This window comes from Thamnophis elegans, chromosome 6, assembly GCF_009769535.1.
Source record: "Thamnophis elegans isolate rThaEle1 chromosome 6, rThaEle1.pri, whole genome shotgun sequence".
In the NCBI taxonomy this organism is placed as follows: Eukaryota; Metazoa; Chordata; class Lepidosauria; order Squamata; family Colubridae; genus Thamnophis; species Thamnophis elegans.
Window position 1 is genome coordinate 72770193 of NC_045546.1, and position 288358 is coordinate 73058550.

Consider the following 288358-nt stretch of genomic DNA (forward strand, 5'->3'; position numbering starts at 1 on the left):
TGGGAAGGGGCCGGACAAATTGCAGAGATCGTCCTTGGAGGACAGGGCACCCAGTTCTGAAATACGTCTGGCTGACGTGATTGCGACTAGGAAGGCCACCTTGAGGAAAGTAATCAAAGGTGGACCATTTGAAGGAGTTCAAATGGGGCTCCTGTCAGAGCCTGGAGGACAAGGGGCAGGTCCCAGGTTGGAAATCTATGTATAGGGGGAGACATGATGTTCGCCGCCCCCTTCAAGAACTGTTTAATCAGAGGGAGGTGAGATAGGGTGGAGGGCCCCTCCCCCCAAGAACGGGGGACAAAGCCACCACCTGGTGGCGTAGGGTGTTGTGGGAGAGGCCACTGTCCAGACCTTCTGTAGGAATTCTAAATGTGGGCCACCGAGGCATCAGTGGGGTTGATACTTAGCGGGTTACACCATCTGACGAACGCCGACCAAGTGGAGTTGTAAATTCGAGTGGTCGACGGACGCCTGGAGGCCTCAATGGTTGCTATGACCTTGGAGGACAGGTTAGCGTTCCTTAGGAGTCGCCACTCAAGTGCCAAGCGGTCAAGTGGAGCCACTGGGGCTCCGGGTGGATCAGGACCTCTTGGCACAGGATGATCTCCTCCCAAGGAATCCTCCATGGGGAGGGATACTGATAGCTGGACGAGGTCTGTAAATCACATGATGACATGCGCCCTCTCTGTCACTACCTTCCTGAAGGTCCCCGGGATAAGGGGGATAGGGGGAAAGGCATAAAGGAGGCCTGGTGGCCATCTGATCCTGAGGGCGTCCGTGCCCTCCATGGTTCGGGTCTGGAATCGGGAGAAGAACCTCGGCAGTTGTGAGTTCACTGGGGTAGCAAATAGTCCACCCGCGGGGTACCGAACCTCTGGCAGATCTTCTGGAATACTCAGGTTATTCCACTCACCGTTGTCGAGGGTTGCTCGGCTCAGCCAGTCTGCCTGATGGTTGGACGTGCCCGATATGGTGTTCTGACGCCAGTGATGACAAGTGTCCTCTCTGCCCATGAACTGATCTTCAGAGCTTCCACCGAGAGAGCCCGGGAATTAATACCCCCCTCACGATTTATGTGGGCTTTTGTGGCTACATTGTCTGTCAGGAGAAGTACATGATGTCCTACAATCAAGTCCCTGAAGTGTCGGAGGGCCAGGTGAGCTGCCTTCAGCTCCAGCCGATTGATGTTGTGGTGGAGATCTGAAGCTGTCCAACGATCCTGTGCAAGCCTGGAGTCCATCAAGGCCCCCCAACCGAACAAACTTGCGTCTGTTGTCACTAGTACTCTGTCCAGCTCCCAGAAGCTGCAATCCCGCCGAAGGGCCGGGGATAGCCACCACTGGAGGGACAGCCGGACGTCTGCTGGGCGACGGATAATTCGAATTGCTCATCTCCTTTCTGGAATGGGATTAGAGTCCACTAGAGGGCACATAAGTGCAGGCGGGTCCAGGGAACTATCCCTATGCAAGAGACCATCTTGCCAAGTAACTGAGACAATGTCAGGATAGAAACTGACCGACTTCTGTGACCTTTTTTTTTTTTACTCACAAATTTTTTATTTTCATTTCATTTTCACTCACTCACACTCACATGTATACTGTACATAGCCAACACCATACGCATTAAACAATAATTGCATCAATTCCTCTTGTCAACAAGGCCCCAGAAAATAGAAACCCAATATAACTCTTCCACTCTCCATGCACCTCTTTCTTCCACCATCCACCAACTTTCTATCTTCCTCCATCATCCCTCTCTACCCTACTTCCCTTCCCCTCTACCACTCCTCTCTCCACATCCACTCCCCCCTTCCTTCTCACCTTTCCCTCCCACCCTCTCTCCCATCCCTCTCTGCCCATCTTTCTTTCTTTCCCACTCCTCCGCTCCTTGGTGTATTTCCGCTGACCGACCTGCGAACCTTGATTGCCAGCTGGCGGAGACTGACCAGATGGTCCGGAGACAGCTGGACTATCCCTGTCACTGAATCTATCACTGTCCCTAGGTGTATATTCGTGTGGATGGAGAGAGGTGGCTTTTGGGGAAGTTTACAGAGAACCCCAGGGACTGGAGACATGGATGGTAAGGTGAAGGTCGCTGAGTGCCTGAGAGTGTGACCCTGCCTGAACTAACATGTCATCCAATAACATTGGAATCTCACCGGGGTGGAGCGGAGGTGAGCTGCCAATGTTGCGAGGACCTTCGTGAAGGTATGAGGAGCTGAGGCCAGGCTGAAGGGAAGGGCGCGGTATTGATAGTGGAGGTCCCCGTGTGAGAACCTCAGATACCTGCGGTGGGCTGGCAAAATTGGAATGTGAAGGTAGGCCTCTGTTAGGTCTACCGAGGCCAAGTAATCCCCCTGACAGATCCCCTGGAGGATGGATCTGAGGGACGACATTTGAAGCACCTGTAAACTAGATATTGGTTCAGGCGCTTGAGGTCCAGAATTGCCTTCCAGCCCCCCGAGCTCTTTAGAACTACGAACAGGTTGGAGTAATTTCTATTAAAATAGGATCTAGAATTTCCCCAAAAAGATTAGCGCCTATGTAAGGAGTCGCCGCTGTGCAAGGAGTGGCCTTGTTGTCCATCTTCCAAATGCGCAACCACAACAAGCGTCAGGCGGTTACTGACGTGGCTAGAGTGCTGGAGGCAAATTTAATGGCGTCCAGGGTTGCGTTGCCTGAGAATAGAGAGGCGGCTATAATTTTAGTTATGTCTTGATGCAACCGCTCATCCTGGATAGGAATACGGTCCTGTAGTTGACGGAGCCACATAACAGTCGTGCGGTTAAAGTAAGAAGCCGCCGCTGCTGATTTGATTGCCCAGGCAGAAGCGTTAAAATTCTTATGCAAGATAAGTTCTGTACGCTTGTCCTCTGGCTTCATCTTATCAGCCACAATCCCAGAGACTACCAGGGAGGAGGCAACCAGAGCTGCTACTGGTGTATCGATTGCTGGCAATTGCAGGGGCCTGTGCAAAAGCCTGCTCCACATTGTAGAAGCGGCGATCGTTGTTGCCCGGATTGGAAAAGGAGGATGGACGGGCTCACTGGTTCTTACTACCTCGAGGAACAGCGGTGTTAGGAAACATAGCCAGATTGGGGTCCCTAGACTGAGGGACCGTCAGATCCCCAGTTCCAATTTTAGTGGTTTTCCTGGTTTTGTGTAACAGAGTTTTAAACATGGCTGGTGGAAAGAGACCCGGAAAGGCGGGGGGATCTGGAAGAACTGAATCCTCATCCTCGGAGAAGCTCATGTTGTAGTGATTGTCCTCCCCCAAAATGGAACCTTCGCTGACCATGGAGGGGGATGCGGGCCTGAGATGCTGCTACCTATGAACCCCCGGGGCTCTGTCAGGGTGAAGGGCCCTGTCTCTCTGGGACATGCTGGCGATGCCTCGTGAGATGGCCGTAGAAATGAGTCGTTTAATACTTACAAGAGGAGATCTAGGTCTTCAAGATCCTCCTGCGACAGGCCTGGTAATTGTGGATCCTGGGGGGGCTAACCCTGCAGAGGTGTGGTATGACCTAGAAGGGCCCTCCAAGGAGTCTGCATCCCCACCCCCAATGGCTCTGGGAGATAGAAGGGGAAGGGAGACTTCTTGCCTGGAATACCTATGGATCTAGATGGGGAAACTGAAGGGAAGGACTAAACCCTCTTGGAGGAGAGCCCGAATGGGTGGATGAAGGCCTGATGGGGGACCTGGATCTGCTGGTCGAACAGGGCCTGGTGATCTGGGCCTGCTTTTCTGCTGTGGTTATGGGCTTCTCCAGAGCTCTCTGTCTCCTAAGTTCATCCCGCGTTGCTGCTCTGGAAGGGCGCTGAGCTGCCATAGTTTTGGAGGCCGCAGCCCTGGTTCTGGGCCTATCTGTTTGGCCTTCCCTGCCTTTGTTGGAGGCCTCTAATGGGGCTTGCGGAGGCTCAGATCTTTCTGCCATCGCAACACTCACGTGTCCAGATTCAAAGGCCACTGTAGGTGTTTGGGCCTGCGGGAGCTGCAAATCTGTATTCAGGTCAATGTCCTGCCGGCCTCGATTAGTAACTGTGATGCAGGAACTTGAGGGCGGCCACACGGTTGCTTGGCTGGCCTTTCACATGTGGCGCAGTGTAAATGGCCGCTGGGGCCTCTGAAAGTGCTGCTGAGAAATCTAGAACGATCGTGGCTGCCTTTTAAGAGCCGCAGCTTGTCCTTTAATCACCTCGGCCCCCTGCTGATCTGGGACAGCACGTCAGAAGGCAGCAATTGAGTTAAGGAGGAATGGTGCGCTAGGGAATCTCTGTGCGCTCTCATGAGGCTCTCAGCACTGGGGGAAAAAGCCGCGGAGTCTCTTTTTAAATCTTGCGACTTTCAGCAAGCTCCTGGGAGCTGCGCTTCAAAGCCCGTCAGCCCTGCTGGTCCGGGGATCAGAGCAGGGCTCCTGGCTCGCGGAGTGGGAGGGAGCCCCAAAGGGCTCTCCCAAGTCGCACGAAGCAGAAAGGACTGCTCCTGGGGCCGCAGTTGATATAATTTGGAATTTAGAGAAACCAATTAATCGAATCAAATAATCAATTTTAATGAATTTATAAATTTTTCCTACCTAAGAGTCAAAACAACAGTGCTTGGACCAAAAGACTGAGAGGAAACTGGGAGCCAATGGAAAAGGAGGAATATTAAAGAAATTTCCCTCAGTCTATGGACCAATCAGGCTGTGACAATACCCACGCGTAACCCCTCCCTCGATTCTACTGGAAAACAAAGTAATATAGTTAAAGTGGTGCTCATCCCCAATCCTGCATAACATTTGGGATTCCTTCTTTTCCCTCCACTGACATACTGATTCACTTCTAAACTATTCCAGTGCTTGTAATGCTGGGGGTACATGCTGCTTTCCTACAGGCATCAGAAAGAACCCATACATAAAACATGAAGATCCCCAATTCACCTATAAAAATGGGGTCTGATCACTTGGTAGCTTTCTCCCTTTTTTTAAATCTTCTGTAATACCTGGCCAAAATCAGTCTCAGATTTATTATCTTTTGTTGCATATATTGACAGGAAATTTTGATCAAAGCATTTCTGCCATCCAGAAAATCCTAGTCACTCAGTGCATCATCTTGGGTGAGCATCCATATAATGTTCTTTCCCTTCCAGCAACCTCACTCCATAAATATTTCAGAATTTTCAAACCAAAAGGCATGCTTTTATTTCCCACAATCCCATCTGCTTATTAAGTCACAAGTGGTATTATAGTATCAGACCTTCAATCAATCATGTCTATTAAATGTGAAAAAAAATGCAGTTTGCCATAAACTATAACTATTGTAACAATCAGGCTTGAGAATGTTATATAAAATATTCTTATAAAGACAGCTTCTTCTCTTTGCAAGAAAAATATTTTTTTACCATTGATTATTTTCAGCTTTGTTGATTCTAATTTTTTTTGCCAGCAGGGGAGAATCCCCATACCTGCTCCCAATATTGTAGAATTATATGTTTTAATTATAACTCTATTAATAATATTTTAGTATTTCTATGGTGTAGTTGTATATTCACTTGCATTGTTCTAGTAATCTTTAAAGAAACATCAGTAACTATTATCTTATATCATGAATGGATATGTAAAGTGAATGGTGCAGGTGGAAAGTTTTCGGATGAGTTAGTTACTATTTTCATTATAATTTTTTTTAACTACCAGAACTTCCAGAATATTCATTAGAATTGATATCATATATCATGTGTGATATCATGTGTGATCAAGGAGAGCAGAAGGTTATAGAACAGGCTGTGTTAAAAACAACTATTGCTAATAGCAGCAACATTATTAAAAACCTGTTTCGCCAATAATACAAACATGTGTCTTTCATTTTGATTATTGCACTCTAAGTTAAATGGTATTTATCCAAAATGGTAGAGTAGTTCATTGTTGGATATAACTCCCCCAGGCACAAAACTCGCTCAATTTCTTTTGCCAAACATTTAGTAAATCTTCATAGCCATTTTCTCACTTGTTCTATCCAATCTAATTTTTCAAAATTGTATAATTAATTGACTGTTGATATGTACTTGTAAATGCTAAATATTTTAATCATCTTCATTTTTGCTCTTTCTTACTCTCTTAGAAACAGTATTAACTTCAAAGTTATGAATGCTTATAAATTTAAAAATGAACTATCTTAATTTATAATGGACCTAACTGATCTTTACTATTGGAAACTATTATTTCCTTAGTTTTCAATAATTTTGACAATGAAAGTCAACAAATTCACCATAGTTTATGTCATTTTAATTCAAACATGTGTCTAAGGGGGTTTATAAAATATTTCAATAATTGAAGTAAAACAGTTGTTAAAAACAAATTTCAGCCTAAGAACACACTCACACAGCTTGCAAGCATAGAGTATGAAGGTCCTCTTCACCACACCTCTATTTCCAAGACCAAGGCCAGTTGAAATTTCCAGAGTTTAATGGCTTTCTAACAACCCAATAAGGTGAAAGTCACTCTGACTTTGAGAGGAATATTTTTCCAAAGAAGGGTGCATGTAGATGACATTCCTTTAAAAAAGGACCTAGAAACAGTGCACCTGTCTCAATGAAACCATAGGCAGAAGCCACTAGAAGAAGGCAGTCCTTTAGCTTTCCAGACCCTAAGCTATGTAGCGTTTTAAATGTGATAACTTGTATCTTAAATTACACCAGAAAGGAAATTGGTAATAACTGCAACTTTTATAGTAAAATTGGTACATGAAAAAAAGAAGTTTTTATCATTACAGTAGAGCTTTTGGGTAGTTTTTAAGGCCAGCTCCAGGGGTGGGTTTCAACCGGTTTGCGGCGGTCCCCGCGAACCGGTTGGTCGGCGAACCCGGAAGAAAGTAACTTCCGGGAACGCCGAAGGGCCCACCCGCCCGCGCTCCTTACCGGTCTTTGAAGGCTTCTGCGCTTCCACGCAGGCACATGGCACATGCAGCGCCTGTGCGATTCTCCGTGAGCAGCTGGAGCATCGCGCAGGCGCTAAGATGCATGCGTGAACTGCGCGCGTGTACGAGGACGCCCCCCCCGTTCCAACCGAATTGGTTGGAACGGGATAAACAACCCACCACTGGCCAGCTCCATGCAAAATTCATTGCAATATCCAGATAAGAGGAAACTAGCTCAACACGAGTGACAATGAATCTTCCCAATTCAAGAAAGTCATAATTAGCACTTTAGATGCAAAAATACCCTATCCATGGCTGCCATTTCTCTTTAAGCAGCAGCTATAAGTTCAAGATGCATAGGTTACAAGCCAGTTGTCCATGCAATGGAACCCCATCCAAAGTCAAAGAGGGTATAACTACTTCATCACTAACAGATAGGTCAACAATTTGAAAATAGATTTAGTAGTTTAAAATTTTTCAGGAGGGCCTGTTTTGCAAGAGGTGAGAACTAACGTTGTAGTAATATATTAATCAGTATTCAATTATAGGATATGTGTAAATGTGTTGGTTTTTTTATGCATTTTAAAAATGTTTTGATGGGTTTGTGCTTTTTTTGTCTTGTGTTTTTTTTTAGTTTTGTATTTTAACCTTGTCTTGAACAAAATAAAAATATTTAAAAAAACTGTTCAGAGTTTTGTTGGATTGGCATATAGACTCAGTGAACAAATAGACAAACAATATGGCTTTTAGTCTTAAAAGATCTACTCATCTTGTCTGAAAGAAGCTCAACCTATCTCCTGCTGTGTTTCCTTCTGCCTGTCATTACTCAATCTGAATTCTTCAAAAGCTTGATTCAAAATTAAAACTTTTTTAAAGTTATAAAGTTAAAACAGGCTAAATTTAAGAGTTTTTCAAATTCAGATTTTATTGACTAAATTAAGTACGTACTGAATTTTGACATAAGCATTGCAATAGATTTAGTAACATTCTAAAAAGGTAGAGTGTACCTATATTTTACCCAAAATAAGAGTTTATGAAAATTTAAATCTGTGCCATTCTGTTACAAAAAATGTTATAAGTGCATTACTTAAGACACTGTGATATTTTGAAGTGTTTATCTTAGATGAGCTGTTCACTGGTATAAAGTTTCTAAATAAAGTTTAAACATGTATTACTTAGAAATTCAACTCAGTGGTAGCACTTGGCTGTTCTTTGCTAAGACTGAAAAGCTAAGTATGTTCATTCCTGATTAAAAATTGGATGGGAGGTCACCAGGAAAATTTAAACCTGCAATTAGATTATGGTAGATGGTTGAAGCAATATCCTAAGAAATAGGAATGGCAAGCCAGTTTTGAATTTATTCTTAAGAAAATTACATAGACATGTGAATGTAATCATCAAGAGTTGAGCTCAATTTTAAGTTTTTTTTGGTAGAGAATCCTCTGGAAAATGTGATACACTTTTCACAGTGAATTCAGTAGCCAACTATTCATCACTTGGAAAATTCTTTCAGCCGCTGAGCACTATCTAGGATTATATCCTTGTCTCTCCATCATCAATCCAATCTACAGATTCCAGAAGGAAGAATATTCATATAGGAAAGCCATCATCAGCACTGGCCAATAGGAAAGTACTTATTCCTATCTAAGATTGTTATCTTTATCCTCTCAAAGCCTGTATGTCTTTCAAAAATGTAGGGCAGTTAGATATGGAATGGATATAGGTATTTCAGAATGGAGACATAATGACAGGAAAAGCTGTGCTTGTCAGTCATGTAGTTTTACGAGCATAGTTGTCAACAGTATTCTTGTGTAATGTTGGTTACTATACAGCTGATAAAGCTAGTACAAGCTCTGATTACTTCCATTATGTCTCTATGACCCCACAAGGCTTTTATTATGGAACTATTCTGGTCATTCAACCACATAATAACAACAGGGTAATAGAATTTTTGCATAGGTGTTGTAATCCATTAATTACAAGGTATCTAAATATCCTGTAAGAACTAAGTCCCATGGTTAATGCTCACTTAAAGGAAATTTCAAAGGGTAAATATCATGCACTAGACTTGTTTTAGAGTGGGAGGCAGTCAGTGATACTCGCTAGAATCATGAGGCAACAGCAGCAGAAAATGAAATTATTATGAAAAAATAATCATCCTGTTTGATGGAGGAAACTCCTGAGCTTAAATAAGGAAGTTATTCAAATAAGATAATTTGTGCCAATCACTTTAGACAAGAAACAAATAGGATATTTGTATGCAGAGTTCTTTTCCACCGAACTGTAGTTCCATTTAGTATGGAGCAATAGGAATAGTTCTTGGATTTATATCCATCCCAACAATTGCTCCCAACAATCTGGATCCTCATTTTATTGATCTTGAAAGGGTGGAAGGTCAACTTTGAGCCCCATCAGGACCGAACTCCAAGTTGTGGCAAAATTTGCCTGCAATACTGCATTCTAACCACTGTGTCACCAGGACTACCTATATCTTTAGTCTATATATGTTAGGTTCCACACAGAACACAAAAAGCTTCACATCTAGGCTTTAATAAGGAGTGTGTATGTTTTACTAGATTCATAGTGACTGGCTGTTATGAATATTAACTATGCTGGTTCCACAGTGATAATGTTGTTCTTTAAAGCTCTTCTTTAGTGAAGGATGCTATCCCAGCAGATATGTTGTACAACATCGCTCAGTGTGCTACATATAATTTGAAAGCAAATGAGGTCCAGTTGACTGATGTGCCTTAGACATTGCTAAAGACATGTGGCATTAAAATAAGTGTTTCATATAATGCTGATTAATTCCAGAGATCTCTGAACCGCTGGCAGACACATCTGTGACTTTTCCTATGTGAATCAGATTCTTCACATTGGGTGCTAAATTTTATGCTAATTTCTTTAATATTTCAGTAAAAAGCTGAAATGGACATTTTATACCAAGATGAGGTCAATCTTGCCCATTACCTTAAATATTGTATCTTTGTGAGGATTGTCTGAAAGCTGAATTAGGTCTTCTGGGTTGATGAACAGATGGCATTTTCTTCATCTAGCCTTCAGATCTTCCAGCATGTATTTAGAGATAACAACATACTAGGATAATTATGAGATTTGTGAATGATATTAAGCTGAAAACAGCACATAGAATAGGGCCAGGTAATACAGCTCCAAAGGTTACATGCAATATTAGGTACAATATGTATATGTTGACATGTATACACATACCTGTATGTACATAAAAAATACAAGAGCCTATAACAAAAATCTTCTACCTCCCAAGTATGGTGATGCTGCTAGGGATGAAAGGTCAAAGATACTACACTGATTTTCTGAAAAGCCTATTTATCTGCCAACGTCAGCCGCATTAGGAAGACCAAATCAAGAACTGAAGTTTTGGACTTCAGGCATATTTTTATATTTGTCAGTTTGGTAATAGATCTGGCCTATCTCTATAAACCTCATATTTCTTACTCTATACAAGATAGTACAAAAGCCAGAGCATTAGACTATAATAGTCACCTGTTCTGTCCCCCCCCTTCTCCGTCCAGGAACGAAAGCCAAAACAGATGTACAAAAGAATGTTTTAATCAGTCCAAGCTCTTGTTGGCTGCAAGCCCAAAATAAACAAAGAGATAAAGTCTCTGGCAGCAATTAAACAAACTTCTCACAGCAAACCTACTTATCCAAGTTGGTTTCTCTGAATCATGAATGTGAACGAGAACGTTGACTCCTGCAACCAGGGCGTGGCACAAACAGTCTCCTTTATACTCAGGAGAGGATCTTAATCAGCATCAGATAAGCACAATCATCTCCTACAATTACGCAAGTGTCCCTTCCATTGAGTAGCCCTTCGCCTGCATGCATCCTGAAACAACTCCCAATTTTTTTCCGAAACATTCCCTTGATCTAATGCTCTGCCGCCACCTGGTGGCCAACCAGTCTCTCCTTGCCCTGCTCGGATTGGACACCCTGTCCAGGTCCTCCACTCCTCCAAGGACCCCCTCCCCCCTCCCCTCCCCCCCCCCCCCCCCCCCCCCCTCTCATAAGACCCCTCATGTCAGAGTCGGGCAGCAGCTCCAACAGCACCTGCCGGGCCATAACAGTCACCTATGGCTTCGAAGAGGGGTGGTTCAATCAGGCAGGAATCAGCATTTTAAGAATTATGTAAGTGGCTACTGCAATGCATAAATATTATTTGAATTAAAAGGTAGGCTTTTAGTTAATTTTTGCTGCTATCCCCCTTGATAGAAATGTAAGCCAACCTTATTCCTCCAATGTAGACTGGTGCTTGAAGGAAGTCAAAAGTTGCAGAGACTCAGGTAGAAATCAGATGAATCTTACTGAACTGGCCAATGAACTGAGGCATGTTAATGGCATATTGCCAGGTCTTATAAGATTTGGTTCTACCATAAATCCTCTCAACTTCAGAGTAACTATTTGGTATAGTGATTCCAGTATGGGCAGAGAAACTGCCCAGACAATTCTCGAGAGAACTTCAAGGCCTCATGTTGGAAAGGAATAAATAGAGATTTGGGCACTTACCGTATCTAAAAATCATGTTTACAATATTAGACAAAGACAAGGGCATTGCTGATCTGTAACAGTGCCAGCAGAAACAATATAAATCAGAGGTGTGCTGTTTTAGTGGGGACTGTGTCTTGGCCTTGAAGAAATTACAAATCCATAAAATTATGCATATCTCAATTGCTCTAAATCACTGCATTCTGAAATAAGGATATAGCATGAACTGCAAACCTGCTTTGCTATAGATTCATCATCATTCCAGCTATTGTTCGAGTCATTCACACTTCATTCTTTGTCTATTTGCTATCTTGACTATCTCTTCGTAAATCTTGGCAACAGCTTTAAGTAAAGTTAAAAATCCCAAGTGGTCTCTAAAAATACAGGTAGCAGAGCTATTTATTTTCTGGATTCCAGAAAAAAAAAATAGAAGAGCCAATATAGAAGTGGCACTTTAACTGAGATAGGGAAGGGGAATTCATCAGTTTTTCCACTTACTTTCACCCAGTCTGGCTATTTCCAATTGGCTATATTTAACTGCAATCAGAATGGCTATTGTACCTATTGGCTACTTAGATGGTGCTAAGGGGAAGATAATCTGATATCTATGAATTCTTTCTTCATTTTCCCTGCAGAATTCTTCCCCCCCCCAGAGAATCCCATAATCCCCATTACTTTTCTGAGATCACCAGCATTTCCCCATGTAGACAATATTTCCGTAATATTTTCACATGAAAGGGATTTCTCAAACAGCCCCCCACCCCATTCCTAGTTTTTTTTCCACCTATGTGCGGATTCAAAATTTACTGCTATCCAAGCTATTCTCAATAAAGATTTATATATTCCTATATGTTTATATCAATTTCTATAGCCATCCATCTGGCAATGTTGTGTTCTCATGTTTATATATGCTTGCAGTTTACCTTCCTTCACTGTCCTCTTCCTCGTGAGTTTTTGTATATCAACATCTAGCAATTGGAAGAGATTTGGTATATAGGATTCTTACCATTCAACTATCAGTTCAGCTCTTCAGGTTTTAAAATGCATGTTTACTGCAATATTATCATAGTCATGGAACTGTACACCCAAATGTGTTTTCACAAGCAATCTTCTCTCATCACACTTCATAAAACAGCCTCACAAAAGGGTGGGTTTTTTTGGAAGCCAAATTAATTACTTAAGATTCCCTGTATCTGTTATTTAAATTTAATTTTGGGGCTTGATTTGGGGGTTGAATCCTAACATCTTTCCATTAATGGGGCATTCACTTGTACACATACACTCCCAGACATGCAGTGGGTTGTCCCCTCTGGCTCCTCCAAATGGACACAATTCAAGGTGTTGGTTATTATCTTTAAAGCCCTACGTGGCTTAGGACCAGCCTATCTGCGAGACCGCCTACTGCCATACACCTCCCAACGGCCGATAAGTTCCCACAGGGTGGGCCTCCTTCGGATACCGTCAGCCGGTCAGTGTCGGCTGGTGGGCCCCCGGAGGAGAGCCTTCTCTGCGGCTGCTCCGACCCTGTGGAATCAGCTACCCCCAGAGGTCCGGACCTTACCCACTCTCATGGCCTTCAGGAAAGCTGTTAAAACCTGGCTGTTCCCGCAGGCCTGGGGCTGTTGACCTTAGTGTTAAGGTCCAGCCCCGATTAGAACGTATGTGTGTTGTGTATTTTAAACTATTTTTTACTTATTTTGTTTTTCTTTCTTTTTTTCCTTCTTTCATTGTAAGCCAACCGGAGTCCTCCGGGATTGGGCGGCCTATAAATTTAATAAATGAAATGAAATGAAGTTCCCCACTTAGTATCATTTGTAAACTTTTCTATATAATCCCTACTGTTGTATCTCACCCAGTTGTGGGGGGGAAGTCTGTTTGTTCATTGCCACCATCCATTCTTTATAGCAGGGGTGTCAAACTCATGTCATCATGGTGGCAGCATGTGACACATCTGGCCTGTGGGCCGCGAGTAATAAAGATGATTGTTTATCCACTTTCTCTGCTTAAACATAATCCACATATTTTCTCAAAGACAGAAAGCTGGAAAGATGAAGGAAAGGTGTTTTACTCTTCTCATTGTTTGTTTGCCTGGAGAGGGTAAGTAAACAGGCAAGGGCAGCAATATTGAGCTCCAAGCCATCAGGCTCCAAAAAATGCCAAGGTTGTGAATTTTGGGAGGCACCCAGAAATAACAACTGTGTCCTTGTCTCTATGTCCCCTGACTATTGTTTCATATTTGTGCTTTATATGCAGCCAACATTATTGTCTTAACTATTTTGTCTAAACTGTTAACAAAAAATTAAGATAATAGTGCTTGCATCTCAATATACAGCATTTACAATTACTCCTTGTTTCTTTGTTCTGATTGTGTCGTTCTTCAGATAATTTAGTGAACCATCGAGACATTTGGTATTAAGAAAATCAAGCATTGTTTCAAGGGTTATTTTCCTCAAACTTCTTAGCTTTAATTATATTATCACCACAGATGCATGAAACCTCATGTCATTGCTTTATAGCAGTTAACAGCTGCTTTCAATCATTCTATAAATACTGAGAAATCTCCAAGGTATCCAATGTCATAGTGATATCGTGTTAAAACAATTATTTGTCAGGCTAAAATATAATTACTTAAAAAAAAAAACCTTAAGTCACAAATTTCCAATTCAAGTGTTGCTGAACTCTGAAATACAATCTGTGCATATCAAGTATAAAATAACTGCCATTATGCTCAAAAAGAATTATTCCAGAAAGATGAGGCAAGACTACTGAGTTACAGTGAAAAACTGTGACTGTGTGCATGTGGGTGCTCACAAACCAGTGGTGGGTTTCAAAAATTTTTGGAACCTCTTCTGTAGGTGTGGCCTGCTTTCCAGGTCCACTGGTGGAACCTCTTCTAACCGGTTCGGTAGATTTGACGAACCGGTTCTACCGCACTGGTGCGAACCGGTAGGAACCCACCTCTGTCACAAACACACACATTCCTTTAGTGAACTAAAATACAGCACTGGGGCACATCATTAATGCCTGGAGGCTGTTAGGGTCTGGATGGGAACGAACAAGCTTGCACTCAATCCCGACAAGACTGAATGGCTATTGATGTTTCCTCCCAAAGATTGGTTAACTACTTCATCTCTCAGTTGGGGGGATGAAATTATACGCCCCTCAGAGAGTGTTCGCAATTTGGGAGCCTTCCTGGACCCACAGCTGACATTAGATCACCATTTGTCGACTGTGACCAGGGGGTGGTCTTTGCCCAGGTTTGCTTGGTGCACCAATTGCGACCCTACCTGGACCGGGAGGCACTTCAGATAGTCACTCACGCCCTTGTCACCTCAAGACTGGATTACTATAACATGCTCTACATGGGGCTGCCCTTGAAAAGTGTTCGAAGACTTCAGCTAGTCCAGAATGCAGCCGTGCGAGCGACTGTGGGTGCACCTAGGTACACCCACGTTACACCTATCCTCCGCGAGCTGCACTGGCTGCCCATCGGTCTCCGGACACGTTTCAAGGTGCTAGTCGTTACTTATAAAGCCCTACATGGCATCGGACCTGGGTACCTGAGAGACCGCCTCCTGCCAATTACCTCCCAAAGACCGATTCGATCGCATAGTCTTGGCCTTCTTTGGGTTCCATCTGCCAGCCAATGTTGGCTGGCGATCCCCCGGGGAGAGCCTTCTCTGTTGCTGCTCCGGCCCTCTGGAACGAGCTCCCTGTGGAGATCCGGACCCTTACTACCCTCCTGGCCTTCCTTAAAGCTACTAAGTCCTGGCTGTTCTGACAGGCCGGGGGCTGTTGAAGTATCCAGCCCCGCTTCAATTGTGAATGTTGTGTATTTTTTAAATTGTTGTATTGTCCTATTTATCCCCTTTCCCGGTTTTATTGTGAGCCGCCCGGAGTCCTTCGGGAGTGGGCGGCATACATAACTAATAAAACAAACAAAAAAACATCACTCGAGGTTGCAATACATAAGCTGGGAAAGTGGCTCCAACAGAACTTAGGAACAAAAGCAGGGCTTCCTCTCCAGAAGAGTGCAGTGTTAAGAGAAGCCAACGGCAAAGCCTCAGGTAGAGGAGACAGAGAGTGCAATATTACCAAAGTGGTGAGAAAAGAATATTTATTTACAAATAAATTAGTGGATTCAGTGGGACTTTTGTCCAAGTAAATGTGTATAGAATTAAAACTTTTAATAGGAATAAACTTTATTAGACACAGCAGGGTTTACATCCTCTCAATATCCACAACTGCACAAAATCTACCCTAGTTTTGTTTCAATCTTTCTCAAGCAGTATTTATTATACGTAATTATTATTTTTTTATCAACTGTACAAACTAATTCCACTTATCACCTTGTCCAATGATGTCTGGTAAATTTGCTCACAGAATCAAGATGAGCTGATTCTGGAATAATAATTATGGTTATTATACAAATCACTTGTTGCACATATTGTCTTTTCTGTTTGTATTATGTGAGAAAGAGATTTCTGCCACAAGCAATTATTCCTCCCGTATGTTGATTGATTGATATGTGGCTGCTCAACTCATAAACAGTGGTTTCAGATGGCTTATAACATTAAAATACCACCATGCAAAAATCCATGTACTTTATCCAAATTCCCTTTTACCTGCTTTTCCTAGACAAGTAAAATGTTTCATGTGATATTTTATTATTATTTATTAAATTCACTGCCCATCTTGCTGTCACAAGATTCTGGGCTGCTTGTAATCTGATAAAACTATATTATAAAAGATTAAAACAATTAAATAAATACATTAAAATTAATAAAGAAATAGCTAAGATCGTGGATACATGCTACTGTCTGAGCCATAGGCCAATCAACAGAGCTAGGTTTGAAAACCTTTACAGAAGGTCAAAAAGGGTGGGGGTAGATCTGTCAGGCATGAAAACAAGATCCACACTTGAAGGTACAATTTAACTGATTTATTGCTAAAAGCCTATGCGCAGGTAGTTTCTCAACTAAAGCTCAGCACCTAGTTACTGTTAGATAATGTTCACTTCCAATTAAGATGGGTTGGATTTACTTCATTTGTGACTTTGTAATGATTCTAGACTGATGCCTTTTTTTTTACTCCTCCTGCTAGCTCTGCCAGCCTGTCTCTACAAGATCTTACCTCAAGTGGTTTGTTGTTCAAGAGGGTGGGCAGAGTGGCAGAAAAAGCTTTTCTCCTGGACCCCATCAGTTGAACTGTCCTAGGGCCATATGATCATGTTGTGGCCCGGCAGGAGCCGTTGGAGCTGCCACCAGACTCCGACAGCGAGGGCCCTATGAGTCGGCCCTGGAGGATGTGGAGGACCCTGGACTCTGAGCAGGGTGCAGAGAGGCTGGTTGGCCACCACGTGGCGCCTGAGCCTTGGATCAGTGGGGAGGAGACAAGAGAGATTGATCCAGAATCCAACTGTGAGTTGTTCCGGGATGCACGCCATCGAAGGGCTACTCGGCGTCAAGAACAATGATGTAATTACAGGAGGTAATTACGCTCAGCTGATGGTCATTAAGATCGTCTCCCAGACTATAAAAGAGACTGCTTGTGCCACGCCCTTCTTGCAGAAGTCAACATTTGGGACTAAAGAGAAACAAACTTGGCAGGCTGGATTGCTGCCAGGGTTTGTTTGCATTGCTGCCAAGGTTTGTCGGACTTGCTGCCAAAATCCTTATCTATTTGTTTATTTGGCTTTCAGCCACCGAGATTCTGGTCTTGTTAATTAAAGGACATTCCATTTTACGCTCGTCTCGGCTTTCGTTACTGGACGGAGGAGGGGATCAGAACAGATCACCATTTGCAATCTTCCCAGCTGGCTTCTGACAAGCAGAGTCAATGGAGGAAGCCAGATTCGCTTAATGACTGCATGATTCACTGAACAACTGCAGTGATTCTTTTAACAACTGTGGGAAAAATATTGTAAAATGAGCAAAATTCATTTAACAACTGCCTCACTTAGAAAATTTTGAGTTCAATTATGGTTGTAAGTCGAGAACTAACTGTATTTGCATCACTACAATTATATTCCTGGAATAGTTAGGAAGGAACTTTATTTAGCCATCTTCCTCCTAATTAAACTTTCTACGCTTTGCTGCCTCTTTGCCCCCTGGAATACAGCTTCTCCCACATGGGAATCCAGACTATTTTCCATATCACTTCCCTCCCCAAAAAACTCTTCCAACCCCTCCCTCGCTAGTACTTATGGAACTGGTGGTTCCTTAGACATGAAGCAAAATAGAGATGAAGTCTCAGAGGCTCCACTTTCCTTCATGTCTAAGGAACCTCCTGCAAAATATCTACAGCAGTCAAAGTCAAGGTCCATGGGCCAGATCCAGCCCATGGGGTGCTTAGATCTGGCATATGGGGCTGCCCTGGAAACAGCAAAGGACCAGCCCGCGGTGCCTCTGCCAACAAAAATGGAGCTCGGGAGGCCTGTGTGCGCCCTTCCCAAGCTCTGTTTTTGTTGGCAGAGGGCTGCAGGAGGCCATCACAGCTGCTCTCCCTGATCTCGCCTTCCTCCGCTGGAGACAATGGATCCACCCAGCTCCGCCCAGACCACCACAGGTGACCCTAACAAGAGTGACGTCGAGCTTACGATGCCCACTCCACCCACATCCACCCCATCCATGCCTACCAGCCCTTCAAGGTCAAACACAACCCCGATGCAGCCCTCAATGAAATCAAGTTTGACAACCCTGATAATACAGTTAGAAAATTCCTCCCTCCTTTCTCTTGGGAAATGAAGGCCAAACTTCTTTTTCTCAGTGTCAGTTCATTGAATGCTATCTTAATTAGCATATTTGATTTAACATATACATTTCAATACAAGGAAACACATCCTTTCAGTTTTGTATTTTGATATTAATAATTGCTTTCTTCTGATGTACAAACATCAAATATATGGTTATGGGAAAAATGGGCCTTTTGCACAACTTAGAAATTTGCTTTTGATAAAAACAGGAATTGAAATTAGTTGAGCAAGGCCTGTTAGCCTTAATTTTAATTTTCAGATGTTTTATAAGGATCTAGTGATATGAACCCCCAAAACTGCAATATTAAAAAAGTAATAATGTTTGCATACAGCTAATCTTTGACCTATCACCACAATTGAGCCCAAAATTTCCACTGCTGAGCAAGACAACTACTAAGTTAATTTTGCCCCATTTTATGACCTTTCCTACCACATTTGTGAAGTGAAACGCTGCAGTTGTTAACTTAGTAACAAACACAGTTGTTAATTGAATCTGGATTCCCCATTGACTTTGCTTATCAGAAGGTTGCAAAACATTATCATATGATCCCAGGACACTGCAATTATCGTAAATACATGCCAGATGTCAAGCGAGCAATACTGGGTGTACCAAGATACACCCATGTTACACCTATCCTCCACGACCTGCACTGGCTCCCTATCGGTCTCCGAACGTGCTTCAAGGTGCTGGTTATCACCTTTAAAGCCCTACATGGCTTAGGACCTGGATATCTGCGAGACCGTCTCCTGCCACATACCTCCCATCGTCCGATAAGATCTCACAGAATGGGCCTTCTCTGGGTGCCGTCGACTAGACAATGTCGTCTGGCGGCTCCTCGGGGGAGGGCCTTCTCTGTAGCTGCCCGGCCCTATGGAACGATCTACCCCCAGAGATCCGGACCCTCCCCACTCTCTCGGCCTTCCGAAAGTCTACTAAGACCTGGCTATTCCGGCAGGCCTGGGGCTGTTGACCCTTGATTGAGTTCCAGCCCCACTAAGGTTGAGTGCATGTTGTGTCCTTTTAACTTGCTTTGTCTCTTTAGTTTAAATTTTTTAGTATTCTTTTAAAACTGTTTTTATGTAAGCCGCCCGGAGTCCTTCGGGATTGGGCGGCATACAAATTCATTAAATCTTGAAATCTTAAATCTTGAAGTGTCCAAATTTGATCACATGACTGTGGAGATACTGCAATGGTTATAAGTGTGAAAAATGGTGATGAATCACTTTTTTCAGTACCATTGTAACTTTGAACGGTCACTTTGGTAATCTGAATCTCACTATGAGAAACTTATTAAATATATATGCAGGGGTGGGTTCCTGCCAGTTCTAACCTCGTCTATTGAAGAGGTTCCACAAATCTACCGTGCCATTTAAAACCGGTTCCAGCTCCCGCCTCCCGCCCGTCCGCACATCATCAAGATGAAGAGCGGGAGGAGGAATTCTGGGAGTTGAAGTCCACAAGTCAAAGCTGTCAAGTTTGAACACGCCTGGGTTTTTTTTTTCTAAAGGGTTAGGGGTGCAAGGGTCTTGTAACTTGACAGCTTTAAGACTTGCGTGCTTCAAATGCCAGAGTTTCTGAGCCAACATTTTGGTTGTTAAGCGAGAGCGTTGTTAAGTGAGTTTCACCACATTTTACAAGTTGGCCACGGCCACCCAGGTCACATGAGTGGCAAGCCACTCCCACACGGTCCACATGGCTGACAAGCCACTCCCACAAAGCAGGCCACAGCTACAGAAGAGGTTGTAAAAAAGTTTTTGAAAACCCACCACTATATATATGCCACCTGACTCCCAGCAACCCTGTGCAGCTCAGTTGTTAAAAACATTTAAAAATAAAAATGCAACCCCACTCCCAAACAACACAAAATAAAAGGAAAAAAGATGGCAGAGAAAATACAGCCAGATAGAAAGATGAAAATGAAGAAAAGGGGCATCAATCCATCCTTGCCAAAGGCCTGGGATAAAATCCATGACTTTAGGGCCTTTTGTAGTACCAACTGCTCAGTGAAAATGGCAGCATACTAAGAAGAGTCTTGGTCTTTCCTACAATATCTGTTTCATTAGGCAGCTTTGATGTAACTGTAGTTAACTGAGACATAGTCAGGATGTATTTACTTTAAATGAATTCAAATTTCAAGAATCAAATGAACTATGAATGTATCTAGAATACCGTGACCCGACAAAAGGGCGAACGACAAAACCATGCCGACTAAAAACCGCATCGCTAAAACCGCGACGTCATCAACGTGGCGACAACAACGCGGCGACAACAGCGCGGAGACAGAAGGGCGATTTCAGTCGACAGAGGGGCGTTTTAAGTTAAGGTAAGGTTAGGTTTAAGGTTAGGTTTAGCGTTACGTTAGAGTAGGTTTAGCGTTACATTTAGGGTTAGGTTTAGGGTTAGGTTTAATTTTACAGCGCGCTTCTGTCGCCGCGATTCAGCGCTCATTTCGTACGGAGTGCTTTAGAACACACGGTTTTGTCACCGTGGTTTAGTCGGGGCGCGGTTTTGTTGTTCGCCTTTGTCGGTGAACCCTAGAATACAGAAGGAATTTAGTGATGGTTTGATTATACCACATTGAGTATCACTGAGAAATCCTGAAAAAAGCCAATTCGTGAGACAATCCGAGCAGAGCAAATACTGTTTCTACCTTCTAAAAATGAACAATAAACAGAAAAAGAAAGATTTAAAACTATATAGATCAAAGCTATTATAAAATTTACTACCATACATGATAAAAAAGAAAAGAAATAACAAAACACTAGAATGTTAAAAAAGGAACAAATTCTAAAAACCAGGAAAAAAATAGACATAAGTGGAATAGAAAACATCATTAACAAAACTGTCAGGTTCTTAATTTATACCAACACAAATTGTTACCATTCAATTTTAAAACAGTGAACTGAACCCAGACTATAAGGAATATTATCTACTTTTGCCTCTTATTCAGTATAAAGCTAGTTCAGGAAGCTGTGAAATGATGATTTTTAATAAGCCAATTGTTTAATGTCTGTTACATAAATAGCCAGGAATATATATACTTGCTTTTTCAGAAAAATCCAAGACAATATAGCCAAAGTTCTATATAAACTGAAACATTCTAAATGTTGAGGACTATAGTTTAAAAAGCACTTTGACCCTTAACTTGCATCCAAGAACATGACTTAAACCATTTAATAACGTCTAACCAATTAGGAATCAGTACTAGACATGTCACAGCTTCTGCAATAAAGTATTTTTGAACTGTAGACATACCAGCTTAGAAAGAATAATAATCAATCTTTTAAAACATTCTTTGAAAATCCAATATACCTACAGTATATATTATATAAGTAAAATGTACTTCATATGATTTTCAAATATAGCTTTATATCTAACATTCCTTACAACCCGAAAACATTGACTGAGCAAGGTTGGTATTCCAATGGTTTAATACAAATGCATTATATATTATTTAAATTTAGTTCTTAGTTAAAATATGATACGTAAAGCTTGCCAATGTAGTCTCATTGATAGCCTTCTCCATTTAATACCTTAGAGTTGGACAGATTCCAAGCACATATGGACAAAACAATGAGATAACATGTTTATTGTCATTCAATATTTAGATATGTTTATATACACTTCTAACACTTCTAAAAGCACTGCAACAGGAAAATAATTTTTGCTGAACTCTCACTCACTGTATCACGGCATTGAATAGATCACAGATTCCATGGCCATTGGCGCTCCTTCCAACAATTATAAACTTTTGGTGATATAAGCTATAGTATTACGGTAAGCAAGATTATGAAGAATGGTTATAATTAGAAGCAAAACCTCCTCCAATTAGACTCTATTTTCCTTGTGGCTCCATTTATTATTTTGGAAATACAATCCCAACATACTTCTGTATGTGAAATATAGCCTCCCATCCCCTTAAAGTTATAAATCATAATGGTTGACAAAATACATTAGACCAAAACAAAAGAAAAAACACACAATGTCTTAGTATGATCTGTAAACCCACATTATATACTATATGAAAGTTATCTTTCCCAACTGTTGAAGGATAGATATATAACACTTTTTCCTCACCGGACATACTGTACTCCATGAATGTTGTGGAAGAATTATGATTTACAACTACTATGCTATAGTAAAATGTTTAAATCTTTAAGGTCTAGGCTGGTTGGAGATTATTATGAACCATTCAGAGCTATAGTAATCATTGGAAAGATAATTGTTTCTAGTGAACTAATCTCTGCCTATTTTGCCATAGTGTATTACCTTCTTTTCTCAGTTTCAGTATGAAGCCATTGTAACGGGACAGATCAGGAGGGCTTAGGAAATGGAAATTGTGAATATTGGGCTACTAATGAATTACTCAGGTTGTACCTAGGTTTCTTTTTTGTTTTCTTTTTGGTTTATGGTTGATTTACCCCCATTTATATGCATAGTCTAGTAGTACAATGACTGCTGGAATGGAGATATGTGTATAGAGATTACACACACACATACACAGTATGTTTGACATTTGACTAACATGTTGAGGAATTTTATTATTGAGGAGTCCTTGGTGCACTCTTGATTGTTACTTGGAATTTTATTATTTCTTGTTACTAAATCTTACAAATGTTGTAACTACCAATATTATACCAGACTAAATAAGGTTGCTATCATTTTTATTCTCTGTTAATTGTGAAATATTAAGGTATTTCAGTCTAATAGACTTGTGAAATTAGTGTATTTATTTTTGTGGTAACAATATTAAATGCTTTTATCTTCTCTTTTAGAGGAAAAACAGAATAAAATGATAAATCAATGGATGAAGTAATTAAGTAGAATTTCCATCGTGTGTTTTTTAAAAATGTTCGAGATGCAGACCGTTTTTAGTTTGATCAGAAGTGCTTTTCCTTGAGGAAATAGAAAACGGGATGGACCATAGGAATTGTTAAAATTCAGGAGATAGTCATTGGTTTTCATCTTTGACAGGACTAGATTGTTTTTTTTTTTTAATTCTGGATTCTCATGAATAAACATAGTAATAAACTAACTTAGTTCCTTGACTCCAACATATTTTGAATGTAATTTATGTTCGGAGCAGGGGTTTCAAACTTGTGACAACACATTGTATTCACGTGACGTATCACAACTTTTTCCCCCTTCACTAAACCAGGGTGGGTCGGCCAGTGCGTGATGCTCTGGCCCATCGGGCCGCGAGGTTTGACACCCCTGTTTTTGGAGGAATCAAGAAAAAAAAGATAATAAACCAAATACAATAAGAGCTTTGTCAATGCTGTTATCTTTCATATTTTTAAACAATTGACATTTCTGCAACTTATTATTTTTACTTCAGTTCATCTTACTTTCTCACACTTTTCAAATTTCTTTCAACTTTTGTCAACAGGAAAAGTAATAAAAATTCATGTTTATTTTTTATACCTCAATTATACTTGAGTTTGGGAGCATTATCCTACAAAGTTCAGGAATGGTGTCTATCTCCTTATATTTCATTACTTGTTAAAATCATTGCAAATAAATGTAAAGGAGGTCCAATTTACGCACTGTAGTCAACATAACACATCTTGCCTGCTGTGGTTTAGCATGCTATGTGAATCCAGCTACTGTGGTTTTAAACCATGGTGAAAACCCATCCACAGTGGTACACACAATAACCACTTTAAAACCAACCATGGTTTACTGCAATTATGGACTCAGCCACTGTTGTTTTATAATAATGTGTAGCTTGCAATCTGCACAAGGGACTGAATGTTCTGCAATTATTCGCTGTTCTGAGTCAAGCAGTTTGATCCATTAGCAATTAGAACATGAATTCACAGAAGAATGCAATTCAAAGGTAGGATTATGAGACAGGTGGTGAAAGGACATGTTCAGTCACAGGAGAACTAAATGATTTGGAATCTGAATTCTTTTATTATAGCATTCCATCTAAATCCATAAAAATTAACAATAATCTGAATCCTATATACTGTCAAAGGGAATATGATATGATGTGCAGTTTTCTAAGATAAAAACAAGTCGAAGTTCAGCTATTTCAAGCTGTCTACAGACCTAGCTGACAGGTTCAGATTTAGCTAAAAGTTTTAACGCATTTTTGGACATTTTTTTACTAATACGTGACTTAGTCAAGACCTAGATGATTCTGCCTAATAATAATGCATACAAATTAAGTAACAACCCTTGAAGCTAATTTGAAGCTAAATCCTTGAATTTAGCTTCAAATTCAAAGCACCACACCAAACCATGTGCATTAAACAAACATGCTAATCCAATTAAATGTAGTTGCTTTAAATGTAATTTCTTTATCCAATAACACATTACTAGACTAAATTTGCTACTGCTGACTTCCGAGTAACTGCCTATGGAGTAAGATGCTACTGAAATCAGACTTACCTTTATTTAACACCTTTGAAATGAGCCCCGGTTTCTTTCATTCATTACATGGGAATCACAAGCCGATTGCACTTTCTTTTACGGTTAACAGTATCTTGATTGCTTGAGAGTACGGGGAGGGGGCGTGGCTTTCACCTCGTCGATGATTGGCTTGCGAATTAGAGTCGTGAACTGGCCGTGCTGCATGCCGGGAACGAGTTTTGTAGCTTAGAGACCACGGAAAATAAACAAGAGCGCTTAGGCCTGTTTGCGGCGTTTATTATGATGACTGGAAACGTGCGCGGTGCCCGAGATCCTACTGTTGCCGGCTGCGATGAAGGCGATTATGATGAACGAATCCGACGTATTCAGGCACATCTCCGGCACAGGTGAGGTCACTGCGCGTTTTTTTTTAAATCTATCCTGGAGGAAAACACCGTTAACTTCCGACCTAACCGTTTCTTTCTCTTTCCCGGGACTTAACTTGGTATAGTCGAGGATTGCTCGCTAGCTCTGAAGGCATTTTCCATACCGCTGACCACGGAGCAGGGTAGAAGGCATCTCTGCTGAGTGGAACTGGCTGCCGGGGAAATTCCAGTTATATATATAGATAGATAGATATATCTATATCTATATCTATCTATATCTATCTATCTATATCTATCTATCTATCTCTATCTATCTATCTATCTATCTATCTATCTATCTATCTATCTATCTATCTATCTATCTATCTATCTATCTATCTAATCTATATTAAACAAAAAGCTTTCTAGGGAAGGATAAATACCGCATTTGGCCAGTGGTTATTTTTAATGAAACGGGCCGGGTTTCCAGCAAGAAGCTTCTATTTTGAAAGTTGTTCAAATTTAAACGGGGCCGGGGTAAAGCGTTAAACCGCCAAAACGAAATACCTTCCCCCGATATTTGAAATACTTCCACGCACCAATTCTGTCCAATATGTATAATTATTATAAGGGTGCGGTTAAGTTCATGTAGATTGGGCCCATCTGTCCATAATTGAGAGAAATCTTGCTTGCTGGTTTTATATTTTTGTTGGATTAAACCACATTTCTGAGCTTTTGATTCAGATATTAGAGTATGAATATAAGAGAAAGACCTTCACACCCTACCACTGTTCAAGGAAGTCTGTGTAGCTGTCAGTTGAATGAAGTGATTTATACTTTTAAACTTAAACTATTGGCTTCTTGAAAGATTATTAAAATAATCTTACATCTAGGTTAAAATATGCTGCGTTATTCTTATGGCACTACTGAAATTTATTACCGTATATACTCGAGTATAGGCCGACCCGAATATAAGCCGAGGCACCTAATTTTACCACAAAAAACTGGAAAAGTTATTGACTCGAGTATAAGCCTAGGGTGGGAAATGCAGCAGCTACCGGTAAATTTCAAAAATAAAAATAGATACCAATAATGTTTTTGAATATTTATTTCAAAGAAAAACAGTAAACTAGCGGTGTATTCAATGAAATACTTCACTCACCTCATGATGCTGATGTCCCGCTGTGATGATGATGTCCCGTGCAGCCGCGGGAGCGATGTCCCGCCTCCTATGACACACGGCACAGTGATTCCTATCATTGGATCACTGTACCAGAGGAGGTGGGACATCGCTATGTGGCTGCTTGCCATAACAAGGAGGAGGTGGGACATTGTTGCAGAGCGGCAGGAGGGGGAGGAAGGGGAATCGTAAGACAGCCCTGCATTACATTAGAACGTGAGGAGGGGGGGATGGTGCGGTGCGCGCTGCGTGGCAAACTGACACAGAGGGAGGGGAAACTCACAGGGGCACTGGGCCATTCACGAGTGTCACCCAGCGGCATGGCCCCGCCCCTTTTTCTCCTCCATTTCGGGCAAATTTTTCACTGACTCGAGTATAAGCCGAGGCGGCTTTTTTCAGCCCAAAAAGTGGGCTGAAAAACTAGGCTTATACTCGAGTATATACAGTAAACTCTTTTGATCCTCAATGGATATTTTAATACTATATTAACATATTAGAAAATACTGCTTAACAAGTTCTGGGGTGATTGTAGCATGTTTTTGTCCCCTTTCTAAAATAATTATACAGGTGAGTTTCAACATGTTCTAAAAGCTGAAGTTGTCTTAATTTTTTAAAATTTACCAGAACAATATTATTTTTGTTGTTCATACGATAACATAGTTAATCTAATTGATCTGAAATGTTATCAAATACAGGTATTGATTTTCCATTGTATGTGAATGCATTGTTCTATACAATAACTGGTAGCCTTTTAAACTTTGAATTATATTTCAAATATTTTAAAACAGAAATATGCCAATACTGCCTCTCCATACTTTATTATATTTACTCTCATTTGAATTCATTATGTACAATATACAGAGTATGAACTGGGTTTGCAAATCCTTGGTATAAAAATGCCCTATTGTACAGTATATGTAACTTTTCAAATTCAAGGTATTTTGAGCCACATTTGGTGTTGCAGATTTGGTGGAACCAATACATGTACTTTATACATCATGCTTAATGGTATTTAAAGAATGGGATTATGAATAATTAGACCACACATAAAACTATATTATAATGAATAAATTCACACTTTACATTAAGAAAAAGATGCTTTTCTGAGAGCCACCTTTGATCGTTGAGTGGAATACAGAATAAGAATTGGAAAGGTCTTTGTATGTCTTCTAGCCCAACCCTCTGCTCAAGCAGGACAACATTCTTCTTAAAACTTCCAGTGATGGAGCAGCCACAACTTTTGAAGGCAAACCACTGATAAATTGTTCTCATGAAAGGAAATTTCTTCTTATTCTAGATTGGATCTCTCTTTGTTAAGCTTCCATTCCATTTCTTCTTGTCATGCCCTCAGGTGCCCACCCACCATTTGTGACAGCCCCTTAAATATTGGAAGACTGTTATGTCATACCTAGTAGTTCTCTTCTAATGCAAATGTTCATTGTATGGTTTAGACTGTATTCCCTAATCATTTTTGTTGCTCATCTTTGTACTCTTCTCTGTACTCTTTCTAGAGTCTCAGCCACTTTTTGTATCATGGGACCAAAACTGGACACAGTATTTCAAGTGCGATCTTATATGTGCAGTATAAAGTGATACTAACACTTCATGTGATCTTGATACAGCCTAGGACTGCATTGGCTTTTTTGACAGCTGCAGCACACTGTTGCCTCCCATTAAAGTGGTTCTACCCTGGGACTCCTAAATCCCTCCTACAGTTATTGCTATAGAGCCAGGTACTTGCTATTCTATACCTGTGCATTTGTTTTTTCTTGCCTAAGTGTAAAGCCTTATTTTTCTCACCACTGAATTTCATTTTGTTGGATAGGGCCCAGTGTTCAATTTCCTTCTGAATCTTGAACCTATCTTCTAAAAGCTTGGTTATTCCTCCCAGTTTAGTGTTGTCTGCAAATTTGATGAGTTCCCCTTCTATCCCCTCATCTAAATCATTTACGAAGATGTTGAAGAGAACTGGGCCTAAAATAGAACTTTGTGGTACTCCACTGCATGCTTCGCTCCATGTACATCTAGTTCCACTGAGGACTACATGTTGAGGGTAGTTAATCAACCTGTTACGAATCCTTTTGGTGGTGATGCTGTCTATTCATATTTTTCTATCTTACCAAAAAGTAGGCTTTGGTCTTCTTTGTCAATATCTGGGACTGTACTCCAAATATTAATAAGTGAGTCCAAGACAAAAAATAAATGTGACTCTTTCACAGTTACATTTAATTAACCTTAAACATAAATAAATCTGGCTATTCAAAATGCATGCATTTGATTGTTTTCCAGTCTAATACTAAACATTACATTTGGGTGTTATGTTTTCAAAGTTCCTAGAAGTTGCATATAATATGACTGATCAAGATTGGTCTAAACTATTTTGGTTGCTGAAGATTTGTTTTCCGAGAGAGCTTGGGCAAAAATTTTGAACTGGTTTAGGATTGGTCTGAATAAAGAAGTGAACCATTGTGGGACAAATCTTCCTGATACAGAAGACTTTTGTGAACGCTGACAAGACAAGGGAGCTTCTGCCAGTCAAACAAAGAGACAGATATCCAAGAGGAAGAATTCAAACCAGAACATAGGTGTAACAGTACTTTTATTTGCTCTTTACTGTTGCTTGCACCTGAAAGAAGGTAGACTTTATTGGGAGCAATTTTAGAGAGCACACTGACTTGCTTGATGACCTCAACTCTTTCTTAAATTAGTCCTAGAAGTTATCTAGATAGCATCTCAGGTATTGACTGGGAAATTTGAATCGCCTTGAAAACTGTATTTAGAATCTCCTGTTTGATGAAGGTTTGCTTTGTCTCCAAGTGGTTGACAGCTGTCTAATCATTTTTTAAAGTTCTAGGGCAGTGATGGCAAACCTCTTTGTCCTTGCATGCTGAAGTTGTGCATGTGCGCATGATAGTACATGTGCATACACACAATGCAATGCACCTCGCCCATCTGCACATGCGTGTGCAACCCCCCCCACCCCATGCAGAGGGGGAGTTTTCACCCGCCCCAGAACCTCCTCAAGCCTCCAGGAGAACGAAAATGGCCTCCCACGGACTCCGGAGGCCCTCTGGAGGTCGGAAACACCCGTTTCCGAACTTCTGGAAGTCCTGTTTTTTGCCTTCCCCAGGCTCCGGAGGGTGAAAATGGCCTTCCCCGGGCTCCGAAAGCCCTCTGGATGCTGGAAACATGCCCATTTCTGAACTTCTGGAACTTCAAGAAGTCCCATTTTTTGCCCTCCGCAGGCTCCGGAGGCTTTCCTTGAGCTTTTGGGAGGGCGAAAATGGCCTCCCCTGGGCTCCGGAGGCCCTCCCTGAAGTCTCCTGGTGCCAAAAACAGAGTGTGGTGGCCCCCCAAAATCAGCTGGCTGGTGGGAAGTGTGCATGCATGCGTGGGGTGTGTGCGCGCAGCAAAACCAGAATTAAATACCAGTTTCTGCCCCCCCCCCCAAATGGAAATCATGGTAATGTGATTATAAAATGGTGAAAACACCCCTAAATGTGGGCCAAATGCCCAAAACGTAATCACGTGGCTGTTAGGGAGGCGGTTGTCAGAACTTTAAAGCCAGTAGTTTTGAGGAGGACAATTATAATTTCAAAGGTTTGTAAGGAGCTCGGAGGAGATCATAAGTCAAGAACTAGCTGTAGTTACAGCCATTAAAATAAAAAAGGCAATCTAGGCTGAACCCAATACATTATGAGGACCTAGGAAATAGACACATTCGCAGTTTGGAGGCAGAACATTCTCCATTTGCAATTTGAATTTCATTTAGTATATACATTAGCCAGCTGTATGGTATGGTGGTTATAATTGATGTAGGTAACATATTTTGCTCACACATAACATGAAAATTTAGCTACAGGTGTCAGGTTAACTAACGCATGTTTCACAATTCATGGCAGTGTAATACTTGGTAAGGTAAGGCAGTAAAACATAGGTCAAGGTTAGGCATATTTGATGTCTAAATTTATTGTAATATCACCAGCCTTTGTGTTACCTTGCTTTATAGTCCCAATTTCCAAACATTGGCATTAGGCTCTGTTTGTTAATGCTCTGTTTTGTCAATTAGGCTTGGTTCTAGTCGCTGCCTGCTTCTAAGAAGTCTATTTTTGTTGAGGCTGGGACTCAGATTCATCAGAACTAGGTTCAGTAATATTGTTCCTCTCCACAGCTATTGAGCCCAGCTTCTTTCTATACTCTGCACAAGATCACTTTCTCTTTAGTCTTCTAGTGTAGCTTTGAAACATCATTGTCACAAGCAAAATTCTTTGGAGCGTTTGTTCAGTTATGGGGAGAAGATTGGTGTAATGGATGATTCATGCCATCTCTTGTGAGAGGGAGCTAACAATTTACCTGAAATGATGTACTTCTTAGTGATCAGATAGTTTCATATTTGAACAGATGGCATCTGGATGAGCTTGGCATTTTGATCTGAATCTTGGAGATTGTATCTTTGTTGCTTAGATGAGATAGTATCTATTTTTTCCCAGGAGTTCTATGTCAACTTGTATTAGGCTGCAGGAATGGATTGAAAGATGTGGTCCGCTGATTCTAATTGATGGACATTATGGTGCCCAAGATAGAGGTTTTCTTTGTTTTGTGGATAGCCCTGATCACAGAGATACATTTTACTACATTGTGAATATTGTTGTGTGGTTGGGAATGGAAACTGTTTTCTAGAACCTTTGTTTATAGGTATGCATATTATGGCTCATCTTTGGATACCACTTTAGTCAACATGTCATTCATTTCTAGCAGTTCTAGAGCACTTTATCAAGTTTGTTGTCTATCCCAGTCTGAATCCAGGGCTCTCTCTGGATCATTTCAAAAAGTTGCCTTGATCATTTCTGATTTGTGTCCCAGCCATTTTATAAAAAGGTTAAGTTGTATGCCAGGAAGTGGGATTAATGGAAGCTGCACCTCCAGGTTCTGTGGAGGATCACTGAATTTCATAAGTCCCAAAGTCATAAGTTCTCACCTAGCTAAAACGTATCTAGATAAGCTAACGTTTTCCTCATGTATACTGGAATATACTGGAATCTTCCCAAAGACAGTCTCAAAAATGATATTATTAAACTAAGATGCTATAAACAACCTCCATATCAGGATGAACTAAAAAGGGCTGACTAAAGATAGGACAAATATGTGGAATGGCAGAAGACTACCTTTTTTAAAAAAAACACTAAACTGTAGGAAAAGTAGCCCAAAGAAAATATCAGTGAAGCAAATTGACAAGCTATTATCTAATTTGAAACAAAATACCTAGAAAACATGAAAATCCATTATAAGAAGTGTCCTATGTCCAGTGACACTCCTAGCAACTTAGGTCTCCAAGGCCAGCCTGGTCCAAACACTTGCTAAAAGAATGAAGAAGTTAACTGGCAAGGTCAGGTGTGCTTGTAAATTCTCTGTTTGATCTGAGACCTTCGTCAAGATCTGTGAGTTGTGGTATGTAGGAGTTATAGCTTGCAGTTATAAACCTTTGTATAATGTTTGAGAGTTACTGGGTGGGCTTTCCATCAAGGACAACAATGGTTATAGAATTGAATCAGTGTAATAACACATCCCTATGAGGCAAGTTTGCTTTAGCCAGCTCCTCCGGGAGAAGAAGGTTATATAGTGTATCTGAGTGCTTCAGTTCCTACTGTGACTTGAACAGCAGCCCCTTCTCTTCTTTTAGTATAACTAGTTTGTTGATATTTTAGCCGCTTTTAATTTCACACGAGCTTTTTATTTTCTTCAGCTGCCTTTAATTTGGTCTGTGTTACATCTTATTCTGGCATGTTGGTTCCAACTCTACCACTCTTTTAGCAAACAAGTTTTTGAGCAGCAACTGCTTCTGCTCTAATTAGGTCATTAACAACAAGTGTAGTGTTACTCAAGCTTGATGACTTTAGCCAGTTTCATTTGCTTGAACCTGTAGCCTTTTCTAGTTCAAGTGTTTCCCTGGGATTAGAAGTCAGTATACTCTGTCTTTGGGTTAGTCGCTGGAATGCTTTTGAGAGACTTGGTTTTCTGAACTCATTCATTACCTGGGGGAGCCATTGTCTGGGGTTTCTGTTCCGTCTGTCCATTAAGGGGCATCTAGATTGCCATTCAATCTGACTGTGATGCTTTTTAATAGCAGGAAGAGTTTTGAAAAGGTTATGATAGTTTGGCTGCAGTATCACGTTCTAGTCCTCTATATGCTTTAATGACTTATCAAAGGATTTTTTTAACTGTGCTGATACTAGCTTCAAGCGATATACTGCAATTTTATAGAGTAGAAATACTATTGATTTCTGCCTGAAAGTGTTAAGGATTTTTTAGAAGGAATTAGTTTGGCAACTTTACATTAAATTTACCTTGCCTCTTTTTCATTAAGAGTGCGCAGGCCCTGCTCCTAATACTGGGTTCCAGTTCCATCAACTATAGCCAATATGGACAATGACCAAAGAAGATGGGAATCATGGCACAACAACATCTGCAAAGGCCTAATTCTTTTTAACATTACATGTAGTTCTTGAGTTATGACCATTTGATTAACAATTCGGAACTATGATGGCCTGGGAAAGGATGCCTTAAAACCAATAAGGCACCCTTATTGTAAAACATTGCGCTACCAGTCTTGCAGTCATGTGACTGCAATCTGGGTGGTCGACAATCTGTTCATAGTTATTACCAGTTGCCTCACAATCATGTGATTGCCATATGCAATCTTCTCTGACATCTTACTGGGGAAGGTTGCAAGCTGTTCCTGGGTCCTGAGAGGACTCTTGCTCTGGAGGCTGGCTGAAAAGTTCAGATTCAGATTCAGATTTAATTTATTTGTATGCCGCCCTTCTCCGGGAGGGACTCAGGGCGGCGAACAACTCAAAAGGGGAAAGGGGATACAAACACAATACATATAATTAAAATACACAAGAGTCATACGGCCATACAAGTCGAGAGGGGAGGGGAACTCATCAACCCCAGGCCTGCCGGCACAGCCAGGTTTTGAAGTCTGCCTCCTTAGGGGAGTTGAATGCTTTCGGCAGGGTGGAAAAACAACAACTGAAATCCTGAAGATTTTGGCTTGCTTCCTGCACCCTGCTGAAGGAGTTCTGTGGATGGAGGAAGCTGAACTCCTTCAACAGGCAGCTCTTTCAACCAGCCCCCCAAGACAAGAGGGAGCTGAAATATAATTGGAGAGCAGAGTCAGTATAGTAAAATGAGAGGTGTGGGGTGGGTTTCAATCTGGTAGAGTACGACCTAGGAGACTTGGTACAGGCCATGCATTAATGTCTCTTCACTCAGGGGCTGAAAATCCTGCTTGGATTTTGGTATGGAGGATTTTCAGCTCAGGAATACAGCCTCCTAGGATTCCTAATTTGATTGCCTGACGATAACAACCAGGTGTGCCAGTATTACAGTCATTTTAGTGAAGCCTCACGGCAGTCATGTGACATCTGCTTAACAACCACTTAGCTCAATGACAGATTCAGTTCCCAGTTGTAGTTGTAAGTCAGTAATTACCTGTTCTTTTACAAACATGCTGTATAAAGATGATTTACAAAAATAGTAAAACACTATAGTTATCAATAATTTGATAACACAGATAACAAGGTTTGTGCTCTTTGACTACCTTAATTTGAAATTATTATGTGTGCTTGAGGCCCAGTAATGCCATCACAGTGGCCATGTAGGCTTGAGATCCATTACTATGGTATTACTACTTAATTCACTGCAATTGTTCTCTCTCACTCATAGGTTATTTCTGACATGAAGAACAACAATATTTACTTGCTATGTTTATATTTTCTTTAGGGCTGTATAAAACACTGAGGGCACAAAATGAAAAACGAATTTCAGGTTATAGGTGGATTGTTTAGAAATCGGAGCACACCATTTAGTTATTAAGTAATCATTAAGTGAAAGTGCGATAATTTTTATTTTTGTAAGTTCTCTGGGGAACATTTTTTGATTAGGAGTTAAGTAAATCCATTCTTTAAATAATAACTGCATGAACAATGTTTTGAAATTATTATCCCCATGAGAAAGTTGGCTGGATGATTTTGGACCAATCACTTTCTTTCAACTCAACTCACATCACCTCCTTTGATTGTTGTGAAAAAAGTAGGAACTCGGAGAGTTACCTATGTTTTCTGCTTTGACTTATGCATATATAATAAAAAGGTGAGATAAAAATTAATAATTTGAATAATTAATTAGTAAGGCATGTAGAAAATAGCAGAAGAGTTGACATTTAAATTGCTTTATTGCATTTATTTATGCAGGAAATGTATATCAAACCTGAATTTCACAAAGTCATAATTGGGAAGATAAAGAAGGTAGATCACTCAAATATTTTAATTTTCCTTACATTGAGAGAGTATTGTACTATGATGTTTGAGGCTAAAAAAATGGTAATATCTATAACTTTACATTGTTACGCTGAGCATCGTTGATCCACCAACTGCAAATCTGCTAGTGGCAGTGTCTATCATGAATTGTTTTATTTTACCAAGAAGTCAGCTATGGTCTACTTTATCAAATGCCTTATTGAAATCTAAATGTGTTATATCCACAGAATTTCCTTGATCACTAATTTATTTGCTTTATTAACGTGTGCTGGCTTCAATTAATCACTTCCAAATAATTATTCCCTTGTGGAATAGATATTATTTTGTAATTCCGAATTTTATAAGTCTGTATATCCCAGAAGTCAACTTGACAGCAAGTTGTTTTATTTCGACTGGCCTGAAGGTTTGGGTGACAAAACTTTATTTGGTCAGAAGTGTATATCAGAACTGTATATCTGAAGTGACATACAGTAATTTTTCTTAGTTTAGTTTTGGGAAAAATATTGTTTAAAATTTTATTGTCATCGTCCAAAAATGATAAATGCAGAATTCTTATACAGGGGTTATCACCTTTTATTAGTTATTCTCTTGAGAGTAGTATCTTGTGAAAGTGGACAGAGGTATTCAATTGATTATGCATCAAAACTTTAATAATATTGTATGAGAAATTAATGTAAGATATCAGTTGTCTTCATCTAGAGCCGTGATGGCAAACCTATGGCACGTGTGTCAGAGGTGGCCTGCAGAGCCGTGGCCAGCTGCTCTTCTGGGTTCCGTCATGCACATGTAAGCTAGCCAGCTAGTCCGGTGCATATGCGCACTGGTCAGCTGCATTCTTCTGGGTTCCAGCTGGTCTTTGCGCAAAGACCAGCTGGCTTGCGCGCAGGCATGGCGCAACAGAACTCAGAAGAGCAGCTGGCCCAGAACTCTCTTTGGGTCCGGTGCTCCAGCGCGTGCTCCAATTTTGGTTCTCAGTGCTGAAAAGGTTAACCATCACTGATCTAGAGTATATCAGGCATGCTAGAGTATACTAACAAAATTCCAGGCTTATTTACAGCATGAAAGTTTATTTTGTTGCACTGTCTTTCTTTCCTTTTATATGCTTTATATACTGTATTTTTCTGTGTATTCTTTTTCTTTAAAATACTTACCTAAAAATGGAGAGGCATCTTATACATGGAGGACTGAGAGGAGAACCACGGTTGTGAAACTGCCAATATCATATTTCTGCAAACTAGCCTCATGAGCGAAACTTCCGATTGCAGAGACAAGCTAACAGGTTTCCTCCAATCACGAACCTTATGTAACTGACGTCAACTGATGCTGTGGAGAGCAGTTCCACCATAAAACCGCGGTAGACTAAAGCGCGCTCGACGAAAGCGCGTACGTGAAGTCATCACAGTGTGACGAAAACAGCACGCTGTGAGCGGTAAACTTAAAATTAACGCGTAAATCTAAACCTACCCCCCCAAACCTAACCCTAAACCTAACCCTAAGCCTAACCCTTAACCTAACCCTAAACCTAACCCTTAACCTAACGCTAAACCTAACGCTAACCCTTAATCTAACCCTAAACCTAACCCTAACCCTTAACCTAACCCTAAACCTAACCCTTACCTTTATGTGAATCGGCTTGCTTTAATTTTATTTTAATTTTAATTTAATTTATTTTTAATTTTATTTGTCGCGCTGCTGATGACGTCAGGTACGCGCTTTGATCGGGCGCGCTTTAGTGGACCGCAGTTTTGACGGGTCACGGTGGAGAGCATGTAGCCAGTGCCCAGATGCGATGGGAAGCGGTAATGTCGGAGGTTCTGAGCCCATAAAAATGTCAGAAAACAAAAGAATAAATATCGGTACCGTAAACAAATGTCTTACTCTGCAAAATAAATTTAATGTTTAAAATATTGATTTCTGAATGTTGGGTAAGAAAGGGGGAGGGCATCCTATACACGCGGACATCTTATAGATGGAAAAATATGGTAGATTGTTTATTTTGCTTTTCTAAAAGATGGATGAACATGGAGGAATTTTGGGGACTTGTGAGAAATCTAATAAAGAGGTTTAGCCTTAGCCAAAAAGATTTTGTTACAGACAGTGCTTGGTTAATGACCACTTCTTTAGCAACAGTTCAAACTTGTAATGGCATGCAAATCTATGATCATTTAATCTACTTATGGTACTTATGATTCATCCTTGATGTTCTGGTCACCATGGCAACTTTGTGCTCAGTTGATCACGATCTAGGTGCTGGGCAACTAACCTAGATTTCCAAGCTGGATTTCTAACTATTGCAGTATTCTATGGTCCCATGATCACAATTTGCCACCTTCCTTGACACCTCCCTACAAGAAAGTTCCAGTCACATGAGGTTCTCAATGACCTGTACAGACATCACTTAATGATTGGAGAGTGCTGGAGCTACCATCACTAAGCAGCACAGCCATGTAATGTTGCAACTGCATCACTTAGCAAAGGAAATTCCAATCCCGGTTAGTGTGGTTAAGCAAGGACAGAACAGAATAACAGCATTAGAAGGGATCTTGGAGGTCTGCTGGTCCAACCCCCTGCTCAGGCAGGAAACCCTATACCATTTCAGACAAATGGTTGTCCAATCTCTTCTTAAAAACTTCCAGTGTTGGAGCATTCACAACTTCTGGAGGGAAGTTGTTCCACTGGTTAATTGTTCTAACTGTCAGGAAATTTCTCCTTACCAGTAGTTCTAAGTTGCTTCTCTCCATATCTTCTTTGCCTGCCTTCAGGTGCTTTGTAAAACAGGTTGACCACCCTCTTCCTTGGGGCAGGCCCTTAGGTATTGGAACACTGCTATTATATCACCTCTAGTTCTTCTTTTCATTAAACTAGACCGGTGATGGCTAACCTTTTTGGCACTAACTGCCGAAACTGGAGCACGTGCCAGAACCCAGAAGAGGGCAGCTAGCTGTCGCGCATTCCCATGGGCATGCACACCAATTGGCATGCGCCGGAAGAGAGCAGCTGGCCAGTGCACATGCATGCCAGACCAGCTGGCCAGCATATATTTGTGCAACGGAACCTGGAAAAGCAGCTAAAGATGGTATGCATGCCCACAGAGGGGGCTCTGCATGCCATCTCTGGTACGTGTGTCATAGGTTCCCCATCACGGTACTAGACATACCAATTCCAGCAAACGTTCTTCATATGTTTTAGTCTCCAGTCCTCTAATCATCTTTGTTTCTCTTCTTTGCACTCTTTCTAGAATCCGAACACTTTTTTTACATTGTGGTGATCAAAACTGGATGCAGTATTACATGTGTGGTCTCAGCAAGCCATTAAAAAGTGGTATTAACACTTTATGTGATCTTCATTTCACTTTATTAGACAGTGCCCAATGTTCAAGTTTGTCACGATCCTTCTGCATCTTAAGCCTATCTTCTGGAGTGTTGGCTACTCCTGCCAACTTGGTGTCATCTGCAAATTTGATGAGTTCCCATTCCCCTCATCTAAATCATTGATGAAGATATTGAAGAGTACTAGCCCCTCACACTCCCCCCTACATGCCACACTGCTTGCCTCCAAGCTGAGCTTGGTATTTCATCTGGGGGGCTGGGGGAGGCCATTTTTACCCTCCTCAGGCTCCAGGAAAGCCTCCAGAGCCTGGGAAAGATGAAAATGGCCTCCCCCAGCCCTCCAGAAGACTGAAAATTAACTGGCTGGCGTGCACATAGGTGCTGGAGCTGATGGCTCAGGTGCTAGCAGATATGGCTCCGCATTCCATAGGTTCTCCATCACAGCACTAGAGCTTGACTCAACTGATGCAGAGAAATCGATTGTATTCCCTAACCTGGTTTCCTTAAAGAGGAACACAACAGATACTTTTGGGGCAGTGGTGGGATACGAGTACCGGTGCCTGCTGGGAGCACCAGGTACCGTTCCGGTACAGTGCTCCAGAGGAGTCACCCTCCTCCCTACTTGTATTTTAGCCGATTGGGGCTTTCACGCACGTGCACGGAGCATACAGCACCTGCACGACACTCAGCCGAGCAGTTTTAGCATCGTGGGCAGTAAGTACACATGCGTGCGCGTGTGCTGCGTGTGTGCACATGGTGGATGCCGGGCCCCATTGCAACGTATCGGTTGCAGTGGGATCCGGAACCCAACACTGTTTTGGGAGAAGGAATGACCTTTATATGCACTGACAATACTATTATATGAGAAATGCATCTGTAGCAGAATAACGTGCTTCAAGGAGGCATCTGCTTCAGAGAAGACTCTTTCACACTTCTGTAAAGTAATCCTACATCAACAATTATCTATTTTTAATCTAAAAGAATGACATTTATTTAAAAGACAAAAAAGTTGAGGTATATTTTATAAGAAGCGGATGTATCAGTTCTATATACATTATTCCTATTCTTTGTAATAGTTACTGTATTATACTTATCTTCTGTATTATATTTGAAATTATAGCTCCACTGAGACTTCCAATTATAACTAAATAAAGCTAATGTTGCCTGTATCATCAGCACAAATAGAAATAAAAATCTGTTTATTTTCTCTGATACAAAATACCTGCTCATTGTATTTATAGCATTTTTATATATACACTGGATCATAATCCAAACAAAATTTTATATGATAATAAATTTAATTAGACTTTAAGTAGTGGTACTATGTATGTGATGAAAAAACTGAGATGAACATTTTTATATATAAAGTTTTTTATTTTTTCATTTTCATAACATATAACCCACATGTATACTATTACATAGCCAACATCGTATTATATTATTAAATGTTTACCTCAATTTGTCTTACCATCAACTCCCAAAAACAATTAAACAATTATTAGCTCTTCTGCTCTCCATACACCATATTTGTACCTTATTCATCACTTTCTTCTCCCTCTCCTCCTCCTCCTCCCTACCTCCTTTCTTCCCTCTGTTGTCCTTCTCTACTTCCCCTTCCTCTCTCCTATCCACACTTCTCTACTTCATATTCTTCATCTCATTTATTTTTTATATTTCAGCTTCTGAGCAAGCTCCATTTTATGTTGCTGGTATTTATAATTTCAATATACATATTTAATTTTAACATATATCTTCCTCTTTTTTAAAAAGAGAGGGGAGGAATTATACATATATAGTAATTGTGTTTTAAAACCACCACCACCACCCTACCTATTTTGGCTGAGATGTAGACCTGGTTACAATTTCCAGCTATTCTCATCATTATATTTATATAATTATGCATCCTTACATGCCCCAAATTTGTGATTCTGTCTTTAAATCTCAATAATTTTCCATTGTAGGTATATTTCATGTTCCCTCTCCATTTTTCCATATTTTGGCTTAGGTTAGCCTTAATTGTCTTTAAATAACAATCATTACTGTTCAATGATCATTACAATTCCCTTAATCTACTATTTAGAATAACAAAAAAACCAGATGAGCATTGATTATTAGCTCATAGAATATGAGCAAATATTAATAATTTTCTATATTACTTTTTTGCCATCTATTGTTCATCACAATTTTGCCCAAGTGTGGTAGCTTAATTTAGAGTGCTATAAGATTTCTTTAGGCTTCAGTATAACTTGCAGCTTATAAAAAATTAAGTGATGAATCAAATAAACTAAATAAAATTATGTCCATAAGAAGAGAGCAATATATAAAACTATCAAAATTCAAAATAAATTGTTGACAGCAAATTAGAACAAAATGTTCTGATTTTGAAGTTTGTGCCAAGATTATATATAAAACTATAATTAAATGGTGTTTTTTTTTAAAAAAAAAAGCATAAAGAATTGGCTTTCAGGGATGTTTTCTGCCTTCATGTTATCACTATTTACCTCTTTGTTTATTGGAGCCATAGTTCAGGAAAGAAAAAGAGGAAAATAATGAGGTTCTGCAGTGTTTGCAGTGATACACATAATTTTTATTTTGTTATATTTGGGAAACAACATCGTAACTTTACTTTTATTATTGCAGATAGTTGTCCTTCTAGATATACTCTTAATAACATGTTAAAATATTTTCTGGTTACTAGGGCAAATGTATAGCACTATATGTGAGAAGACAGTTGTGTATAACATATGGCCCAGAGGACTTCTTAATGTGTGCATTTAATTCGACATCTTTCAGTAGTGCATGATCCCAGTGCTATGAAATTACTCTGTTTCTCTGAAAATAAGACCTCCCGGATAATAAACCCAATCGGGCTTTTGAGCACATGTACTATAAGCACTCCCCTGAAAATAAGCCCTCCCCAAAAATAATGCAACATAACAGCAGCCATGAGAGACCATCCTGCACCTCAAAAATAATAAAACCTCCCCAAAAACATTCCGGGGGTCAAAAGAAAATAAGGCCCTGTCTTATTGTTGGGGAAACATGGTAGATATTATAAATATTATTTACATTTTGTGATTTCTGAAAGATTATTCTAAAGCTGTGATGGTGAACCTATGGAACACATGCCCAAAGTTTCATGCAAAGCCATGTCACCCGGCACGCACAGCCTTGTCTGTTTGTCTTCTTGGTTTCTGGTGGCATGCATGCGCGACAATCATCTGTTCTTTGTGCACGGGGCAGTGCTGAAAACTGGTGTGCACATGTGCACCGGCCAGCTGATTGTCAGGCACGCATGCATGATAGAACCCGAAAGTTCGGTTTTTCCGGAACATGATCCCTTTGTGCCTGCAGCAGAACCGACCTGCGCATGTGTTCCGGCCAGCTGATCATTCAGCATGCGTGTGCACTAGAATCCAGAAGTCCAGCTTTTGCAGAGCATGGCCCCAATGAGCGCACACATAACATTTCAGCGAGTGCCAAAAAGGTTTGCCATCACTGTTCTAGAGTAAATGTTCATCTGTAATCACTCATTATCTGTCATGATATTGTGACCTCTCATAACTGTATAATCTTGTCTAAATAAGAATTGTAATATATCAATATTTGAGACGTGTGGAGGAAGGAGTCTAGGGTCATTGTGAGCATTTATTTATGCTCACAAAATTTATATATATAAATTTATATATCACACAACTCTCAAAACTCTGAAAGCCTTACAATGCTATATAGTTTCTCTTTGTGTACTGTAACATTATTTATGGTATATAGAAGATTCAGTAACTTCATTCTATGTTTGTTTTAGTGAGTCAAAGAGGATGGAATTGGAAAGAAAAATGCTTGAATACAGCACACCTGATACTTCCATGTAAGCTTTTTAAATCAACATGTAGTTATATTCATTTTACTGTGTATTATTATGTAATGTATAGTATGGAAATATTGATGTTTAAAATTTATTTAACAATACGATTAATTACAGTGCAAATTGGCATATATAGTTAGATTTTTATGGATGCATATATATTGAAAATTGGAATGGGGAACATGAGTGGAGAGAAGGCACACAGGGAAAGCAAAAACTAAACCTAGGTCACCACAGATAAAAATAGACCAGATGATGTAGAAAAATAGTAATAGAAATACTACTATCAGCCACTATGTTTGAAATTAATTGTACTGAAAAATGAAGAATATGCAGTTCAACTATTCAGAAGAAAGCATGTCTCATGTTATCATATAGGACATCTAAATCTGGGTGCAATTCAAGGTGCTGGTTGTCACCTTTAAAGCCCTAGATGGCTTACCTAAAGGACTGTCTTTTTCCGAGAGTTTCTGATCCAGATTGGGCATGCTGCAGATCCTGTCAGCCAAAGTGTTGACTGGTAGGAACTGGAAGACAACTGTAGCCCCTGACTTATGGAATATTCTCCCTTCAAAGACTAGAATGGTGCCCCCAGTTGGCATTGCACAAATATTTAAAAACTTGGCTATGTACCTGGGCTATGTACCCAGGTGTTAAGGGTCCTGTTTTTTTGGCTTTACTATTAGTTGATTAATCATCATAACTGCTGTTTATTTATTTTATTGATGTTTTTATTGTTTTAATTATTTTAAATTGTTTTAATTACTTTAGAATTTTAGAATTGTAAGCCTCCCAGAGTCATTTGGTTGAGTTGGACAGCTACAGAAATTGATTGATTGAATGAATGAATACAATAAATAAAATTGACCAGCAGAAATAGCATAGCAAATATATTGGGCTGACCACTTGCCTAGAATACTAGCAGCCTATTTTCCTGGTATTTCTAGAGTCTTATTTTAAAATAAAGACTACAGTATTGTTGAAACTTTTTAGAAGGTAGGCAGTATCTTAATTTGAGAATCAGATACTTATAGGATTCCAATGGCTGTAATCCTGGATAAAAAATTAATTTTCCTTGCTGAAACGTAACTTAACACACTGACATTGAATGTTTCCCTTGTCTCCCCATTCTTTCTTAAAGTTATGCCTCTCTTGTGGCATGCATATATTTTAATGACTATTTAATAAGTAAGTATTTTCTTTGCTGTGATGAATTGCAACTTGCCCTAAGGAAGCATAGCATATGATATGCCCATCTCCAGATATAGAACCAAATAGCTGCAGAATACTGAATGGTTCAGAGTGAGCCTATGCAAATTTTTTAAAGAGGCTCCTTGAAATATGTGTGGAACAGATACAAAACATGTCTTTTTGAATTGTTAAAGCTACCATGTCTTTTTCACAGGCTCACATGTCACTATGTAGAATCACAGAAGCAGTTTCTAAAGCAGTTTTGTGAGCCTAGAAAAAAAATGCAGGTGTTTAATAGTTTGAAAATGTTTTGCATTGCTCTTAAGTAATCCAAACACCTTATGTGAAGGATTTAATAACTACTCTTTTTGACGATAGCGGAGGGATGCTAACCAGTATGTTCTGTAGAAATTTTGGGTTGAAAGGATCAAAGAAGATGGTGTATTTAATTCTTATCACCTCCAAATACTATTTTAGGAGTCTGACGACTGCATATATAATTCGACTACTACAGAGATTATTCATTTAGATCTACCTCTGTTTGCAATTGTGTTTTTGTTCCTTGAACATATGCAAGCAAACAAAAGGGAGGGACAAGTGAGATGATCTTGGGCTGCGTGTACACTCAGATTATAACTGGATTATACTTCATTGGATAAATTTTAAATTATTGTTTTGAATGTGCTATTGAAGAAGTAAATTTGGACATTTAAAGTAAAAAGGAATAACCCCCCCAACGTTTATTACGATTTGTTTTTATAGTACTGTCTTCCTTTAACTTTAAATATTATTTTGAGAATCCTTTGTGCATTTAAAAAATATTTCTCTTTACAAAAATAAACTGGTACAGTTTATGGTTGATTTTTTGTTTCTCTGTAGAACTAAATTGAAATACACAAATCTAAAAAAATATTTAAATGAAATATGTGAACGGCAGAAGAAATCTCTGCTCCGAAACCAAGATTTATTAAAAGAATTTGATTGCATTGAAGCTCACATTAGGAAGTTTGCTTCAAGATCAGAGTCCCTTCAAATGCTAAAGGTATGTTGTGTTCTATCTGTAATAAATAACAATAACTTTGAAGCCTAACTTGCCTATTCAGGAAATCTTACATGACATAAGTTGATAAGTAAGGATAGCAGTAGGCTGCTATTTTCATCTTTTTAAAGCTTTGGAAATGAGGTAGATTGGAGATCTTAAGGGTCCTGAATATCTATTGCAACATTATTTATATGCCTGAAATTTAATTGTTAAATATGCAATTTGAAGTCATTGAAACAGGGCCTAAAAGAATATACTGAAAATGCTTCTTAGCATTTCATTTTATTTCAAATTCCTGTGATTCTCTGGTGTTCCATGTGCAGCATGTGATTTTTAATAGCTATTAATTCATTCTTAAATGCTCATTATGTTTTAGAAGAGGGTCTTATATTGAATTTACTGCATCATCACCTTTGATGCCTTTTGCCAAATATACAGATTTTAATTCATAATTCTTATGCATTTGAGTTTGTTATGTACATAATACCTAAAATGAAGAATTTTGTTTCAAACTGAAGAAGCAATTAACAAAGTTCTAAAACTTTTTGTGTAGTTTTAGATAATTCCATTTTATATACTGTATTTATCTGAATGTAAGCTTAGTTATTTTCCAAATAAGTTAATGTTAAAATTGGAGATTATCTTAAATTTCTGAGAATGTAGTAATGGAGGCATGTGAATTTTGTCCTGTAAAATCTTCTTTTTTTTCTGGTTAATCATCTCATATTAATAACATCTTCTTACATTGTAGGGTAAATGCAGCATTCAATATGATTAAAATTAATGTATGTAGAATATTTAAATGAGAATGCATTCAGAATGATTTCAAACATGTTAATTTTTATACTGTATACTACATATTACTACATAAAACAATCCAATCATATAAAATACTTAATTTAAAGGAAGAAGAAAAACATATGCTTAATTGGTTTCCTCTGAAATCAGTGACACATCTGTTTAACTTTGGCTACATCACAACCTGAATGCTTAATGTTTATTTATAATCTCTCCATATACTAGGCAGCGCATGAAAAAGAAATTAAAAATAGGCTGTTAGTTGAGAGAAAAGATACGTTAAAACAAGAAATGAGAGATGCTACTGAACATCAGGTATGTAAAAATTCTAAAGGCATTTAAGATTATTTTCCTTATTTTATTTTTTCTTTCTTTTTAGTTTGTATTCCTTATTTTTCCTTGTTCTTTATTTTTCAATTATTTTAATGGGAAAATTCAGGCATGTTTATATTTCTTTTTGAATCAGTGGAATAGAAGGTACTGATTGGATTGTAGAACTATCTTAATTGAGAAGGTTTTTGCATTTTTTTAAAAAATTGGTTGTAAAGCTTGTGTTGCTGTTCTCACATGCCATTTAAACAATATGATTTTAGGTAAGAAGCAAAATCATTGTGAAATTAATAAACATGAATTGAAACCCCTCACTTCCTAGTACTATTCAACTAACATTCTTAAGTTCTAGACTCAAAATAGGGTGGCAAAGTCTTGTAAATTTTAATTGAAATATTTTGAATTTATAATTTCATACATTTTGACCTTTATTTTCCCTCTAAAAAGCAAAGATTGCATACCTAAACCACAGACAAAGCCGACAAGTAATACTCAAATATATTCTGCTATATATCTGTGGTAATGCAGCCTTCTAATCCCCCCTCCTATCTCCATATAAATGATACAGTTCAAGACCAGAACTGTTTTTCTTCCCTAAAAGCAGGAAAGCTCTTTTAGATGAAATGACTAAAAACATCTTGTAATAACTTGGAGCATGCTGGCAAGAGTAGTCACTTGTGACTATATGTGAAACCCCCTCAGCTAGTCGATATTGTAATAAGCCAAAATTGGTAGCATCACTCCATTATTCAGAAAAGCCAACAGCATGCTTGTCCCTTAGGCTACAACATTCATTAAGGAAAGCTTACTGGGCTGAAAGCTGGAAACAGATGATAACAGGATATGATTTTCATATTTAATGCATTCCTTGGAAGAGTATGTGTGCTGCAGATTGATAGAAGAATCAACTGCTACTTTACTGAAAGACTTTCTAGTTTGCCCTATAGCTACCGATGGAATCATTCAGCCAAGAAATTAACTTTTCCTCCTTTTACCTGCTTTATGTATCAGCTAAGCAGGCTGTCTTGCTGCCAGTAAATGTTATTATGCATTTAACTGTTTGGTATTTAAGACTCTTATCAGGAAAGAAACAGAGGCAACACTATTTCATGTGTGTGTGTGTGTGTGTGTGAGTGAGGGGGAGATGTGTTTAATAGTGGCAGGAAGGTTTTCTTCATTGCATTAGCAGTTGTTAATCTGAGGTTATAGATTTCTTTTTTCCTGGTCCTAGATTAAAAAGGTGTTGAAACCTTGAATTTAGACCATTCTTCCTTATATACAGAGCAAAGAGCTTCACCAACCTTGACCTAGCTAAGTAGACTTGTACAATATAAACATTCATTTTGTTCACATATTTATGAAACAATATGGATAGAATTCTAAAATACTAATTTTTCCTGTGTCCATTTTTATATAATGACACCTAAAATATTTATCTGAATGGTTTTTATTTTAAATATTTTATATTAGATATAGAAAAGCCATAGAGTACTTTACGATTATTACAATATTATACTGCAAATTGTTTGTGATCTTTCACTGTTCATCTTAAATTTATTAATCCTCTGTAGGAGGATGATAGCTTTTACAAATGCTGGCTAGGATCCAAATGACAGTATACAGAAACAAAAACACTTCTGTAAGCATAGGTGGATAGAATTTGATCATTCTTCCTCTGCAGCTTGTATTCTAGACACTAGGCAGAGCTGTTTACCTATTAGGATTCTGCAAGATCATTCAATAAATTCAGCATAGCCCTATCATGTGTGTTGAAATGACTTTTTATTTTTAAATGCAATCAGAACTCAAAAGTTAATAGAATGCAAGATCATGCACAAAACTACACATGTATGTCAAAACTAAACATATCAGTCAAACTAGTACTGATGTGCTTTCATTTTAAATCCACCTGAAGCTCAACATAAGCAAGACACTAACGTTGAAATTAACAAGACTATCCAAGGATCAGAAAGATCTATTGGCTGTATACAGGTAGCTCTCAACTTAAACTGGTCACTTAGTGACCATTGAAGTTACAATAGACACCCCCACCCTGCTCCCAAGGTACTTACAATATAGTTCCAAAGTTCTGCTGGCTACCCCTCTTCCCCCATTGATACTTGATCACAGGCACTTATCAACCACAGTCATTTCAGGCACTTGGCAACCAGCCTGTTTTTACAGCCATTTTCAGAATGTTGTGATCATGTGACTGCAATTTATGACATTTTTTATAACAACAGTGATTAGTTCCACTTTTCGGCAAAAAAATGCCCCACAGTGAACAATGGGTTTGCTAAACAATTGTGATATTTGCTTAACAACTGTGGCAAAAAGAAATTGTTTGGTCATCCCTGATTGTCATGACTTATGACTGCAACAGGCAGGCTCCATTAAGGTGGTATGTAAAAAATTACCTGTAGTACCTGTATGGATTTCCAGAACACTTGTATAATGCAGCTGGTTTGTTGGATGTGATCAAGCAGTGCCAACGTTATATAGAGTTCCAATGTACGATGGCCTCCTGGGGGATGAGGTGCTGGAGTAGCATTATGAATATAGCCATATGAAAGTTGACAACGGTCATGGTGCCAAAGGGGTAATTTTTATGTTGGTTTCTGTTCTAACCCCCCTCCTCCGTCCAGTAACGAATGCCGAGACAAGCTTAAATGGAATGTCCTTTAATAACAAGACACCAAAACCTCGGTGGCTGAAAGCCAAGCAAAACAAACAGATAAGGACCTTGGCAGCAACTCAGACAAACTCAGGCAGCAATAAATACAGATAAGGCTTGGCAGCAACCAGCCTGCCAAGCTCCCAGTACTGTCCTCCGACATTCAATCCTGTGTTGACTTCTGCAAAGAGAGCCGTGTGCACAAGTAGCTTTTTATAGTCTGGAGAGGAGCCTAATGACCACCAGCTGAGTACAATCACCTCCTGTAATTGCGTAATTGTTCCTGACGCCTAGTAGCTCTTCGATGGCGTGCATCCAGGAACAACTCATTGCTGGCCTCCGGCTCACTCTCCCTTGTCTCCTCCCCACTGGTCTAAGGCTCAGGTGCCTCCTGGTGACCAACCAGCCTCTTTGCGCCCTGCTCGGAGTCGGAACCCTGTCCAGGGTCCTCCACATCCTCCAGAGTTGACTCAGAGGGCCCCTCGCTGTCGGAGTCTGGTGGCAGCTCCAACGGCACCTGCTGGGCCACAACAGGTTTCCATCCTGACAAGATCATCCCACTCATTTGCTGTTTGGAGGCAATGCAGCTAATGCTGATAAACAATGGATGATAACTGTTATATAGACATTGTTTCCATTGTTTGTGATCTTCTCAGTGCAATGCATCATGGTTATATTCTTCTCATGTAAGTAACTTAAGTTCTTCATTCTGAACCAGTCCCTTCTTGCGTGTAGCTACTGCACCAGTTCAAGGTGAAAAGAGGTAAAAGGCACGAACCCATCTTTAAGTAATCCATGTATCTGGAATGCAGTGCATGCTTATTGGGGTCCTGTTGCTAACAGTAATTCCAGCGTTTTCCATGCAAACTTGCTTGCTGAAGATATAGCAATTTTGCAGTGGAAGATAGTATCCATAAGAGGTTCCAGAATTGAGCAATGCTACTTTTCCTGATTATGTAAAGTATTACCTGTGTAATCGCATGCCTTTGAAGTATTGTGTTTTCATACCAGTGTTGTTTCACCCACTAAGGCAATATATTGTTCTGCTTAAGGTACCCTACTACTTGTCAGCTGGAGAGTTTGCACACTGCAGCAATGTTAAGTTCCACCTCTTTTAATCAATAAGCCCTTGCCTTCTCACTCTGTCCCTTTCATTTGTCTCTCTGCTTTTCTAGATCGTGAGGCTGGGAAGACAGGATTAAGCCATAAAAATGAAGCTTGATTTAAAATGAAAACAGTCTAATAATGTATGTGCATGTATACATGTGCAGCCCAGCAAATACTGTTGTGCTATCAACCTGGTGCACACATCTCATTGGAAGAATTAATTTTCTTAATTAAAGCAAATCTTTTTTTTCATATTGAAGGAAAGGGAAAAAGTTTTAACTTTAAAGGATGAGTTCTGGATTCCTATCCCAGACTAGATTTCAGGCTAAGGATCTCTAACACTTAATTCTATCATTTGTTGAACTGAAAACCCAATGAAGGAAAGGGCAATCTTTTTTGTTTCTCTAACTAGTGAAGCCTTGTGCTGCCTTAAAGCTAAGCAAAGTTAACATTGCAAAAATATTGCTAGGGGATTGTGGGGAGTGCTTGAAGCCTTCAGTGAATCTCAGTAATAGAGCAGATTAGTCAGTGTGAATTGGTATTCTGGTCCTCCCTTTGTAGTATTAAAGTCAAATCCCAAATTGGCCTTCTAACATGTGTACATTACTTTTCCCCCACAGCATGTTGGCATTCCTTATCACTTTTAATTTAACTAACTACTGCTGCTGTTCAGGCTTGAGAAAGAAAGTTAACTAAACCCCCAAATAACATAACAATCACAGAACTTTCAAATTGAAATAATGATTTTCAAAATAACCAGGTTTTATTGTAAGTATGAATCAAAACTACTGAACGTGATTTTTTTTTTGCTTGGAGTAATTTGCACATCTGTAGTGTAAATTTCTTCCAGGTAGTGCTTTGACAATGTGTGCTGACTTATTGCTAGCTATGTTGCTAACCCCTTCAGAGCACATATGAAACTTAACTTGACAATACATGTTACATTGCTATATACTGCTTGTGTTCAGTGGAGTGGAGAGCCCCTACTTCATTGCCTTTGCCATTGTTTTTCTTCATTTTTTATTGTAATTTTTTGTGAGCCACCCAGAGTCATTGAGAATCTGATGGCATGGAATTTTAAGGCATTATCATTAATTTTTAAAGGTGTATTTTTCAAATAATTCCTATCTACTATAATAATAACAATGAAAAAATAGAAAATACTTTCTTGATTTCCAACACTTTTTCAGATGGTTCCAGAAGCAAGGCAGTCAGGAATTAATGCCAGGACAGCCATGTCAAGAGGACTATATCATACAGCAACTATCTTTATGGGCCGCCAAATGTCAGCTGTCTCAAGTGTTGAAGATTTCAGCACACTGCAGAAATCTGAATTCAAAAAGAGCTTTTCAATTTCTGACCCACATTCCTATAGACAACCATCACAGAGCTGCTATATGACAGACAGCTGTGTAGTTCAAACTAATAGTGATCTACAGTACTCAAATAAGTCTGACAAAATAGATGGGAAGACATCTCTGCTGAAAGGTGAAGAAATGCCAGTCACATCCAGCGTATCGTATGAGAACGAAATAACTTCTTTAAAAGGGGAAAGTATAGCAAATAATGACACCGATAATTTTGTGGAAAACAAGGTCTACCCGGAACATAAGCCTCCCCTACACAGAAAATTAAGTTCTGAGAACAGATCCACCAGTTCGAAAAGTTACAATTCCTGCAAATCATTGACCCGTGAACATTCTTTACAATATGAACAAGAAACTAAAGAGCCAATCTCGTTGATCGGTGATCCTGGTGTACTTATTTCTGCCAATGAGTGCTCAGAAGAAAAATCTCCAGGTATAAAGATGATATACCATCAGGGCTTCTAAAGAAAAGGAAGAAAGCTATCCTTCAGGTTTATTTTTGATAATTTTGTCCCATAACTATAGGATCTACTTTTTGAATGGCAAACAATAATAGGAATGCAGGAATAGGAACTATTAAACTGTTTACATTATGTTTTGTTTATTTGTAACTTTGCTTTATTTGGAATTGTTTTCTGAGAACTCAGCCACAGAGGGATTTCTCTTGTTTTCTTTATTATTTAAAGCAGTATATAAAGGTGTAACAGAACATAATCAAAGACCTTTTAAAATATAGTATTGTTCATGTGAAATATATAGTTACTTGGCATTTCTAAATAGCTAATGATTTCATATCTCTGATATTAGATGTGTATTTTGTTTGGCATATAAATCAGTCTTGTTTATGACAAGATTTGAGTTAGATTTTTGTTAAATTTTTAAAAAGTAAGCATTTCTTGTCTCATGAAATCTTAAGTGAAGCCGCTATAGTTCTGCTGACAGAAGAATTGCAATTTCATCTTTAGATTCTTTTTAGGAGAATTCAGAATGGATATAATTTAAAATGGATGGTAGAATTTAATCTCATTAAGCTGCAAGAAAATATTCTCTTTCTGTTACAATGTTATTCTCTTGCAGAGGTGGGTTTCTACTGGTTCGGCCCAGTTCGGCCGAACCAGTAGTGTTATGCTGGCCTGGGTCGCAGAATTGGCAGCGACCTAGGCTGGCCACGCCCCTGAACCAGTTCCCCAGTCACTTCTGTCACCGCCACCATCTTTTTTTGGAGTTCTGTGCATGTGCAGAACAATTTCCATTGAACTGCGCGCACGCAAAGCGTGCACGCGAGCCAACCAGCAATAACACTGGCTAGAACCCACCCCTGTTCTCTTGAAATTCTTTCCAAGTATTGTGGGAATTTCTAAATAGAATTTTAAAAGGTGCTTTGCTTTCTAAAATATTCCTCCATAGGCATATTGTGAGATAGTTTGTCCTAAATTGATTGTGGTGGGTGGTTTTATAAACTAACTGGTGTGCTTTTCTTTGGCCAGATTAGTCTTGTTTCATTTTTATATTTTTGGGGAATACAACATTAAAAACAGTTTTTCTGCTTTATAATAATAATCTAGACAGGTTCAGGACATTATTATAATTGTTTATAAATAAATATTCAGATTTAATCATTAAAAAAACATTTTTGTTACAGTTTTGGAGAGCACCATGCACTTGGAAAAAAATATACTGCAGGAGGAAGATAAAAGTTCAAGTAGCAGCACTGATCTTACTGTTTCATTGAGTGAAGAGGAAGAAGAATCAAATTATTTGAAACTACAACAAAATCTAAACAGTACAGATTGCAAACTTGACAACATAATATGTAATAATGAAGAATATTTTCAAATATTTTTTTCAACTGAACACTCATCTTCTGGCCCCGAGCTAAGGTAAAACTAAATGCTGTTTACAAATTTTCTACAACCAAAACATTGTTATTTCATAACATCAGCTTACATTAAATCTGAGCAGTTAAATATATTTAGAACTGATACAAAACCTAGTCTGGAGCTATAGTATATTTTTATACTTTCTCCTAGGCGCTGCTTGGAGAGTCCAAGCATGGGTTAATTTCAGCTTGCTGCCCAGGGACTGAGCACACCTCCTGCTCCTTATAGAGGCCAGTTTAAAAAACACAGTTGCCCTAAAAGGATGCAGTTTGGGGAGCTCCACTACTTGGGCAGTAGAGTTGGACTCTCCAAACAGTATAGTGTAGCCTTTTATTATTTTTGTCTTAGTTCTGTAGTTTAGGTTAGCAGTTTAATTTTTTTTGCCTCAGCTCTTCTCCGATGCACGGAGCAGGCTGCCTTCCGTAATAATCGTGGTAGAGGCACCATCACGAGGAGTGAGCCCTCAAAACTGTCGGAGGACTTTCTTCTTGCACCGGAAGCTCCTAGGAGCTCTCCGGGCTGCCGATAGTCCCCGTTTTTCACTCTGAGTCGTGCGGTGGCCATTTGAGCCATTTAGTTTTGATGCCTTTTTTCTTCTGTCCGTTTGCATGGCCAATCCCAGTGGAGTGGACAAAAAGCTCTACTCTATGGAGAGCAATATAGAGGATCTTTTAAAGCTTCCTCTCGTAGATGATCCCATGGTCGCCCTAACTTCCAATTTGGTGCTTCCAGCGGATTTGCTAGAGGGCCTCAAAGCAGAGGACAAAAAGGCAGAGAAGGCCTGTCACAAGACCCACTAGGCCACTGCATGGGCCATGATGGCATCATCTTCCTCTTCCTTTTTTAATAGGACATCCATGTTTTGGCTGTGGAAATTGCACTCTAAACTGCCAGCTGGCAACACTAGGTTGTGCCAGGACATCAATAAAATTATTGTGGCAGTTGAATATTTGGCAGACGCTTCTCTAAATGCCACCAAATTTTCCTCAGTGGCTCTAGCTTCCAACATGACCTTACGCTGCCTGCTTTGGCTCCACCACTGGCAGGCGGACATGAAGTCGAAGTGGAAGCTTGCTTCCACCCCATTCAAGGGGGAAAACTTTTTGGAGAGGCCTTGGATTTGGTCTTAATAGAATCCAAGGACAAGTGCAAGGTCTTGCCCTCCATCACCACGAAGACCGATTGCAAGAGCTCCTCTTATTTTCGTAGGCAGCCCTTTCGGGCTGCAGATCCTCCAGCCACCTCTGCAGGATTTATCCTCAGATGCAGGATCACTCCCATGATAGGACAATATTTAGGGACAAGGACAGACACCAGCAGGCTAACTGCAGGTCCTTTCGGGCGGTGGGTGGATTTCCAACTGCCTTTTTTTCATAGAAATAAGTGGCCACCAGCAGTGCCCTCCCATAGGCAGTCACCTTCAACTATATGCCACCCAGTTGGAGATGATGACAACGGACATGTAAGTATTAAACACCGTCCGTCATGGCCTCACCCTAGATTTCCTCTCCCTTCCTCCGCAGACATTTGTCTGCTGCCCACTCCCAAATCCGCTCCCAAATGACAACTAATGCAGGCAGAGATCCAGCATTTACTGGACATAGCGGCCATCGAACAGGTGCCATTGGGCCAGGAGCGGAAGGATTTATTCCTGGTTCCAAAGTCCTCTGGGGTGGGGTGGATGGAGAGCTATAATGGAGCTCAAGAAGCTCAATATCCATCTGGCGTACAAGCGCTTCAAAATGCAATCACTTCAAACTATTCTGGGTTGCATCAGGCAAGGAGACTTCCTGATGTCAGTCGAGTTGAAGGAAGCCTATCTCCACGTCCCCATCCATTCAGCGCATCGCAAATTCCTAAGGTTCCAGTTTGCAGACAAACATTATCAGTACAAAGATCTACCCTTCGGCCTGTCATTGGCCCCCCAAAACTTTTACCAAGCTCCTTGCCGCAACCACAGCACATCTCAGATGTCGGCCGGTAAGACTCCAGTGCTATCTGGACAACATCCTGATACGGCTTTGTCGGTGGCGCAGGCACGTCAAGACCTCAACACCACCATTTTTGTGCTTCAACGGCACAGATTCTCCATCAATCTGGAGAAAAGCCACTTGTCACCAACCTTCAGGATCCAGCACCTGGGCACATTGATCAACTCGGCAGCCTGCAGGGTGTTCCTCTCGCAGGAGCGTGTAGACAGCATCACATCCCTTGTGCGTCGGGTCCGTGCAAACAGGTCAGCATCCATTGTGATGCTATCCCAATTGTTGGGGAAACTGATCTCGTGCATTGGAGTAGTTCCCTGGGCACAACTGCGTACAATCCAGTGGTTCCTCCTCCCACTTCAATGACGCAATGCCAGCAACTCCCAGAGTGTGGTACGCGTTCCTTCAAAGGTGCTCCTCTCTCTCAGGTGGTGGCAGTCCGCCGCACTGACAAAGGGGTCCTTCTTCAAGGATCCGGAGTGACTCGTCCTAACAATAGATGCCAGTCTGTACAGCTGGGGCGCCCATCTACAAACACATGTAACGCAGGGCAGGTGGTCGCAGGTGGAACTCTCCCACAACATAAACTGGTTGGAGCTCAGGGCAGCCAGACTAGTGTTCCATCATTTCTGTAAACACATTGAGGGGCACCACGTCGTAATACTAACAGACAACATAGCCACCAAAGCCCACATAAACCACCAGGGTGGGACTCGATCGAGAACCCTCATGTTGGAGGCAGAAGCCCTGGGGTGATGGGCAGAGTGACACCTCGAATCGTTGAGAGCAGATCACATCTTGGGGGAGGACAACGTGATGGCAGATTGGTTGAGCAGGACCACCATCAGCAATTTGGAATGGCGCCTTCATCTATCTCTGTTTCACCAACTATCCCAGAGATTCGACCCTCCGGTAATCAACTTCTTCACCAGTCCAAAACACACACCTCCCTCGGTTCTTCTCCTGGTTCCAGTGCTCCAGTGCAGAAGGAATGGATGCCCTCTACTGCAGCTGGCCTCCTGGCCTCCTTTACACTTTTCCGCCACTTCCTCTGATACCTCAGGTCATCAGAAAGATCCTGACAGAGGGAGCAGAAGTTCTCCTTGTTGCCCCTCACTGGGTCAGAAGGTCCTGGTATGCCGACCTTGTCAGTCTCTTGGTGACCAAGCACTGGCGCATACCTCAGGAGCAGATCTCCCTCAGCCAGGGGGCCATTCCACACCCAGAACCTTAGTGGCTCCAACTGGCCGTTGGAACCGCACTATCCGGGCGTCCAGGCAGCCTTCAATGCTGAGAATCTATGACGCAACATGGACTGTCTTTACATCTTGGTGTCATTCTCATCACATCGACGCTACCACAGCAACAATTCCACAAATCCTGGAATTTCTCCAGGAGGAGTTGGACAGTCCTCGCCCCCCCCCCCCAATACTTTGCGGTGATAGATGGCTGCTTTAGCCACCATCTTGTCTAGAGACGCTTCTCAATCTCTCAGCAGGCACCCTAGGGTACGCAGCTTCCTGAAGGGGGCTGCCAACCTCCACTAGTCCACCAATACCCAACCTGGGATCTATCTGTCATCCTGCAGGCCCTAACCTTGGTTCAATTCAGTCTTTGACATTTATCCTTTAAGACAGCCTTCCTTATCACCATTATTTCGGCTCACAGAATTTTGGAGCTGGCAGCATTCTCAGTCAGTGAGGACCTCTGCATTGTACATCCTGACAGACTCATTAACACCTTATTTCATAGGAAGCAGGAGGTGATTCTTCCTAATTTCTGCTCGCATCCCAGACATCCCAGAGAGCGTGTTTGGCATACCCTGGATGTATGCCGTGTAGTGCGTGTATATAGGAAAATGACGACTTCCTTCTGCAAATCGGACTCATTCTTCGTGTCCTTCCAACTTGGCTCAGAAAAGACAGAAAGGTATCATCTTTGACCCTAGGACGTTGGCTGCCCTTGTATTAAACTGGCTTACGAACATTAGGCTAGCCTGGTTCCATCTCAAATAACAGCTCATTCTACAAGGAGTGCCGCAACTACAGCCGCTTGGGCCACGCAAGTGTCCATCGAGGAGATCTGTAGGGTGCTACCTGGTCCTCACTTTCTCCGTTCATCTGGAATTACAAACTGGATTCCTTTGCGGCTGCTGAAGCATTGTTTGGGAGGAGAGTCTTGCAACGGATCCTCGTGGATCCACCTAACCAGGACACTTCTTCTTCCCTCCCTGGGACTTCATAGCTTGGGTATGTCCCATGCTAGGACTCTCCAAGCAGTGCCTAGGAGAATGACTGTTGGCTTACCTGAATGGTCATTCTCTGGGTGCTGTGGGAGAGTACAACCCCACCCTGTTGTCCGTTGGTTCTGGAGTCACCACCACTAAAGAAATAACACTTCAAGTTACTGCATCCTTCTGGGTCTCATCCCTTTGTTTTTTAAACTGGCATCTATAAGGAGCAGAAGGCATGGCTACACAAACTTTGAACTCAGTCCTTGGGCAGCAAGCTGAAGTTAACCCATGCTTGGACTCTCACGCAGCGCCTAGAGAACGAACATTTAGGTAAGTCAACGGACATTATAATTACTTTCTAGTTGTATATTTTTTCTTCTTTTCTGACCCTTTTAAATTGTGTTTGCAAGATAATGTGTTAAGAAGTAACTTATGATTTGTTATGAGGGAGTTGAAAATATTAATAATATACACTACAGGAAGTCATCTTCCTTAAATCTTAGTTAAATCTCTTTTATTATAATTGAATCACTGTGACAGACATGCCAAGAGTCACTTTGGATTTCAGCAAGATGTAAATGGAATAAATGAATGTATTTATGAAGTAAAGTTGAATGTAATTAAAGAATTTATTAATTTTTGTGATGTTAAAAATATATAATTAGTATTTTACATTTTTCTAGGTATCATTTAGAAATAAAAATAACACCTTTATATATGTAGCTTTTATTATATACAGCTAGTCCTCAATTTACAACCATTTGTTTGGCAACTGTTCGAAGTTACAATGGCATTGAAAAATGGGACTTAATGAATGGTCCTCTCATTTACTACTATCAAAATCCAGGGATTTACAACACGTGTAACAACTGCTTACAATGGTTGCAGTATCTTGGGATCATGTGATCACCATTTGTGTCCTTCCCAGACAGCCTTTGACAAGGAAAGTCAATGAAGAAGTCAGATTTTCTTAAAAACAAGTAATTTATTTGACAACTGCAGTGATTTGCTTAACAACTATGGCTAAAAAGTTCTAAAATTGAGTACAATTCACTAAACAACAATCTTGCTTAGTGCTGAAAATTCTGGTCCCAATTGTGGTCATAAGTCAAGGACTACCTGTATAGCCTTTATTATATTATCTCTGTGTTAATTGAAATGGTATGCTAATGCAAGTGACAGTAACACTTTATGTAAGTTGTTTTAATTTTACATATAGTATATGCATCCCCACCCCCCAAAAAAGACGGTACTATTTAAGATTGCAATTAGGTATTGAACTTGATCATTTAAGTCCCTAAAGCAGCATTAACAATATACTGAATTTTAATTAAATCTCTCTAAACTGAATCTCTCTGAATCTTCTATCGCTGCTTGTCCACCGGGATTCTGCCATATGTGTTTTTAAAATTCGACGGCTGGTTTTCATAGGTGTCTCTATTGATTTATCTGAATTCTATCCTACCACCACATTTTTATTTTAAAATTTAAGTGTGGAACCAGCAATAAGCATCATAATGATATGAGAATTTATTGGTATCATGCTACCATGTAGCCATTGGCCTATTAATATTGATACTTCTACCCTAGGAAATAAATCAATGAATACTAGTGTATGATCTTTCAAAATTTTTGATGTGTCAGTGTTGTCAAACTGAGGGAGAATCTTGTTTTGCACTTTGTCTGTTCCCATCACTAACCTGAGCTTCATTTAGAGCCTTAGCAAGTCCAGACTCTTCGACTTAGCACTTAGGAAAATAATGAGTATTTCAAGCTTAGGTTTAAGAAGGAACAAGGCAGAGACCTTTTGCTTGTGTTGCTTCAGCTGCATTCAAGAGGACTTAGCACAGATGGATTGTGCATTACAAAATGTAACACATAATTCAAGCTGTCAGCTTAATCAGACTGTTTCCAGGAAGCAACCTGTAAAGAGAAAGACCCCTTGTTTGCTGACCCCTGATCCATAGCCTGCTGCATCATGTCATCCATTTTGCTTTTCTTTATTTATGTGTCCTTTCCTTTCCCTTCTTTTTATTAATGTATTCCCTTCAAGTGGCACCCTGGAAAGACCACCCAGAGGGAGGAGCACAATAGGGAATGACCTAGCTGAAATAGAGATTTTGTAAGACTTCAGTGCAATGAAAAGCCCTGTTGAACTGCCTGTGTGTTCTTACTGGTTCAGTGTGTATTAGTTTAAAACTCAAAACTTCACTCCCACACCACCTTCATTTTTCAGCGTTCACCATTATTATTATGGGAATGCACTGCAATCATTTTCAGTAACTTAAATATTTTACAGTGCTGTGTGAATCGTGCACACTATGCCTTAAAGTTGCAACTATTTTAGAAGCTTGGCAGAATCTCTGAATATTGTTTTTGTACTATATTTATAGGCCAGCTATGTGTTTGCTTTATAGAGTTTTGCTGGAACAAAGCTGGCAGACTGAAGTAAAAATCTGAATAGCTATTTACACGTCTATAAAAGGATTAGCAGTACTCCATTGTTAAAATGCTTAAATCTTAATTTGCATCATTATAGAGGTATCCCATTATTATAATTCCCCATAAATTGCAGTTATGTTTTCCACCTGTAAAATTTGACCCTAAAATTTATTAAGTTTCTTTGCTAATCATGTTACACATAGAAATAAACATATGATAAATCACTTGCACTACAATAGTCTAGCAGAACAGACTCATTTTTTATACATTAAACCAGGACAGTGTTTTACTAGTTGCATGAATTCTGCAAAATTATAATATACAATGCTGATGTGAAAACTTGAGCTATGGTTTATACAGGTTTGTATGTCTCATTCCTTTTTTTTTCCTTTGACATTTAGGAATTCCCAATATATATGATGCCAGCTTCACATTGCAAATTTCTTATCTCTGCTTTGTTGATTTCTGCTTGTAAAGATAAACCCTACATAATATGATAATGCTGCCTCATACAACATTTATCACACTGTTGTATCCCTATCTAAATGTCACCAAAAAAGGAACAAGAAAAAGTATTTTCAGGTGATATAGTTTAGCGCTTCTTGGTATAATCCAGAGAAGATATATATATATATACAATGAAACAGCAAAGTGCTCCTACTTCCCCATTTATATTAATATGCCCTATTTTAATATCAATATTTTAGTAGATTGTTAAATAATGTGTTCTTGCTACTGCATGAAATGTATTTTTTTCTTATTTCTGCAGGGAATGTCTGTCATTTGAAGGATTTTGTCATGTCTTAACTTTCATAGAAGAACTGGTAGCCAAAGTACCTTCTGTAGGCTCGGCATTATACGAGGGAGGAACTGCTAATACAGCAGAACGAGAGAAGCTTATAAGGTCAATGGCTAGTTTCATTTAATGTGAAATGTGACAAAGCTATCTATTTAACTACTCAGATTTTGGCTTTAATAATTTCATTGGAATTTATTTCAGATTAATGCTCCACCACAAAAATCCTGGATTGTTCTCATTTTCAATTGGTCTGTTCGGAAGAATAATATAAAGGAGATGTTTTAACAATGAGGGATGCATAGTGTACATCAGGGCTCATATTTAGTAGAGTTCAAGTGATCAGAACTCTCAAAGGAGACTTTTCAGCAGATATAATATTGATTTTGGAGAAAGAGCAATATTATTTTGTTTTGTTAAACTGGAGGAAGATAGGAAACCACAGACTTAGTGTGGCACATTTTACTTCCCTCCCAAATTTGGGAGCTATAACACTTAGTAACTTTGCCTTCTATTTAAGATAAATCTTCTTTTTGGAATGACCACAGATTATTTTAGTATTACTTTAGTATTGCAGATTACTTTAATAATCTGTAATTAAGATATCTTTATAACAGCATTGTAGAAACAATTTGTTTTAAAGAAATTGATTTCTCATTAATATATATTTTTTAAATTATAGAATGGAAGGGACTTGGCAATGCAATTACGTTTTCATTATTTTGATTTATTTTGGTAGATTGCAAGTCAGACCCAGAGTGTTCTTATTGGCCACACCCTACTCCAGGACTCTTTTTTTTCTCATTCCCCCTAGGAATTGTTGAAAGAATTATGTATATATTCTAAACACTTGACAATGTTGGCATTGCAGGCTCATACTCTAGCTTTGCATGTTTTACCTTGAGGTAGTGAGTTCAAATCTTGAAGCAGAAATTCTCATTATGGAAACAGACTTCCTAAATGGCCTATCACATTCTTCCCCAAAGACTTTCATTTTAGCCAACTGGGTGTCACAGTTATTTCTGTGATTTCAGCAGGGTAAAATATCAATTATCAGACGTGGAATCAAAGAAGTTTTTTTTTTTTTTTGGTTCTCAGGATGCTACAGAGTGAAGAGGTTGGTGCATGCCTACACTTTGACCAATTCATATTTGATCAATATATTAATAGTGTTTTAAATGTCATTGATAAAAATAAATTATGATTATCCGTTTTTAAGTACCTGTTTTCATTTATAGCCTCTGTAATAAAGGTGGCAACTTGGCACAAGAAAACGTTGAGGCGTGTGAAGCGCTTGTCCTTTATCAACTTCAGAAATTATTGCAAAATACAATGAATGGACACCTTTTACGAACTAAAATGCTTAATTACCAAAGGGAAAGACTGAATGAAGAACAAAGCAGGTATGATCACTTAATGTTCATCATTCTTATGTCACATGTTGTATATGATATGAAATCAAAGCACTTTAAGAGAGTTGCATGCGTCAGGTTATAGTTTTAACTGTTCAAAATATAGAAATTAAAGATGTTAAAATATGCACATATTTACTTTGGTTTAAGTCAATGAATTCAGTGGGACTTATAGCCAGGAAAGAATATATAGAATAGGAGCTTTAAAAGGAAAGAGATGAATAGGAAAAAGAAAACTCTAGATAATAAGCAGAGCAGTAGCTAACATCAGGCTACACAGCTTTTGGGTGTCTGAGAATACATATAGTGTTAACTTAGGCAGTGCCTCTGCCAGCATGTACATAGGTAAACACATATACATATATACACAATCTATTACTAGCCTACTACTTTTAACACATCAAACTCCCTCAAATACATTAATGCACAAATAGTTCCCCTCAAATAGACTCATGACAGATTGTGAGAAACAGATGGGAGGAGTTCAATGTGCATGACAAGAGATAGCACCGCCCATAAATGGGAGCTGTGGGAAGAAAATTTGGATTGTGGTATGCTGCTAAGAGTTGTTTCTGTGAGATGGACAATCACATACCTTTGATTAATAATAAATATTTCAGAGATTCTGTCCTAATTGGTTTATTATGTCTTCAGATTTCAAAATTATAGTCATTTTCTTGATTATTAGCTGATAATTTACTTGAAAGTACAGGTATGACCATAAGTGGGGCCAGGAACTCCATTACAGTCATAAAGTCAAAAATTATGGGACCATGCCAATTTATGACAGCAGTTCAGGTTGTGGTGCTTAGGCAAATTGTGTTTGTTTGTTAAGCGTGATGTCACATGACTGGGACTTACAATTTCTTGCCAACTTCCTCACTGACTTTGCTTGTTGGAAACTGGCAACTAAGGTCGCAAGTGGCAATCATGTGACTATGGGATGCTTTGACCACTATAATTGTGTGAATCATGGTCATGTGACTGGGATGTTGCTGTGGCCAAAACTTTGAGACCAACCCTAACTACTAAGCAAAGACTAACTCTAATTTTGTAATAAAGAATGGGGGGGGGGGGGGCAGCAGCAGGAGGTGAGTTTGAGCCTGTACATTGATTATGTTTATTTTTGATTGATGAATCTTTTTTATCTGGGTTATTGTTTCTGTGCTGGTTGTTTTTCTGTTTTTCCTGTTTTCTTTTAATATTGGTCTATGCCTAGAGTTGGGTGGCCATTTACATTGAAATAAATAGTAACAAAATACAGGAGAGATAACTGATTACAAAATTCTAATACATTTGACTTGATCCAACATTATTATTGTCTCATACTGCTAATATATAAGCTAAAGTTAAATAAAATCAAGATGCTATTTCTTCTTGAACACATTTGAGATTTAGCTGTTGAGCTTAAGACTTTTGGATGAGTTTGGCATTTTAGTCCTATATCTATCCATGTTCCTGAATTAGTTTGAGTGCATTTTCCTATATATTGTACATGCTTCTGTCTGAATGTTCTATATAAGAACCAGTTTCAATTCCAAGCTATTTCGCCTCTTTAAACATTTTTCAACTTTTTTAGGATAAAATATGATTTTAGTCATTTGAATTATATATTGAATCTAAAATAATGTGTCACAATATCTGAATGAATAAAGTTCTCGGGTGTGATTGTATGTGGGAATGATCTTGGAAGACAGGAGGAAGATTGCAGCTTAGACAACATCTGATAAGAGGCAGCTGCAGATGGGGGGAAAGATGGAGAGTGCTTCAAAAGAGACCCCCTTTAGTTTACTGTTGACTAAAAAGAGAAGATGGGAGAAATATTTTCAGTCTTATAAGATTCTATTTAATATAATCATACAGTAAAGATCTGATGCTCCTGGTTATGCTTCTGGCCTGGACTGCCTTGTAAAGCTAATAATAGGACTCTTGAGAAAATATCAAAAGTTACAATAAATCAATTACAGATTGCACAACTGGATTATGTTAGCTATTAAGTGAATGGTAAAACTCTGGATTCAGTTTTTGCTAAACATGGCCTTGTTGTGTGCATTGTATTTATTATATTCTGCCAAAGTCAGAAGGTGAACTTTGGCAATTTACACTATAACACACAAAAAGATGGGGGGGGGGCAAGGAGGGGGACTACCGTAAAAGCACAAAACATCTCAATGACCAAATCAATCTAATTTTATTTTTCTATAATATATATTGGGAAAAGTTACTTTAATGAAAACAATATAGTTTAATAAAAGAAACAAAGACAAAGTCCAATAAGAAAAAAAAAATATTAAAATCAAAAAAGTCTGTGATCTCAAATAATTGATTCCATCCCCCTGGGTTGATAAAAGCAGAAAGAAAAAAAGTTATTCCATATTTCAGCTCTATATACACAATATCTCATGCCAATCTAGCTGGTTTTTTGAGCATTTTAAATGAAAACTTATTTTCTGTTTTGTCTAGATCTGAATTGACACCTTATTTTGCTAAGCTATGGGAACGTTTAACCAAACATATCTTATTGTTGCAAAACTACCACATTTTAATCAGACAAGATGTAAAAGACATGTTTGGTGCCCTGTTGATTTTGGAGAATCATGAACAAGAAAAGCCGGTCAGTATGTTACCTAACTTCCTGCGTGTTTGGGTAATGCCAGGGAATGACACTTGGTGAATGATTTTCAGATGAAGGAATTGCCGGTATATCTCTGTGTGTACTGTAGAGCAGTAATTTTACATATAGGCCATGTAATGTGCTTACTGAAAAGGCTTTTTTTGGTATCTAACTGCTGATTTTTTTTCTGAAAAATGAATGTCCTGATTGCTAATCAATAACCAGTCAGAATACTTACATGCATTAATTTGAAGCAAGGTATAAAACAATTTCTAAAACAAGGAGATGAATATATTGTTGCATATTTTTGTCATTGAATGTTACCAGCATTTCTGATTGCGCTTTATTTCATTTAATTCATAAAGTTATATGACATATGAGGTGCTGAAGGGAAAACATAATTTCCCAGAAAACCTTTAACAAAATACTTTGATGTGAGCTGCATTCAACTTTGTTACATTCAACTTTGCGTGAAAAAGCCAAATAATTGTAATGCTTCTAATATTGATGTCCTAGATTGTAATTAAGAATTAACGAATATTTTTCTCATCTATTTGCAATATTATGTTATCTAATAAAAGTCAATAATCTTTCATATTATACAGTAATATAACGTTTTATTAAAATAATACAGCGTATCAAGAATTATAGCAATATAATAAAGAGGAAAAAATAAAAATAAAACATAATTTCTCTCTTAAATTTAGTAAGTGGTTGCATCATCATCGGCTGTAATAAATGCAGCACTGTAAAATTTCCTGTATTTATTGATAGATCTCTTACATCACTATGTAAGAAATGTTGTCCCAATCTGTGGCAAACCTCTTCAACTCAGGAAGTTTAAAAATTTTCTAGCAAACCTATTTCAGGTCCTGACAACGTTTTTCTGGAATTTAAGTCTGAACATTGATTTGGCCATTTCAAAACTCCAAACTTCCTCAGCTGTTCCTTTGTGTGTTCGTGATCACTGAATTGGGACATGAGTCACTTGTGTTTCAGTTTTAGTGAACAAACAGATATTGTCTTATAAAATAATCTAATAAAAAGTTGACTTCATGTTTTTGCCAATGTCAAATTGTCTGAGAAAGGAAAATATCCTTTTGACACTTCCATTTTTGACCATTATTATGAATTTATTGGATATTTTATAGTGAAATGCATGCTTGGTTTCTATCAGACATAATGATTCCACAGAGCCTGAAATGTTTTATTTTTGACTTATTTTTCCATAAACATTTCCCACAGAAACTTGGAGGCACATTTTTAGAAAATTTGAGACAATGTTCTTCATGAACAAGTGTCTTCCTTTTCCTATTCTATCATGAATCCTTTTATATGCAGTGTTTTTCAGATAGTGAAATCACAAATATTAACTTTAGCCAGGATAAAAGGATCCCGTTGAACTGAACTTCCTTATGGACTTCTTTGTCTATTCTTTTGGAACGATTTTGACAGGACATCTTTTCTTGAGAAGATTCATAATTTTAAATCTACATTGTTCTGGACCAATTAAGTTGTAGAATTTTAGAAATATGTTTATATCTATTTCAAGACAATTAGGCATCACATACATTTTTAATGTGAATCTAGAAATCTAGAATTGAATAGAGCTGGAAGCAACCTTGGAGGTTTTCTAGTCCAGCTCCCTGCTCAAGCACGAGAGCCCATACCATTTCAGACAAATGACTATCTCTCTTCTTTAAAACCTCTAGTGGTGGAGCAACCGTGATTTCTGAAGGCAAGCTGTTCCACTGGTTAATTGTCCTCACTGTTAGAAAGTTTCTCCTTAATTCCAGATTGCTTCTCTCTTTGATTAGTTTCCAACTATTGTTTCTTGTCCTGCCCTCTGGTGCTTTGGTTAATAATTTGACAAAAAAACCATCTTCTTTGTGGCAACCCCTCAGATACTGGAATACTGCTCTCTTGTCATCCCTAATTCTTCTTTTCTTTAAATTAACCAAGGCCAAAATCTGCAGCCTTACTTTTTATGGTTTGATCTCCAGGCCTTATTACTCTTCTTTGAACTTTTTCCAAAGTCTCAACATCTTTTTGTAGTATGGTGATCAAAATTGGTTGCCTTATTCCAGGAGTGATCTCACTGGGGTTTTATAATGTGGCACTGATATTTCACATGATCTTGATTCTATGCCTCTGTTTATACAACCCAGGATTGTATTTGCTTTTTTGGCTTTTGCTCCATACTGCTGGCTCATATTCAAGTGATCATCCACTAGGACTCTAAGGTCCCTCTCACAGTTACTGTTTTTGAGCCAGGTCTCACTTAATCTGTACTTATACCTTTGATTTTTCCTGCCTAAATATAAAACTTAGCTTTTCTCCACATTAAAATGCATTCTCTTGGATAGGGCCCATTGTTCAAGTTTGTAAAGAACTTTTTGGATCCTGAGCTTGTCTCCTGGGGTGTTGGCTATTCCTGCCAGTTTAGTATTTTCTGTGAATTTGATGCGTTCCCCTACTATTCCTTCATCTATGTCATTAATGAAGCTATCTTTAGAAATTCATTTTGAGTGGGATATGATATGTTATATGGTAAGTACATTACTGGGGCAAAAGGAGCCAGATTTTGAGAGATTTATATCAGGCAAGGTTGTCCTTGTCCTTATTGTTTAAACAAATACCATACAACTGCCCAAGTTATCATGTTATTGGCATTGATTAAACAGTTGCTTTTTTCATACAGGTACATTGGTCAGTAGATGACTTTGTATGAAATAAATAAAACAATGTGCTCAAGTCACTCCTTTTATTTATCAATAAGATCAGTGGAGTTATTGATGCTCTCTTAGGTCGTTTATTTGAAGATATGTAATGGAATGTGTGAATGGCCTTGGGAGAAGGGAGAGACAGATAGACAGACAAACAGAAAGAGACAGAGAGGGGGGGGGGAGGGAGGGAGAGAGAGAGAAGATATGCTGCCTGGAAAACAATCAGACAAAAGAGGCAGGAACTCCTAATGGATTAATGGTCATAGGAAGAAACTTAGAAAAGCTCTGCCATTGTTCAGGGGGATAAAAGTGGCAATGGGAAGTTTATACCTTCATACTTGCAAGATTTTATCATTGTAGCTTTATAATAAATTAAAATTAGCTCATCTAGTTGTTTTTCTTGTCTGGTTCATCCAGGAGAGCTGACAAGATGTTTTAGTGCCCAACTAGTACATCATTAGTGCTTTTATTATTTTGGTGGCATTCTGTAATAATATGCAACAATTCAGAAAACACAAGGGAGGTAATACTTTACTCCAGAACTGTGTACATTTTGAAGTACATGGCTACATTTGCTTACATCACTTTTATCAGAAATAGTTAGATTTTGCCTTTTTCTAGGACTACTGCTAATTTTTCTGGAAATCAGAACAAACCAAGCATCTAATAAATGTTCAGACTCAGACATTGATATCAGTTAATAACAATTGATAACATTTTACAGATGTGGAATAGTTCTATGCACATTATTCAAGTGTTCCATGAACCCGCAGAGTAGATGAAATTGTTTGAAAATTTGGTATGTTTGTTTCATCAGAATATTCTGCACATGGCTGTGTATGCACGGGTGACTTTTATCTGTCCAGTTGCTAAAGCAATTCTTCAGAAGGATCTCTGAGCTGCTTCCCAATATTGAGGAACGGATTCTAAGGCATGCTTTGACAAACAATTTGCATAGGCCAAAAACTAATGAATTTTGTTCATATAAGGTCTTTGATGAGCAATTGATCTGAGGGACTTGTATACTTTCCAAAAGAGCAGTAATAATGCGATCTCAATTTTCAGAATTCTCCTACACATACGAAAAAAATGCAATCCCCTAGTCCCCTAGGCCCCTAACATATGGGGTGCCTCAGGGCTCGGTCTTATCCCCCCTACTATTCAACATCTACATGAAACCGCTGGGAGAGATCATCCGCAGGCACGGGATCAGATACCACCAATATGCGGACGATACCCAGTTGTATCTGTCCGCCCCGTGCCAACTCAATGAAGCGGCAGACGTGATGAACCGAGGCCTTGAGGCCGTTATGGACTGGATGAGGGTTAACAAGCTTGTGCTCAACCCAGAAAAGACCGAGTGGCTGTTGTGCTTCCCTCCCAAAGATTCGATCAATATTCCATCACTCAGGCTAGGGGGTCAAATTCTATACCCCTCAGAGAGGGTTCGCAACTTGGGAGTCCTCCTGGATCCACAGCTATCGTTTGACCACCACTTGACGGCTGTGACCAGGGGGGCATTCGCCCAGGTTCGCCTGGTGCGCCAGTTGCGACCCTACCTGAATCGGGAGGCACTCACAACAGTCACTCGGGCCCTTGTGACCTCTAGGCTGGAATACTGCAATGTGCTCTACATGGGGCTGCCCTTGAAGAGCATCCGGCGACTTCAGTTGGTACAGAACGCGGCCGCGCGAGTGATTGTGGGTGCACCGCGGTTCACCCACATAACACCTATCCTCCGCGAGCTGCGCTGGCTACCTGTCGATCTCCGGATGCGCTTCAAGGTGCTATTAGTCACCCATAAAGCCCTGCATGGTAGTGGATCTGGATACTTGAGAGACCGCCTCCTGCCAATTACCTCCCTGCGACCAATTAGATCACATAGATTGGGCCTCCTCCGTATTCCATCGGCCAGCCAGTGCCGGCTGGCAACCACAAGGAGGAGGGCCTTCTCAGTAGTAGCCCCGACCCTTTGGAACGAACTCCCAGTGGAGATTCGTACCCTCACCACTGCCCAGGCCTTCCGCACAGCCTTGAAGAACTGGCTAGCCCGTCAGGCCTGGGGACAAGGATAGCCGCCCCTCCCGAATGATGAATGCATGTTGCTTATTACTTTTATTATATGTGTCTATGTTACTGTTTGTATTCCCTTCCCTGATTTTATGTGAGCCGCCCTGAGTCCCCTCAGGGAAAAGGGCGGCCTACAAATATTAATAAAATCTAAATCTAAAAAAAATCAATGTGTACTAGTTAATTAGTTTCAAAATATGTTAAGGCAGGAGCTGAGAGACACTCATTTCAAAATTTGCATTTACTATTATAATTCTGCAAAAATATCAGAATATTTTTTTAAATACTGTTTTATTTCTTTTGCTTTAGACTTCACCAGTGTTGAAAGTCTTTGTAGAAGATTGTGAAGACAGATCATTTTCCTGTAGCAATAAAACCTCCTATAATTCACAAGCGACAAATAGCCCAGAAAAGCAAGGTAAATATTCAGAATATAGAAAGAACAGAAAATAATATTTTGTAAAATGTGTTACATATATTTTTGCATAGAAACATTGAAGAACAAAGACTTAGAAATATATTTATAATTTGCCAACAAAGAAGAAATCGAATAATCCCCGTTTTAGAAGGAAAGATTCTTACTTAGAAAAATGTTTGTTGGATTTTATGATAAATTTATCTGCTGAAGAAAAAAAAATTATAAATAATTTTTATTAAGCTTTTTACAAAACAAAACATAAAACCACATTCTACATCCATTCTTCGCATTCCTAAAATATCGGTATATCCTATTTTATTTATTGTCATGTATACTTTTCATTCATTTTACATTTGCTATTTCCTTTTTACATTTATAATTCCTATAAACTAATGTGTATATATGTGTGTGTGTGTGTGTTCTACTTTCATTCATTGTTCCTGTTCTCTAACCAATAATACCATTTATCCCATACTGCATGATATTCTTTATCTTCTTTATCTTGCAGTTTAAAAGTTAATTTGACCATTTCCGCGCAGTCCGTTACTTTCATTTTTTCATTTTTTTTTCATTTTATTAGCATTTATAGGCCGCCCTTTTCCCTGAGGGGACTCAGGGCGGCTTACAATGATAGGGGAGGGGAGTGCAGGACAAAACACAAAAAGAAAATGTGAATAAAAATAATTAACAATAAAAACCCAACATTCATTCAACATTCGGGAGGGGCGCGAGTAAAATCTTATCCCCAGGCCTGACGGGATAGCCAGATCTTGAGGGCTGTGCGGAAGGCCTGGACGGTGGTGAGGGTGCGGATCTCCACGGGGAGATTGTTCCATAGCGTCGGGGCTGCAACTGAGAAGGCTCTCCTCCGCGTAGTCGCCAGTCGGCACTGACTGGCGGATGGAATTCGGAGGAGGCCTACTCTATGCGATCTGATGGGACGAAGGGAGGTAATCGGCAGAAGGCGGTCTCTCAAATAGCCAGATCCACTACCATGGAGCGCTTTATAGGTGGTAAGAGGGACCTTGAAGTGCACCCGGAGACCAACAGGTAGCCAGCGCAGCTCACGGAGGATCGGTGTTATGTGGGCGAACCGTGGTGCGCCCACAATCACTCGCGCGGCTGCGTTTTGGACTAGCTGAAGTCGCCGGATGCTCTTCAAGGGCAGCCCCATGTAGAGCACATTGCAGTATTCCAGCCTAGAGATCACAAGGGCTCGAGTGACTGTTGTGAGGGCCTCCCGGTTCAGGTAGGGCCGCAACTGGCGCACCAGGCGAACCTGGGCAAATGCCCCCCTGTTACTTTTTTAATTATTATGTTTTTGGAAGGTATGCTGTCTAATTTCCAATTTTGAGCGTATGTTATTCTTGCTGCTGTCAGTATAATGTATTATAATATAATTAATTTCCTTTGCAAACGTTCCGAAATAATTTTAGAAGTGGAAGGTTGTGAAATGCTCAGCAGAGGCCATAAGAAACAAGCCATTAGAAGTATCAGTAGTCCTTGACTTACAACCAAAAAGGGGACAGGAACTTCCATTGCTAAGCAGTGCTGTTGTTAAGTGAGTCTTGCTCCATTTTATGATTTTTTTTGCTGCGGTTGTTAAGCAAATAACACAATCATTAAGCAAATCCAGCTTCCATCATTGACTTTTCTTGTTGGAAACCTCTGGAAGAATCTCAAGTGGCGATTACATGACTCTGGGACCTGCAACTGTTGTAAACATATACAGGTTGCTAAGCACCCAAATTTTGATCATGTGACTAAGGGATACTTCGATATTGTAAATGCGAGAACCAGTTGTAAATCACTTTTTTCAACACTCTTGTAGCTTCAAATAACAAATGTAGTTTGTTAAACAAATGATCATAAATCAGGGACTATCTGTAGATTCTTTTACATAGCACTTATAAGCAATCATACTTGGTTAATTTTAGTAGAATTTTATCATTTTAAGAGCACTGGTGGTGCAGTGTTTAGAATGCAGTATTGCAGCCCAACTCTGTGCACAGTCTGGAATTTGATCCTGACAAGCTCAAGGTTGACTCATCCTTCCATCCTTCCAAGGTCAGTAAAATGAAAACTATGGAATAGTATATAAGTCTAAATGCTATTGCTTTCGCTATTGCTATCATTAAAAGAGAGGCAGTGATGTAAATAATTATATAGATTTAGTTTGTGCGTATATCTGTGCCTGTGCCTTTGTGCATTCTCTTGGGATTAATAGCCAAGTTGGTTAAGTTTGCTGGCAAGTTTTTACTGACTTTAAATACAGAGGCCCAAGATACAATTTCTGTTTTCTTTGGCAAATAAATAGAGAGAGTAACAGCGTATTTTACTAAAGTTCACAGTAGGATCCTTTGTAAAAAATTGTAATAGACAGTTTAGATCAATAAACAAGAGATAACAAAAATGAAAAAGTAAAGGAAATGTGACTTGAAAAGAAAACAAAGTAGTCTGATCACTGTGAGTTTGAAATGTGTTTCATTATTGTTTGTGTTCACATACAAAAATCACAAGCTGTTTTGAAGATGAGAGTAACAAAAAAAACTTCCTAGAAAAGATTGATATTACAGGTAAAAGTAATGGGTGTATAATAGGCTCAAATATGGTGTTTACCTTTATTATACAATAAAACATTGCATTCCAATGGCTTGTGATTTACCCTCATTCTGTATAAATCCAGCTACTACTTTCTAGGTTCAGACATAAATTGCAAGACCATAATGTCCAAGCTTATGTCATGCCTGCTTTAAGTCTTTGTAATGATGTTATATGTTTTAAACCTTGCGAATATCTATCATTTTAGCCTTTAAGGTCTTGATATTGGTCTTACAAAGGTCAGTCGCCATGGGGAAGAATCAGTAATTATATGGCAAACTACACATGTTTCTGATTTGATTCTTTTATTTTCAGTGGTAATTGAACATGTATCATTAGAGTAAGAGCACAGGAAAATGCCAGACAAAAGCAGGATTTCTGCCTCAGAAAGCATTTTGATAATTTAAAATATTTTGCAATAAGATCTTATCAGAACCTGTTACAGTCTCTTTCTGGTAATTGCATTATGTTTTTTAAACATAATGTGAAATTTAGCATGGCAGGTTTTTCTTTCCTTTATGTGTGCAAATAAGTTTGTAGTGTATATTAGCACCTGTAACAAATGCAGACCTGTAGTCAACATTTTACAATCCTTTTTTTTTAAAGAAACAAACTGCACACACAAATATAGAAATATATAACTGCGTGTCAAAAAGTAGCATAAAATTGAAGGATAAATGTGAAAAGCTATTGGGTTTTTTCAATATGAAAAGTGCTTTAATATTTTTATGTATATTTCTGTTTTAGCTTTTTTTTAAAAATCTAGTTAGACAAGTTCTATTGCATGGTATATCTTTGGAACAGGAATAAAAGCTTATCTTATTTTGAATAGAAGGTAGCTTTCTGGAGGGCTAAGGTGTCCATTTGCTCCTACATCTATTAAGTATTTTATATCCACAAGTACACACAAACTATAGGCTTTTTTCTTAATTTGCCCTCATTAAACACAAATCGGCATTAAAATTAATACTGGATTCCCACATTACATTAAGCCATAAGTTGTTTAATCATTTATTAAATACACATTTGGCTGGGATTGAAAAACATGCAATCTTCAATGTAAGATGATGACGACGATGATGATGAATAAAAAATAGTTTATTAGCTATGGCATAGAACAACATGCAATTAATGAACTTCCTTCAAGGTTGTGAGGGTTGGAATAGAAACCTTCTATTATGAGACACTCAAGGATGGTCATCTAAATCATTTTAAAATGACAACTTCAAGTAGCAGTGGAAAGAAGTGTGCTCAGACGTGAAAACAGAAAACAGACAGGAAGAGAAACCAGTAGAAAAAGGTTAGTTTGTTTTTCTGAAATCATAATGAGGAAAAAATAAAGCCCAAGAATAGAAAGCAGTAATCATTGTGATCAGGAATAAAATGAAACCCAACATTCACTCAATGGCACTTTGACCACTCAAGATTTTGCTGCAGACCAAAGGGACCTTTTGAATCTCAAACAAATACTGTATTTTTGGAGTATAAGACGCACCGAAGTATAAGGCCCACCAAGGTTTTTTTTAAAAGTAGGTAGGTAGATAGAGGGATAGAGAGGAGAGAAAGAAAGAGAAATACAGTAGGTAGGTAGGTAGAGAGAATAGTTATGTAGGTAGGTAGGTAGATAAAGGGATAGAGAGAGAGAGAAATAGAGATAGATAGAGAAATACAGTAGGTAGGTAGGGAGAGAGAGTGTGTAGGTAGGTAGGTAGAGGGATAGAGAGAGAGAAATATAGCAGATAGGTAGGGAGAGAGGGTAGGTAGGTAGGTAGGTAGGTAGGTAGGTAGGTAGGTAGGTAGGTAGGTAGGTAGAGGGATAGAGAGAGATAGAAAGAGAGAAATACAGTAGAGAGAAAGGGTAGGTACGTAGGTAGGTAGGTAGAGGGATAGAGAGAGAGAAATACAGTAGGTAGGTAGGGAGAGAGAGAGTAGGTAGGTAGAGGGATAGAGAGAGAGAAATACTGTAGGTAGGTAGAGATAGAGAGAGTGTGTGTGGGTAGGTAGGTAGGTAGGTGGGATAGAGAGAGAAATAGAAAGAGATAAATACAGTAGATAGGTAGAGAGGGAGAGAGAGTAGGTAGGTAGGGAGAGAGATAGAGGGGTAGAGAGAGAGAGAGAGAGAGAGAGAGAGAGAGAAATACAGTAGGTAGGTAGGCAGAGAGCGAGTAGATAGGTAGATAGATGTTTCCAGGTGTATTTATCCATGTCCTGGAGAAGGAAACTTTGTTTCTGCTGGCACAGCATTTGATCAATGTAATTCTCATCAGTTAAAGAGTTTTCCAAAAGGAAAAATAAAAGGTTTTGCACTCTGCAAACCTCCGAAAAATGGCCCGGTTTTTTTTTTCAAATAAAAAGCATGAATAGCCTTGGGGGGGGCTTGCAGAGTGCTCCTGGGGTGGGGGGCAAAAAAGAGCAAAAACTGGCCTGTTTTTCGCGAAAACGGGCCTGTATTTTGTCAAAAAAAATTCCATGCACCCTTATGGAGCCTTTTAGAGTGCTGCTGGGGGCAGGGGGGGGCAAAAAAATGGCCCATGTTTTGCTCATTTCTGCCCTCCTCAGCTCCCAGGAGCTCTCTGAAAGCCTCCATAAGGGTATGCACGGCCATTTTGGTGAAGAGGCAGGGCTTTGGGAGGCAAAAAAATGCTGTATTCAGTGTATAAGACGCACCCAGATTTTCAGCCTCTTTTCTGAGGAAAAAAGGTGTTTCTACTCTGAAAAATATGGTACTTATACCATCTGTTGCTGACCGAAACAAAGTACATGCCTCTTCAGTAAGAGGCCAAGAGGGCAGCAGTGCTGCTAATGTTACCTTGGGCTCTCTTTTGTTTTCTACAGACAGAGCTCATTTTAATAAATCTATGCTGTTGGGGGTTTTGTAAGTAGACCAGCAACCTGGTCCATTTCCAAGGGAAAGTGATAAGAGAATCTGATTATTTAATCATAAACCAAGTGTGGGGTGCAAATCCAACAAGAGTAGCTCTTCTCTTTGACTTAAGATTAAATACATCGCCCAGCACATTGGCTTTTTCAACCAGGGAACAGAATGAGTGGTTAGATGATTAATACTTGTGGCTAACCTCACTTAAAAAGAAAAAAATGGTTTCTTGACGCATCAGATCCCTGTCACTGCTGATTTGCAAGCAATGCTGCTCTAGAACCTAGAATAGATTGCTCAAAGCTTTTAGAGGCAGATGCTTGATAGAACAATCAGTCTCACCATGATCTCAGCTCATTTTAACTTGCTCTTTAAAGGATATCACTTCAATGGGGAGGAATTAGTGCTCTGTGATGTCATGCTGACCTCATGACTGCAGAAAGGTTTTCTAACAGCACTGTCTCAACAGTTCTTTAAACAAAGATGAGCACTGCCCCCTATAGTTTGTTATCTCCACAGGGACATGTTTCTTTTCTTTTTCTTAGAGGTTATAGACAGAATAATACATTTCACATGGATTCTGAGAAAATGTACTCTCTGTAATCACCCTTTTTTGTAAAATATGATTTGTTGGATCTTCTAGACAAGTGGTTAATAGCAATAGCAACAACAGACTTATATACTGCTTTACAGTGCTCTACAGCCCTCTCTAAGCAGTTTGCAGAGTCAGCATATTGCCCCCAACAATCTGGGTCCTTATTTTATCGACCTTGGAAGGATGAAAGGCTGAGTCAACCTTGAGCTGATGAGAATTGAATGGCTGAGCTGCTGGCAGCCGGCAATCAGCAGAAGTAGCCTGCAGTACTGCACTCTAACCACTGCGCCACCAGGGCTCTTAAAAATGAAATATGGAACAATCAAGTATCCGACATAGCGTGAACTTAGCTTTCTTTCTAATTCTGTCAAGATGCAATTAAAAACATGTCTATAAAATGTCATGAAAGTTCTAGTTTTTCCTCTGATTATGGAAGATATTGTCAAGAAAGATCAGAACAGTCAGATGGTTCTACTGACTGGGTGTGGGTAATGCATGAACAAAATAGAATAGAAAAACATGCTATTTCTTCAAATTTCATTGAAGTTTGTGCTGCCTGCCTACTTTTTCTAACCACACCTGTAACAGTGGCAACTACAGAGAGATCACTCTCTACATTTAAATTTATGCAAAAACATAATTGAAAGCAACTTTCTCAGGCATGACAACTCAGTTGGTCATTGTCAACTGAGAATGAATGTATCATATTCCAAAGATAATAAGTGTAGCTGCTAAGGAAAGAAAAGCAGTTGAGTGAACCTTTACAACTCTGCACCATGGTCCCCACTTGCACAATGCCAAGGATGATGATGTCAGGGCCCAATCACTGACCCACCTAGGTTGTACAAGATGTGCTGGCTCTGAGGTCATAATAACAAACATGGGGCATGGTTGCTTTGGTTAGCAAATGACACAACTCAGAGAGGATTGAGAGAAAAGTGACAACCAACAGCTTTTATGCCATTGCCTAGAAGGTACATCACTGTGCTGCGGTTTGATTTTTAAAGGTTTTGCTTGGCTTGTTGACTTGATATGCTACTTATTATTACTTGGTGAATGTTCTTGGTCTCAGTCTGCATTTAAAAAATGTAAAACCAATTGCTTTGATTTGGTTTGTGGCTGATGTATCTTTATCCTCTGTATACATGCTCTGAGTCCCAGTTTGTATCATTTTGGGTCCCATTCCATTCTAGCTACAGTGTCTCCCAATGTACAGATAATTCAGTTGTGCGTTATGGAAAACTAGCAACTCAGGTCAGTTGTGTTTGTGTAGATTGCTACAAAAATTGGAAAAACTACTATACTGTAATGTAGTTTAGCAGTGATATTACTTAAAATAACTCTTGAGGACAGTATTTTTGTGTTCAGAGCTGAATACAAATGATTTGAAAGGCATTTTAAAATATAGGTTCAAATTTTTGAAATACACTTGCTAAACGTGAAAAACTAATTTAAGTTTCAAGTGAAAATGGCCTTTTGAAGGGATTTAAGAGAGAAAATTGAGAACAGAATTATGTACTCAAATTGAATATGTTGTTATTCTTTCGGCTATTGATATTTTGATTTTTACTGTAGTTTTTAAAAAGACTGAATATGCTAACATTAACATGTAAGTGTAGTCATTTTTTAATAATTTTATTTCACAGCTTGAAGTTAATTTTTATAAACTGGAGTATCTATATTTTTTGATAAACATAAAGAAACTTGCACGTTCAAAAAGAACTTGGAGCAGTGATAATGTTTCCTACACATGATGTGTGGAAGAAATGTGTATAAAACCTTTGTGTGTATGCTATGTGTTTAAGAGAAAGCAAGCATACTTATATCTTTTTATAGATCTGACATAGCAATCTCATAAATTTTAATCAGGCTTTTCAATCAGGAATAATCAAAGAAGTTGGATGATGAAACTTCTCATGCCTATAGTATATAACAATAGTAACAATAGTTTTAAAAAATATTTTCATGTAAGAAATAAACGGAATGTGCACCTCTTTGATTTGATTATTTCTACACAAAAGGACATATAGCAATAGCAATAGCAGTAGACTTATATACCGCTTCATAGGCCTTTCAGGCCTCTCTAAGCGGTTTACAGAGAGTCAGCATATTGCCCCCAACAATCTGGGTCCTCATTTTACCCACCTCGGAAGGATGGAAGGCTGAGTCAACCCTGAGCCGGTGAGATTTGAACCGCTGACCTGCTGATCTAGCAGTAGCCTGCAGTGCTGCATTTAACCACTGCGACATATGTTGTCTCTTAAATGTCAATTACTGCCGTATAAATTATTTGGAAGAACTGATAGCTAAGTACTTGTACTGCTCTATCAATTAATATGTTTGGTCACTTAATCACTTAATTGAATTTCCCCTTCCTACAATGTTTGAAATTATTATGGTTAAGCAGTGGCAGTACTAGAACTGATTATTTTCACTGTTTTCAGTGCATGATAAGCAAAGTTCTTACTCTAACATGCATTCATAATTAAAAGTAAGAATGTTAAATTATTGTTAGCAGAAGAATTTCTGCTGCTTGTTCACTCTTTGGAAAAGGTAATACTGTACTGTAAAAGAAGCCTTCAGGATTTCAAGGAATATTGGATGCTCAAAGGAAACAATTACTGTGTTTGTGGTAGCCATGTCTAAATTTTGAGCGAGTAATGCAGACAATTTCTTTATATCATTGTGAAGGTAAAATTCTTTGCATCTACTTCAACTGTAGCACCACCTAGCGTCTGACAATCATATCTTATCATTTTGGGAAAAAAGTTTACATTTAGATAAGGTAGATCAGATCAGAAAACAAATTCCACAGAAAGACTAGAACTACACTTTATTGAAATAGCAATATGTAGCCCCTCTCAGTAAAATGTACAGGTAGTCCTTGACTTACAACAGTTCACTTAGTGACCATTAGAAGTTACAATGGCAGTGAAAAAAGTGACTGATGACTATTTTTCACACTTATGACCGTTGCAGCATCCCCATGGTCACATAATTTACATTCGGATGCTTGACAATTGACTCACATTTATGATGGTTGCAGTGTTCCATGGTCATGTGATCCCTTTTTGCAACCTTCTGACAAGCAAAGTTAATGGGGAAACCAGATTCATTTAACAGCCTTGATATACTGCATTTATTCACTTAACAAATGTGGCAAGAAAAGTTGTAAAATGGGACAAAGCTCACTTAACAAATTTCTCACTTAGCAACATAAATTTTGGGCTCTATTGTGGTTGTAAGTTGAAGACTACCTGTAGTAGTCTTCCTGTAGAAATCTGTTTTCTAATCTAGTCTATCTGGAAGTGCTGACACTACTTTGGATGAATTGGCAGATTCAAGAGTATTAGAAAGACCATACTTTTGTATACTACTAATGAGTGATTGGGATGCACTAGCGGAGCAGACTGGAATCCTGCGAAAACATGGATTGAATAGTTTTGCAAAAAAAAAATTTTTTTTATTGCCAGTGCCTTTGGCTTCAAGCAGAATGAATGCAGCTTGAAGGATCTTCCTTGATAACAATCATGAATGTAATAGGAAACAAAAGATGGAGAAGTGAAATTTAGTCAGCCAGGGCATTACAGATTGTGAAATAGTTATGTGCTGGCTAAAGCAAAAAAATTAAATAGAATAAGTGCAAAGGTTTGTTATAGAGAATATGCAGTTAAAAATCTAAGATCAGTATAATGATAAAATGAATATTTTTGAATAATGAAATATAAAAAGCTGTAAATGACTGTCAAAGAGGAAAAACGTATAAAATAGCAACAACTTTAATGGTGAAGGGAGAGATAATGCAATTTGAGTTGTGCTAGTGCTAATTAGAAAACTAATAAAATAAGACAATATTTAAAGAAAAATGTAAGATTCCTATCATTGATCAGTGTATTATAAGCATTTCGATTAGAATGATAAAGGGAAAAACAAGTACCTGCTAAAGAATATGAAGAAATTTGTGGAATTGACTTATTTGCTCATTGATTGGATGTCAAAATTAAATTTAAAACAAAAACATTGATTAAAATGAAATTAATAGTATTCACTATTTTCTTTCTTCATAATCCAGTCCCATCTTTATAATTTCTTTGTTCTACTTTTTTCTGTTCTTTCCCTCTAAGAACTCTTGAGTAAACGCAAAATACCATGTTCTAGCAGACAAATGTATTTTTGTAACATAGAAAATAGCCCCACAATGATTTATCTTTCATTTTCTCAGTCTCCTTTCCACATGTCAGTTCCCAGAATTCTTAGGCAATACAACTAAACTTTAATTTATGCTGGAGTTGAACTCCAAACATACCCTCAGATATGAAGCTGGAAAAAGAAGGTAAGAATGAAGCAGTTCACACCATGATAACCTCAAGCTTTGCCTATCTTGTAAAAGTTTTGTGATCTTATGGGCAGATGTTGCATCACAATGGCACAATGCTGTTTTCATAATTTTGACAAACTTTTTCAGATGCCTCTGTACTGTAGTGAAGTTTTTGTTGTGCAAAATCATATCTATGTCCCTGTCTTTTTTTAAATTTTAGTTATCCATATGGGTAGATATCAGTAAAACAACCCACTGAAACAGTTATCATGGACATTTCAATAATATACAATTATTGATTACCATCTTATAAAAGATGCAATGGAGCAAAATATTAATCAGTGCATCTGGAATACATATCAGAAGGTCCATTCAGCCTGTAGGAAAACTTTACCATTGGAGCCATTGAGGTACACTGCTATAGCTTTAATGATTTAAAGCAGTGTTTCTCAATCTTGGCAATTTGAAGATTTGTAGACTTCAACTATCAGAATTCTCTAGCTAGCATGCTACTTGGGGAGTTCTGGGACTTGAAATCCACACATCTTCAAACTTCCCACAATCTAAATTCATCCTCAACAGAAAAACTCAAAAGGACTTTAGCCCAGTCGCTATGTCTCAGTCTAACCTAGGTAATTTAGAAGTATGCCATCTTGAGTTCCAGGAGAAAAGCTGACAGAGAAATCTAATGAGCAATAACAACAACTTCAGTTTCTTGTAAAAGAGAACCCACTATTGAATCATCAATATGCATTGTTAATATATCTGAATGAATAATTCCAGGAGCATTTCCTTCAGAGTTTTTATATTAAAAATAATTCACTGCTAGTTTTTTCTTAAACTGATGCTTACTCCAAACTAATAATAACTTAAAATACACTTATGCACAGCACTGAGGTTTTTTAAAAGTTCAAATACTGTATGTTCAAAATATAGAAAAGCTGATTTTTACCAGTAGAATACCTAAACCAGCCTAACATCAAATGCTTATGATATCTAATTAGGTATCTACTTTTTATTTAATGATGTTATGTCATTTTATATATATATATATATATATATATATATATATATATATATATGTATGTATGTATGTATGTATGTATGTATGTATGTATGTATGTATGTTTGTGTGTGTGTTGTTGTTGTATTTGTGCTGATAAATAAATAAAGGGAGACTAGTATAGATCTATTTCAAGGTATTTAGCTCTCATCAGCTAGCCATACCCTTACTGGGATTTGAACCTGGGCTATATTACATACTAGGCAGACATCTTAGCCATTAGGCCACAGGCTCTTATCCGTTATATATATATTTTTAAAGTCACAACCCCTAGTATGCCCAAATATGGGCGGAAGATCACTACTTCCATTCTCTGTCCTTCGGCTCGTCACAAGAGACCATCCAGACAGAAACCCAATATTTTTTACTGTTGCCTTTTTGTTACATTTGTTATATTTGTGCTGATAAATAAATAAAGGGAGACTAGTATACATCTATTTCAAGCTATTTAGCTCTCATCAGCTAGCCATACTCTTACGATCGATTCCCAGTAAGGGTATGGCTAACTGATGAGAGCTAAATAGCTTGAAATAGATCTATAGTAGTCTCCCTTTATTTATTTAATATATATATATATATATTAATCAGTTAATTAAGTTGATATATCAAATGTATTGCAAAGTTTGGCAGAGAAATGTATAACATACATATAATATCAGTTTTTTCTTTAGTGTAGTGAGCAAGTCATAAATAAATGAGAAATGTATAGCATGTTGTAAAATGCTTTCTTAACTAAGATTTATAAAATATGTGATAGCGGAGTGAAATTCTTGTTCAGTGAGGTTGAAATTTATCTTCTGGTCTTTTAATTATATGATTCTAGATACATTTTGAACTGAATCTTATTTCAGTATAAATTGTTCAGTTGAAATGAAATATAAGTTTGGCAGACCTAGGGATATGACTATTTTTTCATTTCTTTCCTCTGAGAAATATTCAAAACATTTTTCAAATACAGGTGAAGATACATTAACATTAGAAATAAATTGACTGAATAAAATAGAGTAGATGTATTAAAATTAAGAAGTGTGGCAAAAATACTATAGTCTTTCCAAAATGATTGATTTATGAATGGGTAATATAAATAATTATGAATAATTTAGGCTGCAGTTCTATATCCACTTTACCAGAGAATATAAAAAGAAAAATTTTATTAGTGTTTTAATGCATAAACTTTTAACATCTGTGTGTGTGTTGCTTGTGTGTGTAAGCTTTTTTCCTTTATAAATCATCAGAAAATTTGAGGTAGCCATGCTTTTCATGTGTGATCCTACAGTCTTCACTGGCAACTAAATAACCTTAAGTTATTTATTTAACTTAAGGTTATTTAGTTGCTTAATTTATTTACTTGTCTGATTTAGTCAGAGACCTTTTATTGTCTCTCTAAAGGTACTTGATTTTAGCCAAAAAGCTGCTGGATTAAAGTAGTAGTTTTATAAAGCTGCCCTCAGGTTACCAATAAAATTGACAGCAAATTCTTTACTGTTTGGCCTATGTAGAGTATTGAAGGGGGGGAAAAAACCGGTGCTACTGAGCAGATGCTAGTGTTCATTTAGCATCCATTTGCATTTTTTAAAAACAAAGTAGATGTTTTCCTGGTTCAGTTTTGAATTGTGGAACGGAACCATGTCATATTAGGAAAAAAATATTTTAAGGAGTTCTCAATAAGTACTATATGACCTCTTTTGTATGCCTCACTTTGCATAGGCCTAAAATTATGCCATCTTTGAAAAATTAAGTGCATATTTTACCAGCCTCATATATTAGAAATGTTAAATCCATTTAGCAGAAAAACAGTAGAGATATAAGGAGAATAAGGTTATACAACCATGGAAGGGCTGGGATTTTTAAACTGCAGTTATAGCCACAGTAAATATCCATTTGAAAGTCATGCTTAGATAGTTTCGAAGCTCTTCTTTCAATCTCCCAGTAACATTTTTGACACAGTTATCTGTACGCTAGAAAAATAGTGGACAGACTCTTATCTAAGAAAATAGTTATTAAGTGTGAATCAATATTTAATCCAAATTATTATTCTCAATACTACTAATTGGCTGTTTTTTCTAAAAATTGGTAATAGTCAATGTTTTGTGGCTGAATTGTGGCATTATTGTTTTTTTATAAAACTATTTATTGTTTGCTTTCATTTCTAATGGAGATTTTTATCCCTTGTATGTTCTGTCTCCGTGTTCTGATGATGATATTATCCATTCAGTTGTGTCTGATTCTTGGCAATTCCATGTTCTAGAAACTGTTCTTCTATATGAAATATATGACTTAGAATCATATATTTAACACAGTATCTTAATATGTTGGTTTTTAACTTTACCCATGGAAAAATGTATGTTACTTAATAGGTAATCTTGAAAACTATTCAACTGGATAGGAGTCTTGTACATCATAACTCATTCTAAACTCTCCTCATAGTTAATTCCATCTCAGAAAGCATACCAGAGAAAAATTTAGAGCACATTCTATATACAGTAATTAATGTCTTTCACCCATTAAATTCTATGTTGTTTGGAGGGTTTCATCTTGAAAAAAATGAATTAAAGAAGTTCAAATCAAATCAAATTGATTGGATTAGAACTTTTTAAATTTCTTAAATTCATCTTTTTTTTAATTGATTTGTTTTGTTTTGGTTTGGTTTTAAATTGCATACAGATGTTACAGGCTCCAAGCATATTTTTGTTTATGAACCTGAAGTGCTGTGTAGTCCTAATAATTATTGCCTACCAGAAAAAAAAAATCCTTTGCATTTGTTACTATTCTCATTTTATTTTATGAAAGAGAATTTGCTCATGGTCGGAATTTGTTAAAAGATGGGTGGGTGCAATTCCCGTATCCTTTATTATATAACCATCTTTTTAAGCATTTCGCACCTTCCTCGCTTTCTATATTTCAGGATAGTAATAGTATGGAGGTAATATTTTTAAGTAGTATTGCTACTATCGTTATCATGGTAGAATCTTTCCCCCAAGAAATTGTTGGAGAGGTATATATTCAATGAGAAGTTCAGAGAAATTATCCAACTCCCTGCCATATAAGTATGTCACCCAATATCTTTGCCCATAAGAATTTCAAAAAGGCATTTGTGCTAACCTCTAATTTTAATTGCAAGGTCTATCTGCCTGGAGACATGGAAGCAATGGCTGATTTTAGTGACAAACTTATGAGAAGTCATTTTTCCTGTAGATCAGAGGAGGAGATATTTTTGTAAATTCTTTCTATTTTCTTTCCTCTGAATATTCAATTTTCTGGTTATCTAAGCACCTTCAGCTTTACAAAATGCCTTAAAGCTAGGATCTGATTTGAATCTTAGCTTAAATGCTTACATTGTGAAAAGTTTAAGAAATATAATAAAGGATCATTTATTCAATGAGCTCCCCCCATTTTCACTCATCAACTTTTAAATTATTAGTTTTCCTTTCTTGACTCACCCTTTTGGCACAAGCAAAAATTTGATAAATATTTACTGTTTAAAATAAAATTTCATTTAGTTTTATTTAATTTTAATGACTTTTTAAAACTAACTGTGCTACTAACTACATGTAATATAGTAAAAGGAAAGAATTTTTACAATATGTTTCAGTGAAACTTTGGATAATTAGAAAGTTATTCTAATACATCTGGGATGGACAGAAATTGGATTGTTTAACTATATATATATATATATATATATATATATATATATATATATATATATATATATATATATATATATATATATATATATATATATATATATATCTTCTGCTGTGGCAATCAAAAAATTATAAATTTTAATGTATAGCGAGAGAATTAGACAAAAGGGTACCTTATTCAATAAAATGAGGACATACAGTTAGTATTAGGATCATAATTAGTATTAATCATAAAACTAATTTGAGACTTAAAACTGTCACATCCAACACATATGCTCAACAAAACTTCGGGACCACTCTGGAGTGTATTAAAGAAACTACACAAAGAATTCATGTATGTTAAGCAACTAAAACTCACGGCGGGGTGAGGGGGAACCACATTGAAGAAATTCCATTTTGACTTTCACATATTTTGAGATCTGGTTCAGTATATTTGGCAATTCAGTACTAGATAGCAAATCTGTCATATTGCAGGGTTTGCAAATGGAGAGAAAACTATGCTGGCAGCTGCCTCAGTGGGTAGATGATTTAAAAGAAATACCAGTGCTACTTGTATTATTCTGGCAAATTATAAAAGCTAGGAAAACTCCAACAAATATAATTATATAATTATATAGAATATAACTATTTTGAAATTTTTAACTTCTGGTTTCATATATAATATTGCTATATAGTATAATTATAGTATTAATTTAATTAATTACTAATTATAGTAATAATACATAGTGCTATGAATGGTATTTGATTGATAACTTCTTTGGTTTTCCAATCTTTATGTGTCTTCTCGCTGACTGTATATGATATAATATATAAGGACCTGACAATATATAATGTTAAACCAAATTACAATATTATGTCCACTATTTAGAAGACATACATTATAACACTAAGTTCTGTATTTAGGTTCCTGTTTATTTAATATTTGTGATTTGTTTTCTACTATTATGTGCAAATTTGTTTATTACAGCCTAACCAATGCTGGGTATTAAATTACCACAAATGTCTATCAATCCAGATTTAAGACCATTTCTGCATCTGAAAATAAGTCTCAAACATTAATATAAAGAATAAATTCTAGGAAAACTTAAGGATGAAAAATCATTATTTTAAAGAAAACACAAATGTTATAATACTTTGTTAACAAGAAAATAAGCTCTTGTAAAAACACTATTAAAACTTCTGCCTTACTTTCTACCATTATATAGTATTCTGATAAAGTATAAACAGTAGTAGTGGAAAATGTAGGCACATTATTTGTAGGAATCATTAAATTGCCTAGATGTACTAAAGGGAACTATGTTTATTAATAACACGCTGTAAAATTTAAATGTATTTTTAAACTTTTTTTTGCTACACGACATCTATTATTATGGGTTCTTCAGACCAGAAGTTATAGTGCAGGATTATAATTTCTCATTTATTTTAGCCAACAACTAATGAAGTATTTGGTTTTTATCTTTCAGGTTTGAACATCAATGGCTTAAAGGAAGAAAAAAGTAATGGAACCAGTTCTGAGCCCAGTTTTTCATCTCTGGAGAGGAAAAGCTCTTTGTCAAGGTAAAATCGTTAAAGTGTTTCATTAGTGAATTGTTTCAACTATTTCTAAGAAATGCCTCTGGGAATTTCATGGTATCCTGACAACAATATTTTGATCTCTGGGCTACAGTTCAGATTCTTGTTTCTAAAATAATATCATTAAAGACAAGAACACCTTAGAAAATATTTGTACTAAAGCCAGGTATTGTTTTGCAGCTGTTATTTTAAGACTCCATTGACATCTCAGTGAACCACAGATTAGTATGTACAGCTGCTCTCAGTAGGACTACTTAGAGACTAGACAATGGAAGTTGTCAAGAAAAGGGCAGACATAAAACATAAAGTCTTCAAGAAATAAAATGGTGCGTCATCTCCTGGACAGAGTTGAGATGTAAATGAACTTCAGCTCAATTCCTGTTTTCATATTCACTAAAATGCTAGATTATCTGGTTTTTGTTTTTTGTTTTGTAATTTCAAATTGAGAGCATTTAATTAATGCCCTTGTTTTTTCTAAAGAGATGCAATTTATCTACTCCCCCCCTCACACACACACACACGGGTTCTTTGGGTGATTTTGTGTTACACTTTTTTCTATCAGCAGCATGATTCAAATTGCTAGCAATCAAGAGGTATAAGTAAATGAAGCATAGTAAATAATTCTGGAATTTTAAATTGGCTTTAGATTGTTACATAATAATTTTCAACACACTTCCCATAGCCTGATTGTGCTGTTCTGTTTGAAAGTCTCATTTGTATTTGCTGATCTTTTTGATTATGTTATACAATAATATGCCTGTCCCTACTTAGTAACATTTATAACATTTTTTTATTTTAACTATAATTATGTAAAATTGGTACTATATAGTCATGGAATAAAATTAATTAAGCAGCCTATAGAATAAATAGCAATGCACTTTATACACTGTACAGTGCAATTATTTTCAGATCTGATTTTCAGGAAGTTTGAGAATAATACTTTATGAAATTAATTTGTTAAAATATATTGGTTATATTTTCATTTCATAAGTTATTGCTATTTGAAGGAATAATAAGCCAAAGAAATATCTTCAAATACTGTTTGCTATATAAAAAGAATAAACATGTTGTAAACACTATCAACATTTTTAAAAATGTTCTGGAAACATGCTTTGAATTATAATATGAACAAGCACTTCCTTATACTTATTAAATTACTGTTCATATAATGCATGCTCTCTAGCATAAGGAAGCAAGGTACATTCTTATTCTAATAGGGAAAAATTCATTGCACAGTATAACATGAGTTAGTAATTAACTAGTTTTTAAAAACACTTGCATTTTAATTTTCTCTATAAGGAAAGGTCTTTTAAAACCACATTGATTAAGTAATTGGTAAATATATTGGCTGCTTCTCTTATAAAGGTGTTACAAATAAAGTACAAATCAAGTGTGAAAGAAGGGATAAGGCTCATGTATTTATTTGCAGTATGGATACAGAGAAATCTCTTGCAGGCTGATGTCTAAAGATTCCACTTATTGTTACTTCTTGCACCTTCGTGCTATTACAAGTGGTCTTGAAAACCAGTATTTGAAAATAAACATAACAGTCTAGTACCGCTGTGTACGTTTAATTCACACCCACCCACCCTCCCATAGTGTTTAGTCACTGAGCTGATGAGCGATTCGTGAAATACCCTGATGGACCTAATTTTTTAAAAAAATGGCTTCCACTGATGTCCTACAGACAATAATTATGATGTGCTAGTTAAGCCCAAACTACAGCTGAGGGATTTTACGTTAAAGCAGGGGCTTGGGCGCAAAAATGCATTTATAGCTCTTTGTCTGGCACCTCATTATGCGTGGACCTGATTCATTAAGTAATTGGTTTGCAGTTGTTTACATGAGTATTAAGGCTTTTATTCAGCAGTCTTTGAGAGATACATTGTGCAAATGTTGCATGTTATGAATGCAGAATGAGGGGCAGTGGACAAGTCCTATTGGCTAAACACTGCACTCTGTTGAAAAGCAAGTAAAAGAGATTGGGTGCTGCTTTGCATAGCAATGACTTTCTTAATAAGCTTTACAGATTAATACACACAAGCTATAAAAGATGCAAAGAGATACTCTTAGCACATTTATCCATGCTCATTTCACTATTATGGCACTGGAGATGGGAAGAATTGAGTGCTTTCATATTCTTTTTTTCCAGCGCAACTTCAGTGCATGAGACTTAATAGAATCCAATGTTTATTGTATTATAAATTGTGGGGGAAGTAGGCAGACCTGCAACAGTTTATTATTAAAGATTCTTTCAATGTAAATCTTTTCCACCATTGTGAGTCCAGCAGCAAAATCATTTTGTGGTTGAGTGGGGATGAAAGGCATAATGTACGAAGGAGTGAGTCTTAATAGAAAGCTGCTCTCCGATTGAAGGCCACTTGTTCCCTTTTGTATGGAGGTGCATGCCACAGCTTCCTCTTCTCCAGCAAATATTACCCTGTTGTATCCTAGCTGAAAACAATTTTCTTGCCAGAGTTCCACTGCTTAGTACAACAAATACGCTTAAACTTGGACACAAACTTTCTAACTTAATTATTACATTACATTCAAAGGAAAAATATTGATATGAAACAAATGATCCAAATGTAACAGATCCTTAGTAGTTATAGCATAATTATTAAACTAATGGTTGCAGCAATGTGTGTGGCATTTGACTGCTCTGTAGCAATACAATCAGCCAGTGGATGTCAGCAGCAGACTGTCCTTGCAGGTTTGGGCTAGATGCAATGTCTTGTCTTAGAGGCCTTTTCTATTGCAACATCTGAATGTAAAAAATAACACCCAAAATATTTAAGTTAGCTTCCTGAAGTATGCCTTAAGTTTTCGGTATTCTTTTATTTACCAAGTTATCTATTAAGGACAATATGCTTTTGAGTTTCATAAAATTCTTATCTGATTCACTATTTAAATTGGCTTTTTAAACAGAAGTGTCTTTTTCTTTAAATATTTTATTCACTTGAATTAATTGCTAGTTACCACTTGTAGCTCTTTGTACTGGTGATTTCAAATATAGCCTCTGATAAATGCTTCATTTTAATCTTCACAGATAACTACAATGACCAGTAGGGGTCACTGTTTCTTTGCTAAATTCAAGTGGCATTTCTCAGTCTATTTTCAAATGAAATTTGTTTTAGCAACTATTCAAATCTGGGCTGAGTTTTAGTTTCAAAAAGCTTCAGGGCTCTTGGTATCAGTTTATCTCCTTGGGAGTAGAAGAATCTTTTGATGGCCATTGTAGATTTTGATGACATTTGCTTAAGATGCTCAAGGTGGGCTTTTCTGGATTCTCTGTTCATGGAAGACATAGCTCAGATATTTAAAGTAATGTTTGATTTTTTTTCAATTCTTCTCAATTACCCAAGCCCACTGTTTTGGTTTCTGATTGAGAATCATTATTTTAGATTTCTGGTAGTTTATAAACAGCCTGTTTCTCAACTATACTATCCTCATATTAGCAATATGAAAGAATGAGACAGTTGTTGCTCTTATTCTTCTCTTCCTTTAAACCTTCTGAATAAGTGTGACGAAAGATTATTGTGGCACTGGTCTACTGAAACTATATCACAGCACAGTTCAAAACACTGATAAAAGGAGTAGCCTCATAGATGGAAGCAGATGAATGACTTTGCAGATGACATTGCCTTAATACTGCTTAAGCTAAATAAGCTTTTCCCTTTGATCATTGAAGCCATATTAAAATATGGAGAGGTAGTGAATTTTGAAATTAATTTTAGAAAGACAATAGCTTTGTTCATCAACATCAGTCCCAAATTAGAGAATGAGGTAAGCATTAAATAGTCCTTTCAGATTGGTCATAAATGAATTATCTTGGACTTTAAATATAATTTTTCTCAGTTGTGTACACTAACTCTTGAACTAGAAGAAAGGGGGCAATGTCAGGGTCAGATTTTTAAAGTGCAAACTTAGTAATTAAAATACTTATAAGTATAGATAGTTGGTGATAAAAAGAGAAATGCTTTATGGATGCAGAAATCATTGAGATCCTTAAGTTCTTAAAAGAAAGGAAAGTTTACTGAAACTAATGCTCTGATGGTGTTATACTCCAATTTCTTTAGCATAAATGTCAATATAAGAATTGTTGAAGGAGATATGGTAACATTAGAATAGAATAGAATAGAATAGAATAGAATAGAATAGAATAGAATAGAATAACAGAATTGGAAGGGACCTTGGAAGTCTTCTAGTCCAATCCTCTGCTTAAGCAGGAGACCCTACACGACTTCAGACAAAGGCTTGTGCAATCTCTAAAAACTTCCAGTGTTGTTACAACTTCTGGAAGCAAGTTGTTCCATTGATTAATTGTTCTAACTGTCAGGAAATTTCTCCTTATTTCTAAGTTGCTTCTCTCCTTGATTAGTTTCCACCCACTGCCACAAAGAGGACTTCCTCTTCTTTGTGGCAGCCCCTGAGATATTAGAGCACTGCTATCATGTCATCCCTAGTCCTTCTTTTCATCAGACTAGACATACCCAGTTCCAGCAACCATTCTTTATGTTTTAGCCTCCAATTCCCTAAACATGTTTGTTGTCTTCTCTGCACTCTAGTCTCAACATCTTTTTTACATCGTGGCGACCAAAACTGGGTGCAGTATTCCAAGTGTGGCCTTACCAAGGCATTATAAAGTGGTATTAACACTTCACATGATCTTGATTCTATCCTTCTGCTTATGCAGCTCAAAACTGTGTTGGCTTTTTTGGCAGCTGAAGCACACTACTGGCTGATCTTTAAATGATTGTCCACTAAGACTCCAAGATTCCTCTCACAGTTACTACTATTGAGCATTTTGTTTTTTCTTGCCTAAATATAGAACCTTACTTTTTTCACCATTCAATTTCATTTTGTTAGATAACGCCCAATGTTCAAGTCTGTCAAGATTCTTCTGTATCTTAAGCCTATCTTCTGGAATGTTGGCTATTCCTGGTAGGTTGGTATCGTCTGCAAATTTGATGAGTTCCCCATATATCCCCTTGTCCAAATCATTGATGAAGATGTTGAAGAGTACTGGGCCTAAAACAGAGCCTTGGGGTCCCCACTGCTTACCTCCATGTAGATACAGTTCCATTGAGGACTACACATTGAGTGTGGTTGGTCAGCCAGTTACGAATCCATCTGGTGGTGATGCTGTCTAACCCACATTTTGTAAATTATATCGACAATATTCCTCTGGTCCACTAATTTTGTTACTTTGTCAAATAATGTAATAAGATTAGTCTGCATGATCTGTTTTTGACAAACCCATGTTGGCTTTTGGCTATTATTTTGCTTGTTTCTAGGTGTTCTCTGATTCGTTGCGTGATTATCTTTTCCTGAATCTTTCCTGATATTTAGGTCAGGTCTGGTTTTTTTCCCCCTTTTTTGAAGATGGGAACTACACAACTGCTCTTTTCCAGTCCTCTGGCAGTTCCCTGGTGCTTCAGGATCTTTGAAAGATATAGTTCAGTGGTTCTGAGACAGCAGTTAGACTTATATACCGCTTCATAGGGCTTTCAGCCCTCTCTAAGCGGTTTACAGAGTCAGCATATCGCCCCCAACAACAATCCGGGATCTCATCTGCCGGTTCCTTCAGAATCTTGGGGTGTAATCCATTTGGTCCTGGTGATTTGAACTCATCTAGGATAGACAGATGCTCACTTACCATTTTCTTCCCTATTGAAACATACTGGCATGTTTTGATAGATCATTCAAAGATTTGAAAATTAGTAATATTTTCATTTTTCTCCCCACACTTAACCAAAACAAAAACACTCCCCCCTCCCACCATATCTAAATGTTGGCTTGTTTTACTTTGGGGCCTTGCAAAAGGGGTAGATGAGGTCCATGAAGGTAAATAAGCATCTGCTTTTTGTATTTTTGCTTGTGGATTGTGTATTAATAGTAGAAGATTCAAAACTGTCAAAATGAGTATTTCTTCACATAGCACAACTATAGAATTTTATAAAAAGTGGAGTAATTCATAAAGGAAAGATATTTTTAACAATAGAATACATTATGAAATAACGTTCTTTATTGAAAAGCATGGTAGGGAGATACTTCTTCCTTTTGAGTAGTTTGAGTAGAAATCAATTCCTTATTCAAGCCCTTTTTATTTCTGGATTTGTTTAGCTGCTCCAACTAGGATTTATGTAAATTGAGTAAAAATCCATAAGACAAAGTGATAAAATCAGCTTTTGAAGATTGACAAGGTATTCTGTGTTTCAGTAATGAAGAACTCGTAAACCTTGTATATAAAATGGGTTTATGTGGCATTGTGGCATGCTGCTTACTTGTAGCTGTGGAAAAAGTACCGTAGACATCTATCAAGCTTCCTATGAAAATGAACAGTTTTGAACTCAGCTATGCAGTTTGTGCCTACACTATTTAAGGTTAAAAACTCATAAAACAAACTGACAAATGGTTTATTGTAGAACATTGAAGAGCTAATTTTTAATTATGAAAGATTTTTCTGCAGTAATTTGTTTAACTCTAATTGGATGTCTGTGACTAGAATCGGACTCTTACCTGTCTGTGCCATATCATTCCTCCTAACATAAACAAGTTACTACAACTGTGGCATCAGAATGTATAACAATTGTGGCTATACAGAAGTGGCAAAGGAAGACCTGGGGGGGATGAATAAATGGAGTAGAGGTGGGCATTTACTCCAATCAGATGGAAGGATATTGGAAACCTATCATAGATGACAAGAGAATAGTCTGAAATATCATTGATGATCATAATTTTAATATATTGAATTGATACATATGTATATTTATACATTTGTACATGTATACATTTAGTATACATGCTATTTCCTACATTCCCGCATCATATATATACATATATGCATATAAACATTTTTCTTATATCCGAAGAGAAATGTCTGAATCTAAAAATATGAATGCAGATGCTGCTGCACCATTGTACAATATGAATTTCTTCACATGTTAGCCATTATTTATGCAGACATCTTACAATAAGTATTTGACATTTCTTTCAACACGCTTATAGCAGTTCTGTGGAAATCTTGAAAAAGAACAATGCATTATTTCAGTTGAACACTCTTTCATAATTATAGTGTTACTGCCATCTGAACACCTAATCAGATATTCCCCCCTGCCCCTCCTCCCTAATCTGTCCCTGACCTGAACTTTTAGGTCTTCCAACAGTGCTCTGTAAATGAGTCCATTCAACTTACCATATTTTTTGGAGTATAAGACACACCAAGATTTTGAAGAGGCAAATTAAAAAAAAAAATTTTGCACTCTGCAGACCTCCCCAACACGGCCTGTTTTTCACGAAAACAGGCCCGTTTGTTTTTTTTTTCCGAAAAAAGGCCATGCATAGCCTTTAGGAGCCTTGTAGAGTGCTCCTGGGGGTGGGGTGTGGAGAAACAAGCAAAAAAACGGCCCGTTTTCAGGCCTATTTTTTGTCAAAACAAGGCCATGCATAGCCTTTAGGAGGCTTATAGAGTGCTCCTGGGGGCTGGGGAGCCAAAAAAATGCTGTATTCAGAGTATAAGATGCACCGATTTTCAGCCTCTTTTTTGAGGGAAAAATGTGCATCTTATACTCTGAAAAATACGGTACTCGCCCTGTTCTTCTCCTTATAGCTTTTCCAATATTAGACTTTCACCTGAGAGTTAGGTATAGTATATCCACGGTAGGATAATTTGAACCTGGTCATTTATACCTCTTGTGAGAATTCTGATTTGATTTGTTCAATTATCCTTTTGTTTGTTTTCATGGCTGTCCACCAAATTTATAGAAGCTTTCTCTCAAATCAACATTCAAAAGCATCAATACTTTTCCTACTCTGGTTCTTTAAAGTCCAATTCCCATTTCCATTGAGTTTTGCAGAGATTATTATTACTTGCAGAAATCTTATCATTGTAGATATTTTTCCAAGGCCTTCATGGCTGTTGTTGCACTTGGTAAATTTTTGACTGCTTGTTCCATTATATTAATAATTGGTTCCAAAAGGCAGAAGCTCTCCACCATTTTGATATTTTCACTGTATATTCAAAGGCTGGCAGTTCTCCTTGTCATTAGTTTACTGTCCTTCATATTTAATTTTAGTTCCATTTTTAAAATGTATTCTTTGACTTTTATTAGTAGATTTCCCATAATAAATATACAGCACATAAGTTAAATTATTCTTTTATTTTGCTTTTCTTTTTTCTTTCTTTGTAAGCCGCCCGGAATCCTCCGGGATTGGGCGGCCTAGAAATTTAACTAATAAATAAATAAAATAAAGTTGAGGACAATGAAGTGTTCTGTGATTCCCATTTTGCTAAGCACATTCTACAGCTTGATGTGATCAACGCAATTGAAGGTGTTTCTGTAATACATAGTGACTTTCATTGGATATTCTATAGATAAAACTTAGTTTCAATGGAATTTTATTTTGTCCAAGCTAGTAATTTTCTATAAAAATGCACACTTTTATTAAATTATTTACAAACCTGTGTTTCTTTGCTAATGTTTAAAAATGTTGTTCATACTGTTATTTTTCTGAAGTACGATGTTGGTTTGCTACATGCTGGATATTCTGTATAAACATACTCAAAAACGTATAAAAACCTTAATCGAGAGAAAATGGCAAAATGGTCTGGAAAGTCTTAAACAGTGAAATATAAATATCATTGTTGGCTTTGGTGAAAACTGAATTCTGAAGTTTTTAATCCACTGTTCTTAGAATTCATTCTGCTCTTAAGTTATATCTGACCTGTCCACCTGTAAATGAGCACATATATATTTTTCCTTTTTTATAGAGATGAAAATGAAAGAGGAATAATATCTACAATAAAATCTAAAGGTAAGAATATTATCAGTTGTAGTTACCTAACAAAAGACTTTTTTTTGCTTTCCTTTTCAGCAATAATCTTGCTAGGGCTCATGTAGTCCATGTAGTGGCATCTTGGTTCTAAGTCTGAAAGAAGGAATGAAACCTCAGCATTTTTGCCCTCAAATAAATTTGTGCCCTTATGTCAGTCTTCTTTTGAGGACTATCAGAGCAAGCCCTCTAGTTTTCTTAGCAATATTTTCCGAAAGGGTCTTTTTCTTCTTTTGGGGCCAAAAGAGAATGACTGGCTTAAGGTTACCCAGTTGCCAAGGTGGTACTAGAAAAGCAATCTCCCATACCCTAGCCAGATCCCTTTAATTGCTACATCAAACTAGCTTGTTTACAAAATAAGTTTTTCTTTTGCGACAATGGCTGTTAAAAGAATGTTAAAAGGGGGCTAATAGTTATCTTCATATCTGCGGCATCTGCAGAGGAGTAAATGGGATCATAGTGATGATATAAGTAGCATTGTGATGCAAGCTGTATCCCAGTGATGGCGAACCTATGGCACTCGTGCCCAAAGTGGCACACAGAGCCATGTCACCTGGCACATGCGGTGTTGCCCATTCCTGTTCCAGATTGCTGGCGTGCATGCCCGCACAACAATCAGCTGGCCTTCGTGTGTGCGGCAGTGGCAGAAACTGAAAGAGATGGTCTTCCATTTTCCGACATGAGAATGTGCTGGCCAGCTGATCATTGTGTGTACATGCTTGCCAGTAACCAGAAGACTAGCTGGCAGAAACCAGAAGTTCATTTTCCGGTGCGCGCATGCCCACTGGGCAGCTCCTCTTCCAGGTTGTGGCCCAGATGAGCATGCACATTCCCTTTTCGGCATTCAGTGCCGAAAACGTTTGCCATCACTGCTCTATCCCTTAGGGGACTGGAGGCTAAAACATACGAATAACAGTTGCAGGAATTGGGTATGTCCACTTTAATGAAAAGAACTAGTGGTGCCATGATATCAGTGTTCCAATATCTAAGGAGCTGCCAAAAAGAAGGGGGTCAACCTATTTTTGCAAGCACTTGAAGGCAGAACAAAAAGTAATGGATGGAAACTAATCAAGGAGCAAACCAACCCAGAAGTAAGGAGAAATTTCCTAACAGTTAAAACAATCAGTGGAACGACTTACGGTTTTGGGTGCTCCAACACTGGAGGTTTTAAAGAAGAGATTGGACAACCACTTGTCTGAAATGGTATAGGATTTCCTGCTTGAGCAGGTTGAACTAGAAGACCTCCAAAGACCTTTCCAACTCCGTTATTCTGTTATTCATTTTCTATATGCATTTCCGTACCATCACTACCCCCCTGGCCGGCTTTACACTGCAATCTCCTTTCATCATTTTGATGAAAATAGTGAGAACCTTAAGATGCTGCTGCTTCGTATTTTTGTCTATGACTTCCACACATATTACACATTATATGAAAAACACTTTTTTAATGTAATATACAAAATTAACCTTGGACCATCTATCTCTGTACTGTAAATCCTTAAAGTTAATTTGGATGTGAGCCCTCCAGATGTTGCTGGATTTTCATTATTTTTGACCAGAGGTCTTTATTACTGATGGAGGCCTGAATCCAACATCTGAAGAGCAACAGGTTCCTTGCTCCCTAAGTAGCCATTAATTATAAGGATGATGCTTGAGTCCAGTGATTTCTGCAGCATTTTTAGTGCTACAAAAGCTTTTTTGAAGATAAGCTGCAAAATATATACCATTCACATAGGTATTACCTTAAATATGTTGATTCCAGCTTTTATTTGACTGTTCAAAACATAAAGTGGCCACAGATCATTCACATTTCAGTTTTAACAATTATGGAATTCCTGAAGGTGCAGATCCAGGACTGGAGGATGCAGGTGGCCCTGGGCCCAGATTGTCTTCCTCTATCATAAGCAAAAGAACCTCTTTATCTTCGTCAATCATAATGCGGATACCATTTTTGTATACCAAATTCTAATAGTAGTAATTCCTGATTTTCACTGCCCAAATATTTCTTCCAGTTTCTGCTTCTTCAGGATTAATATATCTAAGTCTGAAGTTCTCTTCTATTTCTAGCTTTTTAAAATCTGTTTTCTCCACTCCTCCATTTTTTTTACCTTCATTTGCTCAAGAAACTTGTTTTCCCTTTCCTCAAAAAAGATGAGCCAGAAAAAAATGTTTCATAAAGGTAAATTGCACATCTCTTAGATGAGGATGACGAAACAGATGAGCCAAGTCCGGTCCATATACCAATGGAAGGAGAACTTCTATGGCTCTGTTTACAGTTAAATAGGGGGTCATACAGTATTTAATATTTGTACTGTTATGTAGTTGCCATTCATTGAAAGCTCTTAACATCCTAAATAATATAAATCATTGATTATGTTGAAATTAAAGGCCTTTTCATTTCTTTCCCCATCTGTTTCCCAATCCAGCTTTTTGGGGAGAGAGTGATGACAGCAATTCTGATATTGAAGAAGCCCTACGCCCCCAGGAACACTGTTCACAAGAAGATGGATTCAGTGATTTCTATGATTAACTTGATACTAATTTACAAAGAAATGATAAAAAGCCAGTAGCAATTTTTCAGGACAAATGTGGTTTCAGGTACGGTCAATTTGGAATGGATATCCGGATGGCATTTTTATGTATCTTACCATAGCCATTTCTTCACACCAAATTATCCTATCAGCCTATTTTCAACTAATGCTTATGAATGATTGTAATGTTCTTCTGAAAGCCAAGCTAAAAGAGCACCAAAACTGCAACAAACAAAACAAGGGAGAGTAATTTTGGAGCTGGAAAATTGTAGGCCTTTAATTTATATATTCCCTCCTATACCTGTTCCTTGATTTAAAGAAGTTTCTTCTTATACTTGAATGGCCATCAGATTAATGGATTCAATTCAGGTCAAAGCAACCATGTTTATTAATGACATTATGGATTTTGCATAAATAAAAAGCAACCGACGAGGTTGGGATCTTGTTTATATGTTTAGCTTTAACCATTCACTACTGTTTACATCAGGAGGAAAGCTTTTAGTTATGAAAATAGTTGCAAAAAGAAAAGCATGATTAAAAGACGATCAGGGCAGAGTGTCACAATGAATGATTGTATGAATAATGGCATTTCTGGCTTAGCTCTATAGCTATTTTTTAGCTATAGAAGTAAAGCATATTATTTCAGAAATCAGATTTGTAAACATGTATCTTACCTTCAGTTTATCATAAACGATGCAAGATATATTTGTTGTCTTTTTATATTCCCAATAAAATGTACTGAAAACTTGGAAGGAACTGTTTTCACAATCTTTTTTTATATTTTGAAATTGATAAAATGATCATTAAATCTTGCACATTGAAACGAACAGGATCTTCACAAAAAAAGTTTTTTAACCCAGCGATTCATTGTAATCATGCAGGACTGGTCATTGATTCACATAAGTTTACAGTCTGGTTTTTTGTCTTGAAGTGTTTTGCAAACATGTCACATTGAGTTATTAAGGCTTCTGTTAGACTATTCACCTCCACTGCATGAAATAAAGTAGATACAAGTTATCCTTGACTTATGATCAATTGCTTAGTGACCAAACTTATGACAGGCACTCTAAATACTTATGACCAGGTTCCGAAGTTGCAACTTCTGCCCCCCACCCCACCCATGGTCAGATAACCACATATTAGGTTGTTCCTAACTAATCACAACATATACGCACCATGCCAGTTATTGTCTATGTAACATATAAATCATCAGAAAATAAGATGGCCAAATGAGATATCTGTGCCCTGCAATGCACTCTGCAACGGAGGGATTATATGGAGTTATGTATCCCCCCTTAAATTAAATGAATTTGATTAACTGTTTAATCAAATGGACTGTCCCCACTCTCTGTGTGCAATGTCTCCCTGCCCACTACAATCGCATACAAATAATGGAAAGAAAGGACACCATGTTAATTCAATAGTAGGTCTCTACTCCACCAACATCATTCTAGCAAAAAATTCTACAACTCCAGCAAGAGATTACGATACAGATCTTGAGTATGCAAATAAAGTGCTTTGTGACTGAATCGGATTCCTTCAATGAACACGCAATACAGCATTCTACAATCCGGTTCCATGCCAGATGCGTGGAACCTCCACACCAAAAATTCCGATAATGGGTAAAGAAAGTCGGTTCACTTGCGGGCCGTCGGATTGGCCGAGGGTGCAATCTAGTGGGTTATAACTTCAAATACGGAATTCAATATGTCAAATTCGGATGTATGGAGGGAGCGGTAAGCCAGTGGGTAAAATTAGAAAAAAAAAGTTTTTGAACAAGGAAAATGAAGCACAAATAAAATGAGGGATATGCTGGCTTTTTCCTCGAAACGTCCTCCAGCCAATATCCCTCTTGTTTGATTCACTAGTTATCAATGAGTACCCAGCACAGTCCTGCTTACTCTGCCGCCTTTTTCTGCCGCGAAACCGCCCGGCGCCACCAGAAGCCACTCGAAACCGAAACCGCTTATCCCTTCACTTGGAGCAGGGGAGTTGGAGAAGTTACGTCATTGGCGACGTCACCTTACGCGCTGCGCAGTTCCGTCCTTTACCCATCGTGCTAGGTGTGACCCGGTGACCCGGACGTCTTTCGCCGCCGGTTTTGTCACGCAAAGGTCTGCGCGGCCAAGGGTCCGGGCCAACTAATGGGGGTCCCGGCATTTTTCCGGTGGCTGAGCCGCAAATACCCCTCCATCATCGTGTCCTGCACTGAAGAAAAGGTGAGCGAGGAAGGAAGGGCATTTGGCGGGACGAGCGCTGGCGTTGGGTTGCCGCGGCTTTTGAGGCCGCGTTGATTAGGCCGGGGAAAAAAGGGGGGGGGGCGGAAGAGCTGGTCGATCTCTCCCGACTTGTTATTGCTCTCGCGAGATGTTGTTACGACTGGGGAGTATCATCGCTTCCACTTTCTCGTGGAATTGGTTGTTGGGCTTTGCAAATGGGTGGTTGGGACTTTGTACAGCAGTGGTGGATACCATGTTTTGGGTTTCCGAATTCAAACGAAACAGGCTTTTTCGACTAAATATGGCGCTTTCGGCTGGTTGTATTATGTGCATGTTGGTGAGCTAGGAGATTAAAGGACATTTCGATAAAATGCGATTCATAGAAAACAATGGTTTAGATTGATGTTTACCTTTATTGAACCTGGTTCAGTTTGGTAAAGCCAATTCTCTAAATAGAATGGATAGCTGAGTTAGGTACATGTACTACTTAATTTTTTGCACACGTGCACGTACTGTATATAAATAATTAGCTTCTTCTACACACTTGCTTCATATCCGTCAAGCATATTAATAAAATGCTGCTGCTTAAGGTGCTACACTGTAAACTTCCCAGGTTAAACCTGTTATGAAACAATCTTATTCTTTGTTCGTTCTTTCACAAAAGCCTGGCACAATAATTAGTAATAAACCAGTAATAAAATTAGCGCTGGAAGGAACCATTTATGTCATCCAGCCCACTTCTCTACTCTCCACTGCTTATCTGACCTTATTGTTAGAATGTTTTTGTTAGTGTGTAATTGAAATCTGATTTAAAGCTATTTTTCCAGATTGTGTAATCTGTGGCAATATAGAAGGAGTACTGTTTTGTATTTGAAGAGTATTGTCATGTTTTTCTCAATAATGACTTTTTCAAGGCTTAACAGAGTTCTTTCAGTCTTTTCAGATAGAATTTATTTCATAGTCTGATCATTGTTACTGGTCTTTGTATCTATCCTAATTTCTTAGAATCTTTAAAGTGTTAATCCCAGAATGATATTCAGTATACAGGGGCAACAGTGAGACCGTTGGTATGATTTAAAAAATATGCTGATGTTGATACAATCTAAAAATGAATTTATCTTCTTTATGTTGGTGGTTAATTCATTCAATTTGAAAACAGACTATGAAAGAAATCCTATCTGAAAAGATTGAAAGAACTGTTAAGCCTTGAAAAAAATCACTATTGAGAAAAACATGATAGCACTCTTCAAGTACAAAACAAGTATACCCCTTCCATACTGCCACAGATTACAGAACAGGGAAAAATAGCTTTAAATCAGATTTCAATTACACACTAAAAAAAAACATTCTAACAATAAGGTCACAAAAGCTGATCGCATGACCCTGGGACATTGCAGCCATCATAAATATGAACTAAGCATCTGACTTTTGATCATGTGACCACGGGGATGCTGCAATGGTCATGTGAAAAACAGTCATAAGTCACTTTTTTCAGGGCTGTTGTACCATAACTTTCAACAGTCACTAAATGAACTGTTGTAAGGTGAGGACAACCTGTATTAAATTAATATCAGTCATTTTGTATAAATTGGTTTGCAAATTGGGGCATACTGTAAATACTGTAGAGATTTTAATGTAAGAACAGTGGTAATACACATGAATGACTGAAGCTTATAGTCGCTTTACATCTTGACATAAGAATTTCAAAGTCATATGCTGCTATTATATATGAAAATATAATGAACTTGATTTGTGAATAAAACATGAAAATCCCACAAACAAGATAGAAGATTCAGCATGACAGAAATAATTCTGTCCCCATCAAGAAAGTCAAATATGTATAGGTATCCATAAGGAAGGCAATGGAGAGGCAAAGGATATGTCCATCTTGATGTCATAGCACAGATGATGCAATTTATGCTTGCATCAAACATGATGATGAGATGATATGGCATAGAAGTGCATAATTTCTATGACGATATGATATGTTTTCAAAATCATTGCTTGATATTTGTGCCAGTATGTTACTTTAAAAATCATGCAAACTTGAGGTTTAATAGCTTACTCTTATTAAGAAAAACCAGTCTTGTACAAATATATGAGTAGAATTGGTGCAGCTGTCTTTCACTTGCTTGATTTTGTTTTTAGGATTTACGGATTTACTTTAGCTGATTTCAAGTAATGTCCAACTTCGCAGTATATAACTGGGATTAAAACAAAAAAAATGTCGAGTAGTTGTAAATAGGGGCTTGTCCTGTCAGTATTGGTGGCTTGTGGCTTGTCCTGTCAGTATTGGTGGGAGTGTTCTTAATAGTTCCTCGATTAGGGTGTTCTTTACTGTCATTTGCCTGAATTGGTAGTTCCTTGACTGGGTTATTGTTTACTACTTAATTGTTGGTCTAATATTAATCTTGATGTGAATCTCTGCTTATCTGGATGTTGATTGCTGTCAAGGGGTTGTTTTGGTCTTTCTGTTTCCTATTTGGCTTTTTTGATTGCCTCTTGAATGATAGATGTCATTTATCTCTATGTGCCTGTTGATGGTCATTTGTCTGAGTACCAGGCTTCCAGCAGTTCTCTAGCATTTTTGGACTTGACTTGGTGTAGGATGCTTTGTTTCCCACTTGAAACTATGGTTAAGTCTGTCCATATGTTGTGAGATTAAGGAGTTTTCAAAATGTCTTCAGATTGCTACTTGGTTTCATGCATGCACATGTGCTAGTCTTTTGCCTGTTTATCCTACGTAGTGATTGTTACAGCCATTATACTGAATGTTGTAAGTGACTTCTTGTTTTTCTTCTGGACTGCTGGTTCTTTTGGTATATTTGAGATATTTTTGAAGTTTTAAGTTGATTTGTGTGCTGTGGTGATGTCATGTAGTAATCTTATGATTTCTGAGATATATTTGATGTATCATAATCTAGAGCATAAAATAGAATAACAGAATTGGAAGAGACGTTGGAAGTCTTCTAGTCCAACCCCTACTGGAACAGGACACCCTATATCAGATAAATGGCTGTCCAGCCTCTACTTAAAAGCCTCCAACACAACTTCTGAAGGCAAGCTATTCCACTGGTTGATTGTTCTGACCATTAGGAAATTTCTCATTAGTTCTAGGTTGCTTGCCTCCTTGATTAGTTTCCATCTATTGTTTCTTGTGTTGCTATAGATTAATAGCTATTATGTTCTTCCTTGGAAAATACTCAAGCAGTTGGTAAATGACAAACTTCAGCATAAATAGACACTTTTATCTAGATTTACTTCAATTGACACAAGACTCTGAGATGAAATACTTGAGATTGCAGATAGAAATGTCTTCAGTGAGGAATGAGACAGTGCTGCAGTAGATTTCAATTATTTATGAATTAGTAATATAAAAATTTTGTCATTTGATTTAAGAAACATGCTGATCTGGGTGTTGCTGTTCCATTTATTGATACTATGCAAATTCTTTAGAAGTATGTCACTGGAAGTAAAGAGTGCAGATGAAACTCTTTTATTTGAATAATTAAATCAGATTTTCCCCCCCAAGTTTATGTGGCTGCTTTAGCCGTGTATGGATATGGGTCTCTGTACACATCTAATATGCTTCTCTGGAACAAGGATTATATATGCAATATAACACATTGTGTTATAGTCATTACTGGGTCATTGTCTGGGTGTAAAATAGTTTTATGTTGTAAAATCATAATTTAGCTGGAGAACCAGAAAATATAAAATTTTCTCCTCAGTCTTGGCCTAGGAACAGTTAAGGTAGAGTTAAGCAAGTAATCAGCCCAGAATTATTATTATTATTATATTCCCACAAACAGTCTAAATCCAACCCGCTTGAATTCCATTAACTCCTATCTAGGGCCAATTTAGTACTGAATGTTAGTTGACTAGATTTTTGCATATAGACTTGAACAATAAATTTCAACTGCAACTTAGCGTATAGTTCTGATTGTGTCTGACAGCTTGGTTTTCTTGAATATTTGCTTCTTATAATATGATTATAATATTTCAGAATCTATCATTTATTGTTTTCAGGCTAAAGAATGTAATGGTATCAAAATTCCAGTTGACACTAGTAAGCCGAATCCCAATGAAGTGGAATTTGATAATTTATACTTGGATATGAATGGTATTATCCATCCTTGTACACATCCTGAGGACAAGTGAGTGACATTTTTACTTAAATAAGGAAACAGCATTTGTGGTATTTGAAATATTAATGTGATACCTTACACTGCAGGCCAGCACCCAAAAATGAAGATGAAATGATGGTTGCAATTTTTGAGTATATTGACAGGCTATTCAACATTGTGAGACCTAGGCGACTTCTCTACATGGCAATAGATGGAGTGGTAAGTATCAAAAATTTTGCTCACTTATTCAGTATTTTTAAAAAAAGAGACTTTCATAACAGAAATAATTCTTTGCAAAGTAGACATTTAAAAATGGTATTTTAACATTAATTTAATGTTTATTTCATTTATATTAACTAGCCAATATCAATACTTCAATATATGTGACAAAACTTTGAGAAATAGTGGACTTACAGTGAAAGTGAATGCACATTTATTTATGGAGATTGTGCACATGAGAAAGTCAGTAGTAAATACATTTTTCTCACTTAACTGAATCAGATAAATAATATTAATATTGATCTTTAATAGTACTTTAAAACTTCTCAGAATTGTTCATAGTGCAGCAGTTTATAAATATTGCTGTTTATGTGTGAATGTATGCATCTGTGTAATTTCTATATAAACTTTCAAATATAGTGATGCAATCTAAACATAGTTTAATAGGAAGGCAAAAAATTAGAACAACGTCAATTAAATGGTTGATGCTAATATTCTTCTTCTAGGCTCCCCGGGCAAAGATGAATCAGCAAAGATCCAGAAGATTCAGAGCATCAAAAGAAGGAATGGAGGGTGCAGAAGAGAAACAGAGAATTAGGCAAGAAATTATGGAGAAAGGTAAATTGATAATCTAATATTTTTCATTAATAAGTAATTTGAAGAAGGATTTATTTCCTGCTTTTTATTGTCCTTACTTATTCTTGTATCTAGTAAAGCAAAATAATCATCAAATGCATGATTGAATGATTGAGTTGTACAGTTTCTGTCTTATCTTTATTCACAAGATTCTGGTTAAATGAATTCTAATTTACACTTAAAATGCCATGTTTGGAATCCTTTGACAATCTTTTGTCTTGAGAGAAGATCCACCAAATAGTAAAGGTTTTTTTTATTAAGTAAACAGCTAGACTGGATTTGAACTATTATGGTAGGTGGTCATCAGATCTACTTGTGAATTCCAAACTAGTTATCAGTAAAGTAAAATGCTATGGGTTAAAAATTAATAATATGAAATATGTGTCTGTCTTCTTCCATCTCATAATTTTGTCTGTTAGGCTAGTCTTCAGTTTTTTTTTTTTTAAAGGTGGCTTTCTACCTCCAGAAGAAATTAAGGAAAGATTTGACAGCAATTGCATAACTCCAGTAAGTAGAACTACTATTATCTCCAAAACTGAGATAGCTTTGGTCACAGTCTATTGGTTGATTAACTACTGCTTGGCTTTGGGTTTCTATCATCTCAGACTCTGATTATAGGTTAAGATCTAGCAATTATTTTTGCGAACACTGTTGGCATTTGCAGAAGATGAAGGTGCCACCTAAAAGCTACATTACAGAACTAATTAGGAAAAATCCAGGATTTTACTTTGATTGCAGTAGTAGCAGTGTCAAATCTAAGTAGGAACTTGCAGAAAGACATAAATGGAAGAGTAAAGTGTCAAAAGATATATCTCTAAGTGCACTTGATGTTTTTTCTCTATCTCTCAATTGAGTGTGCATAATATAACTAAAATTCTTTTTATGTGCATTTCTCTCCTTCCCTTGCCATATTTTTCCTAAGAACAACATGAAAGGGCAAAGTCATCCAAAAGAAAATAATGCTTTTGAGAAAAGTACCCCAAGTTTAACTTTGGGCTGGGTTTGTATGAGGAGAGAGGATGAAAAGAAGTTTTTCCATAATTCAGTTGCTAAAATAAGAACCTAATTTTTTTACCCTCAAAACTCAAGTTTGCCCAATTCCAGAAATGTATGGTTCTGCTGGATAATATAACTTAATAGCAGTGACATATTTATAAATCTGGAAACAGGATTTTGTGAGATTCAGAGTATAAAAGGTTAGAGTATTCTAGACCAGCTCACCTCGCTGCACAATGATATTTTTATGGAAGAGAAAATGTTAGATTCGTGAAATGGATTGAGAGAAGATAATTCTTCTGTCTACAGGAGCCCCCACCCAACGTAAACATAGTCATGCGGTAGAGATGAGACATACACGTCTCCCCATTTCAGGATAGCAATACAATGGTCACTTTGAGAATATCTTATTAAAGAAGACAGCAGCAAAGGTGACAGTTAATAATGTTTTTAATTCAGCTGATTATACAGTAACTTTACTTTATAACATAGTCATAAATTTGCCAGTGGCTTATTTTTTCACTTTTCATGCTACTACAGCTGACATAATTGCAAATCTTTTTGATACAGCTTTTAAAATACAGATTTCACAACTAACCTAATTTTTGAAGTCTTGATTCTTGCCATCCAGTGTTTTTCTTGCTGTTTTCTGCCATATGAAGCATATGAACTTTACCTGTGGCAGAAGACAAATTGGATATTAGAATTCTTGGTGTTTTCAGAATCTGGGAGATCATCCAGTTTTGTCCTTGATTGCTAGGTGTTGGTTGCTTTTTATAACATCTTGCATAAGGAATAATTCTAGTAACTGAATACTTAGACATATTTTGGTGCCATTTAGTAGAAGTATTGCTTTACCATCTGTGTTGGATCATGTTGTTTTCTATAATTTTCTTGTGGACCAAAATAGCCATTATTTTAAAAACTGGTTATAGTTTTATTCTTAGATTTTTCATTGTGTGTGTTCTGAAAAGGAGAGAATTATAATCATATTTCTGATGGGAGAAGAGACCCTGTATATCTTCATGCATGTTCAGGGCTAACTAAGCTAATCTTACTATGTTCAAATGCATAAAAATTGTCTCTCTGTCTGTAAATTTGTTAAACTATTTTAAACCCTGCCAATTCAAATAGAGTATATTAACACTACTACCTCTAAGTTTGAGAATTAAGATCCATTTTGGTTGATGGCTAAAATGCTCACTACAGTTTTTGGCCAGTTACAGCAAGATTCATTTACTTTAAGAGACCCGGGGATTAACAGTATGATTTCACAACTTCAGAAGCTTCGAGTTTTTTACATACTCCAGCTAGTGTATATTTATATTTATTAAATATGTTTAAATAAGACACATTCTTTGTGTATCCAATGCACAAAGAATTCTATTATATTTATTTTAAAAATTGCCCAATCTTGTCTCTAAACATTATTTTATATTCTTGTTATATAGGGAACAGAATTTATGGACAATCTTGCTAAATGTCTTCGTTATTATATTGCCGATCGCCTAAATAATGATCCAGGATGGAAAACCTTAACGGCAAGTTGTCTCTTGACTGTAACTCCAAAGTATTTTCTAATGTAAATGAATTTTAGATAGGATAACTCTTAAACTATTGTTGAGGAACTTTCCCCCCATATATTATGTAGGATATGTAATTTTGGGAGGAAAATACATTTTATTAAGAATTTATCAAATGACATTTCAGTCCAGTAATAGAATGTCAATATTTTTTTCTAATATCCAGTTTAAGAAGCATAGATATCAATCTTAGGAATATGTACCGTACATAATTTCCTTCATATATAATGTTATAAGTCTGTTTATTTCAAACTCTTTATATTTGTAAGTTTGTAATTAACTTTTTTGTTGACAGTTGAAACTAAACTCACTTGAGAAATTGTTAAATTTTTTGTTCCAAGGGTCTTTGATGCCTTTAAAGTTATTAATAAATATATAACATAACAACATAACATACCATATTTTTCAGAGTATAAGATGCACCTTGTTCACCCCTAAAAGAGGGTGAAAATTTAGGTGTGTCTTATACACCAAATGTAGCCCCGCCCACCCATCGGCCCCCACACTTTGGCCTCTGCCTCCCAGAAATTTACCTCCTTGCAGCAAACAGGAAAATGGGGCTTGTGGAGGCGGCAATAGGCTATGGCAATCCCTGCAGCCTGAAACAGCTGATCATGGGGAGGCCCTGCTGAAACTGAAATTGAAAGTGAAACTTGCTGTTTGCTGCAAGGGGCAAAATTGCTGGGAGGCAAAGGCAGATATTTTTTTCTTCTAATCAGGCAAAACTGAAACTTGCTGTTTGCTGCAAGGAGGTAAATCAATAACTATAAATGCCTATAGAATGTTCATATTATTAGACTTATTTTTTAGAGTGCTTTATTATTGTTCTAGACAACTTAACAAAATGAAGAAGCTTTTTAAAATAAATGCTTGATCTGAAGAGGCCCAGTGCTATTGTATCTTCTTTTAAATAGCAGAGAATAACGTATATTTCTGGAAAGCCACATCAATTTTAACAGCACCTGTACAAGTATAGTCTGAAATGTAGCACCACAAACAGTGTATATCATCTGTGCTGTTTGCTGCAAGGAGGCAAATTGCTGGGAGGCAGATTTTTTTCTCCTTGTTTTCCTCTCCAAAAGCTAGGTCTTATCCTCCAAAACATACGGTAAATATTTTATGATTTTAACCCACCCAGATGGGTGGCCAATAACATCTATAAATAAAAAATAGGAAATTTCTGAGAGTGACCAGAATGTAAAGCTTGTGAACTTAGTGTCTTTTAAAAGAGTCTCCCACAGTTGCAAGCAAGATAGTTAATTGCTTCATCTCCTTCTCCTGAAACCCACAGGATACTGTCCTGCAGTTTCCTCATGAGGAGTAGCTATTTGGTGCACATGAGCCTCTCCTATCCTTTCCTTATCTGGGGAGGTACCAAAGAATGAGTCACTGGTTCTTCAGTCTTTGTTATGGGCATCAGCTCTGTTTTCACCGAGATATTTCCAATTTTCCATTCCTCCCTTGCAGGTTCTAGATAGAGAACCTCAGATAAGTATATCTGAGGTGATTTGTATTTCTGAGAATCTAAAGAACAGTGTTCTTCCAATTTTTGTTTTTTAAAATTATTCAAGGCATCAAACCTTTACAAAATATTGTGCCAGATATACATTAGTAGTAATTTTCATGCTGATATTCTGTATTGAGTATTTCAGTTTATATCTGATGTTGTTTCTTTTTCTTATTGATAGGTCATTTTATCTGATGCAAGTGCTCCAGGTGAGGGTGAACACAAAATAATGGATTACATACGAAGGCAAAGAGGTAGGGATATTATGTTTTTTACAGGAGAATATGCCATTTACTAGAATTAGTAGGAAATCTTTGAACAGTTAGAATTAATGTATTACTGTTTTATACAACATGATTTGTCAAAATACTCATGTGCAGAGCAATAGGTTTCATGTGATTTTAGCAGAGGTAGTATTCAGCAGGTTCTGACCAGTTCTGGAGAACCGGTAGTGGAAATTTTGAGTAATTTGGAGAACTGGTAAATACCTCTGACTGGCCCCTGTCTCTGACTCCAGTCCCAGCTAATTGGGAGGAAATGGGGATTTTGCAGTAACTGTCCCCTGGAGTGGGGAGGGAATGAAGATTTTACAGTATCCTTTCCCTGCCATGCCCACCAAGTCATGCCGCGCCCACAAAACCAGTAGTAAATTTTTTTGAATCCCATCACTGGATTGTACTAATTGTTTAGTGCATGTATAGCTTAAAGAAAGATATAATCAAAATTTAAAAATACAAAAATAAGCTTAGCATTCTTGATGTTAGTCTATATAGCAACTTAAATTGTGTACCTGATTTTACAGTACAGGAAGTCCCTGGGGTAAGCGGCGGGGGGGGGGGGACAGTGGTTGATTGTAAGGATGGATTGTCAAGCACACAGTTTTGTTCATGTGATGGTGGAGACACTTTGTCATACGTTTGGGCAGGTGTTGTAAGTCCATTCAGTGACTTCATATTTTGAATGGTCATTAAACAAACAGTTGAGGACCACTTTGTATGTAAGAGATGTATATTCTCCATACTGAAGGGGGAGGAGTATCCAGAATGGGTTGACCTTGTCCTCTCATGATTGGATGAGTCAGATAAGCTCTTTGGGCAACGCCCCCTGGCCAGCAGGCCCTCCCAGATTTGACTCATCCCACTCAAGGGAAAGGATGCACTACTCTGGACCTCCAGTAATTTACAAAGGATTAAGGAAAATAAACTTGGACCCGGTGAATCCTGCCTCCCTACATCGCACACAGCCTCCTCCTGCAAGGACTGGACTGCCACAAGCCCTCTGGGGCGGCACGCTGCCCTGGCCATTGAGTGAGACGGAGTCACTCAGTGAGGACCCTTGCCGGGCAAGCAGGAGAACCGGGCACACATGCCTCCTAGAGGCAGTAGAGCTGTGTTTTGTTTTGTTAATCCCAAGCCGGCAGCCCCCCTGCAGCCTGGAAAAACACAGGGGGGGGAGGAATATTCAGCCCGGCTGCTAAAGTGCAGCTCCCAATGGAGCCTCCAATCAGGTTACAGATTACCCCTGAAGACCTTCCAAGGGTGGGGGTGACTAGGCAAACGGCTAATGCAATGCAATACAATACAATACTATGCAATACAATAGCAAAATGGGAAGGGACCTGCAGGTTTTCTAGCCCAATCCCCTGCCCAGGCAGGATATCCTATACCATTTCAGACAAATGGCTATCGTTACTATAGTCGATTATGCTGACTCTGTAAACCACTTAGAGAGGGCTGAAAGCCCTATGAAGCGGTATATAAATCTAACTGCTATTGCTATTGTCATTGCCATCCAACAGCTTCTTACAAACTTCCACTGTTGGGGCTTTCACAACGTCTGGAGGCAGGTTGTTCCACTGATTAATTGTTCTAACTGTCAGGAAATTTCTCCTCAGTTCTAAGTTGCTTCTCTCCTTGATTAGTTTCCACCCATTGCTTCTTGTTCTGCACTCAAGTGCCTTGGAGGATAGTCGGGCAGCCTCTTCTCTGTGGCAACCCCAGAGATATTGGAACACTGCTATCACGTCTCCCCTAGTCCTTCCTTCCAGTAGACTAGACCTACCCAGTTCCTGCAACCGTTCTTCATAGGCTTTAGTCTCCAGTACCCTGATCCCCTCTGTTGCCTTTCTCTGTACTCTCCCTAGAGTCTCCACATCCCTTCTACATCATGGTGACCAAACTGAGTGCAGAATTCCAAGTGTGGCCTCCCAAGACCTTATAAAGTGGGATTAACACTTCATGGGAGCTTGATTCTATTCCTCTGTTTATGCTGCCAAAAACTGTGTTGCTCTTTCTGGCAGCTGTTGCACAACTGCTGACTCACATTAAAGGGGTTGTCCACTAGGACTCCTAGATCCCCTTCAGAGGCACTACTGTGGAGCAAGGTATTCTGTACCTGTGCACTTCACCTTCGTTGCCTAAAGGTAGACCTTACTTCATTGAATCTCATTTTCCTAGGCAGTGCCCAATGTTCAAGGGTATCAAGATCCTTCTGTATCTTTAGCCTGTACTTTGGAGTGTTGGCTATTCCTGCCAGTTTGGGGTCATCTACAAACCTGATGAGTCCCCCCACCCCCCAATCAGCATTTAACAAACAGAGAGCTAACCGTCATACCGGCTCCTTCTTAGGACCGCTTGAGACAATAGCAGTTCTTAAAGAAACAGTACTACTATCATGGCATATATTTTGTTAACCCAACTGTTAGCTTACACACCTAACACCCTCGTTCAAATCACTGATGAAGATGTTGAAGAGTACTGGGCTCAACACAGAGCCTTGGGGCACTCACTGCATTCTTCCCTCCATCGAGGAGTACAGGTGTGTGCGGTTGGTCAACCAGTTACCAAGCCATCTGGTGTCACTATGTCTAACCCACATTCTTCTACTTTATCTAGCAGTAGGTTATGGTCTACCTTATCAGGACTTGCTAAAGTCCAAGTTAACTATATCAATGGCATTCCGATGGTCCACTAGGGTTGTCACCATATCTAAGAAGGCAATATGGCTAGTCTGGTATGATCTGTTTTTAACAAACCCATGTTGGCTTTGGGCTCTTGAGCTGTTTTTCTCTCTTTCTGAAGGGGGGAATCACATCAGCAATTCTATAGTGGTTCTCCGGTACTCCAGGATCTCTGATAGATATAGTTTCAGTTGTTTGGAGATCTCGTCCGCCAGTTCCTTCAGATCCCTGGGGTGTAACCCACCCGGTCCTGGGAATTGGACTTTGCCTAAGATAGACAGGCTACCATTTCTTCCCTATCTCATCTTGGGTCCCTAATCTGAATTTGGGGCGCTGTTCTTGATAGGTTGGATTGTTTATCCCTTCGGGTAAGACAGATGCCAAGTACGAGTTAAATAGTTCTGCCTTACCCCTGCTGCTTGTCAGCTTCGGGCCACTTTCTCCCAGCAAGGGACCAATTGTTTCCTTAATCTTTCTTGGTTTTATCAGGCGGGAAGATGCCCCCTTTTATATTTTATTTTATTTTATTATTATTATTGTTGTTGTGGTTCTTGTTATTATTATTATTTTACCTTTGTGGCAGGCCTTTATTGTGAGCTTAGCTTCCCTCACTTCATCTTTACATGCACTCTAGTGGCCGCCCATTAAACTCCGTCTGTGTTTACATTCAGAATATCTCTGCGCTAATCCTAGCCATAGAATCATAGCACCCTTATGGCCGGGGGGAAAAAGGGTCAGACAGGCTGGTCCCCATGCCAGAACCCACCACAAACTTAGAATGGGATGTCCGATTATGAGAGATCACAGAAGCACCTCAGATAGCCTATGAATTTAGACAACATTCGCTGAGTGCAGAACATATAGCAGGGGTGGGGAACATCTGAGCCGACTGGCTCAGCCGGACCAAGGGGACAATTTGGAGCGGAAGCTGCAGCCAACAATCTTCAAGGAGCTGGCAGAGTGCTTCGGATGCCCGGAGGTCAACTTATTCGCCACGCCCTCAACGCCCTGCTTCTGAGGTTCTTCTCCAGGTACCAGACATGGGGGGGGGGGGGCAGAAGGGGCCGACGATCTACAAAGCCCTGGCCCAGGGGTTGTCGGTATGCCTTGTCGGATCCCCAGGGTCATATGGGAAACCCTTCGGGAGGGGGCGGAAGGTGTTCTGTTGGCGCCTCACTGGCCCCGGAGGCTGTGGTTGCAGATCTCCAGGAGAGGCCATGCAGAATCCCCCAGGAGGGGATATCCCTTAACCAGGGGTCGCTGGAGCACCCAGACCTTCAATGGCTCCAGCTGACTGCTTAGCTCTTGAGCGGAGCATCCTGGGGAAAGACCTCTTCCCCCCAGGGTGATGCAGACTATCCAGACTGCCCGCATACCCTCCACAGAGCGTATCTATGGCTCCATGTGGCGGGCCTCTGCCTCATGGTGTAATTCCCTGGGGCACAATCCTAGCCAGGCCTCAGTGCCTCAGATTCTGGACCTCCTCCAGGCAGGCCGGGACAGAGGGTTAGCTTCTAACACAATTAGGAGACAGGTTTCAGCCATCTCGCCAGTCCTCCTGCGTGGCAGGAACCAGAGCTTGACTCACCATCCTATGGTCAGGCAATTCCTCAAGGGGGCTTCCAACCCCAAACCACACACAACATTCAGGTACCATTCCTGGGACTTACACAGGGTAGGGGACGCTCCAACAGGCGCTCCATTTGAGCCTTTACGAACAATTTCCCTTAAGTTCCTGATTCTCACGGTGGCCTTTCTGGTGGCCATCTCCTCCGCCAGGCAGATATACGAACTGCAAGCTCTGTCCACCGGGGAGGATCTCTGCCTCTTCCACCAAGACAGAGTGGGGTTACGTCCTTCATCCCCAGGGTGGGCCCCTGCTTCCATCAAACCCAGGAACTGATTTGCCCAACTTCTGTCCAGACATTTCCCACCCGTTGGGAAAGAAGTGGTTCACTCTGGGCTCTGAGGATTACCTCAGGAGAACCAGGCCAGATAGGAAATCCGAAGCTCTGTTTGTCTCCTTCCAAATAGGGGCCTGGGTAACAGGGTGACTTCCATCACAATAAGTAGGTGGTTGCGAACCTGCGTTGCCACTGCATACCAATCGCAGGGCTTACAGACACCAATCATATCACAGCTCACTCCACGCGGAGCGCAGCCACGTCCAGGGCCTGGGCCATGCAGACAGCCCTGGCCGGAATCTGCAGGGCAGCCACGTGGGCTTTCCCCTCTCCCTTTGCTAGGAACTATAAACTGGACTCTTTTGCCTCAGCAGAAGCCTCTTTGGACGCAGGGCGTTGCAGGCGGTTCACAGGGCAGGGCCCACGCCTCAACTGGCATGAGCGGGGGACATGGGGCCTCTTGGGTCTCCCTCCCTAGGGACGTGCTGGCTTTGGTACGTCCCATTCTGGATACTCCTCCCCCCTCACTATGGAGAAAGGGCGTTGGTACTTACCTGATACGCCTCTTCTCATAGTGGGGGGAGGAGTATCCAGTCCCCCCCTGACTATGTTTGTACGACTAAGTTTTATGTTCACGGTTTTATGAAGTTATATAAATATTGATGTTGAAGACGATAAAAGCTAAGAACTGAATTAAGAGTCTGGAGTGAATGGTGCAACGAGTTGGATGGAGCTCTTCGTCAAATCTGGGAGGGCCTGCTGGCCAGAGGGCGTTGCCCAAAGAGCTTATCTGATTCATCCAATCATGAGAGGACAAGGTCAACCCATTCTGGATACTCCTCCCCCCACTATGAGAAGAGGCGTATCAGGTACCAACGCCCTTTTTATATGAACCAACTTGCATCTGTGAAGTGAGATAATAAACTTTAAAAATTGTGGCTTTTTGGAAGCTTCATTCCTTAAACATGTTCCTTTGGTAAAGAGTTCTAGAGAATTTCTCTCATGAAATATCTCGTTTTTCAAAATGTTTGCAATAGAATTTAAAAAAAAACTTTTCTAATGTGTCAAAAACATTTTGGACAGGAATAAGTACTGTCTTCCTGATTAAAACACTATGGTAGGCTAAATTGAAGAGACCCAAAAGTTGAGTTATATAGCAGTTTATTTTTAATGCCTTAAAACCTTAATTCAACAATAATCATTACCTTATTTAATGGGAAGTTATTGCATCTAGAGAAAGAACAGGGCAAGAGAAACCATGCAGCAGAATTTAAAATTCATGTCAATATACAGTATGTTCACTGAATTAGCTAGCTGGATACATTGATACATGCTTTATTTCTTCTCAATGTCTTTGAACTGAATTGATGGGTCCAGTTTTTTATACATCATATATAATATCAGATATATTGCTAGTATTGGTTTTGTTAATTTATTTTTATTTTATCCTATTGGATTGATTATACTTGTTTTCATTGAATTATATACAAGAGCTATACAAAATCAGTTGATTACATAACTATAGAATATAGAATATTTTGGAAAAATTACTTTATTTAAAAATTACTGATCTAGCTCTTATGGTGCTATATGATAAAAAATGAAATGAATCTATAAGACTATGTTGATTTTCTCTCATATTGAAATTAAACCCCTGATTATTTCTTTCCATCAGCCCCCCTCCAAGTCTTGCTATGACAGGAGACTGTTCCTGGGAGGGATTACAGGTAGTCCTCAACCTACAACCATTGGTTTAGTGATCATTCAACATTTAAAACGGCACTGAAAAATGTGACTTATGACCAGTTTTCACACTTGCAACAGTTGCAGCATCCTCATGGTCACATGATCAAAATTTGGATACTTGGCAACTGGCATGTATTTATTACAGTTGCCCTGTCCCAGGGTCATGTGATCATCATTTATAACCTTCCCAGCTGCCTTCCAACAAGCCAATGAAAGAAGCCAAACTTGCTTAATGACTATGATTCACTTAACAACTGCAGTGATTCACTTAACAACTGTGGCAAAAAGGTCATAAAATGGGGCAAAACTCATTTAACTGCTTTGCTTGGCAACATAAATTTTGAGCTCAGTTGTCATAAGTTGAGGACTACCTGTAGTGAAGAACATTGGAACTCTGGGACAAGGGTATATACCGTCATATTAAAAAGAAAGTGCGCTCTCTTTCAGTTATATGGTTTTATATATCAGGACATAGTAAAAAATCATATGGTCCTTAGCAGTTCTTAAAAGTAGTATATAAAACCATAGATCTCAAAGAGATCTTTCCTTTTTACATGACTATATTTTCACCTAGCTTACCTAAGGCACGAAGGTCACCTTAGCTGCCTAGGTAAAACGAGCCTGCCTCTATATTGGGCAGCAGTGATATAGGAAGATGCTGGAGAGAAACGATCATTTTAATGACAACAGCAAAGGCATCGATTTATACTGTGCAGGAGAAGCGAATGGTAAACCACTCCTGTATTTTACATAAATGGACAGAAGATCTGAAGGACCAACTTAGGAACATACCATCATGGAGAAAAATTCTGTGGCAACTGAGAGTTGATGCAAATTTGCTGACACATAATCAACTGATAAATTTGATTAAATGGCAAAATAGTAAATTAACATTGTGGCAGTAATTGGAGCTAATGAGACATTGTGTTTATTATTCTGGTGAATACTTTCTAGGGAACTTTTCTAATCGTCTGTTTTTTCCAGATTGCATTTTTCTTTGTTTCTATTCTTATTTTTTCAGAGTCTAGGGATGCATTTATTAATACTACAGTATCTTTTTAAATATGTTAAATAGTTAAGTAGAGTCTAAACAATTTTTTGTTGTATCATGTCTGAAATATCAGAATTCTGTAATAACACAATGTCTTTTTTTTTAGCCCAGCCAAACCATGATCCAAATACTCACCACTGCTTATGTGGTGCTGATGGTAAGTCTAGCTCTACGCTTTTCTGTATTAGTAAAATAATAAGACTGTGTGGAGAATGTTTGTTAATCAGTTCGGTGCATGGTATCATTTTAAATAAAAGTTCATTTGGCTGAGTTAAATGTTAAACTACTACTTATATTATGTAAGTTCAGATGAACCACCTAGTTACATTTTCTTCCTGTACTTCTTAGTACATGGCTTCCCTCCATTTTCTACTTACTGCACATCCTTCTGAGTGCATTTAATTCTAACAATAATTTGGTAAATTGGGCATGAAAGTTGGGAAGAAGAGAATGTACCAAGCTTGTATCCTATTCTTAGTCGCTCCAGAGTTTTGGTGTCTTATCGGAACTGAGGCCTGATTAATGGTTGGGGTTTGTTCTGTTTCTTTTGTAGCTGACCTTATTATGCTTGGATTAGCTACTCATGAACCAAATTTTACTATAATCAGAGAAGAATTTAAGCCTAATAAACCTAAACCATGTGGTCTTTGTAACCAATTTGGGCATGAAACTAAGGACTGTCAAGGCCTACCAAAGGAAAAACAAGGGGAGGTAGGTTGAATTTTCTTATTTTCTTTTCATTACCATTGGTATGCGATTCAAAATGAAAGGTTGAGAACTGCTTTATACAGTTTCTTGCTTAACCTTTGATAAATAGTTGCTTTATCTCACATATATCATGGGAGGGCAGCATTTGTAAGGAAAGACACACACAGCAGTATTTATTATCTTGGGTTGTGATGGAATTTATCTAATTTAATATCCTTTGCTTGAACATCTGAATCCTCTCTTTGAGAGAGATGAGCTGTTTAGAAATATGAAAAATAAATAAATCTACTCCAAGCAATAAATTTGATTCATTTTTTGGCAACAAAACTCCATTTGAAATCAAGGTTTGAAAATAATGTGTGAGTCCTACTTTGCTATAATGATTCAGATGTTACTATTTTTCCAATTATGTCTGAATCCGCACATTGGTGACTAATGTTTAGTTTGTTCCTGTGCCCCAGCAAAGTCTCTTGGCAACAGGCAATTCCTTTGCCTACACATGGTTTGACTTCATCATTCACTGTTCCATGCCATTCTCTTTTTGTTTTGCCCAAACTACTTAGGATTATTGCCACTGTTTTGTTAAGAAATGGACCTAGTTATATTTTCATAATATCTCAAGGATTACAAGTAAATAATATAACTTTGATCTAGAGTTATAGAACTTTCAAAATATCTGAAGCAATGGAAAATGTATATTTTCACTTTTTTTGTCATTTTGCAAAACGGGATTAGAGGGAACATTGGAACCAAATGAAATAATTTTAATATCCTTTATAAGTGTTGGTATGAAAGTACAATTAATTCAGACCATTATTATGCATCTATTGAATGTATTTTAAATATTTTTAATTTTTGCTAAAAAGTTGCTGACCTCCAAAAATATGGCATCTCTTCATTTTTAATATTTAGGACAGTAGTAGTAAAAATATTATCCTAGCATTAGATAACAAACAATTTTTATAATGTATTCTCCACCAGTACACAGTTTAGCTCTCATAAAAATGAACAATAAAAATCAAGGAATAATTAAATTTATGCAAAAGTAATAAAATCAATATGCAGCATAAGATATTTGCAGAGGAAATGATGAAACAAAAATATGTACTGTGGATGTCATCTTCTCTAATAGATACAGAAATATCTGATTTTCAGGAAATGAGGGGAAAATTGGAGAGGGAAGAACAACTAAGGTTCAGAACATGTCACTTAATATATTAAATTACATTGTCACATTTTCTTAATCTGAAATTCTATCATTATTAAAAGTTCCTAATTCAAACTGAAAGTATTGGGATATACTTCATAATTCCCCCCCTTTAAAAAAAAAATCAGGTGAGTAGAGAAACAAAAGCCTTGTTAGGGAAGAGGAACTTTTTTCTGAATTAATCTGTCACATCCTGTTTCAGTCTGACAAGTCTATCTGATTTTTATGTCCACTTAATGAAAAATGAGAAACTATCAAAGGGAATAGGAAAGACTGATTTTTGTCCCATTTTTTTCACTACTTCCACTCTGTTGTTAAGTAAACCTCAAAGCTATTAGCTAGTATCAGCTTAGTACAGGGGTATCAAATGCTTAAATCTGGCCCACGGGCCAGCCTAGAAGTATCCAATATTTGCCTCTGCCAGCCTCTGCCACGTGCATGCCCCCGTGCCCCGTTTTGGCCTCCCCAGCCTCCTGCAGCACTCTGCTGGCCGAAAATGGGCCACACAGAGTGCTGCAGGAGGACTGGATTGGATTGGATTACAATAATGTGGCCGCAAGTAAGTGCCTGATCTGGATAGAAAACAAGCAACATCCTATGTTAATACTACAGTTTAATGCCAGGTTTTACATATTGTAGGTCCATTTAATCTACAGTCAACAATCTATAATTGACAGCCATTTCTATTTACTATCCTGGAAATTTACCTCTGATGTTAGATCTTGTATTATCATGTTATTTAGGCTATTGCATTTTTGTTATTAGTTGAATAATAAAAATACAATAGCATAAATAGCTTTTCTGCCTGGAAAAGCGATTTACTATTAAACAATGGGGTATAAATTTAGAGAGAAAAAATTTAGTGGAGTATGAAGAATAAGTAATAATATATGCCAATAATATCTGGTACAAGAGATAGGAAATGGTTATAGTAAAAAACTGTGGGGAAAAAACAAAGAGGAAAAATATACATCTTGGGCCTGTGTGAAATCCCCACGATGGCCACACAGCTCCAGCCCTGCCCACCCTCAGCCCTCCGAGGTCAAACACAACCCTGATGCAGCCCTCAATGAAATTGAGTTTGACACCCCTGGCTTAGCACATATTAAAATATTAAGCTAACAAACATCTGCCACCAGGAACTATTATAACTGATCTTGGTATCCCAGTTTATTTATCTAGTCACTAGAGCAGACCTTTTCAAACTTTTTTAGGCTGTGGAAATTAGTTAAAAACTTCCCATAGCCCCTGATCCTTAGGCCAGTTTCCAGTGATAGAAAATCAGCTGTGTTCAAAAAAATTGTGCTGTACTCTAGAAAATTAGGAATAAGAATTTTGTTTTTTAATCAGTCTCTAATAGGTGACTACAAAGGTGAGAAGCAATGACCACAGTTAAATTTATTAGTTTTGCAATTCCTATTTTTGATATCGGGCAAAAACAAAGCAACATAATTAGGAATCTCCTAATCAGACATGTTTAAGAAAGGAACAAGGGAAGTGTACCTGTATGAGTATGTGGAACATTCTAAAAAACTTCCATACTGTTTTTAAAGCCAACCAAGATAGGTAGACTGGATGATATGACCAGGTTATCCTGCTTTTTGCACTACTGGGTAGTTGGGATGCTGCCTGTGAATAAGCAGAAAAGGTGAGGGAAAACAGGCTGTGATTGTTACTATCAGCAAGCCATAATTAATGCTAAGCCATTATTTGTTTTCTGTATGAATATAGTATTGCTCTGAAGTAAACCTACTAAAAACAGTTTATCTTGGATTTGTGGATCGTGAGGCAGAACTATCTTTGCATAAATGCAAAGTGACTGTTGTGTATTTTAAAGTGTTGTTTTGTGTATTTATCCCCTTCCCTTGTTTATTGTAAGCCGTCCGGAGTCCTTCGGGAGTGGGCGGCATACAAGACCAATAAACAAACAAACAAAACATTCCTAAATATGGTGAGACCAGAATAAACAGGGTGGATCAATGTTAGAAGACTAGTTGTGTACCAGTAGTCCTCAACTTACAACCATTCTTTTTGCCAGAGTTTGAAGTTGTAGTGGCACTGAAAAAAAGGGACTGATACACAAGGAGTTATATGACAACAGGTGCCCACATTTAACCATCACAGCATCCCTACAGTCACGTAATCAAATTTTGGGCACTTGACAACCAGCATGTATTTACGGTGGTTGCAGTGTCCCCAGGGTCATGTAATTGTGATTTGCGACCCTCCCAGCGGGCTTCTGACAAGCGAAGTAAATTAAGGGCTGCAGTTATTAACTATGGCAAAAAAAGTTTTACAAAAAACTCGTAAAATCTGGCGTGGCTCATTTAACCGTCCTGTTAGCAACAGAAATTCTAGTCTCAATTGTGCTTTTAAGTTGAGGACTATTACTTTAACAATAAATTTTGTTGAACAGGGAAGGGATTGTTTAAAAAAATAAACTTTGTACTATTGAAAAAAAATATCACTTAAATTTATGATGAAAACCACAGTCCAAAAACTCACTACCTAAATGCTAGTTAATTTAAAGGAATTTTTATTAGGTTTATTTTAGGGCAATACTGTAAATACACACTATTTCAAAATGAATCTTCGTCTAAATGGTATGTCATTTTTCATCTTTGCAGCACGATCAGTTTGCAGATTGTCCTCCTGGTATGGAACAAGAATTTATATTTATTCGCTTATGTGTTTTGAGAGAAGTAAGTAATATTAGGATATATTTTGAACAAAGACAGCTAGGCTCTACAATGAGTCTCGAGATCCATCGCACACACTGAGATACTTCTATACACAGAGATGTTATGCAGCAGTCAGCAAACAGGGTTGCCATGGTAGCCAAGAATTTAATTCTGACAGTCAGCTAAGAGAAGCCAGATGTCTTAGCCTTCTTGTTTTTGTTCATTGTCAGCATTTTCCCCACTAAGCAGCTAAAGGTGCCTATAAAGCAAGATGCTCCTGTGTCATGAGGAAATGACCAATTACTTGAATTCTACTAAAGGGAAAGGTTAACTGAACACATCCTTGTAAGGCGGTTGGTGGGAAGCTGAGAGAACTTGAGAGAGGTATGAGAAGGGAAGCATTTGACAGCTGACCAGAATAAGGAACAGAAAAGGGAAAAAAAACAGAAGCAACTGTTATATTATTTGTTCATACAATGTAATTGTTAAATAAACACATGATTCTCTGAGTGAACAAGGGACAGTATAATAACCTTCCGCATTTGAGATACCGTGTGTGTGTGTGCACGCGCGCACCTTTGAGTCAGTTTTTAACTTCTGATGACTGACTGAACAAATCTCTGAAATTTTCTTGGAAAGATTTTGGAAGTGGATTGCTATTGCCTCTTCCAATCCTGAGAGACAGGCTCAAGGTTATCCAGACAGCTTTGTGTTTAAGGCAGGAGTAGAACTCATAGTTTTATAGTTAGTCTGATATCTGAAACACTACAGCAAACTAGTTTGGTTTAAGATATTGTGCCAATAGGGTAGAAAAAAAAGCTTGTGTGTGTGTGTGTGTGTGTGTGTGTGTGTGTGTGAGAGAGAGAGAGAGAGAGAGAGAGAGATATGTTACCATCACTACTGTATAAACTACTTAAGCTTATAATGTTGGTATTGTGATAGTAAAAGTTTCAATTATATTTATTTTATACCTAGAATAAATGAAAGACAAAAACCATGCAACCTCTTTCGGCCAATAAATCCAGTAGTGCCACAGTTGAATCCTTTAAAATTCTGCCCCCTTTAATCCTCTTTCACAGTAGCCCTTTTATATCTCTTAGATCAGGCCTGCTGCTGTCTGTGCATTGGCTTTGGCTCCCTTAAGTCTTCCATTTGCTGGCTCCTGCATCTTCCACATTCTGATTCTTTACAGGTTGTCCTCAACTTACAATCCCAATTTGGACCAGACTTTTTGTTGCTAAATGATGCGGTTATAAAGTGCAATGTCATGTAATCACATTGCCTAGCACTGGCACTCTCGATTGCCATTGTTTAGCAAATGCCACCGATCATCAGCTGAGGAACTATCCCAATCCAATCCATTCTGGGCTTGGTATGTCCCAGTCCCAAGCCTCAGGAAAGTAAAGGAATACTTCCTCCTGCCTATGCTTGCCTATCTCCCCACCACCCCTCTTTTGATCACCCTGCACCCTGTCTTTTGGGGTAGCCAGGAACCCCAGAACTGCACAGCTCTGGTGCTGGTTTCCACATTATAGCTCAGGGACCTCTTGGAGTGCTGTGGCTCTTGGGTCACAAAAAGCCCCAGGACCACAGCACAAAGCCACAGTTGTCCCTGGAAGCCTCAGCCACCGCACCATGGCCCAACAGGACAATGTAAAATTGTAGCATCTGTGAAGCCCCAAAGTGGCCAGAAGACACAGCACCCCAGGAAGCCCCAGTCACCCAAGTCCAGAACTAGCTCCAATTGCCTTTGCCACCCTACACTCCAAGGCTCTTCATTGCCTCAGCTGGCCTTTGCCTTTCTTATTCCACTGCTGACCTGCCCACCATGGCCCTTTGAGAGGTGGCTCCTTGCCAAATGAGGTCTTCCTTCCCAGGGGTCCTGACGAAATCATTGCTCGTGACCTTGGGAAGAAAACAAAGAGATGGTCAGCTAGAGTGACAGGAGCGAGAGAGAGAGAAAGAGCAGAGATGAGAGAGAGACAGGGAGTGGAATCATTGCTGCATTTGTAAGAGTGGATGGCTGGCCAAGCACCAGAGTTTTGACCAGGTGACCCCAGAGTAGGGGGGCACCACATCAGACATAAATTTGGGGAATAGTCATACTTCCCTTTGTTCAGCACCTCCATAACTTCAACGTTCACTGAATGAATGGCTGTAAGTTGTGAACTACCTGAATCTTGAAAGATAAACGTGTTCTCTCCCAAGTCTTGTCTTGTCTGTAAAGGTGCATACCCTAGTCAAAAAATAAATGTCTACAGTGGACATTTTTGTAGGGTGGAAATGCTGCTTAGGATTTTTGTAACCTTTTTTAGGTCACATGGTGAAAAGAAATGCTGGCTGGACAGTGTTTTAGTGCAAATGAAGCCTGAAAGGATGGGTGCAAAAATAAGTCGTACACCACTAAAAGAAAGAGTTGGGAAACGGGGACATATTAAATATGCGAGGTTATTGGAAAAATTGATTTGTACTAAATATTTGCTTTTGAAGGAAACCTATAGAGATTCAGGCTGATGGGAAACATGATTGTTTGTGCTTCTAGTCTTTTGATTAAGAGATGGACTGCGCTTGCTTGGTGGAAAGGAAAAGACATTTTCTATGTTCTCAAATGCACATTCACAATATCCCCCCTAGACATCGGACATTTGATTTCTATTAATGCTTGAGAAAATGCTTCATTTTTGTGTGTTTCTCACTCACTCTCTTTAAAAAAATTCTAGTATTTGGAAAGAGAGCTAACAATGGCCAGCTTGCCTTTCACTTTTGATGTTGAAAGAAGCATCGATGACTGGGTTTTCATGTGTTTCTTTGTGGGAAATGATTTTCTCCCTCATTTACCCTCATTAGAGATCAGGTAAGAGAAACAACTTTATATCTAGAAACACTTAAATGTTAATAGGCATTGATTATTGCACTTAAAAGAAATAAAGGACATTATTAATGATTCTTGCTTTTTAGATTTGCAAGTTCTTGTGTCATGGAGAGTGCTGTTTGAGAAACACAAGTCCAAAGCGTCCTTGGGATTCAGTTCACTCATTTGGATCTAGCTGATGATAGAGTTGCTGTTCCAAATCCAGTGAACTTTATAAGGCTTTGAAAAGCATGAGTTTCAAATATCTTGCTATTTTGCTTTGCTTAATTATGGTGCATGATATCTCTAGCTTTTTTGAGACTGTGCTCACTATTTCTCATGAATCTTGGTTCATTTCCTTAAATAATTAGCATGCTCTTTAGTCATTTGTGCAGGCTTGTTGGCTTTTTGTCTTGTACGTAGGGGATTTAAAGAGCCTCATGCATAGATTAAATATTTTTCCATGTTCCTATCTTTTCTAGATTCAGTAAATATTATAGAAGTAGGGAATGGCAGTCAATAGTAACTTCACATATTAATAGTTAAATACTGGTTTAAACTCTGCTAAATGTAGTGTTGTACAAGCATATATCTTCATATCCAGTAGAATTTTTCTTTGCTCTCCTCACTCTGTGTGCCCCAAATCTGTTTCCAAAATCTCCCAACCCTACAGAATAGATTTAGAGATTGTGGCATGGAGGAGGGAGGAAGAATTTGTTCTGCCAGTAGATGTCATGCCATCACTAGGATAACAATTTGAATATAACCCTTACAGTGAGACCATCCAAGAAATGGATGAAATGGTTTTATTCTTGTATTGCAGGGAAGGAGCAATTGATCGCCTGGTGAACATATATAAAAATGTTGTGCACAAAACTGGAGTAAGTGATTCCTCCAAACATTTCATGTAGTAACATAAGAAGGAGAAAGGTTACTTACAATTTTATTCTACAATTTACAGGGTTATCTTACCGAAAATGGTTATGTTAACTTGGAGAGAGTACAGATGATAATGTTGGCTGTTGGAGAAGTTGAAGATAGTATTTTTAAGAAGCGGAAAGATGATGAGGTGAAAAAGCTATTATGAAACTCTGTTTGGTGTGTTTTTCTTTAACAACATTTTTAAAAAAATGAATACATGTGGTTATTTCACTCTACACTACAAATAGTTCTTGTCTTAGGATTGTTCATTTAACAGTGCTTCAAAGTTACAACAGCTTAGGAAAACATGACTTACAACTATACTTGATCATGTGTTTGCAATATGGGTACATGTCAACCAGCTCATATTTACAACCAGTTGCAATGTCTCATGGCCACGTGACTGCAATTTGTGGACATTTTTGCTCATTTCTAGCAAAAAAACGACCATTGAGGAAGTTAGTTTCACTTAACAGCCACAGTGATTCACTTAAGAACCACTGTAAAAATATCATAGAATCAGATCTGATTTGACTTACAACCACGCCTTACGATGGAAATCCTGATCTCAGTTGTGGCTGTAAATCAAGAACTACCTATAAATCAGATGGAAATGAGTTTGCCTTAGTAAGCTGTCAATGAATTTGTAGTGAATTCAACATTATGTTTTTATATTAGTTTTGATTAACATGAATTGAGGATTTTGAGGAAAAAAATTCAGAAAGCAGGTTGGTTAGTTAGGAAAAAGTACATCTAAAGTTTCTCTGTGTGCATAGAGCTTCCTTTATGACCAGTTTTTGGTAATTTTTCTAGTTTTTCCTGTAAGGAATATGCTAAAACCTCTGGCTGATATAATATACCAAACATATATAGGTAGTTTGTTTACTACATCCAGAGAAGTTAGATCTGAATATGACCCACTTTGTAAAATCTGTGAATTAGGTAATTGACATTTTATGTATATGTACTTTAATAGGATCCCAGATTAGTTTAGAAGAGCAGTTTGAAATAGGAAAAGGAATCTGCAAAATGATTTTTTAGCAAAAATGAACTATATATATTTGAATTTTTTAGTTTCCTAATCAATGCTAATGTACACTTTCCATATTTTATGTGGCACACAGGAAAATTTCAAAAGAAGGCAAAAAGAAAAAAGAAAAAGAATGAAGGTGAATATAAATCTCCTATTCCTGTTTATTTATATGTCTTTATTTAAAACAATGGAACTATTTAGTAGCAGCTACCTTGGTATAGAGAAAGGAAATGTCTTAAAGTTATATTAGGATTACAAATAGAATGTTGTAACAGTTCTTCAAGGCTGAAATGCAAAAAGCTGCTGCAAATAGCCCAGTGCTTATATTCATTCCACAAAATTTTTATTCCTTTTTATTGAATTCTAATTCTCAAATTTAGACTGCAAACTACTACATATTTCCTAAGGCATACAGCAGGGGTGCAACTATGACAGAAACACAAAGTTCACTAATTTCCTGAGCACACACATACATATTGGCTGAACAGTTCTTTGAATATCAGCCATAGAGAATAAATTCAGACTCTTACAGAACATAAAGGTAAAGGTTCCCCTCGCACATGCGTGCTAGTCATTCCCGAATCAAGGAGGCGGTGCTCATTTCCATTTCAAAGCCGAAGAGCCAGCACTGTCTGAAGATGTTTCTGTGGTGATGTGGCTGGCATGACTAAACGCCGAAAGCGCACGGAGCACTGTTATCTTTCCACCAAGGTGGTCCCTATTTTTCTACTTGCATTTTTTACATGCTTTCGAACTGCTAAGTTGGCAGAAGCTGGGACAAGTAACGGGAGCTCACTCCGTTACGAGGTGGTAGGGATTCGAACTGCCAACCTTTCTGATCGACAAGATCAGCATCTTAGCCACTGAGCCACCGCATCCCTTCTAAAGAACATAACATATATTGAAGGATTGACTTGCTAAAAAATATGGTCTTTTTTAACTTGAACTATAAGCTTGCATTGTTAATCTAAAATATTATTTGGATACACAAACATATTCAGTATATGGTCCTTGGATCCTAAATTAAGTCAGGCACAAAAACGCAACGCTCTGTATATTTTCTCAGAATTTCCATTGGACTAAATTTTATATTTTCCCATATAAAATTATGGATAAACTTGCAGTCAAAGTGATGTATTATTCACAATATTCCTTTTCTGAAAATTTGCATCTTTTTCCCAATATTTGCTGCCTTTTAATGCTAATTGTAAATTGCTTACTGCTTGAAAATAATTGACAATTCCTGTTATCTCTCCATTACCTTGACACCACTTTCTCATGTACTGTATACCATTGAGTAAAGAGCAGCTTAATTCAGGAGATAGCTTTTATGGTTGATGCAAAATGTCTCATAATTATTGAATCATTCTTTTACAACTGGTGCCATTTTATCTACTCTAGCCACCATAGTCATCATTGGCACTGATAATTCTACAAAGTTAAGCATACATGTATTCAAATTACTCTTTCTATTATAGTGTCAACATGCTTGACTGATGTTGTTAATTAATTAAATACATGAATTTTTATTTGTATTTCTTAAAGAAATTTGGAACTGGCAAGCTAATTGTAATATAACATAATTTACTGTTGTTCTGATAACTGTCTGAAGTTTTCTGTTCAAGAATCACCAGGATATTATTCTAGTGTTCCTAATAATGATCATACTAATTATTGTTTTTATTTTACTGCCATATGTTAACTATTTGAGCATATTAATTGACATGTGTTCTATAAAGATCCCAAATAAAAATAAGACATCATTATATTTTGATCATAGTTTTAAACTGAAGTAATGCCACTCAGTTTTTTTTAATAGATTTTAAGTTGCAATTTTATAATAATCAGTTAGGATAAATTATTTCATGAACATACTTTTCTGAACTCTAGCCAAACAGTCTCTACTGGCCGAGGGGCACTTCTGTCTCAGTCAGGGCCATAGGCTTGTGGTTACTCTATTAATGAGCCAAATGGAATTTGCCAGTATGGATGTTTAAGTGTTGCATATTCATTTGGAAATTAATATCCTGTGTAATATAAACATAGCTATTCATACTTCTATGTAGTGTTTGCTCTCATAGCTAATGCTCAAAGTTTATGTTTATATTCTGCTCATTTCAGAGGGAACAACATACCATGCTTGGTGGACAATACACCCCACAACCTGTAGGAAGAGGAAACAGGTCAAGCCATCAGCCAATTAGTAATCCAAGACACACAGCCTATGAAATGAGAATGCAGGACAGACAAAACACTGTAAGTGATTATTTTTCAAATAAATATAGATAAGGTAATGGAAAATGACTTAATGATGGCTCAGTTTCTACAAAGCTCAAACTTATATACATTTACCTTTCCTTTGCTATGTTGACTCCATCATATCCTCAATTTGTTGCAACTACGGGTTCAACCCAGACTAGTGACATGTACTCTCTCTGGATCCCTTAAGTCTGAGAAAAGTTAATAATTGATTAGAAAAGAACCCCACTTTTTGCCTAAACACTTTAATGTTAAGCAGTTAATCTTTCCAGATAATGAAAAAGCCTTGAAAGAATAGAAATTTAATCCCATTCCCTGACTTTGCCTCATCTTAAAATAATGAGTAAAACAATGATGCAGTCCATTTAACAATTACTGGTACAAAATGAATGGGTGCAGAGGGAAGGATTTTATGGATAATATATTGTCTATTAAATATGTAAACTCTCAATTCATAAATTGGGTTGTATCCAATTATCTTCATTAAGAAGCAGTTAAGATTTTAATTGAATGCACTTTAGAAACTTTTGTTCTATTTGATACACACACCTTGATTTATCTTAGATCCTAGCATATATTTCCCTGTGAACATTAAGTAGTATCATAGTATATATACACTCTATGGTTTTAATTTAATACATAATTTTAATATGTACTAAAATAATGTTCATTATTATTTTTTGTTGTTTCCTATCTCATGGGGCTACCGTAGGCAGCTGACAGTTATAAAAACAAAAAAATGAAAAGTTTAAACAAAGTGAAAGTAAAATAATAGAACAATAAAATAAACAAGGAAAAAAACAAAGAAAATACATCGATATGACTACTAAAAAATGGTGGGTGGGTGGGGAGAATAGAATAATTAATAGGATGGTTTTCTTTTGAGTATCAGGATCTATTTTATCAGAATCCGCTTTTGAAAGTTCGTCAATTTAAAAGTGGTTTATTACTTGTCATGAAATATTGCTGTCTGAGTATATTTCAAATCCCCTTGGTAGCACGGAATTAGTTTCTACATTGTTCTTTTAAATTCCTGTATCTATAGTTACCTAAAGTAGATGCATATATTTTTCTGGTTGTTTTTTTTTGCAAAGTCATTAATTTTAATTTTTGTAAGTGTAATGAGACCTTTCCACTAACTATATCCCCAGACTCCTTCAGCTTCTCCTAATTCAAGCTTCACATCTGATGGTACGCCATCCCCAGCAGGAGGAATTAAGCGAAAGATGGAGGACAGTGACAGTGAACCGGAGCCTGAAGATAATGTCAGGTGCCACATTTCATACTTTGTTAGTGAGTTGTCAAAAGGGAGAATGTCTCATTAATACTATTTACCTTGTATCTGCCACACCTTGTAATGCTTTTCCATGATCTTTTTATCCACCAATAATTAATGTGGAGAGTTGGGATACTCGGTAAATTCCAGTGAGATGTGTAGGCTGTTGCTGTTAAATTTAAGTGCTTCCATTAGTATGCATGCTGGTTTTCTTCCTAAAAGCTGCTACTCCCTTTGAGACTAAACACCAGATTGGCTAGAGGTTCAATATTCAGCTCAGTCTCTGTGAACAGAATCTCATTCTACTAACAAAAATGGAATGGTTTAACTCTTAAAAGTTCTATAATCAGATGATTTAGTTTAGTGAGGAGTTATTGTCTATTAGTGAGGAATGTATTATGTATACGCTAAGCTTCTTGCATTTAGAAAGAATTTCTAAATACTTCCATTTAAAAGGTTCTCGGGATCAGTTTTCAAGATACTAAAACTAATATCTGGGAAAGTGACTACCAGTTAGGACTAAAAGACTGGTTCTTATTAAGAAAACCCCATAACTTTAACTTTGTCTGTTCTTTCCTACATGCCAAGTTTATTAAAATATAAAAACTAGAAAGCAGTCTACATTTGTGCAGAGTAAAGAGGATAATGTTGATGGGATAGAGGATAGATCCATTACTAGACAACAAAAAGGGAAACGTTGCTTAAGTATGGTAGGATTACAAACATGTCACAGATAGATGCCCCTTAAATCACATGAATATAAAAGAGGAAGGAGGGGAAGTAAATCAGGCTTGTAATATTATGTTTACTATGGCCAATCTAAATAAGAATAGTTTTTAGTCTTCTGTGGCTTCTATTTCTTTATCTGGTCTATCTCTCAGGGTATGTTTTATGGGGTTTGAGCTGCTGCAGTATAGAGATTGATACCCCCACCCCCCTGTGGTCTCTCCATTTCCGCATTTCCCTAGCATCTGCTTACACCACCACGACCACCCCACTTCTTGTCTAGGACTCCCACCTCTTCCTGCTTAATGACTTGCACAGGCCTGAGGTTATGATGGCAAATGGGGACTGCCAGGATTGCCATCACTAAGTGATATAGTCACATGATACCTCACTTTACTATTGCATCTCTTGGCAATAGAAATTCTGGTCCCAACTGCTGCCATAATCCAAAGTCTGATACAATTACATGGGAGTATGATTTAAACCACACCACAATTAGTAAAGCCTGTTCTCCTTTTTTTGTTGAAACCATTTGATAAACTGAATTGCACATTACGTAGATTCACTATTGTTTTTATGAAGGTTATGGGAAGCTGGCTGGAAACAGCGCTATTACAAGAACAAATTTGATGTTGACATCAACGATAAGAAGTTTCGTCGTAAAGTTGTGCAGTCTTATGTGGAAGGGCTTTGCTGGGTTCTACGATACTATTATCAGGTACTGACCTATTATGTCATTACAGAGGATTTTCTATCATCAAACTTCCACCTACTTGGCAATGACAATCTACTTCTTTATGGTGGTCAAAAGTCAGTAGGAATCAAACTTCACTTGAGGGAAACATACTTCTTTGCCTTTATATCTTGATATTGCAAACATGTAATGCCAGTTCAACCACAGCTTTTGATCAGCATCTTAATAAATGTATTTATGCAGCAAATCAAATTTTTTATTACAGCCATATGGCCAAATACAATAATATGTGTGCCGGTTCCAATGGGGAAAAAGATTTGAATAAAAACATTAATGAGTGCAGAAACAAAGTGGTTCTATTAATTCATCGGTAACTAAAATTCTCTCCCAAGAGGTGACCTGACTTTAATAGAGGCTGTCTTAAGGTATTTTGAATATCAGCCTAAACCAGGGGTCTTAAACACTCAAAGAGCCATTTGGACCCATTTCCCACAGGAAACACCGGGAGCCAGAAAACCTGGATGGTCGTGGCCAACTCAACTTCACTCACTCTCACCCAGTCACATGATCCCCCCAACCTCGCCTACCCAGGTTTTGTGGTTCCCAGTATGTTCATTTCTGTGGGAAACGGGTATCTCTCTCCCTCTGTCTGTCTGTCTGCTCTCTCTCTCTGTGTCCCATCCATCTATCTTATCTATCTTCGTGCTCTCCTGCCCAGCTTCACATGTCATGTGAATCCAACCACTTGGGCTGTAGAGGGGAAGTGGAGGCTAGCAGGCAAAGCTAAGCGTTGGAGATCCATGCGAACTAAGGCAAATCCAACCCGGATCCTGTCGGGGAGACATTCCCCTTTCCTCTCTATACCTCTGTGGTGGGGACCCAGCCAGCCTGAGGGCTGCTACCTGCTCGGAGGTGGCCAGCAAGCAAACAAATGTGGTGTTCTGGCTGGGAGGTGGTGGTGCAGAGCCCGTCCTCTGGCTGGCGAGAGCGGAGCAGGAAGGACACATCTTCCCTGCTGTCGCCACAATGGTTCTGTCCGACCTCTATATGCAGATAGCAGGCAGAGGTGCTGCCAAGGGGCTCCGGCTGCTGTGCCTTGCTGGGAGTGCCAGTGGATGGTCCTCGGTCAGCACCATGAAGGCTCCAACTGCCGGCACCACTGCGTTCCTCGCCAGCTGGTGAGATGGCTGCGCAGTGCCTCCCAGATGGAGGGGGGCTGGACGGCAGCAGCAAAAAGTGAGCAGAGGCCGGCGGGTGCCAACGCCACCAGCTCTGGGAGGAAAGGCAGGTGCTGCACCATCTGGCTCAGCCATCTGAGTGGAGGCAGGGGCCACAACAGTTGGGACGCAGCCAGGAGGGGTGCGTGAGCTGAATGTTTGGAGCTGCACTCAGCAGAGTTTGCAAGTGGGCTCGGTGGGGCCGTTTAGTGGGAGGGAGACCTCAACCCATTTGGTTCTCTTTAGTGCGGGTTGGGAATGCAGAAGGCGGAGGTCTGTCTCGGTGTCCAACCATCAAAGACTTCTTTGCATCCCAGAATTTGATCCTGCGCTTGCTTGCTCTTCCCTTTCTTTCTCCTCTCCCCCCTCTCTCTCTCATTCTGATTCTCTAGCGCCTTATCTCTTGCTGGGTCTCGTGGGCCCGTCTTCCAGCCTTTGTTGCTGCTGCAGGGGTGGGTTCCTACCAGTTCTAACCTCTTCTATAGAAGAGGTTCCACAAATCTACAGTGCCATTTAGAACCGGTTCCAGCTCCCCCACCCCGCCCATCCGCACATCATCAAGATGAAGAGCGAGAGGAGGAATTCTGGGAGTTGAAGTCCACAACTCTTAAAGCCGTCAAGTTTGAAAACACCTGAGGTTTTTCTTCTAAAGGGTTAGGGGTGCAAGGGTCTTGTAACTTGACAACTTTAAGACTTGCACACTTCTATGCCAGAGTTCCTGAGCCAATGTGACTGGAGGAGGAATTCTGGGAGTTGAAGTCCACAAGTCTTAAAGCTGTCAGGTTTGAACATACCTACAGAAGAGGTTCTAAAATTTTTGGAAACCCATCACTGTGCTGCACGTACCTCGGTTGCTTGGGGAGACGCACGACCTGCCCCCTACCTTCTCAGGCCAGGCGAGGAGTGACTGGGATTCTTATTAGGTTTTGAATTATGTTATGTAAGTATAGGATAAACAACATTTACATTTTAGTATAATGGAGCTACCCATATACATGCTAATTGTTTGAAATTGTTACGTGTAATTTTACCCATTTGCTATGTTGATAAGAACTTTAAAGCTTATTTCTGAGCATACATATTTTTAGATTTATTACAGTTAATATTTTGTATTGTGTATTCATTATGACAATAATAATGTAAAATAACTGGAGAGAGCAAAGGTTTACAGCTATCATTTTATAGGTGTATTTTAATAACAGTAGCTCAGTATTTCAAGATGATTTTTTTTTTAAATGTATGTATTTGGTTGCTTACGCCTTCCTCTTTGATAATTCAACTAGTATAATTAAGGTTTACCATTATTTAATAGTTAAATGCAGAGAGAAGATTCCTGAATCAGCTTTGATTTAAATTCTTCTTTCATTTTCCAAACTAGGGATGTGCTTCCTGGAAATGGTATTATCCTTTCCACTATGCTCCATTTGCTTCAGATTTTGAAGGTATTGCAGACATGGACTCAGATTTTGAGAAAGGAACCAACCCAGTAAGTTTTATTATTCTGTTTATAATTTATCTTAGTAACTAAAGATTTAAAAATTTAAACAGTTATACTATCTACCTTTCTTTTTACAGTTCAGACCTCTGGAACAACTGATGGGTGTCTTCCCAGCTGCCAGCGGTAATTTCCTCCCACCAACATGGCGGAAACTTATGACTGATCCAGTAAGAAAATTAAAGGGTCTTTATTTGTTTGAATATTCATGTTAATATTCTCTCAACTACATCACTGGTTGTCTTTAAAAAAGAGACATTATTTATTTAACTGTCTGTTATACCGTAGATCTTTCAGTTGGAATTTGTGTGGTCTTAAATGTTTCAGTTCATTCCAAATTTAATTTTATCTATATTAAATTCCAATTGTAAAATTATGCCCACAAAGGAATGTTATGGTTAAGGATAAAACATTTCAATGAATTGATGCAACTGCTTGAAAGGCTGGCCACAGTAGGCAGTATTTGGGACAGACCTTTAGAGTTCTGAAAAAGTGTGAGGAAGATCACTTTAAAATGTGTTCCAATATAAAGTAGCATTTGTGGTTGAGTAGATATTCACAAAATGGCTGCCATATTTAAAGTACTGCATGTAGCAATTAATGTGTTTCTCCACTATCCAATAAAATAAATGGATTTCTACCTTGACTACTCTTTTAAAGTATATGGATTTATTCTGATAATGATACCTTGATTTTATTTCTATTTAACTACCCTTGAAAATACTTTTTTTTTTTGCATTAAATTGTATTCATAAGCAAAATGAGTGTGACAGAGAAAAGATTGCTATAGTTTTTCATTTAACTTTTCAGGGTTTACTGGCAGCTAATTAACTGTTGTCTTTTTGTGGTTCTATTTGACCACAGCACACAATTAATGAAGCCCTACCTGAGGGAAGAAGGGAAATATCACCAGTTTTATCTCCACTTTTTAAATATTTAAATTTTTAAACAAGAACTTTGCTGATGAGGTCTATAGTAGTTAAATCAAGGGATGAACAAGGAAAGAAAACTTTGCTTGTGTAATGGGAATTTTGTTGGAACATTGGATAGAAAACAGTAAGAAGGATATAAAAATGAACTTTAATCACATAAGCCATTCATGCCTGAACTATTGAATTTTAATGGTTTCTCTGCCAGTTCCCGGCTGGAAAAAGAGATTCCATTTTGACTGCAGGGGGCAAAAAAGATGCATGATTTTTCAGTCTCTGGCTCATGGTTGAAGGGATGATTAGGCTTGAATAGAATGAAAGTGAAAGAGGAGTAACTAGCCAATAGTAACTAGTTACATGTTCTCTCCTTGATCATGCCCATCCCTCTTGCTTTGAATGGATAAAGGAAATTGAAAGTCGAGCTCTCTTTAGATCAAGCTTTGAGTTTCTCAGCATTTTCCTGCAGAGAAACAAAAACCAGTCTTACCCCTGCTATTTGCGTGCTATGGTAGATAAGTTTCATAGGTGCTACTTTTGTGAGTTTTAATGTACACTTGTGTACCCAAATTATTAAGCACTTAGAAGGTTTATTTTATTTTATCATGAAACAGGCGGGGGAATTTGGGAGTTAGGAGTGAAATAGAGGAAGCAAGAGTTTGCTGATTGCATACATGTGCTTTTGTACCTAGTTCAATGCATCAGATTCAGGGCTTAAAGTTAAAAGTGTAAATTTTACACCTTGAAAATGTACTCTTTAAATTTAAATTGTTGTTTTAGAATAGTTTGTAAACTCCTTTCTTTAAACAAAATGTTCTTTGAATTACGTTTCAGAAAAAAATAAGTGCCTTCCTCCAACATTGCAGATTTCTAAATCACTGTAATAATACTTTATTAAAACAGGATTCAAGTATAATTGACTTCTATCCTGAGGACTTTGCTATTGATCTGAATGGGAAAAAATATGCTTGGCAAGGTAACTATTTCATCATGGTCAAGATTTATATGGTTAGTCTTGGGAATAATTTTAAAAAAACAGGAAAGACATTCCATTTACAGGTTTGCTAGCAGTTGCTAAACTGATTTCTATCTGCTGTTTTCCTTAATGAATTTGTAAAAAGTAATAAACTGATTAAATGAGTTGTGAGACATAGTAATTTCAGCAGTATCTAGATGAAATTTATTGCTGTTACTAAAATAAAATTTAACATTTTAGATACCTAATAATAAGCTTCTTAAATGGTTTTTATAATAGAAAAACCAGTGTGAAGTGCTGTGTTTTATATGTTCTGCCCAGGGATTTGCAAGAGGACTCTACTTGCACAGCTGTCCTCTTCCTCAGTTGCATTTTGCCTCTCCTCAACCCATTTTTCCTCTGGAGAAAGCCGGGATATGTGCTTGGCTGTAGTGCTCTTCCACTGATAAATTAACCTATTTAATGTCACTCTAAAATAAATTACTTGATTTTGCAATTTCATTGCATTTTTATTAGAATGTTTAGAAATTCAGTATTTGTAATAGGTTCAACTGCAAGCTGTCTTTTTGTACTTATTATAATCAGCACATATTCATATATTAATTATGTGTATTATCATCCATCTTAACTTCAGGCATGACCATAATCCAAACTCAAGAGATTTGTTCTTCCTAGTGAAATGTGGTTTAAGATGGCTCCAGATTCTACTGAACATTTGTTACATTTGCTTAGATTGTATATTACTTTTTTTCCTTTAGTTCTATAGACTATTCATGTAAAACTAAATTTTCAAAAAAATCTGTTATAGAGATAAATCTAGGTTAGTCCCATTAATAGCACTTAGACTTGTGTACACAGTGCTTTACAGCCCTCTCTAAGCAGTTTACAGAGTCAGCATATTGCCCCAACGATCTGGCTTCTCATTTTACCCACCTCGGAAGGATGGAAGGCTGAGTCAATATTGAGCTGCTCAGAATGGAATTCCTGGAGTGAGCAGTTGAGTTAGCCTGAAGTATTGCATTCTAAGTACAGCACTACCATGGCTCTTAAAAAACTATTATTGAAAATTATTCTAGCATTTCTGGGAAGGGTGGATATAAAGTAAGTGAAAAATTAACAAAAGTGGGTAAGTGCATGTATTTTCTTTTCCTTCTTTCCCCACCTTCAGGGAAAGTCAATGATCTTAAGTTAAATTTTTCATGTCCCTGATTTTGGTGGAAGAACTAAATATATACTTAATTATATCTTCTTGAAATCCAGTGTTATGATTTGGTTTGCCCAAGTATCTTTTAAACTTTCTCCTTGATATTGTTAGAGATAAATGTAAGTTCCAATTGCTTATTTTCCTAGGGGTTGCTCTGTTGCCTTTTGTTGATGAACGCCGTCTAAGAGCTGCTTTGGCACAAGTGTATCCCAACCTCACTTCTGAAGAAAGTAAGAATTGCAGGATTGTAAAATGGTTTTAAGTAGAACATGTTGGTAGTGATGTTTATATATAAATACAAGACGTTAATTTCTGTGTTATTCTCAAGTAATTAGACAGTAAATATTTGTGCCATCTTACACTATTCCAATTTTAGTCCTTTTAATTATCTATAGTACAAAAATATCTCATCACCCACCCAAATAATATTTTAAGTTGGATATTATTTTTGTTAGAATAATTTTGAATCACATTTTGATCAAATTTACATCAAATACTCAACTCAAATGCTATGGGGAATTAAGTAATTCAATTCAATAATTCTACAAATTGTAAGAGAAGAAGAGGCAGAGTCAGAGATGGAGTTGAGAGGACTCAGCCTAGAATTATTAGGCATTCACAAACATTCCAAGTCCAGCTGCTTTTGAATTCCATTGACACTTATCCAGCAATAAATCTTCTTAACTGGAACTTAGTGTATGGTCCTGATTCTTTCTGCCCAACACAAATTCAACATAAAAATGCAATTTGTCAGTTTTGTATGACATGCAAACTATTTATATTCACCCTTCAGTGGCAAATAATGATAAAATCTGCATGCAGAATTATGGGATGTAGTAGTACCCTCTTATAGCTCTTCATGTCAAATACGTAGCCGATGAAGAAAAACAGCAGAACATGGACCTGGACTTTAGGAATTCTGACAAGCAACCAAGTATCTTTATTACATAAACTGTTATTCAAATTGACAAGTAGTCAGAAGGGATGGAGAGTGCAGGAGAGCGATGTAAAGTTTCTCCTGAATAAAAGTAGTATAAATTTCCTTTCGAAAAGTGATGTACAATTCACATAACTCCTTTGAAATCAGAAGTCCTTGCAAATGATTCCCATGCTTTTGGATTTGTTTAAAAAATGGTAATAATGCGTCTCTTTGTGGAATCTATTTTGTGGAATTAACCAACTCGGTGATAAAGAAGCAGAAATTACTTTTAAGAATAGTAAATGTGCTTCTAGTGCCAGAGCATAATGTAATTGAACTACACTGTAAACTAGGCACACACCAACAAGGCAAACGTCTTACAATATTCTAAATGGGGTTTTGTGTTGCATTGCAAATGCATACCATATTTTACGTTTGCTATGTCTTACGCCTTTTAGATATTTCATAATGAAGTAAGTATTATTACTTTCTTTTCTTTTCTAGCCAGAAGAAATAGTCTTGGTAGTGATGTCCTTTTTGTTGGGAAACATCATCAGCTTCTTGACTTCATTCTTGAACAGTATAAGTCTAATGAAAAAGAGGTGTGCCTTGTCATATTTGTTAGATGTATGAAATGAATTATGTCTCAACTGCATAATTGTCATGAGCTATTTTGAATAAGTTAATTGGGATTTTTTTATTCCTCAATAGCCAGTAGACATACCCCCTGAACTGTGTCATGGAATACAGGGAAAGCTCACCTTGAATGAATATCCCATCCTTCCAGATGAGTAAGTACAGCTTATACTGCTGTTAGTTAGCTGATGAATTGCTCATGGTTAATTTATTCCATATATGATAAGACAGGTTTGTTTTATTCATTGACAAGGATTTTTTAAAAATCTAGTCATATTAGAAGGAGAATAATGAGGAAGATCACCTGTGGATGTGAAAGTTGGAAAGAAGTATATACATTTGTGAAAATAAAGATGTAAAACACCATCCCTCCCAAAACCCCAATATCCCATGTGGGAAATCACTAAGGGATTGATTGATTGATTGATTGATTGAGTCTCTGCATCTTGAAACTCTTGGCAGTACAATATTTGCATTGCAGTGTAAATATAAGAATACAACTTTGGCAACATCATATTGACCAGCCAAAAGCCTATGGAAGAATAGAGTTTTAACTCTCTTCCAAGAGTCCGTTGCTGATGGAGCTGGTTTTGTTTCCAGGTTGGCAATAAATCCTCTTATTCTCTGGACTTCAGTCTACTCAGCAGCAGTGTAGTATCCAGATACCTCAAGAGTTTATGACAATCACGAATCTAACCCAAATTATTTGAAGGCTTGACACATAACAAGGGATGCATGTTAGAGCTGATTTTTGTTTCGGGACAAAATGTGATAAGGGAATGAAAGATATTACCATCAATACTTTCAATATTTAGAGTGTTTTTCGATTGCTTTCTGGCTTAAAATATTTGTACATTTTGTGTTGGTTACTTAGACCACTTAAATGTCCTTTTACGCAAAAGGCAAAAGTTCTGGATTATGGCCATTGACAATTTATATTTGTGTTCCACCATTCTCTATAATCATGAGTGGTTTTTATGTTGAAATGAACAGCTTTTACCTTTTCCTTTAACCATTAGATCAGTGCAATCTCCTGTGCCGCTGCTGCGTGATCTGACACAGAATTCTGCCATAAGGTAAATTATAAATTCAGGTTATAGTGTACCATCTTTTACCAATCCTGGTTTATCATCTAACTGTGTCACAGATAGGTAGAAAAGAAAATAGAGGTGATCCCCTTATATTACAGGCTTTTCATGTTTTGGGTTCACAGTCAACTGAAATGTTAAACCTTAGAAAATAATTTGCCTTCTGTTCAGTAATTATGATCTCACTTCCATAAATTCCTTTGCTAGTCTCATATGCAGGCGGTGATGAGATGCCTATCACTGTCTTTATCCTAGAACTTCATAATCCTGATGTATATTTATTTACATTCTGTACTCCCCATAAGATTATACTAGTGAAGCCGATGAAATAACATGAATGATTCTAAGACAATCTATACAAGAGTTTGTTAATTGTATTCCATAGTTCATTCACTTCTCTGGCCTTTTATGACAGGAGACAAATACAATTCTGTGACTCACGTAGAAATGGACCGTTGCCTCCTGAATCTACCATCCTCTGTCAAAGGAAATCTATTATGGGACTGAAGTGTGCTTTCCATTTTAATTGCGAAAACAATGTTTTCCTGAATCTATAGGAAAAAACAATTTATTTCTTCTTCGATATGGAAAATCTTAAACAAAGTTTATTCAAACAAAATAACCCTTTAGTCTTTGTTTGCCTCCCACATAAATCCTTTGGTGGGAAGAAAAATGGCTGCCAGAATCAGATTGCCAAGGGATAAGGCAGCAACAGAGGCTGTTCTCATGAAGAATGTTAGGTAGACAATAGAAGCTGGGTTCCCTCTTACGCATTCAGAGGTGTCAGAATAGCTAAATCTCGGGCTGCCTTTGATATGAAAGAAGATCCTAACTTTTCCCTTCCAGCTTTTGGGAAGAAAAGACAGTGAAAATTGCAGATGGCCATAGCAACTCCACAGAGCAGTTCAAGGAAGCATATAAATCTAGGGTGTTGTTCTTGCTTATTATACTGTACTGTACATGCACTCCATGTTGCATTTTCTGTCTTGTCCTTCTAAATCAGAACAGTGATTAACAAAGAAAATCATCTCAAACAGGATATTAAATGATTTCCCAACTCCCAACAGATTCCATTGCTTCTCAGTTCATGTTCCTAAACTCAAATCTGGTCATGGGATGATTCGACTTACAGCCGCAACAACTTATAACCAAAATTCTGGACTCAATCATGTCCAGAATTTTGGATCACAAGTTGAGAATTACCAGTACTTCTCCCCCAAAGTAATTTGTGGCCATACAGTCCTCAGTGATTACTATAATCTCATTTTCTTTTTATGTATTTTTTTTTGCCAAAGTTAGAGAATTTGCTGTGGAATTCTCCATTCCTGTAGGCTCTATCATAAGCAAAAGAAAAAATATTCTAATAATAATTCTGTTGGAATAGAGCAGTGTTTCTCAACCTTGGCAACTGGAAGATGTCCGGACTTCAACTCCCAGAATTCCCCAGCCAGCGAATGCGAATGCTGGCTGGGGAATTCTGAGAGTTGAAGTCCAGACATCTTCCAGTTGCCAAGGTTGAGAAACACTGGAATAGAGAACAGAGACAGAAAGATAATATGTTTGTGTAGTTCCCACTTTTGATAGGGCATCCTGTCTTCCACTGGTTTTTTTTTTATTAAAAAGTTTTGTATTAAACATAATTTAAAACGTTGGACACAGTGTAAACCATCCTGGCAGAATCTATGCCATGCATGCTAAGATATTCAGTTATACATTATAGCCACTCTTGTTTTTTTAACATTTGATCCATGCCGTATTTACAAAAAAGAAAAAAGTAACCTATTTCCAGCCCTATTGGTTTGTGTTTATCTTATACATTCTCGCATTTATCATTTCATACATCATTCTAGTCTCCCTTCTATGGATCTTGATTCATGCCTATTTTGGGCTTTCCCTTTTATATTACAACCATCGATAAAAATTTATCCCAAATCTTATAATATTCTGATTCATCTTTATTTTTCAATTCCCATGTCGATTTATCAATTTCAGTGCAGCTCAAAATTTTCCTAATTATTTCCCCTCCATGTGGAGTTTCCCTGTTTTTCCAATTTTGGGCAAAGACCATTCTTGCTACTGTGATAATATGTATTGTTAGAAAGATTACCCCTTGTTATATTTCTTGTTTATAATTCCTGAAATAATTCCTGTGTGAATTATATTTCCTCTTCGGTTATCTATATTAACCACTTTTGGATATTCTGCCAGTATATTTTGGCTTTTGGCATGACCACCACATATGGTAGTACGTGCCTGTTTCCTGGGCACATTTGCAGCAATTTGGCAATGAATTTCTAAATATTTTGGCGATTCTTATGGGCGGAAGGTGCCACTTGCAAAACATCTTATATAGGTTTTCCTTGTATGGTATTGACAATGTTATTTTCCTGTTCCTTTCCCATAGTTCTTGCCATCTGTCCAAATTATATCATAACCAAAGTTTATCGCCCATGCAACCATTGTCTCCTTGACCTGCTCTTCTTCCATCCTGTATTCCAATAAGAATTTGGAAATCTTTATCAATTTATCATTTGTCCCCAAAAGAATATTGCCTATTGCCATCAACTCCACACTGCCACTCTTTAGAGTAGTGTGATTGGATTTGGAGGTAAGACCACCATTCCAGATCTATCCCCTGTTAAATCTTGCCTCGATCTTAATCTTCTTTATCTAGTATATCTTTATAGGTGACCTGTTTTTCCTGATTAATAAGATTGGGATGCACTATTGCTTCTAGTGTTGATAGCCAAATGGGTAACTTTCCTCTTAAATTTATTCCATGTTTCTAATAATGCCTGTCTGATGAAGTGTCTTTGGAAGTATTGATGTGCTACCTGTACTACAGGAAGGCATGCCATCCAAAATGCAAATCTTGGCCCTCAAGTGTTAACAATCTATTATTTTTTAAATCAATCCATTTTATCAACCCACTCAGGTTAGCGTTGCTGTTTCATGGTATAATTCCCATTTTGGTACACCGAATCCTCTTTCTTTTACATCTTGCAGAAGTTTAAATTTTATCCTGGGTTTCTTCCCTTGCCAAATGTATTCTGATGTTATTTTATTCAGATTTCCAAGGCACTTTTTATCTAATTTTATGGGGATGTTTTGGAACAGGAATAATAATTATGGAAGAACGTTCATTTTCATCACTGATATCCTTCCCATGAAAGAGAGTCTCAGTTTTTTCCCACCTCTCCAATTCTCCTTTTATATAATTTAATAATTTAACATAGTTGTCCTCTTCGATTGATGTGCACCTTGCCCTTATATAAATTCCTAAATATTTCATTTTCTTTTCAATCTAGATATTTATTTACTTGGCCAAATCCTCCTTCTGCTTCTCTGTCATATTTTTGACTATCATTTTTGTTTTATCTTTTTTGATTTTCAATCCGGTTACCTTCCCTGTCTTCCATTGTTATTCTTACTTTTTCAGTTGCTTGAATTTTTTTAATCTAAGTTGTGCATTGTTACAGTGATAAGTGTTCCATCTTCTCTAAGACAAGAGGAGTTAATTCTTTCCTGCCAGGCACAACCTTAAGTGACCAAAAAGACCCTCTATAACAGTGGTCCCCAACCTTTTTATCGCCGCGGACCAGTCAGCCTTTGATAATTTTACCGTGGCCCGCTGAGCGCGCGCAGGGGTGGGGGGGCGTTGTTCGCGACGACACATTGATTGTTTATATATCAGATTGTTTTGATTAAACAACTTTTATTTTATTGTATTTAAACATGCCTTACAAAATAAAATACAATTACATAAATATAAAGTGCTTTAATATGCCACCCCCCACCCGGACAGACTTATGTTCCTCAAAGACCATCCTGAACCCTCAACCCGGACCAACCTTTCTGCCCGCCCTCCCCCTCCCCACCACATTCGGCGGGCAAAGAACAGAGCGCGCGCGCGCGCGAATGCCATGGAGAGAGAGAAAATATATATATATATATATATATATATATATATATATATATATATATATATATATATATAAATATATAACTGTTTGGGAGTAAAAGCGGGGAGGCGCACCCGGCCAGGGGGGGGAGAGGAGGAGGAAGGAGGGTGGGAAGGAAGCTGGCAAGCGAAGAACAGAAAGTAATTAGCAAGGATTAAAACGACCTGCAGGAAAAAGGAGAGGGGAAAAAAAAAACCCAGATCTGATGGCTAGTGCAGCCTCCACCGGAGGGGCTGCAGAAACACACACCGCCAGTCCTGTCCTTCCTTTCCAACCAGTCTCTCTCCGCGCGTGCATACACACACACACCACACAAACACACACCCGCCGGCAGATATGCACGCACACACACTTTTTTTTTTTTGCAATTGGCAGAACTACGGTTTTCTTTCTTTAAAAAAAAAATAATTAAATGGAGGTGGGGGGTGTGTGGAGAGAAAGGGAGAGAAGCGGACACATAAAACCGAGCCGCACTCGCGAACCACAGCATGCATCTGGGTGACAAAATTGCAGGGAGAAAGCAGGAAAAGCCGAGGAGAGAGCAAAAAAAGAAAAGAGCCAGACCAAGCGCGGCAGGGCGGGAAGGAAGGCGATGATGATTGGGGGAGGTTTGAAAAAGCAGATCCAAGCGCAAAAGTTACTGAGTCATTTCAGCGGCAGCCGGAACAGTTTTCTTGACTCCCTCCCTCTCTCCCCCTCTCTCTCCTCTCTCACTCTCTCACTCTCTCTTTCCCTGGTGATGGATCGGTGCGGGAGGGGGGGAGAGAGAAGGGAGGAGACGGCGAGGGAGGGAGGGAGAGAGAGCCAAGGGTGAGACCAAAGGTGGGGGGAGAGAAATGCATTTAAGAGGAGCGGATTTAAAAGAGCGATCATGGCCCCCGGCCGCTGCGCGGCCCGGTGCCAGGTACTCCACGGCCCGGCACCGGTCCGCGGACCGGGGGTTGGGGACCACTGCTCTATAATGTCCAACTTCCATTCTGGTTATAGGATAGTACAATTATGTTTTTTGTAATGATTGAACAACCTTTCTGCTAGTGTGGGCTATATGTTGGTACTTTTTTTAAAATCTGCCCTGATGCTACAGTAAATGATGCTCTCACACAAACAGGCAAATCTGTTATAAGTTTCCTACAATCTCCCAAAATATAGACTATGTAATATAGTCTCCGTTTATCTTATATTTTGAAGGATTGGCAAATGAAAAGACAAAGAAATTCACTTGTTTTATTTTATTTAGATTATATTATAAGGATGTAAAAACAAATAAAAAGAGAGTGCATTAAATGAAACATGCAAATATTAAAATATGTTTAAAGGCATATGTCACCAATCCTCCACAGATGTGTTCTCTAGCTTGAGAGGGTGCATCAGAAAGCTAATTAATCTTTTGAGGCTTTTTACCTTTTGACTCAAAAATCGCATGCTTCATTAATTTCAATATCTCCAAATTGTGATACATTTAGAGGATAATATTAAAAAATGGAGTTCTGTACCATGGGCTCCCAATCTCTGTTTTATAAAAAAAAATGGTAGTACTTCTGGATCACCTGAAGAATGCACGTACTAACTAGATTACTTGCTATTTGATGACTCATATTCAATTTGCAAAGGCCTTGGCGTTTTTAAAGGATGGCATTTTCCCCCTAATTTTTTCAAAATGTGTGCATTTTTATGAACCAATATTTGACCTAAAATATTCTAAGTTTGATCCTGGTGGATTCCTTAAATTATATTCTTGTTTGTGTTTCTGCATATTCCTTTCACATTTTTGCTTGAAAAGAAATCTGTAATATATTTTTCTTATTTCACCAGCCCATCTGTTTTAAAAAGATCAGAATCCTTGGGAAAATAAGCTTAAGAAATAGGTCCATTTTGGATCCTTGTATCTGTTGGGTCTGCTAATATAATTGACAGTAGTATCTTATGAGAAGATCTCTGAGATGAAGACTATGTATGTGCCGTAAAATTTCTGTACATGCAATTGAATGAAAAGTCACAGAAAACATCTGCATGGAATTATATCATTTATTAAATACTAAGTCTATGGCATTGTACACACCTTATTTGAGGTGTTGTCCACTGATCAACATCTTGGATATGCTTGCAAAATAAGGAGCAAGTAAACCAGATTGATAGGACTTATTTGTCTTTGCAAGTGATAAGTTTGACTGGCCTGACTTGATTTCTGATTAATTTGGTTAAATGTTTGTCTTAAAAAGGAATGAAATAGTGAGAACTGTTCATAGAGCTGAGTTATTGGTCTTATTAAAACTTCACGATTGTTTCAATATTTTTTTTTTGTTCCCAGTATCAACTTTAAAGATCCACAATACCAAGAAGACTATATTTTTAAGGCAGTTGTATTATCTGGGGCAAAGTAAGTATCTCTTTTTGAAAATATTTCTGAACCATTTACTATGTAATAGAATGTAGGTAACTATACTATGCTGAAATTTGGACCAGATGACTTTGGTCTCTTCCGTTGTCCAGACACATATGATACTAAATAATTTTGTCTTAACAATCAGAAAACCTGCAGCAGTTCTGAAGCCAGGTGACTGGGAGAAAACTAATAATGATGGCAGATCTTGGAAGCCGCAGCTTGGCTTCAATCGTGATAGGAGACAGGTTCACTTGGACCAGTCAGCATTCAGAACATTAGGGTAAGTAGTTATGAGCTTTATTGATTGTTAATTAGTATTATTCATCGACATTTATTTACTCATATAGGTAGTCCTCAACTTACAACAGCTTGTTTAGTGACAATTCAACCGTTATCACGGCACTGAAAAAAGTGACTTATAACAACTTTTCACACTTACAACCATTGCAGCATCCCTATGGTCAAGTGATCAAAATTTGGATGCTTGGCAACTGACTCATATTTATGATGGTTGCAGTGTCCCAGGGTTACGTGATCCCATTTTGTGATCTTGTGACAAGCAAAGTCAACGGGGAAGCCAGATTCTCTTAACAGCCGTGACTTTCCTAACTGCAATGGTTCACTTAACAGCAGTGGCAAGAAATTTCATAAAATGTGGCAAAACCCACGTAACAAATGTCTCACTTGCCGACAGAAATTTTTGGGCTCAATTCTAAACCAAGGACCATCTGTATTTAGCAAGGAAACCATACAGAGAGGTTTATGTTTTGAAATAACTTGATGCATTTTGTTGAATAGATTAAGAGTGTTATGTTAGAACATTTCATGTTGAGTAGATGGTAAAAATATAAATGTCTTTGGTGTTTTGCGTTATTTTTAATGAAAAATAAGTCCACAAGATGTAGCTGTAGCAATCATTTTGGGTGATTATAGCAATAGCCCTGAGATTTATATACCGTTCCGTACTGCTTTACAACATTCTCTGAGCAGTTTATAATGTCAGCATATTGCCCCCAACAATCTGGCTCCTCATTTTACCAACCTCAGAAAGATGGGAGGCTGAAACAACCTTGAGATCAGGATCAAACTCCAGATTGTGGGCGGAGTTAGCCTGCAATACTAACCACTGCGCCATCACCATGATTTTACATTAGGAATTAAGCAAATTTCATGGGAGAAAGAATATCAATAATATAATCTTCAATAATATAATCTTCAATATTGAAAAACTATACTTCTTAGTACCCATCATGGGGGGAAACCACATGGAGAAAGTTAATGTCTATTAATAAGCATGATTTATCCACTATTAGTATAGAATAGAATACATCGATCCTTAATTTGGTCTAATAGGATTCTCATATTCCTCCAAAATAAAACACTTTGATTTTCTTGGAAATTTGTTATATGGCTCTTTATAATATGATTACTTTACTTATTCCCTATTAATGGCAAAAGGCTCCCAGGGTGAAACTGTATTTATGTGTCAGAGTTTATTTGCATGATATGTGAACCTATTCCATGAAAAGAACCATGATTTACAACCATCATGGATAACTTGAAGGCAAAAACAGAAGCAAATGAGTGATGAATCATGCCCCCAAAATTCACTATCCTTTGAAATACTTTTCGTTATATTTTTTATAAGTTAGTAAAGTAAGTTAAATCAAGGTTTAGACTTCAGTTTGGTCTGTAGTCTTTTTCCATTTGATCGGACAAATGGAATCATGAATTGTTTCTCCCCTAAGTAAAGAGTCATATATAATCTTAGTTATATGGATTATTATACTGTATTTACATAATCTTATTTTCTTCCAGTTACTCTGGAAAGACTTTATAAAATCAGTGTGTATATATTTTAATGTGCAGAAAGCTGCTTACATAAGATTGGTTTCCCATAGTGATGGACATGCATAGTGCATATGTTTATGATTAGATTTATATCCTGCCTTTCCTATGCTCAAGGCACAGGATCTCCATTCATTTTATCCCAACAACAGCAAACCCATGAGGTAGGAGCTAAGACGGAGGACTGGCCAAAAATCATCCAATGAGAGTTCAGGGTTAAAAGTGGACTGAATCTTCCTGGCTCTAATTCGTCACAATATCAGTTCTACATGACTCAAAATAAATATATTTCTACGTCCATAATATCTCTGTTGACCAGAGCTTTGGGAATGTACGTTTATGCTAGTCTGAAATGCAAGCCTCCTGCTTCATGGAATAATGTGGAGATGAGTTTCCTTTGGATTCATTTATTTCCTAGAAAATTAAAACTTCCTTTTGTTTTTCTTCCCTACATTATAGACATACAATGTCAAGGGACAGAGGACAATCAGGAAGTGGAGTATACAGTAATATTGCCCCCCCTGGGGCTTACAATCAAGGAAACGCGTATAGACCATTGCTAGGCAGACCACAGCATCAGATTCCCAAATTGCTGTCAAGTAAGTTTTTTTTTTCATTTGCCTTCTTTGTCTTCTTTATTGTTGAATAAATCATTTTTGCTGATGTCATAGACATAATAGTAGCTTTTTGTTCTTGAATCTGTTTTAAGCTATTTAACAACATTTCTTCACGGAAGAGCTTCTCTTCTGTTAAGGATGAGAAGATGATCTGAGAATTATCCCATTCAATTGAAGCACAAATTCACATGTGGCCCCAGATCTTGTTTTCCAACTCCATATTTGAAATAATGAAACCCAGCCAATTTTAGAAGTGGCATTGCATCTTTTTATACTAGTGGACACATAGCAAATTTTGAGCAAATATAGATGCTATCAGAAAATGGATCTGGTGGCATACACATCTCTCCCCATTAATAGGGAGTGTTGTAGCCCACCAGCAGCCAGTAAAGCTGGCAGCAGATTTGGACAGGAACATGGGCCAGTGCTGGAGTCTGGAGAAGGCTCTGATGACAGCTCTGTGTCGGAGGCAGAGGGGGGTCCAGAACTGTATGCCAGTTACCAGCTGCTTTCAGAGTCAGACATCAGTGAGGCAGATGAACATCTGGAGCCTGTTCCCAGTATGTGCATGAACAGAGTTGCCAGACGAAGGGAACAGCTAAAGAACAGGGGTTGACTTGGGAATAAGGCCCGAGGTGGACGATGAATGGCCTCTCCCAAAGGAAATAAAAGAGGAGCGAAAGGGGAGTGGAGTTGCAGTAGACAATTAGTTCACTTAATTGACTTGTGACTCTACAAAAGTCCTTGCAAAGTTTTGCAGATATCAGCCTGGCAGCTCTCTACGCCAGATAAGGTCTGTGACTGCAAATCCTCCCTTGAAAGACTTTGCTGTATGTGGATGAGCAGAATTCACAGTAAATTAATAAAAGGGCTCAACATGCTAAACTTGATTAATATTAATCAAGATTTCTGAATGGCAGCTGTTGTATGAACCTAGCCCATTGGTGTTTGGGGTATTTAGTATTTCAGAGAGATTGATGCTGGCAGAGGCATCACGGGTCAGTTCTTTGCTGTTTCCAGGGTGGCCACGCGGGCCACATCTAAGCACTCCATGGGCCGAATCTGGCGCACAGGCCTGTTTGACACCCCTGGTCTAAGTGATTGTGATTTGTCCAAATTTTTGTTGCTTCAGGTCTGAGTTTTATGTTTTGGGATAAACATGTATGGAAAATATGCTGATCAGGTTCAGATTAGTGCTTACTAGGGTTGGACTACTGAAACCTCAACATGCATGTTTTTTGTCATACTCTGCAACTGACTTTTCTGTGTCAGCATTGGTGACTGCTAATTAAGATAGCAAGCTGGATTTTTGCTTAGTGCAGCAATAGCAAAGCTTAGGTAGAACTGTTAGAGGAAAAGAGTCCTTTTTACCAGTATCTAAAGACAACAAGTACAAATGCAATCACATCCTTGGCAGAGGTTGAGTCCTGGAATCCAATAAACAAGCAACGAATCCAAAGAAAAAGACAGGAGACATGGTGAGGCAGAATCCAGACACCACATGACACAACAAGGTGAACACAAAAATGCCAGGACTTGAAAAGTTGTTCTCAGCGTTTTGTCCCAGGGAAGGACGCCAATAAATAAGCCAAGCCAAACTGAGCCTCCATGCAGATGCTTAGCTGGGATACAGGATTCCTTCAACTCGACTCTCCTGCCAATCTGCTGTTTGGCCAGTCTGCCTGTCCTGTGATGCTTAACTATCTATCGTTGTATCTTTCAAGCAGGTCTCTGCTTTGAAGGGGTGGGGGTGGGGGCAGGAAAGGGGAGATTGAATTTCAGAATCTGAGAGGCTATCAATGGGTGCACGCAAGAAATAAGTGGGCTTGCTAGACCTGCCTCAGACAAAGGAGAGCTTTTGGCTACAGCACTGTTGCAGTCATCATTCGGGAATAAATGCCCCTGGCGTTCCTTCCTCTTCTGCCTAATTCAAAGACAGGTCCAGCAAGGTCACAGATGCAGTTCAAGCTATTATGATTTATGTTTTCCTTAATTATTTTATGCATTTTTTTTGCTTCCCTTTTGAGAGCAATATAAGTATATCTCAGTCTGAACCTCACGTAACTTTCCTGTGCACAACAATTTTCCATGGTGGGTGGTAGGGTGGTGTTAAATGGAATGAAGAAAAGGCCAACCTTTCAGATCATTCACAAATTTTATATACCGTATTTTTCGATATAAGATAAGATGCATGAGATATAAGATAAGATGCACCAGAGTATAAGCCACACCAAGATTTCGAAGTGAAAAGGGGGGGGGGGGAGTTGGTCTCCGTGTGTCCTGTTTTTGCTCTCTCCAGCCCCCAGGAGCACTGCAGGCCTCCCAAGCCTTGTATGTGCGCTGTTTTGTGCAAAAAGTGGGCCCGTTTTTGGTCTCCCAACCCCCCCACCTCTTAGGAGTGTCATTTTTGCTCTCTCCAGCCCTAAAGAGCACTCTGCAAGCCTCCCAAACCTCACAGGTGTGTCATTTTTGCTCTCCACAGACCACAGGAGCACTCTGTAGGGCTTCCAAACCCCCTGGGCTTTTGCCAAAAATGGACACCCGGGGCAGGGTTTCGGGAGCCCAAAAATGGCCACATTCAGTGTATAAGATGCACCAACATTTCCACGGGGAGAGGAAGTGTGTCTTATAGTCCGAAAAGTACGGTATGTCAACCCCTTTTCCGCCAGTAAGTAAAAGAGCACACCAGAACATCTGGGAGCCACTTCCAACGACACCCTGGAGACCGAATAGATTCCAGGGAAATATCAGGACCTTGCAGAAGTATTCAGCAAGACTGAGCGCAACATTCTGTCCCCCCAGCGTGAGGCAGATTGTGTTATCAAAATAATCCCTGGGGCAAAACTACCCAAACCCAAACTGTATGCCATGACACCTTGGGAAATGCAAGAAATGCACAAATACATAGACAAAAACCTAGCACAGGGGTTCATCAAGCCAGCCAAGCCACATGTCGCAGCACCAGTCCTCTTCAAAGAGAAAAAAGACGGAACTATGAGGTTATGTGTGGACTTTAGAGGAATCAATACGGTCTGCGTAACAACCTATACCTGGGATGGCGAACCTATGGCACGGAGCCATTTGTCAGGGCATGCGCGCTAGCCAGCTGAGTTCAGCCTGTTTTAAAGCCATTTTTCGCCCTCCCCATGCTCCAGAGGTTTTATAGGAGCCTGGGGAGGGCAAAAAGAGCCTCCCCCCCCCCCCACCCGAGGCCCTCCGGAGGCTTCAGGACCTTCCCTGAAGCCTCCAGGGTGCAAAAAACCAGCCCTATGGGCAAACCGGAAGTTCGGGAACGGACTTCCGGTTTGCTCATAGGGTCGGTTTAAGCCCTCCAGAGGCTTCAGGGAAGCCTCTCCTGAAGGTTCCTGAAGGTTCCTGAAGGTTGCAGAGGGCTTAAACTGACCCTACGAGCAAACCAGAAGTGACTTCTGGTTTGCTTGTAGTGTCATTTTTTGCCCTCTGGAGACTTCAGGGAAGGTCCCTGAAGCCTCCAGAGGGCCTCCGGAGGCCGGGGGGGCTGTTTTCACCCTCCCTAGGCTCCTATAAAGCCTCTGGAGCCTGGGGAGGGCGAAAAAAGCATGCAAAAAATGGGGGTAGCACCCCATGCGCGCATGCATACGGGGGGGGGTCGCATGTTGCATTAAAGGTGAGGCACACCTGTGCACGACCCCCCCTGCGCTCCCCCTTTATGGCACGTGAGCCAAAAAGGTTCGCCATCGCTGACCTATACCCACTTCCCCTCATGAAGGACATGCTATTTCACTTGGCGAAGGGAAAAGTCTTCACCAAACTAGACCTCAGAGAGGCATACTACCGAATACGGATTAGGGAAGGAGATGAATAGAAAACAATGTTCAATTGCCCTGTAGGGAGCTTCCAATTCAAAATGATGCCTTTCGGACTGCAGGGAGCCTCAGCAATGTTCATGCAGTTAATAAACGAGGTCCTGCACGACACCTCTACAAAGGGGCCCTCGTCGACCTGGATGACATCCTTATCTACACAGACTATGAATGACCACATACCCCTGGTCCAACAGGTACTGGATAAACCTCTAGCAGCCAACCTGTACATCAAGCTATCAAAATGTGAATTCCACCATGCACGACTAGATTACCTGGGCTACCGAGTGTCAAATGAAGGAATAGAGATGCACCCAGCCAAAGTACAAGCTGTCCTAGGCTGGCAACCCCCTCGCACCCGCGGACTTCTATAGGCAATTCATCCTCTCCTTTGTGAAGATTGCCAAACCCATGACAGACCTCTTAAAGACAGGGAGCCCAGGAACAAAACCTCGCCTAGGACAACCTCTACAGTGGGACCTAACCTGTCAAGAGGCGTTCAAGATGCTAAAAGAAATGTTTGCAAAGGAACCAGTGCTGAAGCATCCTGATCCCGAGCAAACCTTTGTGATCCAAGGAGATGCCAGCAACATGGCAGTGGGAGTGGTGCTACTCCAAAGAAACAACCAAGGAAACTTACAACCCTGTGCCTACACCTCCCCCAAGCTCACAGACACAGAGAGACAATGGGCTGCATGGGAAAAGGAGGCTTTCGCAGTGAGATAGGCACTGCTAACCTGGAGACACCTATTGGAAGGGGGCCAGAAACCGTTCAAAGTATGGACTGACCATAAAAATCTGGAGTCTTTCAGGATCCCACGGAAACTATCACCCAAACAAGTCCAATGGGCTCAATAGTTCAATCCTTTCAACTTCGTACTAAAGCACATTCCAGGGCAGAGGAACTTTCTAGCTGATGCCCTCTCCCGCATGCCCCAGTACAAATGTGAACGAGAGCAGGTGATGGACACCATCCTTCCCTCTACCCAAATAGCTATCAGAGTGATCACCAGACAACAATGCCGTGACCGGCACGACCAACCAGCAGGCAACCTAACCACAAGACTCAAAACGGAACTGCTAGCAGACCCCTGGTTTTGAAACAACTAACACATCTTGACAAACAGAGATGACCTTGCATGGAAGGGGACAAAACTCTACGTCCTGGAATCCCTATGTACTCTAATTCTCCAGAGGAGCCATGAGGCCAAACCGGCAGGTCACTTTGGATTCTTAAAGACTTTATATTTAGCTCGGAGGCAGTTCTGGTGGCCCAAAATAAGGAAAGATGTGGACAGTTACGTGAAAAGTTGCACCATCTGCGCCACAATGAAGAGGTGACCAGGAACCACCACCACCCCGAACTGCTGCAACCAGTAGCAGAGCCAACGAGGCCATGGGAGGAGATCGCAATGGACTTTATAGTAGAGTTGCCGAAAAGTGGGGTAAACACGGTGATTTGGACTGTAATAGACCTGTTCTCCAAATAGGCACATTTCATTCCCTGCAGCAGATTATCCTCAGCTCACAAGCTGGCCAAACTATTCCTGAAGAACACCTACTGCCTGCATGGAGTACCTCGAAGAAGTATCTTAGAAAGAGCGGTCCAGTTCACAGCTAAGTTCTGGAGGGAGTTCCTGCGGTCCATTGGGTCATCCAGGGCCTTAGCTTGGCTTTTCACCTAAGCACCAATGGGAGGGCAGAGAGACTGAACGCTATGGTGGAGCAGTACCTGAGGTGCTATGTGAACTATCAGTAGTCCAATTGGGCAGACCTTCTATCTTTCACTGAGGTCGCGTACAATAATGCTGTTCACAGCAGCACAGGACTAATACTGTTCAAAGTAGTGAGCGGCATGGACTTTGTTCCAATGCCTGAGTATCCAAGGGATCCCCCCTCTTCAGTCAGCTTGACTGACTGGATGTCAATGCTAAAAGCAAAGCAACTTGGGAGAATGTCAAAAAAGCGCTAGCTAAAGCAGCACAAACCTATAAGAAACAGGCAGATAAGCACCGAGCTTATTTTTTTATTTTTTTATTTATTTAATTTAATTTAATTTGATTTATATGCCGCCCACTCTTAAAGAGACTCAAGCTCCACAACGTCCATTCTTAGTGGGAGAAAAAGTTTACTTCTCCACAAAATATTTGAGGTTAAGACTCCCTAGCAAGAAACAAACCAAAGTTTGTGGGACCACTCCCCATAGTAAAGATCATCAACCCAGTCTCAGTGCAACTGAAACTGCCCCAACTGGAAAGATACACCCAGTATTCCATAGTAGCCTCTTAAACCCGTGGTCGGATCCACTCTGAGACCACTGCCCCTGGGAGCCCCCAGGCCCTGTGGTCATAGGGGGCCAAACCCATTATGAGATGCAACACATTCTTGATTCGAGGTGGCACAGGAGACAACTCCAATACTTAATCAAGTGGAAGGGCTACCCCTTGTCAGAGGCATCTTGGGTAAAGTAGAAATATCCAGGCTGATCGACTTATACAAAGATTCCATGAAAAAAATCCAAACAAGCCTTGGGGGAGGACGTAGCCTTGAATCCTATACTTGTACTCAAATTGCTCGCACAGATTGCTTTTGAAAAGTGAGGGGAGACAGATGTCAACTCCCCATGTTGACATTCCCCGCATACCGTCGGCAGAGCTGGATCTCCGATTTCAGTAGCTGGTTTGAGATGGGTGTATTTATTGTGCATCATGTTTTATGACACATAGTGAGGGGAGGAAAGGAGCAAAAAAACGGGAGCAAAGTTCAGAAGCAGATAGACAAAGCAAAAGAAATGTCTGAGAATAAATCTTGCCTAATGAAGCAGTTAATAAATCACTAGTTTCTGTATTGAAACATTGGCTCTTATTATGTGTTTGTTATGGCATTGTTGGGAAACTTTACACAGTACTTTACAACAGATAGCAATAGCAATAGCAGTAGACTTATATACCGCTTCATAGGGCTTTCAGCCCTCTCTAAGCGGTTTACAGAGAGTCAGCATATTGCCCCCAACAATCTGGGTCCTCATTTTACCCACCTCGGAAGGATGGAAGGCTGAGTCAACCCTGAGCCGGTGAGATTTGAACCGCTGAACTGCTGATCTAGCAGTAGCCTGCAGTGCTGCATTTAACCACTGCGCCACCTTGGCTCTGGTTTTGGATGAAATCTGGTTTTGGAAATCATGCCAATGAAAGTCAATACTGTAGTCAGTGGGGCTGTGGCAGGGGTGGGTTTCTCGCCCCGTTCCAACCGGTTCGTTGGAACGGGGCCGGCAGCATCCTCGTGCGCACGCGTGGCGCACGCATGCGTACTAGCATCTGTGCGATGCTCCAGCTGCTCCTGGAGGATCGCGCAGGCGCTGTATGCATCCTGCGCATGCGTGGAAGCGCAGAACTCGTCAAAACCGGGTAAGGACCGCGGGCAGGTGGGTGGGCCAGTCGCCGTTCCCGGAAGTTACTTACTTCCGGGTTCGCCGACCAACCGGTTCGCAGGGACCGCCACGAACCGGTTGAAACCCACCCCTGGGCTGTGGGTAAACTGAAAAAGGGCTTTAGGGCAGCAGATTGGCCATTCTGTAAAGCAATGTCAATAAAAATAAGTAAGTGTATCCTAGACAACCAAATTTGCAATGATTAATCTTAAACTACAATTCCTAATAACACCATTAAAAACCAGAATTATATACCTATACAGTATTTGTTAAGGTTTCTTTGGGAAGGGAATGTTTATTTGAGAAATCATGTTAAAAAATATTTGTTGGTGTTACTGGCTTGTCAAGATGCAGCTCAAAAACTATTTGTAAAAAAGATTCAATTCCACTTCACACTTGGTTTCTTTTTTTTAAAGCCATAATGTGTTTTTTATAAGTGAATCAATATTAAAATATGGCAAAGTAATGTAGTCATTTCAGCTTCGGCTCTCTCGGTTAGCAATGAAGGTTGGTGGCATTCCATGATTTGATATTGATGTGCCGATTTTCAGTTGATGAATAATTATATGCTAATAGCTTCTAAGAGTCAAGTGGAGTCTGGAAGCACTGTGTGAATATAGGTTTGGTTTTTGCTATCTTTGAGTATGATTGTATTACTTTCATCTCAGTCAGAAACTTGTCAATTAGCCGACTTTCTATTAATCAAGCTGGGGGGTGGGCAGAACAATTTTAAATTGGTAAACATGAAATCTTTGATTGCCATACTGATTGCACAACTTGTCACTTGAGTTCCTACTAGAAAGAGCAGTTTAAATCTTAGCACAGTTCAAAGAATTGCTTACATTTTATGCACTAATGAATTCTTTAGGTCCATTTTTTTTTTAACCATGAGCTGTATTATTGGTCTGCATTTTTCACTTTTATATTTCCTTCTATTTTCTTTCCCAGCTGTAATGAATAGTCCAAAGTTAGGTATTAATTGTTTTCCATTATTATCATTATTTTCTCATTATATATTTTTTTCAACTGAGAACTATAGTTAAGTGTTGTCTTTTGACATGGAATTGTATATTTCATAGTAGATATTTTCAGAACAAAATGCACTCTAGTAGGATATGCAACTTCTAATGCTTTGTATAGTATTCGGAGGGCTGCATTGCTAAGGTGGGCGGGACAGCTTTTGTTTTTTTAATTTTAATTATTTTCCTATTTTTCTTTCCCAAAAATTGATTTTGTTCAAAATTGGGGATCAATTTTGGAATAAATTCTAGAAATGAAATGCCTTGTGTGTGTGATAGTCATTGCTCTCCCTTGTTTTCCTTATGAAGATGCTATTAATTACCATATGTAAACTTAAATCTGATTTTCAAATACCTATAAGGGAGTAATGAGAAATGTTCTACAAAGTTAAATTGTTTTGCCTATTAGGCAAATAATACACAAAGTGGGAATTACTATTGTACTATTTCAACTATTGTTGAAAACTGAACTAGACTCAGCTTCATCCTGCAAAGATCAGTTGCAGTCATCTCTGCTCTGCATGTAATTCTCTCAAGTACTTCCATAAAGCCTTTTTGTTCAGGTCAGATCATTCAAACACAAGCCTTCTAGACGCTCAGGTTTTCTTCCAGAGATTCCATGTTTTAAAAGTTTCAGTTGACAAAGACGGTGTGACATTGTAGAAATCACTAGGCCCCAAGGTCCTTGAATATTAACAATTTAATGGGTGTAATAAAGTAGTCCTTGACCTACAATCACAACTGACCTTCAAAATTTCCATTGTTAAACAAGGCAGCTAAGTGAGATTTACCTCACTTTATGACCCTTTTGGCCACAGTTGTTAAGCAAATCACTGCACTTGTTAAGTGAAATCAGGCAGTCATTAAGCAAATCTGGCATCCCCCATTGACTTTGCTTGTCAAAAGCCATCTGGGAAGGTTTCAAATGATGATTATATGACCCCCACCACCACCCCAAGACAGGGCAACTGTTATAAATACATTTAGTAGCCCAGCTTGTTAATGTGATATTCTTCTCATATATTTTTGTTGTATATTTTATATTTGCAGTACAGGTAGTTCTCAACTTATGGCCATAATTGAGCCCAAAATTTATGTTGCTAAGCAAGATATTTGTTAAGTGAATTTTGCTCCATTTTAGGACCTTCCTTGCCAAAGTTGTTAAGTGTATCACTGCTGTTGTTAAATTAGCAACACAGTTGTTAAGTGAATCTGACTTCCCCATTGACTTTGCTTGTCAGAAGGTCAAAAGGGGATCACATGACCCGGGACACTGCAGCTCTCATAAATATGAACCGGTTGCCAAGCATGTGAATTTTGATCATATGACCATGGGGATGCTACTGTGGTTGTAAGAGTGAAAACTGTCATAAGTCACTTTTCTCAGTGCCGTTGTAACTCCGAATAGTTGCTACACAAAAGATTGTAAGCCGAGGATTACTTGTAAAAGAAAAGTTTAAGAAGATAGTGGCTAGGCTTTTGGATAGCTGAAATGCTTTGTATTAATTAGCAATAGTTCATCCAAATATATACCTTAACCCTTTGCTGCATAGTTTGTTTGTTTTTTAGTATATATTAAAATATGTGTACTTATTATCTTATTACAAAGACCAGGATGGACAATAAGGGATTAAGTGGATGATACCTGCCACATAGGCTACAGCATAACCATTTAAACAGATCATTCCCATTTGTCATTAGTATGCAATATAGTAATGTAACCTTTAGGTAGTAATTCGTACAGTAAGACTTACCATTAAATATAAGTAAGAGTTTTCATTGATCACTGTTGCTTTGGTAGGGAGTTTGTTTTGTTATAGTTATTACTGTTGTATCTGGACTGAAAAATCTGGATAGCTACAAGAGCAACACACTTCAAAGAGTTAAAAAATAAACTAAATCTTTGTTATGATTATAAACCAGCATAAACAAAGAGAATTTTCTAGAGGTTATCTAGATTTCTACAGTCCATATGATAGCCATATTACCGTATTTTTCAGAGCATAAGACGCACTGGAGTATAAGATGCACCAAGGTTTTGAAGAGGCAAAAATTTTTTTTAAAGTTTTTGCACTCTGCAAACCTCCCCAAAACAGCCCGTTTTTCATGAAAACTGGCTCTTTTTTTTTTTTTTCAAAAAAAGACATGAATAGCCTTTAGGGGGCTTGTAGAATGCTCCTGGAGGGTGCCTCCCCACAAAACAAGCAAAAAATGGCCCTTTTTTTGTGAAAACGGGCCCATTTTTTGTCAAAAAAAATTGCATGCATAGCCTTCAGGAGGCTTATAGAGTACTCCTGAGGGCTTGGGGGGGGCAAATTGAGCAAAAACAGACCTTTTTTTCACTCATTTCTGCCTTCCCCAGGCCCCAGGAGCTCTCTGAAAGCCTTCTACATGCTCTGCATGGCCATTTTAGTGAAGTGGGCAGGGTTTTGGGAGGCAAAAAATGCTGTATTCAGTGTATAAGACGCACCGAGATTTTCAGCCTCTTTTTTGAGGGAAATAGGTGCATCTTATACTCTGAAAAATATGGCATACCATTGCTTGTATTTAATGTTTACACTGTTAATATTTTAAATTTAAATGTAATGCTAATGTTTAATTTGATTTAATATTACATTGTTTTGTTTATAGATCTTAGGCCCCAAGATTCCTGGCAAGCTCCTACACCTCTATTTCAACAACCACCACAAAGATTTGACAGGTATGATGAAGTATATATTCTGCAAAATATATTTTAGGTTTTAAATAACTATTTTCCTTTATGATATTTGGAAAGTTTTGGGTAAGTTATAATTTCACCTTTCCTCTTTTTTGTTCTTAACGGTCATGGTTTCTGTCTAGTTTTTGTTGTTGTTGGAGAAATTTTTTAAAGGAAAACCTTTTCCATGAATATATTAGAAATTTAATTTTGATGGGATGTTGCATTCTTTAGATTTGGCCCTTATATCATTGAAGCTTTTACAGCACTGAATTTCAGCACTGGCAGATAAGACCTGCATTAGGTTCTGGATAGGCTAAACAAATTTCTTTTTAGTAGAGTTGTGAAACTTAATGAGGCATAACTAATGGTGGTCCACTTTTATCAGCTCTGTGTTGGAACTAGAGTATTAGCACAGACCAGCCATTGATTCTTGCTACAGACCTCTTGAAGTCCTAATCAGCTTCTTTGGTACAGCTTTTTCAGACCTGACAAGTCTATTGTAAGGCTGTGTCACTATAGGTCAGTAGTTATTAGTTGCTACTGAAAACAGTTTCTTTAACTACTTAAGACTGAACTGAATTAAATACAGGAGGGACTCTGGGGAGGATTAAGGAATCTGCAGTCCAATAAGTACCATGGAACAGAGAGAATGTGACATGGTTTGATAATAAGGGATGTCTTGTATATGTGTCCTTCGGTGAGAAGCTAAATATGTGTCCTTAAAACCAGATATCCTGGAGTTTGCAGGAGAATATTTGTCATTAATTTATATCTATATTAAAGAATAAGATTGTACATTTAAAATTATTGCTAATTTAAACATATTTTCACACATTGTTCCATAGTAAAAGAAAAGAAGTCATAACAAAATATATTGCTTTACTTCCCAATTCATTGCAATTTTTATTATATTCAGTGAATCACAGATTTAATTTTTCTTTATGATAAGGCAATATAATATTTCTAAACTGGAATGTCTTCATTAGTAAACTGCTCTGATGCTTTCATTGTAGTTTTTTTTGAGACAAAGTTAATCTTTTCTTCAGCTGTTTTATATTTAACAAAGAAAAAATATGTCTTGACTTGAGTAAAATTAGGGTAAGCAGATAAAATATAGAGGAAATGACATGATTAAGATTTTAATTTTATACAAAGATAGAGAGTAGTATTGTTTTGTTTGGGGAGCTTGTTTATTTGTTCGTATGTTAACTGTATTGCATTTATTCATGACAGGGAGACCTCTGTATCTCTCAGGATAATTAATTTTAAATTACATATTAAACTCATATATTAGTTTATATAATTTTCAGAATCTTTATTTCAGCAGTTTCCCTCCTACCGTGTTTCTCCAAAAAAACGACCCACTTGAAAAGAAGCCCTATCATGTTTTTGTGCGCATGGAATCTAATTAAGCCCCACCCACAAAATTAGCCCTAATTAAGACCTGGGGAGGGGTGGTAGTAGAGCCCTCCCTACTTACCTGGCTTCGCACACCCCAAATTCAATCCAAATTACTAAGAACCTATTCTGAGGTAGATAAGCCTGTAAAATTGAAATACAGATTCTCTGTATCTGACATACAATTCAGTTCAAACTAGAAGCAATTATTATACAGGTAATCTTTGATTTATGACCAGTTAGCAAGCCTTCAAACTTCTGACAGATCTACCTGGTGGGAGAATACTTACGCCCTGGATTCTAAGTTCTGCGGGTGACATGACCATTCTTTAGGCACTAAACATCCAGGTCACACTTATGGCCCTTTTTCAATGTCCCATGGTCACATGATTGCATTTTATGGCAGTTTTGCCAAAAACTGGCTCTTACTTCCAGTTTTCGACAAAATCGTGCTCATAGGAAACTATTGGTTCACTTAATAACCACTGTTCACTTAACAACCATGGATTTACTTAAAGACTGCAGTGATTCACTTAACTACCACCACCAAAAATGGTCTTAAAAGTGGATCAGTTATGTGATCAACCTATTTTACGACAGTCATAAGTTACATCTGTGATGCGCAAGCTCCATTATGGTCTTAACACAAGGATTATCTGTACTATAATGTAATTAATAGATACATTTCCAAAATTTTGGTTTCTCTGTGGAGTATTATTTCAGAGCGGGGTGACATTTTTATGGCTTAATTATAGATCTAGGAATATTCGATACTGAGGTCAAATACAACTATATTCATTGTTGCTTTTGGTTGCTATAGGTAAGACAATTGTAACTTGATGGATCTTTAGTTGGATCCAGCATCAATTTATTATATAAAACATATTTTAGGGGAAAAAAAGTCATCATAGGTGAGGAAACAATCCATGTTTCCAAGCTCACTACTAAGTGGAACTGTTTAGTTTTTTGGATTCACTTAGAAGGAACTGCCTTGAAACACATGGGAGCACAGCTATTTCATTCAACGCCTGAAATACCTATTTCTAGAGAGGCTTCCCCTGCAGTTGAGCAATCCTGAAGACAGATACAACTTCTTTAATGAGGTGCTGTATTTGGGCTGCCATTTCATTCTGAAGCATCTCTTCTGGACTGAATCTGACCCATTCTACAGCTTTGCCCCTGAGCACTCACCACTTCATAGAGCAATAATCCCTGCCTACTCACCACAGAAAATATCACTTACCGGTAGTTATCACTTCTAATCAGTGACCCAGGAGAATAAAGTCCCTTCTTTTTAATGGGCATGCACTGTTGGAATATTGAAATCAGAGCACAAGGGTTTTACTTCAACTGGCTTCTCCTTGGTGAAAGAAGCAAAAACGCAGAAAACAGTTTAGAATACTTCTCAGCTCTTTAATGGAAACACAAACTACAAGCTAACATTACGTTTCCTCCCACATTTCAAACCTACTTGCAGGATGGTTTGTGTATAAACAGGAGACAGAATTTGCAATTCGTTCTATCAATTTCATTCATCAGTCACTAACAGGGTGATGTCATTGGATTCAATGTGTTGTAAAGCTGTCTTTGATTCACCAAACCAAGAAGAGTTATTTGAATTCTTAATTATCTAGTTTTATAGAGGTCCACAAGGAACTTTAAAAAATATTAACTTATTCTTAGACCATATGCATGTAATTTCTTACAGATTAAATTATGGTCCAAATAGCAATTGTTTAAGTGTATTCTCAAATGTGGTCTGATGTCTATTCTCCAAGCACTGTGTATATTGGTATCTACAAAATGTTCTGCAGTTGTAAGAAATTGCCTAGCTAGCCAATTTTATTAATCACCTTTATTAATCACCCAGTATTTAATGATCCAGTATTTTGCTTTTTTTAAATGATCACATTGATTAACTTGTATCTCAGGTTGCTCTTGGTGTTAATCTGTTTTTCTGAGGTTTCTGTGTGTGTGGTTTTTTTAATAAGTCATATTTGTACACCTGTTAATGTGGACACTTGAATCATTTCTTGTTAGCGATTTAGTATAGTATTCTCAGTGATAATAGACATTGCATTTGTGTTCCCATATAAACTGTAGAGCAAATGTTGGTCTGTCTATGCCAATTAGTGCTTATGTTGCTAGGTCACTGGTCAATTGAAACTGGCATCAAAAGAACTTTAAAAGGTTTCTTTCTGATCAGACCTCCTGACATATCAAGTAAAATAATAGAGATTCGTAGAGATAACAGCTAATACTCCTACCCTGGATTCAAACTACTCAGCAGTAAGAATTCATTTACAACCTGCAATTAATTAGAAAGAATATATTCTTAATTGTGGTCTGAATGTCCAGAGAGAATAAAGCTTTACTATTCCACTTGCTTATTCTTGATATTTTCTGATAATGTGATTTATCCTAAATCAATGCTTCAGATCACTGCATAGACACATGTTAAAAAGTCAGTAATGGATGGTTCCTATTGTCTTTAAGAACTGGGTGTATGAAAGATTTTTAAAGCATTGTGTTTGTTGCTAATTTATATGTGAAAGTGAAAAACACATCATATTATAGACTATTTTATTTTTTCTGTATTCACTTCAAGTTCTATTAATAAGGAAGGAGTGACCTTATTCTAATGAATTAAAAAGGCTTCAATTGTTTGAATAAATTAGCTATATGCTAATCGGAACTGAAAAATGCAGTCAACTTTAATTATTTGCAAAACTATTGTTTTCCAATAAATAAAAATAATTACACTGCATAGCATATATCATCTCCATCTCTATTTTTGCCACTTTTAGGAATTCTGGAGCCACTCCTCTTCTTGCCTGGAACCGCATGCCCCATTCCCAGGGACCACCATATCAGCAAAATCAATATCAAGGTCCAGGGGGCCCAGGGGGACTCATGAATTACCCACAAAGGCCCAGTGATCAGAGGGAACGTGGAAGACAGGTAATTTTTAAAAAGTGTGATTTCTGTGTGCCCCCCTACAAGGATGTGATTCACTTAACAACAATCATAAAAATGGTTTTAAAAAAATCACACGGTTGTTTTGGCTTACAACCACAACTTAAATCAAACTCCAGTCCCAATTTTGGTTGTAAATCAAAAACCTGTTGTATAAACAACATACTTGTCATAGAGGTGGTCCTGGCTTAATGACAACTCATTCAACAACTGTTCGAACTTGCAACGAAGGTAAGTGAATGGTACTTACAACCAGTCCTCGGATTTCCAGCCTTTGCAGCATGCCTGTCATCATGTGTCCACAATCCAGGCACTTCGCTCGGGTCTCACAATTATATCACAATGCCCTGCAGTCACATGGTTGCCATTTGCAAATTTCTTTGCCAGATTTCAACAAACAAAATCAATGGGAAAGTTTGCAGGGGGATGCAAATGACAATCATGTGACCACAGGACATTCTGGCTTATTGACCTGCAGTGATTCATTTAATGACAGCAACTGGGAGTGCTGGAATTCCCTTCATGAAGCAGTGCCATCACATGATATAGCGCTTTATGACTATGTCACTTTGCAACGGCAATTATCCCAATAGTTGACATTAACCTAGGACCATCTGTATTTCCTTGTCTTTGCTTGCTGTATTACACAATAATATTTGGATAGGGGTGTCACTTTTGGGTAAAAGCTGGGAATTTATAAAATAATTCTGTATTATTTATTTTTGCAGGGTTATGGAAGACCTTACCCATTGCCACCCTCGTCTGGAAGATACAACTGGAATTAGGCTTCTGCCACTTTCCACTCTTGTTTTTATAATCATATAGATCACCTGGATAATTTTTGGGTGAATAAGCTTTCTTTTTAAGATGTGTACATTTTTACCAGTAAGATTTGATATTATGGCTGTTTTGATTTAAAATTGTACTTCAGAATAGGAGCAAATGTTCTGATCTGATGAAGAAGTAGTACAGGTCTGTCTTTACCAAGAGTAGAGACTTTATTACATTATATTGCCAATGCTGTTCACATCAGGGTTTCCATTAGCGCGCACACCAGAGAATGCATTGTTAAGAAAAATAGCAATGGAAACATACATACAAATTATGTAACTCTGGACCTTGTCTTGCAAAGCTTCAGTTAAAGACTTCATTGGTATTTCTTTTTAAATGCTTCATTTTAATTTCTTCCTTTAAGATATGGTTATTGAATTTCCCAAGTAAATATTTCAGCTTTTATAGCATCATGTTGTTTATTTCATATTGTAGCATTAAAAAGAATAGGAATTCTTGGGTGTAGCTCAATCAAGATTGTATTTTATCAGTTTACATGAAAAAATATGAATTGGTGAATTTTATACACAGTAATTTTATGTACTTTTTTGTCTCTACTCCAATCAAAAGCAGTGCGCGTGAGCCTTAAGTTTATCTAAATCTTACCTTGCTTAATGACATTTATACTGTATGTATATACAAATACAAAGGTGAATAATATGTAGTTGCCCATATATTGCTGAATTACTATTCCAATCAGTGTAGCTACATGGCCAATACTGAGGAATGTTTTGTTTCTGCAAATATCTGAAATTCCTGTTTGTCCACTAAACGTCATCCACACTATTAGTTACACATACCTTCTTTCAACAAAACGTTTCTTGGCAGAACTACAGAGAGGAGCACAAGACAATTCTATATGGGACATGTTAGAGAAAGATACTGTAAATCCAGTAACACATTTGCATGCCACATTTTTTTCAAGAAAGCATTGAAAATACCATATTTTTCAGATTATAAGACGCACCAGAGTATAAAACGCACCAAGCTTTTGAAGAGGCAATTTTTTTAAAAAAGTAGGTAGGTAGATAGAGCGATAGAGTGGGAGAGAAAGAAAGAGAAATACAGTAGGTAGGGAGAATAGTTAGGTAGGTAGGAAGGTAGATAGATAAAGGGATAGAGAGAGAGAGAAATGGAGAGAGAGAAATACAGTAGCTAGGGAGAGAGAGTGTGTAGGTGGGTATGTAGGTAGAGGGATATAGAGAGAAATAGAAAGAGAAATACAGTAGATAGAGAGAGTAGGTAGGTAGGTAGATAGAGGGACAGAGAGAGAGAGAAATACAGTAGGGAGGGAGGGAGAGAGAGAGAGTAGGTAGGTAGGTAGATATTTCCAGGTGTATTTATCCATGTGCTGGAGAAGGAAATAGCTGACAAACCTTAAGACTTTGTTTCTGCTGGCACAGCACTTGATCAATGTAATTCTCATCAGTTAAAGAGCTTTCCAAAAGGGGGTGGGAGTTTTTGCACTCTGCAAACCTCTGAAAAACAGCCCATTTTTCAGGAAAACAGGCCCATTTTTTTTCAAATAAAAGGCATGAATAGCCTTGGGGGGGGGAGCTTGCAGAGTGCTGGGGGGGGCAAAAAAGAGCAAAAAATGCCCGTTTTTCATAAAAACAGGCCTGTTTTTTGTCAAAAAAATTATATGCATAGCCTTATGGAGGCTTATAGTGCTGCTGGGGGGGGGGGGGGCAAAAAAAAGGCCCATGTTTTGCTCATTTCTGCCCGCCCCAGCCCCCAGGAGTTCTCTGAAAGCATTCATAAAGCTATGCATGGCCATTTTGGTGAAGGGGCGGGGCTTCAGGAGGCAAAAAATGCTGTATTCGATGTATAAGACGCAGCCAGATTTTCAGCCTCTTTTTTGAGAAAAAAGGTGCGTCTTATAGTTCGAAAAATACGGTAAATTGCAGTTTAAAACTGTTAAAATTTAAAAGAAATTGCATATTTGGGCTTATTTGTATATTCTCTTTCAATGGTTTTTCCTTGTACCTATGAATGAGCTGTCAAACGTCCAGGATTAAGAGAGCATTGTGGTGTTACTTCCAAGTGCAGTATACTTTGAGATATTTTGAGATAACCATCTAAATTAGCTATTGAGAAATTGAATGATGAATACGGACTTGGCCTTCTAGTCTTAACACAGATTTAATTTAAAAATGAAGAGTTTTAGCCCAGGTTCCAACAAAAATGGTAAGGAACTCCTTATTTTAAAAATGCTTCATATTTTTCTAGGCCTAAAGGGGTAGAGTTCTTTCAAATTGAACTCTGCTCCTGGGACTTAATGGCCTTGGTTCAATTCTTATAATTTTACGGGATGAAACAGTGAATTTTACTGATTTTTTAAAAACTGTATATAGAAAATGGGCTGAGAAGAAATCTATTCAGGCAAAATTATTCCATTCTAGCATCTCTAGATTCCATCATTCCCCTTGCTTGCCTGATTTAAAACTTTAAATGTATTTAGGATGGAACTAGAATTAAATTATCATTCTGTGTTACAGGAATTGCTGACACATTTGTAATATTGGAATAGTATTCATCTGTAGGAATAATTTTTAATATTTGAAAACAACTACACCACTCCTTGATTAGCAATTGCCTCAAGAAGTATTTGTAAATTTGTCAATAGTAAAAAGAAAATCAATTTCTGACTAATGCACACACTTAAATCAAATTTCTGTTCCTGTCAATGCATGCCAGAATTGAGAATAATGCTGGCATAGCTGCACAAGAGAATTTTATATTTACCTGAATGAGACAGCAATCAGCAATCTTCACAGCATCTCTTTCTCTCTCTCATTCTCTTAATGACCATTTTCCTTAACAACAAGGAACTGATTGCAGTTGTGAAAGAGAAGCAGAGAAGATGTATAGTATATATAGTTCTACTGAAATACTTAGAAATTCAGATACTTGCTCTTTAAAACATATAAACTGTAATTTTGTCATGAGATGAAAAGGGGTGAAATACATAGGTGATTATATGCTAATTTCTGGACTAACATGTTGCTTACTTTGAGTAGAGACCTAAGCACTTATATGCACAATTGGTGTTTACTATCGTCAGCACTTATTACAGGGTAGCATATTTACACACGCCATGGAAGTTATGAGCCAATAAAAATGGCAACATTTCTAATATTGTACTTATTGGTTGAATCAGAATAATAGAAGCAGGGCTGAATACAAATATTCACCAATTCTCACTTGTACAAATGTCAAAACAGTTCACATCTTTATTGGATAATGTTATAAAACAACCCAGTAAAAAGACCCTAAATGTTAGTTGGGAACTTTCACTGAAAAGTTAACACTGGAAAAAAGGGGATTCAAAGTATGGAATGCTGCCATGGGCAGATAAATCCCTAGGACAGGCATCCTAAACACATTTATGTTCTTAGGAAAAATGGACTACCTGGATGAACAAACGTTTCCTTCACTGTTCCAACAATCACTGACCCCTTTTATCTTCTGTGTTTTTCCTATTTTTGAGATAACATAAGCACTTCACTTTTGCTATTAAGAGTCGTCATATTGTGTACAAATAACTACTAATCTCCACTGTTCTGGAATAAGAGATCCTTTTAGACAACATGAGAGTCTAAAGTTGGAATGTTTACAGTGAAGGCTAGGGTGTAGAGGATGGAGTGAAAACAGCACAAAAACCAAAGGCTCTTGCCAAAAAAAAATGCAGGTTGATAAGCAATTCACGGGACTTGGCATCAACTATTTACTTTCTTGTTGCCAACCTACACAGTTGTCTAGGAGAGAGATGCCTATAAAGAAGTGTTTCAAAGTGCAAGGAACCCCTTTGATCTGGAATTTCATCCCAGGAAATTTATGAAAGAACAGATTTTAAGAGACGGAGTCTAGGAGACCTGTGCATTGTGCAAACAAGGCTTAAGATCCAGTAGAATATGTGTTCTGTCCTAAAGCTTTAAGAGAATCACAAGTCAAATCATAGCATATTGCAATAATGAAAATATTGAGCCTAAGACTTCTGCTTCCATCTATAATACTCATTTATGTAGTTGGACTAACAAGTAAATGTTTGCATTCACATATAAACTAATAAGAACCGAAGTCCCCCATCTTTAGTTACTCTCATTCAGAGAGCTACGTGAGTAGTACAAATTATGGGACTAAATAATGTGAATGGGCGATTTCAAGATGCTATGGCGGCAAACGGTTTGCTATACACGTGCGATCGATGGAAAGCAGCAACCAGCCGCGCCCCTCCTGGAAGAAGGCGCCTTAAGACGAGTTACCCATTAGCTGTGGGCTTTCCAAATAATCTTTCACCAAGAAATGGCTTTTGCCAGGGGTAAACCGGGGTTCTCGTCTTCAGTCTGGCCGCTTTCGGGCTCAGGATGGGCTTTAGCCCCCGTCGTCGTTCTTCCTAAACCAGTGTTTTTCAACCACTGTGCCGTGGCACACTAGTGTGCCGTGACATAGTGTAAGGTGTGCCGTGGGAAAAACACTTTATATATAGTCAATATAGGCACAGAGTTAAAAAATTTTAACATTTTCTAATGGTGGTGTGCCTCGTGATTTTTTTCATGAAAAAAGTGTGCCTTTGCACAAAAAAGGTTGAAAAACACTGTCCTAAACACCCTGATTTGCGATCCAGCGGTGACAGGGCCTTCCCGCCAAAACCGACCACTTCCAAAGATGCCCGCTTTCTGCTTCCCGCCCCCACGATTGGCCCAGCAGCCCCCACGCTCCCCGACCAAGATCGCTTGCAAGGGAAGGGGCCCAACTTTGGAGTGGGGGGGTCTCCGCCTCCTTTCTGCCGCCAGGGCCTCTTTGCTGACGGAGCTGACGGTCCTTGAGTGGCTGGGCGGCCATGGAGGTTTTCCCATAAAGAAGGCCGCCGCCTCCCCCTGTGGGAGTCTCGCCTCCCCACCCATCCCCCGCGCGCTGTGGCCCCGAGACTTGCAGCGGACTTGCGTCCATCCTCGCTGCAGAGGAACTTTGGGAGGTTCTTTGTTCCCACTTGAGACCCCCTTCCTGGCCGGGCCGCTCCAAAGACACTTATTCCCCTCTTCAGATAATGAGCTCCGCGAAGGCTGCCCGGCTTGTCTTCGCCTTAAAAGCCTGGCGAGCACTAATTGCCGGAGAAAAACCCTTTCTTTCAAACGCTCTGAAAAAATGCCGCAGCTTGAATGGGGGGGGGGAAGCTTTTTTCCCTGGGCTTCGTGAGAAGGAGAAGTGCTCGCGGCTCTCCGCAACGGGCCAGCTTTGCTTTTCATTAGAAGGACCTTTAAGTTTGAAAGCAAATTAGGGAGAAATGCTTTGGGGAGGGAGCTATCCAAGTTTCGCTTGCTTGCTTGCTTGCTTGCTCGCACAGAAAGGCGTGGAGGCCACTAATTTCAGTACTGGCAGCCTAACTGCCAGTAGAAGCGACGGGAGTTCGGTTCTAGTGCGGAGTTAACTCTGTCTCTAGGCTTCATCGATATAGGTAGTTAAATTGGCGGGGATATAGCATATATCGGTCTGCTGAAATGAGGTATTTGCGCAAAAGAGCTCTCGCTCTCTCTCAATCCAGCATCCACGTCCTGGGCATTAAGAAGCCTTCCGGATTTTTTTTTTTTGGGGGGGGGGGGTTAAAATGTACGAAACGACTAGGATTAAAATTAAACCTGTAGCCCCCCACCTAAACTGTAAAGTTGTTGTGGGGCTACTTTAATACTTTTTATTCATTTTGGATAAACTTAGCCTTAAACAAAATAGTTTCTTAATAAGATTTTGTTTTTAAAAGTATCAGTTTCTCCATTTTCTCACCTTTTCATCTAGCTTCTTGTTCTGATTTTCTTTAAAAAAAAAAACCCGTAGGAATTAAGATGCTTTTTTATGGCTTGGAGTCCACCAATATACTAGGCACCAGAAAATTATTCGACATCTCCATTCCTTCAAGTTCTTGAAATGGGAAAAGCCTTGAAAAGGATTTCTACTTGAAGTAATACCTTCAAAGCATTCAAACTCTATTGTCTGCTGTGAAATTTTGCTGCTTAAATGTTCACCCGAGCCCTGCAGCCCTAGCCCACCTGCACCTCATTCTTGCCATTGGAAACCATCTTTCCAATGATTTTCTGCCTGCCTATGTAAATAAAATTGGGTGAATGAGCTAACTACAGTACTCCTTTCAGAGAAAATCTTGCAATTTTGAAAACCTGGCACCTTCCTAAGTTTAGGTCTCTTCTGAATGGACAGGGGGGGGGGGGGCTTATTTGATCTGCTGAAATGTATATTCTCACCTGTTCTCTTCGAACCATTTTAGCAACACTTCTTTACCAGAGCGCTAATTCAGATTGTTTCCTTTGGCGAAAAGAGGAGAGCAGAGACAATCTTCTCCCCTATTTTTGCCAAGGAAACAATTTGAATCCGACTTGATAAAATGCTAAGGAACAGGCTCCCAGATTCATATATAGCCCAATCCAATTCCCCCGTTACAATATTTACAAGTGAGTTCTACAAAGAATTGGGTTTGAAGCCAACTCAGCCATATTTAGGAATGAAATCCATGCTGCAATCTCATGCTTACTCAGGAGTAACTATCTCCAAGGGACTTAGTTCTTGGCAAATGCGCATTATAGTGCAAAGCAGTCACATAAAAGTAGGAAAAAATAAGCAGTTAACATAAATTCTGCAAATTTCTGTCTTGAAGTTAATGGTTTAAATAATCTGTTCCTTACAGTTCCAGGTCCTGTATATTTTCTATTTTTGCATGTATTCCCTGCTCTTTCTTTCCCTCTACAGTCTTCTCTCTCCTCCTTTAATAATCTTTATTCTTTAATATTAAAGAAAAGTATAGTTAGAAAAAGAGTGGGGGAGACCTTACATCTTTAATATATAATTTAGGTAGATGAGTTGGTCCAAAGAAAGTGAGCGACTTTCTTACTACACAAGAAAATGCAGTGGTGTTCTTAAGTAAATAGCTAAACTATGTTTTGTCCATCATTTATTCAACATAATAAATACAATAACAAAAGGGCAATGGAAAAAGATAATTGGACTACAGCACAATCCTACATGTGTCTATTCAAAAGAGATGCTGTTGCACCCAGTAAGGGTACCTCCGGAATATATAGAAATAGAGGATTAAATTTAGATTACAATCTTAGCATGGTTACTCAGAAATAAATTCCACTAAGTCCAACCAGTCTTTCTCCTAGAAGTGCTTGGAATTATAGACTAAAGCTATTTAGAACTGATGCCTGTGCTTTGCAAGCAAGTATTTTTTTTTCAAATAAAGTTTTACCCAGATGATAGTCCAGCCCTGTATTTGTTTCAAACAAACCTCAGAGTGTATAATCCAGTGCAATTCTATGAAAAGTATTCCTCCTGAATTGATATTCGGTGTTCCAACTTCAAGATGTTGAAGTATATAAGGCATTTGATCACTTTTGTGTATGGACTCTAAACTTTTTCCAATAAAATTAGTTCGGCTTAGAATAATTTGGCCCTACTACAAATTCCCATTAATTGTACTAGTTCCCAAACCTGAGTTTTACACGATTCTGGGAATGATTACAAGGAATGAAGTTCTGCTGTGATCCGTTGCTTTTACTTCTGAATAGGGTCACAATCCAAAATCCTTCAAAAAGACACAATCCAGCGAATGATATTTTAAAATCCACCATTTTAAGTGAAATTCTAAGCATATACACTCCAAAGTAAAACCTCATTTAATACAATGGAACTTCCTCTCAGGCGAATATTATCTCACATACTTTTATTTAGAAACCTAAACAAAATATAAGGCAAATGCATCCGAAATTTTGGTGGTGTGCACTGGCCTCTTCTAAGTTATTTCAGTGGAACTGGTTCCTGCTGTCTGCATAATTGAAAGTAAATATCACTACTCTGAACTAAAATATTTATCCCCCGACTTTTTGCTCATCTGAATCAAGGTCTCATCAAACCTCTCACCCGCACCCTCTAGCCTTATCTTTCGCACATTCCAAAGGGAATTTTTCCTTCACTTACTTGAAATGAATGGGAGCTGGACAACAGCTCTGCAGTTGTTTTCTTTAAGTTCCTACGCTGAATGACTTAACCTAGAAGAAAAGTCTATTTAAATCAGCAACAAAAATGCTTTGGACTATGGTTCCATTAGGATTTGCAAACTGGAATATTAAAGGATTATAGGCTGCCGCCATACACCTGAAACCGAGACTTTCACGGGAATGGGGGAAATCCTGATCTTTGGTGTTTCCCTTAATTGACGTTTCCATAAGAAAATTTCTTGTTTCAAAATGTTTTCAAAAAGTTTTCTTGTTATCCCTAATGTTTGCATGAATTCCACCAATTGCTTTCCTAACTATCGTAAATCATGAGTAGATTCTGATTCAGACTTTACTTTATTCAATTTGTATTCATTTCAAGGTGGTCAAAGTGATCAGCCAAACCTTTTTTCATGTATTAAAATATACATCTCAAAACAAATGGAATTGCAGCTCCCCTAGGAGAAAAATATTGTTGGGTTGTTCCGGATCAAACAAAAAATATTATTCACCAATTGTGTGATAATTGAAACCAAATCAAACATAGAAACTGGATTAGAAAATACCTTCATTTCTTTTAAAAATGTAAGCAAATAATAATATATGTATATGTAATGACTGACAATATTTTGTAAAAGCATCGCTCGGGGCCAGATCAAGGTGCGATGTGGCTGTAATCACGCACATAATTGAGACTGCTTGTATCCTGCAGAGTTTAAGGGGTTTTAAACAGCCTTTCCCAAAAAGCAGTCTTCCTAACTACCCCAACGTAAACCTTCCTGGATTCATTTATCCTATGAAACGAGTATAAGATAGCAGCCTAACTATTGTCACAATTTGAGCTTTTGGGGGTTTAGTACTTTATATTCATAGAACCTGTTAGGAGTGCAGTCTGAGAAAAACTCATGCAAAAAGTGTTTTCCGTTTCCTCTTCAGCCTCTCACAGTTTGCATTTTGGCTAATTCCTTCTTTTTTCTTGATATGTTTTCTATACACCTGCAGCTAAATAATTCAAAGATTATTTTTTTTACGGATTCTGCAACACTCTCTTTTCCTTCGATTAAGAAACCACTTAGCAATTCAATCATTTTTTTACAAGCATTAAAGATTCAAACGATTAGAGGTAGGTGCGCCCTTTCGCCAAGTTTGTCCGTGCTATTTCTTAGCTCCTTCTGCAGGAAAACTCCTTGCCACATTGAACCTTTGATAAGAAATCCACAGGGAGGCAACGTTATTTTTTTTGCTAAGGACGATTTCATCTCCGTTATTAGCCCATTTGCCTTTTATTGGAATGGATCGTAGTTTGCATTACAGTTGATGTTTGCCAGTCATACAACCGAATCCCTACTAGATAACACTTAACAATAAATCTTTGTTATTTTTTTTCCCTCTCTTAAACCTGAACCCCAGATTCAACGCTTTAAAAAAAAAAAAAACCATTACCGGGTGCAACGATACAAGTAGGTCTCCTCCCCTCCCTTCTCCTCCCTGCGAATGTCGCCCCTTCTCTTTTGTGAACATGGCGGATAATGTTCGCCCGTCGACCTTGAGTTACAATTCAATCAGCTCTCAATCAGTAATAATGAGATTGCACTTAAGGGGGTTCCCAGGTAAAATTATTATTAGCGTTATTTGTAGTTCGGTTTGATTCACCAGAAGTAAGCTGCACTTTCAGGAGGCGGTTGCTGATCTTGTTCAGTTGACTTTCTCAGCTGGGTGCGCAGGGAAACCTTGTCCCAGCCAACATCTGGAGCTACCCTCTCTCTCCACTTCGGGAACTGTCTCGGAGGAAATGGGCCCTTTCCCCCCTTCCCTGAAGCTGTGGAGAGGGACCTACTGTACAGAGCACCTAACAACGTTCCCCACCTGTGTTGGGTTTTTTTTTACACTTGGCCATCGGAGGCCCCGTGTGGGTCGCCGTGTCTGCTGGCTTCGGGTGGGCAGAGCAGCTGGGGGTGGGCGCGGGAGAGAGGCCCCTTTTTCCTCCGCAATGCCCAATTTAGCAGGGGAGATCCCCTGCCCAGGTTGAACCCCGAAGGGGAAGGAAAGAAGCCAAGGGAGCTGCCGATCCAGGACGCCCACACTAGAAGGAAGAAGATGCACCTCGACGATTCGCTGGGGTGGAGGGCTTATTACCACGTCCGCCCGTAGAGCAAGCTGGCATTGACCAGGCCGCCGCTATAATCGACAGCAGCCGCGTCCATCTGTGCCAGGGAGCTCACTTGACCGTGCAAGGAAGGGGGGCTGGGAGACATCTCCTCCAGGTCCGGGGCTTGCCCCAGCGAGGTCCCTTGCGTTTGCGGGTGCTGATGCTGAGCAGCGCTCCCGCCTGCCCCGCTGCTGCCCCCGGCCCCGGAAGCTTGGCCGGCGGCGGCTTGGCCCGCGGCGGAGGCGGCTGCTGCGCTGTGCGGACAAGGCTTGCCGTCCTTGACCAAGACGGGCACCGCCACGCGTCTCGGAGATGCCGCTTGGGTTGGGGCCGGCGGCTGGCACAGGCCGGGTCCCTCCGGGGGCTGTTGCTGCTGCAGCTGTTGAGCCGCCTTGTCTTTGGCTTGGCGCTTCATCTTGTAGCGGTGGTTCTGGAACCAGATCTTTACCTGGGTGGGCGTGAGGTGGATGAGGCTGGCGAGATGCTCCCTCTCGGGCGCCGACAGATACTTCTGCTGCTTGAAGCGCCTCTCCAGTTCATAGACCTGCGCCTGCGAAAAAAGCACCCTCCTTTTCCTCCGCGGAGCGGCGTGAAGACCGGGGGCCATGGATTTGGCAGCCTCCGCGATTCCTGACAGAGCTCCCATGCCGGCCATGTTCATGGCCCCGGAGGGCCCCATCAGCCTGGAAACTGAGCACACGGGGCACAAGTTAAAAGAAGTTATCTCCAAGGCCAAGAAGCAGAGAAGGGGCGGCCCTGAAGACAGAGACCAGCGGTCATAATCACCGGTGGTATTTTAAAATAACTTTAATATTAGCGGTTCCCCTCTAAGACAGAAGAGGACCCTCTTTTCCTCCCCACTCGGCCCTGGGATTCTCTGAACACACCCAACAATTCTTCCTTTTCCCCCACTACAATTGGTCCCCAAACTCGGGATTTTCTCTGGGAAAAAGACACTTGAGGAAGAGCACTATCCCAAAGAGGGCTTCATATGGGACGCCCTTCAGAGCACACACCTCCACCCACCCACCCCCGGCAAAAAGAACCCCCCCAGCTGATCCAGTCCCTCCCTCTGTCGCCCCTCCCCGCTTACTCGTGGGGTATCGGGGATCCGGGTTGGCTCCATACCAGCCGGAGGCTGCTGTGCTGCTGCGCACGCTGTCTGGATAGGACGCCAGGTCGCCCACGTTGCCCAGCCCGCCGTTGCAATAGCCAGCCACCGAACCGTGAGCGAACTGCGAGACCCCCGCGTGGGCCATGGGGTGGTAGGCGGCAGTATTGTGGCCTGCCATGGGATGCTGCTGCTGGGACGGGAGGGCTGAACTTGAGGTCTGGCGGTAGGCGGTGGCGCCCACCCCCACGCCCAAAGGGACCCCCAGGCTGCCCTCCATGGCGCCGAACTTCTTGTAAGTCTCGTCCATGGGACTCAGGATGTCGGAGACGGAGAAAGGAGTCGTGTGCTTGGGGCTGAGCGACATGGCTCGCCGGGCAGCCCCTGGGCTCCCTTCCTGATCGCCCGGCGGACGCTGCTGTTGAGTCCAGAGAAAAAGGGGGTTGAGCGCCGCCGCCGCCGCCGCGCGGGAACCCGGCAGGGGGAGGAGGAAAGGGAAGGGGGGCGTCGCGCCAGCCCCCCCTTCCCTTTCTCTCTAGCTAGCGTTTATTTTAGACCGGCGGCGCCAGGTTTACGACAGATACTACGGGGGCGGAGCCACAACGCTGCCCCCAGCCGCCAGCCCCCCCCCGCACTCTGTCTCAGTCCTGGATCCTTTGCCTGGCGCCCTCTCCAGCAAGGGAGGGGTTCCCCGAATCTCCATTCTCAAAGTCTGAAAAGATTGGAAGAGCCCCTCACAACAGCTCTTCATTCCTGCGCTCCGCGCCGGGAGGACAGTCCAACAAGGTGTAGCGGGGGTGGGTGGGCTCCCATTGGCGAGTGAGCCTCCCCCCCTCTCCCCAGCGAGGTCGGGCTCCCGACTGGAAGGGTTTCTTTCTTTCACCGTTCCCGCACCGGTGGGAGATCCTTAAGAGGGTATCCAACAGAATATCCTGAAGCGTTGGCCACTCTGATCTGGGAGGCCAGCGGTGTCTCCATTAAGAGGGTTAATCACTCCTTTGGGCTTCCTAGCACAACGTGGCAGTAAAGGGTGTAGTGTGCTGAACTACAAGGGCTTGCTTGAATTAGTTGACTACAAGATGGGGAACCAACCCAACTTCTTTTCAAGAAGTAAGCGGTCGGAAAAGCGGGGAAGGTAGGTAAAAGAGTGTTTTAATGGTACGAGAGACTCTTCCGCTCCAGGGGCCTCGGCACGATGGGAACTGCCGTTCCACACATCTGGAAAACTGGGATACTGGGATACAGTAACTGCACGGCACCCAGGAAGACCCAATAATGCGGACCCGGCCTCGGGAAACCGAAGGATGGCACTGGCGACAGAATAACAGGATGAAGACAAGGGACTCTCTGGCAGGGAGCAAGACTGTCACCACGGGAATCCTGCCGAAGATTAATATTGCTTCCTGTCTACGACAGAGTTGATCCCCGAGCTTCGTGGTGTTGATACCGTTTGGGAGGAAATCCCATGGTAACACACAGGCTTTGTTCTGGCCTTATCCTTAAGAGAGGGCTACCTGCCCCTAAAGACGTCCTCAACTATTGAAGTTTCTAAGTGGAAAGAGATCTCTGCTCATCGTAGATAATTGCATAATTGTACCAAGTCCCTGGGAATCCTCTTTCTCCCTTGTAGTTGGGAGGACCAGACTGACTAGGAAACACACACACACACACACACACACACACACACACACACACACACCGGGTCAATAACAATAATAAGCAAACAAATAATAAATAAAACCAACTTAAGACACAAATTTAATAAATGAACAAATAATAATACATTTGTGACTGAGCAAACATTGGGCTGGAAACATTGGCTCCCAACCAGCCGTGGAAGACACGTGCTTTACAAGACTCACAATGTTGTCTATAATCTGGGCGAGACGGTTCTTTTTTATTAAAGGGAGAGGGCTGAGAGGTGCATTCAACCACTGATGAAGAAAGCCAAGTAGAGGGTGCAAAAGTGCTTCGCCTATCGCGGCACAAGTGAACAATGTCCCGGGAGAAAAAGAATGACTTTCCATTAAATAGCTGGGCTTCCTGAAACTTGCAGCCGAAGAGAGCCAGTGGCTGGAGAGATGTCAACCATCTGCGCGATCTAAATCAGACGGACCTTAAAGCGGGCACCCCCTTTTAGCTTCTTTTTGATTGACAAGTTGACCCTGAAGGCGAATGCTGGGCTCCCGGTCTGAGCTGGGAAAGGTGGTTCCCTCCGCTGCCTGGGATCACGGAGAGCTACTTCAGCGTTCGTGGGTAGAGGGGTTTCACGCCGATTCATGGGCACAGAACAAAACCGAGTGGCACAGGACCCGTAAGAGATTCTCCTTGTCCTGCTCTCGTTTATCAGCGCGAACCAAGGAAGATAGGTTCCTTCTCGAAGTTGCCAAAGGGTAAGCAGGAGAGAGAACGAGGCCGGGAGACCAAGCGCTGGTGATACCAAGTACCCACCGTGGAGTCACAACTCTTGGCTTAGGGGAAACACTGCCAAGGCCAGGCTCACGCTGCAGGCGGTGGTGAGAGATGGTGCGCTCAGCTTGCGGTGCGCTCAGCTTGCAAGGCGAGAGAGGCGCGGAGGTCAGCGCGCCCTGCGAGTGCCGCGCTTCGTTCTGGAAGCAAGCTGTCTGCTGTAATTGCCACCCCCCTTAAGCAAAAAGTGAAGAAGGGGCCTCCCCCCCCCCAAGCTTAAGATAACACCGCTGTATACGGTATTTCATTGAAAAGGAGCAGGGCCCCAAATAGGAAGAGGTGCCACTAAAACGGCCGAGAGGGAACTAGGCGCGTGGAAAACAGTCTCTCCAAGCACCTTCCTCTTCCCCCCCGCAGCCCGAATTCCAGGTGCGTGACTTAAACGCACCTGGCCGGCTAATGGGGTGAATCAGCCTGAAGCGCCTAGACTGTCCCTGCATTGGTTTCTCCCGTAAACCGTTGCTGTTTTCTGACTAGAAACAACTTTTTTGCAACATCCCAACAACAGTAGGCCGCAGCTATTGTTTGCCCAACAGTACTTCAGTCTGCAGATGGGACTCACTTGACTGATCAGCTTTGGAACAGCTTTTCAACATGGAAAACATGCTGGCAAGAAGAAAAGCTGGCAGGTGGGAGAAGCTCCTGAGAGTCTTTTGATGTGGAAGGGAGCTTTCCTTCATTGTTCCAGCTTGAAGTGGCACAGCCTAGACGAGGGTGTCTCTATTGTTTAAAAATGCACCACAATAATATATTTAGGCCTCTGTTTCTCAGGGCTCTTATGATACAGACCTCAAGTCAAGAGTTAAGTTCTTTTGAGGATGAGGAGCAGGGAAAGCCCCCAATATTTTATATGAGCCTCAGAAGAGTGATAAGCCCATATTAAAACTTTCACTGAAACTAATACTGTTTAAAATATATAATTTAGGCTGAAATGAAATTAAATCTCCAGAATACAAACTTGCATAAGCAATTTTGTAAAACCTTTCATTAAAATGTATCGACATTTGTTGCATAATTGGTCAACTTCTAGGGGAAGGTGTTACTGACCAAATGACACATAGATAAAGAAGAGGAAGTGAAAGGGGTGTGTTTTTTTTTTACAGAGAAGAATTACATTTCAGAACTGGTTTGTGTGCACCTTAAACTATAAAGAAATCCATAGAAGATTTCTGTGGAGATCCCCAATCAGCCATTAATCACTTACTATCTGTAGAGCCCCCCTAAAGTCCCAGGGCCTTTTCTCTGAGAAAGAACCTTTCTAGATCCATTATGGAGTGGTTCTTCCTTACATGCTCCTCAATCATGTTTTGAATGAGCCAGTACTTTTTGGCACAATTGAGAATTGTTATTGATATATAAATTTTATCAATCACATTGCAAAGGATTTTCAACCAAAGTAATAAAAGCTCATAACTGAAGCCCTTTTCCTGGGGCCCGTGTTACAGAGACATTTTTACTACTTCATTTCACCATTAATGTATAAATACTCAAGATGCAAGGACAATTCTACACTTTCCTGCTGCTTTCAGATACAAACCCTGCTACAATATACTCTGTTGCTAAGTTATGCATTGTAGCACTTAAAATTCATCAGATGGTGGGCTGTAACATAAAGGGCTCCTAGACTTAAGGAGCATCTAAGCCATGATACTAGCATCGCTCCGTAATTTGATATAGTCTTCCACATACTAAGCTTAATACTCCTCTACAGCAATCTAATGCTCCTGAACCTTCTTTTAGATTCTTTTAAACTCTTATTTTATATATGCGTCCTTTCTTACTATATCTTCTAGTTTTTCATTATTTTTATGTATCTTCTATGCTTTTTAATTAAATGTAGCCCATGCTCCTTATGCTGTTGTATGATCAGGTGGGATTATGCTTTCTGGGTGGGTCGGATATGATATGCATTGGTTCTGTCATGTTCTTAAATGTTACATTTACATTGCTAGCACTTCTGAACCGAAAGGAAGTTTTATGGTTGCTTTAGGGAACAAAATGGATTTTCTCCACACATTTATAGTAATTGCCTTTGTACTTTTCTCACTCGCTTTATAGTTGGTGCTTTGCAGATTGCAATGGGAAGGAGAGCTGTGGTGATAGATAACACAGGATCTGGTCCCTTCCAAACTGCTAAGATGAAAAGTCTGTGTAAATATTTAACTTTTTCTCTAAAGGCTAAAATGGGATGGGAAACTTTGGGCCAGAAAGCACAACAATAAAATACATAAAGCTATAATTATCAATGAAACTTTAAAAATGCAATTATATAAAATACATTATTATAGTACAAATACCAGTGGCAACCATCAAAATTTGTGCTAAACCTAAACCCCAAGTAGGATAGGTGCAACAACTTATAGCACAAAATCAGATAATTGGGAAAGCTATGTCAGGGCCCTGACTAGAAGCAGTGACAGATATTATGCTCTCTACCAAGGTATTTCTTTAAAATGGAATAAATATATATCTTCCTTGATTCTCTCTAGAGAGAACAACCAAGAAGCATATGGCATCCACAGAGCCACATGGACATAAGCACTGCTGAAAAGAGATGTGTATATACCGCCCCCCACAACTGCGGAGGATGTAGTACATTCAGGCCAGTGGGGGGTTTCAAAAAATTTTCGAACCTACTCTGTGGGTGTGGCCTCCTTTGTGGGGGTGGCTTGCCAGCCATGTGACCTGGTGGGAGTGGCTTGCCGGCCATGTGTTTTCTTTCTTTCTTTCTTTCTTTCTTTCTTTCTTTCTTTCTGTCTTTGTTTCTTTGTTTGCTTCTTTCTTTCTTTGTTTGTTTCTCTCTCTCTCTCTCCTTCCTTTTGTCTCTCTGTCCCTTTTTCCTTTTTTTCTTTCATCTCTCACTTTTTCTTTCTTTTTTCTTTTTTTCTTTTTTCTTTTTTTCTTTTTTTCTTTTTTTCTTTTTTTCTTTTTTCTTTTTTCTTTTTTTCTTTTTTTCTTTTTTTCTTTCTTCCTTTCTTTCTCTTTCTCTCTCTGTGTGAGTCTCTCTCTCTCTCTCTCTCTCTCTCTGTGTGTGTGTGTGGCAGTGGTGGGTTTCAAAAATTTTTGGAACCCCTTCTGTAGGTGTGGCCTGCTTTCTGGGTCCACTGGTGGAACCTCTTCTAACCGGTTCGGTAGATTTGACGAACCGGTTCTACTGAACTGGTGCGAACTGGCAGGAACCCACCTCTGATTCAGGCTGGCCAAGGTGAAAACCTAATGAAATTTCAGAATTAGATCTGGAGAAAGACAAGATGTTTCCACATTCCCATTTGAGAAGAAACCATAAACTGTACGGTTGGATACTTGGCTTAAAGTGGTTTGAAAATCAATATCCCAGAGCTGTCTCTAACATAGAACAGCATTCTTGATACATTTGGAACTGGGAGTACTGCTGTTATTTGAATTGGATAGCTTTCAGGATATTAAACTTTAAAAAAAATGCAAATTGAACATTTCATTAATATGTCATTTATATAACTTAATGTACTTTTTTTTTATTTTATTACTTTTGCCTTTATTTGTATGCCGCCCTTTTCCCTGAGGGGACTCAGGGCGGCTCACAATTCAAAAGGGAGGGGGGAAACAACAAACAGTAAACAATACAGCATATTAAAAACGCAACAATCACACCATTTGAGTGGGGCTATAATGTTATGTCTTGCAAACACTAGCGCTTGATAATTTAATATGATTTTTTTTTTTTAGGCAAAAGGAAGCCAGTGCCCTCAATGCCTTCTCATTCCCACTTGGGAGACAGGCAGAATGTCTACATTGTCTACATATAGCAAAGCTGCAATTATTATTATTAGGTCCCTGATGCTCTCTGAGCTTCGTTGTTTTCTTCCAGACGTTTCGTTATCCAAACTAGGTAACATCATCAGTGCTAGTATTGGAATTACATGGGCCCGCTAACCTTGGAGATTGAGGCTTAGAATTGAAAGACTGTGAATTATTGAAATGATAGGCAGACTAAAAAAGGGAGGCCTGGAATATACCCCTCTTTTGGTGGAAACCAGCTCAGAAATGTGCTCCCATACAACAGAAGGAGAACTTTAGGAATAGGTAACACATTGTCTACTCCCTTCCAAACTACTAAGATAGAAACTCTGTATAAGTATTGAGCTTTTTCTCTAAAATCTAAAATGGAAGGGAACTGTCCCCAGTATTTATTTATTTATTTATTTATTTATTTATTTATTTATTTATTTATTTATTTATTTATTAGACTTATATACCGCTTCATAGGGCTTTCAGCCCTCTCTAAGCGGTTTACAAATTTTTTTTAGCAAATTGAGTCAGCAACTTGCCCCCATAGTCCGGGTCCTCATTTCATGTGAAGTTTCCGCTGTTCGCCCATGAGGCCAATGTTGAGAAAAGACAGGAGACAAATTTTCTCGGGATGGAGCGACCCAGATGAGAGTCTGAGAGCCCCTTTATTGAAATAGGACAAAGGCAGGAGGAGCAATAGCATGTGCTTAAAAACAGCCTGTAAAAGTACAATTTCTAATCTACTGCTTCAGGAAAGTTCTTTCTATATATGGTCAAATCCTGGACGTCAATGGTAGGGCACATCTCAGAATGTTATGTTATTCACTATCAGGATGTTATGGCTTTCTAGGAGTTTGTTTTCTCCTGTGTGATTCAGCGTGACTCTGCAGGCCCTAGTATGAACTAGGCCATGGAGGACACACACCTACACAAGGAACTGTATTACAACAATTTCACCCACCTCGGAAGGATGGAAGGCTGAGTCGACTTTAAGCTGGTGAGATTTGAACCGCTGAGCTGCAGATCACAGTCAGCTGAAGTGGCCTGCAGTACTGCACCCTAACCACTGCGCCACCTCGGCTCTATGAGTATGCCTCTCATTTCACATACCAGTGTTCCCATGTTGGAAAAGGAAGTCTAAAGAAGCTTTCTGTTCACTTTCATGTGAGGAAGACCCTCACGGAGAAAACAAAATTGCTGATAATGCTGAGGATACTGTCCATGCAATTATCAGCAATCCCCTACCACCACCACCACCACCACCCTGATATGGAAATGAGCAAGACAAGGTCTAAGACTTAGCAGTCAGGGTTAGGGACACTGAACAGGAACTTTCCCGAATAGCCATCTCTGATTTCAGCTCCTCCACGGAAAAGCAGATTTTTGTCTGTCTAGAGGTAGGGAAATGTTGAGGTATTTCTCATCCAGAAATGGGAATAAGCTGTAATTGTTTTAGGAGTTAAATTTGCCTTTTGAAACTGATCTGAATTCTCTGAAGGACACTAAATAATTTTAAATGCCTTATTTTTGTAGGTCAACCCAAGAAATTTTGCAGCCTGAAGAAGAGTGTCCTATCTACGAAACACCACCATACAAACCAAAAAAAGTTATTCTGCCAGTAGATAGACATGCAATGCCGTAGCCGATCTTACCTTATATGATGAGATTGGATGACAACAAGAGTGTCCAATGGGTGTGATTAAAAAGGAGAAGATGGTGGCTATGTGGCTACAATCAAAGCTCTTCCTGAGTCCCCTTCGGGGAAAAGGGCGGCATATAAATGTAATAAATCCAAATGTAATAAATCCAATTCCTGTTTTTTAATGTGAATTACATCTGTGACACACATAAAAATAGGTAGAGCTTTAATCACATCATTGTGGCCATCTTTTTTTAAAATCATAAATTATGGATACCCCTAGATCAGTGTTTCTCAACCTTGGCAATTTGAAGATGTGTGGACTTCAATTCCCAGAATTCCCCAGCCAGCGAATGCTGGCTGGGGAATTCTGGGAGTTGAAGTCCAGACATCTTCAAATTGCCAAGGTTGAGAAACACTGCCCTAGATGACAGGATATTATTCTTTGACAATGAAATATCTTGGCCTGGCTCTACAATTTCCCATCATAGTTGAACAGTATTTTCTTTTAAACTGTCCTTTCCTCATGAGTAATATCCCCCATTTAACTTATACTTTAATTTAAGAGGGAGTCAAACTATTCTCCAAGGCACCTGAAGATAGAACAAGAAGCAATGGGTGGAAACTGATCAAGGAGAGAAGCAACTTAGAACTGAGGAAAAATTTCCTGACAGTGAGAACAATTAATCAGTGGAACAACTTGCCTCCAGAAGTTGTGAAAGCCCCAACACTTGAAGTCTTTGAAGAAGATGTTGGATAGCCATTTGTCTGAAACGGTATAGGGTATCAGGGCTGCTTCCCTCAGTAACCAAGAAAGAAACCACTCAACTCCATTTTGCAGAATTAAGAGTACTTTTACTGGTCATGAGTAGATAGTAGCTAGGCAAAGCAAGATCTGAGGCAAAAGCGCACGTAATCATAGATATCAATATGTCACCCAACCCCCTCCCCTTGGTAACCCCATCCCATAGTCCCATCCGCACATCCCACAGGTGTCTGTTGTCATATAACTCCTTGTGTAGGTGTGGCGGTCACCCATGGCCCAGTGCATAACAGGGCATGCACAGCCACGCTGAACCACACAGGAAAAAACAAGTCCCAAAAGATAAAACATCCTGACCAGGATATGACCATATATAGACAGAACTTCCCTGAGCAGTAGATTAGCAATTGTAGTTTGACAGGCTGTCTTAAATCACATGCTGATTGCTCCTCCTGCCTTTGTCCTATCTCAATAAAAGGGGCTCCCAGACCCCAATCTGGGTCGCCTCATCCCAAGAAAACTCATGTCCGTGTCTTTTCTCAACATTGGCCTCATGAGTGAACCACGGGTACTTCACAGGTGTCATGTGGGAGACATCTTCAAAAATCATCATCAGGTTGGTATGCCGGACAGTTGGCCTTGGTGGCAAATCCTCTATCTGTAGCATGCACAGTAGATGATGAGAACAACTCCCTTTTCACAGTCACTCCAGCACATTTCCCCACCCAAATACCATGCCCCCTCTCCCTGTTTCAATGGCAGCCGAAAGCAAAACAGAGGCTGACATAGGGTTTCCTGCCTAGGCAGGGGGTTGGACTAGAAGACCTCCAAGGTCCCTTCCAACTCTGCTATTGTATTGTATTGTATTGTATTGTATTATACCTTTTTAGCATTTCTCACCATTCAAAGTAAGTTAATACTTTCATAGCAAGTGTGAATCGAGCAACGACACACAAAAGGAATGATTGGTCCATCTTACAGTAAACATGCAAATTAAGATTCAGTAGAAAGATGCTGGTTGCTTGAAATTATGTGGTCAGAAATAATAGGTAAAAGGTAAAAGCTTTCCAAGTTCAGTTGTGCCCAACTACAGGGTGCAGTGTTCATCTCTGCTTCTTGGAGGGAGAAATGGGGAGTCAGCGTTGTCTGAAGGCATTTTTCATGGTCATGTGGCCAGCATGGCTATATGCTAAAGGTGCACAGAATGCTGTTTCCTTCCCATCAAAGTGGTACCTATTAATCTACTTGCATTCACATGCTTTTGAACTGCTAGGTGAGCAGGAGCTGGAGCAGGAATAAGAACTCACCCGTTGTGCACCATAAAGGTGTTGAATCTTGGCTGTCAGCTTTCCAACTGACAAGTTCAGCATCTTTAACTGCTGGACCATTGCAATAATAGTAGTAGTAGTAATGATGATGAAATAACAATAACAATAATAATTGCGACATAATTCAGTAGCACAAATGATCCATTGGAATTTGTGCAAAAATTATAATATTAAGACAGCAACAAACTGGTGGGAACATAAGCCTGAAAAAGTCACCGAAAATCAGATGGTTAAGATCTTGTGGGATTTTTGCATACAAACGGACAAAATACTGGCGTATAATACATCAGACATCACACTGGTTGAGAAAAACAAGGTTACAATCATAGACATTGCAATACCAGGTGAAAGCAGGGTTGCCAAGAAGGAACATGAAAAAATAGCAAAATACCAGGACTTAAAAATCGAAATTCAACGACTATGGCACAAACCAGCAGTGGTAATTCCAATGGTAATTGACACACTGGGTGCTATTCCAAAAGCACTGGAATTACATTTAAAATAGTTAAAAATTGACAAAATCACCATCAGTCAAATGCAAAAAAGCCGCACTGCTTGGATCTGCACGCATATTACGAAAATACGTTACGACGTCCTAGGCCCCTGGGTGGGGCCCGACTAGTAACCAATGCCAAATCCGGCGAAACAACTGGCCGCTGTGATACAATTGTATAATAATAATAATAATAATAATAATAATAATAATAATAATAATAATAATTCCAGTTGACTGAGTTTCATGTTTAATGAATACAGAATATAATCATAATAAGGCATGACAAGTTCAGAGACCTGATTTTCAATTGCTTGAAGAGGGATGAGATTAAGGTCCTGACATAAGGAAAAAGACACTGGGCATATTTGTACCATAATCAGGCTCAAGCAGAAAAAGGTCCTAGGAAGTATGTACCACTTTTCCAATTAATAAAGATGTGAGTATGCACAATTGAAAACAGCTTCTATGAGCCTTGCCAATAATATGACTGCATTGAGTGGCCACCTGTTTCAAAGGCTTTGCACAGTTCTGTAGTCTTGGATGAGGAAGGATATATGTCTTATGACCTGGAACACACCCTTTGATAATTGCAGATTCCTGGATGAAAGGCATAGCAGAAACACCTTCAAAAACCGTCCCATTTATGAGCAAAATCAAATATTTGCAATATTGTGCAATTATGGTGTCTGCAACAGAGGTGGGTTCCTACCAGTTCGCACCTATTCGGTAGAACCGGTTCGTCAAATCTACCGAACCGGTTAGAAGAGGTTCCACCAGTGGACCCGGAAAGCAGGCCACACCTACAGAAGAGGTTCCAAATTTTTTTGAAACCCACCACTGGTCTGCACAATATCAGACTTCATATCAAAAAGAAAGACAAATCCACCTTCTTCCAGAAATTCAATCCTCCATTCAGAAATTAAATAACAGCAGGTCATCAGGGACTTGATAGTGCTAGATAAATTGCTTTAGAGTAGGCAAGTATGGAGTCACGATACATGGTATGCAGACACTCTGCACAGTGCAAAACACAAAATTCAAGCCATTGTTTTTTTGACCTTGAGACTGGAATGTTCTTATTCCACATTTCAATGGTTCTGTCTAGTCAAAGCAGTGCTGGGTTCTGTCTTATTTTAGTCTTTACAATCAAACATACCATGGTAACAGATAAATTAGGGTTGACTCAAACCCTAACGAGTCACTTTGTAAGGATGATGGGTGTTGGATGGATAGGTAGATGGATGGATGGATGGATAGATAGATAGATAGATAGATAGATAGATAGATAGATAGATAGATAGATAGATAGATAGATAGATTACTCAAGAATATTTAAAGTGCATACCCAGGAATCATCCGAAGGATTCAAAGTAGGCTGTAGATTGGAAATTCTATCTGACTTGTCTCCCTTCTAGATTAGACCAACCTAAAGAAATGTTTATTTGTTCTTTATCTTTTAGTGCCATGGAACCAATCTTAGAGGTCTCTTGGCACAAGGTCCAGGGGCCCTCCTTGAAAAAAACCCTTGATTAAATTCTTAGGATTTAAAATATCAACTAGTTAAGTCAGTGAGCTGGTTCATATTTCATGCTAAGCCATAGTGTGTTTTGTTTGCTTTTGGCTTAGCATGATGTGTGAAACCAGTTATTATGATTATACAATACACACACTACTGTGTGTGAATTTGGTCATCATGGCTTAGCACAATGCCAGAAAGCAATTTGCACATTTCAGCTTGTTGTAAAAACCATTGAACAAGCTACTTGGATTTTCTGATAAATACATTCAATGAGAAACAAGTTGTAGTTCAGTTATTTTTTTGTTGTTGAAGCTAGTCATACAAGTTGTAATAATTTTACAGACAGCAAAAGAAGCCTTGGAGAGAGGACCAATCCTTTTCGATAGACCTAATGCACAAAGGCCAGCTGATTGTCACATGCACACACACACATGCATGCCAGCAACCCAGAAGAGGAATGGGCGATGCCGTGCGTGCCAGGTGACATGGCTCCACATGCCACTTTGGGACCGTGTGCCATAGGTTCGCCATCACCGTCTTAGGAAATGATGGGAAGCAAAACAATTAAAGCAGTGTTTCTCAACCTTGTCAACTTGAAGGTGCCTGGACTTCAACTCCCAGAATTCCCCAGCCAGCATTCACTGACTAGGGAATTCTGGGAGTTGAAGTCCAGTCACCTTCAGGTTGACAAAGTTGAGAAACACTAAATTAAAGTGTTAGGGCAGTGGTCCCCAACCTTTTTATCGCCGCGGACCAGTCAGCCTTTGATAATTTTACCGTGGCCCGCTGAGCGCACGCAGGGGTGGGGGGGCGTTGTTCTGCAGCGATCATGGCCCCCAGCCATTAATGTCTAAACTGCTGCAAGATATACTTAAATATTGATAAAATGTGAGGGGGTGTACTCACTTCTGTGATATCTATCCATCCATGTCTGTCTCTGTCTCTGTCTCTCTCTCTCTCTGTGTGTATGTATGTGTGTATGCGTGTATGTGTATATATCCTCTATCTATCTATCTATCTATCTATCTATCTATCTATCTATCTATCTATCTATCTATCTATCTATCTATCTATCTATCTATCTATCTATTTATCTATTTATCCATCCATCCATCCATCCCTCTCTATCTATCAATCACCTATCCACCATCTATCTATCTATTCTAGCTGGCTGGGCAATTTGGGGAGTTGAAGTCCAAAAGTGTTAAAGTTGCTGAGATTGAGAAATGAGGACGAAACAAAAGGGAAGAGAATGAAACAAGGTCGTAGAGAGAGATTGCAAAATGAAAGGGCAACTTCTCTTTTTATTTCCTTCCACCCCCACCACCCCCACCACCCCCACCGTGCCTCTCTGGCAATTGGCTGCCCAGGAGGTGGGGAGGGGAAGATGTTTCACAGACAGCTGCCACCCGCCCATCTCTCTCTCTCTCTCTCTCTCTCTCCGCCTCCCCATCTGACCTCGGCTGCTCCACGGCGGAGACCCCAGAAGGCAAGCAAAAAAAAAAAAAAGGGCTCAGGAGTGGGGGAAGAAAACAAACCCCATCACGTTCCTATCTGTGAAAGCTCCCCGCTCCCTTCCTGGGCAGCCAATTGCCAGAGAGGCAGTGTGTGTACGTGTGTGTGTGTGTGGGGGGGGTTGGCAGCCCGCGGCGCGCCTAGTCCGCTGTGGAATGCGCTGCCACCCGCCCAGCGCTCGCTCTCTCACTCTCTCTCTCTCTCCCCCCCCTCCAATCTCCCGCTTCTGCTTCGACCGGCCAGCAACTTGTCCCCGCTTGCCCGGGGACTGGCCTCTGATTGGCTGGCGGGGAGAAAGCCTCGCCAGGGAAGGAGGCGAGGACTCCGCGGTGACGTCATGGGGACGGCGCCCCCAGGTAGCGGCGAACCGAACGCGCTCCGTCTCCACGGGCTACCAAGGCGGCCAGGCGGGCGGCCGGGGTGGGAGTGGGGTTTGGACCGGAGAGGCGGCTCTCGGGTTCGAGTCCCGGGGTTGATCTCAGGCTGCGCGTGTGGGTGAAGAGGCAGAGGGATCATGGCCCCCGGCCGCTGCAGCGATCATGGCCCCCGGCCGCTGCGCGGCCTGGTGCCAGGTACTCCGCGGCCCGGCACCGGTCCGCGGACCGGGGGTTGAGGACCACTGTGTTAGGGAACATAGCCTTTTTATGGAGTCTGGCTGCAGAATAGGTCAACTCTAAATTATCAATCAGGGTTGAAATATGACTTTTCAGAATGAATCTCTTTCTCAAATGCTGCGTGCTGGAAGTGGATTTCAGAAGTTACATAAGACTGAGTGGCTTTGGATGTTGCCCCCGAAGGACAGCCTAGACAGTCCGTCCTTAATCCTGGGGGGGCGAAAATTTACACCCCCTCAGAGGCCCGCAATTTGGGGGACCTCCTGGATTCGCAGCTGACACTGGAACACCATCTGTCGGCTGTGACCAGGGGGGCCATTGCCCGGGTTCACCTGGTGCACCAATTGCGGACCTATTTGGACTGGGGGGCACTTTAAACGGTTACTCATGCCCTTGTCACCTCAAGTCTGGATTATTGCAATGCGCTCTACATGGGACTACCCTTGAAAAGCGTTTGGAGACTACAGCTAGTCCAGAATGCAGCCGCGCGAGCGATATTGGGTGTACTGAGGTACACCGACATTACACCTGTCCTCCGTGAGCTGCACTGGCTACCAATTGGTCTCCGGACGCAATTCAAGGTGTTGGTTATTACCTTTAAAGCCCTACATGGCTTAGGGCCAGCGTATCTGCCAGACCGCCTACTGCCACATACCTCCCAACGGCCGGTAAGATCCCACAGATTGTGTCTCCTTCGGATGCCGTCAGCCAGACAGTGTCGGCTGGCGGGCTCCTGGAGGAGAGCCTTCTCTGTGGCTGCTCCGACCCTTTGGCATCAGCTACCCCCAGAGGGGGTACCTTACCCACTCTCATGGCCTTCAGGAAAGCTGTTAAAACCTGGCTGTTCCTGCAGGCCTGGGACTGTTGACCTTAGTGTTAAGGTCCAGCCCCGATTAGAACGAATGTGTGTTGTGAATTTTAATCTATCCTTTTCTTATTTTCTTTTTTCTTTCCTTCTTTGTAAGCCGCCCGGAGTCCTTTGGGATTGGGCGGCATATAAATTTAATTTATTATTATTATTATTATTATTATTATTATTATTATTATTATTATTATTATTATACAATTGTATCACAGCGGCCAGTTGTTTCGCCGGATTTGGCATTGGTTACTAGTCGGGCCCCACCCAGGGGCCTAGGACGTCGTAACATATTTTCGTAATATGCGTGCAGATCCAAGCAGTGCGGCTTTTTGCATTTGACTGATGGTGATTTTGTCAATTTTTAACTGTTTTAAATGTAATTCCAGTGCTTTTGGAATAGCACCCAGTGTGCCAATTACCACTGGAATTACCACTGCTGGTTTGTGCCATAGTCGTTGAATTTCGATTTTTAAGTCCTGGTATCTTGCGATTTTTTCATGTTCCTTCTCGGCGACCCTGCTATCACCTGGTATTGCGATGTCTATGATTGTGACCTTATTTTTCTCAACCAGTGTGATGTCTGGTGTATTATGCGCCAGTATTTTGTCGGTTTGTATACGGAAATCCCACAAGATCTTGACCATCTGATTTTCTGTGACTTTTTCAGGCTGATGTTCCCACCAGTTTGTTGCTGTTTTAATATTATAATTTTTGCACAAATTCCAATGGATCATTTGTGCTACTGAATTGTGCCGCAATTTATAATCAGTCTGCGTGATTTTTTTACAGCAGCTGAGAATGTGATCAACAGTTTCGTCAGCTTCTTTGCAAAGTCTGCATTTGGCATCATCAGAGGATTTTTCGATTTTGGCCTTAATGGCATTTGTGCGGATAGCTTGTTCTTGCGCAGCCAGGATTATTATTATTATTATTATTATTATTTTTACAGGCATAGGGTATACTGTATACAGTTATACTGGAGAAGATTTTGGCATTTCCTGAAAGGTGGCCCTTTTCCCCCCCTCGCTGTTCAATTGTGTCCAGTTTTCCAAGGCAATTCCTTATCGTTTCCTTGGCAACTTTTAAAAAGAAATTGCTTGTCATTGCCTCCTCTCGTGGACTGAGAGAAAGCGACTAGCCCAACTGGCTTTGTGCCTAAGGTGAGACTAGAACTCATGTCTTCCAGTTTCTAGCTTGATGCCTTATCTAAAATCAACTGGTCTCACCACCTTGTTGTTTTTACAGGGAATGTGTTAATTATAATGGAGAAGATTTTGGCTGACCTCTCCTAAAAGATGCCCCATATCATAGCCTAGTGTTTCTCAACCTTGGGAATTCTGGGAGTTGAAGTCCGGACATCTTCAAGTTGCCAAGGTTGAGAAACACTGTCATAGCCTATTGGTCATAGATTGGACAGGTTTTTTCCTTGCCTTCTACTGCCTTTAGCAGAAAAGAATTGTAGAGCCAACTCTCTACAGGGGACAGACTCAGACAGAGCTTGAAGCTGAAGTAATGGTAGAAGGTGATTCAAAATCCTGAAAGAAAGCATCGTGCAGGTTCCATTCACTCCATGGGCTTCCCAAGAGAGCTTTCCACTGGATTGTCACCCAGGTCCTTGCTATTATCAAAACACATTGAAGGCATATGCTTTTCTCAGGTCTAATCCTGACAAAACAACTCTGGTTTGCAAATTACAAGCCAAAAGAATTGAGAAGTGCTAAGCTCTTTGGGTAAAGCAATTGAGATAACAAGTCAAAGCAGGTAGAATTATTGTTGTTAAAGAACTGAATAGCATCTAATTCAATGCGTAAGTCAGAAAGCCTTGAGGTAACTATGAAGGTCATTTTCCTGAAATATGCCATTATGCAATGTAGTGCAGTAATTATGCATTTGAAAGTAAATACAGGGGGTTGATATTTCAATAAAATAGCATTAAAGATAGCAAAAGTGCCCAGCGCTGAACCAGTTGCCCTTAATAAAAGCTTCACAAGAAAATAATACTGTATTTAAAAAAAAAAAAAGTTAAAAGAACTCAGCCTCCATGGCAGTTGTTTCCCAGATTCAAGGCTTTATTCTTTTAGAAGGCGCTTGATACATATTGCCATGAAATAATTGGATTCTTTCTTCTCTCCTGTGCAGGTGTCTCAGAACACAACAAATAAAAAGCCATAAGGTCCTTTGGTATAAGTCTAAAATTGGCACTGCACTGGTCATCAGCATAGATGTATTTTCTGAAGGATTATCTCCTCATTGAAAGAAATGGTGGCCTTTGTCCCAAAACAGCAGTGTGAAACAGTGCAACAATCTACCTGAGGTCCCAGCAGACGAGGGATTAATGGGAGATGAAGGTTTTGTCATTGTGATAGTTGTTTGGAAGCCAGTTCAGGTCAGAACTGATCAAGGCTGATATAAACCTCATTACGAACAAAAAGATGCTTGGAGAGAGGCTGGAGGCAAGCTAGACTTTCCTTCCCACTTGATGCTGTATCAGTCTAGACTTCAGTTACAGGCCTACTCTGCAAAACCTAAAAGAAGGAATGTGAGTGTGACATATTGACAGAGAGGCCTCAGTTGCAATCTAAATACATATATTACAGAATGCAACATTTCTGGAAATATTATGGAAGGGTTTTTTCTACAGTTATGAAGAGAATGTTCTTTTGATCAATTTGATAGAATTGCTCTTTTGATTAATTTACTAAATTTGCTTCCATGATGAGAGCTGGTGTCGTACATTGCTGTAAAAGATGGTAAAGGAGTTATAATTGTATTTACTGCTATTAGACATGAGGGTTCACCAACAAATGCACGCACGACAAAACCACGCTGACAAAACTGCAGCGAGAAAACCGCGACATCGAAATCATGCCCACAACAGCGCGCTGACAACAGCGCGCCGACAAAAGCATGCCATTAACAAACAATGCGAAAACAAGGTAATAACCCTAACCCTAACCCTAACCCTAACCCTAACCCTAACCCTAACCCTAACCCTAACCTTAACCCTAATCACACTTTTGTGGGCGCGGTTTTGTCGGTGCGCTGTTGTGGGCGCGATTTCAACGTCACAGTTTTCTCGGCGCGGTTTTGTCGGCATGCTTTTGTCCTTTGTGCATTTGTCGAGTCATGGACATGAGAGCATCAGGATGTTGTAGCTCAGGGATGACTTATCAGATCATAAGCAGGAAATTATTTGTTTATTTATTACTGAATGTATATTCTGCCTTTCTTTTTATTCTAACAGTCAAGGCACCTTACAATAACAACAAACAAATGAATAAATGAAATAAAGCAAGCATATTGCAATGGTTGAGATTCAGCTGACTCAGGAAGGGACGTAGTGTAAGCGTACAAATAATTTTCTTGCCATAGATGCCACCTTCAAATCCAATGACACCCTATGTGTTCGAGGAGCATTATTACACTATGAGCCCACAGTCCCATTCAGGAAAAGCTTCATCTCAGACTCCAGCTTCACTGGCCATTCTGACCTCTGACCCTTTCTAGTGGAGCCAATGCTATTCCCAGGGGACACTTTTCCCACATCACTCCAATGCAGTGGTGGGATTCAGCCGGTTTGCACCTATTCGGGAGAACCGGTTGGTAACTTTCTAACCAGTTCGGAGAACCGGTTGTTGGAAGAAATCTTATTTTGTTTTTTTCCACTTTACAGGGCTAATCCTGTAAGGAAGGCAGGAAGGAAACATTCTGGTGTTGTTTCTAGCCTAATCTTTATTGACCTGCTTATAGAAACTGCCTCTTCAGTTAACCCTTATTACCATTGTAACAACTAAGGTGAAGTGCCCATTGACCTGAGTGACATTGACTTAGCCACGCCTACATGATCACATGACCACCGATCCCCACCTACCCAGCTGTTCATTAGGGCAGAGAACTGGTTGGTAAATTATTTGAATCCCACCACTGCTCCAATGTAAAAGTTGATCTTCTTTTCTGAAGTTTAAAATATCAATCTATTTTTTATTCATCAACTACTTTTAATATTATGTAGGGGGCTGCATTGGCTCACTTGGTAAGACCCTGAGGCCTGCGCACCGCTGAGGTTGACAATTTAATTCACATGAACGAATAAACCATGTAGGGGCAAGAAAGGAGCTTCCCCTGATTGCCTCCCGACATTCATGCGTCCCGGGGGTGAAAGATAACATTCCCTGAAAAAATTCATTTCACCTCAGTGATTTCTGGAATACGCTAAAAAATTAAATTAAATTAAAAAATAAAATATTATGTAGTTACATGTTGTGCCCCGGCAGATGTCTGCTGTGAGTCTTTTCGGGATACATACAAGATTCATTATGCAGCTGGGCTTGTTAGAGGCAGGTTTGGAGATAAAAGGACGGATGCTGCCACGACCTAATCGCAGGAGTCAACGTTCCTTCGTGCGTACAACACTGCTTGATTTGTAGATTTGTAGATTTATTTATTTATAGGCCGCCCTTTTCCCTGAGGGGACTCAGGGCGGCTTACAATCAAAAAAGGAAGGGGGGTGTAGGACAATACCAAAAAGAAATGTGCACAAAGTAAATTAGACAGTAAAACTCAACATTCACTCAACATTCGGGAGGGGCAAAAATAAGATTATCCCCAGGCCTGACGGGCTAGCCAGTTCTTGAGGGCTGTGCGGAAGGCCTGGACGGTGGTGAGGGTACGAATCTCCACGGGGAGATTGTTCCATAGTGTCGGAGCCGCAACAGAGAAGGCACTTGATACACTTGGATAAGTGCTTTGGTGTTTCCTGTAACCCTGATTCAAGGCTACACTGGAGAAGTGCATTGCTTTTAAGAGTTGTTTTGTTTTTCATTCCGTTATCGAGTCAGAGACTGTATTTATGTTATTTTTGGGCTCGAAGCCAGTTTGAACTGAGAACTGATAAAGAAAGTTCCTTTTAGGTTTATTCGTCTTGCCGTTTGTTAAGAGCCGTGAAGGGGGGACAGAACAGTTACATATTTAGGCTAACTGAAAAAAAGCATCATATTCTCATTAGCATCCGTCTTTTTGATTTGTTGTACATATGAACACTGAGTAGTTCTTAGTTGTATAAATAATGAATTCTTTAACTATTAATAGTCATGAATTCAGGAATGAACAAATTGCGAACTCATAAACTGAATCTCAGTTTATAGCGTTAGTCATGCCCTCATCCTTTCTTGCCTGGACTACTGTAATGTTCTCTACATGGGGTTGCCCTTGAAGAGCACCCGGAGGCTTCAACTGGTCCAGAATGCGGCTGCACGGGTTATCATGGCGGTACCTAGGTGCTCCCATGTTGCACCCTTTTTAGGCGGCCTGCACTGGTTGCCGGTTGTCTTCTGGGTGCGATTCAAGGTACTAATTATGACCTTTAAAGCGCTCCATGGCTTAGGCCTAAGATACCTGCGAGACCACCTACTGCCACCGGTAGCCTCCCACCGTCCAGTGTGATCCCACAGAGTTGACCTCCTCAGGGTGCCGTTGGCCAGACAGTGTCTGCTAGCGACCCCCAGGGGGAGAGCCTTCTCTGTGGGAGCGCCTTCCCTCTGGAATGAGCTGCCCCTGGAGTTTCGTATAATCCCCGACCTCCGGTCCTTTCGACGCACCTTAAAAAGTTGGCTTTTCCAGCAAGCCAGCCTGGCCTGAACAAAACAAAATAAATTATTGATTATTGTTAATTTTAATCGAATTTCTTTTAAAAATGTTATTGTTAATCTTAATTGGGTTTGTTTTTTGGATATTCTATTTAATTTTTTTAACTTTCGTAATATGTGTTTTTTTTTTAATAAATGTTTTTTAGTTTTAATTTAAAACAGGTACAGCATCTTTCTTTACATCTGTAGAAAATGTGTCAATCAATTACAGATAAGTTTTGGTACATCTCCTCCACTGTCAACCAACATAACTCATATTAACTCAAGCATTATTATATATCCATTTTCATTTAACTGTAATTATTATTTAGAAATATTAATAAAAGTAATAATCTTGAACAATACCTGCCCACACCGGTGGGAAAAGAAAAAATAAAAAAAAAGGGCAAATAAAAATAAAAAATAAAAAAAATACAAAAAAATACAAAAACGACAAGAGACAAGGCAGGAAAACAAAACAAAACACAGGTGTCTATTATAAAAAAAAAGAAGTATATCAACTGGTTACAACATGCTTTGGTGCTTCTCTTCCATTAACTCATATTAATTCAAATATCTTAACTCGAATATTTACCATATCAACATCATTATACCTCCAGTTTGAATTACCTATGGTTATTTAAACATCCTTCATCCTTAGCTATGCCAAAGAATTAATCCATAACACATGCTGACAATTCATTTACTTATTTGTAAAATCCTCTATTATCATCAAATCCTCATGTCCTATTTTAGCTGAGCATCCATAATATTTAATTATATCATATATCATAACATTTCCCCAGTATTGATTAACATTTGATTGTATGTATTTTATTTAGTTTTTTTAATAGTGATAATTATTGTAGTTAATACTCTTTATGTATAATCTAAAAATGTTTTCTCATATCCAATTGTTAGTTATCATATCAACTCCACATTATATACATTACTATCAATATCAATTATTATTCAACTATATCTGTTACAAAAAAGAGCAATTAGGTTTGGCTAGTTTTCAATTGTATTCTTCAGTCTATCAGCCAGTTCCAAATTATATATATTACTATCCATATCAGTCATTATTCAGCTATATCTATTACACATTAAGGTAATCAGATTTAGCTAATTTTAAATTGCGTTCTTCCATCTGTCAGCCAGTGTCTCTCCAATAGCAAGATCTTCTCAAACCAATTGCCACGCGTTGGATAAATTTACCAAATGTTTTCATAAGCAAATCCAGACAAAGATATCTTCGCACCTTTGGGCTCTGAATGTCAATGATGAAATAATAATGTTGTCCCGGGCTTGTAAAATTTTCCAAGTTAACTTTAATTCTCAAGGGTGGATTTTCCATTCCTCCTGCACTCTGTCTCTTTAAATGAGTCTTCTTTATAGCTCCCCCCCTCCTTTCTTCCTCTGAGATAGACCAGACACCATTTCTCACATTTTCCATTTGTATTTCAGGAACATTTAAACATTCAACGATCTCAGTTTTTACTTCATATTTTAAAGTCAGATGATCCAATTTTCTTTCCAGCCTCTGATAAGAGTCAAAAAGCTCTCTACATGCGGAAAAAAGAATCTGAAATGAAATCTTAGAGGTATTTTGAGACGCCATGATGTGTCGCAGTTAAAAATTGCAAGCTCTTTTTTTTTCCCCACAGACTTCGAAGCACTTTTCTTAGTCTCTTGCAGGCTGTGCAATCTTATCTGATCGTAAACAGAGCCAAGTAATAAAGTAATAAAAATGTCGAATCGTGACGGGCTAATTAGTAGAAAATAAATTTTATGATCCACTTAGGGAGAGTCAGAGGGGGGAGGATGTCGAGGAGTTTCTTGAAGCATTTAAGAAATAAAGTAGCCACCAGCCATAAATCCATTAAAAAAAACCAATTCGCCGCTAAATTTTCCTATTCTTTGGTTTCAGTTAGCTTAAGCTTTAACGCGGACAGTCTCTCTTGGATAATAAAATCAGCTTACCAGATGACATCACTTCTACCATTCTTAGGGGCAACCTGCAGTTTCAGTTAGCACGCAGCTAATCCAGAAAGGAATTGGCACGAGGAGTTAATACCCCCCCCCAGAGACTTGCGGGTGTCTCTGAGGTCCTGGGTCTCTCCTCACCTTCACTGTCATCTCCAGGACAGCTAGAGTTCAAAGAACCCATCCAAAAATCCTTCGGTATAGAGGAATTTCAGGAGTAGCCTGAAACTCCATCTTCTCACTGCTAAGCCCCGCCTTCTTCCGTAATATGTGTTTTTTTAATGTTGTACGCCGCCCTGAGTCCTTGGGAGAAGGGTGGCATATAAATCCAATAAACCAAACCATCATAAGATTAGTCTTTGATGAAATGAGTATTTTGTAAGCTATAAATATACAAATAGCTTTAAGAAGAATTATAATCTTACTTTATATAGTGATTTTTTTTGCTTAAATATTCTTTGTTCAGCAAAATATGATTAATAGAAAGATGTTACCAGTACAACAAGTGTTGTTGTTGAAACAGCAAATGGCTTTTTATAATGCTTCTGCCTTATATGAAACTTAGTCCATAGTAAATATCTTTAGAAACACTAAATTACAGTGATTCTTAAAGGTTTGTCAACCCATTTTAATCTTCAGTATTTCTGCATAAATATGACCTAAGTATGACCTGTTCTCCAAACATCCTAAAATTAGATAAAGAGAACCCAGTTAAGCAAATGAGGGGAAAACATGAAGTAGAACTTACTCCTAGGTTCGGCATCATAGAGTTAATTTGGTAGTAAGACTTTTTAAATATAGTTTTTATTTGCTATAATATACATTATTTGAGTAAGGGATACAACAAAATGGGAAAAGAAACAGAAAAAAGGGGAAACCAATATATAATACATACAGGAAAAGAATTCAGCTTTTAAATATAGCATTAAATCTTCACATAGAATAAATTTGATCAGTCTTTTCCTTACATGTACAAAGAACCACTGAGACATGATGGTGCAGTGGTTAGATTGCAGTATTGCAGGCTAATTCTACTGACTGCTGGCTGCCATTAATCTCACCGGTTCAAGGTTGACTCAGCCTTCCATCCTTCCGAGGTCAGTAAAATGAGGACCCAGATGGGAGCAATATGCTGATTCTGTAAATGCTTAAGAGAGGGCTGTAAAGCACTGTGAAATGGTATATAAGTCTACATGCTATTGCTATTATTATAGTAAATAGCAATAGCAGTTAGACTTATATACCGCTTCATAGGGCTTTCAGCCCTCTCTAAGCGGTTTATAGAGTCAGCATATTGCCCCCAACAATCCAGCAGAGGTGGGTTCCAACCAGTTCGCACCTATTCGGTAGAACCGTTTCGTCAAATCTACTGAACTGGTTAGAAAAGGTTCCATCAGTAGATCCGGAAAGCAGGCCACACCTACAGAAGAGGTTCCAAAATTTTTTGAAACCCACCACTGCAATCCAGGTCCTCATTTTACCCACCTCGGAAGGATGGAAGGCTAAGTCAACCTTGAGCCGGTGAGATTTGAACAGCCGAACTGCACAACTGCAGTCAGCTGAAGTAGCCTGCAGTGCTGCATTTAACCACTGCGCCACCTCGGCTCTCGAGGATTAAATATGGATTAGTAATCTGAAACGGAAAGGTGGGGGTGGCCCTCTTTTCCATTGTTTGTTAAATGCATTGCAGTTCATACAAAATGGATGTTAGCAAGTGTGACACATGCTTCCTGCTTTCCACATCCTAGTCTGAATGGTAAAGGAGAAGGAAGGAATGTGTGCAAAATACCCACCAGGTATTTAACTGCTGTTTCGCTTGCATCCACTGGGTGCACACTGTGTGTGCATGCGCAATTCAATTAAAATTGTTCTATGCATACGCAGAATTTAAAAACAAGATGGCGCTGCCGATGGTGCCGACTGGGGAGCCAGTTCGGGGGCGTGGCAGGCCTGGTTTGCTGGAACCAGCAGTGACCCAGATTGTCATACCACTACCAGTTCTGCTGAACCTACCTCTGATCCCTAAGCTATGAATCAGAAGGAGGCAGCTCCTCCATGTACTGGCCCACAGTTCTTAGGTATTGCTTTTGTGAAGAGTTTGGGAAAATCAATATTACCGTATCATTTTCCAGTTCTTATTGGAAGAGGATAAATCCAATGGCTTTGATGCATGAGCAGAAAATGACTTATACATTTTCTGTATCCCAGAAGCCATCCAAATGTGTCTCACTTAATGCAAACAACAAGCAAATAAATAAATGAATAAATAACATAAAGCTTACTAGACCTATAATAGAATCAAACACAGCCCTTTCAGCTATCCACTTCCTTCGGATGACAGTGAGTTATCCCACAAACACAAAGTGCTAAAAATGAAATGGAAGGTGAGTAATGCTTATATAGGGCCTCTCATCTGGAAAACATATTGAGTATTACATGGTTATAGGCAGTGCTGATTTCCATGGTATAATTCATGTGCGTCAGTGGAGAGGTTCCTTCAATGGCCTGGGCTATGATTCATGTTCCTGGGGGGATGATGCTGGATGATGTCAAAGGTGGGAGCGGGGTATTGCAAACAGTCTAAAACTGCAAGTCATCTCTGCAGTTGCATTTCAGCTTGTTCAATCATGACCAGGATTTTGATTCCAATATATAAAAACAATTCCATATCCCATTTTCCCAGCGATGAACCTTGATTGTGTTGTGCCATACATTTCAATCTTTTGGATGTAGTAGGAATATGTTAACTACCCAAAATATAATTTGCAGAAGAAAGATATATAAATATTCCTTTTCCAGACTTCTTTTATAGCTGGGATTTTGGGTCATAAAAGTGTGTTAACTTTTATAGAGGATCATTGATATAATGTATAACCCTAAGAATATATTACAAAGATACCTTGCTGTTGATAAATAATTTTAATAAGGGAATAATTAAAAATTGGTATATATATGTAGTGACTATTCAGAATATTTTGTTGAAAAATGAATAATATTTCTATTTGAATGTATGATGTACAAGGATAATAATGAACATAAGTATACCCGATAGTTGATTGGTGGAATTATGCATAATTGAAAATAGTGACATACAAATATAAATGGTTGGTAATTTTTTTTTCATATTGGGATTTGTGATTATATAAAGGTATACTGTTATCAAATAGACAATGAAGAATGTAAGGGAGTTAAGTTCATTGGAAAAAAATAATAATACTAATCGTAATTGAACATATATTGTACAATGAAAGTGAGGTATTTAGTTATACTAGATGAAAAATCTGTGATGGTAAATGCTATTCGAGAATATGGATGCAAAAACACTTGTAACCAAACAACATGCTGTATGTGATGATCGGTTTGTGTGTGTGTGTGTGTGTATGTGTGTGTGTGTTGTTTGTTTAATAAATACAAATTTATTTTTAAAAAAGTGTGTTAATTTTTAAGACCGGGTGTTATTTAATAGTTTTTTTAAAAATGTCTCTGTTAATCAGATTTAAACAACTTCGATTGTATCACACACACACATGACACATTATAGCAATTCAAGATTTTTCATTGATTAATCATGGCCTATGAATTTCTAATTTTTCCCCACTTAAACAAGTGAGAGGTATGTCACAATTTGTTATACATATACCCAATAAGCAAACATTATTGCTCTGTTCACAAAGAAAGCTAAATCTTTGTGATTGTATCTTAGAGCACTCATAGTATAATGCAAGGAAAATAGCTTTACAGTTGTACTGAAAAGGACACAAGAAGAAACATGCTAATAGAGGCAAACATGTAGAGCATTGTTTCCTCTGTCTATTGCTGATGTCTCATAATCAACTGGAGTGAGCGTTTGGTTTGTTGCACTGAAAAGGTTTATGATTATAGATATGATGTTGTTGCAGTAATGGAGTTGACATACCAGTAATAGAGTTGACATTTTACTGAAATAAAAAAGAATCAAAGAGGGTCTTCATTAATATATCTACCTTATCAATTACAACATCTTTGAATAGTGTTTCATGTTGCCAACACAATAAACACTCATATCACAGTAAATGCTTCAGGAATGTTGGTGGGAATAAAGAAATCAGCTTATACTTGAACCTTATTCAGAAATCAAGGCAACACCTTCACCATTAAATTACAGCAAATCAAATCAGTTTTTCTTGGGCATGAATGCTTAAAATAGATCATTACTGACAAAGGGCAGGCATTTAATCCTGTTCAAATTGCTGCTAAGTGATGGTTACTTATCCATGAGGGAAAATGAGACAACCCTTTGGGGTGATGGATTTTGTGTGTATATTCCGTTTGAAGCAGATGAGAAAATGGGGAAGAAAACAGAAAAAAAAAGAGTTTTACTTGTTTTATGGAAAGGGAGTCACAATAGGTACAATCGCAAGGGCAACAGGAGAATGAGAGTGGCAACAGTTGCTTCATAGGGATGGAGGTTTAACTGTTAATTACAATGATATGGATGGTGTTTTCAATTAATTCACATTGTATTTTATTAATTTTAACGTTAATCACATTGACTCTGCTTCGGCAATAAAGAGGAGATGAATGTCATTCTATGCTGTTTTTTTTCTGTTTTTGCACAGTTGCATTAAAAATGGTAAAAACTCCCTTAAGTTAATTCCTGGTGGTTTCAAGCACTTCTCAGTTGAGTTTTGTTGACAACAGTAAAGGCTGGATTTGCCATTCCATGTTTCTAGGCTTTCTTTTTACTTCCTAATCTTTAGTTATAAACATATAATTAAATATTTCTTGGTGCTGTTCTTTCATCCATATATTGGTGAGTTTGATCCTGCTTTTTTTTTTTTTTTGATCAGTCCAAATAATTTTGACTGCTATTGAGATTCTTTGTCTATTTGTTATTCCTAGAAGTCTGCAATGAATATGCTCACCTTTGATTATTTTTCAGTGCTATTTTTATTTATTTTATATTTTTATAGATTTTTTTTATTTCTTCTTCTTCCAGCTGACAGAGAATGAATGAATGGATGGATGGATGGATGACTGAATGAATGAATTGAAATGAATAAGAATTGTTACATCCAATCTGTTGCTCTTCAGTTTTGTGGAATTGGAATGGTACCTTGCCTTCAAAACCAACCTCTCTTCTTTTCTCCCTTTCTTTGTATGATTATAGAAATATGTTTCATGAAATTATTATAGATATTATAGGTAAGAAAGCATGAAGATAAATCTTCCAATTCAAGGAAGTAACATTTTCATTTATCTTTCATCCATATTCCTTATTCTACCGTATTTTCTCCCGCTGCTGTAGAAACAGATAATGATGATGATGATGATGACACTGCATGCAGGACTATATTACATTTTCCCATTCATTTCCTTTAATGTAAATTACATCTTATAATACATCAACCCATTGACATTTATACCTGTAATATAACACTCAAATGCTAAAACATAGAGATTAACTTTGGATCAACACATTCAGTTCTTAAATCCTGAAAAAAGTAATTATCTTTTTGCACAATTAAATGAAAATTTTATCATGCTAACAGTTTGCAAAGTTATCACCAGAAAAATGAGGCCCCACATCGGGAAAGAGAGCTTTATGCAGCAGCTGTATAAATCCTTCCCAAATATTAAGGAAACTGCGTTTTTCTCCCGTTCCAACTAAAAACAGGAAGTAAAATACTCTCTTTCTTTTTTACTTCTGCTTTACTTAGCATTTGTTCAGTGAGGTGTTTAATCTACCGACATTGTAGGTTACTGTGATAGAGTAATAGCAGTTATTATTTATTAATTTCTCTTATTTGTTTTAAATATATAGATAGATTTTATTGTAACAAGGTAGGAAAGAAATATATTAAAAATTGGATGTAAAATACTGCTAAGATTCAGATAATATTCTGCTAATTTTTAATATTCAAAAGACTATCTGACCATTTTTAATATTTGAATAGCAATAGCACTTAGACTTATACTGTATATTGCTGCACAGTGCTTTACAGCCCTCTCTAATTGGTTTACAGCATATTGTCCCCAACAATTTGGGTCCTCATTTTACTGACCTTGGAAGGATGGAAGGATGAGTCAACCTTCAGTCGGTAAGATTCGAACTGTCAAATTGCAGTCAGCGGGCAGTCAGCAGAATTAGCCTGCAGTACTGTATTCTAACCACTGCACCTTCTATCAATGTTTGCATCCAGAGAAGAAAAATCAGCTGTAATAATGAGCCATAAAACACCTAGGCATAAAATGTCATTGGACCTGAGCCATTTGTCAGAAATGGTGTAGGGTCTCCTACTTGAGTGGGGGGGGGGGGTTGGACTAGATGACCTATAAGATACTTTCCAAGGTAAAAGATTCTGTTCATCTTTTAAATCTTTTAAATTAGTAAACATGGAATTTTCAGCAGAAAGGATCAAATTCTTCTTTAGAAAGACTGTGCACATTAGAAGTTATCTATCTTGTTTGAGATTAATACATCAGATGTTTAAGAATAATGTTAGATTTTAAAAGAATCAAAAAGAGAGGCCCAGAACTTAGGTGCCCCTTTCTTGGCAGGAAAAGCTTGTACAAGAAGAATTGTTGCGGAAGAGAAAAATGAAGGGTCGAGAAGTTTCTTGCCCTTTAATTGTCCCTGCTTTTCATCTCTAATTTATTCCTCAAACGCCATCTCTCTGTTGGTTTCAGAATTAGTGCTTTTTCTAATAGCATATATCTGGAAACTCATATATCTTGGTAGGGATAGTTTAGGGTAGAGAGACATTCAAATTATGAGTAGCCCATCAGGAGAAACCCGAATAGCCCATCTTTTCATTGCAGGTTATTCATTTCTAAATCCACGTTTTAAAATAAAGATTAAAGTTTATTGAAACGGGCTTTAGTGCTAGCATATATTAGGAACTAAATTTTAATAATTGCACATACATCTGACATCATCCAGTATTGTCATGATAGCTGACTAGGCTAGTTTCCATATGATTTCTCATCCAGAGATTTGACCTATATGTTTTATTGTATAATAATAAATAAATAGCCATAAAGGTGTTTTTTTTTAACTTTTAAAGACTTTCTGGAGTACTGGGTACTTGAGAGACCGCCTGCTGCCAATTACCTCCCATAGACCCATTAGATCGCACAGGGTCGGCCTCCTCCGGGTTCCGTCCACCAGCCAATGCCATCTGGCTACTACCCGGGGGAGGGCCTTCTCTGTAGCAGCTCCGGCCCTTTGGAATGAACTCCCCACGGAGATTCGGACTCTCACCTCTCTCCAGGCCTTCCGGAAAGCCATCAAAACCTGGCTGTGCCGGCAGGCCTGGGGTTGATGAGTTCCCCTCCCCTCTTGACTTGTATGGCTGTATGACTTTTGTGTATTTTAATTATGTGTATTGTGTCTGTGTCCCCTTTTCCCCTTCAGAGTTGTTCGCTGCCCTGAGTCCCTCCCGGAGAAGGGCGGCATACAAATAAACTAAATCTAAACCTAAACCTAAACCTGTAGGAAGCAAAATAATTAGCTTTGTTATTTAAAATGATTTGGTTCACATTTAATACAATCCTCATTTGTATTTTCAAATTATGCAGAACACCCCGCCCCCCCCATTCATGAATTATTCCTTGTAGTGGTGAGGGAACCTGTGCACACAAATGATGCTATGAAGGATCCTTTTGGGGCTCACATGCCCAGAAAGCTCTATGACAGGCAGGTCACAGATGTGAGATCAGATCAGTGCTGGGAAAGGAAATAGAAGAATGTGCTAGAAATCAGCAAGAAAACCAACTGAACTTTGGCAACCAGGACAATGTCATGACTCTCATGTTAAAAGGTATTGTTGGCTCATTCTACTAGGCAGACCAACAATTCAGTTACCAGTTGGTTTCTTCCTTGAACTCTGTGGGCCCATATTGCAGAAAACAGCTCCATCATCTTGCTATTCTGGAATAAATCACCATCCATCAATAGCAGTTAGACTTATATACCGCTTCATAGGGCTTTCAGCCCTCTCTAAGCGGTTTACAGAGTCAGCATATTTCCCCCAACAATCCGGGTCCTCATTTTACCCACCTCGGAAGGATGGAAGACTGAGTCAACCTTGAGCCGGTGAGATTAGAACCGCTGAACTGCAGATAACAGTCAGCTGAAGTGGCCTGCAGTACTGCACCCTAACCACTGCGCCACCTCGGCTCTTAATACATTTCTGCTTTTCAGAATGATGCACTATAGAATAGGAAACTAAAGTAATGAACAACAAGACTGATATTAACATAATGTTCTCAATGCAAAGCTTAAACTAACGTTGGCCAAAACTAATTCTGGCATTTGTGGCCAAGATGCGTTACAGTTTTTGCATTCAAAAGGTACTTGATGATGGCTTTCTTAGGATCAAAGTTGCCACGTATGTCCATTTAGGTTTATTATCATATAGCAATTGGTTGTTTTTTTCCAATTAACCAGCAATGTTTTTCTGTAATTTTGTTGATAATTTAACAAAACAACAGATCCATCTTCCATTCAGCAATACAAAGTTTGATGTCTCCTGGATTAGAAAAATCTGCTGAGCTCCGTAGCTGTGGCTCTGAGGTCCTCAGGAGAGCATCCTCAGGGCAAGGGATTCTTTGGACTCCTCGCTCCAAGAGGGAGGAGAGAGCTTTGACCTTGGAAGGGGAATATAATGTCAGAAACGCTATTGTCGCCTGATGCCATCAGCCTCAAAGATTGCTGTACAGGGTCAGAAGCATGAAAAGAAGACAAGGGGAAAGTCACCACCCACCAGCCTTTCAGGAAGGCAGTAGATTCCCCATAACCCTTTCAAAGTAGTTGCAAGGGGTTATTCATCCTAACCATTTAGTAATTGCAAATGTGTGAGGAAAAAGAGGGGACGAGGAAGAGAAGCAAAAGAGGAAAGTGTCTTTCAGTCACTTTGCTAGGTGAACCAAACAGATTGAGTGGATATCTCTGCACATGCTGGACAATTCAAAGAAAGCAGAAAGGTTACATTTTTCTATCCTAATAGTGGATTAATTCTTATGAACTTCTTTATATTGAGTAATTCACACAAATACAATGATTAACATTGCTTATGGAAAAAGAGAGAGAGAGAGAGAGAGAGAGAGAGAGGAGAGAGAGAGAGAGAGAGAGAGAGAGAGAGAGAGAGAGAGAGAGAGAGAGAGAGAGAGAGAGAGAGAGAGATTTAAATTACAACGTTTACTTTTTAGGGAAGAGAAATGGGCCAGTCTGGGAAAGATGCCTTTATCTCTTGCTTCCCAGGATGAAAATGTCCTAGCATGACCTTTTCCGAGTGCAGTGTCCATCTCTCTGTACTTATACTTATTACATGCGTCAGTGTGAAAGGGACACGGACCCAAAGCTCACCAAGTGTACTTCAGGCAGTTTCTGGTAACTGAGAAACTGAAAGAGCTTATAAAAGCAATAAGGGCATCTGAAGAGGAGAATTAACTGCTGAACGACTCGGAAAGTGCTATCGGAATTAAACCACTTTATCAGGCAAGTGTTATAATTTTTGATGGCTCAAAGTGCTATGAAATACTATGGATGCAGAGGTAGGTAAGGAGAATGCTTGTACAGTTGAGATACCTTCTCTTCAGGAATGTATGTTATTCTGCTTGCTACTGAAATACTTGGGGAACAAATTGATGAAAGAAATGTCCTTCCAGGTGTGATCTTATTGGTCGTTGGACCTGTTATAAGAACCATTCATTCATTGTCATTATAACTTTGAATGTCACTGAATGAATGGTTATAATTTGAGAACTGTCTGTATTTGCTAAATAGACTTAGGATGGTAACAGGCTTAGTGAACTACAAATAAATGTTTACTCAGGAGGAAATTTCACTCTGCAAATTATAATTTGCAGCTAAGTGTAAGTAGCATTGCACAATTAGCTTCTTGATTTATTTTAGGATTGTAAATGAAAATAGGGTCAGGAATCCATTCTATAATCCATTCTATAATTTATTAGAGTTATCATATCAGAACATCTTCCAAATGCCTCTCAAAGTGGGGGCACAGGAATCTTCTGGTGAAATAATGTAGCAGCAGCATCCATTGGTGGTGAAAACAGATAAGATGATCATAGCATTGAGACCAAAACCTCAACTCTTTTCTATGTTCTTCAATGGCACAGGCATGGGCAAAGAGCAATGCTTCAATTGTGATGCTGTGACTGCCATCTTACCTTCTTAAACTCTACCCCACAGATACCATCTTTGAAGTATCAATATTGATTCACAGATCATATTTGTACAGGCAAAGTTGCATTCTCAGTATTAATTTCGTATCCAGGGAAATCATTTCAAGTTCTTTTGATATGCATGGATTGATAAAACATTGTCATGACAAAATGCAGATGAGATTACAGATTAACAGAGTTGGAAGGGACCTTGGAGGTCAACTAGTCTACCCCCCCCCCCCAAGCAGGAGACCATTTCTGACAAATGGCAGTCCAATCTCTTCTTGAAAGCCTCTAGTGATGAAGCTCCCACAACTTCCAAAGGCAAGCTGTTGCATTAGTTGATTGTTCTCACCGTCAGAAAATTTCTCCTTATTTTCAGGTTGAATCTCTCCTTGGTCAGTTCCCATCCATTATTCCTTGTCTGGACTTCAGGTGCCTTGGAAAATAGTTTGACCCCTTCCTTTCTGTGGCAGACCCTCAAATATTGAACCCTGCTATCATAAATCCCCTGGTCCTTCTCTTCACTAGTTTAGCCACGCGCACTTCCTGTAACCATTCTTCATATGTTTTCGTCTCCAGTCACCTAATCATCCGGTTGCTCTTCTCTGCACTTTTTCTAGAGTCTAAACATCTTTTTATAGTGTGGTGACCAAAACTGGATGCAGTACTTTAGGTGTGGTCTTACTAAGGCTTTACAGAGTGGCATTAGTACCTCACTTGATCTTGATTGTATCCCTCTGTTAATGCAGTTTAGGATTGCATTGGCTTTTTTGGATTCTGCTGCACACTGCTGGCTCGTATTTAGCTGGTTGTCCACTAATGCTCCAAGATCCCTCTCACAGTTACTGCTATTAAGCCTGGTGCCTCCTTCAGTATAACAATAGCAATAGACTTATATACAGCTTCATAGGGCTTTCAGCCCTCTCTAAGCGGTTTACAGAGTCAGCATATCACCCCCAACAATCCGGTTCCTCATTTTACCCACCTCGGAAGGATGGAAGGCTGAGTCAACCTTGAGCCGGTGAGATTTGAACAGCCGAACTGCAGAACTGCGGTCAGCTGAAGTAGCCTGCAGTGCTGCATTTAACCACTGCGCCACCTCGGCTCCAAGAAAGAAAAACCTCAACTCCATTTGAACAGAGATAAAGTACTTTTACTAGATATGAATTGAAAGCAGCGAAAAGGAAAGCAAGATCTGAGCCAAAAAGGCGCAAACAAGTACATATCAAATGATTACCCAGCCCCCTCCCTCCAATTATCCCAGCCCAGTGTCCAATCTGCAACTACCTAATGTGGGATGCATCTTCAAAAGGCCTCATGAGGTTGGTAAGTGAGACGGTTGACCTTGACCAAGAGCAAACATCAGCCATCAGCATGTGCAGAAGATGGTGAGAACAAAACTCCCTTCAAACTCCTCCAGTACCATACAATTCCCTTGCCAAATACCATGCACCCACCTCTCCCCGTTTCTATGGCAGCCGATAGCAAGCAAGCGACACCTGGTTTCACCTAGTCTGTATGTGTACTTTTGGTTTTTCTTGCCTAAGTGTAAGACTTTATTTTTCTCTACAATGCATTTTATTTCGTTAGATAAGGCCCAGTGTTCAAGTCTGTCAATATCCATCTGGATCTTCAACCTATCTTCTAGGGTGTTAGCTATTCCTGCTTAGTATCGTCTACAAATTTGGTAAGTTTCCCTTCTATTCCCTCATCTAAGTCATTTATGAAGATATTGAAGAGCACTGGGCCTAAGATGAAACCTTGTGGTATCCTTCTCTCCATGTAGACGTAGACCCATTAAGGACTACTTGTTGAGTATGGTTTGTCAGCAAGTTACGAATCCATCTGGTGGTGATGCTATCTATCCTACTTTTTTGAAGCTTACTAAAAAGTAGGTTGTGGTCTACTTTGTCAAATGCCTGGCTGAAGTCTAAATATATTATGTCCACAGTATTTCGCTGCTCTACTAATTTAATCGCTAGGTTGAACAATAAAATAAGATTGGTTTGGCACGACCTGTTTTTAACAAACCTGTGCCGACTGCTACTTATTACTTTATTCATTTCTAGATGTTGGCAGTTATGTTATTTTTAAACTTTTAAAAAAATCTTCCTGGGTATTGATGTTAGGGTAATTGGTCTGTAGTTTCCTGAATCTGTTTCTTTTCCATTCTTGATGGGAACCACATCAGCTCTTTTCCAGTCCTCTGGTAGTTCCCCGGTGCTCCAGGATTTCTGAAAGATGTGGTACAGTGGTTCTGAGATGACATCGGCCAGCTCCATCCAAATTCCACAATAAAAGAAGTCCTTCAAAGTCAGGTGAGAGTAGCAAGCACATTTCAATTTTCATTCATGCTTCAGAAAAACAGCAAATTGGAAATTAAGTGCTTAATACCTGGCCAATATAACCTTAAAACATTACTGAGTTTGGTATTCTGTTACAGATTTTGAAGTCATAATACCTTCTCATTATTCTAAACAGCTGCTACATATAGTATTTGCACAGAACAGTCACACACAATAATCATCTCCCTATTCCCTTTTGAGATAACCAATATTATGTGGAGCACATGGCATCAGAAATAGAAAGCCAAAGAAATGAGAGGCATGAGATATAGAAAAAAATAGCTAAACCTAGTTTCCCATTCCTCTCTCCTGACACACCATCCTTACTTGCTCCCTATACCATGTAATACATCACCTTTTCTTCTCTTTTTCACAATCTGAGTAACTTGATCAACCACAACTTTTTTCTTGTTCCATTCATTCACCATACATACATACATACATACATACATACATACATACATACATACATACATACTGTTGTGGCCCAGCAGGAGCCGTTGGAGCTGCCACAAGACTCCGACAGCGAGGGGCCCTATGAGTCGGCTTTGGAGGATGTGGAGGACCCTGGACAGGGTTCCGACTCCGAGCAGGGCACAGAGAGGCTGGTTGGCCACCAGGAGGCGCCTGAGCCTTAGACCAGTGGGGAGGAGACAAGGGAGTGTGCTCCTGACGTCATGCATTAGAGCAGTGGGGAGGAGACAAGGGAGTTGGTCTTGGATGCCTGGCAACAGAGAGCTAATAGGCATAAGGAACAATTGCGCAGTTACAGGAGGTAATTGCACTCAGCTGGTGGTCATTAGGCTCCTCTCCAGACTATAAAAGGACAGCTTGTGCACACACCCTTTTTGCAGAAGTCAACGCATTAACTAATGTTTGATGAACAGTATTGTGAGCTTGGCAGGCTGGATTGCTACCAGGGCTTATCTGTGCTGGATTGCTGCCAAGGACCTGTCTGTCTGTGAATAAATTCCGTAACTTATCTTTGGCTCGGAGTGTGTGTTGGTGTGGGACAAGGGGGGTCAGAACAGGATACTAAATAATCAATCAACATAAATCATAATAAGATACTAAATAAAAGCAATCAAGGTACGTAAATCATGACATGCAAACAACAACGTTATAGTCACAAGAAGCTAAGGAAATAGATAATAGGAAAAATGAGAAGGGTGATAGTAATACAGTCCTACTCGGTAGTTTGACATCCTACGGCATAAGACAGTGTTGTGGGAATTCATTATTTAGCAGAGTAATACCGGGGTGGGGGGGACGACGACTCACTGTGTCTGGTTGTTTTGGCGTACAATGCCCTATGTAGCATCATCTTGAGGGAAAAAGTTGAAACAGTTTATGTCCAGGATGCGATGGGTTTGTAGATACTTTCACAGCCCTCTTTCTGGCTGATGCAGTATACCGATCCTTAGTGTAAGGCAGGTTGGTTGCAATTAATTTTTCTGCAGACCTAACTATCCGTTGAACTCTGTGTCTGCTGTGCCAAACCAGACAATTATAGAGGTACAAGTGACAGACTCAACAATTCCTTTGTAGAATTGTATCAGCAGTTCCTTAGGCAGGAGGAAGGAGGTGGTACAGGAAGAACATTCTTTGTTGTGCTTTCTTGATGACATTTTTGATGTTAGAGGTCCAAGCTAGTTCATTTGTTGAGAGCTTATTCCTCAACTTTTCAGATTAGCTTCTTCTTGCTGCTCTAATCTCCCTTGTTAATACATTCCTGGCCTGATTATACAGCATTCTATCTGTAGGCTTCCTCTTTGGCACGGCATAGCTGCTTAAATTTACCTGTGTACTAATGTTTGTTGAACCCGCATTCCCTGCATTCCCGTTCTAGTAGGTCGGGTAGGTGTAAACTGCAAGAAATGGTCTCTCAGATAACCTGGTCCGAAGCCACAAATGATAACATCCTTCATCGATTCTTCTGGATCTTCATAATAAAATCACACATGTTGTAAATTAATACTGATTCCTTTGCTATCTATGTGTATAAATAGACATAGACTTAAAGCACTTATTTAGGGCAAACCAAACATTTTCTAAGCAGATAGTCACCAATCACCATTCTCATTCATTTCTGGCCATCTGAACAGAACAGCGTTATTACACTCTCTCATCTTGTCCTAACCCAGCCATTCAGCCCATCCAGAAGAAGAATATTTTTCCTGGATTCCACTCATTCAGAATGCTGCAGTTTTCCCTCAAATTAATTTTAGTTCTTGCGTGATCATCTCTTGATATGAGAGGACATTCTCCTGGGTTCAAAAGGCAGAATGAAGTTGAGGCAGGTGGTATGTGATATTCTCAGGCCCCAAGATGTTTAGGACTTTATTGGTAATAACCACAATTTGAATTAATTACACTTAGAAATCCATCACGTTTAGTGTCGTTATAAAGGGAAGAATTACATAACATCTATGATGATTGAAAATAGGCACAGAAACAGTTGCATCTGTTGAGGTTTTGGGGTGATCTTCAAAGGCAGACCCATGTACAATGAATTGTAGTGATCCAGTAACAAGGTAACAAATGTAAGACGAAGCTGTTTTCAGAGAGTCCTGTGTTAAGTAGGGCCACAACTGACAACTAGATAAAAGCCTTCCTGCATTCCGACTCCACTTCAAATGCTTTCTTGGGCCTCTCCTATTCATGACTCCTGTAAGATTGGATTCCCTTTGATCCCCAATCACATAGCAATGTGGTTTACACAGTATGTTTCCCCTTGGCTTGCTATTGAAGCTGGAAGCTAATTGGATGGCTTCCTCCCTATGGAAGAAAGCTTTCCTTTAGCTGCTGGACAGAATCCACTGTGGTATGAAGCTCTTGATGTACAGTGAATCTTGCTTTAATAGATCAATTGGAGGGATGGCATATTGACTATTAGTGAATGTCCATTAAGCTAGGATGGTACTCACCTGCAGCAATTTGCATAATGAGATCATTACACCAGTTACCTCATTTGATTTCTGCCAAATCAGGGGTGACAAACTGGAGGCTCACAGGCCAAATGTGTCAGGTGCAGGCCACGCCCACCCCAGCTCCGTGAATGGGAAAAATGTCACCAAACGTCACGTGACAGCAACATGACACAGCGAGTTTGACACCCATGGTTTATGTCCTTTCTGTAATGATAACATGACAGAAATGACATCAAGTACATCATTTGCATCCATTTTTATCATGTGCATGCAATATCATTATCCGTATGGTTAAAATTTTGACATTTATATTTTTTGCCTAATGGCACCATAACTCAGATGACATTAATTGATGCAGAAAATTGATCCATTCCTTCAGAAGCCTATTACACTGAAAGTTGGTAAATAAAGGTTTCCCTATATTCACATTACTGTTCTGACCCTCACCTCCGTCCAGTAACGAATGCCGAGACAAGCTTAACTGAATCTACTTTAATAGCAAGAAACCAACATCTCGGTGGCTGAAAGCCAAGCATAACAAACAGATAAGGACCTTGGCAGCAACTCAGACAAACCTTGGCAGCAATCCAGCAAAACAAAAGTTTTCCAACTTTTAGTCAATGCGTTGACTTCTGCAAAGAGGGGCGTGTGTACAAGTAGTCTTTTTATAGTCTGGAGAGGAGCCTAATGACCACCAGCTGAGTGCAATTACCTCCTGTAACTGCGCAACTGTTCCTTACGCCTGTTAGCTCTTCGATGCCGGGCATCCAGGAACAACTCACTGCTGGACTCAGGCTCACTCTCTCTTGTCTCCTCCCCACTGGTCCAAGGCTCAGGCGCCTCCTGGTGGCCAACCAGCCTCTCTGCACCCTGCTCGGAGTCGAAACCCTGTCCAGGATCCTCCACATCCTCCAGAGCCGACTCATAGGGCCCTTCGCTGTTGGAGTCTGGTGGCAACTCCAACGGCTCCTGCTGGGCCACAACACATTACTAATACTATTCAGGGGAATGAAAAGTTAACTCAAGTAAGGAGACGAAATTAGTATCAGTGACAGTCTAAAAATAGAGGTCCTACAAGAACATCTCAACTTTTAACTTATTTAATAAGTCTGTGTGAGAGCCAATGTGGTGTAATCTTGCATAGGAATGGGTGAATCCCAGTTCTTATCTTCCCTTAGGCACAGAAGCCAGTTGAGTCATCTGGAATCCTCTTAGCATCTCTGCAAGAAACTAATTTATGAACAAAATTACTTCTTGTATTGATATCCTTGTTTTGAGAATTAAGTGAGCGCAGGGCAAAACCAAGTCGAACTTTCTGCTAAGTAGGACAGATGTTAAAAGCTACACTATAAGGACTGGTGGGTTGGTGAGATTTAAAAAATGATTTGATTTAGATCTGTGAAACAATCCCCGCTGCTTGAAACAAAGAAGTTGCTTGCCTTGCTTGGAAGACATCTTTGAGTAGTCGTTCCAGAGGGCTAGAAGAAGACATTTCTGGTCAGCTACTGAAAGCAATGAAAAAGGTTTGATGCATACCTGCAACTCATCTGCAGATGAGTTTCTGCTGGACAAGCCTTGAAGTGACACAAAACACAGAGTTGAGGAGATTGGTGTCACATTCTTGCCTTAATGAGATAATGCATTATCATTATTGTAGTAATTAAAATATAGGGTTTCTTATATCTGAGAAGAATCCTTTGCAGTGTGTTCCTTAGATGAACCTGTATGAATATGAAAAATCTGTATTCGGGATTTTGATGAATTATCCAGGGGAATTGGTACAAAGACTGTTCATAGTGGAACCACCAGGAGACAGGAGCCTCACGTGATTGATTAAGATCTTTCTGTTATTTTTTTTTCTGCTGATGTTCATGGTAACTATTCCAGTTCTTATGCCTTTCTGGATTTTGAGCTAGCCAACTCAAAATATTGCATTTACAGTTTTCACATCCAAGGGACTCCAGCCATTGTTACATGTACTGATAGGTATACAGTTTGGATTAGTTCTCTGTTTGCTTTCAGCAAGTTAGCTAAATTAAAGGAATGGACTACTAGAGGAACAGGCTTTATGATAAAGTTTGCCTCGCATTCTTTTATCCATCTCAAGGGATGAAAACTAAAAACCAGAGTCCAGTATCAACTCCTGTAACATTCAAAGTTGAATGAGGTCAAAATTTGGATTTGTTTTCATTTTGTAGAAAGGCAATAGGAGATCTTACATCTTATAGACCAGGGGTGCCAAAACTAAATTTCAATGAGGGCCGTATCAGGTTCGAGGTTCATTTTATTTATATGCCGCCCTATTCCCAGCGGGACTCAGGGCGGCGCACAAACCCAAGGAGGGGAAGGGAAACACAAAAACTACAACAAAAGGTACAGGGCATTTAAAACAACCAACAGCCACACAATTCGAGAGGGGAAGGGAACTCATCGACCCCAGGCCTGCCAACACAGCCAGGTTTTAACGGCTTTTCGGAAGGCCTGGAGAGAGGTGAGGGTCCGAATCTCTGCGGGGAGCTCGTTCCAAAGGGCCGGAGCCGCCACAGAGAAGGCCCTCCCCCGGGTAGTGGCCAGATGACATTGGCTAGTAGACAGAACCCGGAGGAGGCCTGTGTGATCTAATGAGTCTTTGGGAGGTAATTGGCAGCAGGCGGTCTCTCAAGTACCCAGGTATCAGGATTGTGTTTGACCTTGGGGAGGCCTGGGGTAGGGGGTGGGGGGTGGCCAGCTTGACGTGACTCATGTTGGGATTGCCTGTGGCAACCTGAGTGCTCTGCCAGCGAAAAGGGGCTCCCAAACTCTCTTTTTGGCTGCAATGGCCTCCTGAAACCCTCTGTCAGCGGAACTCCATTTTCACTTGCATAGGCACCATGCGCCATTCCTTCACTGTTTCCAGGGCAGCCATGCAGGCCAGATCTAAGCACCCTGTGGGCCAAATCCGGCCCCCAGCCCTTGAGTTTGACACCCTTGTTATAGATGTGTACAGCAAATGTTTACAGACATTTACAGACAGATGTTCTATGCTCTAAAAGGAGACACATCTTAAAGCTCCTTAAAAGTTGTCTCAAAAGAGAAGTAGGTGGCCTCAATGTGCTTCCCAAAGGCTGAAAGAAGTTTCTATACTTTTGATGTAGCTGTTTCTGGCCTTTCAATGCATGTCTTGGTTCATGTCAAGACGGAAGTGAAAATATAGAGGTGAGGACTGGAACTGAATTGCATGAAATGGACTACATAAGTTTAGAAAGGCAAAATATTGTTTTAGTTCCTGACTTGTTAGGTTGTTTGAGCTTTGAAAAGGAGGCTCTCCGGGGATCCTTTCACCCTGCAAACTTAGCAGGATTCAGAGTGGATTGAATCCTGCTAATTTTTTAGGGTGAAAGGAGATGTCAGTTCCTGGTTCATATTTTTGGAAGTGCTACTTTTCCACTCACAGCATTTATCAAGATTCTGCTGACCTCTAGAGATGATGGGCTCATCTGTCAGATGTGTACAGTAGTCCTTGACTTATGACCACAATGGAACCCCAAATTTCAGTTGCTAAGCAAGGCAGTTGTTAATTGGATCATGCCCCATTTTATGACTTTTTTACCCTAGTGTTAAGAAATCACTGTCATTGTTAAGTGGATCATGTGATCGCTTCCCCCATTGACTTTGCTTGTCAGAAGCTCCCTGGGAGGATTCCATGAGACAATCCGAGGAACCTGGGATGCCACAACCATTGTAAATGCATGATAGTTGCCAAACATCCGAAGTCTGATCACATGACGAGGGGATGCTGCAATGGTTATACGTGTGAGAAGTGGTTGATCATTTTTTTCAGTGCTACTGTAAATTTGGACAGTCATTAAACCAACAAGTCAAGGACTATCTGTAGTCTTTGCAAGCTTTTTTGTTTTTTTTTAAATTGAAAATTTTAGAAAAAAAACATTTACAAATGTTTACCTCCCCCCCCCGCCCTCCCCAGTATTGCGCCACCAACAGTCTTGCTGCCGTTATTAAATGCAAAATCAAGTTAGTCTCTATAACTGTACAGTCAGTAATTATACCTAACAGGAATAACTGAGGGGTAAACTTTATCCTTTTTTAAAGAACATTTTGCATAATCCACCATATTTTTATCCAAAATGCTTTAACCTTTTTACAAGTCCACCATATATGGTAATATGTAGCATCAACACAATCACATCTCCAGCATTTAGGTTGTAAGTTCGGATACATGCAAGCCAGTTTTTTAGGATCTAAATGCCATCTATAAAACATCTTATAAAAGTTCTCTCTCAGATTTTGGGCTTGCGTGAATTGCAAGCTTTTTTCATTGGTAGGTACATGAAGCCAAATCTAAGATGACTTACCTTTGTGGTAGGAAGGATAGATACTCAGCTGAGTTATTACATACTGTATATACTCGAGTATAAGCCTAGTTTTTCAGCCCACTTTTTGGGCTGAAAAAAGCCGCCTCGGCTTATACTCGAGTCAGTGAAAAATTTGCCCGAAATGGAGGAGAAAAAGGGGCGGGGCCATGCCGCTGGGTGACACTCGTGAATGGCCCAGTGCCCCTGTGAGTTTCCCCTCCCTCTGTGTCAGTTTGCCGCGCAGCGCGCACCGCACCATCCCCCCTCCTCACGTTCTAATGTAATGCAGGGCTGTCTTACGATTCCCCTTCCTCCCCCTCCTGCCGCTCTGCAACAATGTCCCACCTCCTCCTTGTTATGGCAAGCAGCCACATAGCGATGTCCCACCTCCTCTGGTACAGTGATCCAATGATAGGAATCACTGTGCCGTGTGTCATAGGAGGCGGGACATCGTTCCCGCGGCTGCACGGGACATCATCATCACAGCGGGACATCAGCATCATGAGGTGAGTGAAGTATTTCATTGAATACACCGCTAGTTTACTGTTTTTCTTTGAAATAAATATTCAAAAACATTATTGGTATCTATTTTTATTTTTGAAATTTACCGGTAGCTGCTGCATTTCCCACCCTAGGCTTATACTCGAGTCAATAACTTTTCCAGTTTTTTGTGGTAAAATTAGGTGCCTCGGCTTATATTCGGGTCGGCCTATACTCGAGTATATACGGTATTTCAATCAACACCATCATTTCTGTGTGTGTTTGTGTGTGTGCTGGGGGAGGAAGGTATTCTACCTGGCCAAATCCTTATTGCCAATTGTATCAAGAGGATCAAAAAATGTTTGTGTTCAGGACATTTTTACATATATACTGTATTAACTTAGGGTCTTAATCAGTGGTGGGTTTCAAAAAATTTTCGAACCTACTCTGTGGGTGTGGCCTCCTTTGTGGGAGTGGCTTGCTGGCCATCTCTCTCTCTCTCTCTCTCTCTCTCTCTCTCTCTCTCTCTCTTTCCTTCCTTTTATCTCTGTCCCCTTTTCCTTTTTTTCTTTCATCTCTCTCTCACTTTTTTTCTTTTTTTCTTTTTTTATTTCTTTCTTCCTTCCTTTCTCTTTCTCTCTCTGTGTGAGTCTCTCTGTGTGTGTGTGTGTGTGTGTCAGTGGTGGGTTTCAAGAATTTTTGGAACCTCTTCTGTAGGTGTGGCCTGCTTTCCGGGTCCACTGGTGGAACCTCTTCTAACCGGTTCGGTAGATTTGACGAACCGGTTGTACCGAATAGGTGCGAACTGGCAGGAACCCACCTCTGGTCTTAATGCAGTCCTCAGCTACACATGGTAGTGGGTATTTGGGCATTGCCTATGTTTTAATATTTGCTTGTTGATGTTCACTACCATTTAAGCTAATAAATAGGATCCAGGACCACTGCTTACTGGTGAGGTGCCTTTCTGAAAACTGTTTTTTGCCATCACATTGTCAAGCCATACCACAAGGCATCTGCATCTTCCCAGCACTTTGTTCTCCCCTTTCTTCTACAGTAGACATACAGACACAGGGGAACCCACAATCCGGTGCCCTGCAATGTAGCACTGGGCTACAACCATCCCCACCATTTGGCACGTGCGCACACATGCACATGCGTGCACACACACACCACACTCACAGTCATGTCATGGCTGCCATGATGCTTTTGTGCAGCGCATGATTTACACACCTGTTTGACACGGCCCTGCGTGACTCTTTTCCGACCATATTGAAAAGGCAAAGAAAAGAAGAGAGATATAAGAAAAGATAGGAAAACCTGCCATGGAACATGGCATGATTTTAGAAATGGTGGAACATTACTGTTGAGTTAAAATCAAAACCTTTTCTACATACAAAGAGGATGTATTTTTAATATGGGGTTATGAATACGTGTGCACTTTTCTCACTCTTATTGATAAGATGTATCTTCAGCAATTCGGCATGCATAAAGTTAATCTGAAAACACAATCCACCATTTATTTCAAAAATGTTGCAGTTACTGTCCTTCTGCTGAAAGACAAAAGCAAAGCCCTTTAACTCTCTAAAAGGAATATATCAGAGTAAGCATAAGTAGTGTGGGAGCCTCTGTGATTTTCCATCCACTTTCTGAGTCCATGCTGTAAAGATAGAGATTTGTAAATAAAGAATGTCCTTGTTTTCACATTAATGCATCCCAAAAAAAATGGTTTCAAATTGATTTAACTATTCAATGCACAGACATATTTTAATGGCTTGAACAGAATCTTCATATAGAAACAAAAACAAATAGAATTAAATCAACAATTTTAATTAAATTGCAATTACAAATCAGATCTTGGCTGCTTTTCCCCACCGTTAGTGTCAACCAAATTATTATGAATTATTGTCTGTCCATTATTTTTTAATTTATTTTTGTTCTAGAATTTGAAGTTAGTATCTAATCAGTTATATAATAGAACGTGAGATACTACTATATAAAATTATGAAGATACCAGTGCATTAGGAAATGAATTGTACAACACTTCAATTATGCATTGTTCTCTGTGTAACATAAATGTCCTTAAATTTCCACAAAAAATAATTCCTGAACAAAAAGGAGTAAACTAGCCAAATACATTATTCACTGCTACTGTAATTGCTTGCAAAAAAAAGAAAGAACATGCTATAGCATTCCCCAGTTATGTTTTTGGTCAAGGAGTATATGAAAGCTATCAAAAATTTCAATGGCTTAAAAGGTTATATAAAAATATAAAGTCTTCATTCTGGAAGGTTATTGTATGTGACACAGGTGGGTCTGCAGCCGAAGATTTGACATTCTTGGAAGAAGAAGCTATTTGTTTGATATCCTTTTTTTGTAATCCACACACTGGTGCAGCCTCATAGTAATCCACTCCAGTTAGAGATGATCCTTAAATACTTAAAACATCTACATTCCCCAAATGGAATATTGAATGCAGTACATAAGATGTAAACTTCAAATTCAGATTGTGAATGTGAAATTCTTTCTTTCAAGACCTGAGATATTCATCATTGTGTAATTGCTTGAGATGTAGTAAATGTCAAATAACGGTAGGCATTTTAAAAAGCAGAAAGGTTTGATATTGTTACATGCCAAATAGGCTCTGGTAGTGATTGCATAAAACAGGCAGGCTTCCCTTCCTACTTTTGGACATCTAATCCCACCTTCTGTGTATGCCAGGTCCTCCCAGCTTCAGGGGGAGGAGGAAACTTTGGGATCAATGCCAGAACCTCTTACAGGGGCCCTACAGCAAAGCAAAGCAAAGCCAATCAAGTCTATTATGGCCACAGACCAAAGGTGCTTTGACATATTTAAAACTTGCATACCAGTGGTGGGATTCAGCCTGTTTGCACCTATTCGAGAGAACCGGTTTGTAACTTTCTAAGCAGTTCAGAGAACCGGTTGTTGGAAGAAATCTTATTTTATTTTTTTCCCACTTTACAAGGCTAATCCTGTAAGGAAAGCAGGAAGGAAAAATTCTGGGGTTGTTTCTAGCCTAATCTTTATTGCCCTGCTTACAGAAACTGCCTCTCCGGTTAACCCTTATTACATTGTAACCGCTAAGGCGAAGTGCCCATCGACCTGACATTGATTTGGCCATGCCCACCCAGTCACATGACCACCAAGCCCCGCCTACCCAGCTAGTCATTAGGGCAGAGAACTGGTTGGTAAATTATTTGAATCCCACCACTGGACAGCTCCCTATAAAAGGGCTGCTGTCAGACTGAACCTTCACTGGATTGTACATAGTTGACTTGTGCTAATAAATAGTTGTTTGTTACTCTGAAGCTTGAATGTGCCTTCGTTCACCCGATCTAACAGGAGGCCAGTCATATCATAAAGCATTATCATTTATTATTATTTGAATTATTATTTTTATACCTCAAACTTGTTAACATATTTATTGTTTTATTTATAATTATATCGGCTGGTATATCATAAATAAAAAAGAACATTGAGACAATAGAGCAATTAAAATTAAAATTAAAATGCACATGTAAAGTAGATAAAACCATTGCAAATCACAGTTAAAACCTGCACAAAATGATGTATTTTAATTGTCTTCTGAAACGCTTGTAAAAATGTTAGTCCTCTTAATTTTGCAGCTGCTCCAAGAGACTCACCCACATCTATGCATATCTGTGAAATGTGTACTTCCAGACCAGTATTTCTTAACTTCAGCCACTTTCAAAGTTATGGACTTCAACTCCCATAATTCCCCAGCCAGCATTCTAGCTGGGGAATTCTGGGAGTTGAAATCCACAGATTCCACACCTCTTAAGTGGATGAGCTAGGAAACACTCTTCTAGACAATTAAAACCTGCAGTATCTCTTGGCTCCATCACAACACCACAATTGAGCTCGGCTTTCATTGAGTGGATTGAAGAATAAATGTGGTTACAAGAACATAAGGCTGTCACCTGTCCTAAACATTCATACTTGAGTAAACCGAAGATGAAAGCAAAGCGAAAAAGAAACCAAACCAAGCACTACAAGTGTGATTTTATGTTAGCACATCGTAACTGCAGCAATATTAAAAATACTACTTGGTCACCCATTTTATTTTCACTGAAAATATATGAATATTAGTAAAAGAATTTAGGCTGCAGTCATTGCAAACACATCCCGATGGACTTCTTAAAATGTACTTCTGAAGGTTTGCATTGGTTAACTGCTTATAAATGAAGTCTGGAACAAATGAATAGCACAGATGTTTAAGTGCCCTTGAAGAATAATTACGTGTGATCTGAAACATGTAACCCCCTATTCCATGAAGAACTAGCATTCAAGAAGTAACCTCCTTACAGACTGTGCACTTGTATTTGTGAGGGTCTGACCTTTTCAAATGCAGAGACACACAATCTTTGCCCTGCTTTTCCTTTTAAAAGCCTGCATCTAGAATTCAATTTTGTTTCCAACCTTGTCTGATGTTTGGGTAAATATCTGCTGAGATAGCTTTGCAGGAAAGACCGAATGTATAACCAGCTTCTATATCCAGTATTTACAACTGGGGGCATATTACAGGGTATATCCATCACAAGCATCTATGGGTAAAAACAGCAACAAAACCTGTGTCATAATGGCACGACACACAAATGCAACTTATATTAGACACTAGCACATCAGATTTTCATCTTGGCATCATCATTTGACATAATTTTGGCATTTTGACATAATTGTGTTTTTCTCTGGAGATAGGTATCCAAAGTTCATCTTTTACTGGGAAGGTCTTTTATGTCCTCTAGTCAAAGGATGGAGGAGGCAGGCAGGCAGGCAGGCAGGCAGGCAGGCAGGCAGGCAGGCAGGCAGGCAGGCAGGCAAACAAGAAGGAAGGAAGGAAAGAAGGAAGGAAGGAAGGAAGGAAGGAAGGAAGGAAGGAAGGAAGGAATGATATTACACAAGACAGCCGAAAAACATTCATTGAGGTATGTCCATATAAATAAATTAACTTTTAAATAACAAAATAGAGATTGTTTTAATAGAATAGCAGTAGACTTATATACCGCTTCATAGGGCTTTCAGCCCTCTCTAAGCGGTTTACAGAGAGTCAGCATATTGCCCCCAACAATCTGGGTCCTCATTTTACCCACCTCGGAAGGATGGAAGGCTGAGTCAACCCTGAGCCGGTGAGATTTGAACCGCTGAACTGCTGATCTAGCAGTAGCCTGCAGTGCTGCATTTAACCACTGCACCACCTTGGCTCTAAAGAAGCATTTCTTCTCACTCGTAACAAGTAATTAAAATCTGTCTGGCTGCATCTCAATTCCCGGATGCACCATATTGACAAGATATCTAAAGGAATATGATCGGGATAAACAAAGTTTAATAAAGATCTGTTGAAATACTGGGCATGTTTAGTCTAAAGGGAAAAAGATTAAGGGGCTGCATTGCAACAGTATTCAATTATCTTGAAGCTTATCAAATTAATTGGTGGATGTGCAGAGAACACAAGGTTGGCTAAATATTAGGAGAGACCTCTGAGTTAGAAGATGCCAGAAGGTAAATGTCACTAGATAACTGTAAGCAACGCCTATAGAGCTGTGGGGAACAGTGGGTGAGAAATGTGGTAGTTACACTCTGCATTATATATCCTATATAGGGTGTAAAGAGTATATTCAATTATGTGTAAGGTTTCTTTCAACTTTATAAATTGACTTTGGGAAGTCACAGGTCCCCTCTCTTTGAATTTCAGGTTTGGATATTCTGGCAGGTAATAAAAAAAAAATCTGGATAAATAATTGTGCTGTCATAGTACAAAATTAATTGTGCTAATCAAACATGTTCTGTAATCAAGCATATGTTTGATTAAGTCAATGGGTGCCCTACTTCCATCACACTATTCCAATTGGTGTTTTTTGAGATACACTCTGAAAATTGAGAAGAGTAGCAAAAAACATAAATGCGGGAGAGAGAAACAGTTTTGGGGAACAGTTGGATTTCAGAGTAAATGATATCAAGAGACAGAACTGCATTTTATTGTATTACGTTGTCTTAAATTTGATATTGCTTGTTAGCCTCTCTTCTTATCCAGTAGTGCCCCCTCATGGTTGGCCGCAGCACTCCTCCTCCTTCTTCAGTCCCCTTAAAATAATTGCTGTGATAGAAATGAAACCCCAGATCTAAGCATTGTATTCAGCCATTTACACCAAGAAAGAAATGACAATAGAACAAGATAAACTGTTATATTTCACAAAGTAAATGTGATGGAGAACAGAGTATTTTTCTATTCCAGGTATTATACCTGTATGTTCTACCCCTCATACCGTATCACTTACCACAGCAATCATTACAGTAACCTTGCAAAGTAGTAGGGTAGTACTCCAGCAGAGGTGGGTTCCTACCAGTTCGCACCTATTCGGTAGAACCGGTTCGTCAAATCTACCGAACCGGTTAGAAGAGGTTCCACCAAAGGACCCGGAAAGCAGGCCACACCTACAGAAGAGGTTCCAAAAATTTTTGAAACCCACCACTGGTCCTTGGATATGATTATTCTACACTATCATGCTCATATTTATAAAACTCAGTGCCTCTGTGAAAGGTAAGGATGACTACTGCGTTTGTGGTGCAATCGGAACATTGCGTGGGTTGAAGTTGTTTTAACGCAAACCAAAGATGCCTCTTAAAAAACAAGTTTACACCATATTTTTATGCATGCCAGTGCTGTGTGTGAGGTAATTTAAGGTGGTTCTGACAAGTGTCGTCGGCATCTTCATATCCGGTCACATGGGCGGCAAGCCACTCCCATCCGGTCACATGGGTGGCAAGCCACTCCCACAAAGGAGGCCACACCTACAGAGTAGGTTCGAACAATTTTTGAAACCCACCACTGTACTCCAGATACCCCCAAAGAACCTAATCCATGGATAAACAGAAGTAACAGCCAACTTGGGAGAAACCAAATGTTTGTCTGAATACAAGAAAACATTAGATAAAAAATGGAAGGGGAACCCTTTGCTCTCAAAAAAGCATTCAGAATTGGCAGTATCAGTGAAACAGCATTCAGATTATTCAAGAAAGGAATGAAAAAATGGGTAAGGAATAGAAGTGAAACACATTGGAAGAGGGGAATGTTTCAATTCACAATCTCAAGTAGGCAGATCACACTTGTTGGAACTACAACTGCAATCCCCAAACCACCTAAAAGTGAGATTAGATGTGTTCCAGGGACAAATCTCATGCCAAGCCATCAACATTAGTTTGTCTGCCATCACAGCCACCAAAAGAAGGACAAGCATGACGTATATCTTTCATCCAGGGCAGCTTTACCTGCTCCATCAAATGACTCAACACCTTGGGAGTATATTAACACAGGCAGACACTGTGCTTTTCAGCCATGGATGGTTCTAAACTATGAAAGAGGCAACAGATCTCTGCCTCATTACCCCAAAAATATTCTTATCTTTGTAAACCTCCAAAACTATATTTAGTGTTTTTCCACCCTTGGCCCTCTTCCTTAAAAGCAGATTGGTTCCTGGTGGCTTTGCCAGGGGTCAAATGGCTGGTGCATGGATCCATCTGATAGCTACCTATGTCTATGGATCAGTGGTGGGATTCAAATAATTTAACAACCAGTTCTCTGCCTTAATGACCAGCAGGGTAGGTGGGGGCTCGGTGGTCATGTGACTGGGTGGGGGCATGGCCAACTCAAGGTCACTCACGTTGATGGACGCTTTGCCTTAGCTGTTACAATGTAATAAGGGTTAACCAGAGAGGCGGTTTCTGTAAGCAGGTCAATAAAGATTAGGCTAGAAACAACACCTGAATGTTTCCTTCCTGCCTTCCTTACAGGATTAGCCCTGTAAAGTGGAAAAAAACAAAATGAGATTTCTTCCAACAACCGGTTCTCTGAACTGCTTAGAAAGTTACCAACTGGTTCTCCCGAATAGGTGCGAACTGACTGAATCCCACCACTGCTATGGATTCAACTGCAGAGTCCCTTCTGATTTGTACTGTCTTGCGTGTGATGGGGAGTGGGGAAGAGAAGAGGGCCTGATTAGCAGGTGGTGGTTTTGGATCTGGACAGCACCTAGAGAAACCTGGCTGAGCGCCAAAGCCAAGGAGGAAAGCCCGGGGTCTTAGGCTAGACCGGACAATCGGAAACAATCCCCTCAAAGGCAAATAAAACAACAGAATGGCCCCACGCAGTCAACTTTCTCCACTGGAGAAAGTCTTTCCTGAAAAAGGAGCGCTGGTGCCTAAAGGAAAGTCTCGAGTGCCCCCTTGTGGCGACAGGGAGTCTCCGGAGGGAGCCTGGCGGTGGCTTCCCTTTCCCGCCGCCCCTCCCCTACCGATTGTAGGCGATTAAGGCTCGCCTCGCTCGCTTTATTAATAACAACGCTTATAATCGAAGAAGCTTCCAAGAGGAAGGGAGGGAGGGAGGGAGAGAGAAACGAAGCAATAAAACTAAATTGTTTTCTTTTGATAGGGGGAGATCAGAGAGAGTTTATTTGCAGATGTTAGGATAAAGCGGGTTGATTTATCGACAGAGCAAGAGTGTCGCTCTTAGGACGCCACAAGTACATATTTCCTGAAATATTGCTCAATACAATATCTAATACACACCAGCACTTCACGAGTATCTGCTACTACATCGCTCCGCGTGGGCGCTGCTGGGGCTGGGCAAGGCGCAGGGAGCCACCAGGAGGGCGCGGGGGGCTGCAGACGCTCCCGGGGGGCAGGGGCGCTGCAGGCCGATGCCCAGGCTGGAGCCCGCCCGTCACCCTTCTCCGGTCCCCTCGAGCCTTCCTCCCGCCGGTAATAGCGCTAGGATCGTCCTTTTCCCTGGTAAATATTGGATTAGCTTTTCATTGAACGCCAAAGCTCTTGAACAGACTCCTTTTTTTAAAATAAAATAAATGAATGACTCTCACACCCAGGTCTAAACTAAGCCCAACAGTCAATAGGTCGTTTATTTCCCAAGCTTAAAGATTTTTTTCCCCCCAACACGGCCTTATTATCAGCTCGATAAATAAAGCCACGCCACGGAGGGAAGGCGAGGCGAGCGGCATGGGGAGGTGTCAGCGGTAGACCTCGAGGGGAGAAGAGAAGAAGGGCGCGCTGCACCCCCGAATCGGATTCAGCGCCAGGTCCGCTGCTTATGGAAGGGCTCGCCCTCTTTTCCATTGTTACCCATGAATAGCGACTTTTGCTTGACACCCCCCCCCCCCCCCCGATTTATTACCCACCAACAAGGGCACAAACGGGCAAATGAAGCCACGCAGTCGGTCGAGCTTCTGGGTACGAAAGCGGCTCGCCTGCCCCGAGCCCGCTGACCTGTTAATCAGGCCGCCGGGGTCTGATTCCGCTGGATTTCGCAAAAGAAAGAGGCTCGCCAAACCCCATAATTTGCATTGATGTGACTGTTCCTATAATTCTCCGTGTGGATACTTCCTAATTTCCCTTCGAAAGTTAAAGCATATACTTGCTATGTTTAGGTAGGCTTAGCCGGATAGGATTTGTCTGTCGCAAAGTCACTCGTTTGGGGTATAAACTGCTTATTAATCGTTTTAATTAAGCGGGATTTTTTCACTTCAAGGCAGGTGCACTGGACAACAAGGCCTACGCAGCGAGACTTTGTCCCTGGTCGCTGTGTTTAGGATTGGTACACTGAGTGGTCATCCTCCTCCTGGGTTTGCCTGGGTGCTTTTGCAGATCTGTGGAAAGGCGGCTCCCCACTCCCCCATTCAAACTATGGTCAAGCTGGCTTGGAATGGCGGGAGTTGCTGTCCCCCAAATCGGGGGAGGCTAGTTGGGGTTGGGCAGTCTTGCTGTCTATGGGAACTTTGCCCACGAAGGGACACCCACGACTTTCTGTTTTCAGCGTCATCTCCAGATAAATGAATGAGAGAGACAGTCTTGGTTTGGTTTATTGGATTTATATGCCGCCCTTCTCCCAAGGACGCAAGGCGGCGTACAACATTAAAAAAACAACCACCACATATTACAAAAGTTGAAAAAAAAAATAGATAAAAAAAAATTAGATAGAAACACCAGGCCTCCCTAGAGCAGTGTTTCTCAACCTTGGCAACTTGAAGATGTCCGGACTTCAACTCCCAGAATTCCCCAGCCAGCGAATGCTGGCTGGGGAATTCTGGGAGTTGAAGTCCGGACATCTTCAAGTTGCCAAGGTTGAGAAACACTGCGGCCTAGAGGATGATGTAGAGAGATAGGCATTGATCAGTAAGTGGATGACTATTAATCCACTAATTAATAAGCGGGTGATTATTAATAGTTCGTTCTTTTTTTTAAAAGTGTTTTTGCGCCAGGTAAATCGAAGGGTCACAGTTGAACGGGAGGGAGGGTGCCAAAACCAGCCACTCCCCGAGGTCAGGCTTTGTGAATAAGGCAGGCTGAGAGGCAGGCTCGTCTCTCCAATTAATCGATTAGCCTGCGGTTCAATTTGATCGGGTCGTGGCCATAAATCCAGCGCATCAGTCTCCAAGTTACCTCCAGGGGTCGGGCGGCCTTACCCAGCCCTAATAACTTTTCTCTCTTGCCCCGCTGTCAACTAAACCTTTAAGGTTAGGTTAAGTTTATTTATAGGCCGCCCTTTTCCCTGAGGGGACTCAGGGCGGCTTACAACTTATATAGGAAGGGGAAACATACAGAGACATATAGGACGGTACATAATTAAAAGAGTAAAGCAACATTCATTCAACATTCGGGCGGGGATGGAATATAATCTTTAACCCCAGGCCTGACGGGATAGCCAGGTCTTGAGGGCTGTGCGGAAGGTCTGGAGGGTGGTATCTACTTTAGAGTAGATACACCGGCTAGCAACCGAAGGATAAGGACGAACTGTGAAAGACAAGAGGGGAGGGCACGGCATCATGGGCTTTTTTAAAAAAATAATTCAATACTACTACGGCGGAGGTTTTATTTTCGTTTCTGCAGAGATGCGGGCGCCAACTTGCCTATGAAACTACATTCGCGCATTTTCAGGGGCTGTGGAGGAAAAAGGGGGCCTTGTTTGCTTTCTTAAAGGAGAAAAGAGATTCTCCCTGCCTTTTCTTCTCCCTCTCCCCCCCCCCCACTCACAACCTCCCCGAGAATAGATATAGCACGAATTTTTAATTCGTCTTCCTTTCACAGACAACAATGCCCGTTTTGAAAAGCGGATACAATTTGGGTTTTGTGAACCGTCTCTTTCGGCCCTCTCCCGGCCCAGCTGTCCATATGGAAGACCGCCTGTACAACGTGGCTCACAATGGCACCAACTGACAGGCGGAACAAAAAACCCGAGGTACTTCCCTCGGACTCGGGGAATGCTCTGCTCCTTCCAAAGGCGCCCATCGACGATTGTCCGTTTTAAAAGGACCCAGAAAAAAAAGAAGGAAAGGCGAGGAGGAAGAAGAGGGATTGGGAATCTCTCTGTCTCGGGCATCCTCCTTGCCCCGCTCTCTCTGCGGCTCTTTCTCTTCTCCTCTCAACTTAATATGCACGCCTCTAACATCCCCAAGGCCCAGCCTTCCCCATTGTGCTGTTTTGTGATGGGCGCTGTATATAGTGCAAAGATAGACTCCCACCGACCGCCTCGCCGTCCCCAGCGTGTGAAGTGCAAGGCCGCGGGGGGTTAGGGCCACACAACAGCCCTCCAGCTTGATAGACTTAGGAGGAACTCAAGCGGGAGGGCCTTCCCGCCTCTCACCCCTGAGGGGAAAAGCCGGGGCGCGCAAAAATCGAGCCCTGAGGAAGCGCTCCCGAGGTGGGGTGGGCCGCCGGCAGTAGGACTTGGGTGTTTGCCGGCCGGTGCGTCGGAGTGCGAGTAGCTCCAAAATAAATACATATAACAATAATAATAATAAGCAAAGGCCTGCAATGAGTTGCGAACTCGGGCCTCAGCTAAGGAGCTATTTAAGAAGCCTCGGCGTTTCTCTCAGTCCAGCCTCGCGCGAAGCTCCAGAGAAGTTGCGGGCTCTCGATTGAGGAGAGGCAAACCGAGTGCTCGAAAGCTTCTTCCCCCGGGATAGAAACAGTCTTTCCGGGGAGAGTCCAGCAAGAAGGAAGGCGCTTCCCCAACTGGCTGCCGACGCTGGGGTAGGCCACGCAGCGCTCAGGTCCCTTGCCTTGCGGCCTTGGCGCCTCAGGCCTTCTGCGCCAATAAAGTCGGGCTGCGGCCTAGATCTTTACGCCAGACACAGTTATTTGCTTTGAATTCTGGCCAGCGCCTGGCAGCAAGCTCCGCCGAGACTGCGCTTCCAGCTCCCAGGGCCCCTCGGGTGGATCCAGCTGTTAGTTGAGCCGCGGGAAAAGCTTCTGTCTCCAATGAGGCAAAGTTCAGAGAGCAGCTTGTCCCGGGCCGCGTCTTCCAAGCAAGAACTACACCGGCTCCTCTGATCCGTTGGCAAAGAGACTCAAAACTGTGTGAAGGGATCTTTCCGGGCGCTCCTTCCCGGAAAGACGTTTCGTGTCTTCGTGTCCTTGAAACGTAGTACTAATGTATCGTTCTTCCCCTGGTTGTTCAGAAAGAATCCAGTATGAAAAGGCCGCCGTCCTTGGCCGTTTGGGTCAAACGCAGGTCTCGCACCGCTCCGTCTTGCTGATGATGGTGGAATCAACGTACAGAAAATGGTTGCCTAAAAATGTCTTGTGGCTGGGATTCGAGCACCAAAAGAGAGGAAGGGTCTCTTGCACCATTTTGGCTTCCCTCATCGAAATCCATAAACGGGGCACAAGCTCCAGAATGACGATTCTCAGTTTCGAGCCACATACATCACCCACCGAGAAAATAAAAGCATGGGGTTGTTTTGAGAATCAGAAGCTTCCCTTCAGGCCGAGGCGGTGGGGATAGGATCTCGACAACCCCCCCTTTCCTGATCTGTTTATTAAGTTTAGTCAATAAACCCGAATAAGTGTGTGTATCGGGGGGGGGGGGGTTAGAGAACAAGAATAGACCCTGTCTCCTGCGGGGTCGTCTGTGTTTTGGGCCAGGGCAAAGCTCAGCTCGACGGGAGAAGGAAGCAGCTCCCCCTCCCAGCCCTCGGGCGCTCTGCCTCCAGTATTTTGCGACTCGGAGCTTCGGGATTTCGGGCTACCGAGACGGGCTCAGAGCGAACTTCGTCTGAAAGAGGCACACCGCGTCTTCCTACCATGAGTTCCAGATTGAGCCAAACTTTAGAGAGCGAAATTTGATTGCGCCTAATTCCTAGAAAGTCCCCCAATGTGGCCAAACCTGCCCAAACCCGAACTATTGAAGTGTTTCAAGGAAAGAAAGGGAAAAAAAGACACTCTTGTTTGCGAAAGAAGAAAGTCGATAACGTGCGTTTAAAAAGCCGGAACAAAACCCAGACAAAAGTATATACCATTAATAAAATACCTTAAAAAATTATATACACATCAATTTGCTATTCCGCAAAATTTCTATGAAGACGATCCTTATATGCGTGTGTACCTGCGCGCGTTTATATAGCCAGAAAAACACGTGTTTGTGTGTGCGTATACACACATAAACACGTGTGAAATAGACGTGTGTGTTCTGTTCTTTTGGATTTGTACAGTTGTAGACTGGAGAGGAGAGACTCTTAATACAAACAACCAAAATAAATTCCTCCTTCAAATAGAGCAACCTATCATATATTTAAAACTCGCTAGCTTAGAATCTTTAATAATTGCCAGATGTTTGTTTCCATCTTGAGAAATAAAGTTCTTTTTAAATTTTGAAATCTTAATTCTTTGAATTGTAATATCACTGACCACAGCTTCAGCATCACAAAGCATGCTTTACAAAAATCACGAGAGCGTTCCGTTTTTTATTCTTTTTTATTCTTATTATAATTATTTAAAATTTGTCGTCGTAGGGTAGACAAGACCAGTAGCAACGTCGCATTTTTTTCTTGTAAACATGGAGCACAAAACACGCCCGAAGAATGGAAACTGACCCCCGCCCCAAAGAAGGAAGAAGCAAGCCCCTCCCGAGCTCAACCCTGGCCCTCCACCCGCCCCGAAGTCGGACCGGCCCTCGATCCACGCGCGAGTCCTGGGCCTCCCGAGCGTTCACCAAGTCCACTGCTGGGCTTGTACCAAGTGGTGCGCTGTGGGGTACTGTGGGGTGCCGGCCGAGCTGTACTGGGCATTGTACTGCATGTGCTGGAGAGACTGGGCGCTGTAGGCTGAGAAGGGGATGCCCGCCTGGAAGGTGGCAGCCAAGTCCTGGGCTTTGAGCGTGTGGCACGGCTTGCCGTCCCTGACTAAAACCGGAACGGCCACCCGTCGCGGGGAGGGGAGAGGAGTCACTTCCATACCTTTCTCGGCCCGGGCCCGCTTCATTTTGTAGCGGTGGTTCTGGAACCAGATCTTCACCTGCGTCGGGGTAAGGCGGATCAGGCTGGCCAAGTGCTCCCTCTCGGGCGCCGAGAGGTACCGCTGCTGCCTGAAGCGCCTCTCCAGCTCGTAAGTCTGCGCTTTGGAGAAAAGCACCCGCCTTTTCCGCTTCTTGCCCGAGTCTCCGTTGCTCGAAGGTTCCTTGTCGTTGTCCGGGGACTCGTCCGCGGAAGGCTCCGGAGATTTGGACGCGGAGTCCTGCTGGGAGTTGCTGGACGTCAAGCCGTGCACTGTGGGGAAAGCCACAAAGGGAACAACTCAGAAGAGAGGGGGGCGGCCGGGTGGGACAGGAGACTCCCCCTTCCCCACCACGGGGTCCCGCCAGGCGCTGCTGCTTGTCGGCTCGCTGCTTGGCTGGCCTGGGGTGGGGGCGGGAGAAAGTCCCGGGGCCCTTTGCCAGCGGGCAGGCGCTCTTGGTCCCTGCCCGGTCGGAAAGGCGCGTCTTCGCCACGGAACGGTTTTGTAAAGGGAAAGCTTGCTTCCCTTTGAACATTTGGATGGCGCGTTGAGCCTAACATGGACCTCCGATGTTTGTTTATCCTGTTTGCACACCCCCTCTCCCTCCCTTCTTTATTTTTCTTTCTATTAATGCATGTTGTACACACAGAGCGCAGATGAAAAGATACATGCAGAAATATAAAAGAAGATAAAGACAAAACGCATAAATTTTAGCAATTTCTTCGGGGAACAAATATAGGATGTTTTGGTCTGGAACAACCTGTTTTTTTTTTAAACTAACCATAGCGAGCGCCGTGCACAGTTCTCTTGCGCATGAGAGGTATGCGGAGGAGAACTTCCCTAGGTTGAAACGTCTTCTCTTAAAACAGCATTTGGACTTTGGACGATTCCCTTAAAAACAAACAGAATGGATTTCTTCTTTCTGGGCTACGTGGATTGGTTTTTAAAGGACAATTCAACAAGCCATCCTTTGATCCAGAGCAGAGAGCCTGGGGCGATTTACAAACGCCTAAAGCAAGGCCATCCAAAATTTCCCTACAAAGCGCGCTCTGTTAGTCAGAAAAGTAGAGAGGAGGACTCGGGGAAGAAAGGAGAAAGCAGCGGAGTTGAAGGGGAGTTTTAAAATCTATTTAGGATGGGCTTAGTTCCTATTCTTCGCCCCTCCCCTCAAAGCTCCTAAATAAATAAGGATTCAACCCTATTATTTATCCTATTAGCATCTTTAGAAAACTCTTTATTTTTAGTTACTTATTTTTAAAAAAAAGAACTTTAAAAGACAACCAATTTGGCGGAGAAAAAGTAACAAGAGCTATCGCAGTTCATCCAGTCTGGGGCTAGAGGGATGGGGAAGCAAGCTCACAATAAGAGGGAACCCCGATGTGTAAGTTTGCTTACTTACAAGAATACTGGATGCTCTCGGTGGTGGCGAGCCAACGCGTGTAGGGATTATCAGTATTGTCATAAAAGGGGTTCTTCAGAGGCAGCGTCTGAACAGCGTCCAATGCGGTTGTCCCCAAAACGCCCGGCTTTTGGGGGGACTCCGAACCCTCCGTCTCTTCCTCCCCCCCTTCCGCGATGGATCCGTCTTCGTCATTGGTGTCAGGCAAGTCCAAGATGTCCTTTACAGAAAAGCCGGTCTTTGTGTTGGTTAGAGACATATTCTGCTCAATTTTTATGCAGGAAACTTTGAAGGACCAGTTTGTCAATCCTCTCGGCTCGCCAAACATTCACCGGGGAAGGGGGTGGGTGGGTGGGAGAGAGAAGAGGAAAGGGGGGGATGGGGGATGGGGATGAAAGAAGAACGGAAAGGCTGGGGTGGTGGGGCGGAGGGGGGGCACAAAAATCAGCTGCCGAATTTGGGCATATACTATCTGCTGTTTCAGGCTTGGGGAGCGGAGAACCGGGGAACCCGGCGTTGTGGGGAGGGGGGGACGACGACGCGGGCTTCCTCAAGACTTTGTAACTCCAGGAAAAATGCCAACATGCATTTACTTGAAGGTCTGCTTTAAGCCCAGTGCTCTGGTGGTGCCTCCTTGAAAAAAACAAGCCATTGCTGAGACGGGCTGTCCATATAAGGTTGGTCTTCGAACATGAACCTGCTGAGAGGAGGGAGAAGAGGGGGGGGGGTGAAAATGCATTAAACGCAAAAGGTTGGCCACGTGTGGGCGGGTCTTGGGAGTCAAGTGGATGAAGACAGTGTTTGCAGATGTGAAATTGTGGGGTTTTTTGGGAAGGGAGGTGAGCCTCCACCATTGGTGCTGTAGCACATGATGAGTGGTATAACGTGTCAATTAATTACAAAGATGGGGAGGGCCTTTTCTACACAGTATTTACATACAAAGGCGATCCAAGTAGCTAGATATTCCGCGTACTTGAAAAAAGCGTTTTAACAAATTGCTTCTGAAATATCCCCTCCCCCCGTCTCTCACACATACACACTTCGAACGCAATTTTGCATTCATTTTCCATTTTATTACTGACATATAACTGCTCTTCCCTCCCCTCCCCCGCTCCTTTATTTGCAAGCAAACTGGAAAATTGACAATTGTGCAATGGCTTGAACTAAACTACCACCTAAAGGACAGCCGAAAAGAGAGCAAAGGAGAAATCTATTCAAATTCTTGACTGTTACCAAAAGATGTTGTTGGGGTGGCAAAAGCCCAATTTATGTAAACCTCGTAGGTCAATATTGTGGTTGAGGCTTAAGGATGAGTGCTAGAAATTAAACAGCAAGTAATTGATTCCAGTTTGCTTCGAAATAAGCTAAACTAGCAGCAAAGAGGATCATTCTGCTTTTGGAGAGTCGAATGGTTTTTGGTGGGTTCTTATAAAATATTTGCACAAGGGTAATTTGTCTCAGCCTTTCGCTTTCTAAGAGATTAATCTGGGAATGACTCTATAGTAGCCAATGCCTGAATCCAAGAGGAGATTGTAGATTAAAAGGCATTCTTTTAAGCAAAATTTCAAATAGATTGCATTTTTTACGCTTATATAACACATACACGCCAAGCCTATGTTGTTGCTGCATATTCAGAAAGCATCTTAAGGATACTGGAAAGAAAATAAACCTTGTGGAAGAGACATTTTCAGTTTTCACTAGAGCTAAACTCTTCTTTTTTTTTTTGTTTCTTTCTCTCTTTCCTGCCTGTCTGCCTTCAGCATCTTAGTCCACTCTTCGGAGATTCATGGCTGTAGTCCTTCTCTTGTTCTATCCATCCCCCTTCTGCCTCCCCCCTCTTCTTTAAAGTGAACTTTCGGGCTGCCTCTTGCTCTGGGGCCGGAGACGGAGTCCGGCAGGCTGCGCTGTTAATCTCCGAGGGAATCTGGGTGGGGTTGAGCTGTGGGCAGCGCTGGCCGCCATGCGGAGGGCAATTTAGGACTTAGCCTTCTTTGGGGAAGAGGAGTTACAAAGGAAGTCAGATGGGGTTGCCCCCTCTCCCCAAAGTCCTCTAGCTCTCCCGGGGACCAAGAGACAAGGCTGCTTGACTTTCTTAGGCGATGACCAGTACACCGCTCTGATAGACTGGTGTATGTGTATGGAGGGGGGGGGGAATCAGAGAAACCCTTCCCCAAAGCAATTAAAAATCGTTGATCAGTATATTTCCCCGTGTGCCTCCCCCCACGCCTCCCATCTCGTATGCGAAGCGGATGACAATGCTTCGGGTGTTTTCTTCTTCTTTTAAAGCAAGTCCCTGAGCGCATCCTGGGTGGTCGGACCCGGGCAAACACAAATACAAACCGATTGCTAAGCTGCGGACAATGGGCGAAATGTAGACAAATGTCCGGCTTCTGTTGGAAGCCTTTGTCCTAGACCAGGTTTTGCATTTATTTCACTGGCGAAATAATACATGATTGACGCCCTCTTTCAATGTGTTCTAACTGTTTGGAATAAATCTGAGGTTGTTCCTAGTTGTCATGGCATTCAACGCCTTTCAATGGACTATCTCTTCATTCATTTCGGGATCTTGCCACAATATTAAGGAAAACCCCTTCATGTGGATGCTTCCTAGCTGGTCTCCTCTTTTCACTCCAGTAAAAAATAATAAATAAATAAATCACGGGGTGGGGGGAGGGGGAGAGCGGCAGCAACAATCGGTTCAGGGCAAGATCAGGTTTTCAATTGATACACAGCCTTTTATTCGGGTGTAGTGAGAACCAAAAAAAAAAGGGTGGGCGAAGGGAATCTGAACACCAGGCAAAAAACCTTTAAAATCAAGATGAGGACGCCCCAAAGTTTAAAACGAACGAGATATTTGCTATAATGCTCTTGCTGTAATACTGGGAGGCAGTACCAAGACAATGGTTGCGAGGGGCTCTCTAAATGGCCGGAGGATTAACAGGAGCAAATGTAATAAATAAATAATTGCAACTGTTGAGTAGCCAAATAGAGAAAGAATCCATTGTTCTTCACACATTGCAATATAATTTTAAGATGGGGAAAGAGTGGAATATACCCCTTTATTTACTTCGGAGAGGCTCCAAAAGAAATAATTAAACAATAACAGCAAGGAAATGCCAGTTGCAACACACAAATACAAATAGTAGGAGGGAAAAGACAGATATAAGTAAATCATGTTGCCAAGCCATCCTGGTCCGTTCTCTAAAAAAAATACTAGCTTGTGGCAAGAAGGGGAAAAGTGAGGAGGAGCAGAGATTGAGGAAAGAAAGAATTGTGAGGAAAGCATCCTTTTTTTTTCCCCTAGGGCTTTACACAGGCTAGGTAGGAGTTGGGATTTTGATCAATACTCTTTCTGTCTCCCCCTTCTTTTGATGGGATAGATCTCTTCATGCTTGGGATACTGAACCCTTGATTACATTTGCAACTTGGGAGGGGGAGGAGAAAAATCTCACTTGTTGAGTTATACCAATAAAGACCTCCTGGGAGCTACACTTAGAGCACATGCTCCTCGTGTGATAGACTCGGACAGATTTGCTCCCACCGGCCACCTGATAAGCAAATATTTTCCTAAGGGAAAATCAGGGCTCCTGGAGGACATTAATCAGCTGCCCTTGGAATGGGGATGACAATAGGCCATTGAGAAGCACATACACCGGCTAAGCAACACAGCTGGACTGTGACCAGCCATTCTCTTTTGTACACAAAAGACCTGCAATAAGTCATAATTCCACCCCCGATGCCTTCACCCCCCCCACCCCCCAATCAATCCACCAGGCTTGCAAGTCTACCTTATACAGAAAGTTCCCACAAGTGCAGAGAAATGGTATGAAAAGCAGCAACACCATCAACACACATTTTATTTCCTGTAACATTCTCTCTAGTTTGTTTTGGTGCATGTTTCCAGCAAGCATCTACTGCAAAGCTTTAAGTTACTAGTATGTTGTAGCACCCACTAGTAGCACCTTGAGCCCTTCCATAATAATAGAGGGGGAGGGGGAGAAGCCATGGGGGTCTTAGTTATGGACTAGTGAAACACACAAAGGCAAGTTCTACCCTATTGAGATGTGGTGGGTAAGGGAAGGGTGGATACGAAATGCCTCATCCAGACCAAAATACACCACAACATCCGAATTTGGCTGGCAACAGGGCTGACTGGTCTGAAAAACTGGGGCAGATTGATGAAAATCTTAGCAAGTGGCAAGTTTGGCAAAAAAAACAAACCCTAAGTTTAGATGGATTCATACAATTTTTAATCAGCATGCTAAAGCATTCTGAATAAGGATTTCTCTTCTAGAAGTGTTCCCTCTCCCCTATTCCTTAATGGGATCCTGGCTTTTTCTTGTGCTTCCTTTTCTTTGAGACAATTTTCTCTGACTCAGGCTATCCCACTATGCAACTTAAAAACCATTTTCCTTTAGCTCCCCTTTCATAGGGCGATTTATTCCAAAAGGTGATGTCCCATCTGAGCTTTGAACCAGAACTGTGGGTTAGTGTGGAATAATTAATGCTGTCTACTAAATCTCCAGAGATTCTTGAGCTAAAACTTGTGGGTCTACATTTTCTCTCAAATTACATTCCCATTATTATTTTTTCTTGTCACCCTTCATATGTGAACTCCAATGGACTGGGAATTTTAGGTGGTGATGTTGGGCCAATTTTTTGTGCTCTAGGGAAAGATCAAAATTTGATTAGAATATTGTATCCTTATTGGGTAATTAAGGAGCACCTTAACAAGCAACGTAAAAAAACACATTCGTTTGTGTATCCCCCCCTTTTTAATTCCTTTTCATACTCATATAAGTAAATAAACCTGAGAAAGAATGAACAAAAGCCAAATGGCCGGTGCTTCCAAAGTGTTGACATGAGTTTAGTAAGGATGTCTGCCCAACAGATTAAGAAGCCAGGAATGCTGGCCATCCTAAGCCCTGGAATTAAAGTAGCCGGGGTGGTGCTGGTGGTATTTGAACAATTGAACAAAGAGGCTGAAAAGGAGAGGTACGTGTACACAGCACAAGTGCTTGTACTTCAAGACAAGTGCCCTCTAGGAGTGGGGAAGTGTTTACCTGTTTACTTTTACAGGTAGCTCAAACACTGGGCAGTTGCCTCTTCACAGATTTTGCAGCTGTCTTCCCCACATCTCAAGCTATAAGGAAGGGTATAGTTTCCAAAACATGGGCTTAACCCTCACTTGGGACTCTTATTTAAAATAATGCAGGGGGGGATAAGAGCAGAGGAAGAGACCTCTTAGCTGCTACACTCATGTAAATTGCTGGGGCACTTCTACCATGAAAAGCTATGGTAAAGTCAGGGATAGCTGGAGGTAACAGCTACTGTCCACAGCACCAGACGATCTTAGCAGTCCTTGACTTATGGTTAATTCGAAAACCAGGGCCGCTGGTTATACTGAGCATTTAGAATTACAGAAAATGTAAAGGTGAGGAGAATGTACAAGATTTTTAAAAGAAATGATTTTGTGGGTTAGTTCTGAAAAATATGGTAGGTTTTTTCCCCCCACGTATCCATGAATGATTTACAATGACAGCAATGTGGTGTTATTTAAGTATATGTTTGGGCAATTACTACAATAGAATTTCAGGCAATGTTACTTTATAGTCTGATAAACACATTCATTCTCTCATTCTCTCTCTCTCTCTCTCTCTCTCTCTCTCTCTCTCTCTCTCTCTCTCTCCCTCCCTCTCCCTCCCTCTCTCTCTCTCTCTCCCTCCCTCCCTCTCTCTCTCTCTCACACACACACACACTGCAAGGTGTGAAAGAAAGATTCAGCAGCTAGTTTGAGGTCCCATTTGGGCCTGATGCTAGACAGCCAATTTCATTGCTTTTCCACTCTTCTCCTTTCTTCATCTGCTATTGGACAGATGCACACCAGGTCATTAAAAAAAAAATACAAGGTCTTTCTTTTCCCTTTCAAACAATACATTGTTGATTGCCATTTTTCTTGTATTTGGGAACTGAGGAAAAAAGAGTTTATCAGGAGTTTCTCCTTTGGAAAGATGGAGGAAGGGAGGGAAGATACTGTATGGTGAGTATATAGGGTTGATCTTTCACCCACCACAACATCCCACCTCGGATAATAGCCTTCAAGTGGATTAGTTTATTGTTTGATTAGAGCAAAGGTGCAAGTAAATTGTTTTCATTCATCCGTCTACAAAAAACACATTGCACCTTTAGCGCTCCTAGTGAGGATTAGTTGAAAGAAGATACAAAGCCTTACTGTGTGGACGGCCTGTTTTATCTCAGGTTTTATAATCTTAGGATAGTACACTTGAAATCAATAAGAACAGATAACACTCACATATAAAAATCTGCTTTGAATAATTATAAGAAAGCCATTCACTTCAGCAAAAAACCACACCTAGAACACTGAGGGCAAATCCAGTCTGCCTTTGTTCTAATGCTGGGTGGTAACAATGCTTAATCACCAAAGGATGCTATTCTAGTTTCCAAGAAAAAGGTTATTTGAAAAGACTAGATTTACAGTACAACTCTATATGTATCTGCAACATGTAACGTCCTATGACTTCAGTGGGATCTGCAGCTACAAAACTGTAATTGTTTTCAGAATTTTAATTTTGTTATGAGCCATTTGTGAGTACCGTTGCTTAATGAAACCTACACAGCCTTTATCTTCGCAACATTTTAACAGTGATCTTGAGCTCTTGGTACAAATCCAATCCTTCTACTTTTATTTGACAGAAACCTAAAGTAATAGCAACAAAATGGAGTGTTGGAAAAAGAAATTGGAGGAACCTCTCTGTCTGAAAACAGATGTCCATGAAACTATCTCTAATACTTACTTAACTCTCTGTAGTTGTGGCGCAGTAGTGGGGAACTGTAGGAACGGAGGTAAAATACTTCCACAATGACAAAGGGCAGAGAAAGCGGGAGAAATGAGCCACTGTCATCTCTCTTCCAGCTTTGATTTCCAGCTTTCTCAAGAAGCAATAAGTTCCTTGTCATTTGCAGTGTAGAAAAATTAAACTCTGTTCAACAATATCTAAATGAGTTTTTCTTTTATTATAATGACTATTATGATTTCCCCCCCTCTAGCACTGGCTTTGATAACAAGCTTTTTCCTAATTCTTTCAGAAAATCTCCTGAGGTTACAAATTGTAATAGACATTGCGGTTTTTCTTTCTGCAGGCTAATCGGTTATTTACGGGCTGTGCCAAAGCCAGAGGGCATGTGTTAAGTCTTTGATAAAACCACATTTATGAGATTTTCTCAAATATACTGATGCAACAATATGAAGTACAATAAGCTGTTCTTTCAACTAACTTAAACAAAAACAAAGAACAAAACCACTTGACATTATCATATAGACAAATAGACCATGGAATTTAGAACTGCCTTTCAGCTGTAAGTATTATTTTCTGCAAAAGTAGGATCTGACCTCTGGCTATCCTTTTGGTTCCAATTTATTATGGCCATTTAATATGTAAGATTAAAAGCTTCCTTCCCTCCGGCCAATTCTTCAGCTTTATTCGTTAGCTTCCCTCCAATGATTAAAGGTGTGTCAATGGGATTAAACATTGTCAGCTTGCCTTCAGAACTGTTCTCCTGTCCAAAGAAAGAACCTATTGCCTCAGGACGTTTTTTTTTTAATACAGACAATTATACAGACAAGATACTTATCTTTCTTTATACAGCTCTTGGCTATCCAAATTAACTTCATGCACACAAGCGCACGGCGGGTACCATTAACTCCGAATGTAAGTGGTTGTAAGATCAAAATGTATTTTAGGCCCTTAAAGCAAATTTTCTTGAAATACTTTGAATGTTTTTAAAAAATGAAAACAATGGTCCTCCCAAAGGAACTGGATCACAACTTTCTGATGCTGCAAGGCATTCTTCAAGAGAAGTGAATGAAATAAAAGGCCACCTTCTCTTGTGTGCATTTTTTTAGTAATATAATGAAAACGTCAAATTGCAAGGGAAATTTGCCCAATTGATTCGAACAGATGTTGAGTTATTTCTGATCCTGTGGCGAACTCTGCCGACTCAGCCAAGAAGTGTCTCCCCGCCTCTCTCCCCGTACTAACCGGTTCTCGGCCCCGCCAAGGTTAAACTATGCTTCGGGAAGGTAGCAAACCTACCTGTCCCACAATCAGCCTTTTCCTCGAGGTAAAGCCACCTTAAAAAAGATTAATCATCTTTGTCTCTGCTTGCTAATCGAGCCGAACCGGCCCTGGAGCGTTTCGGAGTTTAGGAAGAGCCGCGCCGAGCCCCGACGCGAACCGGGCTGCAGAGCCGGCGCGGGAGGGCGCGCGCCGAAGCAGCGGGGCCGCCCAAGCAGGTAAAGGCGGGCGCTGTTCGCCTGCCGGAGGGGGCGGGGTTAGGAGCGAGCTCTCCAGCAGGCGCCGCTGCACTTGAGGCTGCCAAGCAGCGGCCGCACTTTCCCCTTCTCGGCCAGCTTTTCACCTCGCGGACAGGCGGCGGGGCGGGGGATGCAATAGCAATAGCAGTTAGACTTATATACCGCTTCATAGGGCTTTCAGCCCTCTCTAAGCAGTTTACATAGTCAGCATATTACCCCCAACAACAATCCGGGTCCTCATTTTACCCACCTCGGAAGGATGGAAGGCTGAGTCAACCTTGAGCCTAGTGGGATTTGAACAGCCGAACTGCAGAACTGCAGTCAGCTGAAGTAGCCTGCAGTGCTCCATTTAACCACTGCGCTACCTCGGCTCTAAGACCGGCGCGCAGAGGCACCTGGCGAGTCGCCTCTTCTCCCTCCGGCCTGCGCGCCTCCTTTCCACCCTCCCGCTGCCGGGTAACTCCCTCTCCACCTGGCTGGTGAGCTCTGCCACCTCCTCCGGAGAACTCTTCGACCGGAATCCGCTGAGCCAGAGACGGAGGTCGTGCAATGGGGGGTATCGAGCCGCCCACTTGGGAGTGTGGAGCCCCAGGCCCGGAAGGGAGCCTGCAACTAACCCCCCCTGTCGCTCGAACTCCCCGGCGCCTCCTTCTTTTGCGCGCCAAACCCAGCAGCCCCCCGAAGGACTTGGCGCGCCCCAGTCTGGCCAGTGGCCCCAGGGCTCCCACCCCTCTCCCGCTCCACAGAGCCCAGGTCCTTTGGGGGGCTCCCTGACCGCCCTCCCGTCTCTTCGCCGTCGAGCGTCGAAGTTGTCTTTCTTGCCATCCAGATTCGCCCCGAGACTTCACTCCCACTCCCGGCCGCATCCCTGCGTTACGGGACGAGGCTCCGGGCGACTCCCCCTCCTCCCTTTCCCTCTCGGCGAGAAAGAAGCGCCTCACCTGGAGGCGAAAGCCTTGCCTCGTGGCTCCGCTCTGGCTCGCCCGTCTCCGGCTCTCCTCTTGCGTGGCGGAGCTTCTGCGTCTATGAGAGAGTTCGGGGCTCGGGCTCGGCTCGAGTGCCGGCCTGGGGGTTTCGCTGGCGGAACGCGCGTGTATAATTTGTGGCAGCGTGGAAAGGTAGGCTGCCTCTGCCGCGCTTTATATTGCAAGCCCAGAAGCCTGGACTCCTTCCTCCCACTGCGCTCCCTCACATTGTCTCAAATCAGTCAGCGGGCTCTCGACGAGCCGGGCTGGCTGAGGAGAGGGGCTGCCGCGCTGCATCTCTCCCCCTCCCCTCCCCTCCCCCTCCCTCCCTCTCTTCTAGACGACGCGGTCTTGTTTGTTTTGCTTCCTGCTCTGACGTGGGACAAAATATTGGCCATATGTTCATCGGTAATAAATTGGTAGGAAGCGCAAACACGCCTGTTCCTGCATGGCTCGCTCTATCAACCACCACCAACCTGGCTACGCTCCTCCTAAGCAGATGGACCTACAACACCCAGCCCGCTGCCGCCCCAGCCCAGCTTCCTCCGTCTGATCTGCGGCTCTCGGACAGCAATGGACCTTCCTTTCTCTCTTTTCCCAGCCCGGTTTCCTCCCATAGCCGCCCCCCGAAACTTATCCGGCTTTGCTAACCCCCCCATCCACATTTCCCCCTCCCAATTTTTAACATGCGCACCTTCCCATAAATCGCTCCGTAGCTAAGACACTGTAAAACCCCCAGGGGCCAGATGTGGCACGTTATTTGTGTGCGAAAGCTCGTTTACATTAGATATGCTGATCCAAGCTTTGATAGTGGGCTTGCGAGAGATTAAGGTTGGTTTTTCATCGGCGGTTCCAGCTGCAGCTTTTTTTCCCCTCTCTCCCTTCTTCTTCGTGACGGCGGGGGCGGGGAGGGAAGGAGAGACAGCCTCGGTTCTTCAGTGCCAGCCTCAGACAGGGTGAGTTGACACTTTCTCCTTGGTCCCTCGTTGCTGGGACCAGATGCCAGGAAACGCGGCCCTTGCTCCCAGCACAGAATATGGCTCCTTTTTTTTTCCGTTCCCTGTATCTGACCAACAAATTCTGAGACACAGTCCCTGCTCACAGAGCACTGGTGTGGCGTTTTATTCCACCCCTTCCTTACATAAGAGACAAAACGCAGCATACAAAGAAGCTCCACTCATCTAAAGCGACGAAGTGCATCTCTACTTCATCACATCACATTGAGAAGCCCAAATTTACCTCTCCCTGCCCTATAGAGTCTGGCATTGGGATCTTAGGAGCCATCACTGGGCAACTCCATAACTAGTCTCATTGCAAGTCCAGCAAGTGTATAAAGGATAGTTAGTCTGTATAATGAGGCTTCCCATCTTCTGTCTTGTCACTATAACAGGGATTTCGATTTTTAAGTGCACCCTCCTTCCCATTAAAAGCTCACTAGCAGCCGGCCATAGCATCATATGGCACCTTGGAAGTCTTCTATCCAGCCCCCTACCCAAAGGTTCAAGGTTCAAGGTTCATTTTATTTATATGCTGCCCTATTCCCGGCAGGACTCAGGGCGGCGCACAAACCCAAGGGAGGGGAAGGGAAACACAAAGAACTACAACAAAAAATACAAAGGAATTTAAAACAACCAACAGCCACACAATTCGAGAGGGGAAGGGAACTCATCGACCCCAGGCCTGCCGACACAGCCAGGTTTTAACTTTTTAACGGCTTTTCGGCTTTTCGGAAGGCCTGGAGAGAGGTGTGGGTCCGAATCTCTGCGGGGAGCTCGTTCCAAAGGGCCGGAGCCGCCACAGAGAAGGCCCTCCCCCAGGTAGTAGCCAGATGACATTGGCCAGTAGACGGAACCCGGAGGAGGCCTAATCTGTGTGATTTAATGGGTCTTTGGGAGGTAATTGGCAGCAGGCGGTCTCTCAAGTACCCATGTCCAATACCATGAAGGGCTTTATAAGTGACGGCTAGCAGGAGGCCTTATTGCATCCGTGACACAATCCACGCGAAACCCAAATGCATTGTTGGAAGTACAGGTTATCCCCGCAGCTTGGATTTTGTTTTTCAGTTGGGTGGTTTTCTTTCTTAAAAGAAAATTATTTTGAAAAATAAATTAGTAGCTGGAGCCATGCACCTTCATTTCTATCTCCACCACTATGGATATACCAATCAGGTCTCATTGAATAAAAGCTACCTTAGTGTTAGCATTACGGATTATTAATAAAGGGTTAAAAATAAAATGGTAAGTATGTGTCTTTCAGTTATAGACTGCATCGCATAATTCTGCTGGTCCATTGCAAAAATAAAAATACCAGAAAACAAAAAAAAAAAGAAGAGAGAACAAAAATGATTGAAATGTTAGCTAAGTCGACTCTCAAGGAAAAGGCCCTTCCCCTTGTTCAAAACAGAATGGAGTATTTGGGTCTGGAAGAAGCCATGAGGTGAGGAAATGTCCCTCCTTCCTTGATTTTCAGAAAGAACCCTGGGTGAACCTATGAAGTTTTCTGGGCTTCTGTGGGGCAGAATATTGATCGAGGAGAGCCTTGGATTAACTCAGCAGCAAAGCAGTTCTCATCTACTCACGACCTCCCAGTAAGAAGAATTAAGCACCTGCTCCTTTCAGTTGGAGCATTGCTGGATTGAGAGAGAATTGAGTGTTCACTTTTAGATTCAGCATAAACCCCACAATTTTACTCCAATCCAAAGTTGGTGTGCAGTGTCAGGTAAAAGTGTAAGGTGCAATCATACACCTATTTACTTCAAAGGAAGTCATGCACGGAATGCATTCCAATCAAATTTGTCCAAGGAACAAGTCATAAATGGGCCTCTCTCTTCTGTCTCTTCTATCCCACCAGTTGTTACCTTCAGTAATCAGAAGAGTAATACTATACAAACATAAACAGTAATCAATTCAGAAAGGGAAACTCAGCCCTGCCTCTTCCTGGCCTGAAAGGCAGAAGAGACCAGGCCTCCCATCTTTCAGATCACAAAAGGAAGCTATTTCTTGCTCCCAGTCATTGCAAGAAGAAACACAATTTAATCCCCTTTTTATTGGGTAACTACAGTTGGGAAGCATGTAACAGTGAGAAAAGGTGAGTTTGGCTATGAGAAAGGGGACATTTCAGCAGATGCAAAGAGAGCTATACAATGAACCTTTTACCCTGAAGTGCTAAACACTAACAATAGCTCTCTAACTGTGAGTTACCTCTTGGCTCTTCACCAGGCACAGAGAAACCTTTAATTACTGCTGTAAAATCTCAAGTCTCGCTATGCCTAGCAGTAGCTGTTGATCTTGACAGGGTTACTATACTGTACTTCACACTTCCTCAAGGAAATTAAGTCTTTATCTATGGTTAAAAACAGGTTATACAGCTTTACTAAAAGCTTTATTTCACAGGTAAGAAAAAAAGCTTTCTTGAGTACTCTTCATGGAAACATCTTTCCTGTATGAGTAAGGTTACATTTGAATTCTCTTCTTCGGACAGATGACCCCTGATTCCATATAGACTGTTCCACATAGCTGTGTTTTTGCTGCTCATCTGTATAAGAAACTGTTACTAATGTGTGCTGGGGTAGGGATAAATTAAGTAATATTTATGGCTAGTGCGAATACTAACAGTATTCCACATAGTGTAAGATTACCACTTCTGGTAATTGAATGATTTTGAGCAGTTGGTCTATGAACTATAACTTCTTTAAAAAACAAACTTAATTTCCATTTCAAGGTATAGAAGTCACATCCCCAAGGACATGATTCAGCAGAAGATATCTACGGTAAAGTAATTTCAATGGGAATCTCAAGCAAGTGCTTAATTATCTTCTACTGAATCTGGGATATAAATCCTTGCAGAAAGGTAGTCATTTTCATCTTTTACAATAAAAACAGCAAAATGTATTCTGGCACCTTAGATTAACACATTGCTATCATGTGGCTTGGCTGGTACACAATACACTTAAAAGGTCTACATTTGATTGAAATATGTCTAATATGTTTCTGATAGACACTTATCCTTATTTCTCTATTTTAAATCACATTGGCTTCCCAGAAAATATGATTGTCAATGTTTTACTTTTACATTATTCAGTTTAATAGTATGAGTACAAATTAAAGAAAATTAGAAAAAAGGAATTTTGCTGGAAATTTGAAACTAGCTTACATTCTGAAATTTATAACCCAAAATGTAAACATTTATTTTTAAAAGAAATAATAGAACTTTGAGATATTATTTCAACAGATATTAGATTTATGCAACTTTAGTAACTTTAAACAAGCAATTAATTCTGTGAATAACAGGAGATTTGTACAAGCACTTTGAGAATCCAAACTTAAATGGCTCTCAACACTAGAGAGCCATCATCATCGTCATCATCATCATCTTCATCAGCTACACTGGATTAAGTAAGTACTAAATTCATCTCATAATATGTTTTCCATAAGTAACACAACAGTACTCAGTGATGCTGTAATTAGAGGCCTACTTAAGAAAAATGCCCATTTATTCTCAACCCTAGTGTCCAGTTACTCTCCCACTACTATTTTTCAAATAATTCCATCTCTCTCCCTCCCCCTTCTTCATTCCCCCATGTGCCTGGTCTTTCTACATCCTTAACTGCACCCAAAGGAACTCCAAATGCCCAGTTAAGAATTGAGACAGACATGCCTCAAATTCAGGTAAGAGCCTGGAAGATGATGATCATTCATTGGCTTAAAATGCATTTCTTTCCAGAGAGACTGTCCCCACTAGTGTTGACTGACAACTTCCCCTCCCCCTGGAAACAGGCAATAGATCACAAGCTTAATTCGGGGCCCAACCCATGCAGCGGGTCACATGCTCGACCTCGTATTCCTCTCGGAGCAGTGGATGTGTGATCTTGGTCTGAGGGGTAATGAGATCATACCCCTGTCGTGGTCAGACCACTGTCTACTGAGGCTTGACTTCCGGAGGCCAAACCCCCACCGTAGGGAGGAGGAACCGACCAGGTGGTTCCGCCCCAGGCGACTTATGGACCCGTTGAGGTTCCAGACGGAGCTTGGGGTCATTCCTGATACTCTCGCCCACAGTTCGGCGGAGACTCTGGTTGCCGCCTGGCATTCGGCGGCGTCGGAGTCCCTTGATCGGATTGCGCCACTACGGCCCCTCTGGGTCAGTGGATCCCGGAGGCCTCCTTGGTTCACCGAGGAGCTCCGGGAGAAGAAACGCCGGAGGAGATGCCTAGAGCACCTGTGGAGGTCCGATAAGTCCGAGGCGAACCGAGCACGTCTGACTACCTGCACCAAGGACTACGTTCGGGCATTAAGAACTGCCAAAAGATCATACATCTCTGCCTTGGTTGCGTCCGCCGAGTCACGTCCAGCCGCCCTGTTTAGGATAACCCGCTCCCTCCTTAATAGGAGGGATGCGGGAGACCCCTTGCAGGGTAGGGCTGAGGACTATGCTCAATTCTTGGCGGACAAAATTGCTCGGTTTCGGTCGGACCTGGACTCCACCGCAGTAGATCCAGCCGAAACACAGGAGGACTACTTGGCAAATCACCTCTGGGTTGAGTTCCAGGATGTTGCCTCTGGGGATGTGGACAAGGCCATTCGAGCTGTAAGTGCCTCCACCTGCATTCTGGACCCGTGTCCCTCCTGGCTGGTTGCCAACAGCAGGGAGGTGACACATGGCTGGATCCAGGCGGTCGTGACCGCCTCCCTTCGGGAGGGGCACTTCCCCGCCGTACTTAAAACGGCGGTGGTGAGACCCCTCCTGAAGAAACCATCCTTGGATCCAGCCATTTTAAACAACTTTCGTCCTGTCTCCAACCTCCCCTTTATCGGGAAGGTTGTTGAGAAGGTGGTGGCCTTCCAGCTTCAACGGGCCTTGGAGGAAGCTAGTTATCTTGACCCCTTCCAGTCTGGCTTCAGACCTGGTTACAGCACAGAAACCGCTTTGGTCGCATTGACCGATGATCTCTGGAGGGCCAGGGATGGAGGCTATGCGTCCATCCTGGTTCTCCTTGACCTCTCAGCGGCTTTCGATACCATCGACCATGGTATCCTTCTGCGACGACTGCGGGAGGTGGGAGTGGGAGGCACTGTTCTGCAGTGGTTCTCCTCCTACCTCTCGGACAGGTCGCAGTCGGTGTTGGTCGGGGGGCAGAGATCGTCCCTGAGGCCCCTAACATGTGGGGTGCCCCAGGGTTCGGTCTTATCCCCCCTACTATTTAACATATACATGAAACCGCTGGGTGAGATCATTCGGAGGCACGGGATAAAATACCACCAATATGCGGACGATACGCAACTGTATCTGTCCGCCCCGTGCCAACTCAATGAAGCGGTGGACGTGATGAACCAGGGTCTTGAGGCCGTTAAGAACTGGATGAGCGCTAACAAACTGGTACTCAACCCGGACAAGACCGAGTGGCTGTTGTGTTTCCCTCCCAACAATTTGGCTAATGTACCAACTCTTAGGCTGGGGGGTCAAATTTTATACCCCTCAGATAGGGTCCGCAACTTAGGAGTCCTCCTGGACCCACAGCTGACTTTTGACTACCAGCTGTCAGCTGTGACCAGGGGGGCATTTGCCCAGGTTCGCCTGGTCCGCCAGTTGCGGCCCTACCTAGATCGGGAGGCTCTCGCAACGGTCACTCGAGCCCTTGTGATCTCTAGGCTGGAATACTGCAATGGGCTCTACATGGGGTTGCCCTTGAAGTGCATCCGGCGACTACAGTTAGTCCAGAATGCAGCCGCGCGAGTGATAGTGGGCGCACCGCGGTTCGCCCACGTTACACCCATCCTCCGCGAGCTGCACTGGCTACCTGTCGGTCTCCGGGTGCGCTTCAGGGTACTGATGACCACCTTTAAAGCACTCCATGGTAGTGGATCTGGGTACTTGAGAGACCGCCTCCTGCCGATTACCTCCCTTCGACCAATTAGATCGCACAGACTGGGCCTCCTCCGAATTCCATCTGCCAGTCAATGTCGACTGGCGACTACACGGAGGAGAGCCTTTTCTGTTGCAGCTCCGACCCTGTGGAACGATCTCCCCGTTGAGATTCGTACCCTCACCACCATCCAGACCTTCCGCGCAGCCCTCAAGATCTGGCTCTCCCAGCAGGCCTGGGGATAGGTTTCCAAGTTACCCGCCCGAGTGTTGATTGCTGAACGAAAGTTGTGTTTTATTATTTTTTCTTTGTTCACATTTTGTTTTGTCTTTTGATACTGCACCCCCCTCCCTTGTGATTGTAAGCCGCCCTGAGTCCTCTCAGGGAAAAGGGCGGCCTATAAATTTTAATAAATGATAAATGATAAAAAATGATAAATGATAAATTCTCACCTGTATTCTTAATGTCCCTAGGCTTTGACCAAGCAAAGCAAGTAGTAATCAATAGAATGAAGGATATGGAGTTCCAAGAAGAACTAAATAGGTTGCCTCTCCATAGTAGGGACAGAATCAAACAGGGTGTGTGGGAATAGGCAAGATATCTAAATGATCTGAACTTCCCAAAACAAAAAATAGCTTTCTTCAGAGCCAGATTTAACATTCTTCCTTCAGCACTCCCCCAGGGCAGGTATAAGAGAACTCCAGTAGCAGAATGGGTTTGTATATGTGGTAAAGGAGAAATTGAAGATATCTCACATGTTTTATTGTAGTGTGAGCTATACAGAGTTCATAGGTCTGCATATATTCTCCCCTTACTAGAGAGATGCCAGGGAGGGCAGACAATTTTTATGTAGACTTTCTCCTCCAGGACTCAAACCCATCTACCACGGAGGCAGTGGCAAAATTCTGTGTTGCTGCAATGTCCACAAGAAAAAAATTGGTTACAGAATTATAGCTGTCATTTTGCACCAATTATTTGGACATACAGTATCTCTAACAATTTCTGGACCCTTGTATTTATTCCCATACTTATCGGCTTTTCATCCACGTAAACCAGGGAGTGACCCAAACAGTTTGAGAGCATGTATGTTATTATCCACGTTTAATGTCAGTACTGTTTTAAATATATTTTAATGTCAGTACTTTTTTTAATATATTGTAAAAAGTAATGTCTATTGCTGGTCTTTGACCACAAGAAAAATATATTATTATTATATCCCTTATTATATCCCTTAAAGGAATTTGGGATATGATATAGTAATGTTGCAGTTGTATCAGTTACCTCCATCTTCAGATGGTCCCTAAGGGAGGGAGAAGTAAGCCCTTTATCTTTAAAAAAATCTGGTAATAAATTTGGGGAGCCTGGACATGAACATAACAGTCTAGCTTTAAGAGCATATAACTGAAATTGATAATAACCCATCCAAACTACAGATAGTTCTCAACTTGCAATCATTTTTTATTGTCTGTTTGAAATTACAATCAGCTAAAAAAAGTGAATTATGATCGATCCTCACACTTATGATAGTCATAACATCTTGACCATGACGTGATCAAAATTCGGGTACTTAGCATCTGGCATGTGTTATGATTTATTTTTAAAGTTCTACATTGAAACTAGAGATTCAGCAAGTGGAGCCTGACACATGATATAAACATTGTGCATTTGTGTCCTAATACATTCAATCATGACACAATAATTCTGTGACTACAACAGTTACCCCAGTCTGATTCCTCAGATGTTGTCTTTCTCTTGTTGTCTACCCAGGAATGAGACAGAAAAGTCACGGCTAGCTATTCTAATATTGGTCTTTTCCTCTTTCTTCTTATTCAGTGATCAGGACTATCCCATAGAGGTAGAAGGAATCTCTAAGGTGGAAGGGGGGAGGGGTTAGCACTGATATAATTTTTTGCTGTTCCAAGGATGAATAGAAGGACCCATGCATGCAGAATAAAAGATGCCTGGACACAGGATTGTTCAGAGAAGGGGTACTAGTGCTCATACACAAAAACCCATTCTTGATCATGCCAAGCTTTTAAAATTTTCTATAGTATACTTCAGGAGAAGGGTGGAAATACAATTATATTGCAACTATTTTTGGCATTCGGAGGTTAGAAATCCTTACTGATGTACTGGAAATTATTTATCAGTAGAACCAGAACTTTTAATCCAAATCATGTAATGAAACAGAGCACTATTATGATGAATTATCACCATCAGTTTTTCTTGCTGGATCACAAACAGCTTATTTATTGCTCCTTGACAGTAGCATCGAGAGATAACTTGTTTGGGCCATTAAGGCAGAATTTCATACATTACAATATAACATTAAAGACAACAACTTTGGATGGTGATGGTTAATATGTGTCCTGAAGGGTAGGTTAATTTAATGTTGTTGGATTAAATACTGTGCATTCATTCGGGTGAGAGTCAGCAAGTGTATTGTAATTACAAGTATTGCTCAACAGGTTTGTATATGTAAAATGAAGATTGCCATTCAGAAATATTGCGAGCGATTGTGGGTGCACCTCGGTTCACCCACGTTACACCTATCCTCCGTGAGCTGCACTGGCTGCCTGTTGGGCTCCGGACGCGCTTCAAGGTGCTAGTCGTTACTTTTAAAGCCCTACATGGACCTGGGTACTTGAGAGACCGCCTCCTGCCAATTATCTCCCTACGACCAATTAGATCCCACAGATTAGGCCTCCTCCGAATACCATCCGCTAGCCAATGTCGACTGTCGACCCCTTGTGGGAGGGCCTTCTCTGTGGCTGCTCTGGCCCTCTGGAACGATCACCCCATGGAGATTCGGACCCTCACCACCCTTCAGACTTTCCGCAAAGCTATCAAGACCTGGCTGTTCCGGCAGGCCTGGGGCTGATGAGTTCCCAGCCCCACTCGAATTGTTGTGACTGTTGCGTTGTTTTAATCTGTTTTTTGTAATTGTTTTTGTCTTTGTTTGTTGTTGTATTCCCCCCCCCCCACACACCTTGTTTGTTAGCCGACCTGAGTCCCTCGGGAATAGGGTGGCATACAAGTGTAATAAACATTGAACATTGAACAACATATCTAATGTATGATCCACTTAGCTAAATATACCCTATCAGTTACATACAGCAGGTCAGAATTTTGGTTTTCCCTCCTCCGATTATAGAAATTAGGTTCAAATATTTGAAATGCCATTATGGGCAAGTAAGCTGTGTTTGGCTTTGGAGAATATAAATTGCATGTGTGTGTATTAATGAAATCCACTTTGACTCCCATTGAGTTGTATGTGACAATATCTGTGCAACAAAGGTAAGATGACACCTGATATTTGTAAGTATCATTGAAGAGTTCTGGTTAAAACCGTTACTCCCACATATTGGAGTGACAATATCCTAATGAAAAAGCTTTATACAATACTTGAAACTGCGCAATCCTTTCACCTTCACATGGACGTTGGTAAAGACTACCTTTATATTTAGGTAACCAACCCTAACCATACACCTCGTGTAGCAGATACACATCTGTGAATAACAGATGGCCATTGCTTATGGTGTGTTTTAAAAGTACACATAGCAATCTGTCAGCAGCAAACAGAAATTAATTTCATATTTACCACTTTACAGTTTATTTTGATTCTGATACGATAGCTTTTGCTTAGGGTGTATTTCAATTGAATTTCAATTTTGTTATAAAATGCATCTCCAGCTATATATATATATTTATGTCACAGATTTTCTGTTGCAATTTCAACTCTGTTACTCAGTAGATCTTGTACAAGTAGTATAAGAATAAGAACCTTTGTCGTCATAATAACTGATATTAGAAAAACTTTCAGAAATAGTGATAACAAAAGAGGAAGAAGAAGAGAAAAGAAAAAGAAAGAAGAAAGGAGAAGAGGGAGAGGGAGAGGAGGAGGAGGAGGAGGAGAAGGAGGAGGACGAGAACAAAGAGGAAGAGGAAGAAAACTTCATGATAAGCTATGAAAAAAATTCCAGTGATTAGAAAACTGAAGTTAAGGATTGGGGAGGGATTACTACACTGCTCCATCCACAATTGAAGATGTCCTGACAAGCAAGAAAATCTGGTGTGCTTCAACTATTTGATGGGTTTTTTCTTTTGCTTCCATATTTAGGGCACCATGGAACTACCTTGTGGTACATTTTGTAGGTCTCATTAAAACTAAAAATTTTGGCATACCAAGCAAACTCTCTTCTTTCAGAGAAAGGAACATAAACTATCTATTTACCTCTAATACCAAAGCTGCCTGAGTTGGCTTGGCACATCAAAATCTTTAGTAATTAACACAACTAAATAGAGCCCTTAGATGTATTAATGATAATTTAAAACTTTCTTATGGCAGAGTTATACCTGCATACCTGTATGAGACACACTTCCTCTGTGTACTGTGCCATGGATGTGGGGCACTGGTTTGCTAAGTTAAGAACCCAAATGCAAACAGCATATGGTTCCTAGAGAGGAAGCATGTGCTTAAGTTAAATATATCAGAGGAAGAACCAATAAGAGAGGCAAATAAGATCTTTGTGTGATCCAGACACTTTTGCTTTTTATATTAGCCCAGTCACATGTGAGGCTAGATCATGTTAGTAACGTTTGCTCTGTTGTTAAATTCTACAAAAGAGACTAACAAAATGATTTTGTCATGAAGTTTCCATATAAATGACAATTGATTAGAAGAAATACATAAATCCCACTAAGGTAGCTTGGTATTTTGTAATATTGTCATTAGAATCAGAAATAAAGAGATGGAGAGACACATAGGAATTAAAACTGGGACAGTTTTATTGTTCTCTTGCATATCAGAGCTGCAGTAGATGAAACCTGTGAATTGATGTCCTATTATTTGCCCAATGAGATTCGCCCAACAATGGGACAACTTCAAAAGCATTTCCATTCCTGTTTATTCTTTTAGCCTCTGGCCATTTCCTGTATTTCTCCTCAAGTCTCATTACCAAAATTAGCCAAGCCATTCAAAATCCCTTGCCTATTCTACGTCTGTAACTCAACTCTTGAAATCTTCTTTCATCTGGAAATGTTACCCAATGATATTTCATTCCTGTAAGACCTTTCCACATAATCCAATACAGATATTTTTGTGTCCTTTCCACCTACATATGGAGAATAAGCAAGCAAAATGTTGCTAGGAGTTCTCTCCTGTGGTCAAGAGGTCATGTCATCTCTTCTATTTATTTCACCAAATGAAATTTGATTTCTATTGCCAAAAGCAATAGTTTTAATTCACCTCCCCACAACTTCCCACAATGACAGAAAATTACAGCAGTACCTTTTTGGTGATGACATCATATCACTGCCACATCTTTCTTCAGCCCTTGACTATTAAACAAATAAACAACAAAAAAAAGATTGGCTACTGGTGCTGTAGAGATTTACTTGACCAATATGGTGAAACAATTCAATTCAATTCAATTTATTGAACTTGTATGCCACCCTATTCCCGGAGGGACTCAGGGCGGCAAACAAACACAGGGGAAGGGGCCATACAACACACACAAAACAAAAAACAGAAAACAGAGACAATTTAAAACTACCCAACAGATGCAGCAATTCAAGTGGGGCTGGGAACTCATCAGCCCCAGGCCTGCCGGAACAGCCAGGTCTTGGCGGCTTTGCGGAAAGCCTGAAGGGTGGTGAGGGTCCGAATCTCCACGGGGAGATCGTTCCAGAGGGCTGGAGCAGCCACAGAAAAGGCCCTCCCCCGGGGGGGTCACCAGTTGACACTGGCTAGCTGACGGTATCCGGAGGAGGCCTAATCTGTGGGATCTAATTGGTCGTAGGGAGGTAATTGGCAGGAGGCGGTCTCTCAAGTACCCAGGTCCGATACCATGTAGGGCTTTAAAAGTAACGACTAGTACCTTGAAACGCGTCCGGAGTCCAATAGGCAGCCAGTGCAGCTCGCGGAGGATAGGTGTAACGTGGGTGTACCGCGGTGTACCCACAATCGCTCGCGCAGCTGCATTCTGGACAAGCTGCAGTCTCCGAATGCTCTTCAAGGGCTGCCCCATGTAGAGTGAAACAAGCCCAAAGGCCTAAAGGTGCCTTCTTCCCCCCCTCCCACATCCTGCTTAATAGAATAGGAAAGGGATATATAGCCTCTCTGAGTAATGATAGCATTATTAAAGTGTATGTATGAATGTATGTATGTATGTATGTATGTGTGTAGTTTTTTGCCTAACATTCACGAATAATCTGCATTCCCATATCTTGTATCCATTAGTCTGTGACCTTTACTCCGGATTAATAGAAAACAGATTTTGGATTTATTTATCCATCAAATGTCTTCCAATATTTGAGGAGTTCTATTATATCTTCCTTTAGTCCTCTTAAGGTTGAAAATACATACTATATTCCTAATTTCCTATGGAACTATTTAGCTTTTTGCTTCATTATTCTTATTGCCCTTGTCCGAGCCTATTTTACTTTGCATGAGTCTTTAAAGTGTAGGTTCCCAGAACTGGACAGAATATTCAATTCTGCCCCCCCCCCCCGATTAATATAAAAAAATTGTCTCCCGTATGGCCTTCCTTCAAGTTCTATGATGATAAGTGATTGATGATAAGCCATTCAGGCCCTGAAGAAGTTTCTTTCTTTGGTCCCAGTCTCATGATCCCGGATCCAGTGAATCTTCTTTTATCTTAAAGATGCCTCTGAGCATTACCAATCTCTCCTGTAAACCACATAAAGGTGTTTATGTCATCTGCACTGGAAGAGATCAGGTAAGTCCGATATAGCCTAAGAGGAACTAATTGCTTTCATACAATTTATGCATGTCTTAATCAATGTTCAAGATTTGTCTGGCTAGTTGAATTTTCTGATAAACATATGGCCTTCTAAAATTTTCTATTTACACCCTTTCTAGCCCTATATAAACACTTGTTCTTTGTAGCTTCTCTGATGAAATTTTTTGTGTCCAGGTCATTGGACCTGAATTCTTTACATAGCTCCCTAGTCAGTAAAATAATAACCTTACCTTTCAATAAACTACCTGTATTTTTCCCTCAAAAAAGAGGCTGAAAATCTGGGTGCGTCTTATACACAGAATACAGCATTTTTTGCCTCCCGAAACCCTACTCCCTTCACCAAAATGGCCGTGCAGAGCCTTTAAGAGGCTTATAGAGTGCTCCTGGGGCTGGGAGGGCCATTTTTTGCTCAATTTTACCCCCCAGCCTCCAGGAGCATTTTATAAGTTTCCTAAAGGCTATCCATGCCCTTTTTAAAATAAAAATAGGCAATTTTTTGCTTGTTTTTGCCCCACCCTACCCCCTCCAGGAGCACTCTGCAAGCCCCCTAAAGGCTATTCATGCCTTTTGGGGAGGAAAATGGGCCCATATTCACAAAAAACGGGCCATTTTTGGGAGGTTTGCAGAGTGCAAAAACTTTTTTTTAATTTGCCTCTTCAAAACCTGGGGCGTCTTCTACTCCGGTGCATCATATACTCCGAAAAATATGGGTAAGTTTCCTGTCTTCAAATTACAATATCAAAACTTTATAGAGGCTATGCCATTCTATTTTCCCCCACAGTGTGTAGATTTTATTCTAGTCACAGAAAGATCTGTGGCTATATACACCTAGCAAATTCCACTAGAATTAGATTTGTAGTTTAGTGTCTCTCAATGAGAGTAAAAACACTACATAAGACATAGACTGAGTAAAAATAGAGAAATCTCTAAGTGAGATTGGAAATCATGCAAATCCTCATAAAATAAGGTCATGGCATAATACACAGTAATATCTCCAGTTCTGTGGTCTGGGAATTTAAGAAAAGGGACATGGACTGTATATACATTGTGTTTGTGTGTGTGTGTGTTTGTGTGTGCGCATGCGTGCATGCGTGTGTGTGTTCCTGAAATCTTTTTATATATTTTTATTTTTATACATATTGTGTGAATGGTTTGTTTCCTGGGTGTCATACAGTTCAATACAAATAAATATAACTGTTATTCCTAATAATTACATTTCATTTTCATTTTTAGTTTTACTAACACATAACTTCTAGTATCATCCTTCAATTCTAAACCTTCTCATAGTTCTACCATTTGTTGTATCATCTTAACATCTGCTTTTACTATTTTCCCCTCTTATTCCTACCTCTATTTTAGTTCTTTCCTCCCTTCCCCTGTCATTCTAATATTGAAAGATGTGATCCTTCCTTTTTTCATTATTCAATATTTCAATATGCACTTCTAACATCAATCATAATCTTTCAAGCATTTAATGTATAGTCATTTTTTTCTGAAAAGTTTTTTTTAAATTTTTCCATAACCACTCTTACATCAGTAATCTTACAGTGTGTCATCTGGGTACAATCTTTGTGTCATCATATTTAACAGTTACATCATTTTAAATCTATTTTTATCTTCCATTTACCTCTACATTTACATTTCAATTGCCTGTTAATTCAACTCCTCCCCTATAATTCTGCATTCTTTTCCAAATTATTCAATTTTCTGTTTCTTTTTGTCTATATTCATTTTATTTCTTTTTGTAAACGTTGTTTTATTTTTAAACAAACAAGTACAGACAAACATAAAACATAAAAACATATTCCAATTCCATCCAGTGTGTCGATTGGTTACAAAACTGTTTTGTACATTCTCACCATAGTCTTCACTTACACTTTATATAAAATCTCGTATTATCAATCATATATATATATATATATATATATATATATATATATATATATATATATATATATATGTTATATTTATGCTTATATTATTATGCTTATATTTATATATTTATATTTATATTTATATATTTATTTATATATTATATTTATATATTTATATTTATCAGCATAAATATAACAAATGTAACAAAAAAGGCAACAGTAAAAAAATATTGGGTTTCTGTCTGGATGGTCTCTTGTGACGAGCCTAATGACAGAGAGTGGAAGTGTGACCTTCCTCCCATACTTGGGCATACCAGGGGTTGTGACTTTAAGTATGGGAGGAAGGTCACACTTCCACTCTCTGTCATTAGGCTCGTCACAAGAGACCATCCAGACAGAAACCCAATATTTTTTTACTGTTGCCTTTTTTGTTACATTTGTTATATTTATGCTGATAAATATAAATATATAAATATAATATATAAATAAATATATAAATATAAATATATAAATATAAGCATAATAATATAAGCATAAATATAACATATATATATATATATATATATATATATATATATATATATATATATATATATATATATATATATATATATATATAGTGTCAGATGCAATACAGCACAGGTTCGAATCCCAGTAAGGATATGGCTAGCTGATGAGAGCTAAATAGCTTGAAATACATCTATACTAGTCTTCCTTTATCTATTTATCAGCACAAATAAAACACACACACACACAAACACACACACACACACACACACACATATATATATATATGTATGTATGTATGTATGTATGTATGTATCATGTATATATATATATACAATTATTATCATTATTATACATTTATTTGACTATAATTGTCATTACTTCATTTTATAAGAAGAGAAAAATAAAATCAGTCCAGTTTAAAAAATAAGCATCTGTAGAAATTCCAGCAGTAAAAGGATTAAAGAAAAATTACACATTAAGTTTGATTCAGGCTTAATCTCGCCACTTGACCTTTTCTGTCTTCAATTTTAACCCTACTTTTAATCTTTGGGGTGTTGTCTCGTCTAATAGTAAAAAATTATCTCACCAATTCAGCACACTTTCTCTCCTGCTTGTCTTCCATTTCTGGAGCTGTCCCAACTTTCAGCAGCTTCAATGGCTGCTTCTTTGTCGCCAGAAAAAAGGGATTCTCCTGGATCTACCAGGGACTTTGCGATGCCCCTGGGATAAGGAGGATATGCCCTTCTCTATCACCATCTCTAAGGGACGGTTTAGGTCCAAAAGGACCATCCAGTGGCAGAGATATCAATGGCGATCCTGGAGCTCCAAGGTCATACGTCGTATCATCACGACGTCAGACATGCCTCCCCTTCTATATTCATTTTCTATCCAGTGATAAAAACATCCCCATATCTTATAATACTCTGATTCTTCCTTCTCTTTGATTGCCAACATTAATCTGTTCATTTCTGCACAGTCTAATATTTTTTTAAATTACCTCTCCCTCTGAGGGAATTTTTTCCATTTTCCAATTTTGTGCAAATACAATTCTAGCTGCAGTTATTACATGAATAATTAAATATAAATTTTCTTTACTATATTTCTCTGGTAACATACCCAACAAAAACAGATCTGGCTTTAAATCAATATGCTGTCATATCATCCTTTCCAACCACATACGAATTTTTGCCCAATATTTTTTTGCCTCTGCACATGTCCACCACATATGATAATATGATCCCGGTGTCTGGTGACACTTCCAACACTTGGTTTATTTATCTTTAAACATTTTTGCCAATCTTTGCAGTGACATATGACATCTATAAAACATTTTATACAAATTCTCTTTATATGCTGTTGCCATTGTTAGTTTATAATTCCTTTTCCATAATTTCTGCCACTTCTCAAGTTCTATTGCATATCCAATTTTTTTTCGCCCATGCTATCATTGTTTATTTTACTTCTACTTCTTCTAACTTAATATGAAGTAAATAATTATATAATTTTTAATCATTCGCACTTCTGTTCCTGTATTTCCTCCAATTCTGTCAACTCCAAATAAAAAACATAAAGCTTTGAATCTTTTTCGTATCTCGATTGTATTTGCAACTTTGTATACCAAACCATATCTATTCCTTGTTCTTCTAGCTTGTTTCCCTTTTAATTCTCCCTTTTCTGATAAAATATATCTAATAGTATTTTCCATCTTAATAAAGGTTGGATGTATCAATGCTTCCGTTGTCGAAAGCCACATTGGAATCTTCAAATAATGTTTTTCCTCACTCTTTCCCAAACTAATAGAGCATTTCTTACATAATGTCTTTGAAAATAACTATGTATCTATAGATGGCATTTAGATCCTAAAAAGCTGGCTTCTATGTATCCGAATTAACAACCCAAATGTTGGAGATGTGGATCTCTCGATGCTACCTATTTCCATATATGGTGGACTTGCCAAAAGGTTAAGGCATTTTGGATAAAAATATGGTGGATTATGCAAAATATCTTTAAAAGAAGGATAAAGTTTACCACTCAGTTATTTTTGCTAGGTATAAGTACTGACTTTACAGCGGTAGAGACTAACTTGATCCTGCACTTAATAACGGCAGCAAGACTGTTGGTGGCGCAATACTGGAAGAAGGAAGACCTGCCTACAACTCAAGAATGGACATTGAAAGTTACAAATTTAGCCGAGATGGCTAAAATATCAGCATATCTTAAAGATCACTCAAATGAGAGATATAAACGAGACTGGAAAAAATGGATTGACTATATACAAAATAAATACGGGACCAAGAAATTCCGGTTAGCCTATGCTTAAGATCAGGAATGATTTAAATTGTTTAAAGTTAGCTTAGCAAGAAGAAGCTAAGATCAATGTAGAGATGTTATTAATTTCTTTATTTCATTTTTCTCAATAGATTTTAGACTGTGTTTGTTAAAAATCTATACCGTGTACAGGTTCTGGGAAGTCGGGGGGGGGGGGGAAGAGGGTCGGGGGTGGAGGGTAGAGGGAGGGAGGGATATATATTAGGCTAGACACGATGTGTTAGATCTCAATGCAATGTGACTTCACATGTATATTGTTTTTCTCTAATTTTTCTTTAAAAATAGGATAAGCCAAATATATTAACATATAGTGGAAATACACCGAGGGGAGGAGGAGTAGGAAAGAAGAAAGATGGGCAGAGAGGGATGGGAGAGAGGGTGGGGGGGGGGGGAAGGCGAAAGGGAAGGGGGGGAGCAGATCTGGAGAGAGGAGTGGTAGAGGGCGAGGGGAAGTGGGGTAGAGGGGAATGATGGAGGGAAGATAGAAAGTTGGAGGGTGGTGGAAGAAAGAGGTGTATGGAGAATGGAAGAGGTATATTGGGCTTTTATTTTCTGGGGCATTGTCGACAAGAGGAATTGATGCAATTATTGTTTAATACTGTATGGTGTATACATGTGAGCGTATGAAAATGAAAATAAAATATACTAAAAAAAAAAAGAAAATAACTGTGTATCTTATTTTTCCCATACCACAAAAACGCATGCCAACCTAGTTGTAGATCGTGCGCCTCCAGTGTCAATAACCTTGTTTACATATACACCACACACAAAGCAGTTATCCAACTTATATAGTTCTAATATTCATACACATTGTTAAAATACTTTCATGAAATATTTTGCTTTACATTCCTTTTCTTTCCCTTTATCCCACATCTTTCACCCTCATCCAAATTTTTAATCTTCTTTTTTGGGGGGGTTGTCTCCCATACACTTTTAAAAATTCTTTTATTTCACCTACTTTTGAATCTGTGTCATAACTATGCCCTCTAGTTTTCTCTCCCTTCGCCCTTTCCTCCCCCACTGTCTAATTCTATGGCTACCTGTTCTAACTCTCCAGCTGTCTTCCTGTTTCTCCCATTTCCTTTTTACATCTTTTAGAATATTTTCCTTCTGTTCTAATCCCTTTTTTCACCATGAAGTATATTGGATTACTGCAACGCGCTCTACATGGGGCTACCCTTGAAAAGTGTTCGGAGACTACAACTAGTCCAGAATGCAGCTGCACAAGCAATATTGGGTGTACATACACCCATGTTACACCTATCCTCCGCGAGCTGCACTGGCTACCTATTGGTCTCCAGACACAATTCAAGGTGTTGGTTATCACCTTTAAAGCCCTACATGGCTTAGGGCCAGCATACCTGCGAGACCGCCTACTGCCACACTCCTCCCAACGGCCGGTAAGATCCCACAAGGTGGGCCTCCTTCAGATGCCGTCAGCCAGACAATGTCGGCTGGCGGTTCCTCAGAGGAGAGCCTTCTCTGTGGCTGCTCCGACCCTTTGGAATGAACTACCCCCAGAAATCCGGACCTTACCCACTCTCATGGCCTTCAGAAAAGCTGTTAAGACCTGGCTATTCTGGCAGGCCTGGGGCTGTTGACCTCATTGTTGAGGTCCAGCCCCAACCGAAACGAATGTATCTGTGTTGTTTTTAACCTGTTTGTTTTTTATTCTTATTTTCTTTTATTATTTTTCTTTCCCTCACTGTAAGCCGCCCGGAGTCCTCTGGGATTGGGCGGCCTATAAATAAAATTAAACTCAAACTCAAACTAGTATCTTCTTGTTGTCTTCTTGTTGATTTCCCAAGTCTGCTGTCTCCTCTGCTCTTTCTAGTGATTCCATTCTTTCCTCATTGTCCTGTCCTTTACTTGTTGTTCCTTGTATTATATTGCCCAATTTTTTATCTATACAATTTATACAACCAAATATTTCCTTCATCTCATTGTGTTGTTCTTTTATAAAATGCCTTGGTCCATCAGCTCCATTTCATTGTCTCCACTTGCTTCCATTTTACAGTCAATCCAATTTAAGAAAAGAAACCAGGGGTTTGTCCATACTTCTTCCAATCATGTTAATTTGCTCAACAATATTCAGAATCACTTGCCCAAAGGTCTTGTTTATTGTATGATTTTCCAGTATTTTTAAAGTAAATATTTATAATCCAGCAATGTAAAAGGTCCCAAAGTTGCACAGCTCTCCTTTTAGCAGCAGATGGCACACCAACTTCAACTTGGTACTGCCTCTTTGCGTAATACTGATAGTCTGATTTTAATTATTTTAATTTATAAATCCAGTAGAAGGGCAATATTTATAATAATAATAAAAAACAAGCTCCAGGTTGAATTCCAGTATTTTTTAAAATACCTTCTCAATACCACGTCTTCACTTTGAGAGTTCAATTTTCTTATCCTTAGTTTTCTTTAAAATATTTCTCTTCTTAAATATTCTGATTTTTTAAATGTGCTTATTCTGCCGCTAGCCAATAGTTCCAATATGCTTCCCCCTTGAATTTCCTGGAGTTGCTTTTCTGTAAAAAAATATTCTCTTACCCAGTTCACAAGCCACTCACTTTCTCTACTCCTGCACAGTCTTAGGTTTTTAGGCTGTCTTCAGCTTCATGGCAGTCGCTGCTCCCTGTTGTCGGCTGAGGGGGCTTTCCTAGTCAGGGATGGGAGATGCAGCTCCCCTCTACCTGTTAGGCAGTCCCCCTTTCCTTCGCCACTCCTCCACAGTGGCTACAGTCCAAATTTGGACCCTCCAATAAGGAGAGGTTGGAGCTGGCCGCCAATGGCTCCGGAAGTACAACCGGACGTCCGTGTCTTCCTGAAATCTTGTTGATCACTGAACCAGTATAGCTGCTAAAACTACTACACTGTGTGTAGTCATCTAAAATTCAATGATCCACGGCTTCTATTTCCAATAGCTCATAGAACAGATCTGTGACTAATACATCTGATGAGGTCCAACTAGAATGAAATCAGCCATGTATGGCTTACTGACGATAAAACATTATGCCCAGATTTCACTTGCTTACTAGATAAGGCTTTATCTGTGGGTATTCAAATGTGCAATAATTGTACAAACTCTTATTTTTTTCAGAGAAGGAATATACTTTTCTAAGCTTATTTTGGGAATAAATATACTGCTGTCATCATTCTAAAATTATAAACCTAATGGTTCTATTTTGAACTTATCCCCTGTGTTGATTCTTTCTTGGTAATCTTACAGATGTCAGATCTGCACTGCATTTATCCTATCAATCACAAGGTGAAAGCAAAAAGATTCAGAAAGCTGGTCCAGAACTTTACAACTCAGATCTGGTGACCTTACTAAGTGTGTATCTTAGACCTGGGGAAGATGGAGGAGATATCCTGACTCTCATTTAATCAGAGGACCAGATCAGTGGTGGGTTTCAAAAATTGTTTGAACCTACTCTGTGGGTGTCGCCTCCTTTGTGGGAGTGGCTTGCTGCCCATGTGACCGGATATGAAGATGCCGACAACACTTGTCAGAACCACCTTAAATTACCTCACACACAGCACTGGCATGCATAAGAATATGATGTAAACTTGTTTTTTAAAAGGCATCTTTGGTTTGCGTTAAAACAACTTCAATACACGGAATGTTCTGATTGTACCACAAACACAGTAGTCATCCTTACCTTTCACAGAGGCACTGAGTTTTATAAATATGAGCATGATAGTGTAGAATAATCATATCCAAGGACCAGTGGTGGGTTTCAAAATTTTTTGGAACCTCTTCTGTAGGTGTGGCCTACAGGTATTTTCTCAGGTATTGATATCAACTTGATTGACTTATAATTTCCTGGATCCATTTCTCCCCTCCTTTTTTTAGATTGGAACCAAGCAGTGCGGTGGCCTAGTGGTAAAGATACTCACCTCCCACTCGAAAGGTTAAGAGTTCTGGTGGTGTCAGGAAGGGCATCTGGCTAGTAAATACTCAGCTCCATCAGTTGCCCTGATTCTATCTTGAGTTAAGGGAATACAAAGTCAAAAAGGGAGGGGTTTGTTTTGTAGATTGGAACCACATCAGTTGTCCTCTGGTCCTCTGGTATTTCTTCTGTGCTACATGAACTTTGAAATATTACATTCAATGGGTCCAAAATTACATTCGCCTCTTACTAATTCCTTGCCTAGTTTGACTTGTATACTTGTTCTATCCTCCTTGGTGCTGCTTTTGATAGGTTGATACTTTATACAGATTTGAAGTGCCTATATAAATGTTTCAGTAAATTTTACAATCTTTCAAGGTAAGTAGGTAGGAAAGTAGGAAAAAGTAGGAAAATGAGTCAATACAGTTTCAGTTTTAGCTACCAATTGAGTTTATAGCTAGAACGAGTTTTGAACCAAAATTAGAAGTCAGACTGACTGCTATGTGACAAATGATGTTAAAACCTCCTGGTTTTTCAAAATGAACAATTGCAGGTGGATTGGATTACAACCATGACATGTGAGTTTGAAAATGCTAAGACTAAATTTGATGTGGAGTTGTGTACAAGTGATTGTATTATTGCTAACATATACAAACATTTATTAAAAATGGAAACAGAGGATGAACAAGTTAAATAAATATTGTGTGATAAAATTGACAAAAAATAGGATCCATACTCACAGATGGATCAGTATATGAAAGAAAGGGTTGGAATATATGTTGAAAGGTAACCTTAAGGACAATTTTTATAAAATGAAGCATTGCTGGAAATGAAACTGGATAAGTGGTCAAACATGCATAAGAGAGTTTCAAATATTTCCTGGAAATGTAATCAAACTGAGGATACATTTTTCATCTTTGATGGATATGTAAGACGGTTAGAAAATATTGGGAACATATGTACATTCTGATTTAGAAGTTTTAAAAAGTGAATGTACAGGTGAAACGAGAGAATTTTCTTTGGGGTTTAATCAAGAAACAACTGGAACCATCTTATGGATAACAACAGCAAGATTTCTACATGTTCAAAGGTGGAAGGAATATCTACAAATACCTATAGTGGAAGAATGGATAGTGAAAATGGAATTGATGGAGATGGTGAAATTGAAAGTTTTGATTAAAGAAAACTAATTACTTTTATATTAAACTTGAAAAGCACTTTTGGATTATTATTTTTCATGAAAACTAAAGAAATGAAATATTGACTTTGGGATTTGATGATAAGAATTATATGGAATTATATAAATAATGCAGACATGTTTTAAGCTTAGAGTTTGATTTGCATCTATACCAAAGACAGTCAGAAATTATTCTACTCCTATGTTTCTTACTTTTTTATTTTTGTACCTCTATGTCTATGTCTATGTCTATTTTTTATTTTTTTCAAAATCTTTTTTCTTCTCTGTTTATCCTTTAATCTTGGGGTTTTTTAATCGATACATATAATAAAAAGCAATTTTTTTGTCAAGCAACCATGGCATTATGAAATAATCTAGTCCTTTGTCTCTATACCTTTTTGTTCATGGAAGCAGCTATTAGATTTACTACTAGAAAAGTTATTAGAAAAGTTACAAGTTTCTTAAGGAATGAACTAACATTGTAAATAAAAAGTTCTTTTAATTAAGAGGGAGGATCTTGTAATTAAGAGTTTCCAATTCCTATGTAAAAACTTCACTTTGTCCATTCTTCAATTAGATTTTTTTGAATGAACACAATTATAAATACAGAAAATAAAAAGAGAGATTCAACCGTGGTATAGAAATATTACTAACGCAACTGCTTATTTTTTAATTCATTAAAAGAGTCTTAGATTTTTCTTAAAAAATAAATAAATCCCAAAAACGCTGTGATACTGGTTCCACAAAACTTGCTGTAACTAATTTTCATTATCTAGCCTGCATGCAGAAGCAAATAGAATATGGGATCCATTCCTTTAAAAAGGGTCAAACAGATAAGAGAACATATTGCGCAAACTAAGCATATTGAATGAGCAAACAGGGGTGTCACCGTTAACAGAAGGAAAAGACAAGAAAGAAAAAAGGAAAGTGACTTAAAAAAATACATGCTTTGAGAAACTGTGCTCAGCTGAGAAAAGGTGAAAAGACCATATTTCAAATAGTTGCTGTTTTCAAGGGGTATATTCTGAGAGTTGCTGATAGCTCATTGTGGGTGACTAACTGCTTCCTGCAGAGCAGTTTGAAGTTTGAAGTTTTATTTTATTTATATGCCGCCCTATTCCCTAAAAGGGACTCAGGACGGCGAACAACTCCAACGGGAAGGGGAACATGCAAATACAAAATAGACATTTAAAATAACCAACAACCACACCTGTCGAGAGGGGAAGGGAGCTCATCAACCCCAGGCCTGCCGGCACAGCCAGGTCTTAACGGTTTTTCGGAAAGCCAGGAGAGAGGTGAGGGTCCTAATCTCCGCGGAGAGTTCGTTCCAAAGGGCCGGAGCTGCGACAGAGAAGGCCCTCCCCCGGGTCGTAGCCAGATGGCATTGGCTAGTGGATGGAACCCGGAGGAGGCCGACCCTGTGCGATCAATCAAAGGTTTGTACCGTGATGGTAGGTAATAAGAATTTAAGGTGGTCAGTTTCCAAGAGGGAATGAACTGAGTGCCTTAACACATAGCACTAATAAGAGCTTTGCCAGTGAAGTTCAGATTGAGACGGTACCATGGAGAAACAAAGAGTAAGCTTTCTACAGACCTTCCAAATAGTCATAGCTAAATCTACCTAAAACAACTTTAATTCATTCTGATAAAAGTAACTAGTTAAGGAAAGGATGAAAAAGTGGGACAGGTTTTAGCTGAACCATCTGTAAGGTTATTTGAATAAGCAAGTGTATTTGTATGAATGTACTTAATCAATATGTAAAATAGTCTGGGGGGGAAAAACCCTGAAAGCAGAACTAAATTGGGAAACACAAACACTCTGTTTTTTCTTGAAGCAGAGAAAAATTATAATGATGGTGATGATGACAGCCAGAGTCATTTACCTAGAAATGAAAACAGATAATGGCTTTCACATTTACAAAGGAAATAATTTGATCCAATAAATAGTCAAATTACCACACAGCAGGAGACTTTATATAGGATCATCTGTCTGAACATGAGTGATACAAGTTTATTGTTATCGTTTTGTTTTTCCTTACTATTAGGAGGATTGAAAAAAGATCGGGCAATAATATTATTGAAGGCTTTATTCTTATGTTAAGCCATACTGTACTGTAATGTGAATTTTTGTCTTTTCTTTGTGTTATGTCACCCTAACCAAAGAAACTATTATTTTAAGCATATGAATCGCAGACAGGTTTTTCTGACAACTACTGGCACCTTGAAATGAACTCAGGAATTGGCTGACAACCATTGGAACCAATCAGTGGTGGGATTCAAATAATTTAACAACCGGTTCTCTGCCCTAATGACCAGCAGGGTAGGTGGGGCTTGGTGGTCATGTGACTGGGTGGGCATGGCCAACTCAACGTCACTCAGGTCGGTGGGTGCTTGGCCTTCACTGTTACAATGTAACAAGGGTTAACCAGAGAGGCAGTTTCTGTAAGCAGGGCAATAAAGATTAGGCTAGAAACAACACCAGAATGTTTCCTTCCTGCCTTCCTTACAGGATTAGCCCCGTGGAAAAAACCAAAATGAGATTTCTTCCAACAACCGGTTCTCCGAACTGCTTAGGAAGTTATCAACCGGTTCTCCCGAATAGGTGCGAACCAGCTGAATCCCACCACTGGAACCAATGCTGAGGAAAATGTTTCTGAAGAGAAGACACAGATAGAATTTCAGTGGCTGCACTTTATAGTAAATGCAATTGTTTTTCAAACACAGTGTAAACAGGAAGTTTTTAGAATGTGATTAATTGTGATTTAAAATATAACTAGAACTGAGAGGGCATCATTTCTCAAAGAAATATCCAAAGAATGCTTTCCACACTGGAAGAGGTATAAAACTTTCCTAAAAATCTAAAGGGGAAAATATGCAAATATGGTAAAAATGTACACCATTAATAGGTTTTTCATTTCTTTTATTTCCTCTTTTCTCTCCTGCCTTATCACCTCTCTATGATCTCTAAGCTTATCTTCCATTTTAATTGTCTGTGCATTAAGAGCCACGCTTAGTTTGCTCAGGAAAAATTCTTTCGTTAACACATCCCCAGCAGGGGGCATAGGAAGCAGAGGCTGCAGCCTTGTGCCAGGCACTGGGGATGTGCCCCTGGGAATAGAGGGTGACGGCTTCAAATTAAAACTTGGTTTTGAAGCCATTTCAAAATTTATCTTCCTGCAATTAATAGCTTTAAGCAGCTTTAAGTAAAGAAGCTGAATTTCTCCTTTTACTTTGAAATTTGAGGCTTGGCAAAACTTTCAGTGAGTAAACATTGTAACAAGACAGTTCAGCAGATTCATCACCATTTAACTTTCAGATAAGCAAGATTAATGAGGGAGTGAAAGTCTTGTAAAAATGAAACTAATTAAAAAGCTTCTGCTGGCCGATTGTAAAACAAGTGATAAGCATGCTCCTTTGAAATTTTGAGTTCTTGTGACAATTAACAAAAAGTATTCATTATTACTGGAGAAACCAGCCTGCTCGGCGCCATTTTAAAAGCCTCTAAGTAAATAGATTTTCAGAGGAGAAAAAGAAAAGAAGCTAAAATCTTGATAAACAATTATTGTTCACACAAACGGATCCAGCTCGTGACAAGATTAAATCAATCAAAACTTTGAACTGAGTGGGGGAGACCTACTTTGTTCCGCACAAGGCAGTTTGAAGTTCCCAGCACGGAGGTCGTTCTGCTTTGGGCTAGCCCCCCTCTCTCTGCAAGCACAAAAGCTGCAAAAATCGAAGAGCATTTGCCAGCAAAACTATTTCTTCTTTCCTTCTTGCCTGAAGGGTAAGAAAACCTGTTAAGACGTCAGATGGAAGATCCTCTAAACAGGTACGTAGCCAGGAATTCGGAGGCAGCTGGTTTTTTGCTGCCACCACCAGCAGGCTCCACCCAGGAAGCCCATTAATAGGTTTTTCAATGTAATAATATAAGGGCAAATCAACAGAACCTAAATAAATGTATACTACTAAAAATAAATAATCAGAAGGGCAAATTAATGGGAAATAAATAAATGTAAGAAACATGTTAACGTGTCAAACATTATGGAATTTAGCTTGTACGTATTATTAAAAGTGCTGCAAAACTGGGAAAATCATTGTGCGAATGTTGATGGGAGCCCACAGGAATGGTAACAAAAGCTACAGAGCAAGTGAGAGGATAACAACTATAGTGAAATGTAAGCCATTAATGCAAGTGAATTTCATTACTGGAAGGTTAACAAATGTCAGGGAGAGTAGGAGGAAGTAGCAGAGCATAACTACATTCCAGACAAAGCAAAGAGATTGCATTTAAGAGAAGCAGGTAGCCAAGAGTGTCACATCTCTAGGTAACAGATATTCGTAAGTATAAAAGGTGATCATTGTTCTGACTGCTGTAAACACAAGAATCCCCCCTTTGAATTCCATCATATGATGAAGCAAACAATTCTACATGCTTTTTTATAAATGCCTGCCATAGTAAGAACCATTAATTTTTCTTTGGAGCTGCACTTCCCTCCACAGAGGTAAAATGCATCATTTGAGTTATAACTTCTTCAGGCTATTCTTTCTTGAATTTTAATTGTGTTGATATATGTGGTTGATATATGTCCAGCTATGATCTTTCATGCTTCTTTTTGACCATTCAACACTCTTGTTGAAGTCATGTTTAAGAGTACATCAATGAAGGCTTTGACTTTGAAATCTAAATACTGGTCACTGTTCAAATTAAGTTGTTTTAATACTGCAGGGACAACTGCACTATGAAAGGGAATTGTGATGTAATGCATGTCTTTTGGAAAGCCCTTTGCTCTCTCTTAAATTTAGCATCAAGGGCTTTCTTTAAGGAAGCCAACTTAAACAGATGTTGGATTGTTCCAGCTTGACCACTAAACCTAGCCAAACTAGATGTTACAGCTGCCTACAAAGTCAATGGAACAATCTGAGACAGAGCTCTGACTGAGATATTCATAGAACATAGAATAACAGGTTGAGAAAGGATCTTGAAGGTTTTCTGGTTATCATTCAATCAGACTGATGTTCAGATTGATAATCAGATTGAATATCACATTCAGTTATTATTCAGATTGATATTCAGTTATCAATTTGCTAATTTTTCCTTGGCAAAATTCCACAAGCAGCCTTTGCCAACATGAAGACTGCTAGCCCTGGAGAAAAAATGCATTTTAATTCATCAGTTTAATCCATAGATACATTAACTAGATAAAAATAAATTCAACTGCTAATCACTGAAGGCAATCCTGTGGGTTCTTTTGAAGAAATCCATGGCTATCTATTTCTGCTTTTCTGTTACTGTATATTTTCTGTATATTGTATTAAATAAGGCCATATATATAACAATTGCCTTATTTAATAATTATCAAATAATAGAATTATGAAAGTGTTCTGACCCCCCCCCCCCCCTCCTTGCTTGTTCACAAACGACAGTCAGACAGAACTTCAAAGGAAATATCTTTATCAGTTCTGGCTCAAGCTGGCTGCAAGCCCAAAAATAAACGTAGATAAAGTCTCTGGCAAAAAGTTACACAGCAAAAGCAAAAACAAAAAGCTCTTACAGCAAACCAGGTTTACAGAAAGCAAATCACTTATCCAAGTGCCTCTTTGAATCTCGAAACTGAACTCACGAACAAACGAACGATGAACCACGAACGACGAACGACGTTGACTTCTCCAACTAAGGCGTGGCACCATCCATCTTTTATCTGCAGAAGACGACCCTAACGAGCAACAGCTGCTCATTATTCCTGCATCCCGATGCAACTCACAGGAAGCTTCTGCTGAGTCACAACATGAAAGTATGAAGTTAGAAAGGAAAGTTTAGACCGGTGTTCCCCAACCTTTCTTTATTTATAGACTGGCGGTGGAGGGGTGGTGTGGTGGGGTAAGAGTGGATGGTTCTGTGTGAATGACAGGCAAGCATGTTGGGAGAATCTCAATAGTTCTCACTTTGCCTTGTATCTTATAAAAGAAAGCATTTATAAATTTCCACAGAGATGATGATTCACACCTATGTCATTCTATCAGTGGCAGTGATACTACAAAGAAGGTCTCCTGGAACGGATGGGACAACTCACCGGGGCCAACTTGCCAAGGCAAACTCACCATGAGACAACTTGCTGTGGGACAATTTAACAGCTCTATTTAATTATTTAAAAAAAATTTTTTAATTTTTGCCATTCACATTTCATTCTGTCCTGCTTTTGCATCCTTTCTTTCATGATTCTATTCCACTATTTCTTTGATATTTAGTGTAACTCTTATCCCACAGCGAGTTGTCCTGCGCTGAGTTGGCCGTAACAAGTTAGCCTGAGTGAGTTGGACATGGCAAGTTGGCCTTGGTGAGTATCTCATTGGAGAGCAGGAAAGGATGGATATGTGATTGGGAATAAGGACCATTGGTGGGTTTAAGTAAGTGTTGAGTCCAGGGAACTTGTAGAGGAGCTTGACACATTCTGAAAACTAACAAAGTGAGCAAAATATAGATGACAACTGAGATATTAGAAGGGGGGAATTGGTGAATCTGGTGGAGGGGCATAGGGATGGGGATGCATGCTGAGACAATGGGGGCAGAAGATGGGGATCACTGGTCAGCTATTGCAAGGAATTGCTGGTTGTCTGTAAACCTCTAGGTATAGAGGACTTGGGGAATGGCCTTGAAGGACAGGAGGAAGACGCATTCCCTATTTATGGTTTTGATGGTTAGACACAGAGGTGGGTTCCTACCAGTTCGCACCTATTCGGTAGAACCGGTTGGTCAAATCTACCAAACCGGTTAGAAGATGTTCCACCAGTGGACCCGGAAACAGGCCACACCTGCAGAAGAGGTTCCTAAATTTTTTGAAACCCACCACTGGTCCTTGGATATGATTATTCTAGACTATCATGCTCATATTTATAAAACTCAGTGCCTCTGTGAAAGGTAAGGATGACTACTGCGTTTGTGGTGCAATCAGAACATTGCGTGTGTTGAAGTTGTTTTAACGCAAACCAAAGATGCCTTTTAAAAAACAAGTTGACATCATATTCTTATGCATGCCAGTGCTGTGTGTGAGGTAATTTAAGGTGGTTCTGACAAGTGTCGTCGGCATCTTCATATCCGGTCACATGGGCGGCAAGCCACTCCCACAAAGGAGGCCACACCCACAGAGTAGGTTCAAACAATTTTTGAAACCCACCACTGGTTAGACAGGATAGATTACAGAAAGAAGAAGGCCATGTTGTAATTTTAGAGAATGAGGTAAATTTATAAAAGCAAAGGTTTCTAACTCTAGGGAGTGTGTGTGCTCATCTCTGTTTGTTAGCTGAGGGAGCCAGCATTGTCTGAAGACACTTCCAGGGTCATGGGGCCAGCTTGACTATAGGCTGAGGTGCACAGAACACTCTTATCTTCCCATCAAAGCAGTACCTATTTATCTACTTGCATTTGTGTGCTTTCAAGCTGCTAGGTTAGCAGGAGCTGGGTAATGGGAGCTCAACCCATCACGTGGCACTCAGTTCTCAAACCTGGGCTTATCAAGCTTTCCAACTGAGAAGCTCAGCATCTTTAACCATTGAACCATTGTGCCCCTGTTAAATTTATACTTGCGTTTATAACTACTGTAAAGGAAATAGGAAACCACTTCTTTGTATCTTTATTTTCTATTCCCCCCCGCCCATTTCTTGCACTTTTAGCTTTCTCTTGGGTATCTTTTTTTCTCCTTAACTTTATTTTCTTTATTTCTTTGGAACCAGTTTTTATCTTCTTTTAAAAATCTTTTAAATAAATGACATAAAAATGGAGGAAGAGCCACCCGAAAGGCTCTTATGGTTAGATACGGTAAGTGCATTTTGTGCTGGTTCCAAGAAAGTAGTCTCAGTAACGCCTCAGACATTTACTCCTCCCTGCTTCACACAAAGGGTGTAAATATGTGGTGTGTGTAGTGGGGGGAGAGGGGAGCAAGCACATTCAGACTTACAAGAATCTATTGCTAAGGTTGTTATAATCAAAATGGTTTGGTTTGGTTTGGTTTATTAGATTTATATGCTGCCCTTCTCCCAAGGACTCAGGGCGGCGTACAACATTAAAAAAACACATATTACAAAAGTTAAAAAGAATTAAATAGAATATCCCAAACAAACCCAATTAGAATTAACAATGACATTTTTAAAGAAAATTCAATTAAAATTAACAATGATCAATAATTTGTTTTGTTTTGTTCAGGCCAGGCCGGCTTGCTGGAAAAGCCAACTTTTTAGGGCGCGTCGGAAGGACCGGAGGTCGGGGATTATATACGAAGCTCCGGGGGCAGCTCATTCCAGAGGGAAGGCGCTCCCACAGAGAAGGCTCTCCCCCTGGGGGTCACTAGCTGACACTGTCTGGCCGACGGCACCCTGAGGAGGAGGCCAACTCTGTGGGATCGCACTGGACGGTGGGAGGCTACCGGTGGCAGTAGGTGGTCTCGCAGGTATCCTGGGCCTAAGCCATGGAGCGCTTTAAAGGTCATAATTAGGACCTTGAATCGCACCCGGAAGACAACTGGCAACCAGTGCAGGCTGCCTAAAAGGGTGTAACATGGGAGCACCTAGGTGCCCCCATGATAACCCATGCAGCTGCATTCTGGACCAGTTGAAGCCTCCAGGTGCTCTTCAAGGGCAGCCCCATGTAGAGAGCATTACAGTAGTCCAGGCGAGAAAGGACGAGGGCATATCCTCACCTATATATCTTCATAGTCTGGTCTACCTCATAGGACCTAAAAATCTTCCTGGATTCACAGATACTTCTAAAAAAGCCTAACAAGACTATAGCTATGGAGGTCTTGATCCATATTCTGAGAACTACCATCAGTAATGCAAATGTCTGTATTTTTTTTGTTAAAGCTGTATATCTACTATGCTGTTTTCCAGTTTGGTATGGAAAGGAAAATTGTTATGTAAATCTTAAAAAATACTACTAATAATATAAACCATGTAGCACATTATGTATAATTGTATAACATTAATGTAACAAAATAGTGTTATTTATTGTTAATAATAATATTTTCTTGTTGTCCCCTCCCAAAATACCAGCAACCCAGAAAAGCCAGGTGTGATTTGCTTAATTTGTACACAGCTCTACTCACAGCAGCCTTCATTCCCCCCAAATATTACACAGAGTGCTAGGTACCATGTCGACATCTTCATATCCAGTCACATGGGTGGCAAGCCACTCCCATCTGGTCACATGGGCAGCAAGCCACTCCCACAAAGGAGGCCACACCCACAGAGTAGGTTCGAACAATTTTTGAAACCCACCACTGGCCTGGAGTAAGGATTGACTTTCTTTCCACACACTTGATATGGTAAGAAATAAATTTTGCCTTTACCTCTGTGAAGAGACTCAGTTTTGCTGTTTTCCACACAAACAAACAGGAGAGGGATGGGGGGAGAGGTAAAGATACATGTGGAAAAATATCCGACCTCTGATGTTTAGATTTTGTTTTTCTTGCATTTCTTCCAGTTAGATGAAGCCAATTGAATCCTTGAAAATTATTTGTATTTTTGCCTTTGTAATCTCTATGTTTATTTGCATGCTTTCGTTGGAGTTATGTTCTCAAACTCATCTTATTTGCAACATCTCCTGGCAGATAACTTTCCTTACACTGTAATTTCAGGATCAACAATAATGTTGACAATGGAGGGAAGGGCAAATCATATCAATAAGAAAACAAGAAGGACATATTTATATTTTAACATTCAGCCAAAAAGCATAGCTTCCATAAATATAGTTATTGAAAATTAAGTTGATAATAAATTTCTTACTTTTTCTTACTTTTGGTCCACTGTATCGCAAAGGAATAAAGTATAGGAAGCCTGATAAACAACATACAAATTAATATAAAATACATACATTGATACATAAGTGGAACACCTTGGAGCGAAGAGCCTTGAGTCTAAACCTCTGAAAATACATTATAATAGAACATCGTCGTTCTGAAAAAGTTGTGTATTAATGTACGGTCAATCAAGAACTTCCATGGGTGACCTTGAGGCAGTGTTGGCTCTTGACCTTAATCCATTGTCTGCTTGTTGCAAGGAGAAAACAATGAGATAACCTTCACATGGGCTACGTTTCATGGAAGAATACACTGTGTCCCTTGGTTTCAATCTCTTCAGGTTAAACACTGAGAAATTTATTTTATTTCAAAGGAAGAATTACAGCACAGGGTGAAATAATTGGTATCTGAAAGTATTTAAATTTGGACAGATAATTCTAGTTACCGGTATATTGTATTTGGTGAAAAAGAAAGTACAGGTAGTCCTTGACGTACGGCCACAATTGAGCTCAAATGTTTTGTTGCTAAGTGAATAATTTGTTAAGTGAATTTTGCCTCATTTTATGACCTTTCGTGCCACAGTTGTTAAGTGAATAATACAGGTTAAGTGAATCTGGCTTCCCCATTGATTTTGCTTGTCAGAAGGTCACAAAAGATGAACTGCAACCGTTATAAATATGAGCTAGTTGCCAAGCATTGAAATTTGGATCACATAACTATGGAGATACATAACTGTGAAAAGCAGTCGTAAGTCACTCTTTTCACTCTGCAGTTGTAACTTTGAACAGTCACTAAATGAACTATTGTAAGTGGAGGACTATCTGTATTCTGCAAAATGTGCATCTTTTATATATATATTACATTTTCCTACTACATTATTGTCCTGGGTGAGATCATTCGGCGGTACGGGATAAAATATCACCAGTATGCGGATGATACTCAGTTGTATCTGTCTGCCCCGTGCCAACTCAGTGAAGCGGTTGACGTGATGGGTCAGTGCCTGGAGGCTGTCAGGGTCTGGATGGGAGTTAACAAATTGGCTCTCAACCCTGACAAGACCGAGTGGCTTGTGTTTTTCCCTCCCAAAAAATGGCTATGTTCTCCAACTCTCAGGCTGGGGGGTGAAATTATACGCCCCTCAGATAGGGTTCGCAATTTGGGAGTCCTCCTGGATCCACAGCTGACTTTAGATCATCATTTGTCGGCTATGACCAGGGGAGCATTTGCCCAGTTTCGCCTGGTACACCAATTGCATCCCTACCTGAACCGGGAGGCTCTCACAACAGTCACTCACGCCCTTGTGACCTCAAGACTGGACTACTGCAATGCACTCCACATGGGGCAGCCCTTGAAGAGTGTTCGGAGACTTCAGCTGGTCCAGAACGCAGCCAAAAGAGCGATTGTGGGTGTGCCTCGGTACACCCACGTTACTCCTATCCTCCACGAGCTGCACTGGTTACCTATTGGTCTCCGGATACGCCTCAAGGTGCTAGTCATCACTTATAAAGCCCTACATGGTATTGGACCTGGGTACTTGAGAGACCGTCTCCTGCCGATTACCTCCCAAAGACCCATTAGATCCCACAGATTAGGCCTCCTCCGAATTCCATCGGCCGGCCAATGTCGGCTGGCAACCACCCAGAGGAGGGCCTTCTTTGTGGCTGCTCTGGCCCTTTGGAACGATCTCCCCGTGGAGATTCGGACCCTCACCACCCTTCAGGCTTTCCGTAAAGCCGTCAAGACCTGGCTGTTCCAGCAGGCCTGGGGCTGCTGAGTCCCATCCCCTACTCGAATGGGTATGCGTGTTGAGACCTTTTAGACTGTTTTGTACTGTTGTTTGTTTTTTGTGGTTTTCCTTTTTGTATTGTCCTCCCCCCCCTCCCTTGGTTTTGTTAGCCGCCCTGAGTCCCTCGGAAATAGGGCGGCATACAAGTCGAATAAAACCTTCAAACCTTCAAACCTTCAAACCTCCTTGCCCTTGTCATTAGCAATGCTATAGGGAAATTCAGCTTTTAGAATAAAATAAAAACTTTATTGTCACTTTAAATTTACACTAATCAGCATACATTAAAATAAAATTTTGTTGCATTCAACTCTCAAAAGATAACCATTATGCATATACCCACGTACAAATACATATATGACACAGAGAGACATCACAGTCTAATTCGGATATATACATATACATGGTGAAAATAAAAAAATCCTGTGAGTTTACAAGACGGATGGCATAAGGAACAAGTCCTGCTAGAAATACTTTGAAATCTCCTCCCAGAGGGGAGTAACAGAAACAGACTGTAAAGTGGGTGTGTGGTGTCTCCTCGAGCTCTAAGCACATAGCACTTATAAGCAGTATCCTCAATAATGAGTAGTGAGCTTCCTATATCTTCTCAGCTGTCTTTACCACTCTCTGTATGGACCTTCTATCTGTGGCACTGCTGCCATCAAACCAAACAGTGATGCGGTTTGTTAAAACATTCTCAATCTTGCCTCTGTAAAAAGTGGCCAGACAGAAGGAGGAAGATGTGCTCTCCTCATCCGACACAGGAAACGCAGTCACTGGTTTGCACACTTCACAGATTGTTAGTGTTTTGCAATCCCAGATACTTAACACTATTGACCACCTCAACAGCTGCAGCCTTGATACAAAGTGGAGTATGACTATGCTGGTTCTTTCTAAAATCAACAATGATTTCCTTTGTTTTGTTAACATTCAAAACCAAGTTATTTTTTTTTGCACCAGTCAACCAAAGCCTTCACCTCCATTTTATAAGAATCTTCATCACGGCTGTGTCATCCACATATTTCACAATATGATTCATCACAGACCTGGCACAGCAGTTGTGGGTCATCAAGGTGAACAGTAGTGGACTCAAGACACAGCCCTATGGAGAACCCGTACTCCAGGAGATGGAATTGGAAATTTTTCTTCCAACTTGAACAAACTGGGGCCCATCAATATGGAAATCTAGTATCCAGTTAGATAAAGGAATATTAAAACCTATTAGGCCCAGTTTGTTCACCAAATGCTGAGAAATGATTGTATTGCATGCTGAACTAAAATCAACAAACAGCATTCGCACATGAGTATTCGTCTCCTCCAGGTGCACCAAACTAAGAGGAGTTGCATCATCTATAGACAGATTCTTCCAAAACGTATATTGTAATGAACCAAATGTAGGGGCAAGGCATGAAACAATATAATCCTTTACAACCTCTCAAAACACTTAATCATAATAGAAGTGAAACAGTGGTGGGTTCCTACCAGTTCGCACCTATTCGGTAGAACTGGTTCGTCAAATCTACCGAACCGGTTAGAAGAGGGTCCACCAGTGGACCCGGAAAGCAGGCCACACCTACAGAAGAGGTTCCAAAAATTTTTGAATCCCACCACTGAAGTGAAAGCAACTGGATGATAATCATTAAGGCATGTAATTATAGATTTTTTGGGGACTGGTGCAATGATTGCAGTCTTAAAACATGATGGAACTATGGCCTGATGCAGCAAAATATTGAAGATTCCTGTAAGAACAGAGTTTAGCTGGTCAGTGCACTCCTTAAGTACTCACCCAAGGAGTGAGTAGGACCTGCAGCCTTTCGTGTGTTGACTTTCCACTGACAGTTGTATCAAATCTGAGCAGGTGTTCATCAGCCTTTCTTGTTACGTTATTTGAGGCCTCAAACCATGCAAAAAATATGTTTAGCTTATTTAGATAATCCATGTCACTCTTACATTCGGGGAAGCTGCCCAGGGTTCAATTTATTTTACTACTGGTACCTTGCGACGCTTCTGCGCATGAGCCTCCTACCGCCACCACTACCGGTTCACCGGATCCATGGGTGAACCGGCAGAAGCCCACCTCTGAAGCTGCCGTATGGTCAGTAATAACCTGGATATCCTGCCACGTGCGTCTAGGATCCAGAGGATCTTGAAAATAAATATTCTGTACTTTCTGACAACAGGCCTGCTTTGCTGTTTCTATAGCACATCACAAATCAGCTCTTGCCATAGTAAGTGCTGCCACATCGCCTGATTTAAAAGTGTTTCCCACCATCACCGCACGTACCTCCTAAGACATCCAAAGGTTTATCATTTACCTGCACAACAATAGTCTTAAGAACACTGACATCAGTGGTGGATTTCAAAAATTGTTCGAACCTACTCTGTGGGTGTGGCCTCCTTTGTGGGAGTGGCTTGCAGCCCATGTGACTGGGTGGGAGTGGCTTGCCGCCCATGTGACGGGATATGAAGATGCCGACGACACTTGTCAGAACCACCTTAAATTACCTCACACACAGCACTGGCATGCATAAGAATATGATTTAAACTTGTTTTTTAAAAGGCATCTTTGGTTTGCATTAAAACAACTTCAACACACGCAATGTTCTGATTGCACCACAAACGCAGTAGTCATCCTTACCTTTCACAGAGGCACTGGATTTTATAAATATGAGCATGATAGTGTAGAATAATCATATCCAAGGACCAGTGGTGGGTTGCAAAAAAATTTGGAACCTCTTCTGTAGGTGTGGCCTGCTTTCCGGGTCCACTGGTGGAACCTCTTCTAACCGATTCGGTAGATTTGACGAACCAGTTCTACCAAATAGGTGTGAACTGGTAGGAACCCACCTCTAACTGACATCCCCATCCTATAATCAGTTATCAGACACAGTAGAAGCAAGCTCGTTCATATCAGTATTCTGACCAATGAAGTCAGCTTATTTTCTAAAGCACCAGAAGGCAAGAAAAGAAACAATGGGTGGAAACTAAACAAGAAGATAAATAATCTGGAATTGAGGAGAAACTACCTAACAGTAAGAACAATTAACCAGTGGAACAGTTTGCTGTCAGAAGCTGGGGGTGCTTCATCACTGGAAGTTTTAAGAAGAGATTGGACAGCCACTTGTCTCAAATTGTATAGGATCTCCTGCTTGAGCGGGGTTGGACTAGAAGACCTCCAACTCTATTCTGATTGGTGATTGATTGAGTCAATATGGCCTACATGGCTTAGGACCCGGATATCTACGAGACCGTCTTCTGCCACATACCTCCCAGCGTCCGATAAGATCACACAGGATGGGCCTTCTCCAGGTGCCGTCGATTAGACAATGTTGTCTGGTGGCTCCTCGGGGGAGGGCCTTCTCTGTAGCTGCCCCGGCCCTATGGAACGATCTACCCCCAGAGATCCGGACCCTCCCCACTCTCTTGGCCTTCCGAAAGTCTACTAAGACCTGGCTATTCTGGCAGGCCTGGGGCTGTTGACCTCATGAATGAGGTCCAGCCCCACTAAGGTTGAATGCATGATGTGTCTTTTAACTTGCTTCTTCTCTCTATTTTAATTTTTTTTTTTAGTATTCTTTTTAGAGTTGTTTTTATGTAAGCTGCCCAGAGTCCTTTGGGATTGGGCGGCATATAAATTCATTAAACTTTGAACTAAGCTTTGAACTTTGAGTCTGCAATACCTGACAATTACATATTTCATTAACATACACTGTTGGGTTGATTTTTCTTAAAAAAAAATAGAACCAAGCAGTTTTAAATATATTTGTAAACACTTTTGAAAAGTACTTAAGTGAGATGAGGAATGTCAAGTGAATAAACATTTTAACGTTTTAATGTTAAATACTAGCACACAATGAGCTAGTCAAGGTTTCCAGTACAATATAATATTTCCTGTACATTGTGCAACGTGGTCTTTTCTTCTAAAAGAAGAATTCTCAACTGGCAGATAGTTCAGTTCGTATTAAATACATCTATCAAAACATATTAGTTAATGGATAGTAGAACATCACGAATTGGACTCTTTTTTTTATTGTAAGCATCCTTCTTACTTGTCACTATGACATTCTGGTAACAAGGTGTTATGTAACTTTGTATTTAATGCCATTATTTCATATCTGAAGTTTGGCAATATTTGGTAATTGACATGGAACGGTTTCAGTAATACACAACACAATAATAATATGCAAAAGAATATCTCAGTTGATTTTGGATTAGTTTGCTAAGAACCCATGGTAGAGAGATGTTTCCATGCTTCAGGCAATCCTAGAGTACCCCACTCAAATCTTGTTGTATGCTACAAATGTTTTTTTTTATGGAAGATGAACAAAGAATAAAGAAAATTCTCACTGGTTGTACTTCTATTGGAAGAATAGTGAGAGATGCTCATCTTTTTTTTTTCCTTTTCCTTTTGTGTTATAATAATCCCTAATGATAATTATCAGTAAATTTTTATCCTGTTTTTTATAAATAATTCAAGGGAGCAGTGATGTGCGCTCAGGGGAGGCAGAGCCTCACCACTGTCATCATGAAAAGAAAAAAAATGTAAAAGGAAAAAGGCGAGAGCTGAGGTCAGGCTGAGCTAGTTGTTGCCAGAGTCACCGTGGATGACTCTGCTTAGTGCTTAACTGTTTAAACAAGCTTCTAAAAAGCACCCTCTACAGGAGGAGGCAGGAGAACGACGTGCCTCATCTAGTCTGCATTTTATCTAGTCCAGGCATTTTATGATGACTCGAGCAGAGTTAAGCAAGGGTTAAAAGCCTAAACATTTCTGCTGTAGGTGAGGCACGTCGTTCTCCTGCCTCCTCCTGTAGAGGGTGCTTTTTAGAGGCCTTTTTAAACAGTTAAGCAGAGTCATCCACGGTGAGGCAGCAACTAGCTCAGCCTGACCTCAGCTTTCTTCTTTTGGGAGGGCAGGTCATATAAATGAGGATGACTTCTTTAAGTGCAACATATTCAGGGCCAGTGAAAATGGTACACTAGAATACACAATTGATGTGATGGTAGGGACACATCTTTTCTGAAGATCTTATGAAATGAATAGGAAATGCAGCATATCTATTTATCAGGCATTAGAATTCTCTGTCATTTCTCTAGAAATGTTTTGTTGTGGCCTGCCAGCAACCAGCAGAAGATTTGGACAGTGAGGAGGTTTGGGGAGGAACATGGGCCAGTCCTGGAGTCTGGGAAAGGCTCTAACAAGTGCTCTGTGTCAGAGGCAGAGAGGAGGCCAGGGCCATCTGACACTTATCAGCTGCCTTCGGAGTCAGACATCAGTGAGGCAGACTAACAGCTGGAGCCCGTTCCCAGTATGCGCATGCGCAGAGTTGCCAGATGAAGGGAATAGCTAAAGAACAGGGGTTGACTTGGGAGTAAGGCCAGAGGTGGACAATGAATGGCGCCTCCCAGAGAAAATAAAAGAGGAGCAAAAGGGGAGGCGTGTTTGCAGGAGACAATTAGTTCATTCCTGCATTCTTGCCAAGTATTGCAGCACCTGGAAGATATTGGCCTGGTCACTCTCCAAGCCTGATAAAGGTCAGTAATTGTGAACTATCTTGAAAGACTGTGGGAGAGGAAAGACTTTGCTGGAGAGGAATTCACTGTAAATTAAATAAAAGGGGTTTATCGGGACGAGGACTTGGCCTTGTGCTGCTGGGAAAGCCTAGATCAGAATATGTTTCTCAACTAAAGCAACAAGTATTAAGGGGCTGAACCGATCCCAGAGAGATCCAAGTTAAAATCTCAATTACCACCCTGTTGACTGGATGATAGAGATCTATCATACTTACCTTGACACAGCTCATGAGGCTATTCTGAGGAAAAATGATAGCATGGAAAACCGTGTTTGTCACCTTCTGCTCCTGGGTAAAAGATAAGATTTAAACCTAGTGAATGATTTTTTTTGTTGCTTCTTTACAATTGACTTTCTCCATATTTTTAATCATGTGCGTGGGTGGGAAATGTTCCACTCTTGCAAATATTTCTGTTCGATCAACCACAAACTGTCAGATATTCAGTCCAGCTTGAGGTATTTATCCCAAAGAATTCTGAAATAAACAAAACTACTGCAATGTTATATGAAAATGTGAAAGAATGGCCAACTTAACAATGGCTTGATTTACAGCAATTAGCAGGTGACATTTCTCATTGCCCAGGCCCTAGAAATAAACATTATTGTTTGCTAAGTGTTGCAGGTCGAGCCATTATTAAAGGCACAGCTGCAGATTTTTTCTTTTCTTAAGTCCAAGGCCAAACAAAAGTGAACCCATGAGTGCATATATTATATAAGGTAAAAGAAAAAAATGCTTTCTGACTAGTCTGTTTATTCAACATACTGATTCAGTTAATATCTATCTTGCACATTCCATATACAGTATAAATACTTACAGAGAAGATCACAATTAAACAAATTGATGTACAATGACATTAAAAATTACAGGCACCTATGCAATCTAGAAGGATGCCTGAGATATTCTTGGAAGCAAAGATGGTGTTGGAGGCAGATGCTTTTCTTCACATCATGTTTACTTCCCATTTAATTTTTAATTAAAAGACTCTTAGAAAGTTGGGTGGATAAGCTAATCTGGAAGGTATTTATAAGCTTAGACTTGTTGGATACCATACGCCCTCCTTCAGTTGTAAGCTTTGAGAACCACAGCTACAAGTCTGTGAGGAGCGGTATTAGTTTTAATAGAATACTTCACACAAATAATTCCCAGAAATACCTCTCCCAACCCCCCCTCTCTCTGTGTTGGGAGGCTGTCATAACATTCATAAATCATGTAAATCATAACAAAATTGTAACAGCCACTTTTTGGATTAATAGCAATAGTTTGGATTGTCCTCTGCTGTAATAAAGCATAAATGGGCAAGGCAGAAAGGAAACTTTAGGATGAAAACAGAATCATAGAATTGGATGAGTGTATAATACAAAATGAACTATGCAGTATCAAAAGTCTCCACTAAATAAGAGTACACAATCTCCGACTGCTATCACAACAACTATCCTCAATGTTTAATTTTCATCTGGTGTTTTTTGTCTTATTTCCTGAAATGAGGCAGATGAAACTGGTGAGAAAAAAATAATGCCAACTTGTTGTGTAAACAATTCTATAACTTGATGAGCTGAAAACAAAGTTTTGAATAAAATCTGGAGATTTGGCGTAGCTTAGAATGTTGAATGAATAAATCAAGAAACTATGAATAGCTTCTGCCACCATGTATATTGTGACTGCAAATGTGAGTTAACAATAGCTATAGCAATGGCACTTATATACCACTTCACAGTGCTTTAGAGCCCTCTCTAAGTGGTTTACAGAGTCAGCATATTGCCCCCAACAAACTGGGTCCTCATTTTAACCATCCAACCTTGGAAGGATGAAAGGCTGAGTCAACCTTGAGAATTGTGAGATTCGAACTGCCAAATTGCAGGCAGCTGGTAGTCAGCAGAATTAGCCTGCATTACTGCATTCTAACCACTGCGCCACTCTTAAGGAGTTAATTGTTTAATAGGCAGCTTCAGAAGCATTAACTCTTTTACACATTTTATCCTATTGATCACTAGGGAAATCTTCAAAGGGAGAACAATTCAGGAAGCTTGGAAAAGTCTGAAAATGAAATTACAAAAGCCCAGTCTAACACAAAATCACTGAAAAAGTAAAGCGAGTGATTCCAGAAGAAACCAGCATGGCTCCATAAAGAACTCTATGACAAACTGAAAGATAAAAAGGACAAGTATAAAAACTGGAAAGAGGGGCACATAACTAAGACAGAATTCTAGAATATAGCCCAAATCTGCAAACATGAAGTCCAGAAAGCTAAGGCACAGAATGAACTAAGACTTGCAATAAATGTAAAAAATAATAAAAAGAGCTTTTTTCAATGAGTAAAAAACAAGTAAAAAGCCAAGGAAATGATTGGTTCACTAATGGGAGATGATGCAAAAAAGATGATATGCAACAGGGGGAAAGCTGAACTGTTTAGTTCGTTGTTTGCCTCTTTCTTTATGCAAAAGGAGGGGAAAAAAACAGTCCAACCTCTCCAAAACAGAACTGTAAAAGATAAAGTAGGAATACAAGTCAAAATAGGCAACAACTATCCACTCTAGATGAGTTCAAATTACCAGGATCAGATTAACTACATCCCATATTTCTGAAGGAGCTGCCAGACATGATCTCAGAATCATCAAATCATGTATTTTAAAGATCCTGGAACATCAGGGAACTACCAGAGCACTGGAAAAGAACTGATGTGGTTCTTATATTAAAAAAGGAGGGAAAGTAGATCTAGGAAACTGTTGTGACTCAGCAGAAGTTTGCTGTGAGTTGAGTCAGGATGCAGGAATAACAATGCAGCTGGGGCTCGTTAGTGTGGTCTTCTGGAGATAAAAGGACTGATGGTGCCACGCCCTGGTTGCAGAAGTCAACGTTCGTTGTTCGTTCATGGTTCATCGTTCATCGGTCGTGGTTTGTTTGTGAGAGGCACTTGGATAAGTGATTTGCTTTCTGTAACCCTGATTCAAAGAGACACTTGGAGAAGTGATTTGCTTTCTTTCTGTACACCTGGTTTGGCCGTAAGAGATCTTTGTTTTTGCATTCTGTTATCTTCTTGCCAGACACTTTATTTATGTTTATTTTGGGCTCGCAGCCAGTCTGAGCCGAGGACTGATAAAGTTATTTCCTTTTAAGTCTGTCTGACTGTCGTCTTTGAACGAGCGAAGAAGGGGGGGGGGTCAGAACAGGAAACTATAGACAAATTATCTTGACGTCAATATCTAGTAAGATAGAGGAAAAAATGACAAAACCATGAATCTGTGAACACCTAGAGACAAGCAAAGTTATAAGTAGAAGCCAACATTGGTTTGACAAAAACAAATCATGCCAAACAATCTTATTGCATTATTTGACAAAGTGACTAAATTAATGCACATAATATATTTGGACTTCTTAAGGTATTTGGCAAAGGAGACTACAACCTACCACTTGGTGAGATAAAAAAAAAATGGGTTAGATAGCATCACCATCAGATGCATTCATAACTGACTGGCCAACCAACTGCATTCAACCTTAATAGAACTAAATGTACATGGAGGGAAGTATGCAGTGTGGTAACTCAAGGCTCTGTCTTAGGCCCAGTACTCTTCATCTTCTTCATAAATGATTTAGAGGAGGGGATAGAAAGGAAACCCATTAAATTTGCAAAAAAATATAAAGTTTTAGACTTAGACAAGGAAAACCAAATGCACAGATATATAATAGCTGGTACCTGGATCAATAACAATACCTGTGAGAGGGATCTTGGAGTCCTAGTGGATCATTGCCTAAATATAAGCTAGCAATGTGCTGTAGTCACAAAAAAGACAATGCCCTCAAGTCCTAGGCTGCATTAATAGAGAGCTAGAATCAAGATCATGTGAAGTGTTACTAGGCAAAGGTAAAGGTTTCCCTCGCACTTATATGCTAGTCGTTTCCAACTCTAGGGGGCGCTGCTCATCTTTATTTTGAAGCCAAAGAGCCAGCGCTGTCCAAAGACATCTCCGTGGTCATGTGGCCAGCATGACTAAATGCCAAAGGCGCACGGAACGCTGTTTCCTTCCCACCAAAGTGGTTCCTATTTTTCTACTTGCATTTTTACATGCTTTTGAACTGCTAGGTTGGCAGAAGCTGGGACAAGTAATGGTAACTCACTTAGTTACACGGCGCTAGGGATTCGAACTGCCAAACTGCCAACCTTTCTGATCGACAAGCTCAGTGTCTTAGCCACTGAGCCACCGCATCCCTCTGAAGTGTTAATACCACTTTATAATGCCTTCATTAAAATCATAGTTGGAATACTGCATCCAGTTTTGGTCACCATGATACAAAAAGTTTGTTAAGACTCTGAAAAGAATGCAGAGAAGAGCAACAAATATATTAGGGGCCTGGAGGCTAAAACATGAAAAGCGGTTGCAGGACTAGGGTTGACATGATAGCAGTCTTCCATCCCCTCCACAGAGAAGAGGAGCTGAGGTGGTGCAGTGGTTAAATGCAGCATTGCAGGCTACTTCAGCTGACTGCAGTTCTGCAGTTCGGCTGTTCAAATCTCACCGGCTCAGGGTTGACTCAGCCTTCCATCCTTCTGAGGTGGGTAAAATGAGGACCCGGATTGTTGTTGGGGGCGATATGCTGACTCTGTAAACCGCTTAGAGAGGGCTGAAAGCCCTATGAAGCGGTATATAAGACTAACTGCTATTGCTATTGCTATTGCTATTCTTCAGAGCAACTGAATGCAGGACAAGAAGTAATGGATGGAAACTCATCAAAAGAGATCCAATTTAGGAGATACTGTATTTCCTGTACTCAAATGAATGTCAGTGAATGAAGCAGAGGATGCTAATAGGGTTACTTGAAAAAATTGCCTGCAATAATCCTGCCCAAAAAAACAAACAAACCCCAAAACCAAGCAGGAATATTAAAAATATATTCTTTTTCATTTCGACATATACCTACCACCTTTATATGAACTTTTGTCTAGTTTTAAACGCCTACATTTACTTTTTCTGAAATTCCAAAACCTTCATTTTCTCTGAAGGGTTTCTGCTTTATAAAGATCATTCTATTGACTTGAGCTGAACTGTGTAGCAAAATGGTAACCAATGCAGCCTTTTCCAAGGAGAAGTTGGTGCTTCTCATTATAGACATTGTAAGGAGGAGAGTTGTGTTAATTTGTACTGGTAAAACAAAAACCAGTCTGGTAGCACTTTTTCTGACTAACAAATGAACTTTCAACC

At 39.9% G+C, this 288358-nt stretch overlaps 4 protein-coding genes across 4 annotated transcripts; 2 read left to right on the plus strand and 2 right to left on the minus strand.

The window, feature by feature from the left end:
• Positions 1–24720: 24720 nt before the first annotated feature.
• Positions 24721–97457, plus strand: KIZ (kizuna centrosomal protein). The gene is made up of 13 exons (XM_032220150.1): positions 24721–24933; positions 41527–41589; positions 43657–43819; positions 44843–44932; positions 49919–50528; positions 51738–51975; positions 59405–59539; positions 60670–60834; positions 63307–63457; positions 68563–68671; positions 85231–85324; positions 94113–94156; positions 96601–97457. The coding sequence occupies exons 1-13, from the start codon at positions 24827–24829 to the stop codon at positions 96702–96704; spliced, it is 2073 nt and encodes a 690-aa protein (XP_032076041.1). The 5' UTR covers positions 24721–24826; the 3' UTR covers positions 96705–97457.
• Positions 97458–98770: 1313 nt separating this feature from the next.
• On the plus strand, positions 98771–164000 carry XRN2 (5'-3' exoribonuclease 2). The gene is made up of 30 exons (XM_032219371.1): positions 98771–98924; positions 102954–103081; positions 103159–103270; positions 103777–103888; positions 104355–104413; positions 106354–106443; positions 108174–108246; positions 115759–115809; positions 116206–116363; positions 120195–120269; positions 122969–123102; positions 123923–123980; positions 124061–124168; positions 125145–125189; positions 127175–127309; positions 128464–128582; positions 129897–130032; positions 132604–132711; positions 132801–132890; positions 134550–134622; positions 135973–136056; positions 137250–137347; positions 137457–137536; positions 138401–138457; positions 144740–144808; positions 144960–145094; positions 147122–147261; positions 158202–158271; positions 162477–162630; positions 163374–164000. The coding sequence occupies exons 1-30, from the start codon at positions 98850–98852 to the stop codon at positions 163428–163430; spliced, it is 2883 nt and encodes a 960-aa protein (XP_032075262.1). The 5' UTR covers positions 98771–98849; the 3' UTR covers positions 163431–164000.
• Positions 164001–173611: 9611 nt separating this feature from the next.
• NKX2-4 (NK2 homeobox 4) lies at positions 173612–175106 on the minus strand. The gene is made up of 3 exons (XM_032220270.1): positions 174722–175106; positions 173852–174318; positions 173612–173785 (listed from the first exon to the last, which is right to left on the minus strand). Exons 1-3 carry the CDS (start codon positions 175104–175106, stop codon positions 173612–173614), a joined length of 1026 nt encoding a protein of 341 aa, XP_032076161.1.
• Positions 175107–231630: 56524 nt separating this feature from the next.
• On the minus strand, positions 231631–233573 carry NKX2-2 (NK2 homeobox 2). The gene is made up of 2 exons (XM_032219132.1): positions 233315–233573; positions 231631–232187 (listed from the first exon to the last, which is right to left on the minus strand). The coding sequence occupies exons 1-2, from the start codon at positions 233571–233573 to the stop codon at positions 231631–231633; spliced, it is 816 nt and encodes a 271-aa protein (XP_032075023.1).
• Between the last annotated feature and the right edge of the window lie 54785 nt (positions 233574–288358).

Bases quoted from the DNA above. Each gene is read 5' to 3' on its own strand.
- KIZ (XM_032220150.1), top strand. From the start codon at position 24,827: ATGATGACTGGAAACGTGCGCGGTGCCCGAGATCCTACTGTTGCCGGC. The intron at 51,976-59,404 runs GTAAAACTAAAT...TTATTTCTGCAG, and splicing joins TCTTCTGGCCCCGAGCTAAG to GGAATGTCTGTCATTTGAAG. The intron at 59,540-60,669 runs GTCAATGGCTAG...TTTCATTTATAG, and splicing joins GAACGAGAGAAGCTTATAAG to CCTCTGTAATAAAGGTGGCA.
- XRN2 (XM_032219371.1), top strand. From the start codon at position 98,850: ATGGGGGTCCCGGCATTTTTCCGGTGGCTGAGCCGCAAATACCCCTCC. The intron at 103,082-103,158 runs GTGAGTGACATT...CTTACACTGCAG, and splicing joins TGTACACATCCTGAGGACAA to GCCAGCACCCAAAAATGAAG. The intron at 137,537-138,400 runs GTAAGTACAGCT...TTTAACCATTAG, and splicing joins TATCCCATCCTTCCAGATGA to ATCAGTGCAATCTCCTGTGC.
- NKX2-4 (XM_032220270.1), bottom strand. From the start codon at position 175,106: ATGTCGCTCAGCCCCAAGCACACGACTCCTTTCTCCGTCTCCGACATC. The intron at 174,319-174,721 runs GTAAGCGGGGAG...CCGTGTGCTCAG, and splicing joins GGATCCCCGATACCCCACGA to TTTCCAGGCTGATGGGGCCC. The intron at 173,786-173,851 runs GCCGCCGGCCAA...GCTCAGCATCAG, and splicing joins CCTCCGCCGCGGGCCAAGCC to CACCCGCAAACGCAAGGGAC.
- NKX2-2 (XM_032219132.1), bottom strand. From the start codon at position 233,573: ATGTCTCTAACCAACACAAAGACCGGCTTTTCTGTAAAGGACATCTTG. The intron at 232,188-233,314 runs GTAAGTAAGCAA...CTTTCCCCACAG, and splicing joins CGAGAGCATCCAGTATTCTT to TGCACGGCTTGACGTCCAGC.